Below are 288358 nucleotides of genomic sequence, written 5' to 3'. Positions count from 1 at the left end.
GCACCTCCCTGGAAAATCCTCGTAGTGTGAGGTAACAGAGGGAAAGAAACTGGTGCCCCAGTCGTGAATGAGTGAAATCACACGCCTATGCCTTCACCCGGGATTTGGGCTGGGAGAACCCGAGAGAACTTAATCAATCATTCCCCAAGGACGAGGAACGTGATGGGCCTCGAAAAAATGAACTCGCTTGAGCACCCGCCTCAATGAAACACCCGGCTTCGTACCCGTGAAAACTTTATCCAGTTAATCCGTCGGGAAAACACCAGGTCATATTAATATTTTTATATTTGTGATACAGGAAAGCATTGAAAATGGCCTATTATTTATGACCAACTTAAGGGAAGATGGCGGTATTTGGTGGAACTTTGTAACGTGAAACATAATCATAGATATACTAATATTGTATGTTCTACAAATTTTTATTAGTCTGATTCAGGTTTTGCCACTGTACGCTATGTCATTTTCAAAGATGAAGACGTTGAACCACCGAGTTGAACCTTTGAGAATGACATAGTGTACAGTGTCAAAACCTGGGTCAGACTAATAAAACAATTGTGGAACATAAAATATTAGTGTATCTGTGTTTACATTTCATATTCTATATGCACTGAATATTTCATGGTTATTATTTAAGCTTTAAACGATTAATATGGCACAATGAAGACATAATTCGACAAGTGGGAGTGATGCGTCCTGTAAATCCTTGATCACTAAACCTTCGTAATTTTTACGACGCGTCCAATTAAAATGCCTAAGTTTAGGAAAATGCATATTGCAATAAAAAATTGACTATTTTATTCTATTTCAAAGATATTGTTCCCTAGCACCTTACATCAAAACATTTGTTATAAGTCATGGTAAAAATAATTATTTAAAATATTTAAAATGAAATCTATATGATTTAAACTGAAAATATACTTTAACAATGATAAAAATTTAAGTTAATTGGCTAGAACACAAAAATAACCTCATTGGGAGGTTAAAAAATGTCGTCGTCAAAATGACAAAGGTTTAGCGACCTCGTGACTCTGAGCCAGGTTTATTAATTAAACTAGGGTTAACTCTGTTACGGCGTATCATCACCTCCGGATCAAATCACTTCATATTACGTCTGCCTCGTGTTCTATCGGTGCACGAATCTAGCTTCACGGACCCACCTGCTCTATAACAAAGGTCTCACGCGTATTGGAAGGTTCGCACAACATGCTCAGACTAGAAATAAGTTCTATTATCGATAGAAAATTTACCATCCGTTTGTGACGGAAGTGAGGAAGTGAGTCATTCTCAGTCAAAGACGTGCACGCAGAGAATAAATGAAGTGGAGGCGTGGATGGAATCAGAAAGAACAAGAGAGTGGGAATCGATAAGCGGTTGGAAGGACAGATCATTTAAACAACATTTTTATCCAGGTGCACACTTGATCTAAGCCCTCTCGCTAAAAGGACGAGTCTAGCTCGTCAAGAACTTTCCATTCCGAATTGCGCAATAATGAGTGTGGCTCTTGATCAGGTTTTCATAATTTTAGCGCTGTTTAGGTAACATATTGTAACGATACACGCCCACTTACCGTGCATCGTCGAACTGAGATTACGATCTAAGTTTTAAGTTTTCGTGGGTTCTGCGGCTCGCGGTCAAGATGGGAACTCAGAGCTTTGAATGCAATGGCGCAGCAAGGAGATGAATGACCTCGTACACAGCGTTTGAATATCATACACAATTTATTAAATGAAAAGAAAACGAACACTTTTATCCTTAAACACTAATGAGGGATGGGGGGTGATGCTGACTTAGACGAGACATAAATGACACAATGCAAAAAACGAAACGAACATGCCATAAACAAAAACAGAGAAATCTTACATCTAATAGATGAGGGATGAGATGACTACTGGGATAAATGCACAGAAATGGACAAAAATGACACTGAATATTTCAAGAATCGACATGACACGGGCACTCGTTATCTCGCTCAAGTTGCGACAAAAACCACTGCACTTCATTTAAGACAGTCATAGGTAATGTTCGTTGCTTTACTTTCAAATATTACAGGCTCCACGTTCTGTTTTATCAAAGTGAAGCTGACGTCTCTCCTAATGGAATGACGTGAACGGGAGAAAAGTGATACAATCGAGACGGTCTTTAGACCGGGAAAGAGTGACGTGAGTTTATCTATGAGACCACTGAGTTATTAGGATGACACACGTGCACATTGGGGACTTTCTTCGAGGGCGCATGGGCTGGCTGGAGCGGGGGAGTATCGGGATTATTTTCCCGTCCCGGGAGAGGGTTTAGAGTACTTAAATGTCAACCAGCGGGTCCGAATCCTGGTCGCCGAATCACGATCCGCCAACCGCGGGGAACCACATCCCGCGGATCCTCGAACGTTGTCGTGATGTCTTGACGAAGAAGAGGACACTTTTCTCGTTCCTCGACTGCACTCCACGCTCTCCTCTCCGGCACGCCTTCCTCTTTGTCGCGTTCTCCGACCTCCAAGACGCCGTAGCCCGTCTGTAGCGGCCTCGTTCTTACTGCCCCCCTCGGCACGGTCACCGCGTCTCCTCTGGTCTCCGTCCTGTTTAGCGGAATCAACCACCGCTTTCTCCAGAATCGACCCCAGTTCACACAATACCTGGCCTTATATACCCAATTGAACAACAAAAGACATACTAAAATGATAGCAGACGACAAAAAGAAAAAAGAAGGTCGCTCATCGCTTGCTACGGCCGCGCGCCAACATGAATAGGGAAAAGGGCAGGACGTGGACGCAGAATGAGCCGTGACGAGGCTTTTCGTCACATCGCCCCCCTGCATGGATGAATCTCTTTCCTAAGGGGTGAATGAAAAAAAATGTGTCCAAAAGAAAGAGATGAGTCCATGCATCTCGCGGAAGAAATAAGCCAAGTAAACGAGCAACAAACTAAAACTAAACTTGAGGTTCTAAATAGACCCGAGAGCAAATGAAAAAACTTATGAAATAACCCAAGCTGGGTATCAGACACCTTAGGTGTTCTTTGTTAAATCCCTGACATGAAAATTGGAATGGGTCTTGTTTTGACTACGCTTTCTTTTTAACCCAGCCTTTCTTAACTGGCGGGTCGCAAACAAAATTAAATTTTCCCTCCCGATTTTCGCATTTCCTTCCAACATCTGAAAAATCACCTTTGATTTCATCGTTTCCGGAACGGTAACCATCGAGAGACAATTTTCCACTTCCTTTAAAAACGCTATCGGGTGATCGTCGTCACGAGCGGAGAACACAGGCTTTGTCAATGACTCACCTGATAACGTCGCCGTTGCTACTGGCGTGCCTCTATCCTTCAATGCCTCAAATTCCGCTTCGAGCGATTTTACCCTGCGTTCGTCTATTTCGACGGCATTTTCCTCGTGCTTTTTAAGATTTACAATGTCATTAGAAGAGCGTTCTAGAGCGTCCGCGCGAACCTCAAGGTTTTCAACTTGTGAATCAACCACCCTTAGACATTCATCACGATCATTTTTCGCGATCTTATTCACTTTCTCTAGGCAATGAGTTTCACCATTGTTTAGTTTCTCTTTAATTAAGGACATTTCCTGCCGTAGAATATCAGTACGACTATTAATTTCCTGCCGTAGAATATCATTACAACTATTAATTTCCTGCCGTAGACTATCCTTACTACTACTAATTTCCTGCCGTAGACTATCATTAATACTGTTAATTTCCTGTCGCAATGCTTCATTACAACTACTCATCTCCGCACGCCAGCTTTGTATGCCTTCGTTAGTAGTGTAAAAATGAGCGCTCATTTTTTGTAACATCAATAAGATTGTTTTCTTAGACACATTATCATTATTATTAGAATCGTCACTAAATTCGGTTCGGCTAGCTTCGCCCCCCTTGTCACCTTCACGCTGTGTTTTATTTTGCCCACTCATGCCGGGACCCGGCGTATCTAACAGCATTCCCCGGAATGTGTCAGTTAAATCATCGGTTTCTGAATTCGCGCTCTTGTCATCAGAGTCGTCTACTTCGTTCGCGACCTCCCGATACACTGTAAAAGCGGGTGTCTTATCGTCGGACGTTTCCATAATTGGATCCCCTTAAACAACAGGAATAAAACAAAGGGACACCCCAACGACCCGTAGACCGCAATTCATTGGCTACAAACACCAGGAAAATAGAAAAAAACCGACAACGCAATAGCAAAAGAAAAACACACAATCGGATTCAAACTTGAGAATGGATTGCCAATGGCGTGACACTATAACTAACAAATGGTCGACTAACCTGAACCCTATTACATAGTAATCACGAGTTCGCTCGTGGTCACGCGCGTTCATGGGGGTGAAATGTACTGATAGCTGACTCGAGCGCCCAGTGATCAAAATGTGCCAATCTAGTGGCATCAAAAACGAACATTAAAATTAAATCGCGAGTTCTCTCGTGATCGGGCCGTGCGTTCTTGGGCGCCAAATGTAACGATAGCTGACGCGAGCGCTGAGTGATCAAAATGTGCCAACCTAGTGGCATCAAAAACGAACATTAAAATTAAATCGCGAGTTCTCTCGTGATCGGGCCGCGCGTTCTTGGGCGCCAAATGTAATGATGGCTGCCCATGAGCGCCGATTGATCAAAATGTGCCAATCTAGTGGCATCAAAAACGAACATTAAAATTCAATCGCGAGTTCTCTCGTGATCGGGCCGCGCGTTCTTGGGCGCCAAATGTAATGATGGCTGCCCATGAGCGCCGAGTGATCAAAATGTGCCAATCTAGTGGCATCAAAAACGAACATTAAAATTCAATCGCGAGTTCCCTCGTGATCGCGCCCCACGTTGGGCGCCAAATGTAACGATACACGTCCACTTACCGTGCATCGTCGAACTGAGATTACGATCTAAGTTTTAAGTTTTCGTGGGTTCTGCGGCTCGCGGTCAAGATGGGAACTCAGAGCTTTGAATGCAATGGCGCAGCAAGGAGATGAATGACCTCGCACACAGCGTTTGAATATCATACACAATTTATTAAATGAAAAGAAAACGAACACTTTTATCCTTAAACACTAATGAGGGATGGGGGGTGATGCTGACTTAGACGAGACATAAATGACACAATGCAAAAAACGAAACGAACATGCCAGAAACAAAAAGAGAGAAATCTTACATCTAATAGATGAGGGATGAGATGACTACTGGGATAAATGCACAGAAATGGGCAATAATGACACTGAATATTTCAAGAATCGACATGACACGGCTGACGTCTCTCCAAATGGAATTACGTGAACGGGAGAAACGTGATACAATCGAGACGGTATTTAGACCGGGAAAGAGTGACGTGAGTATATCTATGAGACCACTGGGTTATTAGGATGACACACGTTATTCTTTCCCGGTCTAAATACCGTCTCGATTGTATCACGTTTCTCCCGTTCACGTCATTCCATTTGGAGAGACGTCAGCCGTGTCATGTCTATTCTTGAAATATTCAGTGTCATTTTTGTCCATTTCTGTGCATTTATCCCAGTAGTCATCTCATCCCTCATCTATTAGATGTAAGATTTCTTGATACTTACTATACATGATACTTAGATGGAAATTTTGCGGGCAGTTGGCGTCATTATTGAATTTCTGATTTGTAACCGTATCTTTCCGTCAGTGGGCTTACTTCAATTGGCTAAAAAAATAAACAATTAAGTGGATTAAATTATTGCAAGCTTCAAGAACATACTTGTGACAATCAACAGCAAAAATGAGTGCGGGTTTCCTTCAAGAGATGCATATGCTCAGAGTCATAGGACGTAGCGATATGACTACGGTGGGTGGCTGATATTTTCCAAGAAATTGCACAATCGTTTGAGCGTCATTGTTTGAAATACACTTTCCTTCGCGTATGTTGATTGACGGCTTAACGTCCCTTCCGATGGACGGAGTGTCCTTGAAATGTCCTCCACACAACATTCAAGCAGGGATCGGGCAGTCTCTGAAAATTCTCAGCCACCACCGGGATTTGAACCTGAGCCCACGGGGTGGGAAGCTATAAGTCTAGCCACCAAACCAACTCGATTCTCTCCAAGTTTCGATCAAAACTCGACTTTTCAACTTCAATCTTAATCATTTTGTTTGATCTTAGCAGCGTCACTATTGACCTATAAAAACGTCATCCTCTCCTGTCATTTTTTACGTTTTATACTAGGTAGTACATCTAGGGGAGACCGGGGTACACTTAAGCATTTTTAGTTTATATCTTTCAATTTAAAACTGCAATGAAAGAGGCAATCATGTTATTTTGAAGGGCATTCGATTTCTCACCCTTTTTTTGCTTTATATTTGGAAAACTTAACTTACTTAAGAGTGTTATATCCATTTTATTAAACACTTACACTCCAAGGTATTGTTCCGAGTGCCGGGGCAATACCGTACACCTTCTGGGGCAAATCAAAGGTGGAAAATGTAATTTAAATTTATTCTATCATCGAAATAAATAAAACATGGCGTACTAGCTTATATTAAAATTAAAATAATACCAAATCCCCGATCTCAGTTGAAATAATAATCAGCTAACATAAAACAAAATTTAAAAAGATCCTCTTCTATTTACGATTAAATGTTTTACTGCAGCATCAAAATATAAAAATCCATAATTAGTACAGGCAAACTGACTTCACGACGGATGAATGGCGTTCGGATTATTGAGGTATTCCGTCTACCGTGTGTTCGGACTATCCAGGTTCGCCTGTACTTGGAAGGATTGGCAACTCATCCATTCAACGGTTCTTCATAATTCACATAAACAATCTGAAAATATCAAAAATTTCATTTGAAAGTTTCTCAGAAAAGTTACAATGTTATATGGGGCATTATCGTTAACACGGGGCAATACCTTGCACATTGCCCCATGCAAGGTGTACGGAACTGGCCCAAAACGACATGGCGCTGCATTATCAACCCTAACGCAAAATAAGAACAATAGAGGAATTGTGTTTGATATTAAAAATATCCCATGATATGGGCAATTTTAAACCGTTGATTCGAATATAGTCACTAAAAACATATTTCACTTGCCTCAGGTCGAGTTAGTCTTTAAAATTATAAGAAAAGTTGGCAAAACAGAAAAGCTTTCGTCACATACACGTTCGTAAAGTCAGAAGATCCCAGATCGTTTTTATCGGTTTTGCTTTCATTCCGCTACCCAGTAGCACTTCCCAATGCTTGCTACATACTCCAGCGGATCTAAAATCATATGCACGGTATTGCCCCGCCATGCGGTATTACCCCGGTATGGTATGGTATTTGTAGGAGGCGACCGACAGCTGAGATCATTTGTGCCATGAGGGAAGGGTAGGTGAGGAAGGGTGGAGAGAAACCCGGCGTCGGCATTAGCCTGCTCTTAACGAAAGGCACCAAGGGGACCACGGCTTAACGTCCCATCCGACGGACGGAGTGTTGCGCTTGAAATGTCCTCCACACAACATTCAAGCAGGGATCGGGCCGGCTCTGAAAATTCTCTGCCGCTGCCGGGATTTGAAACCGGGCCCACCGGGTAGGAAGCCAACACTCTAGCCACCACACCAACCCGATCCCCTATTACCCCGGTCTCCCCTATATAATCAAAGGCGGATTTAGGATTTTTTTCTGGGAGGGGGGGGGGGGGGGGGGGGAGAGGGTACAAGGGTCTGACAGACAAACGATCTTCTCATATTTGAGATTAAACATAACGTAAAACTACGAAATATTCTCTTTATTTTAATATTAAAATTATTAATATGATATTAAAAGCTCGAGCTCCAAAATACACAAAACAAAACGAATTTAATGATAACCGTATTAAAAATCTTGACTAATTTTTTAGCTCCTGGGGGGGGGAGGGCACGTGCCCCCGTGTGCCTACCCCCTTTATCCGTGACTATGTATGTTATAGAAGCGAGGTAATAATCCCCTGAGCAATATTTTTTTATGCTTTCTCTCAGAATTACATAGTGAGGAATCAATCCTGAATATTGTATTTTTTCAGTCATTATTTGCAAGAAAACTTGTACCTATCTGTTGAAGCGTGAATGAAAATATGTCTTGTCCACCGGGGCTCGAACCCACTCTCTAGTGATAGGAAGCCTACGTTTAATCCAATTCCTTGTTGTAAGTTGAATCACCGTTCCTTGTCAGTTTGAAGTGACTTATTCCGGTTCATGTAGGTTTTCCATGAGAAGCCACTGCAATTTTGGTTTAGTTTCCTTTTCATGACAATCACCCCGCCGACACTCGGGAGAAGGTCAGCGGCTTGTTGACAGACGTTCTTATCGTCTTATTGAGACGTGCACCTTGTCCTCTCCCTTTGAGAACGCGAAGCAATCATCTGAACCCTTTCCTGGCTCTTTTAAGGTAATGCTCTGTAGGGAGTAATCTTACCTTTCCTTGGGTATTATCCACTAAAAATTGAACGCTTACTGAAGGAATTATGTAGAATCGACCTGAGATGCTGGTGAAATCCTTCTTTTTCTCTGGGAAAAACTGATACCGAACCGTTCTATGAAAACTTAAATTGTCTGTACTTTGTAGAAGAAACCCTGACATAAATATTCTATTAGTTTCAAACCTTTCCCTAGAAACATAATTTTGAGACGGCGATCCCTAAATTTCTAAGAATCCTTGCTCCTGTACACCTCATCTGGTCTAGTCTCAAGTAGTTTTTACAGACACTATTCTCAGTATAAGAACCAGATGAGAGCAGGAAAGCAAACATGGAGGATGATCAAAGCAATGGTGTTCCAAGGCAAAGACAGAGCAGGATAACTTTACACTCCATTGCAAAAAAATTAATGAAGTTCTCTGGGGGATGATGCATAAAACCATCTAAAGATTGTAAAATGAAATCGGACAATGGAAAAGAAATGTTAGAGTTTATATTTCAAAACTTCAAACATTTAAATACCTTTATAAAATAAATTTCAATACCTTCATACATAAACTCCTTGGTATTCATGCATGTGTGAGGGACAAAGTTCATGTCAAACCCGTGAAAATGGTTAACTGTATATTCATTATGCTCTAACAGTTGCCGTTCAAAGATATATTCTTTCTATGCCATTTAATGCCTTGACATTGCATTTAAATATTTGATCATTTCTATTTTACCTTATGATAATGCGAGGCATGCGTGTTAAACGATATCCATGTCACGAAATAAGTCATTATACTACTTGCGCAAAGTGTTCCCTAACTTCAGGTGTCAGGGTTATCGCATGCGGAAGTTCTTTAAAACGCGAGACATTTAAGGCGGTACTTGCTCTTCGTGCCGAAGCTATGCGATCCGGATCAAGAAATTAAATACGCCTCTTCTTAAAAAAATTTAAAATAAAACTCCTTTCATATATGGAAGCCCTTCCATCTTAATATTTTAAATTTATACATGTGGAATGGAAATGCTTTTTTAACCTATATCGTTTCAAGCAGTTTCATGGGAGTTTGGACAAAATTAGGTTTCTTTCATTCATGCGATAGAGGATAACTTAAATTACAGAACAAATCTGCACTATAATCCATCATTCGGTTAGGCTAGGTGGCAAAATTTTCCCCCCCTGACACCAGTGTCTTGAGCCCATGAAATATTCATCACGAGAAAATATCACTGGTCGAGCTTAGTGATGGCACAATCAATTTCGATAAAAATCGGAAATCGAGTTTTAATGGAAAAGATCGAGGATATCAAGGTCATTCTTTGATCTTCGAGTTTAGATCAAAACTCGATTTTCCGACTGCAATCTTGACCATTTTGTTTGATCTCAGCATCGTCATTAGGTATCGACCTATGAAAACGACATTCGTCCCGAGGGAAAGACTTTATTCAAAAGCCGTTAAAATTGGAAATTACGCACTCTATCATCAAGAAAGCATCACAATCAGTATGTATTTCCAAAAATTTAAGAGAGACCGAATGGTACCAAGCCGGTATACGAAAAGTTAAATGTGCGTGCATTTGTAAATTTTTTCACCGAATAAGTCACTCATATATTTTAAGGAGATTAAAAAAAATATTTTTCAGCATCTCAAATGTGTATCTTTAGTGTTTTTCGAATGTGTAACTAAGATATTTTAAATTTCAATTTGAATTAATTTCTTATCGTGGGCCATTTGGCCCATGAGATAATTTACAAGTGCACTACAATTAAGTAAAAATCATTTGACAAAGGTTCAAAGAAAAAAAAACACTGCACCAAGACTCAGTAAATGCAAAAAATAGAGAAAAAACAAAAACAAAATATAAACCGGTCGTTCCAACTGTATTACATAACAGTCGATTTTTTCAATTAACTGATATTTCGGTTCAAATTTCAATTTTTGTTGAAAATTCAATTTCGATTGGTATTTTTCCACCACTAGTCGAGTGGAGTTGGAGCGTGCTTCTTAACTGTCTAGTCATTCGAGTGCATCTCATCTCAGAGCGCTGAGGAGCTCTTCCTAGTGTTCTCACTGAATATTAAAACACCTCCGCCATCACCATCTACTTTTTCAACCTGCCACTCGGATGGCATCAGAGCATGGGCAGCAGGATCGCAGGGCCCTTTCAAGGCCAGCGAGTTTCATCCTCGTGGTCATCCCGCAGCTTTGTGGATCTTCCATACAAGGAGGATTTTATCGCCGTCTTAATGGGTTGGCTACGGTGATTCATGATAGATTCAAAGATAAACTTTGTTACATTCCACACTGCATTTATTAAAAACTCTGCCGGTTTCGACCTTTTTAGTCCATGATCAGTAGTCAGCAGAATTTAAAACCAGGAAATGAGCACCGGCAAATCCGACAGAAAAACATTTCTTAAGCCGGGAAAGTCTTCGAATTCTATGATATTAATTAATCTGCTCTTGAATATTAAGCGCTATGAGAAATAATAATATAATCTGCTACTACTTGATAGTTAAAATTACCTCATTCTGACTACAGTGTTGCGTCACTGAAACATGATTCACAACAAATCAATCGTTCGCGAGTTCACTTCGTAGAATGGTGACATGCTAGATTTTAAAAATAAACTTTGTTAAATTCAATACAGCATTTGTTAAAAACTCTACCGCGTTCGAATTTTTAAAGACATTATCAATAGGTAATAGATAATTATTACCCATTACGCTAAATACTCCTTGATCTAATAATCCTCCTAATTGATCTACTCCTAATAAAATTATTTTTAGGAGTAGATCAATTAAAATCATGTACTTCGAATACTTTTCCAGTTACAGAAATATTTTTCTGTCGGATTGTCGTCGATTTCCTGGTTTTAAATTCTGCAATTTTTTTTCACGTGTAAACAACATATTTGATGGTCTTGCATACACCAACGTGAGGTATTGAAATAAAACTGATTGTTTCAGGCAAGGTGTGGTGGATGGAACCGTTGATTGAAAGACATTTCGCAGGTTCCTCTTAAAAAACTTTATTCGCCACACCACACGACGTGCAAAGCTTGAAATTGATGTGACAACGTTAAAAGGCGCTGGACGGTATAGTGAACAAAGTTTTTGAGTGGAACCTGCAAAGTCTCTTTCGATTGTATTAAAGTAACTTTCATAGATGTTTACAATTATGAGAGAACTTGGTGAGAAAGGGACAGAAGAAAAAAGTCACGCGTTTGGAGTAACCACGGATATTACAGTAGAGGAATCTCCAGGATGGCTTGAGATGCGTTGTCGCCCACCGCGCATTTAAATGGGTTTACTAAAGTCGCCACTCGCGTCGCTGCCGGGCGGAACTATCCGAATTTCACGGAGAAATAAGCTGTTACTAAGGCTGTCAATCGAGCTTTATATTCGTGATGATGTATTTTTATCAATCATATCTTTTGAATTCAATTATTTATAATTGCAAATGATATACCGCAGAGTATTGGGAAGAAGTGGATCGCTATGCACTCATTGCCACGCTGCGGACATTTTTGAAAACTAATTAAAAAGCTACCGAAGTGGTAGCAGGACTCAACCACCTTTGGGATGGGATCGTGCTTCCTCCACGGAGTCCCGTTGGGAGAAACTGTTATCGGGGTAATAGCATATCAGGCATGTATTTTAGGGTATCAAGTGATATTCTATTCCTTTCCCTCGGCCACCTGTGGGATATGACGAAGTCCATACAAGCATAAAACCTCATCGCGGCAATACCATGGCGGAGGCGTCCCAAGGCTCCATCTGGACTTTAACCAGAGACCCTTCCGCCGTAGCCAAACTACCAACACTTGTCGTCACAACGCTTCCCATTGAAGAAGGAAAACACATATAAATCAAAATAGCTAAGTAAAGGGTCTAGCAGGTTAAGATGATGAAAAGTGCCACCCGATGTTTTGAAAAATAAAAATATACACTTAAAGTGCATCCAAAATTATGTGTTTCCCCAAAGTTTCAGACCTTAACAATGGATAATACCCCAAAAAAATTGAAACACGATTTTTAGTTTTTTAACTATATCTCCAGTTTTTATTTTTATAAAATCGTTTTCTTGATTTTAAAATGTAAATACATTATGTTCCATGATTCTGATTTTTTTCCAAAATTTTTGACCGAAAACTAAACTTTTACATAAGTTTGAAATTTTCAAAATTAAATTTAAAAAACTTAGGAAACAATAGACACACCTAAAAAAAATATTTTGTTACGCCTGCTCTAAAGTATATTCCTAATTTTTTTCAGATTATTAAAATTGGTAGAACACGGTCAAAAAACTGATATATAAAAGTTAGTAATACATAAAGAAGCAAAAATATAAAAATAATAAAAGAATAAACTATGAATTAAATTTGTGTGATCAGGTAACTTACTATTGCTGTGAAGACAGTAATTTTTTCTGATGGATTTTTTGCGAGTATAAGTCTTACTTTGTGTACCAGTGTCATCTAAAACAGGGGATATTTGGTTTCATCAACAGGGCCTCTTCATTACGTTGGTCCTTCGCCTCCGTTGCGCTAGTCTTTGCTAAATCCTTTCGTAATGGTCTCGCACGCCAATTTTCTATTATTTTCGACCGCGATAGAGATGGAAAAAAAAACAGCATTTTAAGTTTATCGATGTTACGCCTACTTCTCTGGCCATTTGCCACAAAAAATCGACGCCGAGGGGATGCATCATGCGCATGTTCCTCGTGTTGCTCATTTTTATTTACTCTATTTCAAGCAATTCCAAACTGTTTTCAGTGAAGAGAGAGGGCTGGTATTCATTTTATCTGATAGATTAGTAAATGAAGTTTTTTATTCTTTCGAATTATTTTCCTTTACGCCTCGTACTTGCCTAAAAGTCATGTTTTTAGAAGACAAATCTTGAGTTTTTCTTGAAAATCAACAGCGCAATATCTCCTTGGCGACGTCGTCCATTCAACTTAGGAATTTTTTTTTCATTTTAACTTATGAGCGAATGGATCAGGTATTTTATTGATGAAAAAGGGAGATTTATTTTTTCGCAGAAACTTATCTTTTTCTTCCATCTGATGCATCCTTTTTCTGAATTTTGTATTCGGAACTGATTAAACGAGCCAATTGGTCCCTCCAGCCAGCCATATTCATTCTCTGGGTCCTCTTCCCTCAGAATCCGACGGTTAATACCTTCTTCAGTCAACTATCCTCACCCCTATGCCCCACCCACCTCATTCTTTTGCATTTATTCTCGCTTACGACATCGGGTTCTCTGGACCTCTAATTTCTGTGCAGTATTTTATCTTCAATTTTCCTCCATCATTCGTCTGACCATGTATTTTTCGTACTACCTTGCTGTCAACTACAATTTATCATGTCCAAAAAGGATTGGAAAAGATTTATTGGACAACTTCCGCGTTTAAGAACCCTAGAGAATTGAAGTAATTGATTTTAAACCGTCTAATTTTATATTTTCAGAAACTAGTTGGATTATATTCTACTTTAAACGTGTAAACACATGTGAGCGAGATGTAACTTGTTTTTTTCATCATTTGTCAGACCATTTATTTTTCGTACTGCTCTGATGCCTTAAAATACAAGATATCATACCAAAAATGATTATAAAACATGTATTGGACAACTTCCGCGTTTAAGAGCCCTAGATAGTTGAAGTTAGTGATTTTAAACAGCCCGAAGTTCTATTTTTAGGAACTAGGGGATGATATTCTGCTGTACTCATGAAAACATCTCTGGACGAGATTTAACTGGTATTGTATTTTATGCTTTTCCGCACTGCCATTCCTTAAAGCATTTTTCTTCAATTATTTTTATTGTTTCATTTTTCTAACTCAGTCCTTCTGTTCTGAAGACCTGTAGTATTATACTGTCGTCTTGGTAAATGCATTAGTTTTGGCTGTCATTTCATTTATCCTTAGTCCCCATGTTGGATATTCTTTTTCCTAATTTTTATTTGGTTTTCCTCACGTTTTTTCATTTTTCTGAATACTCACAAAACTCCTTGTATTAGCAAACGGGGGCTTTCTCGAACCTGCTTGAGGAAAAATAAATGGTATTTGACCCTTTTTATGGGTACATCTTTAGTCGACAATTGCATTGATGACTCACTAGTTGACTTCATTGGGTACTCTCATGAGCCCTCCTACGAACGTAAAACTCAGTGTGCACAAGATTTTCGATTGAAGGGATTACTGCACTGATAACGAATGGGATTGAAAGGTAAATTACCAGTAATCATGCTGAGGCAATCAAATATATAAGGACCTTGACCAGCGCCGGAACACCTTAGTTGGTTAGAAACAGAGACCTTGGACTGGGGCGAAATTCCAAGATCGGAGTTAATTTATTTTGCTCCGAAATTATAGTCATCTGTAAATTTCTGAGCCTTTATTCTGTTATCCTGATAGCTTGGGCGTGATTTACGGAACACTGGCTAAACTATGTAATTAAAGGAGGCGGATCCCGAGCTGTCTGTTTTCTGGAACGTGAATTTCACTTGTCTTGGGGGATATTTAATAAGAAGCATTCCTCACAATAACCTGGTATTAAATTAATTGGCTAAATAATTGGTGATATCAGGGAAAATAGAAGATTTAATAGGATATATAGGTACTAGTTCTTAGATCATCCATACTAACTCCAACGGGTATAAAAGCTGGTAAAGAGAGAACCAGTGTTAGAGATTCGCTTAATGAATAGAAAAACGAGCAAAATATCTTAATTCACGAGTTAATACCACAGGTACACTTCATATGTTTTTAACAAATAATTTTCATGTAGTTGACATAATTAAATTTTCATAAATTCAAAAATAACTATGTAAGTTCAGTGATCGTTGTAAATGGTGTTCTACTATTTCCTTGTATTAAAAATAACCGGGAATAATCATAAAATGAGAAAATGATATTAGAAATATTATAAGGCTTGCTTTGGAACGTCTTTAAACTTTTATAATTCAGTAAAATGTAAATGGTCGTATGAATTTGTTACAACTTAGAAAATCACGAATTTCCCATAAAAAAATATAATCCACGATTAGTACGTGCGGGTCACATATAGAATTAAGAACGGTAAGGAAAATTTCTATGAAATCAACGCGCTGTTCTCACACATATTACTACTGGCATTACTTTACTCATTGCATCTACATATGTCAATTCCGAATAGTTTGAAAAAGAGAAAAAATAAATATATAGTTCGAAAACTTTTATGGCTAAAAAAAAAGAGAATGCAAGGCGAGAGTCAACCCCAGCCATATATGAATACATTGTGCACGGAAATTTTGCTGTATTGGGACTATAAAATGGGGTTGATTCAGTGGTATTAAAGTTTAGCAAGGTAGTATGAGGATGAAGAACAGATTTAAATGACGCTTATATACTGTAGTGCGACAAATGTGGTCATCAGTTCTCAGCGTAGTTATGGCAAAATACCAAATACATGCATAAGGCATTAATATTCTCGTTTCTTTGCCAGGAAAGTTTAGGCTATCACTGGAGGGGGTCGCTAATTGATTTCAGAAACTTTGTACGTCATGTTGCTGGCAGGTTTATTTTTGGAGCCCATTTCTTCGATGGGTCAAATGATCGATTTTAAATTACTCTGCCCATTTCCGTGGTACACTGAGCCTTCGTGCCTCCAGCGTTTCCCTGCGTATATAATTAGTATCCATTCAGAGCCTCCTGATTCGATTTTTTTAGCATATCTTGGTGGAAAAGTAATTCATCTATACTAATGCTGTTTTATATGTAAAGGAAAAATTCTATGTTGCAGCCCGAAGTAATCACATCTAAAATGTATACTTGTGTACTCCAATAAATGGAGGGCTGAGAAACTTAATGGTGTAAGTCAGTTTTTGTTTATTTTGATACTTCCAAGGCAACCGACTTCGAAATAGTCTATCCACGTAAAAATACAATGATGCAAGTGGGACACTACACTTGGGACAGCCATGCAATAGCACATACTGGGGGCTTTCAACACAATTTCAACGTCTTTGCGAATTATTATTTAATTATCGAAAAACTTTGATTTTTGGCTTACACCAATATTTTTCTAAGCCCTCCAAATGTGTGCACCATTTATTAGACCTATAAACGGCATAATCCTGCTTCATACTCTATCCCACGTAGTGTTAGCTTCATTTTCAGCTTCATTTTTAATTATTGTGTCACTATTGGAACATCGGCTTTAAAGGAATGTATTACACTGCGTAAACTCGTTGATTTGTCGGTCGATTCCTTCCTTTTTCTCTTAGAATTTTCTTCCCAGAAATCTGTTTGATGATTCCGCACTCATCACGTGATGACCAAAGCGATGCGATGCGCGGTTCCTTTCATACACATCCATTATCGGAGCATCCAATCACCATTTGTTCGACGAGCATTCATCCATAGCTCCATTCGCTCTTGGCTATAAGTTGACTAGAGTATTTTTAATACACACTGCCGCGTATCATCTGTATCCAATGCATAATTATATATATTTTTAACACACACTCTAGTGCAACACCTGTATTCAATGGATAATTACTACGTTTATCCCTAGCGTATCGTAGTTTTGCTTACCTACGAGGGGGTTCGTAGGATTCAATATATATATGACGAGGCCTAACTTAAATGAATTTCGCGGTATTTGATTCATTGAGCATTGGTAAAGTGCTTTGTACAATCCCAAACATGACTATTATTCTGGCTATTGATTTCGAAATTTGTATCGTACTATTACCGGAAAGTAACTTTTCAGTGGGCCCAAAATTGTGGGATTACAATATTCTTAGGGGGATTTCTTTAATCTCAAAAAATTAAGTTAATTTTTCATTTCAATTAAAATTTTCAACGAGATGTACCTCAGATAAGACACTGAGTCCTGTTTTCCTTGGCGTATATCTTAGGAGCATGCTGGCGCCAACTCCATAGTCTTTACAAGTTCGAAGATTTTCGCGGCATTCATCACATTATCTTGTTATTTAGAAAGCAGGATCGCTAGCGATGGTAGAAGCAGAAAGTAAATTATCAGCAGAATAGCCCAGGCGAAGAGAGTATTCTAAAAGAAGAAGAACCTTCTTACAGCTGAGAATACAAGCATAGAAGAAGGGTAAAAATTCATCAGATACTGCGAAAGGAGCATGTATCTTGATGAAAGTGGGGATGGAAAATGACAGCCGCGGAGAAATCAAGTATAAAGGCCTTAGAAATGTGGTGCTACAAAAGAATAATAGGGATCATATGAATAGACCGAGTAAGTAACGAGGAAGTCCTAAGAAGAGTAGGCGAAAAAAGAGGCCTCATGAAAACCTTGACAAGAAGACGGAACAACCTTATTGGCAATATGTTGAGACATGATGGCCTGATGAAGACAATCGTCGAGGAACAAAAAGAGGGCACGAACGGAAAAGGAAGACCTCGAACAAAATATATGGAACAAGTGAAGAAGGATGTGAAAGAGAAGAAATACGTAGGTGTGAAAAGATAAGCTGACAGAAGAATTGAGTGTAGAGCTGCGATAAAGCAATCTTAAGACTGTTGACCAGTGATGATGATGATCAGATGTTCTGACAATTACTTGTTTTGGAAATGAGTTTTCGTCAGTGCAATGCAAAAATAATATGCGCAGTACAATAAAAAATATGATGAATTAAACAGAAGGATGGATGGAGGTTTTTTTCAATACAAATTAGATAGGTGATTATCTCTGCATTTTTTCAGGGTTTTCTTCCGCGTCAGCTTGTTTGTAGACAACAGAGATCACACCATCGCCGCGGAAACCTACGTTCTAACATAGATAGGTGATTTTGATGGAGTAGCTGTGCTACCTTAGACCTGGCATTCCATTTTTCCAGCTGCCCATTGATGATCATCCGAAGGAACCAATGTTATCGCTAAAGGCCAGTAGGTCACCGATGAGTACTTCTCGTACGTCGTTAGTCTCTATGAATGGAGAACCCAGGAGCCTTGCACGAATCCTCACAATTACGGGAAATTCGCGTAGCAGATGGGCTGCTGTTTCATCCCCATCTTCACACCAAGGTTCCAGATACCTTTGAGGTGCATATGTCTCATTACATGATGGTGGCAGGTGAATATGCAAACAACTATCGAGCTTGATTTCTTTTCGTAATGGAGTTTTATAGATTAGTAGTGATGGAATAGTGTCTGTAAAAATAGATTTTTCGAGTAATTGTTATTTAATCAAAATTCAAAGCTCCGCTTTTCAATAAAAATTGAAATTTGAGCCAAAATATGGATAAATAAAAAAGCAACGTTTATTTTTTTGAAAAATTAATACGATTTGTACAAAAACATGCTAATTTTACATTCGAAAAACACTAAAAATATACATTTCAATGGCGGAAAAAGTTTCTAAATCTGCTGAGAATATATGCGTATTATGTAATCATTAGGAGTAAAAATTTACAAATACAAGACATCAAACGAAATGATCATGATTCAAGTCGAAAAATCCCGTTTGGAACGAAAATCGAAAATCATGGCTCGATCTCGTTTTCCTCGATCTTTTACGATAAAAATTCGATTTTCGATTTCGAGTTGAGTGATCGAAAGACAGTGAACGATGGAGGAGAACTCCGTTAGGATAAATTTTTCTGTTGGTGCGATGAGTTTTCGTGGAAGGTAAATTGCGTTGTAAAGTTTTTGGGTTGCGATGAAACAGGGGACGTTGCGACACTGAGAGTCTGAATTTTGGATCGTCGAGAAGGACATTATTGCGTTGGGTACGAGGAGAACATGTGGAATGAAGAGAAGGGCAGTTTTTGAGGAGAAAACCACTCGAAATGTTTTGGACGAACGTCATGTCGCATGAAATATAACAGAGAGAGAGAGAGAGGGAAGCTTGGGAAAAAATGATGTATTTTTCTGAAGAGATTCCGAGTGAAGGGATCCGCTGGTTGGGAGTGGTGGGGAGGAAGCTTGACAAGTTGGTTGAGTATGTCGAACTGTGTGTGGTGCGGGCGTTTAATTTGATTGGAGTACAGCATTTCCTATCCTTTGCAAAAATCTGCCACCCAAGTTTGAAAAGTTATGTACAGGATGGAGAAAAATTGTCACGAAAATTTAACCCCGAATAGCTGATGCCAGTAGGAACCAAAATTACCAATGATGTTTAGGTCCATTACAGCCGTTTACGAATAAAAAGGAAATACTCGAACGAAATATCGCCTAGTATTTATTAAAGTCCTTCATTGGTCGGGGAAAAACGAATTCCCATACCTAGACGTTTGGCAAAATATCTCTTGTAATTTATGGTTTCTCTGAAACCTAGAAATAGTGGGTGGAAAAAAATTTATCACGATATTAAGTATTTATCAGTCCTTCATTGGTCGGGGAAAAACGAATTCCCATACCTAGACGTTTGGCAAAATATCTCTTGTAATTTATGGTTTCTCTAAAACCTGGAAATACTGGGTGGAGAAAAACTGTATTACAATATTTTAACCCTGGATAACTGATACTAATGTTTTGGTCGAAAAGTACAATTTTAAAGAACAGAAACTTTGAGCCAAGCGCTCTGATTTCCCACGAGTTTTCCCTTTTTTCGGATGCTCTGGAAAACTCATGCCTTCGGATGTTTTTCCTGCCAGAGATCGCGATGTATCCAAAGTACCTGGAACCAGGGAAAACTCGTGGCCAATTGGAGCGCTTGGCTCAAAGTTCCTGTAGTTTAAAGATGGTGCATTTTCGACGTCAAAATCATTAGTAATTTGTTTCCTACTGGTATCAGCTATCCAGGATTAAAATTTCGTGATACAGTTTTTCTTTGTATATCAATGACCGCTAATTTTGTTTTAAAATAAATCAAATAATTTATTCTGCGTTAACTAACGCTGTGCTAAAACTTTTTTACTCAGAGCTCCAAAACGAACGCGGAGTGAACGGACTCGTGCATACGGCTTTGTGGTAACAAAACATATTTAGAGAATTATTAAAATATTCTCTACATGTGGAGTTGCTAAGTACTTACGCTATTAAAATCTGAAGATCCGAGCGTGATGGCGTGGAATTTTTCAGTATTAAAATAAACTCTAGCAATTTTTCACGGTTATTAAATTTATTCCCGAGCTAGGTTTTCTTGTTACCACGTCAGAGTAATAAGGTACAATCTTCAAGGCACAATATCGTTCAAAATGTTGTGAATTACATTCAATTTATACAATATAAAACTGAAGTGGGGGAAGTAAGAGGAGAGAGGAGGGGAACAACCTGAAGGCCTGAAGAAGAAAGTGAATGGAATAGGGAGGTCTTCAGGTTATTCCATTTCCTCCCCCTCCTCAGTCGCCTTACTTTCCTCCACTTCACTTAAAAATTTTGCACTATTTTGTACCTTGAAGATGATGTAGTAACATCGAGAACTATGCCTGGAACAAATTTCATAATCGTGAAAAAAATGTTTATTTCAATATACTTACACAATAGACTTACGAAATATCATGTTTTTTAAAATCATCGGTGATTCAATTATCGATGGAGATTTTTAAAAATCCTTATTATCCGTTCCGCACATCCAACGAAAACGACGCTCTTCTTGCTGCCGAATACATCATTACGAATCCACTGGTTCCACATTTTTCCGGAAGCTTTTGAAGCATGTCGATAACTTTCAGCATTCATTTCGAGGTACAAGCTTGCCAACTGTGCAGGGAGCCAACCGAAAAGAGAATGGTGCACTGCCAGAGATTCGACCGAGACGCGTGCGAGGAACAATCCACAGCAATCATGTACCAGCGAGTGAAAACCTCATTCTATGATACCATGCAGAAGTAAATGATTTAAAAAATCAAATTTTAAAGAACAGGTTTAGCCAAATGGAGTTTATCGCCAGTTCTCACCATAACCACACGTAGTGGCTTGGAAAGCATTCACAGAGGTAATTTCGGAGAAATCACCCCACAATCAACAACTAAATATGGGCCTTATTAAAATTTGAAAGAAATTTGGCTATCCCCGAGAATCATTGAGTTTTAAGGATTACGAAGTACGATATTTAGATTATATATAGATCATTCATTCTAATCCAAGTATATCAATACATCCATTCTTCGTAGGTTTGTCACGCCCCCCTTCTTGAGTGGGCGTATTCCTGCAGTGGGGTTTTTGCAATAAGGTCGAAAGTCAATATCATTAGGTTTTGTTCCCATCTTTTTAGTCTTGGTGAGTGTAACTTGGTTCAATTATCTTATTTAAAGCATTCTTATACGTCTCTTTTGTTCTAATGTGACTTAATTCAATTTCAAGGGCAATTTGACAATGTATTTCTCTGAAAATAATTAAAGTATGACAAGAGATTAGTTGGAAGACTGAAATTTCTAGCCCCAATCTCGCCCAATAAATACAATCATTATTATTGATGAGCATAACGCTTAGTAGGACAATTAAAAAAAAGAATTAGCTTATAAACATGTATTTTTTTAACCGCGTTCTTTTAGAAACGTAATATTTTATGTGTTAGTGATTCTGTTCATGTGAATGCATGAACTTAAGGGTAGCTATATTTTATTTATCTATAAGTGTATTTATGTAAAGATGTAAGTTGATAAACTGAGAATGATTATCCTAGAACCTGTTGATGAAAATAATGCTTCGCAGGTCCATGCCGGAAAAAATAAGAGCGCTGCCGCGGCGGCGGGCACTACCCTTTCTACCGCGTTAATCCCTTATTAAGCCCGTAAACCCAACCTCCGTGTTGTAATTCTTATCTAGCGTTCAAGAACTCTGTAATCAATATATAGCTGTCCGTTTGTAGAAATGCCGCTTTTTGCTTTATTACCTGGGTCTATGATGGGGTTTTTGCACATTTGAGAATAGCTTCTCTTTGACATCCGCGCAAACGATTTCTGCGAAGCACGAGGTTTTCCACAAGTGCTTCTTTCCAATAGGATAGTTTCCTTCATCAAAGAAATCGAAAGGCATTGATTGCAATTCGTTACCCACGATTAGTGTATTCATAATATACAAATTATTTGGTTTTAGAAATACCGGTTAAGACGAATGGCAATGGTCAATTTTATCCTCATTTGAAAAAGGCCAGATTTGCGATGCCACTCCACGTGACGTCACAGGGACCTAGTTTTTATACGAGCAGATAGGAGTTTTACGTCGTCTGAGATTAACAACGCATGCGTGAGGCACAGACCTCAGGGAAACATCTCTTAATAATCACCTATTAAAACTGCCTAAGGTCGGAAAGTTTCCTTCGTTTGATAAGGTATTAATTATCCTTATTTAAGCCAAGCGCTACCAGCTAGCCGGGAACTCTGCTACCTGTCGTATCAGCGCTCAAAGCCTCGCCCTAAGGTCACCTCACTTGCGGCTGCGGGAACCAGAACAACGTCACACGGGATTTACCCAGCATTCATACTTAGCCGTCGCGTTTTTGCGCTTTTTTTCACTTTTCATTTAATCGCGAAAAATAGATATCGTTATTTAAAAATCTAAAAGCGTGAAATACATACTCCAGGAGTAAGAATCTTTCAATTTCGGCAATAAAAAAATAATAGGAAACCACCCTATTGGTTGAAAAATATTCCCTTTCAAGATTTAACCGAGAAAATGAGTCAGTTTATCTTCGTGAATGTGAAAGGATGCCAGTGCTTGTGCTATGGAAGCGAAGAACCAGGGTTAATTTTCCCTATGTCGTGAAATTTCAGTGTTGTAGCTGAACTATCACATGTGAAGGATATCTCGGAACGATAAAAAAGTACGTTTTCCAAGTAAAATATCTTTTTTACTTTGTGCGTATTATTCAGGGAATGCTATTTTAATTTCTATGTCCTTGTCCGGTGATTTAGACTGTTGATATTTCGGATGAGAAAAAAATGGAGCACACGATAGTAACCCGCAAAGAAATGCATGACGTTATTGTTAATGGAAGTGGAAATTCGTTGTCTTCGTAACGTAAATTGGCCCTTCAATATTTTCATCATACGTTAAACTTTGGTAAATACGTGAAGACAAAGGATATTTTGAAGAACGTCATGGACAAATACTTTATAATAGGTATTTTCATAAATTAGAAGAATGCAAGAAAACTTGCGACTGGTTTGAAAAAAAATTTCGATGTTGGTTGGAGAAGTGTGTGCCGTTCCCAGCAGACATGCGTAATAATCTTATTGAGGCTCCTTACTCATGTTGGTACTTGTATCGTTAAAGTATTTGTATTAACTTTCCCACACGAGAAAATTTGCGTACGTAGCCAAAATGGGAGATGTTTGCCGAAGGCTCCTCCTTTATTCGGATTCTCTTAAATCCAATAGATGCGTATGTGGAAATGTCAAAATAAAAGTTTCAAAGGATATTCGAAACTTCCTTTTACTGGAGGAGCCAACTTCTGATGAGGTCAGTAACTGCAGGGAATCCGATGAAAACTGGTAGTGGGCTGGTAAAATTAATCTTTATGCTTCCTTATGTTTTATATACTTATGTTTATTTGGTTTATACTTCTTTTGTGTGATATGTTTTCGATTTCATTATTTTCAAATATATATACTATGTGATTTCTTAAACACGTTCTCTAAGAAAAAACGTTGACGCAAAGTCAAACCGTTATTGACTGTATCATTAGTATTCTCTAAAAAAATAATTTTATGTATTTCATAAGAAATTTTTATTTTAATAATTAAATTTAATTTTAAACTACTTACTTTTCAATTGCTAACAATTTTTTCGATGGACAATTCCATCTCTATGGAAGCGGTCCGAATAGTCGATTTATGGATAATACTGGATTTCAATAGAGAGATAGAATTTTTCATCGAAAAAATAGTTACCAATAGAAAAGCAAGTAGTTTAACATTAAATTTAAGTATTAAAATAAGTATTTTCATACGAAATACGTAAAATTATTTTTTTAGACATTATTAATGATACTGTGCACAGTGGGCTGAAATCGAAAAAAGCTGGCCAAAAGTCATACCTTCCATATTTTTATGACTACCTTGATGAAACCTCTCCAGCTACTTTTATTTGGCCTATATAAGGCGCGCCGCGAGGTTCAGCACAATACAGGAAAATTTACAATTTTTTCTATAAAATAAACATTAAAAATTTCAACATGATAGCATTGACTTTACACGAGTCATCTTCGTCATCAAGGAACACTGAAATACATTGGGCCGAGAGGAACTCAATCCTCCTCTTAACATTGCTTTTCGTGTTAGCTGAAACCAAAATTGCTTCTCCATCCGGCGAACCGACCAGGCTAAAACCTGACGTTAACCATTGTAGTATTTTATAACCCGTCTTCGAGGTTGTTCCTGCAGCCTCTCATCGCAGGACGGAGTTATTGGAAGGCTTGGATTCCGCCCAGGACTAGTTCCCCATGAAATCCTCTCTGGGATCCGGCCTTGGGCTCGCTCGAAGGAGTGGTGGTTTTGGTTTGGTTGTTGACCAGTCATCCTCCTTTTGTGCTTCCCGTGCATGTGTGAAGAAATCATTGGCGACCGCCCACCCGCCTTCCTCCAGCGGCCCCACCCTGACGAGCGCCTTGAACTCCATTGCACTCAACCTCACCCTCCGCATCGCTCGCATCTTTGCCTTTACGCTCCTCAGCCTTTTAGATAATGATGGACAATCCAGCGCTCCAAGTGGTATGAGGGGCATTTTTTTAGGTGAGAGATGCGGTGCTCGCTAAGTCTCGGCAACGCACCTCATTCTTAAACGGTGAATGTAAGCCATTAATGCTGAATTGGGTTTTTCTACTCTGTTATTTAGCTAGTTTTTTTAATCTTTCTATCAGTTTCGCGGCCAAAATTTATTATCATTTTCCTATAAGACGCCATTGTGAATGGAGCAAAGGCAATGTACGAGGCGCGTTTTTTCAAAAGTAAGTACCGTTTTGAAAAATAAAAAAAACATTTGACTTCTTCTAACAATTTTAATTTAAATGAAATCCCATGCGTAGGAAGCAACCCGATACGAAAGAATTATTATGGAGGATCAAGTCCTGGAGCAAGTGTCGCACTTCCAGTACTTAGGATGTAATATAATATATGACGAGGACAAAGATATTATAAATAATGTTAATACTTTCAAGAGAATATGTGGCACAATTAGAAGAACTCTAAAAAACAAAACGAGAAAAGAAACACAAATAAAATTTTTATAAAGTGATGGCAGTCTCTACTGTACTCAACGGATCAGAATGTGGGGTACCAAAAAAGAATGAATTAAGGCAGATAGGAAATGAAATTTTTAATATCAGTGAAAGGCTGCACAATATTGGATAAATTAAGAAACACTCAAATTAGAGATGAACTGGGTGTCCAGGCAGTCACTGATAAACTACAAGACTACAAACACAGATGGAAGGAACATATACTTCTAATGCCAAATGAAAGAATTCCAAAACAAGCAATGGAATGTCAACCATTTGGCAAGAGAAGTATAGGAAGACCAAGAACAATGTGGTAATGTGGAGCCGGAACAGGCTTAGTAGCCTAATTCTGGAAGGAAAAAGAAGATCCCACGCGTTAAAATACTTGTCCACATAATTTCCGCAAATATTAAGGCACTTATAATATCGAGCAACAATCTTTAGTATACTGCCGTCATAGAAAATTGCCGCCTGAGTTGACAGCCGCTGCGAAACTGTTGTAGCCCCGTGTTTTGGGACAGAAAAGGGGTTGTGTTAGTCGATTTTTTTCCTCGTGGTCAAGGGCGTACTCAGAAACAAGACTGGTGGAAGCCATGGTTGTTCAAGTTGTTGGTAAGATTTAAGCATGGAAAAGGTGAATGAAATCAACATTTTAAGGAAACTGTAACAGCTCCTTATTAGTTTTTAAAATTATTTGCTTAAAAAATATTATTGTCCTGAAAGACATTTGCGATTTTTGCTTCTGGGGGGGGACAGCTGCCCCCTCCTGTCCCTCGATGGGTACGCCCATGCTCGTGGTGACACAATAAATGCTGTGAGATATGGTTGCGACTTAGCTAGTATTTGCTCTCTCGGTCATATTGTGCATTGACTGCGAGAAAGTGTTATTGAAGCCACTCAAAATTCCAAAATCGCCCCAAATGCGTCGACGTCAAAGTATTGACAGAAGCGTCTCAATTCTGGTAATGACGAGCTTATGACTCTTACAAAAACTTAGTAAAGGGATGTATTATTTGTGTACCATTTAGGCATTATTATGAGACTGGCATAATAACGTAAAATAACCAAAGAGTCTTGGTCGTACAGAGAAAAATCTTATATCTTGCCTATAATCTGAGAGAGTAAAGTACGAAATCTTCAGTCAGATCTTGGAAGAGAGAGTTGAAAGAAAGCGCCCAAGAGGGAAAAGTAATATATTGATTGACATCTATGTATTGTATCATATATAAATCTAATATTGGACAGAAATTAGAAATACTGAGGACCTATTTCAACGGGAAAGAGAGCGATGAGTGAGAGCCAACGCACTATGTAGTGTACGACATCAAACGGAAGAAGGCTGTAAAACCTCCTGAAAACGTAACAATTACACAGGCCAACAATGAAAAAACTTTTTACTGAAGATACCTTATTCTCATGTTTTTAAAGTTGCAAAATCCAAATATGATGGTTTTAAAGTTGTATCACCCACCATTTATTCACATTTTACAGTTAAATTTATGAAATCAAGCAATATTTTTAGAATTTAACAGCTTTTTTATAGTTATAATAATTTCGAAAAAGTAGGTCTAATGAACGAAGATAATGGGGATTACTGTTGGTACTTCACCGAGAAGTTCAGCAAGCGATTCATCGCAGAAAATCTGCACAAGAAGCTTCAAGGAAAAAAGGGAAAGAAAAAGTAGACCAATTCCAGTTCACAAGTGAACCGTGTATTATCACGCTGTAGTAAATACAAACAATTTTATCACGATGTAGTGAACAATAAATACTAACAATTTTATGATGTAACACAGTGTTTCACTGATTTCCCTGTACACCGTATAGGGGTATTACAGTAAATATTAAATACATATTGCTTGGAAACTATGGGTGATACAAAAAAACTAAGGCCAGGTTTGGATTTGGTGCATCAAAATCTATAAAGGTCAGCTATTACAATAAAAAAGTTTTCAAACAAAATTTTGTTGTTGGCCTGTGTTATTGTTGAAACTATTAAAATCTGTAGTAAAATCTGAGGGTAAAAGGTTGGTGAAGAAGAAAATGTGGACCCTGTCCATCCCTAGGGTCTGGGTTCGAATCACGACGGTGCTCAAGTGTTCCTGAGAAGTGCCCATCCCTACTTGATACTGAATGGAGGGCACTTCAGGCAAAGGCAAACTTCGTGGGTGGTAAAGGGTGGTAGTTGTCATGCGATAACATATCTTAGCCATCGGTTGCATCCTCTGAATTCAAACACAAATATTCTGAATATAATCAGTTAGAGTGCAAAAAATGTTCCCCACCCTAAAGTAGTTTTTGCAAACTCAATACATCGATTAGCCCATTTTTGAAACAGGATTATGCTTGAGATCTATCCTTAAATAATGGCCGCGCAGAATAAGAAAGCAAACTCGTGTCTAGTCCACACGTACGCAACGCATTTTTACTTTCTTTAGTACAGTAATTCCCAGCCTTTTGCTGTGTTGCACCTTCGGCTGGTCAACATAAATGAACTGTTTTTAGATTTAAAAATGGACTGTATTTAGTTGTTTAATTTCGTCGTTACAAAGTGTTTTTGAAACTTTCGTATGCTGTGGTACAAGCACCATCCACCGACCGTCGCTCTCTTGTGACTGACTGCGCACTGCGCAGTGCGCAGTCGTTCCTTTCATAACACCGTCTCCTCTCCCTTCCCCTTCGGAGGCACTCCTTACAATACAATCCCCTGCCCGGGCACCCCAAACGGGGTCCATCCCCTTCTGGGGCACCACTCAGTCACTCACGTCCATTTCCATCCATTTCATTGCCGTAACATACCCCCCACTGTAAACAAATGGTTTACCAAAAAATAATTGAACACATAGCACAATACTGAGATAACTGAGACAATTAACTGAGATAGCAGAATAAATTGAATGAAAAGTTAAAAATACAAAAAACAACAGTAACTTATTTGTCCATTGGCAAAACACACACTTTCGTTACTGGACGTTTAAAAACTCCTGAATTTGTTCGCACTGATACTACTCGCACAACACCATCAGTTCCTGGGCGTACCACGTCCACGAGTCCTATCTTCCACTGAAGAGGTGGAACGTTGCCTTCCTTCAGGAGTATCACTGCCCCGGGTTGTATGTTGCAGTGGCGGCGGCTCCATTTCCCACGCTGCTGTAATTGGTATAAATAGTCAGAAGACCATCGATGCCAAAAATGTTGGAGTTGCTGCTGCAAAAGATGCCATCTAGAAGTCAAGCTTACTTTCTTAAATGTTAAGTCTGGCTCAGTAATGGCTGTTAAAGGTTCTCCTATGAGGAAATGGCCTGGGGAGAGATAGGTTAAGTCAGAGGGATCATTTGAGAGGGAAAGGAGTGGTCTTGAGTTGAGGCACGCTTCTATATGTGTTAACAGAGTATACAGCTCTTCGAACGTAAGGCAAGAGTTTCCCATAATGCGGCGAAGGTGATACTTCATTGACTTCACTCCCGCTTCCCACAATCCTCCAAAATGCGGGGCACTTGGGGGTATAAAGTGCCATTTGATGCCTCTTTTGGATGTTTCGCTGCCGACCACTTCTTTGAATTGTTCGGACTTTATGAGATGTTTAATTTCGCGTGGAGCTCTAATAAAGTTTGTTCCGTTGTCTGACCAGATCTCAGAGCAAAGCCCTCTTCTGGCTATAAACCTTTTAAGTGAAGCTATGAATGCATCAGCCGTTAGATCACTCACTAATTCTAAATGAATGGCTTTAGTTGCCAAACAAATGAAAATACATATATATCCCTTCACCTTCGTTTTACTTCTTCTTGAGCCATGCTTTATGTAGATTGGTCCTGTATAATCTACTCCACTATTAAGAAGTGGGCGAGAAGGTTTGACTCTTGCTTGAGGTAGCTGTCCCATCAACTGATGCGTTGCTTCTGCCTTTACCTTATAGCAAGTAATGCAACGGTGAATTATTTTCCTTACTGCACTCTTGGCGTTGACTACCCAAAATTTTTCCCTAAGAGATGCAATAAGTAGCTGGCTATTGGCATGTAACAGTCTTTCATGCTCATTTTTTATTATTAGATGAGTTAAATGGTTCCCATTTGGTAGGATGATTGGATGACGTTTTTCAAATGACATGAGTGAATTCTGAAGTCTTCCTCCCACCCTGATTAACTTGTGACCACAGATGAATGGGCTGGGATTTTTTAATTTGCTTCCCTTCTTAACTTCTCCGGAGGTCTCTAATTGATGATACTCATCAGGATACTCTTTCTGCTGAATGATCCTTATTAAACAGTGAAGGGCATCCCTTCTCTCCATAGGTTAAAGTTCCTGTGTTACGTTTTGATTTGCAACATCTGGTACTGGATATGAAACGAAGGTAGAATGCAACTGTTCCTTGCAGGCGCGACAACGTGGAGTAGTTTTCGATCGTTACAAATGGGTTCATCTTTGTGGTGGTTAATGTGGTAATGTGATGAGTCAACCTTGATTTTCTTTCTTCAGGAATGTCCTTATTGCTGCAAACTTCAGGCAATAATGACGGCCACGAGGATGTTGGTTTTGATAGCCAAACTGGTCCATTCCACCACAAGTGAATGTCCTTCAGTTCATCTGCTCCACATCCCCTTGATATCAGATCTGCAGGATTATCTGAAGACCTTACATGTCTCCATTGATGCATACATGTAATGTCCTGAATTTCTGAAACGGGATTCGCAACAAATGTTTTCCATTTTGTCGGAGTACTACGTAGCCAATCCAATACAACTGTAGAATCACTCCACAGGTGTATGCTATCCACCTTCATATTAAGTGCCTCTAGAGTTTTTGTCAATTTGGCCAATAGTAGAGCACCACATAACTCTAGACGTGGTATAGAAATTTGTTTTAATGGTGCCACTTTAGATTTGGAACACAAAAGGTTAATGGTAATGGTTCCCCTTTCATTACAACATCTTAGGTAAAGACATGCCCCATATGCTGCCTCTGATGCATCACAGAATCCATGAAGTTGAACACTAGTGACGACTCCGTCGCAAATTGCTAGCCTCTTTATTTCTATCATGGAGATAAAATGGAAATTATTTTGCAATTTTGACCATTGCTGCAGGACATCCGTTGGTACAGTTTCATCCCACTCCAGCTTTAATAACCACAACCTCTGCATAAGTATCTTGTAACTTACAATGATGGGTCCAAGAAGACCTAGTGGATCAAATATTGTGGATATAACTGAGAGTATGCCACGTTTCGTCGATTGAGGAATCCTTTGACACTCCCGGATGGGAAACTTAAATACGTCCAATGATGGATCCCATGACAATCCCAGTGTTTTAATGAAGTTGTCGCTTTCAATTTGAAATGGAAGATGAGCTTCCCTGTCAGCTGGTGGCACGGACGTCAGCAATTCATGGTGATTAGAGCACCACTTCCTCAGGTGGAAGCCTCCACGTTGAAGCAGGTTGATCAGGTCCCTTTGAAGATTAAGAGCTTGGTTGACTGTTTGTGCTCCACTCATAAGGTCATCTACATAAAAATCTTGCATTAATATTTCGGCTGCAGCTGGATAGTTGTGTTTTTCATTTGCAGCAAGTTCCCTCAATATGCGAGTGGCAAGAAATGGAGCTGATGCCGTTCCATACGTTACTGCAGTTAACTGATAATGGTTAAGGGTTTCTTGTGGGTGTATTCTCCATAAAATTCGCTGCAGGTTTAAGTCATCTGGGTGGATTTTAATTTGTCTATACATCTGCTGGATGTCTGCTGTGAATGCAATACTATGGGTTCGAAACCTCATTACTATAGAATAAAGGTCTTGCTGCACATTTGAACCTACCATCAGAATGTCGTTTAGAGAGGCGTTATTTGAAGTTTTTGCAGAGGCATCGAAGACCACTCTAAGTTTAGTGGTACTTGATTCTTTGAACACAGGATGATGAGGTAAATAGTTACTTGGCTGGGGAGATGTGATTTCGTCTACCTTCAGTTTTTTCATATGACCCAAGGATTCATACTCGGACATGAAAGTATTGTATTGCTGTGGCAGATCAAATTGTTTTTCTAGTCGCCTTTCGAGTTGCAGAAAGCGATGAAGAGTGTTTTTATAGGACTCGCCTAGTTGCTGAGGATTGGTCCTTAAAGGAAGTTTCACCATATAATTTCCTGATGGATTTCTAATTGTATTCACTTGATAGTGCTCCTCGCATTAGTGTGGAAGGTAATTCCTCCAATTCCCAAAATCTTTTAAGTTGTTCCTCCAGACCTTCTTCCTTTCTCACCACAAATGTTTGCCGTGTTGTTTTGGTAGAGTCGACCACTGGAGTTGGTCCTGATAGAATCCAACCTAACGCCGTTTCCTGAAGAACGGGATAATTTCCTACTCTTGTTCTTTTTCCTGGTCGCATAAGATGGAAGAGAACTTCAGCACCTATTAATAAGTCTACTGGTCCTGGTGTGTGAAAATTGATGTCAGCGAGTTGAATATCCCAATCATAGTTCTTGATGTGTGCTGAAGGAATATTTCCAGTGATTCTTGGAAGAATTGACAAAGTTAGATCGAACTTGTGATCATTTGTACAAGACAAAACTTCTACATTGGTGGCATATTTAGTCTTTGAATTTAATGAACTAATTCCTTGAATTGATATGTGATTGCGAAACTTCTTTAATCCTAATCGCTGAACCAATGCTTCTGTCACAAGAACTTGATTGTGATCCTGAATCTAGCAATGCTCTGCATTTTTGATACCTTCCATATCTGTCACGTATCCTCACCATGGCAGTGGAAAGAAGGACTTGAGTATCTGGTTGAACCTTCAATGAGCTGTAGGTTTTGACGTTCTCTGATGACGAAGAATCTGATGATCTTTTGTAGCTAACCTCCTATGGTTGCATGCCAGACTGATTATCTAGAGTATTATTTGTACCTTCTTCTTCCTGATTCCTGATGAAAACTCGGTGAAGAAGCGTATGATGCCTCATATTGCATTTCTGGCAGTGTTTGGAAGTACACTGACTAAGATTGTGACCTGGACGTAAGCAGTTGAAGCACAACCTATTCTTTTTTACCATATCTGTTCTCCGTTGGACATTAAGGGTGCGAAACATGGAACATTGGTACAAAGAATGTTCATTACCGCATGCCACACATTTATTATTCGTAGCTATGTACGCCTGCTTATGAGACCAATGCTTTACTTGAATGGGGGATGATCTCGTTTGCCTTGTGTGAGTTGAATCCACAATTTCTAATTATTGCCACCTTTTTTCGATGAAAGAAATTAAGTCAGTTAATCTTGAGAATGTATGGGTGTCCGTTTGAGCCTCCCATGCGTTTCTCGAAGTGTAGTCCAACCTTTCCAACACTATTTGCGAAATTAGTATTTCATGAATAGGTGTCTCTAAATTCAGCGCTTCTATGGCGTACGTGTTGCTCACTAGTTGATTAAGAAGGTGTCTTAATTCACGTACAGATTCCTTCCCAATGTGAGGTAAGTTAAGCAATGACCTAACATGATTTATAGCAATTAGCCTAGGGTTATTGTACCTTTTGCAAATGAGCTCCCATGCTATGCTGAAGTTGTTACTTGACACGGGTAGATTTTCTATAAGCGCCTTTGCCTCAGCTGTAAGCGAACTTAGAAGATAGTGAAATCGTTGGATGTTGTCCAGGCATTCGTTTTTTATTATTAAACTTTGAAATGTGTCGTGGAAATGCATGAACTCAGTCACTAGACCCGAAAAGGTGGGGATTTTAATGGTTGGCAGCCGTGATAAGTTGGCAACTGCAGCAGACGTCGCTTCGCTTCTATCTGATGCAACGTTTAACGATGGTGGTGTCGGTGGATTTAAATTTTCAATTAATGACAAACACTTTGCTTGTATATCGTAGTAAGATTCCTCGACAGCTTCTCTATCACCACTGTGATCTTCGTCGTCGTTCAATTCCAATTTACGTTGAATCTCATCGTATTCTTCCCATATTTTAGGAAGACGTTCTAATCTTACACGCACTGAATTCAGATTGGATGACTGATCAAATGAATTGATGAATGTGCGAATTCTTGTTAAACTTGCCTTGACAATTCCTCTTTGTTTAATGAGGTTATTACGTTCAGAACAATCCGTTATTGAAGAAAGATGCGTGCAAAGGAATGGTTGAGGAAATGATTGTTCAAGAAAGGAATAAGGAATAAATGAGCCAGACTCACTCTACTGCCAAGTGATGTCCGTCGTCAGGCCGTCTCGCCGCTGCAGAAGGAAGCTGCCGAGATGATGCAATCCTTATCCCGGGTTGAGTCTGTACGGCGTCGTCGCAGCGCGCGTTGAAAAATGCGAACGAAAAACCTTCTAGTTGATCTCTATCCGGCCCGAAGGACCAATTTTATGTTGCACCTTCGGCTGGTCAACATAAATGAACTGTTTTTAGATTTAAAAATGGACTGTATTTAGTTGTTTAATTTCGTCGTAACAAAGTGTTTTTGAAACTTTCGTATGCTGTGGAACAAGCACCTTCCACCGACCGTCGCTCTCTTGTGACTGACTGCGCACTGCGCAGTGCGCAGTCGTTCCTTTCATAACACCGTCTCCTCTCCCTTCCCCTTCGGAGGCACTCCTTACAATACAATCCCCTGCCCGGGCACCCCAAACGGGGTCCATCCCCCTCTGGGACACCACTGAGTCACTCACGTCCATTTCCATCCATTTCATTGCCGTGACATGCTGTGTACTACTTTGTAAGATTATTATTATTAGTTTCAAGCAAAATAGGTAAGTCATGGCATATTAGTTAGGTGAATAAAGGGTAAGGTATATGGGGAGGGAGGTAGACGGTTATGGGGACTTATCGCTTAGATTTGACGGGGAGATGACGATCCCAGAGGTGTGAGAATAAATCGTTCTCAGTTTGGGCCAGCAATTTAGCAAAAGTATGAAGATAATTTTTCAAGATATGGAGCAGAGAAGAAATAATGTAAATTATAAAATTGAAGTTTGTAGATTTTTACAGCAATTAATTAGAAACCTATAGGACACCTAAGTTGGGGAATTTTGCCAAATTTGAGTGTATCTATAGATAAACTTCCATAAATTATTGTGTCTACCTAAAGGGACAATACACCAGCATAAACTCTAAAAATGTGAATAATTAGAGCTTCAAACTATTTGTATGAATTTTAAAAAGTTAATTCGCTTTAAAATTAGATCTCAAATATCTGAGAATGATTTTAAAAAACATACTATATTCCTCAAATATATTTTTATATCCTCTGAAATCATCAGATGGGCAAATCGGTTGCCGGCACGTTTACGCACGAGTGATAAAACACTGATAAAGCGGGGAGCGTAAGAAAACTGCAAGGGGTACTCGTAAGCCTTTATACGTTATCGTGACAGATATGATCATATCCCGTATTCATAGTGTACGTCTCACGACGGAATGGCGAGTAACACCTTGCGTATGTTTCTATGGCTAATAAACCAAGGTGCGCCGATTATCCAGCGAATTACAGAGTTTGGCTTCAGCATCGTGTGAAGGGCGCAGTGAAAGGTAGGCATTGAACTCTTCCCACCCCCTACTCCTCCGCCCTCCCCTCCACAGTGCATTCGCTTTCGTTCTCTCCTCCACCTCCTCCCCCACCCACTCACTTCCTTCCTACCCCTCCCCACCTTCCTTTCCTTGCCACAGCCTCTTCAGCCACCGCGGTCCAGGTCGTATCACCTCTGAATCCGGTATTTGCCGGATGAAAACAATCTCAGTTTCGTGTCCGCTCTTACCTGAGTGTGTGAAAACTTCTCCGGCAGGTATTCCATTAAGGTGAAGCGACATTTCGATGTTCGTATGGTATACTATGTGGACGAGTCGAACGACAGCTGAGCTGACGATTACATTCACCGTGTAGCGTATCACTTGCGAGCAAATACGTATATTGACATGTATCTTAGCAAATGGAGTGCCACAGTTTACAGCGACTGGCGGGAATCAATGGAATATTGAGAGTGGAGACTCGTGCTTATAATATTTATGGTCATTGTATTAATTTGTAGTGAGTGAAACAAAAACAAATTCAAAGCAGACCTTAGGGTAGATGCGACCTTAACTATGATATGCATTTTCTTTTCTTGTTCATATAGGTTATCCTAGAGAATTATAAACATTCATTCATTAATCTCCGTTTCTTTTTGGGTTTTGCATCGGTTGAATTTCCGCGCACAACGCAAATGGGTCTTCGGTTTACCATTGCAGTCCGCGGTTGTTTCCCATAGGTTCTTTTGTAAATTTCAATACCTATGCTGTTCTGATTTTGGCCATATCCTCGGAATTGTGACGCCATTTTGCTTTTTGCTGTTGTTGTGTTGTCTGGCTACATGCGGCTATGGGTCCATTCTGTATGAGCTCAATGCAGGAAAGTAACTTTTTCTAACCATCGCTATTTTTTTCATATTCTGTGAAATATTGACGTGTCCGCAAACCGGTTGCTCAATTTATGTGTTAATTCATTACCTCAATGCGGTGACTTACAGAGCAATTGTATTGAATTTCACAGATTGAGTAATATTTACTGTTGCCTTAGTAGTTGTCGCCTCTTCCCGAGGGTGAGCAATGTTTGGCAGCCTATCATGTACACAGTAGGCAGCAATAAAATGAGATTAACTGGTAAGAGCAGGAAGATTACGATACTCAGGTAGTCTTTGATAAGCTTCACCTACAACATACAGTAAGTATATGGGATCCGGCACAGAAAGACTTAATCTGTGAAGTTAATAAAATAAGCTCTTATAAAAATTTTTTTTTAAAAACCAGCCTTTATATTTAGATTACAGGGGATGAGCAACGTTTATATATGACACAATGGTGAGATTTTATGGGTATCAAAAGGTGCAAAATTTTATGACCAACAACTTTTGTATATAACACAAGGCAGAAAAAAGGAAAATTTGTAAGATTTGTGGTGAATATGTTGAGTTGTGGTGAATATGGTGAGATTTTATGGGTGTCAAAAGATGGGAAATTTTATGGTGGATAACTTTTACTGTGGTCGCAAAACACGAAAATCGACCATTTGGAACTTCTTAGATCAAAAACATGTTTTGGGGGGCTATAGGTTGACTGGGGGGTGGTTAAAGGGGAGTTGGAGAGAAAAAGTTATATTTTCATGTATTGTCATCGGAAATGAAGAAGTGTGCAAAATTTCAGCGTTTTTGCTTCACAGGAAGTGAGTCAAATTTGAGTAACAAGATTTGTACCAGACAAACAGACAAACAAACAGACAAACAGACAGGTTGGTGAGTTGATATAAAGGCTGGAATAAAAAGGGAAGCTGGGTCATCCGTCAAAAGTTGCTAAGGGTGTACAGAAAGCTTGGCACAAATGATAAACGAATTAGGCTGGGAACCGTTAGAGGCTCGGCGGCGGCTGGCTGGCGGCGCTAGGCTCAGAATGCTTGAACAATAGGGTAGTTTCCTTCATCAAAGAAAACGAAAGGCATTGATTGCGATTCGTTACCCACCATTAGTGTATTCATAATATACAAATTATTTGGTTTTAGAAATACCGGTTTAGGCGAATGGCAATGGTCAATTTTATCCTCATTTGAAAAAGGCCAGATTGGCGCCCATGCGATGCCACTCCGCGTAACGTCAAAGGGACCTAGTTTCTATGGAAGTAGATAGGAGTTTTACATCGTCTGACATTACCAATGCATGCATGAGTCACAGACCTCAGGGAAACATCTCTTAATAATCACCTATTAAAATTGCCTTTAGTCGGAAAGTTTCCTTCGTTTGATAAGGTAATAATAATCCTTTTTTAAGCCAAGTGCTACCAGCTAGCAGGGTACTCTGCTACCTATCAGCGCTCAAAGCCTCGCCCCAAGGTCACCTCACTTGTGGCAGCGAGAACCAGAACGACGTCACACGGAGTTTTCCCATCATTTATACTTATCCGTCGCGTTTTCGCGCGCTTGAAAATTTTCACTTTTCATTTAATCGCGAAAAATAGATATCGTCATTTAAAATTCTAAAAGCGTGAAATACGAACTCCAGGAGTAGTAATCTTTCGATTTAGGCAATAAAAAATTAATAGGAAACCACCCTAATGAGACAAGATATACTTCAGACTGCCACGGAGAATATCGTAGCAGAACCCTACTATTTTTCCAGATTCAATAGAAAAGTAAAACGAATAGAGTTATTTTCCCGAGCGGATAGGTGTAGGAATTTGTTTTTCCCTGTAATATGAAGGACTGTAATAAATACTAGCCGGAATATCTTATGTACATGTACTACATACTTCCTAACGGCTGGTGTCCTAATACTCTAACTACGCACCTATTGAGGCGACTTGCGGGGTAGTATGTAGATGTAGATGAAAGATAACTTTCAACGAAAAGAGAAATCTTCCTTTATAAGCCGTACTCTCATGAGTTTAAAATTTTAAAAAATCGCAAAAGTTGCCGCCCACTTTTCATGAGCTGGTGACGTAATTAGGGCTTTAGTTCACTTCCATGGTCAGGAGGAACCATTTACTATGTGAAATAATCTCATACGAGAGTATAAACGACGAAGAACTGCACGAGACCGAGGAGTACCAGAAACGCGATGACACGGTAGGCATGAATAGGGAATATTTCAGATATAATCAATAGCCCCAAAATTATATAAAAATATATGTTTGCATACCTCGGTGAAAGTTTTTTTATTATTTTATGACGTGGTTTGCGATATTTAATGCATCAAAGTTCACGAGAATTTTCAAATGCAAGTGAGAATCGAAAACGCCCGATGATTGGCTGTTAGAAAAGTGACGTCATAGTTCAGTACGAGGAGGCACGGCGGCACGGCCATAGTAGAGGTTGCATACTTGAATACAAGCGACGGCGTGGTTATGATTCATTTATTGAAGTGCAGACGCATCGGAGTTGTTCATTGTGACTTCAGGGCTATTGTTTGATCTATTTCTCATCCATTGAAAGCGATAGATTGCGTAAAGATGAAGGAATATGATTATTCCTTGGCTGATCCTAGCAAGCTTCCTGTTACTGATTCCATCATGATAACAGGGTATTTTAGTGAAACTGTAGACTTCGTCGGCGCCGAAAGTCGATGCCGAGAAATGGAAAGGTAGCTGATGTGCATCTGAAATGTTTTATAGTTCATAACAAAGTAAGACTTGCGTATAATATTGACGAAAGAGTATACTCATGTGAAATGTGTATTCTTTTGGCAGTCCGGTAGAGAGTCTTATGGTGAACTTATTTCCACCTCGAAGCTGTCGATGACACTTTCAACTTAAAAATACCTTGCCGGGAGGGCGACAGGAAGCTCTGAGGAAGCTCTGAGGAAGCCAGACTATCAATGTTTCAATTTAGTAGCGATAATGTAGACGAACTTCCAACACAATCTACCATCTTGTGACTCAAAAACCCTGAAGCCACTTCCTATTCTGCAGAAAGAATCGGTCAATCGCACTTCGATCAATATAATAAATACAACGTCTTCAGGTGTTAAGAAATTACTTTAGTAATGAAAGCCTTCCTAAAGTAGCATTAAAATGTGAATATTTTCCAAACAGAGTCTTTAATACATTTTGGGAGCTTTTCTCACGATATATCTGAAATCTACTCTAAAGGCGAGCTCATCGTCATTGCGATCGGTTGTCACTTAAAAGTTCCGTATCGGAAATCCTAGAGGGATGACCTTCGACGATGACCGTGATCCCCTACACTCTCACTATCACTGGAACCCGTGGTGAAAATATCATCCCAATCCAATTTCTATTTGGTTTTAACAGGGGAAAGAGCAACATAGAACTGCACATTCTTTGGGCAACTTTGGGTTTGACTTTCCCTCAAACACCCCATTTCCCCTGTGGTGCACATCAGTCCTATCTTTATACGATGGCCTGACAACCTTAAAATGGATCCTTGGTATATCCTGACAACCAACTAAATGGAAATTGCTGATCCACACGTCTTCCTCTATCTCCACAGTTTCCAAATCAAGGGCCGCGGAACATTCCTCTTGTGACTCAACTTTTTCTGAAAAGCAAGCAACGGCGTAGAATAAAATCAAAGAATGCTGCGATTCATTTTTTGTGACCACCTCTGGATTCCATTCTTTTTCCATCTACAACTTCCTTTATCTTTCGGGGTAAACTATGGGACAAGATAATGTTTAAATATTTTCATTAATTGATAACAAAATATAAGTTCTAAAAATACCCAAAAGGCATTTTATTAATCCGCACTGATGAGTGTAAATTAATGTGGAAGATGAATGCTGTAGACGTAATAGTTCTCCCTAGGTTGAGTTGCAAAGTTCATGAAGTTGACAAAACGGCTAAGTTTTCGGTGCGCGGAGTCATTTATTGCACTGGCCGTGTCTACATTTTTGAATTTTTTTGTAATTAAATAAATCAGAATTTAGGATAAAATTTCCTTTAAAATGACGTATAGTTCATTATTACAGCATGCAGTGAAGCCAGGATATAAATTTGCAAAGTACAGCGGCACATCATTTTGACGCCGACAATAGAAGAAAACGCTGTCTTCTTGGCTGGCACTCGAATGCATGAGGATCAACGTTGCTCTATATTTTCATATTTCCTCCCTTGATTTTAAACATCATGGAATTTTCTATGTCTTTCCGTAACTGAAATTGAACAAGTGCCATAAATAATTTGAGTCCATAGTAGCCATCGAGAAACACCTATCTCGATTTTTGTTGAGAAGTTGAGTTTTTATTCTACGGCGGCCGAATTATCGAAAAATCTCAGTTTCAAGTTATTCAGTCAATGAAATATGGAAATATTATTTATATTAAAGTTATCTTCGCTCACATAGCACACGGGTTTATCATTCCGTTTATTATACTCTTATTTTTCCGTAACGCTCATCCCGACAGACGGCATGCATCGAGGCTTTTCTTCTAATTTCCTCCGTGGGAATGCAGACGAAATTTTTTTCTGGGGTGTTATTGCACAAAGGAACAATGCACCACTTGTAATATTTCCTTATTTTAGCCATGTTCTCCTTTAAACGCAACGTGGCTCTTCCAAACCTGCAGTTACTGGGCTTGGATCTTGGACTCCTACTGAACTATGACGTCACGGCCTAATATTAGTGGGGGCGGTATTTTTTAGCCCGCAAAACTCGGGAGACTTTTGGGAGTCATTTTACTAGTGTATAAACTGAATTTTAAGAGGAAAAAAGTATATTTCGGTACTAAGTGTTTACTGTAGTATATCGGCATACTGTTTATAAAAAGTATGCAATTTCCCTATTCCTTACGTCTACAACTTATCTGCGACAGGGTTAAGGCCGTCATTTTGTCTCGGAGACTTGCTTAGAACAAGGTGTTGGTCCGAAAAAGGGAAAAACATATGTGCCTTTAAATATAATCTAAAAATGGTAATTTCCACACTTTCTATGAAACTCCACTACCGACCATGGTTTCGACATCTATGCAACTTTCAAGGTAGTTTATTATTTATATTAAGTTCTGGAAATTGCCATTTGCAGTTTATACCTTATCATGGATATATCGTATTTCCACCAAATCACGCCTAAAACGATTTCATATGTGCCTTAATTTTTCAAACTCTATGGCAACATCAACATGTATATCAACAAAATCAACATATACCAACAAAAAAAGAAAATTTATGAGCAAGCCTCTTACCATCTTTGGATAGCGTAGCGGCTCGCGCTGAAACCTGGAAAGCATAAGATCATCGGTTCGATTCCCAAACGGAGTGAATTTTTTACTTACAAACGAAGTTGCATGGGGGTTTGAATGTTTTCGCAATAAAGAAATTACTCTAAAACTGTCCAGGGTGAATTTCAACGGAGTGAACTTTCGTTCAGAGCATCGGCAGTGATAGTAGCTTGAGAATGACGTTAAAATGGGTGACCAGGGAGAAACAGAAGTTGTAGTCTCCGTGAAGTTTTTTGAGCGAATTGTCACTCCACCGTCTGCCAATCTGGCTATAATTTCCACGAATAAGAAAACATTTTGTGCTACGCTAAGATTTCTCGGCTTTTATTTGGTCTCAAGTTTCCAGCTGTTTTGGCTATCTACTGAGAGTTTCTTGGCTATTGGTAGTTTCAGTCGTTTAAAATTCTCGTTGTTATTATGGCATAGTTTCTACGGCTCACTTAAGTGGGGAAGGGAATATGGAAGGGGATAAGGGCAGTTTTGGTGACTTTGTGTTTTGCGTGTTCTGAAGGGGTATAATCCCAAAGGGTTTTCAAAATTTCGTTCTGCGTCGCTGCAAAAGATTTTTCAAACCGGGTAAGGTATGATTTTAGAATGGAGAGAAGAGGAGTTATCTTCAGATCTTTCCTGATATTCCTGTTTAAGACGAACCAAGGTGCCCCAACAATTCTCTTACGATGACGTGTTCGGCAGATTGAATTCGTTCAAGGTGCGTCGCTGCAGCGTGGAGGCAGGCTGGGGATGCATGAGACAGGAGAGGCTTGATGCAGATGTTGTATAGGAGCAGTTTGGTTTTGAGGCCCAGCAACATTTTGTGCTCTTTTATTATTTCCCTAAGTATATGTGAGCGGGCCTTCTCGCGGTACTCCCTGTCCTCCCAAACGAGGATATGGCAACCGAGCGAACCACGGAATAAGGAGTCTCCCCACTACCAAGTGCTAACGACTTATATTTGGGCGGATGAGCAGATTGTGGGACAAGGCATCCTACTGTACTTGAGATGGGAAACTGTCTCTATTTTCCCTAACTTAACAGTTTGAAATATAATTCAGTTCTTAAATTATATGAATTATGTGAGTGTTGGAAATTCTTCGCTATACCCTGTTCATTTTATCTGTGCGGGTGAGCTGGTGTGGCCAAAGCAAGTAAAGTTGAGGGGAGGGAAAGTTTCTCGACATGTGATTTTGCCTCTGCCAATCAGCAAACAGTAGGCGTGGCCTCAGTGAGTCGCTCTCAGACCTCCGCCGAGTGAACATCGTGAATCTGCTCGTGGAGCCGTGTTGCCAATCCTCACGCGTTCTCCTTGTATGTAACTAAGTATGCCTTCCACTAACGGTGCCTCATTCAGCGCGGCAGCTGACAATGTCATGGGCTTCTGTGAAAGAATTATCCCCAGTGCTTTCCAAATGAGTAGGTATATTGTCTCGGCGCCGGGGCCAAAATACCTGTGACTCACACGTTTTCAGTGACAAAGTAGGGCGGCTATGTACAATTGGCAACGTTATGTTCTCTACGCCTCTGTCTCGGTACTACCCCTCCCCTATCAGCGAAGCCATCCGAGAGTATCCGGGCTCTCACGAAAGCTCACCCGCAAACATAAAGTGAATAGACTGTAGTATGTGATGTTTGGCTGGGTTGGTGTTTAGTGTTGCCGCGAGACGAGAGGAGACGAGACTTTCGCCAGTCTCGTCTCAGTCTCGTTTCCTGACCTCTGGTATCGTCTCGAGTCTCGTCTCGTGAACCCCAGTCTCGTCTCGGTCTCGAGTCTCGGACGAGACTCTCGTCTCGTTTCCCCCATAATAAATTTAGCGTCGTTTCCATTGCGTGTATAATCGCTGAATCGAAGGTCTTAAAAATAGGAGAGCCATTAATAAATATTGCATACACCTATTTATCTGGACACCAATTGGATCAAACTGGTGCTAAAAGCATTGATTTTATTGATAATCAACGAATAAAATAGTACTAAACATAAAACGAAATATGTCTAAAAATGGAATGCAGACATAATCGTAATCGATCACCGAAAAAAAATCAAAAAATTATATTCTCTTTAACATTGTTTGAACTTGATTATTATTAATATGTACTTACAATTTTCAGCGCCGATTACTTTTGCCTGCTCCCTGTATGCCGTGTTTAGTAGTTGAAAAGTCTCTGGGGTTTCTCAAAACACAGGTTCCTGGGCAGTTTTACATCTGTATCTTGTCTCGTATCTCTTTATGTTTATCTCACTCACTACACACTCTCTTCTTTCAACCCTATGTTTCATTTTGTGGGTTTTGTTGAACAAAATATGCCGTCTGGTCGATCGAGCACATTCCGTATCGGTATCCGAGAGCCGTCCTTTGTGCTGTTCTAAATTCTGTCCTGCTATAATTTCGTTCACTAAGATTCAAATATTCACTAATGGGCGAAATGTTATAGAGGTGAGGATCTTTTTTTTTACAACTTCCTTCCTCTTTCTATCTACAAAACAGAGAAAGTTGGTGAGCAATGAAAACCTTTCCCATTACATTGAGAAAAAAATTGAGTGTCGACTACATGTTTTCCGATAAAATACATTCTGAAGCTTTGTTTCTTATTTATTCCCATCAATATGAGCAACCCTAGAAATAATTTTATTTCCACCAGAGTGGGAACCCACATTTGAAAGCGCTTTTTTTTGCTTTGGAATTTTCTTTGTCAATTTTAAAGAAACTATGCCACGTAGCGGTTTGTTTCAGTCACTATAATTGTAATTATTACATCATCGAAAAATAACTCCAATTCCAAGGATCCTTTTTACACGAATAGGCGATATTTCTTTTCAACTAAACCACACGCGAAAGTTAGAGGCGCGTCTTCACAGCCGATCTCTTCCCAATTATATTCTTGAAAATTCACAGAAAAATGAGATGTTATATATCTTCGAACCTGTAGTCAAGGGAGTATCCAACTGAAACTTACGAAGTCGTATCAGAACATTCTGAACTCTTTTATTCCACAAAGTCAAGCACACTCTGATCGGACCACTCACGAGAGCTAGAAGGCATGGTCAACTAAGAAGGGGTTCATATACGGAAGGGGCCCAAGGCCGAAAAAAATAAAACCACCAAAGCAAACGTAAGCGTGAAAAAAACTCCAACCCTCAGCTTCCAACGTCATAAATAAGATACCAGATGCTGGCAGGCCTTCGCGGTTCCAAGAACTATTGAGTGACAATGCCTGGACGGTCCAAGCCTTCACTATCATTGCCACGATGAAAGAGAAAGGAAAAGATGAGACAGAAGATGAGATGATAATGAACCACAGAGTAAGGCATTCAGCGTCCCCACATTGAACACACAATCGCTAAGAAAGCACATAAGTCGGAGCGTAAGTGGAAGACTATCTTCCATACGTGTCCACTAGACGCCGCTCCTAGAGGAAGCGTCCTGGCATCAGCTGGAAAAAATGTTCTAAAAAAATTCGAGCACACATACAGAAGCAATTAAGAGGCACAGAACAAATTCAGGCAGATATGTCTCACATATATACTCACTGAAAGTACATATATGGAAGATTAAGAGATAGGAATACCTAATGAAACTTTCAAACTCACACAGTGTGTCTTTCACGCTTGAGGCATGGCATTCAGAAGACGCAGACTTTGGTTCGCGCACACTGGGGGAACGACCACGGGCATTTAAATTCAAGCTTGAGGGGTTAAATAGCGATAATAGTACTCCCTCGTTTGCATACTGGTACTGGTACATTCGTAATTTATAAAATTTGTTAATAAGTTGAAAATAAACTTTCGTATTAATCTATTACAATTATCCGGTGTTTCCGAAAATTAGATTATTATACAGGACGATTACACTGAAAAAGTAATTCACAGGCATTTATACGAAAACCCAATGGAAAACTTCATCGGAGGCTCGATTATCTAATTGTGGAACGGTGATAGCGATGTAGTTGTACAAGGCAACGTTATACAAACGATTTTGGAGTACGCGTTTTAATTTTTGGTGTTTTCCTAGCGAATGATAAATTTGAAGTTCTCTCAGACAAGAGTAAGACTCTGTCAGCAGAACGTCTTCTTATTAAAACACCCGACGGTGGCAACCCGACACAAACTTTGGCTACTTATACAACAACCACTAACTTGGTGCCCGAGAAAGCTTTAGACATAGTAGGTTTTACATTTCTAGAATCGGAATTGGTTATGCCTAAAATACTGCGATCGAATAAAATTAGAAGTGTAGGTCACATTTCTGTTTAATTTAGAAAAATATATACAGTATACGGTTCAATAACATTGATTCTCTTGCCTTATGTGGCTAAAAAAAATCTTTTACGGCCATAGTGATAAACAGTCAAAACAGTCAAGCATGTAGCCATAGTCAAAACACGTAATAATTTTGAACTGGGTATTTGGCAGAAATTCTCGTAAAATTACTTTGCAAGTCATATTTGATTCGAATATTTTCATTTATAATTGATACTTTAAGCTCATTTAACATACACGCAGAAAAAATCTAAATCGTGTAATCAAATCTTCATGAATAGGTACTGTAAATTAGGCCGTCATTGGTAATAGCTATGTTCTTCAAGATTATTTTCGCTTGTAATATTATCAACGCTCAAATACCTTAGTAGTTACCTGATTGATAAAACATAAAATTGCAGCGCTGTCGAAGTACCTCCATGCAAGTACCGGTATTTCTAGTATCGATAAGGTGGTACCGCTTTTAAATACTGCCAAGTACTACCGGACTCTCGGTACTACCTATGGGTATTTTTTCCTCAACCTCTGAGAGAGACCCTTTTGTTTTTCCACCTTGCTGTCGAATGTGATTTGATTCTGGGAAAGTAGAAAATGGAACAGCCGAGTAGTTACGTGAAGTGGAGATATCGGAGAGTAACCGGCTAAAGAAAAGGAAATATAACTCTCGAAAACCATAGTAAATGTGATATATATTATTGCAAAGGGCCCAAAGAAGGAGAGGAAAACTTGATCCCTCATTTCATCAGTTGCGGCTTATGGGAGGATATCGCTTATGCTAACAGTCTCTTATCTAGTCAGTCCCCTATATTTTTATTATATATAATGTCACTAACAATCTTGCGGAGTTCTACAACTCTTACGTGGCAAAGTACATAAGAGGGAAGAGAGTAAATTTATGTCTAAGGGGTCCTACGAAACTAGGTGCGCCATTGCATCAGTAACTTCCAATATGAAAGGCAATGTGCATTTTTCACAAAGAACTAATGGGCAAGAGCCGAGGAGAATTTACAAAAAATTTGGTTCCTCAGAAAGAGATAAGGGATGTATGAAGAAAAGGTGTATGGACTTATCTGCAACATCCAAAAATAAACGTCATCGAATAGAGGGATCAGACAATCATTATGGACTCATTCGTGATTTCGTGATGTTCTAAGTGACGTAACATTGGCCAACCACAATTCAATGAGTGATTTCCTTTCATCGGTAAAAATGAAACAAAGGTGGCGTGAAAATTAAGAGAAGGAAACTAGAGATCAAATGCTCAATGTTACGTGGCAGTAAGAAAAGTGGAAGAGGTTCAAGTCTCTTCCTTTGGTCGTACGTGTAATCTTAGAAATCAAACATCAAAATTGGCTGACGATGTTTTGCTTCCTTCCTTCAGAGGAAACTAGGCAAACGATTGGGGAAATGCCAATGAAAAATCTGCCATCAGGGAATATGAGAGATCAAGCAAAAATAAAGTATTGCCTGGAGGTGTCTTTGTTGATTAAAATGTACTTTTTTTGGATACTAGTCCTGATGGGATAATATCTGATGGCGAGGTCTTGGTGGTACAAATATTACTAAAGAAGGAAACTATAATTAACTATAACTAACTATATTATTAAAGAAGGAAATTATAAGCTACGAAGAAGAAGCAGATATTTCTACCAAGTGTAGACAGCTAGAAATATCTAATAAAAATATTGTGATTTTATTTGGAGGTATCCTAATGGTATTTTAATTGAATACCAAGGGAAAATCATTTTTGGGCCAAAGAAATGATGGTCAAATTAAAGAAGTTTTACGTGAGCTTTATGATGCGCAAAATATTCCGGGAGGCATCAGGTTATAGTAAATAATTGTACCGAGCTGATGTTTTTTCATTTGAACCAACATTTTCCTCTTAGATATTTATCCTTGCCTTACGCCTTCCGGAGACAAAATATGGTGACATATGTATCCCTGTATATCGAGGTGCGGCCAACAGCAGCCTCCTGCCCCCGCCACAGGCTTTTCCCGGATTATCGCAAGTGTGGCATAACTGTGTAGGACATATTTTTTCACCACCAATTTTAAAAATTAATTACAATTGTAACATATTTAAGTACTACTTTCTCTCCATAAGTTCTTACAATATGCAATACATTGAAATAATTACTAGCTAACAGCCGCGCGAGCCACATTGTTTTGCAATTACATGCGGGTGAAATGTTTCCGGACATAGCCTTAGAGATGGGACTCCAATAGGGTAATGAGACCGCAATACACGAAGGTACTAATACCACCTTGAAATACCCTCTACCAATTATGAACCGATTCGAATTTTTTCATTCAGAAAAGTTAAAATGCTGAGGCACGAATTTCATTTTCTCCGAGTATCTTCAAATGAGTGAGATAAAAAATCGAGGATAGCATGACTCTTCAGCTTACTGAGATTTTAGTGCCGATGACAGCACCAAGACTTCATAGTTAAGAAAAAAATGAAGTTGGCAGGATCTCAGGGGAGTTCAGCTTGAATAACTATATAAGAATTTTAATGAATATAATTATAAACACGTTTATGTCTCTTATGAAATTCAATAATTGTAAAAATTTTAATATATTTTTCCTACTTAATGTATAACTTGGAGTTTGCACGGCGTGTGAAAACCTTTCACCATTTGAGTTGAAGCGATCGAAATAGAGGTATTTTAGGATTCATCTCAGCTGTAATAAAAATTATACTGTCGCTGCCATCTTAGGGAAAATTTAGAAATGAAGGGCGCAGTAAAATGTATTACTGAAGTAATATAAACGTGAATATTGTGATGGATTGCTACAAAAAACGGTAGAAAGAAAAAGGAAACTTCAATTTACGAAAGTCATACACGATTTCTGGCGTTCTCGTTACGATCTATTATGTTGTGCAGTATTGCTTACCAACGCGGAATAAGTCTCGTCATACGTCCTAATTTTATATTTGTATAATGCAGTCTTTTGTTTACGATACACCGATGCTTTCACAAATGCAGAATGAAGAAAGACCTTTGAACCCTGAAGAAATCAAGAGGAAATAATAGCAGAAAATACCCAAAGCAAAAGATACCGAGCGAGGGGCTGACCACCCAACGTAAAAAAATTTTGTAACACAAGGCTGTGGCTCTCGAAAGTTTAGCCAGAACTTTTTTACATTAAAATAAGGCTCCAATTTTCCAAGTTAATTATCCCGGGAAACAAGGAAAAGTAGTCAGCCATTAACACTCCCTTACTTGGCTCCATAAGTGTCGCTCATGCACTCAGAAATTGGTTTTTCAGCAAATATTCTAGTTTATAGTTAGATCAACTATCGAAAAGTTATTATTCATCTGTTTTTAAAATACAATGCTTAAGAAAAACGTAAAATGTATTTCGTCCTAACTGAAGGATATAGTTTTAGGCATAAACCTATAAACCTTTAGGCATAAACCTATATCAAATATCAGTTAAGGACGTGTATCTAAATTTCGAGACTTTCGAGAGTCTCGTGGAAGTGGTATCGTCTCGTCTCGTCAAAAGGTGGTCTCGTCTCGAGTCTCGTCTCGAATTCTACCCTACGGTCTCGTCTCGAGTCTCGTCTCGTTTTCGAGACGAGACTCGAGACGAGACGAGAAAGTCTCGAGTCTCGCGGCAACACTATTGGTGTTTAAGAGAGATATTTTTCCGAACGGATAGATAAGGGAATTCGTTTTTCCCCAGAATTATAAAGGACTTTAATAAATGCTAGTCTTAATTTTGTTTGATATTATTTGTCCTTTTTAGATTCAAACGGCTTGGTGTCCTAACACCCCCTCCCCTGTATTACGCCTATAAGGCGGCTTGCGGGGTAGTGCGTAGGTGCACTTGTATGCATAGCGAAGGGAGAAATCTCTCAAAGCAGAAAAATGAATGGAAAAGCGGTAATGTATGGGCCTTTAAATTCATGGAAGGAACTGCGGACAAGCCAGTGTCTGTCCTTTTCGCAGTACTCAAAAAGTGTGGAAATTCCACGGGGCGAAATTTTGCGAGACTTGCCGTTCGTTAAGGATATGAATACAAGAGGACCGTTGGGCCACAAATAAGGGAAAATTCCCGCGATCGGCTATATTGGTGGAATAGTGAAAAAGGTAGATATTATACCAGACTCGTCCGAGAATCAATTGAGATAACCCGGCCATACACTTTTGACTGAGATGATGGATACCACCTAGATCCTAATTGGAGGAGGCTACTCAGACGGACCAATGGGAGAGCAGAAACAAAAAATGGCGGGATTAATCCCGTACATACGTAGGTCCAAAAACGTCCACGTCCGGCTTCTTCGACTCGAAGACGCTAGCAGTAGTACCATCGAAATTCATAGCATAGCAACCGACATTGTAGTCACCGGAAGATGGGGTGATTGGAATCATTAAGAAGTCGGTTCCAATTTCTCCATCTTAAAAATCTCCGAACATTCTTTTTTAACAAATGTCCGTAGAATATGATTGTTCAAATGAATTTCGTATTTAAATGATCAAATTCTATAATTTGCGGATTGCTTCAGAAACGAATGGCCAAGTATATCTAGCTACCTAATTACTGCTTAACATGCATTCAGTGGAGCCACTCCAATGCCCATAAAATGCTAATGTATTTTTTTTTTATTTTAATACTAATGTGTTTTCTGTTTTAGAATTTCCAATGACGGGGTAAATTTTCATCAAGAAGGTTATACTGATGTTTTCATGTCAACTTAGGACATTACAGTTAGAAAGGAGTCTATATCTTTTCGAGATAGAAAATCATGCTCGGTGGTGAAAATTTTATTTTTTCGAAAATCCACCGTTTTCAATTTTTCTTCGCAAAATAATGTAACACCTTTGCGTTTTCAGTTTCCAAATAATTTAAGCTACTCATTTTGCTTAAATATTGAACTTTTCTTTTTCGTTGGCAGGCACTTCTTTGTGTTATTATATCATTCTGTATTCCGTATTTCTCTACAAAAATGGTTCAAACTAATTGAATTTATTTGTAGTTAATTACAATTAATTGCAAGTTGATTTTTTTCTCTTTTTTCCTTGTCATTGTTGACTTTTTTCCTCTGTTCGGAAAAGGAGTATAACTCAATAACGGAGCCATTCAAGTGTTGAGGAAGTCGTAATATTCCAGCTTCGCATTTGTGAAGAATCAGTAGAATTCGTCGCAAAAAAAATATCGGTGCGAGACTCGAGGCGAAGAAATTACTTCGAGGGATTTTTCTCGCTATTGTATCGTTCATGACATAATGAAATTGAGAGCCGTTCCAAGATCACCTCCGTTTTCCTGCGGGAAGTTTCTTTCGCAGATATAAAGGAACCATTTGATTTCCTCCGAAAGACACGATTTACCTTCTGGCTCTTGATCTGTAATTGACGTGTTTTTCTTATTTCCAGCCTGAAAGAGGTGTGGTGCATTACTAAATATGACCTAACGTCCAGCTATGATGGAGAAAGAAAATTAAAATTAAATTAAGCTTTACATTGTGATACCTCTACATTACGAAAATTAAAAATATAATGTTTTGTTATGTTGAAGGTATCACCTTAAGCTGTAACTGTTTTATGAAACCTGGGAAGTGATTATTAAAAATATAGTGCGCCTTATCTTTCCAAAATATATCCACGTAAGGGCCTGAATCTTTAAGTTGTAAATGGATTGCACAAATCATTAGCCTAACCATGGCAGATTAGTATCCCGTCAGACCTACCAAAAAACTATGAACAATCCTTCAGTCATGGTGTAAAAACTATGATTCAAGGAACATATTAACTATCCTTATTAGATTAAGGAGTATTTATTTTAAAAATGGTCCTTTGTATAGTAATTATTCACAGCCTTTTTAGTTAGTAATAAGCAGGCTACAAGTCACCCAGCGTCATTAGGGTATTAATGGCGCGTATTTATGCCTTACATACTATCTACAAAATTAGTATCATTAAACAAGGCTCTTCCTTGCTTAACGGAGTTACTAAATATGGCAATATCCGGTAGCAGATCCTTCGTAGGGGTGAAGTCAAGTATTTTACAGGCTTTCAAGGTAATCTGACCGAAAATGAACTCGCCATTTGTACGTAATTCATGCAAAAAGAATTTTTCTCTCGATTGAACGGTGAACGGTGTTTTTCATCTAGTGATGGAAAAACATTGGTCAAAATCGATTTTTTGATTTGTAATCAAAATGAAAATTTTGGCTTTTCAACAGTAATCATAATTTGAACCAAAGGATTGATTAATCGAATGATCTTTTTTGAAAAAAAACCGTTCGTGCAAACGCATGTTTATTATTCATTCGAAAAAAGCGAAATGATCATTTGAGTTGCAGAAAAAAATCCCAAAAAATCTACTCGGGATACACAATTGAATTGTAAAATGTAAAAATGCACGTGCAATTAAGTTTTGGGATCACCGCTTGGAACCATTAGACTACGCTCAAAATTTAAAAAAACATTGATTCTTGATGTTCAAGGGAGTGCATCTCCAATTTACCGGCCTTACAGGACATTCTTTTAGGACGGATAATGCCCTCATTGGCGGTTAATAACGCAGCTGAGATCAAACGAAATGGTTAAGATCGAATTTGAAAAATTTAGCTTGGATCGAAATTCAACGATCATGGCTCGACCTCGATTTCCTCGATCTTTGACAATTAAAACTTGATGATGACTGCTAATTTCCGGGTTCTCCAGCCGCGTCTGTCGTTTATGGTTGACTACAGTTTCGGAAGCCATCCTGCTTCCGTCTTCAGGTCGAAGGTGAGAAGTTTTCATTTTTTGCCGTCTTATATAGCACTGGCCGTTCAATTGCGTGACCAAGATACAAAACATTGTACCTGGACCAAAAGATCGTATCCCGCAGGCACTATGCGAAGGCGTGTACACAGTGCCATGCTCCTGCGGAAAATCATATGTTGGCGAAACATGCCGAGGAATGGCGACAAGGATGAAGGAGCATGTGAGAGCTACCAATAAAAAACAACTGCACTTGTCAGCCATTGCAGAGCATGTTTGGAGTGAGGCCGGCCATAACATTGAATTCGAAAAAGCGAAGATAGTGGCAAAAGAGAGTCGCTACTGCCCAAGGCAAATCAGGGAAGCAATTGAAATTCACAAAAGACAAAATATTAACAGGGACAACGGCTACCCAATCGGCAACGTTTGGAAGAGAGTTCTGACCAATCAGCGCACAGGAGGAGATCAGCCAGTGCTATATAAGACGGCAAAAAATGAAAACTTCTCACCTTCGACCTGAAGACGGAAGCAGGATGGCTTCCGAAACTGTAGTCAACCATAAACGACAGACGCGGCTGGAGAACCCGGAAATTAGCAGTCATCATGAACAACGCCGCGGAAACCTTCGCACGAATTAAAACTTGATTTTAGATTTTAATTGAAGTCGATTTTTGCATCACTAACTTCATCTTCACTCTGAAGTTGGAAATTTGCGAGTTGCTGTGCTTTAGAGGAGTGATTATAAGCCAGGAATAGCTCGCGACAGTGGTTACTGCAGAACTAATAGCTACCATAGCTCGGTGTCCTTAAAATTCAGTATGCCAGCAGATTAATTTGTAGTCCAGGTGATTAATTTGTATGAGTTTTCGATCACCAAGTCATCTTCACGCCACCGTTGTGCCCCGTGTTTGTTTTCTATGTATATTTTTAACGCATTTTTATTTTCGCTTGTTGCTATCTGTGTAAGTATTTGCAATAGCATTGCCAAAATGAATATGGTAAATTTTTTGCTTCTGATTGTATTTTGAGATTTCAAACAGTTTTTATATTAATATTAGATCTATTTAATTGCATGTTGAGATTTGTTGCGGATTCACGAGACACGATCGCACAAAATTTAGAACTATCCGAAAAAATATGAGAGAAAGTGTACTCATAATATTTTCTCCATCATACTCAGAAATATTCACATCTTTGATGGTTCCATTTTGTTTTCAAGTTGGTTTGCCATTTATTACTATGAAAAATTCAATTATTTCATGGCAAGCTATAATATTGTCGAGGACACAGGCTGATTTTGAATGTAATTTTTTACCGATCGTATTTTGCGTAGCTGCTCATGCTTTATAGTCTCTCCACCAAAAAACACTTCTCATTACGACATTTAAATTTTGGATCCTCTCTCTGAAGGCTTGCAATAGAAGAATCTCTACCCAGAGCATCGCAAAATGAATTTTACATGACTCTGCTCAACGCAGATCAAAATGAAAGTTACTCTGCTATATAAATATGACTATATATTACGAATGTTTTGAAATTTAAATTATTGCCCAGATACAGCTTTTCCAAAAATTTTTACTCAGTAACTTATTTGAAATCATCAATTAGGGAATTTCTTTCCTTAGTAAGCGGCGAAACACTAATCGTTGACCACTAAGTAGGTCGCCTATGTTGCCCGTTTAAAACGATACTTATGAATCCTGTCGCTTTTCGCGATTAAAATTTTATTATTCAAGTACTGAGGACGAATCTCTGCATGCAATAAGTAACTTTGTATGCAGTCACGCGTCTGGGTTTTGTACATCAAATGATAACATTTGCAAAGAAAAACTAATTGTCTTAGCTGAGATTTGAATCACTTGGTTATGTGATTGGATGTATATCTGACCTACAATCAGGAGGTGCGGGCTAGAATCCAGGTAAAGCCATTCTTTTATTTATTCCACTTTAACGTCAGGGTTTTCAAAAACATAATAATTTCATTTGCACGAACAATCACGCCCTGGGTAATGGTAATCTATTCAGGCGGGACTCGAACCCGCGACCTCTTGTTTTGTAGGCGATGGCTTACCCCCCGCCACGTATTCTTTTCACATTACAGTCACTCGCACCAAGTGGTGTAGAATTAACAACCAAGTGTATTACATCCATATGACGTCATCTGAGGGCTTTGACTTAGAGTAAGGGAATATAATGACATCTCCATAGCTCCATTTATATTTAGAATCAAACTGGTTTATAATCACTACTTTTTTAATGGTATTACCCCTTTTTCAATAATCTAAGATGATTTCTTATTTAAGATTCTGTGTATATTTGAGGATCCTTGAATCTAGGTGAAAAATGGGTAAAAGGTCTTGTTTATTCCCTGAATTCTCCACGGGATATGGAGCTGAAAGATAAAGGACATACATTCCGAAGTGACCTTTTGGCTAGAAGTTTGTTCAACGATAATTTTGCTAAGTACTTCGTAGTACTCGACGCTTAACTCATTTTAACCCATACTCTTCGTTGGTGATAATTTTATGTACCCAATTTTCTACATTTCAATAATTGAGTAATTAATTTATAGTAATTATCTATTTGATGCGAAGTTCATTGATTTTAACGATTTAAATCGGGTATAACGCAACGCAGTACACGTGCAATACGATTATTTCCCGCTTTGACTTTTACTATATTCGTCAAATCACGTACAATTTGCATTATTACCCATATGAAAAGGCTATAATTTACGTCTTAGCTGCCCTTGTTTATCTTCTGTTGAAAGTTGAAATGTTATGAAACTCCGTAATCTCATATAGAATCCGTCTCTCAGTAGCCTCACGTGGTGCTGCGCAGTGGTCTGTCTTCTTGAGCAAATGCATCACGGTGAAGTACGGAGTTAGTCGTTATTTAATTTTGACACAAATGGTCCAAGTGTTCGACGCCAATTGACCCATCCAAGTGATGATTACATTTTTAGTCATTGATGGTTTTAACTATTAGCGTTATAAGACGGGTTCATATTAAATACTTAGGATTTTATTTATTTTCTAAGTAACTTTTTTCTAAAAAAATAATATTTTACTTACTAATAATTTTGCGATAATTGCAAAAAATCTTAGCATGGGAAATTTTCAACTTATTTTTGGATCATTGTGAAATAAGCTACCGATATGTTTTGTAAAAAAAAGCCTTCATGAATCTCGTTTTTGCATTAATGCTTTGCTACAATCAATCGTTAAATTTATTAGCTTAATAATTGCAGTTACTACTTTCTTGGCCCCTTCAGAATCATGTGAACAACGAGAGTCGCTACAATTGACCAACGAGTCGACGTGTCCTTGGTAAGTGTAGGGTTAAGATTTGAAACTCAAACTTAATATTTTCCATCGTTTAAACAATAGATAATCACCTATTAAAACTGGCTAAGGTTGGAAAGTTTTCTTCGTTTGATAAGGTATTAATTATCCTTATTTAAGCCAAGCGCTACCAGCTTGCAGGGTACTCTGCTACCTATCAGTGCTCAAAGCCTCGCCCCAAGGTCACCTCACTTGCGGCAGCGAGAACCAGAACGACGTCACACGGAGTTTTCCCATCATTTATACTTAGCCGTCGCGTTTTCGCGCGCTTGAAATTTTTCACTTTTCATATAATCGCGAAAAATAGTTATCGTCATTTAAAAATCTAAAAGCGTGAAATACGTACTCCTGGAGTAATAATCTTTCGATTTCGGCAATAAAAAAATAATAAGAAACCATCCTATTGTAAGGTTAATAGCATAACCGGCCACCAGATTACTTTTTTGTACTTCACTTTGATTCACTCTCGTTTTGAAATGTTTACGCACAGTATGTTGGAGGTCACTTGACGGCGTAGATGGACAGCGATAACCTATGACCAATCGATCCAAACGCGAATTGAAGATGGTTAATAGGAATATTTATTGTACATAGGAATTTAGGTACGAAATATTTAGAGGCAAATATGTCCATGAATGTGAATTGCTTCTATAGAAATACGGAGAAAGACACATTATTTGGGATTTTGAATTATTTATGACCATTTCGTTTTTCTTCCGTGAAATCCGTGCAATTCCGTGAATAATTTTTATCGGTTAATTTTTATCTTCTTTTCAGTTCTATAGAAACCACTTCCTGATGAAGGAGAACTCACCAGAAGACGGACTTTTGGGTTTCCCCGCCAACCCGTGTAGGGTACTCATGAATGACGACATGCTTTGGGATCACCCCTATTTCCTTCCTCAGGTCAAACTGCGCCTCGCTCAACCTAACGTGTCGCGTGGCATGTTTCGGGGGATCATCAATGTGCACTAACAGTGAGTCACCATCTTTTTGCCCTTTCTTTATCTTGATATATGCCTCCCTTATACGCAAATTATATCTCATGGAAATCGCCATGTACCTTATATCTTGGGCAGGGGCGCAGCAAAGAATTAAGGCTAGGGGGGATTTTAGGCAACACTAATACTAACGGGTGTCGAGGTATTGCATAACCATCAGGGTACGCAGGAGTTGCAGGGGCCCTCCTCCAGAAAATTTTTAAGAATAATGGTTCAAAATGGCGAGTTTTACGGCTTTCTGAGGAATATTTTATTAATCCTAACACTATTCTATAAGTAATAATCATCCAAATAAGTAAAATAGATTAAAATTAAAAATTTCTCTGAGCTCTGGGGGGGGTTTTATCCCCCAAAACTCCCCCTTCGCTGCGCCACTGATCTTGGGGATCGGATTGGTGTGGTGGCTAGAGCGTTGACTTCCCACCCCATGGGCTTGGATTCAAATGCCGACGGAGGCAGATAATTTTTAGAGACATCCCGGTCCCTGTTTGAACGTTGTGTGGAGGACATTTCAAGCGCACCATTCTGTCCGTCGGATGGGACGTTAAACCGCGGTCCCTATGGTGCCTTTCGTTAAGAGCAGGCTTATGTCGACACCGGGTTTCTAACCACCATTCCCTCATGGCGTGAATGACTTGCTCTCGGTCGCCTTCTCAGAATACTATACCATGCCCAATCTATTGTTTAAATTTTCTTCTTTCAATGAGCTTTTCCCTCCAATGAATGGAAGGAGGTGAGTTTAGCGAAACATCCGCGGACTAGCGTGAAGTGAAGCTGTTACGAATATTTTCGCCTTATTAAAGAATACGTGAGGTCCTGCCAATGCATCGGCCATTTTTACGGTTTTCAGTACGGCTTTAGCAATTGGTGGTTTGGAATAGCGGTATGTAGTTTTATTTCCGTGCGGATTATGACATGATGATTTTAGCAGCAGTTGCTTCCTGTTATAATATATTTATCACGGCAAGGAATCAAAATTCACTCATTGAAATTACAAAAATCTTATTTGTTTTCGATCATTCACCATCTTTATATCAATCTCTGTTCTCGGTTGAAACTAGGTAAAGCTGCCATATTGCATAATCGTCGGATTTCGACTGTGTAGTAAAGGCTCTAAAGACCATTTTACACGGGGAACGTAATCAGTCAGGTTAGGTTTGCATTAATTTCTAACTATGGCACGAAAATTCACGAATGCACGAACAAAATTAGAACAGGGTCTATATAGACCGCTATACAGGAAGCAGTTTTGACTGCGCCCTCGTACACACGTCAGATTGTGCATTTGAGTACCCTGTGTAAAACGGCCTTAAGATTGGATCCATTTCGAATGCTTGGGAGCAATAAATATTCGGTTGGGAATTATCGCCCCCACACGACATCGAACTCCAGGCTTGGAATGAGGAAGCAAGTTACCGCTTCGCCAAAGAACTATCGAGTGTCTTATACGTGTGATAAGACGGATACGCGTTGGGTATTTGGTGAGAAAACAAACAGCTAAGGTCCCACGATTAGTTTGGAATGGGGTGGAAGTTGATAAGACAAGCATCATATGAGGGAGCTGGCTTGGGAATTCGACTATGCGAATCAAAGGGCACCAAAGAGGCCGTGGGTAAACCAAATATCTCCATATGAAGTCACCACTCTTGCCACTATATCTATCATCTTTTTCTATCTATATTATATCTATTATTGCATACACAAAAGAGAATGTTTGTTTGTCTGTCCATCATACATTTCTATACGGCTCCTCGGATTCCAACCAATGTATGTAGATGCATTTTGTGTTCCCGACGCCCGTACTTTTACTTGGAGTTATGTCCGATTCGTCCTTTGCGTCGTTTTACAATTATTGTTTGTTACGTCTCGTCATACAACTTCTGTGGTTGGACTTACAGCTGGGTGGGCACAAGCAAAGGGAAAACATAACTCGAAGCAAAGCATAACGCAAAGGGAAAACATAAATCGAAGGATTCTACACTAAACTATTACTCCTCTGGGTGCAAACCTGTTTGCTGGGGTACGCGTTCGCACGACGTTCTTAGTCGACGCACATAGAGACACAACTAACGATAAATGTTGAGGAGCGGGGTATAAGCTGATCCCGTGCGCGGTACACGGTAAATATTTTTTTACATTTTTTGTTGTTTTATTTGTGTACCATCATCATACCAGCTTTGTTTCTTTACCTAAAAATCCTGCCATGTGACCATGAATTCCAACTTCCTAATTTCCCACTTCTCTGGGTACTATTCTTCACGAGCAACGCCGGGTGGCCTGCTAGTTTCTAATATTCTTGGACAAATCGAGACGCAGACACAACTCGCTGTCATCTACGTGTTAAAAAAAGTTTAGTTTGATAACATAATCATGGTTACAGCTTTTGTAGTGTTGTCTTTCGTAAAAATTCCAAGGCATGCTAACGACGATTCAGGTAGCTGTTTTGACGTTCATCGTATAACACCTCTTCTTCATATTCAACGTTAGAAGTAGTAGTTTTTGCATGCTCTATTCTACACTTATAGGTAATTATATAATAAGTAGCGACTCATATTTTATATTTTTCGCTCATACAAGACGTAATTCCGAGAATTATACATCATCCGCTTAGAAGCAATTATCTCAATAAAAGGAATTGCCTCAGCATTGTGTTATTAAATTTTATTAAATATTAACATTAAATTTTGCCACGAACCTGTTGAATTCCATGGAAATGCGAATATTACTGCACTCATGGGTTCTTCTACACTCATTTTAATTTTTATGATGCATTGTGCACCAATTTTTTCTGTCAGAAATTCATTTATTACCTGGAAGGACCGATTTTATGCAATCAATCTAACCTACAAAGTCAATTTTTTGATGAAGGAATTGAAGACTCATGCAGTCATTGGTGTTAACCGGTATGTCATTAAGTCTTAATTTAACATTTTAATTATTGAAATGAAAACTACAAGTCTACGGACGCAAGGTTTTGCTTCGAGGCGACACGAAAGCATGGAAACGCATAGTGATAAAAAGTGTGGAGGGAAATGTTCTACGAAAATCGCATCTTCCGACTCTGTTCCTAAAATCAATTGAATTTATCATTGAGAATCATCATGTCGTCTATAAATTTAAATCCTCCGGACGCTGACGGAGCTGTCACCCTCGCATGCGTTACAAATCCAATCCAAACATATCGCCGCTCAGTATTGGGGTGACAACTTCCTCCAGTTCCGGAGTGTGAGCGGAGGTTGTGGGCGTGGTGTAAATGGGATCGTATAACTGTCACCCAGGGACCCATGTCGACAATTTCCCGGACTGTTCCGTGAGATATCTGTTGCGGGTCGGCGGGCTATGTAATTCACTCTCGTCCTCAGGTTAAGGACCCAATCTGCGGGCGCAGCATCCCAATGGCCCCTTACCCCCTTTTTTCCTCCCTCGGCAGACGCGGATGTCGAGGTGCACGCAACCAACTTCCCCGCCGTCCGCGGGGCGCACCGCTCAACTCAAGTTTCGAGCCGCTGGATGTATGCTCGCTCGCTGTCCCGGCTCAGAAACTCGCCAACATTGCCGTCACCCCCTTTCCCAACACCGCCCTACGCCTCCCCTCCGCCCCCCATCCCTCCGCCCCCGCCCCTTTCGCGCATCTCCACCCCTTCCCCCCCCTGACGCTCCTCTCCCGCGCGCGGGGGCCGTGTATCCCGCGTTACACATCGTCAGTCCGAGAGTAGTGCGGCAAGGCGACAGGAGAACTCTGGAGGAGAGCCGAGGTTAGCCCACGAGTCCGCACACACGTTCTCGCAGACGCACCGCGCGCGGGCGCTTTGACGTGGGCAACAAGACGTCCTGCGCCGCCTTTGCCCCCCACCTCCCGCCCCGTGTTTTGTGTCCGACACGCGCTTTTGTGGAAGGACCCCTTTCGACGACGTCCGAAGAGACGCTGTTGCTCTGCCCCTCCGTCCTCGGAGGAATTTGGCCGTTTGGAACAGCGACGGGGAGAGGCAAGGGAGATAGCGCCGGAGTCGGGCAGGTGAGTCTCCCGCCAAAACGCACACACCCACCCGGGCGCGCGAATTGTTCCCCGCGCGAGCACGTGGTCGGCGCTCCGGAGCGGAAAGTTTAAACGGGCGAGGCGGGCGTTCCGGCCGGACGAATGGTTGCTCTAGTGGTCCGGGTTTGCAGTGGCCGACTTTGCGACTGGTTAACGGTCCGCGATTGCCTATTCGAATGGGTGCAGCACGTTTAATGGTGCGGGAACGTGAATTTTTATTTGCGAGAACTGGGGTTTTTCCTCTGCCCCTTGAACAAGTGCCTTGGGACTTGATTTTTTCGTCATCGAGACTCAAGTGGCAGCCTTTAGACGGATTGTTTCGTTCGCCCAATTTTTCTTGGGGCGTGTAGCGGGGAACCGAGGTTTATACGGGTCCTTGGTGGTTCATCCCGCGTGTTCCCGCAGCTGTGTTTCAACTTGGGTGATGGGAACTCGTGTGTTTGGCGTTTCAAAAGCGTGCGTTTGGTACACCCAGACGAGAGCGCCGTTCTTGGCGGCCGATTGTGGAAACAGCATCCGCGCGTGCCGCAGGCGGTCCGTTCCCTTTGTGCCGTTGGCAGTTTTATGGCAAAATCGGATTTTTAATCTGTGCCGTGGCCCTAGCATGGGTTTGAATAAAGCATTAGATAGAAATGTGTGCTGGATTCTCGCTGTTAATTCAAACATTCCCCTCTACTTGAAAATGAGGCAAAAACCTAAATTTGACGCAGTATCATGACTTTGAGAATTTTTTATTCCACTCGGCTATGAGTTAATTATTCGGTAGAAGTAAACTTTGTTTTATTGCCATAACTTCATCTCATAATTATCTAATCATACGTAATGTAGGAAATGATATTATTTAAAATGCGTTATTTGTGGAATAATAAATAGTGCACTGTTAACCTGTAAGATAATTTTTTTACTCGTTTGATTGCGTTGTATCTCATTCTATGGAGAGGTAATATTATATGTGCAGGTACCCATAGGTACCCTGCGTCAAGCGCGCAACATGGTGATCTTCTTTAAGTGAAGTTTGTTTTTTACCTCGTATTACAAATTACTTGCCGTTATATTGATCTCGTTTGTATATGCCCGCAATTTCACCTCACCCTTGAAGTGAATGGGATCGAACATTCTTTTCCGTAATGTCCTTGCTGAAAGTAGCAGAAACGAGTTAGTGAGGCCACTTTCGCCATTTATTGTATTGTCAATGATCCTGGACTTAGATATTCGCTTCCATTCTTGCCTGAAATCCTGTTTTAGCTTACGACAAGCTACGGCACAATTTTACCATTAGTGCGTCAGAACAACTGATTTGAGAAAATTCTTTATGCATTTGTGAGCGCGATACGGTTTTCCAATGGAGCAAAGTAGTGGAAGTTTGAGAGTTTGAATAGCCGTTTTATGAGTCATACAATAGTATTTATTTGTAATTACCCGTGATCACCGAAAAAATGCCTAGAGTTATGTCAAAAATAACTTCGTTTTCTGCATTATCTATTTTTTTACTCCTCTCGCTTGGTTACATCATGGTGTTCACAGGTGGAGGTGAAGAATCCTAGTTCGACGTAATTTAATAGTTGAAAACAAAACCTGTGTGAAATACAATGTCACTTTCTTTTTACCTATGATTAGGTTTCACCACAACTGGTTGATCGATCTCTTAGAAAGGCTCTTCCTGCAGCAATAAGATATTTACGTACTCGAGGGTGGATTTTAGTGTTGATTTTTCTGTCATCTTTTTCGTCTGGAATAATGAAAACTATGCCATATACTTGAGAAAATGTTCTAAATGGAAGTGTCGAGGCGTGGATAACCAGGATTCAACTTCAGTAGTTTCTGCGTATTAACTATTTATCTTTATTTCTCATACTGGCAGCGGTATTGCATATTTATGTGAACCACGGACATTTTTGTAGCTTTTTCTTTTATCCTATTCCCATACTCAGTTTTTCGGTGGATTATGTGACTGTTGAAGCGAAACTGCGTAAGAGAAGAATGTAGATACATTCAGCTAAAATCTTTTGCCTCTGGTACCTGTGGATTCGCATTTCAAACTTTGGAATGAAACCTCAGTTAACTAAATACTCCACCAGTCACTGCTAAAAATAATTTACTGAGAAATCTCTCATAGAGAATTTTTAAGCTAAAAAAGAATATCGGAAAGAAAACATGTGAAGAATTACGTGTCCTTCTGGTGTCATTGGTGCTCAAGTTCCAATTTTTAATTCCAGGAACAGCAGAAAAAAGGCGAAATATTTCTAGATTTTATCTTTCCGCTGTAAAACACATTTCATTTTCTGAATTAGACATCAATGTTTAGTGGAATATTTTAAGCCATCTTGGCTGAAACATGCGACATTACGTGTGTTGGAAGTCTGGCCATCATACGCAATTTGCCTGTGATTTCAAATACGAATATTGACTAAATTTTATAACTTCTTTGTTGCTCCAGTCATGTTATCTTAGGGAGCATGAATAATAACCGCAAAGGCAGTGGAAATGTGATAATGAGTTCGGAAATGCGTTGTTATATTACTTTCATATGCATTGGTCCTGGAAAAATATTCCATCGCGTATTCAATTCCCACGTGTAGTCCATTTTCTTAGTTTCTTAAATAATGGAGAGATTCTGAATTTCATAATCTTCCAATTTTACTTTCATTCGTAACGACACGTGTATGTTGCCTGTATGCGAGCTGTATAATCTATAGTTAGTCGTAATCATTTATAAAAAATATCTCTTTTGTATCCTACCGATTTGTAAGAGCTATAGGCAAGATTTTGTCTGTTCACGCATTCTTGGAAGTACAAGGTAATATAAAGCATAAAAAGAATTGATTACTTCCTACGAAAATACGATGGAAACCGACCAAGGTTCTGCTATGCATACGGTCATTTTCATAAAATGTATGCAGAAAGTAATCTATTACTTTTAACTTTTTTGGATTAGAGCTTAGATTCTCTGGCATTACTATTCGCGTATAGTACCTATAAAATATTTTTGGGGTTCAGAGACTGGTCGAAAATTTCGGGGGTGATGAAGGAAAAATTCGATCGGCTTTTAACTTTGTAAAAGCTTATTATAATGCATAAGTCGTAGGCTATTGTGAACTAATCTTGGATTTATTGGAAGTCACTCTCTTCGTATGTATTAGGTCCGTATCCCATCCCCCACCAATCAGTCAAGTGATAAGAAAAATCATGGACATGAGTTATTAGCAAATATTTGTATCTGGTATTTGTAATTAAATTTTTAATGAGGAAATATTTCAACATTAAATTTAAAAAATTATTTTCTTCTATGCGTTAATGTGTCAAGAAGGATTCGATACTACTTACTTTTCATAGTCGATAGACCAAGTGGGTGATAATGTCTCCATAAGTCGAAGTTAACGTCACGCTACGGAATGTTTCTGTACTCGTAACAAATTTGTGAGTCATCCTATCGCCACGGATTGAGAGAATCGAGCCGCACTGCATAGGATTCCTGCTTTTCTTTCTTTCATTCACGGTACTAATGATTATTGTCGTAAGCTTTGTGAGGTTAGGGAAGCGTCGAGGAATTCAAAGGTGCCGTCCCGGTTGACTTTGGCGTGGGCCGCGAGTGAGAGAGGCTGGGAAGCTGAAGACGCTGCATAACGCCGCTCAGATATCATTATCCCCGGTACACCTAGAGCATAAGGTGCATGGCGAGCGAAGGCCGTGAGTGCGCTACCATTAGTGTTCCACTACATTCTCATCTCGAGGTCTAGGATGATAACCTCCATGTTTTCGGGGTGTTTTCAATGCATTTCGGTTTCATATACCGATATTTTTATTGATGTGTTTTTCCAACTATCCATATGAATAAATTTTTAATTTTTTAAATTTGTACTTCCAAATTGATTTTGTCTATACACTACTATTTCCTCGCCAATTCCAAATGGTACTAAAGGTAAATAATGGAAAACGTTGCAATATTGAGACAGGTAATAATAGAAAATAATAGAAATGAGTATAATTTTTTTCGGCGAATTTAATACAAATGATTTATCTTGGTGAATACACACTTTTATTAGTGTAAGGTCATTATTCGGTGAAAGTAAACTTCGTTTCATTGCACTCATTTCATCTCATGATGATGTCAATGTGCAGAAACTAGTATTTTTGAAAAGGAACAATAGACAGTTTATTGTTTTTCGGCAAGAATTTTTTTTTTACATCTTTGAATGTCTTAGAAAAAAGAAACAAGCAAGTGAATTATTTAATAAATGTAATTAGATATTATTTATTAAGTACTACAGATGATGTGTACGCAGAGGACCTGTGATAACCATGCATATTTCCAGAGGAAAATGGAAATAATCCAGTTCTATACATTTTAGATTGTGTTGTACTTCAAATGTTGTCGTTATCATTTTTGGCTTCATGATGGAAAAAAAGCACTAGGCTCATGATATTAAATTAAATGATAGGAAAGGAATTGAAATGACATTTGGTAGAGAGAAATGGAAGACGGATACAGAGCAGTCCTAAGGTTTTCACAGAAAGTACGTTCGTATTCAAACACAAGTATCAATGGTGTGGAAGTAGGATAAGATACACTGGCGCTATTAGAACTTCAGATCGGCGATTTTCCGTTGTATGGTAATCTGATACTGTAAAAATGTATATGCGGACTTACTATTTGTCTTTTTGGTAACATACACCGATGTTTTCATTGATGTGTTATTTCCAATTATCCTTATGAATTAAGTTGTAACTTTCCTAGTCTATGTTTCCAAATTGATTTTTGCATACATTACCACTTCCTCGCTATTTCTATAATACTGAGAGTAAATACTGCAAAGCGTTGAAATATTGAGTCAAGCAATTGTAGGAAATAATGGAAATTAGAATATACCTGATAATTTCCAACGGGAATCGACGTAATTCTATTTTTTTGTGGAAATATTTCAAGGAAAACATTTTGAAATCATTTTGCTTCATACGTCATGCCATTCACCTATCATTAGATTTGTGTAGTAAAAATGGTTCAAACCCTGAAAATAAGCATTCTATTTTCCAGACGACTAATGGATTTTAAATAATCACCCTCTTTATGAAATTTTTTGAAAACTAATGGTAAGGAGTCCCATAATTTCTCTTTCGAAAATATTTCGAATATGGGTGGTCAGGAGAAGTCAGAATTTATTATTCTCCTAGTATGTCTTTGAATAACGGCATGAATTGGTAAATGAATAATTCCGATTGTAAGGTTAGTTGAGTTTTGCCAGTGAGCTCTCCAAACTGGGGTGACTAGCGAAATGAATAGGTTATACCTACGCCATTGCCCTCCCAAATTTCTAGCGTGATATTTTTATGAAAAAATACTACTAATAGAGAAAATTGCTATTTCCTTCGCGTAAGTGCTCGTATTCAATAATATTGTGTGCCTAATGTTAGGTTTTATAGCTTTTGTAGCGTGAAGGACAGTACGGAAAAGGTGCCCAGGTTTGCTTTCATGTCTTCCTACGGATTTCTCCTGTGTCCTTCATATCCTTCTCCTTCAATTATTTGTCGGTTTAACTTCCGTCTTCCAATTTCATTTTTCTAATTGTTGATTTTATTATATAATCACAACGTACAGATGGCTCTGGACTTGTATTGAAGATCACGATTACGTTTAGGCCAACATCCGGCAAAAGCGTTGTAAAACTTTCACCTCTATTCTATTTGTTTTTGTGCGGTAATTCTGGTGGCAGGGTTACGAAAATTTGCTAATCATTAACAATATTTTCTTATTAATTACCCATGTATTAGAGAAATGAAAGATAGTTGCACTTCTCCACAATTATTTAATGCGTAGGACACGTTTCGGCTCACATCTGTGAAATCATCGTCTGGTAAAAGACCTGGCCTGGTCTTGTACCAGGTGATGAGTCTGTGAGTCTAAAAGCGTCGAACGCATGAAATAATTGTGGAAAAGAGCAACCACCTTTCATTTCAATGCATCAAACTTCCCCTACATCACGCCTGAATCGGTTGAACATATAATATGGCTCTCCTACATTCTTAGCGAAATGTTTGCTTAAAAGATACAGTTTCTCGAGTAATTCGGCGGAACTTTTTGATATTTTACATAGTTAAAAGTACTTGTATATACACATTTATTTATTGCTACCGACCAAGGTTTCGGCGCATAATGATGCCATTTATTTCTTGAAATGGGCAAAAATTGCCGAAATTTAGTTACTTGGAATAAATAAGTGTGGAAACTGGCAAGTACTTTTCATTATGTTGAAATGTTCGCTGCGTAGTGTGGATATTATAGAATTATAGAATAGATATGATAGAATATAGTGGATATTATAGAATTATTTCTCAAGTATTCGCCGGGAGAAGGGCTCCACATCTAGCAAAATTTCGATCACCGGCTCGGGGATCATAGTCTGTCTCGATGAAAATTTTAGAGCCAGTGGTCGAAATTTTGAGCCCTATTCCAGGCGGAAAAACTCGAGATAATTTCGGCATAAATTTCTCGTAGTTGCTATTCTTTTTCATTCTTCTTGCTTATCTTGCGTAACGGTTGAATTATTTTCATCTTTAGGAGTCCTATATAGTCATCTTTTGTGACATATTTGTTGTTTGTTTCTTTTAAAGCGTATTTATTAATCCCTCCTCCGGTTATTCTCATAAGTTTTCACGCACTAAATATCATACGATTTTAGATTTGTTTCAAAATTCTAGCGCATATAATGTCGATTAGTAGTGCTGTTGTTAAAATTTCTCTTATTTTTTCAATTCAATTTTTCTTTCGGAGTATTCTTCCTGTGAACATTTTCTTGTTTCCTTTGCTCGAGCCCGAATGTGTTGAGTTTTTTTTACTCTCCCGTAACTGCATATTCGCGTTCTCTGACTTTTTTTTTGAAATTTTACTATATCTATCGTCTGTTGCCATTGACAAATTTGTGACTTCTTCTTCCGTTACGTAGTTTTTGCTACTCTTGCGACATCTTTGTAGTTTGTTTCTTTTAAATTAAATTTATTAATCTCTCTTCCGGTTATCCTTATCAGTTTTCACACTCCGCACGTTCAACGTGATAGGGTTTTAGATTTTCTAAATAATCTAGTGACTCTAATGTCGTTAAATTGTGGCGTCGTTAAAATTTTACGATTATGCGATATCCGATACACTTAATTTCTTTTTACTAATATTTTCATCGGCGATAGAATCCCATAGGTTTTTACTTAGAATTCCGTCCTAGGTTGGTGTATATGTAGCAGAATATACTAGTTTTCTCATTATTCAAACTATAGTTCATTGGACAGTAAAGCCTTTGGTTCAAAAAACAACAATTTAAATCGACTTAGCAAAAGCATCGAATATTACTATGGAAAAGTAATAAGTCACTTTTATTTTATTCCTTTTTACTCATCGATGCTTTAGTCATATCGATTGTCTTTTTTTTTTAGTCAAACGCTTTACTGTCTGATGAAGCACTGTTTGGATAGCGATAAAACTCGAATATTCCACTATTTCATCTGTTGCTATACGCATTAGTGATGTTAATAAGACCAGTTTCTAAGGGGCTGGTCGTATTGTATGGGCATTTATCCTCACCTACTTCCCTTGGCGTTACGTAAATTCTTTTCCGTCGCACCTCTACATGCCACATCGTTCTTATATCACTAAAAAGAATTGAGTCACATTGATCATTCAGTAAATTCATCATTCATATTAGCTACGTATTATGTAAATATTTACAAAAGCAATTTTCATGAAAATACCCATGCAAATCTTAATTTTGCAAATGACAATTGGTGGAGGGGCGATAAAAAGGATACGGAATTAATCAGCCCTTATTATTTTTACGTATCATTATTACTATTATTTATATCATTGCAGCTTTCAATCAAATTCATGAAGGGTCCTATAAAAAGTGTGGGGTCAATTACTGGGATATTTTCGAAAAACTGTATGTTGTAGATGTGATACACAAATTAGACTCTTTTAATTTATTTATATTAGCTTTTCGTAAAGTGTGAGCCTTTTATCAAGAAACAAAATTGGTCTTCCCAACTAGGGGAGAAGAGTCAATATTGTAAAAAAAAGATTTTAGCGTACAGTAATATAAATTTTACTTTCATTTGCATATGATCTTGTGAATGACACTCATTTCCAAACAGCAAATTCTTGAAGAGGTTGGTTTTCCCTAGGAACGTTTTCATCCTCATCTCCAGGGACGGATTCAGCATCAGATTTGGGGACGGTCATAACAAGAGTCCGGGGTGAATGGAATACCCCCCGGGAGAGAGGGGCGTTTTTACATTAGGTAGTGCTATGCTCTACGATAAATAGAACTTGAACTTCTCTCGCGTTTGGGACTTATCATCCCCGGATAAAATCAAAGTACCCTTGACCATTCCTACAGTCTCACTCCTGCTTAAATGAATCCATGCCATGATGTCACCACACCTTTCACTAGCAAGAAACAAATTTTAAGTGATATTCTCAAAAGACAGCCGCAAAGCTGGGAACTCGTGTCCATAAAAATACAGTGATATTTTAGCGTAGTGTAGCGTCACGTTTGGGACTTGTGAAAATGCATTTGCATATAAACTCCCTTTACTCCTTTAAAAAGATACAAAACCATTAAACTAATAAAAATAAAACAAATTTTGAGGGGATTCATGATGTGCCCCCCCCAAATCCGCCCCTGCTCACCTCCACGCAAGGCCGTACCCAGAAAATATTATCGCCAGGGGTTTATGGAATAGTAGACAAACACAAAATTATTTTTCTAAGATAAATAAAATAGCATATACGGTTAAATAAACACATTTATTATAAACCCTTAAAGTAAAATATAAAAATATTATTATAAAATTGAATTTAGCCTTCTAGCTTTCTTTGCAGCGAACAAATGAATTAACTCCTCGGTGTCGATGCCAATTCTGCGGTCCCTCCGGAGGCTCACAAGTCACTCACCTCTCTACTAATTCACAGCGCTATTATTTCACGCACTGCACTACAACTACACACACCGCACCTACCAATTCGCTTAGATAATTATTGACTTAAGTCGCATTGGACTACTAGATGTCCCCGCGCCGCTATATAATATCGTCGTGTGAGCACCAAGCGAGCATTAAGTATCTATTTAATTTTTTCATTTCGGGGGGGGGGGACCAATCCCCCTTGATCCCCCCCTGGCTACGGCCTTACCTCCACGGGCCCACCTCCCCGATGCTCGCACATGGCAATCCTTGGATCTTTTTAAAGATCCCGCGTAGATATCTCCACCCCACCACCGTGCAATAGCGTGCAATCGGCCTTCCCCCTCTCCGACCCAAGGGGTATCAGGGTCCCTTCGCCCCCCCCCCCTCCGCTGCCTCTTCTCACATCCTTTCTCTCTCTTCTCCCCCTTCCCCCACCCGCTAATCGTCCCCACCCCCACATCCTGTAGCCCGCCCCCACCCACCTGCCACCCCCACCCCACCCCAGCCGACATCCTACTCGCCACCAGACGGCGAATACGTATCTCGAAGCCGCTTACTGTCACCAGGCCTTTTATGCCAGTCCTCTCAAGTGGTCCCATCCCGCGAGCCTCTCTCTCACCCTCCTCGGCAACTCCCAGCCCCTCCCCGCGACCCCCCGCGGCTCCCTCCCACCCCGTCCCCCTATGCGGTCTTCTTCTCCTTCTTCTTCTTCTTCATATCACCACTCCCTCTTCACCATCTTCCGTCTTCCCCATCTCATACGACATTCATGCGATTGTGATTTCATTTCAACAATCGACGGCTCGAATACTATATTTTCTCGGTTGCCACGCGCATCTTTCAAAACGTTGCGCACCGGAATATTTAAATGCAGAGGAACGACGAGTGTTGCGAAATAGACAAGAACGAACGGGGAGAGTTGTGTTTTTTGATTAGGTACAGTTATATTTTTAACATTAGTTTTTTAACCAAGTTTAAACGAAAGGTAGTTCCCCCAAATTGGCGCGTATTTTCTATCTCAATACCTCTACCGGGGTACTATCGTTTTCAATAATGCGTAGACATGCATTAGTCCAACTAAACCGATGTGGCCTTATAGGTGAAAACAAAATCAGTGTTAACTTTTTCTTGAGCCATGTTTGATGATGTTAAGAATGCCTCTTTTAAGAAATGAAAAAGTATGATTACTTGGGAACCCAAACAGAACTTCACTGCAACTACCGCGCACAGAACAGATCTATTCGGCTACGGAGCCACGTATCAGTGAAACATAAATGATGAGTAAGGATATGAATCTAAAGAGAGGAATAACCTCAAAAAAATCTTGCACGAGGGAAGAACAGGATGGATAGCGAAGGTTGGCATAAAATAGGTATCGAAATAGCAATCATATATTTCGTTGTTCAGTCATTCCTCAATTATAGGCACAACCGATGGTTGAGAAATAAATACTACCCTCATGTCAATGTTCATGTAGCGATTGATAAAAATAGACATGGGATAAAGGAGGGGGAGAGAAGGGTTATCTTACTCATAATATTAATCAAATATTTCCTTTACATGAATTGCTATGAGAAAAAAATCCTCTGGGCCAGGAATGGAACCACAGACCTCCGATCTGCTGCACAGACCACGATTTGTCCAGTTCCTTTAATTCATTGAAAACACTCTGGGAATTATGTAATCTGGATAGCATAGTAGCATACGCAGTGGCCCCCAAAGTCAAAGACATTTTGTCCAAGGGAATTTTTTTCTGATGGCAATTCATGTCAATTTCACCGCCATGCACGCGGTAGGCATGAAATATTACACAAATACGATATATCCTTGCTCACCCTCACCTCAATAGGGTAGTTTCGCCCATCAAAGAAAACGAAAGGCATTGATTGCGATTCGTTACCCACCATAAGTGTATTCATAATACACAAATTATTTGGTTTTAGATATCCCAGTTTATACGAATGGCAATGATCAATTTTAACTGCATTTGAAAAAGGCCACATTGGCGCCCATGAGATGCCACTCCACGTGACGTCACAGGGACCTAGTTTCTACACGAGTAGATAGGAGTTTTACATCTTCTGAGATTACCAATGCATGCATGAGGCAAAGACTTCAGGGGAACATCTCTTAATAATCACCTATTAAGACGGTCGTAAAGTTTCCTTCGTTTGATAGGGTATTAATAATACTTATTTAAGCCAAGCTCTACCTGCTAGCAGGGTACTCTGCTACCTGCTAGCATCCTGCATTGCCGCGGCGCACACATCCTTGCCCCAAGGTCACCTCGCACGGTGACAGCGGGATCCAGACTGACGGCACACGGGCTTTTCCCAGCATTCATACTTAGCCGACGCGTTTTCGCGCGCTTGAAAATTTTCACTTTTCATTTAATCGCGAAAAATAGATATCGTCATTTAAAAATCTGAAAGCGTGAAATGAGGACTCCAATCTTTCGATTTAGGCAATTAAAAAATAATAGGAAACCACCCTATTACGGTACATTCTTATGTGCCACGCCCTCCATGTAAGACGCACACCTCGATGATGCGCGAGTCTCCCTAGTCACTCTGATTGGTATTGATGGGAAAGGCACTTGACTGAGATGCAATCGGCATGCACCTGCCTGGTAATTACTTCGTGTCTTTGATCGTTCCCTGCCGGTAGCGACGCTGCAAGGTGGGCCCATCCGCTACAGTTGAAGTCATCGCCGTTTCTCTCGTGTACATGGTGCGTACGTAAGTTGCTTATCCGTCATTAAAATGGTGTTATCATAGCTAAATGCGAAATATGCACGTCATACTCGGAGCGGACGGCACTTAACATTTGTAATTGAGGTGAAGATGAACAAGGAAATATTTGATTATTATCAGGAGTAAGATAAAATACCCATACTTCCTTCTCAAATTATTTCTTTTATCCTCTCCGACATCCCTTTTTCTGTGTCTTTTTCCATCGAAAATAAATGAAAAGGGATATTTTTCTACGTTAATAATACCTATGTCATGAATATCTATTTTCTTTAAATAAAGATGTATTTTCCCATCGTTCGCTCCATGATTTACTTGACCATGATGGTAATAAGTATTTCTCAAACGTTGGTTGCGCCTATAATTGGGCGTGATTGAACAAGGAAATGCTTGATTGATATTGCGAGTCATACGTGATTCCCCCCTTCACTAGCTATCTTGTTCTTCTTTCATCACTCTATTTCTCTATGAGATGTCAATGCTGGGTTTATTGTTTTTGGCAATGAGTGGCGCATTTTTAATTTCCACAATGTTTAGCCGTCGTGATCTTTCCTTCTCTCCCAACCTCTCTGTGTGAATTATCCTTTCCATATTCCTCACCTTTGTTGGCATTGATGTGAGGGTATTTTTTTCCTAAATTAGTTAGCCCAAATAATGAATATGGGAGCAACATTTCCATGACTACAATCCCTACCGATATTTTTCTGGGGATCAGGTTATTGTTGTGGGCTGAGAGTTGGCTTTCCACCCTGTGGGCTCCGGTTCAAATATCAGCGGCGACAGAGAATTTCCGGAGACTGCCCGATACCTGCTGGAATGTTGTGTGAAGGATATCTAAAGCACAACACTCCTCCAGTCGAATGGGAAGTAAAGCCGTGGTCCCCTTGGCGCCTTTCGTTACGAAAAGGCTAATGGCGACGCCGGGTTTCTCTCCACCCTTCCTTACACGCCCTTCCCTCATTGCTCAAATGATCTCAGCTTGCCATCGCTTCCTCCAAATACAATACCATACCGATGTGTTTCTCTCGCTTCGTTCCTGTCTATTGATATTTTACTTATTCTTTTAATACTTTGACAGCGTTTGAAATGTCGGGAAATGTTGGGGGTTAATATGGAAAATATTTATTGTTTATTAATTGAGGGGGTTTTCCAAATTGAGCTTTGTTATCTGGGCACCGTGAAGGTATTGAAAAGATACGTAAGAGGTGCAATTATATTGTCCTCCCAGCCATGCCATTATCTCGCCCGCAGTATCGCACACTTGGGTGCGTAATATCAGGGCATTCTTCCGTATCATTGCGCTGAATATACCAATTACTGGTGTCATCGGAGGTAGGAATACGATACTCTCATATTGGTAACATGGAGGGGGTCTGTCAAGTTTTAGGGAAGGGGAATAATGGAGTGACGTGGGTGTGTATGGGAGGGTAAAGGTAGGAAAAGAATGAGCCAGAGATTTAATAATTCAAATGAATTGAATTGCAACCTTTATTCTTATGGAGTAAGTAACGTTCTTGACCTCTTAGTGTATATGTAAACCTGTTCTTAGAGCATAGGTATCTATTTTTTATTATTATAATTACATGTAAGGCTAGCGTTTCGGGAATGAATTTTTTTTCATTGTTAAGGCTTCCATGCAAAGAGTAACCACAGACAATGCAATTTCTGTGCACCATTATCAAGTTGAATGAAGTTCGTTTGAAATAACTTGGATTTGAACCTAGTAGTGCCATTTTAAGTCGTGAATGTGATGGATGTAATAAAGTGATGTTCCTTGAGAGAGTAACTTAGACATTTTTCGAACAACTTCCTAAAACGCTCACAATGTTTCGACTTTCTTTATCTGATGGAGCGTTGTTATTAAAAATGAACTCCGAAAAATATGACTGAGTGTAAGCTACTGAATATGGATGTGAATGCCTAGTTTATTTCCCTTTCGATATTTTCTCATCGTAACGTCTAAAAATGTTTTATATGCCCTCCTCCTTATACTTCTCCACGCTTTTCATGTTTATCTCCGGCAGCATTATCGTCCCGATCTCCTTGTGTGCTCCACGGCTCGGAAATACTTTCCTTGCGCACTTAGGGACTCGCATTTATTTGCTCCCGAGTCGGCCGTCTCCACGTGACTCACGGAGAGATTCACGCGTGCCAAGAGGAGGATGCGCCCGCCGCCACGATTGCCTCCTCCCACCCCCACCAGTTCGTCGATGTCTAATTACGCCGCGCCAAGGAATTTGACCCGTAAGCGTCGTTCTCGCCCCACTACTCCCGCTTTGTAGCCACTTGTTGAGTTTGCGCCGCCGTCCGCATGCGAGGTTTTCGTCGGACAGGTGAGCATCTACGGCCCGCCACGTGCTCTCTTTCCTGGCAATACTAATAAATTGGGGCGCTCGACTTCCATGCGTTTTTACCTCGGATCAAATATATTTAACGGCGCACCAAGTTGGCAGTGGCCATATGCTGAGGCCAAAATTGATATCCAAACTTGTGTACCGCTATTATCATAACTGGTCAACGACCTTAGGATTGCTTTGACGCAGCTCTCCTCTCAGTTCTCTTATCAGCTAATCTTTTCACACCTACGTACTACTTCTCTTTAACATCCTTCTTTACTTTTTCCATTTGTTTTGTTCGAGGTCTTCCTTCTCCGTTCTTGCCATCTTCTTGTCCCTCGACTATTGTCTTCATCAGACCATCATAACTCAAGGTTATTATAGTACGAGTATCACTCTGCGAAAGGGAAAATGCTAGCAAACCAAATGGGTATAATTGGATTTTATTAAAACCTTCATCATACCAATAAAATTGCGGTTAGGTTTGCAGCCAGGTCAGGGTCTTCATTGTAGCCGACGTTTCGATTGAACCATTGAGAGCTTGAGCCATTGATTGAACAGTTGAGAGTCTGACCCGGCTGCAAACCCGATAACAATTTATCAAATTCATAGGCTGGGAAACTTAGGATTTTTATTCATCGTAAAGCCTACTTCTCCTTGTTCTTGATCATTGAATGAGTTGGGAATAAAATTTCCAATCAAAATAATCATCACGAAAACAAAATGTATCGTCGTAGTCTATTTTTAATCCCTATTTTTGCACGTATTCGATGACTTTTTCCCTGTGTGTGTTGTAACGGTATTTGTTGTTCACGCCGCTCCATAGCTCCATCGGTCACCCGTATTTTGTAGGTTAGTATTCTACTGCAGAAAGTTACCCGCGTGAATAAATGTGCTTGAGCACTAGTACTTACCCTTTACGTTAGCGAACGGAGCACAACTTAGTAAAAATTGTGGAATTTGATTACATATCAGTATATCGTCCCCATCAATAGCAAAATAATGCTTATACTTTACGTTGGCATAAGGCTCTTGCTGATCAATCGATTGTTAATGATTTAGTTTGAATGGAGTGGGAGTTGATTGTGACTTACTTTACTAGTATTTCTGTCACTTCCTTGAATTCGAAGCATTTAGCATCTCTATTCCATCTATACATTTTCATTGCAAAAGGTTGTTATTATTGAGGCTGTCTTATTTTTGCCCTTTAATTTGAATGTAAAAATGAGGCGATAGCTAAAATAAGGTGGTGCGCAGTGTAATACTTCGCCGTCCTCTACTGACAATAATGCCTATTAGGGACATTTGACATGGTTTAACGTGGAAGACGCTTGTAAAATGAACTAAGTCAGAAGTAATTGCTCACATTAATCAAGAAATTTATCAGAGAATAAGCGGCACTCATCAATGTAAAGACTGATTTTGTATTGTTTAGGTTTTTTAGGTTTTAACGAGATGTTCATGAAAATATTGGTGTACAATAAAGGTCCTTGATATAGTTAAGCATCGAAAAGTGCTTTAGTCAACCAAAGTACTTTATTTGCGAGAGGGCTATGGTTTCTATAATGTTTTTCTGTAGGGTATAATGACCAAATGAAGACATATTCTTCTAATCTTAGGGTAACATTTCTGAAAAAACGTTTTTGATCTGACCACGGATTGATGTCGACCATCGAGATGTATGTGGTTTCAGCTTTGTTACTACATTGGTTAAATGATTTCTCCTGTGCACCTTCGGGAAAGAAATATATTTCGAATGTATCTTGTGTATCCTAATACTTAAAAGGCCGTTTTACATAGGACACGGAATTACGCAGGTTATTACTGCATTAATTTCTCATTTTGGCGTGTAATTGCGCGAATTCACGAGCGAATGTAGAACAGGGGTTATTTTGCCATCTCACGTCGACACATTCTCGCATGCGTTCTAGATATTCACCGCTTTAGACGACACAAATTTGACTGCGTCTTCGCACGCACGCAACGGTAATATTTTGATTTGCCAGCAATTATTCTATTTTGAATAATTTAATTAGCTAGCTTCTTCCGTTTTCCGAGACAATACTGAAATAGAAATTTCAGTGTTGCCCTTACTTTTTGACTAGTGCTGAGCCACTTTGAGCGCTTTTATTTATTTACTCCGATTGCGAGGTTAATGTACACCTGCTCAGGGGTGCCATCGCCCGCGAAGACGCATCGTCCAGGCGTGCCTTCCTCCCAGGGGTGCTGGGCGCGACATCGCGGATTGTGCTCCAGATCTGCCGGCGAACTTGTGCCCTTATCTGTCGCACGATGGAGTCACTTCCGTGTTTTTCATCATTCGTTTCTCATTTGGAGATGATGGAGGCATCTTGGCCGACCGACTGACGCATTTCCTCCCGAGAATGTCCCGGCGACCCATTGCGGGCGTTAAATCATGTCCGCGGCAAGTGTCACCGTCTTCACATCGGTTTTCCTCGAGGGGCCGTTCTTTTGACTCGACACATCCTTTGGTTGATTTCATTTGACTCTAACCCATGGGGGATATTCTTCTCGTTTTTTTCACTTTAATGTCCGCAAAATATTTTTTTAAGATTCCCTAACAGCGTTATTTCCGCTTCTTTGTCGACAGTTTTTTTTTATCGTTTAGCTTTCTGTGCTACGTTTCTCTTTCCAAAAGAATACATTTGTTTTTTTAGACTCGCAGGTCCATATGGAATTTATTTCAGTCTCAAGGTTAGTTATAACTGTGACCAAGATGTGAGAAGTTGCTTCACTTATCCAGTTAGTTTGATAAGTAAGTAGATGTTAAGGTTGAAGGGCATGCAGTAACGGGTGAGATGTTCTCTGAGCTATGTTATCGTGTAGTTTTATCTTCAGAATTTTTGTCTTCATAAAATTAATGGTAGTAATTAGTTTGTTAATCGCTATTATTTCGCGTGGAGTGGAAACAAGTACTTTTGTTACTTAATGCGATTAAAATGGAAAAAAATGACACTGCCATGTTCTTATATGCGGATAAATGTGCGCATGGATATGAATTTCTCATGAAAGCATCATTTGACACCTCGGGAACTCGAAGCCGGATCTTCAAACTGCTAGTAAGTTTCTGCATGGATTAAATTTGAACTATAGTTGTCTCAGGTACCAACTGTCCTGTTTTTTCGTCATTCTCACAACATTTGCTTGTTTTTTCTGAGATATCTAAATGTTTACCAGTTTTAATTGTGTGCGCGTTTTGACTGGTTTCTTCAACGCCATGATCTATTATTCCTCGTAATGTAACCCCGGTGTTTGAAATAGAAACTTAGGTTCGGTACTCGATATGTGTTGGCTGGTGATATTATTTATGTTTTTTTAAACCTTTTCGTTTGTTAATTTGAATTTCACCTTAGTCTTGTGTAAGATTGGCAGGACGGATATATGTTTCTGGCGCGGAGAATGAAGAAATGGATCTTTGAGCCGCTGCCGAGGATTAGTCGGATTAGTTAGCAATGTATGGGTACTTAGGAACTAGGAGTTAAGAACCATTATAATCCACTAATGATTTTCCTTTTAATCCTAGAAGATGAGCGTTTGAAGCGTGCCTTGCTGGCTGGATACTTAATCCTCAACGAGTTTTCAGCACATTCAATGGCACCCGTAATATTATCACAGATATTCCTCCTATGCCTGCGAGCGAATGCTTTATTCTTTCGTATGTAAGAGAATTTGGCGTTACTTTTAATTGCCTAATCTCCATATGATGGGACAGAAACATTGTTGTAAATTGATATGCCCCGTTGGTCAATATTAAAAGTGAGTAGAAATTAACTGCTGTGTTTCATTCTAATCCTATGGCCTTATTCTTTGCGTGCGGGTAAAAATGGGCCGGAGCGTCACGTTTAAAAGTGGAAACTTTATGCGTCCAATATAATTAGAATGGAATCTTAGTGGAAACAGCATTATTTCGGTTTTCCGCGATGCCCTTCTCAGGTTCATATCCTGGTAGTCTTATTTGGCGCAGCCTTCGTGGCCGTGTTGCTTCGTCTGGCCATGCGAATCGGATTAATGTCACCGTTGGGTCACGCATCATTCTCCTTCATTCCTGCTCTTGAATCCATGTGGATAAGATAAACCTGAAGACGTGAGTATTGGCTACCTATCCCGATTACCCGGATTCTGCGATTTTAAAACGTGGGGCGCCACGCACTCCTTCAAACACAATTTTAAGGATTTTTACGGGACAAGCATTTTTGATGCATGCCAATATTTTCATATTCCAGCGTATCTTAGGGCCGTTTTGCACGAGGTACGTTATTGAGCAGGTTATTTGTCATCCCAGGGCTATTAATGGCTATTTGTCATCTCATATCCATGCATTCTCGCATGCGTTCTAGCAATTCACCGCTTTACACGATGCAATTTTGACTGCGCCCTCGTGGACATGTCAGATTGTGCAATTACTTGCCCCGGGTAAAATGACCTTTAGGAATACGGGATGGAGCATTATTTCTCCCGGTCGAATTCATGCATTTTTGTCTTCATGGTCAAGATTTGTCATATCACTCCGTGAAATGTTTACTCAAGCTCCGTGAGCGCATCAGAATGTGAACTTGTCGCCTCGTGTAGAATGGATGTAGTGTTAATTATGTTCTAGTAAAATTTCTTGCACGAAGGCGTGTAGAATATTATTGTTCATTGCAAAGCTCTCAGTTTTACACTCAAATTTGGAGATTGTTGGAATGGGTCTTGCTTTTCGATCCAATTTATTCCGATGACTTAATCATTTCAAAGCAATTCATTTGTTTATATGAATTATTCCTCCACATGAATCATCCTTTAGCTACTTATTGTTAGATGAGCGCTCCCTCCAATGAAAGATGCGTGACAATTCGGACGTCTTGATGATTTTTTTTGTTAAATTGTGACGCCAAGTTAATCCATGGGCTCACTGTTGTCACTGCTCTGTAGGCCCTGAAGCGGTCGTGGGGGCTCCAGCAACTCACCCAACCAGGTAGTTCGCAGTTGTGTGCATAACAAGCTTAAATTTAATGCAGTGACATGATGTCCAACGTATTATTTTCGCAGGTGATTTCCAGGCAAAGATATTTTGTAAATAGCTTTAATTATTTTTATCTGTGCATGTTGTAAACATATTTGGTGGCAGTAATTTTGTTTTATCCTCAACAGGATGGTTTTCTCCCTTTTAATTGCAGTTATATATTCTTTAATGCTATTTTAGTCATGTTTTGTTTAGTTAAAAATATTATGTTTATACGGATGTGATATGGAGTGCAGTTAAATGCTCCGTCTACTCTGTAAAAATAGTTGATACGTTTTTTATCACTATTAGTACGAATTTAGTTTGAATAAACGGTATTTAAAATTGCTGTTCGTGAAAATTCGGTGCCTATATCAATCCTAGAATGAGAGGCTCGACCAGGAAGACTCACTTTTTTTAATGCTGTCTTCAGTCTTATCATTATGAGTTCCAATATAGTTTAAATAAACCGTATTTAATATTGCTATTTGCGCAAATGCGGCGATTTTCTAATCCTAGAATGAGATGCACGATGAGGAAGATAAACCTTTTTTACTGCTCTCCTCAGTCCTACCCGCTCACCGATCCGCAATGCCATGGTGCGACTCCGCACAACCTTGAATGCTTTTAGTGTGTGTGGTCAAGAGTGAAACCCGGCGCTTGTGAGTGGTTGTTTATCCATTCACTTATAGTCTCGGCTGGCATCAAGAGCAATTAGCGTAATTACCGCGCGCCGCTCTAAGGAGTTGATAATCGTTGAAGGGGGGCGTGGGATGCTTTTATTGTTTCGTTGGAGGGAGGCGACTTTGACTCGAAAGAGAGATATAGTAAGGCGGAGGAATGGAAAGGGACTTTCGGGGAGGGAGTAGGGGAGAGTCCTTTGTGAGGCCTTTGGCTGCCCGTAGTGTATTCACAGCTTGTTGTCATTCTGGGAGCGCGCGGCTTCAAAAATAGTTTCTGCTTTCCCGGGGACGACGTCCTCTCGCATCCGATTGGTCGGTCGCGACGAATGGCAGCGCCGCGCGGCGGGACGTGGGCATCGGGTGAACTATAGAGCGCCGCGACGCCCGCCTCGCGAGTGATGTCGCCTTTCTCTACTCCGTTGTTGTGCTGAGTGAACTGCTTACGATGGTGGATGATATAATATGGCATAAAAAGCGCTTTCGTTCCGTTGGACGTGTGCCACGGTCTGAATTGCTCTGCGAAACCTGCAAGGTGAAGTTGCGGAAGTATAAGTAACGAAAGAATCATTTTAGGACGTTGACTAAATTGCTCATTGTCCATTCGTTTAACTTTTTATGGAATATTAAAAATATCCGCGTGGCACATTTCCACATAATCTCACAAATATCAGGGTGCTGGTTGTTTTCCGTCTTGACTGCTATCATTAGGGAATTATGGTAAGAAATATTTATGTAATTATGAATTGAGGAAAATTCAGCCGCATGAAGGAAGCTATGCTTAATTTACCAGTGTAAACGACTTCCTTTGTACAGAAATATGAATTCATTCGAAGACAAAGGATATTTCTGTCAGGCCATGTATTATTTGTCTATAAAAAGAAGCGTCAATTGGCTTAACTGATATCCAACGCTAGCGGCCTTTTTGAAGCGTTGGGAATCATGGATACGGTAATTAGGTTGTCGCTGTTATTTTCGGCATGAAGGCTCCGCGTTTAGCATCGTTCAAAACTCCATTCGCATCTCTGCGTGCCGCTGTGCATTTTGGTTCTCGGCGTCACCTGAGCATCTATTTGACCGTGGTCGCCCCATCTCCGGCGGAAGTTGCCTTTTCATCCGCGGTGTGATTGACAGCAGGAATACGATCATCGGCTTCGCACGAAACGTCTCCCCTTCATGTCTCTGCGAGTTCACTTGATGCTTCTGACGGTTTCTGCGTGGTATTCGTTCATCGAGTCGATTCAACCCATATTAGCGCTGCGAGACCCTGGTTGTTTTGGTGCTCCCAGATTGTGTTTTATAAGTTTAATTTGGCTAAAGTAATTACCAAACCAAAAATAAAGGCCGAAGCTAATTGCAATTTTAACATTTAGTGAGTGGTCGAGTATTTTCTATTTTCATCGGATTTAAATAAGCGGCACTATTATCGTGGTTGAGAAAAGTTTTCTGTCGCGGTTAGGAAGCATAAAATAGTCCCTCAAAAATTGGTCGTGGGCCTTGGAAGCGTGTTTATATTAATGTAACGACGTCATATACTATCGTTTTATTGTGGCATCATATCCTCACTACCCTCTCGTGTAGCGAGGATTTCCGTATTTCTTGGCTACACGCGTGTTTGGCCAACTCAACCCACCCATCCTTGGGGACTTCGAAAACAATGCAGTTGCTCCGACGTCGCAAGTGTAGACGGAAGTCCTGAGAGAGAAGGGGACTAAAACAAACCCCCAGATCCCCCAGAGTAAACGAGACGCGCTTATATTTAAATACGCACACTCACTCTCCATTATAGTTTTGGCACATCAACTCCATGCGGGCCTCAGTGAATGGGTCTATATTTAACTGATTACTCACGAGAATGGCTTCGCCTTATAATCGTGCATGATCCTTGTGATGGGCCTTAATTATTATAAGAAATACAAGTTGGTTTGGATGACGGGAGCAGAAAATGAACTTGGTTGGAAAATTGCTCTCTGAATCCTTACCTTCTAGTTTTCCCCCCTTCACGCTAGAATAATTCAAGCTTCAACAAATGCTCGTCGCGGCGAGTTTTGTTCTCTGGCACCACGTTGTATTTTCCCAGGATATAATCCCATCCACTCTCCCGACAAAAAATAACTTCTCAACCCCCCTTTAAGGAAAGAATCTTTAAGATCGTTTTTTTTTCCTGAGGAGAGAGGGATGTGACACGTGTTGCATCTATCTGCGGGGCGAAGCGTTCTCATGGTGAGGTCGGGGACCCCCCCTCCCCCCCTCACTGTTGAATGGGCACGTGTGGGACATAGAAGCCTTTTCCGAAGATCTTCCTCCGCTCCTTCCGCAAAGATCAGCGAGCAGAGAAATTGTCGCAAGCGTCCCAGTGTCAAACATTTTCCAAATATGCAAATGTTTCAAGTCAAAGGAGAAAGGTTTTATGAAATGACGCTCAGGAATAAATTTCACGAAGGAGTGAAACGGGCAGTAGATGGACAATAAGAAGTCATAAAAGTACCATCATGTAATCATAATGTAATCATAGTCATTCATAGCCCTGAAGAAGGTTTAAAAATATACCGAAGCGTTGGCCAAAATTTTTTCATTTAGTTCTTGAAGACCTACTCTCCAAGATACTTTTCAACGCTAAAAATTGTCAATATATCAGTAAATAAGTCAAGAGAGTGAAAAAAACTCCATTCATAAAAGTATCGTGACAAATTGGTTTGCTTTCCTCCTTTATTTTTTGTGGACTGACACATTAGTCCTTTCATCTGTAAGTAGTCTAATTTTGTATATGAATCCTGGGATAATGTGCACAGATGCAGGTCTTGTTAGAGTTGGGCTGTGAGCAGAATGTAAAAAAAATCACTATATCCCCGTTGACACTCTAAAGAATGCTACGTCAGTCTATCTTTTCTTCTCCGAGAGGAAGCTAAACATTAGTGAAAATTCTTACAGAAATAAAAGGTAGCTTAGTAATTGTGTTGAAGCACCACTATTAGTTTGATTGGGCAGTGATTACTGTGGAAAAGACATTAACAAATACGATAAAACTCCTTGATTGCTGTCTTGAAAAAATCTGGTTGTCTATTCTATTGTAGTTCCTCACTCAAAAATGTTCCCAATTTATTTCGCGTGTCTTTCTTCCAGACACAATTTAACCGTGGAACACTTTCTTCTCCCCTGTCCTTCGCCAAAGATTTTTTCCCTTTCCCGCTTCCCTACATTGTCACCTGCGCCATTCAATCAATTCTACGCTCTATGGAATCCGTTTATTTCGAAAATAGAAGCGAAGCCTCGGTGAATGGGGTGGGGAGAAGGGTTGGGCGCTAACAGCCCCCTCCCACCCACCCCCGGGAGCGAGGCCTGGACCCCGAAAATCCTGCCTCCCGCAAAGAACCAGAGCAACCCATGCCAGTCGCCAAAAAGCGCCCAACCCGCGTCGCACCCACCCCACGCACTGACCTACGAGCCGTTGCCACCCCTTCCGCCGTCCCCGCTGACCCCCCGCGCTCCCCCAGCCCCTCCTCTCCCGTATCTCTGCACCCTTTCGCTTTCCCTGGAGAGCGGCGAGTGTGGGGGTTGGCGGTGACTATGGCACGCAGCCCGAAAAGTCGTTGCGTAGCAACTCGCCTCCCCCTCCGCCGCTCCCTCCCCTCCGTTCATCGATCGCATGGTGGTGGTGGTGGTAGTGGGGGTGGAGTGGTAGTGGTGGTGGCTAAGATGCGAATACCTTTGCGAAGGAGATGATTGGAGCACTCTGACTGGGCCATTTCCTGAGCTCCTCCTCATTTCCATCTACACCCATTCGCGCACAAACACAGCGTCCCAGGTTCCACTCGTCACGGCTAGGATCGCCTAGACCACGTGCTACCAAACCCCTCTATCCCTCTAGCGTCTATTCCTCTTGCGTTTCCCCTTCCACCACTGGTGGCGTTTTAGTCTTTCGGATCGTCGGGATTGAAGACCAATTTGCACGCGTGCCCTGGTTACACTCGTCACGGCTAGGTCCTCATAGACCACGTTCTCCCAAACCCCTCTGTGTATTCCGCTGGCACCGCCCCTTCCGCTACTGGTTACGTTTTAGTCTTTCTGGTCGTTGGGATTGAAGATCCATTCGCACACGCGCGCAACGTCCCTGGTTTTACTCATCACGGATGGACCGCCTAGACCACGTGCTCTCAAAACCCCTATATTCCTCTAGTACCGCCCCTTCCACAAGTGGTAGCGTTTTAGTTTTTCGGATTGTCGGTATTGAAGACTCATCCGCACAAACACACAGAGTCGCTGGTTCCACTAGTCACGACAAGGACCGCCTGGACCACGTGCTTCTAAAGCCCACTACAGTAAGTCCACGATGTAAGAACGAGAGGCGTTCCGAGACCTTGTTCGTAGGTGGTATTACTTCTCGAGCTCATTTGCATTAGCTCTCGTGTCCTTGCTCGTAAGATGTAAAACCTAAGCAAGGCATCTAAAAGTGTAGTAATCTTGTAGAATGCAACACTGCATTACATTTTTGCGTTTCTTCAATATGGTGACGAAGTGATGTAGCTGCGCTTCCGACGCGGTTGGAGCCAAAAAAATTCTACTACCTGCGAGAAGGAATTGTGAGCGACACGATGAACAGTTTCTGAGTTCGCAACGGCTATATTTATACTTCGTTTAGACTGTGCCCGAAGTACGAGTTCCTGTACTTGAAATTCGAAATTTCGTGTACGCATGACTTTTTTGAATGTTCGTAACTCTGGACGTTCTTAAGTAGAATATTCGTAAGTAGAGGAATTACTGTATTCCTCTAGTGTTCGTTCGTTCGTCTTTCGCGAAGCGCGCTGCCCCTTCCACCACTAGTAGCGTTTCAGTCTTTCGGATCGTCGGGATTTAAAACGCGGAAATTGATCGCCTTCTCAAAACGCACACCTTGGATGCGAGAACTGTCTTGAGAGCTCCTTGGACTCATTAGCGCTAGTATTTGCTCATTGCAGATTTGATTTTGCATTTTCAGATCATTGGGCGGAATGCTCGGATTCAGACGAGTGAAGGTTTGTTGCTCTTGAAGTTCACTTACCGCATTGGTTTTTGAAAGAGCTTCTGTGGTCAGAAATTTATTGGTAGATGTATATCGTGGATGAAACAAGCCTTTTAGTATTAATAGGTATGTTGTTTGCCATTTTTTATTTTCAGTATAAGGTATAATTGATTTATTTCAAAATCAAGTAGGTAATTGGGTTTGAAGCATTGTCCATTGACTCGACTGTGAATTATGTGATTGAACTGGGATTGGTTTAGGTTGCTCGTGAAGTAAGGAAAGCTTCGAGTTATAATGAACTTGTTGCTTACCATTTTTCATATATTAGACCTAGTCTATACTCGGTTCATAACAATTTCAATTAATTGAAGTTGAAGCACTCTAACTAGGCCACTTCCTGAACTCAACTTAATTGCCATGTACACTTACATATCGCGCCACAGTTTTCCTGCTTCCACCCGTCAAGTACGGAAAGCTTCGAGTTATAATGAATTTGTCGCCTGCCATTTTTCATATATTAGACCTAATCTATACTCGGTTCATTACAATTTCCATTAATTGAAGTTGAAGCACTCTAACTAGGCCATTTCCTGAACTTAACTTAATTGCCATGTACACTTACATATCGCGCCACGGTATTCCTGCTTCCACCCGTCATGACGCGTCACGGCCTGAGATATCTTGACCACGTGCTCTCGCACCCCTCTTAATTCTGAGTCCATTCGCAATCACCTCTCTGCTAATGCTAGCGCCTCGGGTCGTAAAGTCAATCAGGCCGTAAAGATTGAATATGAGTACTTAACGCGGAAATTGATCGCCTTCTGCATGTGACTCCCAAGGAATGGGCTATCTTGACGATTACGGATTTCATAAAGGATAGTATCGCAACAGATCAGCTTGCGGGATATTCTGATGACGGAGGAAGAGGATTCTCAGAGTTCAATTACATGAGTATTTATAGAGAGTTATCTGTTTTGCCGGAAAACACCGTTTAATTTTGGTGCGCCCTGAAGTAAAAAAGCTAGGATTAGAGTAGTATTTAGTTAGTTATGTGTCATATTTTAGACGAAAATCATCGTCTATTAATTTAAAAAAATTCCACTTGTTGAAGCCGTGGTTGTGAAAGTTCGTCTGTGTGTTATAGATGGAGGTTGCAGCAGTGGCTCAAATTGGGTTATTTGAGCATATGTGGTAAACTAATTATAAGTCTTCAGGTGAAAACGAAACATCATTGAAAAATTACAGCTGGACTTAGGTTAAGGAAATGTTTTCATATTTTGGATCCACATCGAGACTAACGACTGGTGCTCTTACACGCGTATGCAGTCGGCTGGCATGGTAGTATGTGGATTTTGATATCGTGTACCTCAACCGAATATCTACGGCGATATTTTGGTTTGGACTTTCGATCGTTTAACGTTTTTAACGAGAAGGCGTTTTCTTTATATTTTAGTAGTTTTGCCACGTCTAATCTAATGTAGATTGAGATAAAGTCGTGCGGAATGTGGAAATCACTGAGAAATCGTATTCCTGTCACGAAATTCCATGCTTTTATTCAGTTAATCTTCCAAATTTTCCACGTCATAAACTCGGGAAGCTAATTTGAAATGCATGTAATATTTTAGGTAAGATGCCCTGCGCAGTACGTCAAGACTTTGCTGAAAATGACGAGAGCAAAAAACGGAAAATCACATCCGTGCCATCCCCTGGGAATCAAATATTTTAGCTTGGCCGTTAAACATGTTCTGTTGCTCTTTTTGTACAATATATTTGATTTAAGAAACAATTAAATAACGTTAATGTAGGTTTTTAACGGTCAAATTAGTACGCCATTGGGGAGAGAGGGGCGTGATTTGCTCGGTATAATTTGTTTTCATCGTCAAACTTGCTCAGGAATGAATTTTTGGAGTCACTGGAAGGATTAGCTCAAACTCTGCCGGAAATTTAGTTTAATTAGATTTTCTGAAGTGATTAATGTGCAAATAAGAGATATTTACATATTTATCAGACGAGTGATTAAGCCCTTGCGTGGTGGTAATGAGCACGTTTTGGACATAACAAGGATAAAAATGAAAAGTGAAGCAGAACCTTGTCTATAAACATCATATAAGTAGGCAGTTTGAAATTCTTGCGTTGTACATGCATTAACTTGCGCCTCTTAAAATTTCCTTGAGACTGCTACGAAAATCACTGGACAATTATTCTTATGGTTTTGGGTTCAATTCTGGGTGAGGCCTATGAATAATAACCAATGAAAACATTCATGCTGAAATTATTCTAAACTGATCCTTCAACCTGATCGTTAAATTTAAATAATTAACATGAAAGTGTAGAATTCATTATTCGTCGGAAATTGAACCATTCAACACATACAGAGGAATCAGAGAGGCATGAAAATATGTGTACTTCCCCCTAAACAATGCTTTACCAAAAATATGCGCTCTGATGGAAAACGTTAATCCTATTTACTATAGCTATTACCTATTTTTGTACTTTCTTCCGTTTTCTAGTTTTTCGACAGGTAATTTATTTTATCTTATATAATGAGTAAACGTGTACTTTAAAATCAGTGGATAAAGGACATAACCTAATGGTGAATGTTTTAGTTAGGCAGCCCATATTTAAAAGGAAACCCAATATGCTTTGGTTTGGATTTCGCAATATCTTACAAAAAAAACAAGTGTACTCTATATCCACGGCTTTTGGTTCGTTCTTGCCAATATAGTGTCTTCCTGTCTGAGGAAAGACCTTCAACCTGAAGACGTAGATAAAATAAATGTTTTACCTCGGAGACCAAAAATGATGTTATCATCTGTGAGAAATTGCGAAAGTAAATGATGATATACCAATGATTACGGTGGAAATTGACTTTCAATATTATTTGGCATAAATTAAATATTCTAATTTCAGTCGAATATTTTTTGCTTCCAACGATTGTATCCACGAGATACATCAAAGTGATTAGCTCGTAGCGGAGACAGGAAGCCAATTCTAGTTGATTGGATGAAGTTTTCCCTAATCGATCAGTATTTGGTGTATTCAAACTCTCAATTTTATGTGTTCGTATCGAATCCCCAGCTTAATGTTTATCGGGTCCCTTCAGTTGAATCAAAACGCATGTTACAGGGTTAACTTCAATGATCGGAGGCCATATTATTGAAAGAGGACTGTATGCATAAAGTTAATTTTTGGTCTGCCATTTTTGTCCTTCATTTTTTACAGTTGGAAAGATTGCAAATGAAATTTATTTGGTGACATTAGACCTGATTCAATGAAAAACAAATAGGTCGTAATTTTCCTCAGATTTATTTAATAATTTACGACGTGCTTCAACTGTCATGTCATTCTCAAGTACAATGCGAAGTTATTGATATGAGGGGCTGTAATTGAGTTGATCAACAACTTAACATTGCCCTTGAAAATAATTAATAAAAAATTAATCGTGCATCATGAAATAAATTTGCGGAAAATTGCTATCCGTCATTTTCAATAAATCAGGATGTCTTTCCACTACATCTTGTCTGCCTCAAGTTACTGACGCTAGACCATCTTTATGACGTAGAGAGTTGTTATTATTCTTTCACGATCTTTATAACTTTGAACAGATTTTAATACATGCTCACACAGGTCCTTAGTATAGTTTGATTGACTCAGGAATATGTGAAGTAGATTCTGGCGGTTGGCATTCAAAGAGAGGTTGAAATGAGAACTGCGCGTGATAATTGAGGCCTTTCTCATCGTGAAAGTGCTGACAACAGGGCGGTGCTGACAGCCCATAAAGACTCGGGTTGCCAACAGAAAGCTTTGCTTGCCGTTGTTTGCGCAGTAGTGAGCGGCACGGCCGATGTAGTCGCTGCGGTCACCTTTTTGTATTTTCGAACCGCCTTCGCCGCAATGGTTGCGTGAGCGATGATATTCCGCGGTCTTGGTTCGTTGCAGGCCGTTTCTCTCTCATCGGTTCATTTAGGAGAAATGGTCTGGGGAAACGGGTGAAATTCTGCTGGTCATACGTACTTCCCCAGTGCAGCAAATCATCCACATGTTCGCTAGGTCACAGCGAATTGCACCGCTGCTGCCTGGTTTTCTGATAGGCTTCCCTGCAACTTAACCCTTTCTAGCCCATTCCGTCTTCTAAGGGAAATCAAATTTGAAGACTTGACTCTTAAAAATATGTGCATTATCTAAATACTATGGCAGGTGCATATTTCAACATTTAATTTGACAACTATTTAACTCTGACTTCAGTCCTATCTTTAATAGAGCTGATAAGGCACCCATTTTTTTACGACGGACCTTCAGATCTGATGTTGCTCAGAAGTAAAATAGGATTAGAACGGGTTAATGGGTCTCAGAAGAGCGTGTTCTTTAAAATTGTGGCCGAGAATTTTCTTCAATTGAGCATTCGACGTATTTTCTTACGTTCAAACCTGAAACATTTATTGAGTTCATGGAATTGACAAGTAATTTGTTTCCATGGATAAGTTGAGTTGCAGAATGCACTATGTATGGTAAATCGGCGTTTGAATTTAGTAAGTTATTCATCGTCGATAATACATTTTGGTTCATAATATTTCTAGAGCCCATTGTATTAATAATTTACAATATAATTTCTTTTGTGCATCTTCTTTTTTTAGTATCTGTGCGAAACCTATAGGAACCTTTTTGTCATCCCTGCAGTCATCTATAGCAGGGTAAGTATGACCGTGTTTTCTTTTTTGCTTTTACTTTAAAGATTTAGGACTTTTGCTAAATTCGGGAATCTCAAGAGTGTTAAATAAACTATACTGGTATGAAAAATTATTTAACCCACTTTTCTACGCGAATATTTTCATTTTAAAGCTAAATAAAATGGAAATAAATAGTGGAAATTTAATTTTTTAATTTTAATACCATGCATACTATATCGGTTTGTAAACGACAGTCTGCTAAAGATTGAAGTAGAATTCATTGTAAATTTTTGTCATAGTCGCCAACCTCAATTCCTTATAGTAGTGCACTTTTTTAGCACTGATAGTCCTTTTTTTTTACAAAAATTTACTTCAGACGCCAAGAATTCGAAATTCTGCTTAGGATAGAAGTAAAGTTCTTTGTCAACTTTCGTCATAGTAACTCCATCCCTTAATTCCTATATAGCACTGATCGTCCGTTTTTTTTATAAACATACTTCACTTGCCACGGCTATTATTTTAGTCGGATCAATTTTTAGTACTCCAACACTTTGGAAATACGAGCGATATTGAAAACATAGGCTAACCATTTGGGATCGGGAAAAGTTTCCGAGGAATTCCTTAATCGTGTCCTCATCCTACGTTTTACATTTCACTCGGAAGGGGGTTGCGACCATGGACGTGAGCGCAGACATCAGCGATTCGAAAAATCAATCTCTGGTTTTTGGATGTGAAGTGCTATCCAAATACAGGCCTCTGAAATCACTCCCTTCTCGCTTCATCTTACTCCTTACTCTGCCATGAGGTGAAAGGGGCGACAGGTGAGACCGCTTGCGAACCGTCCTCAATTGCGCTTCGATCCTCGGCCGAATATATTTTCGCTCCCCAGCTAGTGATGGGCTTAAGGAGTTCCCGTCGAGACGGTGAGATCCAAATCAAATACTCATTCCTTGAGTTTCGTGGAAATTATTTTATAAGATGCTGATGTTAGGTGCAATATTCTTCCGCCTTAAAAATCAAACGTTGGCTACAGAGCATGCAGATTATTTAGATAGTATACATATATCCATTGAAACTCTTTAAAGGATATACTTATTTCTTGAGTTTCGTGCACATTATTTTTTAAGATGCTACTGATAAATTCAGAAATATTCCGCCTTAAAAATCAATTTGAGGCTATATCGTATGCGGATTATTTAGATAGTTTGCGGGATGGAGAGAAATTGTTTCCCGAAATTTTAACCTTGGATAGCTGACGCCAATAGGAACCAATATTTCCAATGATGTATAGTTCGACAGCGCACCATTTGTAAACCATAAATACTTTGAGCCAAGCGATACGATTAGTCGCGAGATCGCCCTGTTGTCGGACACCTTGAATATTAATTCAAAAACGCTTCGCTCAAAGTTTCCGTAGTTTAAAAATGGCACGTTTTCAAACTAAACATCATTAGTAATTTTGGTTCATATTGGCATCAGCATCAGCATCCTAGGTTGAATTTTCGTGGCACAATTTTTCTCCATTCTTTATATCCATTGAAACTCTTTCGTAAAAAGTGGATACATATGTTTTAAATATTTCAAATGTATGCGACACCCTTCGTTGTAATGAATTAGGAATTGACTTACCGACATATATTACGAAATGAATATTTTTCCACATTTTCGCTGGCTATCTTGGCTCAGCATTAGATAAGGCATACCCTATCTAAATAAATATGACCATCGGGTTGAATGACGGAGTGAGTGACCTTTTATCATTCAGTTCAGTCAACTGTGGCATCAAAGTAAATATTAAAATGTATTCCGACGTTAGGTACCGGATTGGACGATATGTTGCTTTCGCGGTGGATTGATGAATTTATTATTCTCTGGTATTCAGCCAGATGAGTTGCTTCACGACTCCCGAAGATTCGTGGTCCATATCGTTTTCCATTTGCAGGGTGTAGGAAGACGGGGAAGAGAGTTATTACCCTGAAAAAAATGGAACAGTTCTTGCTATGAAAGGGGAACAGCGTTTGGAAGAACTCAATCGGTTAACAACTTGAGAGAAATTCATTATGTTACGGCATTAATTCGCTAAATTTGCGTTATCTGTCGCCTGCGTTTAGTTTTCATGAGGATTCATACCCTTTGATGCACCTTATATCAGATTTAAGTCCACGACGTATGTATGTAGTCGCTATATTTTTTACAAATAGATGATATTATGCTCAGGGAACAAATGCAAACCTCTAAACTAGTCAAAATTATGGTCGAATCAAGTGCTACAGTGGACTCAAGCTGCCTTAAAATGTTTAAATATATAAATCAAATAATCTTCGTCGGGATGAGGCCTAATTTTAAATCATTATATCGGATCATGTCCCATGTATCAGAATTAGTTTTACAATACTATGTACGCGGAGCTGGAACTATGAATTCTCTCTGACTTGCATGGAGTTCCTCTAGCATTTCGTTCATGTGATACCCAATGCAAGACCCATTTTATTTCTTTGTAGGTAGTTGCTTTTTTGTGGTCTGACATATGGTATTGACAATCAATATTGTCCAAAGAAAAAGGGCACGCAATGTATGAAATATACACCATGTTATTTAAATTAATGAGAGAAAAAATGAATAGGACCAATGTGCGCTATTGAAAATAATGTGTGTTCTTTAACGGAAATTTATGGTATATATCGATGTAGAGAGTGCTGTGTTGCAGTTAATCCAAAAATAAGGAAACCATGTTTGACGTAAGCTTAACTTCCAAGTTTAACTATCTATTTCAAAAATAAAGAGTTGTGGCCGAATTTTTCATATTTCCTTAGGTTCTAATTGGTTATTTCCTCAGTATGAATTTTGAGTCTATTTGCCCGTAAAATTGCGGTCCATCAAGTAGTTTCATATGAAAATCGCTGGTAATAAATAATGCTTAATTCTACCTTAATTTTGTAACCATTCGAGCAGATAGTATAATCCCATTAATAATGCTCTTTTGTTTGCCTTAAGAAATAAATCACATTCCCTCATGGGCAGCTAAACATAATGATTAATTGATTAACTAGGGTATATTTTAATCATATGAACGATATCTCAGTCTCATTCCCTATGGTTTGACGTGTCGTCATTAAAAAAATAGGTTGGGGGTGTTTTGATATGTTTAAGTTAAAGCTTTAAAGTAACCTTGGGTTCGAAAATGTAAACAGACATTGTGGCTTCACAATTTAAAGATGTATGTATTCTCTTTCCAAAAATAAAGGTGTGAAAGTTGTGGCTGTTTTACAAGTAGAATTATATTTGTTCATAATTTGTAGACACGCTCAAATGCTCCAAACTCGGTGTTATATAGTTCTGCTATTAAGTGAAGTTAAAAAAAGAATTTTAATTTCTCGTAAGGATCACTTTATAGGCTAAATTTGAAAGTAATTGGAGAAGATTGGGTTGAAAATGTTATTTTTTGTGTTGATTTGACGTGAAATAGCCCAGTAATTTTTAAACGTTAGTTTTAGAGCCTAAGTTATCCAGATACAGTGCCTAAATTACCACATCCGACTCATGATTGCTTTAATGGACTCGTCAGAAGGAGGACAAGTGTAACAGCAGGAATGTGAATGTAGGAACAATCCTAATGACTTTAAGTAAATGGATGCCGGTAGAATTTATATGGTAGCTTTAATTACGGTCATTTTTTTTCAAGCAGTGCGTGAAAATCTCCAGTTTTAGATATTTTTTCTACTTATATTTTGAAACTAATAGTCGTAATATATGCATAGTAAAAGGAGTAATGTGCCTCCACGTTGGTGGATGAACAAACTTTCCTCCTTTTTCTCTGAATGTACCGAGTCACAAAAAGGCTCTGTGCAAAAAAGGGAATGACTTGCCGAAACTTGAATCGGTTTTTATTAACTAAGTGTGAAGTATCATCATGAATGTATGTTCATGTATTTGCCCAAAGGTAGCCCAGAAATGAATACCTACTTGCTTCCTGCCTAGCTATGTCCAAAAAGTCTCCGGGATTGAACTGAAATTATCATAAATTTTCGTAACAAGCATTGATCGCTTTGAATGCAACAATGATTTTTCATTGTAAATAAAAATACGTCATCAAATAATCGATAGAACAGTAATAAATGAAATATATTGCAATATCAACTTAGGCTTTTAATTGAGTACAACGTTTTTCAACGCTAACTTAAGTCTGAATGAGGATTGCATAATGTTTTTCTATTAATTTTCGAAATACATCTTGTCTATTTAATAATAATCTGATTATCGTTGAATTATTAGAAAATTTGTGTGAAAATCAACTTGTGAACCTGTAGAGTCTCAAAGTATTGGAGATGCATAAAACTCTGGGAAAACGAGCAAATATGTTGTCGAATAAAAATGTAATTAGTAGTTATCTAGGGTAGTCGATTAGCATTTAATAAACGAATTCACAATGGCATACTCAAAATATTGACCATCTCGAATCCGTCGTCGCTATTTTTCAACCTGGTTTCGAAGCCGAGTCATCGGGAGGGAAGCAACTGCTCCAGTTACCACGTCAACCCGATCCTCGTTCTCCCTCGCATTTTCCGCACGCATTATTTACCCCGGGAAGTGAATCTGGCGTGGCGGAGAGGAAGGGGTGAAATCGAGTGCTCTTTGTGAGAGAACGTCCCCAAAAAATCTCGGAGCTCGGAGCGGAAAAAATGCATGAAAACACATCTCGCCCGAATCATTACCCCCGCGCGCCATATCCCTTTTCTCGGCATCCAGCAGTTCTCTCCCCCGTTAAAGGAGAAGCGGGGGTTGGGCGGAATTCTTGGGGAGGTTTTGTTTGGGGGGTTTTGAGTGCGCTGAAAAGATGGCCGAAGTAATGAGCGTGGCCCCGGTTTTTTCCCCTTATTTTTTCCTCCCGAGCGAAGAGAAATCGCGCAAAGGAGCGGGGGAGAGAGGTTGGTGGTGTGTAGGTTGAGGGCTCGATCCAACCGCGGGCGCACAATTAAAGAAATTGATTAAAGTCGGCGTCGCACGCGGAACGATTCTCACTTGCGTGCGACCCCCGTCGGATGCGTGGCGCCGAGCGTGGTCGCGTCTAGGTTTGCGAGAAGCTCTGGAGGATGCGAAGAATACGAAAGTCATTTCATCTACTAAGTTAAAAAAAACTGTGTATCCTAATATTTCAGGGGAGGTTAACCCTTTCTAACCCAGAGCTGTTTCTGGGAGAAATCAATTTTCCAGATTTTTCATTTTGAAAACGTAAAAATTTTACACTAAATGATAATTATCCTGGAAGCTGAATATTTCGTCATTAAAATTAACGCAACAAAATAATATTTAGTTTTAGATATCTCCTAAATAGAGCTGAAAGCTTAAACATTTTTGATGTTGCCTAGAAGTAACATTGGGTTATAAAGGGTTAATTCCTGGTAATACGCGATCTATTCGGCGTTAGTTTGACTTGGGCTACTTAGAGCTCCCCTCGGCTGCGGGGCGCCCAGCGTGGACGCGTCGAGGTTTTTAAGTGCTTTAAATGATGCGACGAATACGAAAGTCATTTCAAGAAAAAAACCGCGTCTCTTAATATTTCATTGGAAGTTAACTCCCAGTACTTTGTGAGCAATTGATATCTCGGTTTTCCAGGGCTATTTTCGGTCTCCCTATTGCTTTAACCGTCGGCCGCGTGGCACCCAGTGTGGTCGCGTCTAGGTACACAAGGTTCTCTAAATGATGCGAAGAGAATCTCTGAAATTCATTGACCCCCATAACAAAACGCCCATGCTCCTCCACCTCGGAATCATTCAAAGACAAATGTGTGCAAATATTTAAAACCGTAAACTGCTTTATTCATATTTAAGAATCTGTGTGTTGACTAATTTGATTTTTGTTTGATTCCTTGTATTCGTTTACTCTTGTTTTTATTATTATTATTTTTAAATAACTTTTTACAAGTCTACCATTAAGTCGGGTGGTAACATAAAGTTAGGAAGTACATAAAGACAAAATATAAAATGCGCAAAAATTAAAAAAAAAAACTCAAAATACCATTTTTTACACAATACATGTCCCCATGTACATAGCATCAAATCAGCAGAAAACAATACATGTCTACATTTACATTGTCCTCAAATCCATTTTTACACAATAATATACGAAGGCCAAAGTAAAAAAGACAAAAACACCAAATTAAAAAAATATACGTTCATAAAGCCCTCCAAATTCAATTTTATTTATCCTGTTGATAAATACAGTGGCGTGAGTCTGGAAGGACTCAAAAAAAATTTCCTCCGGTAAACCATTCCAATCCTTTATCCCCCGATGTAGGAAGGAAAATTTTAGTCTATTTGACAGCTGCCTTGGAGCCTTAATCTTATAATTATGATCCCTCCTCCCCAGATAACTTGGTCCTTTTAACCGCTTCGTTAGGTCCCTCCACGCAGGATCACCACTGTTAGTTTTAAATGTACACTTCAAGCGTGCTTTTATGTTATCCTTATTTCAATATTTTTTGTATTTTGAGCAGAATGTTATCCATACTTAGGATTTTGCTCTCATGGATTTCCCAGAGCATCGATAAACCATTCATACAAGAGTGCGAAGGTCATTTCGTCTTCTAAGTTGTAAAACACTGCGTCTACTAATATTCCATTGGAAGTTAACTCGCGGTAGTATGCGAGCTACTGATATCTCGACTTTCCAGGACTATTTTCGGTTTCTATATCGCTTTCCCCGTCGGGCGCGTGGTGCCCAGTGTGGTCGCGTCTAGGATCGCGAAGTGCTCTAAAATATGCGAAGAGTGCAAAAGACGTTTCGTCTACTAAGTTTACAAATTGTGTTTCCTAATATTTTATTTGAGGTTTCATCCCGTTAGTATGCGATCTATCGGGGCGTTAGTTATACTTGATTAAGTGGGCTAGCTATAGCCCCCGTCGGCCTCGGAGCGCCAGCCTAATCGCGTCTACTTATAATAATATAATAATAAAAATAAATAATTTTATTACTCCACACACAAATTCCATGACAATAGCAAAATTGAGTAATTTTAGGTAGCCGCGAAGGATAACCTGTTTGAGGCTACCATCCAAAATAATAATACTTTATGCTTTACATATAGTGTAGCTCATTTTGTGTTACCTTGATAATCTATACTAACAAAGCTTAAGTGCGTACATAAAAAAACAACTAAAGTAGTATTTATAATTCATTTACATCAATATTTTATAACAATATTTGTTCTACACTTTCTACACTTCGCTCGTGAAGTGCTCTAAATGATGCGGTGAATACGAAAATCATTTCGTGTTCTTAGGCAAGAAAAAATGCGTCTCCTAATATTTCATTGTAAGTTATGTCCCGCTTGTATGCGATCTATTTACACGTAAGTGAGACTCACAGACTTGGGCTAGTTAGAGGCTTAAATATAAATTCGCGATGTGATTTAAATAATCCCTGGACATATCTCGGCTTTCAAGGGATATTTTCGGTTTTTCTATCGCTTTCACCTTCGGTTACGTGGAGCCTAGCGTAGTTGCAGCGTGTTCTAAAAGATCGACGGATAAAAAAATTCGCATGGAGATTAAGAAATCTCCTTCTCCCTACCTGTTGGGAAACGCAATACCGCTATTGAACTGCCGATGATATACGATCAAAATAATCGTTACACAAGTAGAGCTGGATAGATGACAAACTCATAAATGAACTCTCTCGACGCTCCACTGAAAATTCACGAATTTCTCTTTTCTACTGGTTATATTGTGGTGATTTAAAATTATGGCACATTCTCTTGGGATACATTTTTTCTGCGTCAAAATTGACAAATAAGATAGTTCTTACTTCCAAGCATACAAAAGGCAACTAAAGTGCAGTATCGCCTTCAAGGCTAAGAGGAAACATACACAAGGCGGAACTATGACCACCAATGGAGGGTGTCCAGAATTTTTGTGTCTGAGAACTAATCAGCACAACATTGGTACACTTACGGTGTCCCATATATACCTCTTGATTAATTAAGCAGTAAACTAATTATTCACCAAATGATAGTGTTTTAACTTCTATATTTTTCACTGTGCTCGCTACTGTGAACTGATTAATGAAATTCTTTCCTTTGAATATCATGACTTCAATATTTTCAGTTAACATTAATTAAAAAGGACCCTTATGCTTGTCCTCTGAATTGCGGCCACCAACGCCGAACTTTCGTAAATCTAGGGGTAAGGAGACCGCATATTAGGTAGAGGAAAATAAAAGTTGAATATTAGAAAAGGGCGAAAAACAACCGATTCAAATGCACAAAATATTCCTTGAGAAGAATCTGATGAGGAATCGAGAAGCATTGTTTGAACTGTGGCGTTACAAGGAATGGTAAAAAAAAAACGATACGGCGATTAAATCGCCATTAGTTCTCCGCTGCAGACATAGTTCTTTTAGGCACCCATTTTTTGGTAAACATTTTAATTATGTGGTTTTTTAATTCTATCCTAAGAGCAAGAGTGAATTGCTTTTTATTAACTTCCATTCCATGCTATTCGATCATATTCCATGCATTAATCTCGCGTAGCCCATGGAACTGAATTTATTTTCGTTTGTTGAGATTTACATACTAAACACCGCATGTCTGTGATACTGCCTTTTTTTCTTGATTGTCCATGTAACTAGTACAAAGATGAGAATCTGATAAAAAGTTGTGGAAAATTATTTCATTATTTTTTTAATCGAGGAAAATTTTTGATGGGCAAAATTTTTATTTTATTTTAAACTCTTACTTAATCGAGGACCATCGGCGCGTAACTAAGCGCAGGGAATACAGGGAAGTTTAAGAATCTCGCCATACGTTCAATATTCCATGCAATCAGTGCTTCGCAAATTATTCCCACTTAGCATCACTTTGAAAACTCTCACATTCTCTTCAAATTACGTTACCAGAAAAAAACACCTTAATTAAAAAGATTTATTGAAAGTGAAGATAAGCAAAATTTTATCACCACAAGTAAATCGATTAATTTTACTTCGGTAGAACATGTCACCGCTGATGAATCTGCGAGTGTTTGGGTAAACTAAGAATATTTGAACCTATACATTCAAGCTGGACCATGCCATTTTCCTATGCCACTACTTCTCTTTACCTTAATATCCTGGATAGGTGTCTGCGTTCCACAGTTTACGACTGCAGCACTTTTGTGCCTTTTTAATTTCTACTTTATCGATTTACGATCGAAATACTCGTTACACTTGTAGAGTCGGACTCATGACAAACTTATAGATGAAATGTGACTTGATTTTAATAAAGTCCTCAGACTTACTTTTACTTACTATGACGACCTTACTTTCTATGACAATTTATTGGATTACCTATTATTATTCTTTTTATTTAGGTTATTCTGTTGTTACCATTAAATGGGTGTCCGGGTCAAAGCTATCACTCATGCGGAGATTTAAATATTCAAAAAATAAAAGGACGAGGGTATGTTAATTATTATCCTTAGTTATGAAATTATGAAATAGTTATTAAAACTAGAATACTGACTACATATTTTATATAAAATTCTTAGGCAGAACCGTGGCTATCATGCAGACGATTTGCCACTTCGTGAATAGTTAATCGTTTGTGTGAGGGAATCATTTCACGTGATCGCTAAATTTTATCTTTGTTTGTGGCGTTAAACGGTCGTCCGGCTCCTACATCGTGCGTCACACTTGTGCGACCATTTTTTAATTTTTCAATCCATTTGTTGACACTTCACATTGTGGCAAAACACAGTTCTCGTACTGCACCGAAAGTCCTCGATGAATTTCGGCCCCTGATACCCCTTCCGTTTACAAAAAACGGATAACTGAACGTTGCTCTTCTTGGTTACTAACAGAAAGCGGAGCAGCCATGATTAACAGCACGATAGCGATAACGTAACTAACCTAGCAGCTTGAGACTTGTAAAGACATAAAAAAACAAATAAACAAAGCATACGTCCACGACGTGAAGCGGCAGTACTACCAAAATTAACCAAAATATAACTAAACGAGCGTGCTGCGCCCGCTCCCAGCGGGCTTCCCCCACTATTTTCAATGCAGGTTCACAGAGGGATAGGCGCGCTTCTAATTTTAAAATGTAGAAAAAAAGGCAGGGTCTTATGTACAAATTTAATTGGAATGTTCATGTACAAATTGAGGTCAGAGGACCTCTTTAAACACAACATTGGAAGTAATTACACTATCCTCTATTAAACGCACATGATGACTCATACTTACGTATCAACAGGAGACTTGAATGTGGAATCAGCCGCATTTTGATAAAAGTTATTTAAAGAATGCGAGATATTGTTGCAAATGAACAAATGTATCAGTTTGTGCGCCGTTAACGTCAGGAATATTTACCGGTTTTTGTTTTTTTTGTTTTTTTTTAATTACATAAAAACCAATTTTAGGAAACAATAGCATTATTTAGGACGTAAGATATGCCGTCGCATGTTCTCTGATAAATTCTGTGCATTTTGGTACCTCATTTGTAGTTTGGTTGCGTATAAGTTGAGAAAAAGGTATCTATACAGTAGAAATAATATAGAAGATTGCGGGTGATAGTTGACTTACCATCGCATATTTCATTATACCATCGCAGTATTCAGACGATGTACTTGAGCTCGCAAACGCAATGTTAGGTTTCGCGGAGAAAGTCCCGTCCGATGGGGTCCTAAGGCGTGGGGTATCGCGTAAATCCACGCCTCGTGTCTTTGTGGCCGGGGGATGGGACGTGCGTTGTTTTGGCTTTCTGCGTCTCCTCACCATTTACGGATCCGTCGCTCAAAGTAATTGCAAACTCAGCCTCAGCATCCCTTTCCCTTGATATCCTCGAGAGGTGTATTTGTTCCACAGTTTTTTGACTGCAGAAGTTGCATAAACTCGTCGGATATGACTCTTGAAAGTATATTCGTATGCTTTTTTGAAAAAACGAGAGATTCGGAGGAGTGCTCGTCATAACTTCTTGCTTTCCAAAGTATGATGTACCTCTACGCTTTTCTCAAATCAGCTTATCGATTTCCCCTGGATAAAGCGAGAAAAATAAATCTTCTTGGCTATCTTATACCGTGTATTAATTTTTTAAAATTTCTCCATTAGCTATAGGTTATATCATTAGTTTAAAATTTTTTTCTCATGTTTGGTTTTGCTTGAGTGTATGGGTTCAGATGTTATTAGTTTACTCAATCGTTCGCATATTAATCAGCAATGATTTTTTTCTCGAAGCATAAGTAATTAGTTACTTTTAGTGATAATTTTTTGAAATTTTTATTTGTTATATATTTCTTTTAATTCAGGAGTTTTTGCTGGCATTTTAATTTGAAAAGAATTCGAGTGCGTTCACCGTGATGCTAAGTCGGAGTAATTTGCAAAATGCTGAATACATAGAATATTACACGTACGGGGAGGTTCTTAAACTTCCCCGTGTATCCTGCGCTGAGTAACGGTTCTGTCGCTCACCGAGGGGTGAGCCCTCGTCTAAGAAGGGAGCCGTTTCCGAGAGATTTTGAAACAGCTTATGTAGGGAGAAATAAGAATGAAGGGCCTCTAATTTCAGGGAAAATCCATCCCAATTTCAGCGTCGTAATATCATTCACTGAGTACTACAACCATGAGTATTACGAAAGAGGATCCTCGAGTCAGCCCCTAAATGTTTTGTGACCCGCCGCGCATTTAAATGGGTTTACAAAAGTCGCGTCGCTGACGGACAAAGTGATCTGAGTTTCACGGGGAAATAAGGTATAACTTTGGGGGTTGACCAAAATTTATGTACATAACGATGTAACCTATCGATTTCATAACTTTTCAATGCTATTCCTCACAATTACAATGATTTTACTGCAAACTATGGAATAGAATATATATTTACTCATGCTCTGGGTATACCCTTGGAGCAAAACACAATTTACAATAATTGGCTCATCAAAAGCACAAAGTTCATGAAAATATCAAGTAATAACAATAAAGTTGTTTAATACACAAATAATAAAGAAATGACACGTAAACAAGGATTGAAATCTGGCAACACACGGAATATGTTGGCTGCATTTTAGGTAGGAGTTTATTTTCGCTCTCCATTGAGTAAAGCCATGTATAATTTATATTAAATGCATGGTTGGAACCCTTCTGTTTTAGATCCTCAGGGAGAGAATTCCAAAATTTAGATGCCGTTACTAGAAATGATTTTTGGTACGTTATTTCCGGTAAACTATTGGAAAAATGCAATCATCACAGCGCCGCGGGCATTTTTGAAAACCAATTAAAATGGGATCGAAGTGACAACAGAAAGCAGCCTATAATGGGATAGAATTGGGCCTCCTCTATGCAGTCCTCTTGACTATTACCCCAAGACTGGTTGACATAAGTATAATAGTATTGGAACTCAAAACGAAACCAATGCTTTCTTACGAATTTTAAGGGCTCACGTCACCTCGTATTCTTTCGAGGTCGGAGACGCTCAGCGTCAACGCCTTCGCGGCGTCACATTCTCCGCTCGCTGCGAACCCGTCTGAAGTGTCGAGTAACCGCTCCTGCTGTCACTCGGCCCGCGTGTCTGTCTCGTCTTCCTTCCCCCCACTGTAAGGAGCACGGAAAGAAGGGTTGCGTAATGCCTCTTTTCCCCTCGTGGCCATCGGCAGTGGCCGGCACCCGTTGGGCCACTTCCCCGCTCGTTTCCCCCCCAACAAAAGTCGTTACGCAATGGTTCGTACATTGGCAGACCATGCGGCGACGCTCCTCGCCCGCGATAACCCGTAGTGACCAAGGCAGATGCGAGGGACGTGAACTTCGAATCGCTCCGATCGTAAAGAACGGAGGATGAAATTGGAACTCGGCTCCGGCGGGCGAAAACGTGGGAAGCAAGCAAGCTGCAGAAGAGCAAGAGTAGCCTCTCACAAATTTCTCGGCGTCTATTTAGATATTAAATTAACCTTCCTCTATCACTTAACACGCTCAATGCTGAAGAAAATTTACAACTCACCGCCAAGTGGAAGTAATTTTGTGTTATAATATCAATTGCAGTGTGAGGGGAGTATTCTGATATAACCTTCTCAGTCCCGGGACATATCTACCATTATTTTTCGTCTGAATTGAATGTTTCCTGGTAAATTTATTGCTTACAAACAACATTAGAGATTTCTGTGAATTATGCTTCTGTATTATTCTGTCATTTGCCAGGAAGTACTGAACTCGTTGCATTAACGACATAAGAACTCAAAGTTCTCTTTTCGATGTATTGCATGCAATACGCCAGGATTGAGAATAAGCAAACGACACGTTTCCGATCACTGCAAAATACACTGATAACTGATGACTGATACACTGAAATACGCTGGACACAATTTTAGGGCCTAACAGAAGACGCGGAGGCAGATAGTGGGCTAAAAACATACGGGGACCGATGCCTTGAGTTCAAGGAATCCGTATTGAGTGTGTTAAAATATTGTACCTCAAATGCATTAATGACAAGGCAAGCATTATATTCACTATGTTCCCTCACCTCTCCACTTCCAAACAGTTCTATAATTAAATAGTATTTCGACCTTTTCTCCTTTACGGCTGTAAAATCTTGCTCACCGCACGGTCATAGAAAATATTAAGCACATTAGCAAAATATATTTGCATATTCATGCAAGGGCAAAACTTGCCAACGGTTAGTAATTCGTATAGCACATCCATTAATATGGAAGATAAAAAACATCTAATGAGGCGTCCTAGCGAGTGACGTCATTAATTCTGTTAATCGAGACGCCATTGCTACCCTTAATGGTGCGAGGAAAGAATGGCATTTTGAAACTCTCTTTTTTGTAGTTAATTTCCTTTATTTTCTTCTCGTGGTCACATGTGTCATATTACGATGGTAAACGAGGGATATGATTCACGTCGTCTGAGAAAAACATCTCCGAATTTACCAAGTAAATATAGCCTCTACATCGATCTACGCTCTACTTTTAAGTTGACATACGGTGTCGAAAATGACACAGAGTGACGAAAATATGGTTCGTTGTGGAGTTATGTATTAAAGTTTAGAAAATACCATTTGTTGTTTTTATTTAATTACGGAATTACCAAAATGCCGCGGAAATCGTTTTATTTCACCGCGAAAATCACCCTTTAATCAATTAAATTGATGTGCGAATTAATGAATTAATACTAATGAAATCCGAGTTTTTGGTTTATCAATGTCTAATAAAATCTTGGAGTTTCAACATTCATTTAGCATTCGCTTTCTTGGCTCGGAAGGGGGAATTTTGCTGAATTGCTTGGATTATTTTCCCTATGATTTTAATCCATCTTGTTTTCTTCATCTGTTGCGTTCTTATTTTGTCCCTATTCGCTTCTTAAAATGAATGAAAAGAGTGGATGCCGGCCTGTTGGCCTATTTAGACTTTCAGACATGACAAACTTGTTAGCTAAATATGCCCATTTTTGTCTGAAATGAGGCAGATATGACTGTTACATATGAAAATGTGGCAGATATAATGTCTCAATAAGTATAAGGAGAAAGGGGGATAACTTTTAAGCGGATTTGAAGTCCACTTTTTTTTCAAAATTTTAATCATGGAGCAAAAATAATGTGTTGAAATGATAATTGCAATTTCCAAGATTATAAAGATTATTTCGACTTGTGTCAATTACGGTTTCAGTGTTACAACATAATATTCAAGATAGTGTTGAAGATGGGGTAGGTACATTAAGACCTTGAAGATGACATAGTAACATTGAGACCTAGGTCTTAATAAATTTTACAATCGTGGAAAATGACAAATTATTTCAGTACGGAAAAATTACACTCCATAACGCTTGAATCTTCGGATTTTATACAAAAATAAATTAGCCGCTTTGTCTGTTTAATAATGGGGTGGTTTCCTATTATTTTATTTAGTGCCTAAATCGAAAGATTATTACTCCTGGAGTATGCATTTCACGATTTTATATTTTTAAATGACGATATTATTTTTCGCGATTAAATGAAAAGTGAAAATTTCCAAGCGCGCGAAAACACGACGGCTAAGTATGATGCTGGAAAAAGCCCGTGTGATGTCATTCTGGTTCCGGCTGCCGCTGTGTGAGGCCATCATGGTGCGAGGCTGTCAGCGTCGCTACGATGCAGGTTGCTAGCAGGTAGCGCTTGGCTTAAATAAGGATTATTGAATCGCAAGTCATCTAAATCAGTTCTCAATTTCGTTTCGTTTATAAAAATGGAGGCTAGTCCTGGGAAATTCCGTGCCATAATGATTTCGAAGAACTGGTAATCCTGTCGTCAGGGACCAAGGGACCATAGATGCAACCCCTGTGTATTTGTTTCCAGGAGCAGGCGGAAGTTGTGCGGGGAAGTCGTTTTGTCAGGGGTAGGGTTGCATCTTGTGGCACCCCAAGAATACATGGTGGAGAACAATTGTGTCACGAAATTTTAATATTGAATAGCTGATGCCAACGGGAACTTAAATTACTATTGATGTTTAGGCCTAAAACGCACCATGATTTAACTAGAGAAACTTTGAGCCAAGCGCTGCGATTTTCCGCGATTTTGCCGTGTTGCCGGATGCTCTGGGCAAAGGCAATGACTAATGTAGGCAAAGCTACCACATGTAAAGAGAAAAATTTAATATCTATGCAAATGGGTTTTGTTACCTTAAAGCCATAAATACGAGTCCGTTTACTACGCGTCCGTGTCTAAGCTCAGAGTAAAATTTTGTCAGCATACCGTTAGTTAACGCAGAATAAAGTATTTGATTTATTTTAAAAGGGAATGTGCAGTCTTTGATACACATGTTGGAGTACTATTGTGTCACGAAATGTAATGCTGGATAGCTGATGCCAGTGTGAATCATAATTTCTATTGATGTTTAGGTCAAAAATGCAACTACAGAAAATTCGAGCCAAGTGCTATTTGCTAGGGAATGTGCAGTCTTTGATACACATGTTGGGGTACTATTGTGTCACCAAATTTAATGCTGGATAGCTGATGCCAGTGTGAGTCAGAATTTCTGTTGATGTTTAGGTCAAAAATGCAACTACAGAAAATTCGAGCCAAGCGCTATTTGCTAATTGGCTGCGAGTTTGCCCTGTTGTCGGATGCTCTGGACAGCTCATGACTTCGAATGCTTTGCCTAACTTTGCCTATGCCTTTGTGGAAGGAACGAGGATGTTGTTTTGTTGCCCTATGGCCAGTCGTCACCACTTTCCCCCCCTGAGTTAAGACATTAGACGTTAACCTCCCCATTATTTCAAGCTCGATGGTTTTAATCGGTATCGTTTTTTTGTTATCTTTCATCATACTTTTATTTAACTATGCTTCATGTGTTTTTCATCCAGTCTATGCACCGCATTTTCCTGGATCTAAGGCGGTGTTTATCTCCCCTTAGAGTCTGGAAAAAAGTGGTATCGTATTAAAATCAGAAGCGAAAAGTACGACGACAATTATTTCGCGCAATTTTAGAAATGAACTCGTTCACCGTTTCAAAAGATTTCTGATTCCGACGGAGCCGTATTTCGATCCCTTGCCCAATTATCAAACAATGTGCGGCAAAACTCGACAGTTTTAAAACTTTCGACGATAATTTGATAACCTCACGCACTCGTACCGAGTGCGATGTACCACAGGACGTTTTTAAATCCAGTCCTCTTGTTATCGAAAATTCATCCATGTGGAGATCAAATTTTATGTACTTATGTAATATTTATTCGTATGTTATCTTTGCTATGATAAAAACCCCTCAGTAGATCCTGAAAATATCACATTTGGCCGACTTGACATCTTTTACCAGGATTAAATAATTCATTGCGTCCTTTGGATGTCCAATGTTAATGTTGGAGTTCGAAGAAATGCAACATTAGGGTTTCTTCATTCCTACAGTTGAATAAAATATTTCATTTTCTATAAGAGCCATATAAAATAAAGGATACCAACCAAGGAGGTTAGAAGAAAAAGCGAGGTTTTTTTCTATTCTCCTTGATTATATCCGGTTAGGAGGATATTCTGAATTTGGTGAATGAACAAAATAGGTGTTATTATAACCTCTTTGATTGGAATAATCATGTCTCATATTATTCAAAACATTGACATTTTGAACAAGGGTTATCCAAATTGTCGGAGCCATTTGAAGGTGATTTTTACCATTGGTCCTCTTTAGTAACTCCTCTGGGTTTTCAGCATTTGCCTTGTGTTGAGTTCTGCTTTCCTGCCTCTCTCTTTGTTTATACAAAGGATTAAGGGGAGTGACCTCAATGCTATGATTAAGCGAGGACTGGGGTAGGGGTACAATTAAGGGTGTATATTTTAAGATCTTTGTCTCAAGAATGCGGTGATAATCTCGTGGTCCTTTGAAGAGGGAGAAGTGTATGTATAAATAAGCGCGGAGGCTCGTTTTGAGTGTTGATGTAAGCATTCAGAGGGTAGATCACGGAATATTTCAGCGGCCCTGGCCTTAGGCGGATCCAACAGAGCCCCATGAGCCGCAACACTGCTCTGAGCAGGGGCGATCTGGGGTGCTTGGAGGCCCTTGGCTGGGGCTAATGATGGGGCCCTTTGAAAGGGGCCCTTTGGGGAATGGAAAATTTTAAGAAATTGCTTTTCACGCCTTTCTGGCTGTTGAAAACTAGATAAAAGCTAATAAAAAAAGTAATTTTGTAATGATTAATATCGTGAAAAGGAAAAATTTCATAGCTAATAAATTGTAATAAATTATTATAATTGTATCATCTATTTAGTGAATTTTCTCCCTGAAACTCTAAAAAAACTCTAAAATAACCTTTTCAAGTAACACTTTCAAAAAATGATTAGATCACCATTATTTTCTGTCGACGTTATTTTGTTTAATCTTTTCACACTGGGTATGTTGTAAATAAAACAATCAATATAAAACATATGATTTTATTCTTGCAAAATACTTTTGTTCAAGTGAACTGACTCTTTTTTTACACATTTCATATGCGATTTTCGATGGACGCGATCGTTGTCGATTTGTCATCCATAGGACGCAATAAATCATTAAATCCTGGCAAAAGATGTCACGTTGGCCAAATGGGTATTTTCAAGATCTACTGAGGGGTTTTTAACATAACAAATATAATATACGACTAATCGACTAAGCTCAGGGCCCTCGTCGATTGGTGACCAGTTGACCTGGCCAGACCGCCCCTGGCTCTGAGTCCGCTATTTAATTCCATTTGCATAAAAAATTTAACCTTACCCTCTTATGGAGTCAATCTACAGTTCAGGAAATCAGGTGATTATCGGGAGTACTCCCGGAAAAATCATGGGAAAAGTATGGAGTAAGTTGACAACGAATCGGGGAAGGGTTAGAGATGATTGCTTTCGTATCACTGGAATACAACTTTGAGAGGCTGAGATAGCGTTACGATTAATATGTTTTCTATTCTTAATGACGTGGTGCGTAATAAAAGCTTTATTTGCATTTTTTTCTGTTTTTTAGGATACAACTGAATGAGTAACGTAAAAATTAACCCGTTTTTACATGTACCAATATCATTCCAGAACGTAGTCCACCTTAGAAATGAGATATGTTTATTTCTTTAGAATGGCGCGTCAACTATGTGTTAATCCCGTCCTATCCCGTGAATCTTCATGGTACTTAAAGAGTTTATATCTATATTTGTCAAAAAATATTCCAGTCCAGCGTTTACAGCCCGAATTGAGACAACGATTTTGCAGCGGTATGGTTAATTGAGGAAGTATCTGCCAGCGATCATGAATTCCGCAAAGGGCATAGCCGGATAAGAAGGTGAAAAGTCCCCCCTCCCGGATTTTTCCCGTACTTGGGGTATGCGACTTGGGATCAAATAGGACAAACCTCCCCATATTTCCAGCCCGCTATGTGCCCACCAGGGCCGGCTAGATCGAAAATACGATTTTCACTCTTTTTTAAATATCTCGGTCAAGAATGCATATTTTTTAATGTGGTTTGCCGCATTTGAAACCTTATTTGATGGCACATATTTTCAATTTTTTTCAAGAACTTCGGGTGGGGCAAGAAGATATGACGTCGATTTGAAAATTTCTAATGCAAGTTTTCATAAAATTTTCTTGAGAGGGCCAAAAAGAAAAAACGTTTTCTGAAAGTGTTTTTTAATACCTTTCGGCTGGCGTATTGGAAATATAACTTTTAGGTGGTGGAACATCGCGAAAAATGCGATTGAAAATATGGGATTTTGGCCATTTGGCTCTATGCTCTGGCCCTCCATAACACCCCTTTTTAGTTATTATAGTATTGTACCAATTAAAGTGCTCACCATAGGGACATAATTGTATTGATACTGGTGCCGAAAATGGCTTAAGGGCCTCCGAAAACTACCGCAATGTAAGAATTTAGATTAAGAAAATGAGCTCGATTTGAGTTTTCCCCGCGTTGTATCTACGCGCAAGTGTTTTTTAATTTGTGGATATACCGCTACAAATTACCTCCATCCTGTTCCCGCATAAGCTAGATTGAAGGGGGTGGAGGTTGATCATTTCTTTCAAAAATGTGGTCTGTAAAGGTTATCTACATTATAAGCGGTTTTTACCAATGAAATTCCCACTTTCCGTATCTACTGCATAAGTATTTCCTTACATGTTTCTAAAATTCGTCTATTTGTTGACAAAGTCGAATATTTATCTATCCGCAGTTTGACGGCGAAACTTAGTGACTTCCTTTTTCTAGAGAACTGATCGTCCGCGAACTTTTACTGGTTTGTCATGGGACCAAGTAACAGAGTTACTTAGTGTGTTAACGTCGGCGAGATATTCGAATATTAGGTCAGTCACTCAAGGGCTGATAGTTTTTCTTTTTAAGCTCCAAACCGGAAACATGAACAGTACTAGCTCCTCTTTGTAAACCATTCCCTATTTTTACCCTTGATGGGTTGTGATTGTTATGCCCGGACCAATTTTGGCCAATCAATATGATACCGATTCTCTAAAATCAATCTTACAATCGGCATATCCAGTAATAATTTCATGAAAAAAGGTGACATTTTGATTCTGGATATAGGATTTCGCTAAAATATAAGGAACTATAACTTTTATTTAGAATATAATTACAGCGAATGGCATTGTATGGGGCAGCATATTGAGATATTTCTGTGACTGTGGTAATGGAATAGAAGAATAGGGTGTTGCGCTCATATAGCAGCAACAATTTATCATTTATCCTACGGGCAGTACCAAGATAAAATCGCAAGACCTTGATTTTATTAAGTAATATTAAATAAGATTTTAACTAGCATTTGTTTTGAGGGACAACGTAGTAACATGCATCAATGAATATTCAGAGGATGACGAATCACCTCTCAAGAGCGATTTTCATTGATATCCTGGGGTCAATATAAAATTGTATGGTGAAAATTCATCTTTTCGGCTAGTTACTCTTCACCAGTTTTTTTTATTTGTATGCCAACTGTGAAAAAGTTGAAACCCATAATTCATTTCAGCAAACAGCTATCATAAAGTTACAATGATATCCACATAGCTTAGCATAGGTGAGGTAATTTCAATGAATTTATATCTGATAAGGGCATTGAGGAAGTTCAATAAATTCTCATTGAAAGGAATGACGGAGGGGGTTGGAAGCAGGGAAATTCTTTTTAGCTTACTCGGGCGTTTTCAAGGGCCCTGAAGGCATTTTTAGAACTAGTATCAATACAATTCTGTCCCTGTGGTGAGCACTTTAATTGGTACAATACTATAATAACTAAAAAGGGGTGTTATGGAGGGCCAGAGCATAGAGCCAAATGGCCAAAATCCCATATTTTCAATCGCATTTTTCGCGATGTTCCACCACCTAAAAGTTATATTTCCAATACGCCAGCCGAAAGGTATTAAAAAACACTTTCAGAAAACGTTTTTTCTTTTTGGCCCTCTCAAGAAAATTTTATGAAAACTTGCATCAGAAATTTTCAAATCGACGTCATATCTTCTTGCCCCGCCCGAAGTTCTTGAAAAAAATTGAAAATATGTGCCATCAAATAAGGTTTCAAATGCGGCAAACCGCATTAAAAAATATGCATTCTTGACCGAGATATTTAAAAAAGAGTGAAAATCGTATTTTCGATCTAGCCGGCCCTGGTGGGCACATAGCGGGCTGGAAATATGGGGAGGTTTGTCCTATTTGATCCCAAATCGCATACCCCAAGTACGGGAAAAATCCGGGAGGGGGGACTTTTCAACTTCTTATCCGGCTATGCCCTTTCCGTAAACGGCTGTTCACGCAATTCAAGGTATAATTATCACCCTATTTTGCCTTGATTTAGCAATTATTTGGGTTTTATTTATTTTATTTTGTTTCAGTACACCTTATTACTTAGGATTCAGCTAATACTGTGGAATATCTTTGAATTTATTTCATTCAATTCGATGGTGAAGTTTACGACGAATTCAAATGGGAATATAATGAGCGTTGTAGAAAATATTTTGATGCACTGAAAATATATGTTCTTATTTCTAGGATAAATCTGCAATGATTCAACATCTAGCAGTTACGAATATAGCACTGAAGTATCCTCAGCATAGTCATATGAGTGCTTACACAAACTGGCTTTGATGTGACGTGATATGTGTTCTAGTACAATAAAGGTTTTCTAATTTGCAGTGGCATACTGTTACAGGAATAATGGGTATGCAATAAATGATTCTCAAATACATCAAGGTGATCCTTACGAGATATCGCTGACCTGCCTAAATGTTTACCTCTACTTAAATTATTTACGTGTGCATTAATATTTGAGCGTAATTAGATCAAAGCATTACAAGAAGCAAGTGACTTACTACACGGTCACGCGCACGGGTGCAAATATGTTTACACCATGGATAAAGTTCGTCATAAAAAAATTGTCTTAGCTGGGATTCAAACCCAGATCTCCCAATCGCCGGTCCGACAGTGGCTTAACAAGCTCGTCGCATGTGCCATAGAGTGGGCTTGTGACGTCAACACGTTGTTCGGTAAAACCCATCCTGAAGTTCGTTCTGAGAAGATGGCTTGGTGGTGTAATTTTCTTGCACGCCTGACCGGCAATCGAGAGATCCGGATTCGTATCCCGGCTAAGCCAATATTTTTCATAGCGTACTTCCTCCTTGGTGTAGATAAATTTGCACCTTTACGCGTGTATATACATTTACATATGTTTAAAAAATTTAAGCCGTATTTATAACCCTATAACTGAATCTTCCAACAGTTAATGACGCCATTCCCTACATGGCGGGGTTATCGAGGAAATGATCCAAGGTTTCCATGCTCGTGTGGCGGGGGATTTATTTTTTCCGTCGTTCTTAATATAAGCATGCTCGTAGAAAAATCAGTAGGGGCGCACGTGTCTGTGTCTCCGATTAAATTAGCGACAAAAGCGACGGAATTATGAGTGAAGTCAATCGGAGAGGCGAACGATGGAGGAGAATAATTGGGCGCATTCGGCCGTATTGTCCAGTCAGTGGTCAAAGGAAGGAGGGAGTGGAGCGTGGGCGCCCTCGGACAACGCGATCCTACGGCCGAGGTGATCGTCGCCGCCGATGCTTGAATGTCTCGCTCCGTGACGTCTTTCCTTGATTCTCAATTGGGAGGAGCCCATTTACAATGGGAGAGACTGTGTAAGGTGTAATATGGCTCACGAGAATACATTGGTTCAGAAATTGAGCTATTACAAGGAGAGCTACTTTTTCGGTGAAAGTGATGATTTCGTTACAATTTCATCTAGTTAAATGACTATCTCAGCAATAACAGCGAAAAACTCTGTACATCCATTAAAAATACACATTAATGTTCTGAGTAGTCTATTGTTTTATAGCGATATTACCCTCTATGAAAAGTGGGATTATAAAACACAGCATACAGTCCACTTAATTTTCTTAAACCCACATTGTAAAAAGCCTTGGATAAAACTTTATTTTCTTTGCCTGTTACTTTCTCTGAACTCAACGCATTTAAATTAGAAATTTGAAATAACAACTTACATTAGCATTAAATCTATCACGTAGTTCTTGAAGCTACCTGGGATTTTATCAATGACCTTCACTTTCAGTATTCTTTGTATGTTTTACACTATTAGAGAGCTTTTCGAGAAATTTGGCAGTACATAACAAAAAAACAATACATAACTAAAATGGTAACCTTCCACACAATTTTATTTGCTGAAGTACCGACACAGTTTCGAAACGCAGTATCATTATCAAGGTACCATGATAATGACACTACGTGTCGAAATCGGGTCGGTACTTTAGTGAATAAAATTGTGTGGAAGGTTACCATTTTAGTTTATTCTCATGGATATAAAACATTTCCACCAGATATCGCCATACACTGTGAATTATGTTTGTAATATGGCTGTTATTTGCACACAGATTGGGTTCGGTTTTCACTCAACCGCAAAATTATGTTTATTCTCCTCTTCATGTATCGGTTTTATGGTCGCTCTCTAGTTTCAGACTGGTCCTCCATTCCAATGATTAGAGATGGTTCGAAGCAACAATTTTCACAAATCCGAATTCAAAATCGAATCTCTCAGGGATTTGAATCACAAAATTCTTACAATTTACTAGCAGCGTGTATGTAGCAAATACGTTCAATAAATAAATAAATACATTAGCACGCACACATACAAACATAATTACGGGTAGAAATTGAAACAGACACAGACATGACTGACAGATTAACACATGACGATGACACAGCGTGGTGTACAGATGGAATGAAGGCCGAAAACACATGGAAAAATTTCACCTCGACCGGAATAGAACCACAGACCTTCTACTTTCCGAGCAGATGCTCAGACCATCAATCTATCCAGGCTACTCTTACCTCCAGTGTTTTCGGAGGGGGGTAATTCATAAGGTAGGGAAGAAATCTGATTCCTGGCTTTTTTCATCTACCACAGCACCGTCGTCCACGTCCTTTTTCAACCATATGCTCCCATCCCTTTCTTTCCTACCCTATGAATTTATTAGCATGTTTCCGCTTCTGTCAGTCTGGAAAAATTCCGGTCAGGAAAATAGTGAGATCATCCTGGGAAAGGGTGGGGAATCGGGAAGTTTCGGCTTGAAAATTTGAGTGGTCACTGTGGCAGTCCAATTGAATTCATCATTTACATAAAATTGCTGAATGACTCTTTCTTTGGCAAAAGCTTTCAATCATGAAAAAAATGCTGAAGGCTATCTATTTTATATATTAGACTAGCTGAATGTCCTATTTTCAATGGCAGGAGTAAGAGAGGGAATTGATGTGGTATTTTATGTTTTGCAAAGGAGTCGGTTTGAGCGTAATTCTTGAAAACCAACCAAAATTTATATGCAACGTACGATTTGTACACTGTATATAAATTTGTTGTTTTCATTAAATTGTATGCATTATACAAATATCCACATGTAAAAACCGTAAGCCATAATAACGAATCAAATGTGCTAGTTTCGTGATTGAAGATGCATGTGTGATAATAGCCCTAATATCGCCAACATCCTAGGAAAGAAATAGTAGGCAAATCTTTAATGCTATAATTGGATGTGTTATGCTTTTGTCAATTTCACTGTGAAATAAGGGAAATTAAGTCGTCTAAAAGAATTTTCTGTACCTAAGCTTTTCTTGTAGCAATCATATATATTACTACAGAATGGTATTTTTCTGTCATTCCCTATATATACTGCATCTTAAGTGATAAATGAAGTATCATTTTAAACGTTTAGTCACCGGCTTCTGACGAATAATACTATTTCAATCTCAAATTTCACTATTTACCCATTAATTTGACTTCAAAGTTTCGATTTTCCGATTCCGTTTGCTTGAGCGAGGTAAATCGACTCCACTAATTTTTATTCTTAACTTCAAAAAAATAAAGGTTTAAAAACCCGTCCATTGTTACATCTAATATTGTCTTTAAAGAATGTTTGCACATTTCGTGCCATCGTTCGGTAATAGACGTCATGATTGTTATTAATGCTACCAAACTCTGTTCCCTGTATTGTATTCATATTTATTGAATATTTTTGCAAGAAAACAAGTATAAAGAAAGTACTTTATGATAGACCCTCTTCTCTATTTAAACTCAATCACATCGTTTCTTTAACATATTCATTCCTTGATTGCGTCAAAGTGCGAAATTTTCGCACGAGTTACCTAGTAAATATTATTGCCCTTTAGGCTCCAGGGCCTTGTTCACGAAATACCGGTGTGCAGGTGATGATTTTCATTGTTTAGAAATATTAGACTGCCAAATATGAGCCTAATCGTCTATAGCCTGTAGATATGTCGTATAGTCGTAAATATAGTTATTACGGAGGCTTCCGCGGTTAGTTATTTGGTGATGGTTTTCCGGGTTTACACCGCGTTGATACATGTTTTGCGGACGACAGTTTCGGGCGCGTTCCAGCTCCCGTCTTCGGGTCCAAAGAAAAATTTTCGTCTTTCTGCGGTTGCAGAGCATGCATGGTCGGAACCTGGGCACGTCATACTATTCAAGGAATCGAAAATCATCGCCAGGGAAAATAAATATTTCCCTAGGCTGATAAGGGAGGCGATTGAAATAGCGAGTCACCCTAAGAACTTCAATAGGGAAGACGGCTATCCTTTATCCTCATCTTTCAAACGGCTTTTCCAACAATGGAATTAAAAATCAACATCCGTCTGACTAGCTGTAAATAAATAAGGATCACAGATCTGCAAATCATTTGGACCCGAAGACGGGAGCTGGAACGCGCCCGAAACTGTCGTCCGCAAAACATGTATCAACGCGGTGTAAACCCGGAAAACCATCACCACGTAAATATAGTTGTTTTATGCTGTAAATTACCATGCTTAGGCTATCGTGAGAGCTGGCTCGGTTCTTGTGAGTGGGTTGTGCAGAATGGCCGTACAACAAGGATCTATCGCCTTTATGCTAGGCTCTCCTCTTGTTAGAGCCTTCCCATACTCCTTCCTTGATCGCCTATGAAACTATGCTAAGAAGGGTGTTCATATTTTCACTGAAATCGACAAGTATTCGTGTCTTCACTGAGGACATAATTCACCCTCAGATAATAACACTTAAGTAGTTTTGTGCACTTTTTAAATTCTTTAACAAATAATTCATTCTTATGTATTCCTCATTAGCATGGTATAACAGCTTTGTCAGTAAAGCAATTCATAAAAACACTGCAAGCGGGTAAATTTGACAATTTAAAAAAATCAGGGTGGTCGTTTGTCGCTAAATTTGTTAAAATGTGACCTATATATGACTTTATAGAGCGTAATATCTAGGGAAAGAATATGTCGGCAAAGTTATGCACAGTTTATTTGAGAATATTTATGCGAAGTTTCAACTTACTAGCTCAAAAAATCGTTTTTTTCAGATTTTGGCCACCTTTTTTTCGATTTCAGCCCACTGTGCGTCCGCAGAAAGGGAGTTTTTAACCCGATGAGAATCCCAAGGGAAGTGTACTCCTCGTAGTTTTCTATTTACGGTGTTTCCAAAGGAAATTTTTTTACTGTGGTAAGATCTGATTTCTCGAGCATTTTTTTGCCCGTAGGAAATTAGCTGACGCTGCGCTGTAGCACAGGTAGTGGAGGGACACTTGCTCCAACAAATGATCTCGCAAAATATCTGCGCGATGATGAATGCTTTTCGGTTATCGTGGGCTCAATTTAGCGCCCAGTTTAGGCCAACACCTCCTCGCATCATTTAGAGCGTTGACTGGCAGCAGTTTTTAGAGGAAATTTACGACCGTGTTTATGCGCTCCACACTCAATCAAGCCAATGGAGGTCGCGATATTGGCGAGAGACAAATGACAGGCGCGGACAGCCTCGTCACGGCGTTGAGGCTCTGGGAAAATTTTCGGTCCTGCCCCAAATGACTCTTTGACACCGATTTGTTGAGCTAGATGCATTTCTTTGGGCAATTTCCTCTTCAAGCCTGTGATTTTGAACCCATTCGCTTCAGCTTTGATTATTTTCTGTACGAATAATAATTTGGCCACCTTCAGTGCAGTTGAGTTGTCACGATATTGCTTTTTGTAGTATGCTTTATTTGATTTCGTTATTCACATTTCATTTAGTTATTTATTTGAATGCGCCTTCGTGGATGCCTCTCTCTCAGAGCCTTAAATTCAGAATCAAGTAGAAGGTAGTCTAGTGACATCTTTTACGTGAATAACAATGGATGGATGTGTTCTTAAGCCATAATAATGGGTAAATAATGGAGAAAAAAGAAGAAAATAAATGGAGGATGAAAAATAACCGTAGATCTTTCCATTCTCTAAAATTTGTGATTATTAGTGAATAATTTAATGTGCAGGTCCATTGTAAAGGCCGTTTTATACGGTACACGGAATTGCGCAATCTGACGTACGTGGGAAGGCGCAATCAAAATTGCATCGTATAAAGCGGTGAATTGCTAGAACACATGCGAGAATGCGTGGATGCGAGACGGCAAAATAGCCCCTGTTCTAATTTCGTTCATGCATTCGCGCAATTCCACGCCATTTTAGAAATTAATGCAGCTCTAACCTGCGCAATTCCATGCCCAGTGTAAAACGGCCTTAACATACACTCGTGAGTTTTTTAAATTATTTTTTTATGATTACTGTAGAGATTTTGATGTTGAAGTCAAAAGTATGTTTTGAGATAAAGAGAAAAGGGTAGCCATAACATTCACTTCTTGTGTAAAAATTCATATTTGGAGGTGCTTTGGTATCCCCTCTTAGACTTAGAACAAGCTGCCAAATTTCTCGAAAAGCTCTATTATAGTGTCTCATACAAAGAATACTGAAAGTGAAGGTCATTGATCAAATCCCGGGAAGCTTCAAGAACTACGTGATAGATTTAATGCTAATATAAGTTGTTATTTCAAATTTCTAATTTAAATGCGTTGAGTTCAGAGAAAGTAACTGACAAAGAAAACAAAACTTTATACCAAGGCTTTTTACAATGTGGATTTAAGAAAATTAAGTGGACTGTATGCTGTGTTTTATAATCCCACCTTTAATGGAGGGTAATATCGCTATACAACAATAGACTACTCAGAACATTAATGTGTATTTTTATTGGATGTACAGAGTTTGTCGTTGTTAATGCTGAGATAGTCATTTAACTAGATGAAATTGTAACGAAATTATCACTTTCTCCGAAAAAGTAGCTCTCCTTGTAATAGCTCAATTTCTGAACCAATGTATCCTTCCGAAAAGCTTAACCTGAATGACGATTTGATCAATGACATTCTATTTCTGTATTCTTTGTATGAAACACAATATAAGAGTTTTTCGAGAAATTTGGCCCCTGCCGGAATCTGAATTTCATGCATACCGCATCGACATCAATTCAGCTATGTCGCAGCTGTTTTGGTAGGTTTTGAACTCAAGCAAAATACGCATTTCAATTTAATATCTACGGTTTCAATTCCAATTTCCTTTGGTAAACCTGTACCTTTGGTATAACACATTCATTAATGTGTTAGATATGCGAATCAACTTCTTGCCTTATTACATTTTTGATCTTAGATATTTCACCAAATTCTGTTTAACTTAGTGAAATAATTCAGTCTATCAATTTTCAATGCATTGTAATTATAATTTTTGTGAAGTGAAATTCGAATTTTAGGAATTTTACATTATTGTGAGAAGGTTTATAAACTGAAGTAACATTTTAGTGAGATTTTTATATCAAATTAATAATTAAGATCCCTGTAGAGAAGGTATGTCTAGTGACTCACAGAGATCATAAGAAGTTATTGCATGAATTACTTACGAATATATTACTGTTTAGCTTGTCTCATAAAGGTAGAATTCCACAATTTTGATAAAATGTATTACTGAATGCTCAAAGTAAGTGTAATTTATTTGATGAAATTATTATATAGAAGCTACATGTATGCTACATATTTTCTCTTGATCATAAAATTTTCATTGGGTTAACCTGAAGATCTTTCTCATACATATCAAATTAAAGAACCCTTTTAAAATTATTGTCGCGAGCCTCAGGAAAAATGTAACTATTGCTCTGTTATGTTAAATTTAATACTTATCCGTTGTAGCTGAGAATGGAGAGCATTTTTATGCATACCTAATTTGTTATTATAATTTTTGCTCTATGGGCTCAGCTGATTTTCTCTTATGAATGAACCATGATAGGGTAAATACTTTTAACCATTGCATACTTTATGAGTGTTATCCTTGGTCTTAAACTAATTAACCTCATAGACATGTCTTCTATATTTTGTGACTTAGATAGTTTCTCAAATAGATGTTGCAATTTCAGTAATTCGTATGGTTTATTTTGTTTACCGCATGTTAAGCGGCCTTTTTTATTCAACTATCACTAATTGGGAATGAAAAATTCACGTTTTATTCAGAAATAACGATTATATATGTAGTTGATCATAATTCGAAATTATAAGTATTACTTTCCTCGTTACGTACGTTGTCTCCAGTTATAGGAGTTAACCTTATCAGCGTCGAGGTACATTTTAATATGGGATCCAGCATATGTTTCCTCCGTTACGGAATACTTCGGAAATTTCCGATGTGTTACGAGTGCATTGGCATTGAATTCAGAAATGTAAGAGGCGTATCGCGGATGAAACATTTCTGCTGCTCCATTTACATGAGAGTTCTGCTCGCAGAGCGTAAATGTCATTGGACAATTGTCCAGTTGTTTGAGGTCCTCCTCGAAATGTCTTCCTTGAATGGCTTGGATCTAGAACTCGCATTTGAAAGCGTTTCAGCGCCTGCCTCCACGCTGACCTTCGGTGGTGTGCTGGAAACGCAAGTGGTGTACGCAAGTGCTCGGTTTGATTATCGTGAACTCGGCGCGGTTGTTACGTTAGCCGGTTGTGCTTTAATTTCAGTCTAACCAACTGAAAGGCTTATAAAGAGGCCGAAGTGGATCGCTGGCTTTAATTTTATTTAGTCACTCTCACGGCCTCCTTCTGGGCTTACCAATAAGAAGTTGTGTGACCAGCAATCTTTTTTACATTTTCCATTGAAATTTTAATAGATAATTAATAATAATGCTCAATTAACCCTTAACCAGTGACGTGCAATTCTTGTTACACTACCAGTGACGTGCGGTCTGGGAGACCGCAATAATTCAAAAATTCATAAAATATTGCTACGCCAATTTCATTGTTTTGTTTAATTTTTTTTGAATGCTTAACTGTTTTAAAACTTATATTAAAATGTTTACACTCCCAATACGAACCAATTTGTCATAAAAAATTATGATTTGAAGCAGGATCAAAAAACTGATGCCAAGAACACTTGAGTTATAATTATTATATTTATGTATCAATATTTCGCCAGATTCAAAAAAAGGCCTTAAATGTTCAAGTTGGAAGGCTAAGTAGTAAGTAGCCATGAAATTTATCCCGCTTATTCCTTTTCTTGATGCATTCTTAGTAAGTGACGTGCGGTCTCACAGACCGTTAATCGAGTTCAATTGCAAATTTACAGAAATTAATAAAAGGAACGTTAAATTTTAAGAGTGGGATGTCCTTGTTATGCAAAAATATGAAGCTAACGAGAATTATAGATATTTTGAAATCTTAATTTTGAATATATTCATAATTTTAGAAACGCAGCGGTCTCTCAGACCGCACGTCACCGGTTAAGAGTTAAACCTTATTGGCAATTGACTATGTTGCCATTATTTGGGCGCATATTGATAGTATGATGGATATTAGTTTGAGATCTTGGCTATTAGAATATGTGTTTTTCGAGATTTATGTCTAGGCTTGAATTTCCAGCGAAGAGAAAATTTTAATTTATCTTTAATTTTTAGTTGAAATCAATGGTAAAACGAAACGCTTATTTTTAATTGCACAGGATGCGCAAGATGTAATAAAAGCTTTTGGAAAAACTATTCCCACGTCAAGCCCTTTGAAAGGTTTTGTTTATTTAACTTTTCTCGTAAATCTAATTGCAAATCCCTGAAAAATTTTGTGTGTTCAGTCGTCGAAAATTTGTGAGAGCAAAATGTGATTCAGAGTTGACTTTCCCTTTTTCCGTTTTTGCAGTTTAATTTTTAACTCATCAGATTCTGTAAAAAAATTAGTAATTTATATATAAATATTGTTTTAATTTTGATAATTCCTACTTCTCCCCAATTTTTGGAGTGAAATTGCTTATGTCGCGTTGAGCACTTTTTTAGATGGGTAAAAGACATTGGACTCGCGTCACCGTCACCGCTACTACATGTATGTTTAATTATGTATATTCTGTATATACAAAGTATACTCGCTATAAACACAGTTCTTGTGGAGGGGTACAAACAATTGGACTCGCACCACCGTCACCATCACCGCTACTAAATATATGTGTAATTGTATATTCTGTGTATACACTTTTGTGGATAGGTAAAAGTGAAAACTTCTTATGTAGCGTTGAGCACTTTTGTAGATGGGTGAAAGACATTGGACTCGCGTCACCGTAACCGTCACTGCTACTACATATATGCATAATTGTGTATATTCTGTATATACAAAGTATACTCGCTATATACACTGTACTTCATACTTTTTGTACTTTGTATGGGATACAAACCATTAGACTCGCATCGTCGTCATCGTCGCCGCTACTACTTATATGTATAATTGTGTATATTCTGCATATACACAGTATACTCGCATTTACACAGAACTTGTGGTGGGGTATAAACCATTAGACTCGCATCACCGTTACCAGTCCATACTCGTGCAGGAGAGTGTACTCGGTACAAGAATAGTGCAGGTTAGTACAATATTACTCAATTTATTTTATTACGTTTAATTTGAGAAGCTTATTCGAATGTTGTGCCATAAAATTAATTTATAAATGTGAAGTGTTTACAATTATGTATTGTAGAAATATAGAAAAGGAATCACGTGGAATTTTTTTTTATCGCTAGTGTATACGTATAGACAGCTGTGTTGTGAACTGTAAAGTAGCGTATGCGCGCCTTGTGTGCTTACAAATACAGAAACACAGAACAAATTATGAGCGGTAAATTCAAAATGTATGTTTTATTGGATTTTTTTTAAATTGTCAATTTCGTATTACGATATATGGAAAAAAATTATAAACATGTTTCTACTTTCTACTGATTAATAAAACAGTTCATTAGAAATTATTCCTTACATTCAAAAATGCTCACGTTATTTCAAGTTTTCACTTCTGCCGGCACACCCGCAGTTTAGCTTTTTTATAATTATTGTCCTCAAATATTTCCTGATCTTTAGTATCTACAAGGCGTTCAAATGCTTTCATACGACAGCCACGGAACTCTTTTCAATCGAATGATTTAGTTTCCTGTGGAGCAGTATCAGTTGCATCATCATCATTAGTCAACAATCCTAAGATTGGTTTGACGCAGCTCTCCATTTCTCTCTCCTATCCGCTAAACTCTTCATAGCTACATATTTATTCTCTTTTACATCCTTTATAACCTGTCCGATATAACTCATTCGGGGCCGTCCCTTGCCCTTTTTCCCTTCCACTTGTCCTTCAACGATTGTCTTCATCAGACCATCGTGCCTCAAAATGTGGCCAACTAAGTTGTCCCCTCAGAACTCAGTTGCGTGCTATTTTTAATAGTACCTAAAGCCGAATTTTCTTAGTTTAAGTAATAGTTTCGTGGTTGTTGTCATGTAGTTACAATTATGGGAAACCTTTTACCATACTTTGATTGAACTCTTGCAGTAGGTGAATATTATATTGAGAAACAGAGACATTTTCGAATATTTGGAGATCATCTGTTGTCGGCTTGGCTTATTTTAGAGACTGTGGAAGAATAGATTCAGGACTGTCACCGTAATATGCAGGAAAATCAGGGAAAGTAAGACTTTATTTTAGGGTTAAATTTGATTGTTAATCGGTTAATCAACTTAATCATACTAACTCCTTCATATTGAATATTTTTCCGACTATTTTCAGCAATTTACTTAATGGTTTTTCGCAGGAATAAAATGGATTTAAATAACTCCCGTTCCTTTTTGAGTCCTAATTAGTTTGAATTTATAATCAGTACCCCTGTATGTTTATGGTTAACATCCAAAAACTGTTATGGCTTGTTCTTATCATACAAAAAATCGTTTACCGAAGCTGTATAAGGCCGCGAGAAGAGCATATCATAATTTTTCCCTATTTTGGCGTTTTAGCCCTCGATCTTTCGCAATCAGCATTTTAATATTTGGAGAAATGTTGAAGGCACTTACTTATGCTTAAAGCCGCTGGTAAATCAGGGTCTGTCATTATGAAACCAACTTTGTCATACCTTTTCATGAAAAATTCAAATCTATAAAAAATAAACCCCCGAATTTTAGCAGGAATTCAAATACAACTGAAAATGTTTGTTCCCGATGGAATTGGACTTTAAAATGCTTCTACATAGCGCAGGGCTATGGCAGTGAAAACTTTAATTGCTGCTCTGGGAATTATTAAGCAGTGAAGGTAGATTATTTCGGAAGCTTCATCAAATGCATCATTGCTGCAAACGACGTGTGTAAATGAAGAAATGCTGTAAGTAATGAATAGGATATGGGTTATTTCTATCATATTTTTTGGAATTACAGATTCAAGCAATATTTTTTACAGAGCTTTACGATTCTTTGGTGAATCGAATCGAAGAATTTCTTGTTTGGGTCGATTCGATTCTCAAGAATTCGCACTGCTCCTAGTGAAGTACGGGGAATTCAGTTATCATTCATTCATTGGTATTTTATACAAAAGTAGTTATTAGCATTAATTATAGAGCGCAACTGTTAATTACCATAACTCGAGATCAAGGTCCTACAGAAAATAAAAAATGCAGGAAAATTATCTTTACGGTTGTAACAGCTGTATGAATCACGTCTGTGATTGATAAAATATGTCTATCGAATCTGCTACATTAGAAAGTCTGTTAGGATGTAAGCAAAAAAAGGAATCTAAATTGAACCTTTTAAGTACCAGCTCCGCTATGAAACGAATATCTTGGTTCTAAAACTTATTTTTAAGAAAAATGATGGCCTAGTAACCAGTAGTAAATTTCATACAGTCATTAGAAGGTAAAGAAGTATCGACCACATAGTTTTCTAAAACCATTGCTGCAAGAAACAATTAACCAATCCATTATTGTCATTATTATCAATATCATTGTAGCCATTTAAGAAATATTCAATGAGTATATACTGTTTTGAATTGAAAATGTGTGCGAGTCCTTAAGTCAATGATTTTTTTAGCAATGCTGTGGTAGATGTTTACCGAATCTCAAGAATTTCCTTAAAGGAATTACTCTTAAATTCTGTGGATACTCCTTTAAATGAAAAACGATAATATGATGGTATATATCACTCCCACTCTGCCAACTGGATCAAATGAACTGAAAATGTGCATCATAGTAAAGACACAGAGAAAGAATTATCATATTTGAGACGCAAGTAATTAATAAAAGGGATATTAGCAGCAAATGTTAGAGATAATAAACAAACTGCTAAGCCAGTAACGGGTCAGAAATTCATGAAAAAATACCACTGCTATTGTGATAATGGTGCGTCGTCTTGAGTCGAAATATAGCAAGCGATTTTCTGGGGATTATGAGCGCTTGTTAAACTGAGCTTCTTCTGTATATTTGCAAAAGAAGGCACAGGAACTGAGGCTGTGACTAAATGCAAATTTTAGAGATAATAAACAAACTACTAAGCCAGTAACGGGTCAGAAATTCATGAAAAAATACCACTGCAATTGTAATAATGATGCGTCGTCTTGAGTCGATGTCGCGGGTTTTTCAATTCTTCTGAAATTTCTTCATTAGAGATTTTTATAGCACGTATTCTCCTTAAAAATGTTGCATGGATCGCGGATTTACTTAATAATTTTCTTGAAATAATTTGTTTGCCAAAGAGTTATTTTGCCTTGCTAAAATTCGGCACAGAACAAAAATAATCCTTTAAAATGTGCTGAAAGGTTTTAAATACATTGAAATTTTCTGGAAATTTGCGAAGGAACTTCTAATTGGCTTTCGTCCCATAATGCTTCATTTTTAAATCATGGGTGTCTACTGCAGTTACCATGAATGCCCTCTCGATGCATTTTCTTATCGCACGGAACTCCTGCCTATATCACAGATGATCCATCCAGGGAAAATGATTCGTTCATCCTGAATTCTTGATATTTAAACGGCAATGACTTTGGGTTCTATTTAATATATGGGTTGTAGAATAGAACAAATTTCTATTACGGCTCCGCAAGACCTTGAAATAGGAAACAAACGTTAACTTATCACTAGAAAGCCTCTCCTTCGCAATTGGTATCGTGTTTTGTTCCGGATGCTACAGATGCTCTTAAAAAAGTATCAGTGCATAACTCCACGAAATATTAAAACTTTAGGGTATTCAAAAATGAATAAAATACCACACTCGTGCATTTTTAGGAAAATACAGTCAACGCGCTGAATTGGGTCAAGTGTCAAGTACCAATTTTCTACGGTTACCCTAGTCCTTGGAAGAGGAAACCAGTGTGTGAACTAGGCCATTCGAGGAGGAAATTTACAGGTGTAACGCATTTTCTTTCCCATAATTACCTTAAGGCAAGCCGTTAGAACTTAGTTCAAATTGTGATTCATTTGAAGGATTTAAGCCATATTCTGGTTCTGTCTTCGCGAATACTTAGATCTTCAGCATGCGAAAAGTAAGGAGAAAAATGTTTGTGAGAGGAGCAAGTGAAACTAACGAGGGGAAAAGTGATTCCATGGCATGCTGAATGACCAAAGTAGCTTCTTAATGGAGGAATGGAATTCACGGACTTATAGGACAAACGATCACCTCATCCCTCGGTGCATGCAGCCGGCCCTTAGGAAGAAGGTATAATGTCCCCTCCATAACCTGTGGCAACGAATGTATGGAGGTATTTGAATTCATGGTAAGAGAAAAACGAATTTCGATTTGGCAACGAAAATTGTTAATATTAGCCCATCCCTACTACCTTTCACATGCGGCAATCATTAAGAAAATAAGTTCTTCCAGTCTCTTGCTCGTTTTCTTAAGGACTGTAATTTAAAGAATTATATAAGAATTCCACATTTTTCTGTAAGATGTATGCAATATTTGTATATTTTATTATTTTAGGGCCATATTTGCAATTCCTAGTTAAGTACAAATGGAGTATGAATATCAGAACGTTTGAAATTGTTTAAGGTTTGAAGTGGTAGAAATGCGATATATCCATGATAAAACATAAACAGCGATGGAAATTACAGTTTTTTGTTTAAAAGTTCCTTAATGGAATTAAATGAGATCACAATTTGTCTCCTTTCATTTCTTCAACCATGCAGCGCCGTAAGCTTTTGCGGGGACAGTTATAAGAGAAATCCACGTGTTGAACAAACAAATTTGAATTTTCATATGAAAAATACATATAATATTTGGCAGCACTAAACTAGGACGTTTGACATTTCACTTATCTACCTCACTCCATACATTTTCTAATCAAATTCTGTACATTATCAAAGGCAAACAACCAATTTCTGATTCCTCTACAATGCATATATTCAACGGCTATTAATTTAGGCAACGGATAATATATTTTGGGTTCTACGAATTGAAAAATTTGATTAAAGATTTCTGTTCTAGGTATGGGTACATCTACAATGTTTTAGGTCATTCACTCTCGGTGAATTCTTATGCCTACTTTAGTAGTGCCTACTTGTAGTTATGGAGCATGGATATCAGAGTTAACTTCTTCATCCATTTTGCATCACTTATATGGATAACTAAACATTGTTCTGAATTACCTTTCTTATACTTCACTTTAACTTTCAGATGTTTCCAAGCTGAGGTTACGGCAGTATCGTATTCCGTTTAACGCATGTTAGAGATTAGAAAAACCGCCTTTTTATCACTCTTTAAGTGTGGTAAAAATTTTACTGTTCCTTAAATCGAATGAAATGAGTACACAATTGTCTCCTTTCATTCCTTCAACCCTGTGCAGCGCCATAAGCTTTTGCAGGTACTGTGTGAGCGCGGTTCGGGAGCGTGTGGCGTTGGCCGGGCGCAGGTCGGGGCAGCGCCCGGCGCGGGATGTTGAAACGGGTGCGGCGGCGCGTCGTGGAGAGCGCATATCAAGTGGGAGTCGGCCGTCACATCCTGTGTTGCGGCCCCCACTAGGACTTCCCGCGACGCCCCGCGCCGGGACCTAGGACGATCACGTGGGCCACGCGCCGGCCTCTCGCCAGGCCTAAACCGAATGTCTAGCCACCTCCCCGCGTTGCTACTGCTTTCTCGCAAATTTACCATATATTTTCCATGGGTTTCCATAGGATTACCGGCTGTATCATCTTCACCCTTTTACTGCCAGCCCATTTCAGGTGGGATGGACGAAGACTTCCAAGGCTATTTTCCGGAGTTAGCAACATTTCAGATTTAAAAAATTTTCAGCTACTTAATTTTATTTAATACGTCTAGATTTTTTTTCCAATTCTTAAGATATATTTACGACTTATAACCATAGATAGATTATGGGGGCTTACAGAAATTACAGCCATTGAAAAGGCCACAATTACAATAAATAATCGATAAATCGGCCCCTGGCAGTTTTCGCTTAACCAGCGAGGGCCGATGTATTGGCCCGGTGGCAATGAAAGGGTTAAAAGTTCTTTTCTATGTACGACAGGAAAGACTAAATGAGAAAGATTCATGGCCGAGCAAATCGATATCGGTATATGTTTTCTCCGGACAATAAAGGGCTTTAATAAATGCTTGGTTTATCTCTGTTGTTCCACAAACTTAGTATCTTCAAAGCGCACCTTAGTATAATTTTTTTGGTTGATATCCTCCCATCAATGCCACACACCTATTTAGGCGGAATGCAAGGTAGTGTGTTGATAAACATGTTATGGCAATTTGGAAATATTTTGAAGTTTCTGGAGCATACAGCACGCGTAGACGATCTTTCTGCAAGAGGGATTGCTTTTCTATACTCCTATCTATCTTAACTTGCTTTTCCTCCCGGTTATCCTCCCCATCGGTTGATAAAAAGGTGTATATTGATTGCACTTCCAAGAAAGCCATAGCATCTTGACTTGGCTTTGTTTTACTTCACCGCGGATTCATTTTATTGGCTTTAATACGATAGTTGAATGATGGATTCAAATCTGAATTGCTCTCTTTTGTAAGTAATATTTTGGTGATTTTACGTCTTTTAAGAGTTGCGGTGCAAAAAGCGGATTAGCTCCAATTTTAAATAGCAACTCTTTACCACCTGAAATATGCGTTTACATCTACACTACGTACATAAGGCCAAAACTAGCATGAGAAACACTGTATTGATTTGTGGATTGGATTCAATAATAAATCCAACCTGGAAAAAATAAATAACAAGGAGCGAAATTTATTGAGATCAATTTTAAAATTTTGGCTGTGGCATGACGACAATAATAACGAGGCCTTATATTAAATGGCTAGAGTCAAAAATAATATATATCAATTCCAAATTATGGTACATGAAATTATAACAGCTTGCTCAAGCATGAGTTTTTACAAGGTAGAATATAGGTGGTAAGAACCAGTGTTGGGGTTACCACCTCTTAAATTAACAAGCTGACAGCTGGCTGGTGCGGCCAAAACAAAAGAATACACCATAAGTAATGAGTCAAAGTACGCTTTTCTTTAACGTGTGTTCCTTTGAGAATATTATGAAAGATTGAAACATAAAAATAAATGAAAACAAATGCATTAATTACCATGATACATAGAAATATTCCATACACTGTACAGAAATCAGACTAATAACATACAATGTTAAAATAATGTGCAAAGATAATATTTACAAGTACTTTTCAATATTGTCTATGGAGAACAACCATATATAAAATGATCGTAGATATTAAACGGGGACTGTCCACTAAAAATATTTCGATTGCTTGGAAATAAATAACGAATTAATTATCAAAGACTATTCCGAAAACTAACAGTTGGGATGTATATAAAAATGCGGAGTGGTACTTTAAATCTAGGCGAGGGTAACCTATACGGGAAAAAAATAAGACAGCGAAAAATCAAAGATTACATGGGTAAGCGCAAATAAAAGCTACTTGCAGTACCATCACATATCAAGTATTGCGGTGGATAGTTGGGTAAGAGGGGTAATGTATACCAGCTAGTGGAAGTGAGGTTTGAGGTCGATGTATGGGTAGAATTTCTGTCAGTTTCAAACTTCCTCCAGGGTAAAATATTGAACTCCTCTCATTGCATTGTCCTCCTGAACCCCCACAGTTCTGGTAAATTTCGTGCGTCTAAGATCCACCTGCAGCAAGTGACTCTTCGAGAGAATATTCCTTACATTTTATCCCCTAAATCGAACGACCAATCGAAAATATTTTGATGTGAGTGCAATTGTTTTTAATGCTAATTGCACACGAATTTACCTCAATTTTTCAAATGCAACAGGTTTGTTAAAATGCATGTCACTCTTTGGTAGTCAAAGGTGAAGCTTTTATTTCGCTGGTATGCTAGTTTTTCAAAGCTTTCTTTAAAATCGGCAAACTTCAATTTTTTAGACGGATCTTGACGGAATCTTAAAGGTCTTAATAATATACGAAAACATTCACCTCCAAGTCGTATCTTGGATTTATTGCGGGAGTAATTGAAGCGGATGGTGCACTGACCTGTATCTCATAGCTTCGCACGGGAATTAGGTGCTCGGTTGGAATTTCTAAAAACTTCCTTTCCTAGGTGTGATACGGGGATCGGGTCGCTGTGATGGCTAGAGTGTTGGCTGCATACCCCGTGGGCTCGGGTTTAAATCCCGAAGGTGGCAGACAATGTTCAGTGACTACCCAATCCGTGCTTTTACCTTGTGTGGAGGACATTTCAAGCGCAACACTCCGTCCGTCGGATGGGACGTTAAGCCATGGTCCCCTTGGCGCCTTTCGTTAAGAGAAGGGTATGCTGACGCAGGGTTTTTCCCCGCCCTTCCTTCCATACCCTTCCCTAATGGAGCAAATTACATTAGCTGTCGGCCACTTCCTCCAAATACCATACCATGCTATACATGTGATAATTACCGGTGAATAAAATGATGGGTAGCTCTAAGCTCTTTTATCCTTTATATCGATAGCAATTTCTTGAGACTCGAATACATACTCGGCCATCGTCCTCATGTTATTTCGAAAAATCTGCAGCGGATGTTTCTTAATGTTATTATCTAAATACCCCGATATTCTAACCAGAATGTCCTTTTTATGAGTTCAATGAATAACCTTTATTTGATTTGACTTGAGAGTTGAATGAAAATCACATGGAAGTCTCAATGCTTTCAAAATTTGGCGTAAATTGTGTTTGGAAAAGTAATTGGGCTTTTGAAAAGGTTTTGTGAATTGTTTTTCCTTCGTAAAATTTTTCGTTTCACAATGGTTCGAATTCTGTGTTTGAGAGGACATAAATAAGGCTTCATGCTTTCCTTATCAGCATTTGACATTCCTTTGTTCAGGTTATGACTCGGTAGCAGTTTTTCATCGCATGTTATCTTTGTGATAATGATATAATATCCGTAATAAATTTTGTAAAGCAATTAGAAGCGCGCAGATATATTTTTTTCTAGAGCTTGAGGTGGCATTTGATCTTCTAAGAGCTATGTCTCCAACACACTGTGTAGTCTGTCTTTCTACCATAGCCCATTGACTACAACCTGGAATATAACACTCTTTTGGTTTTCATTTTCTGGTTTGGAAGACAAGTTTACGTTTGCTTTATATTCTCTCCTTTTTTCGATAGAGATTTAATTATTCAAAATAAAAGTGTGAACATTTTACGAAACACAATACTTATTTTATTGAAAGTTTCCTTAATATTTTTTCAATGTTTCATCGTGAAAGATGCCTTTTTGTTTGGAAGAAAGGAGCAAATATTTCATTGCTAATTGGGCTAACCCTCAGCCCCTACACGATGATATGCCCTTCTTTTTTTGCCCATGCGTCATACTTATCCTAATTTTGGATGGAATTTATAGCCAGCAATGCTCATTTATTGGTTGATTTTTCTCGCACGCATTTCCCTATCGTTAATCTCTCGAATGTGTCCCCTCGTTCAAAGCACTTTCACTTGTTGGTCACCCTCTTCGAAAATTTCTTCCTTGGCCTTTACAACTTGGCATTTCATCAAATAAAAATTTACCAAAAAAGTAGAAATACAATCAATGGCAAAGATATGCAACGAAGCCCAGATAAAGGATTCATAGAACACTAGTATTTGTGTTATTTTTGTGAACAAACACATTTAATTCCGGTAGTTAACTGTTAGTTTCTGAAAAAAACGTATTTCAAGTAAATTTTCATCACCTTATTCTGGAGAAAGTCACTAATAGGTGATTTAGATGTACTATTTATTTCCAAAATAAATGTTCTTCCCCGACGTAATGCATATATTTTAAAGCTTCATTTATAAAAAAAATAGAACAGGTGGCTTTTGTAGGCCTATTCATGGGTACGGAAAAATTGATTTTGTTCCAACTAGATAGGGTAAAAAAGCTTGTTTTGTTTTGTTTTTGCATATTTTACATGCATTACCTATAGAGCCACTCTTCTACGGAAATTGAAGTTAGATTGAATATTTGTAATTGTGTTTTGGATAAATTTGACTAGATAGATCTATAAGTGTCTGTGCAAGGCAACGCTGAGAACAGACGTTTAAGAATCATTAATGACTAGGCTTTAGAATTCAGGCTTTTATATTGAGTTTCTATAATTATAATTAAAATCATAATGGGGAAGCTTGGCAATGAACAGTTGATAGGTTGCTTCCGAGCTTTGTTCAATCAGGGTAGATCATGCAAATTTACCTTAGTCGGTCAAAATTTTAATATAATTCTGGAATCTCTGTACATATTACTTCTAATATATCGGTTGCAAGTGTGAGGTTATCCTTGATAGTTACATTACAAACTTGGTCGGTTGAATCTTTTTTAATATAGTATATTTTAATTTCATTATGAAGTAAGCACGACATTTCCACTTAGTAATGCCAGGTGAAATTTATGAAATTATCATCTTTGAGGATAATAGCCTATTATATGCTTATTATATAACTCGGATGTCGTAAAAGTTAAACGGTGGGAAGTTAAAGCTATACTCCCCACGAATTTCCTATTTAAATTACTAGCTTTAAAATCTGGAGGTAATGAAATGCCTTGATTTTTTATTGCTGTACTGTACGATTTAATATGTCAATGACTTCTGGTGACTATTACTATTTCGTGGTATTTTTTCCCATTCAAAGTTAGTGTTCTGTTGGAATTGATTTTCTTCTAATAATTCTCTGCAGGAAGCAGTTGATTTGCTTCTAGTGGAAAGGAGAAATCAGGCGTGCAGTGATTAATTTCATTTCTTATTATTCATCCATTATAACGCAATATAAATGGCAAAATTAGCCTCGGGAGTCTTAGCACGTATTCCTTGTCTTAAGAAGTGGACTTTAGTATACGGCTTGTTGGGGTACTGATGCATTAATTATGTCTGAAGCCCACAGAGACCCCGCTGTTTATTTCCATGCTGTAAGTTTATGCATAATGGTGTTGTCGCTCACAGGGGTAGAAATCTTCCTTGTTCGATCCCCCGTTTTTGTGACTATTGCTTACTTGAAATGTGCGTCTGCACTCAGTGAAGCCCCTGCGTGCATAATCGCTCAGAACAAACTCTAGATGTGCAATATACCCCTTGCTCCCGCTTTGCATATGCAAATAGAGGCTAAAATGACATCTCCCTTGGGATGAGTTGGCTAAAATATCAGAGCAGTCATTTCTATTTGTAGCGTATAACACGATCATGGCCAAATATGACTCAGAAGAAGACTGTATAAATGGCTGTATAATAGTAGGGCCTTCTTCGCTTCTATAGCGTTGAGGTGTTTTTCCCTCTCCCGTCCCTTCCGCACCTTTCTTTTCCCAGAGGTATCGACGGGCTCCTATCGCGGCGGCGCCTCTTTCCTTTTCCCTTCAACTCCTCCCCCTCCCCGGATGATCGGGCGTATAAGCCACTGGCTTAGTTCCCGGCCCCGGTGCGTTGTATCCTCGAAGGGCTCCCCTGAGCCCTCATACGTTGTTGTATAAATTTATGCAACAATCTTTATGCAACTTGGGGGCTGATATTCTTGTGTTTTTTCGAGTTTTGAAGTAAAGATATGGAACAAGGACAACCCTTTTGAAACCCCGTTTATAAACGTAATTTCAATAATATTTCATGATAGTGGTTAAAGAACAACCACTTAGGAATCTAGCATACCAAAATTCGTTCATGTATCAATGAAAACCTGAAAATAAGGAATGAAACTTTTGGCATCCATTATACTTTATAAATAAATTTATAGGGTATTATAGTCCAGGAGTAAGCTTCGATTGCATTGTTAACCCATCTTTCCTCTTTAATCTTGTTAGAAAAGTATAAGTAGTCTCATATTCGTCAAGAATTTTAATTCATCATAATCCTATTTTTAAATTAATCATTGAAAATGAAGGGATATCCTTTTAAATTATATTAAAGGAGCATGGTAGAGCTAGCTGTTTACCAGTTGAATTTTTACTTTGGTTTTTTGATAGAAATCAAACAATGGGTATGTTTTACTCGTCATGAAACAAACTGAAGTAATTATGACCGTGGCTATGGAAATTATTTACATCAGTGAATGACTGGAATAGATAGACTGGAAATTATGCAGAGAGGAAGATTTACCTTGTTGAATGATAGAAGGTTTCCCTGTCGCTCCCCAATCCTCGCCATTCCATTTCCCAAGCATCCGTCCTTGCAATAACTACTTCACCCCATCCTAATTACTCCTTCGCCCCCACATCCTCCTCTGAGTGGTACACAGGTTGGAGAAAAATTGTGTGACGAAATTTTCTAATAGCTGATGCCAGTGGGAACAAAAATTACTTATGAGACTTGGGTCGAAAACAATTTTTAAACTACAGAAACTATAATCCATACTCACCGCTTGTCCGTGAATTTGCCCTGTGGTCTATGTCTTGGATACATCGCAATCTCCAGGAGGCAAAGCATTCGAAGTCATGAGGTGTCCAGAGTATCCGGCAACAGGGAAAGCTCGCGGTTAATTGGAGCACTTGGCTCAAAGTTTCTATCGTGTAAAAATGGTGTGTTTTCTACTTAAATATCAGTGGTAATTTTGGTTTTTACTGCATCAGCTTTCCATGGTTGCAATTCCGCTGCACAGTATTTCTCCACCCTATACATACGGCTCTCAGACCTTTCATGGATGTGTGTATTTAATGATGACCTAGCTGTTCAAACGCGTAGTACCATACTTGTACTTGTGGAAAAAGTGCTATCTGGATTTCTTCGAGCATTGAATTTATCGGTTGTGGGCACCGCATTTGGGGTCTAAGCTACCCTCCCTTAATAAAGGCTTATTTTATTTTCAAGAGTCCTTAAATTTTCTAATTGGACACCTTCGGTATTGTATTTTGTGTTCCAAAAACAAAGCGAAGTCCAGTCCAAATTTCAAACTTATGATTAGCCATCTTCAATGGCGTCACGAGATAATTATTTCTAAGAACTAGTTTTTGCGCAAAACGGCGGACGCAGTTTCTTGATTATGGTGGAAGTTAGGTCATGAAACTTGCCGATGACTAAATACTGTCATGTATGACGCCTTGGTGAGCACAAGGAAAACTAACATCGAGGGCAATATAAGGCGTATTAACGGTGATTTATTATGGTGATAAGGAGTGACCTTCCACTTCGTGGAGCGCAGAATACGACCTAATCCAGAGGAAAACATTGATCAAAGGAGGCATCCTTGGAGCCACTTGGTGCGTTTAATGTCCTGGATATATTAGAAACAGAAGCGTTCCGTGGAATTCTATGGCTAAAGATGGTCTCTCCCAGGATTCCACTCGTCGCAAAAGCGTATATCAAGGGATTGCACAGTAGAGGCCTAATTCCATCCCATGGAAGGCTGATTTCTGCTGCCACTTCGGGAATATTTTAATCGGTTTTCAAATAGTCCGCGGCGCGGTAACGAGAGCAATGCGATACGCTTTTGTCCAATCTTTATCAGTATAATTCTTTTAATTGCGAGAAATAGCGCTGAAAAGTTAAGAATTTGATGCATCACATCATCATATATGTAATTTTTGGTTAAACCCCCTAATTATACCTTATTTCCCTGTGAACCTCGGATTACTTTGTGCGTCAGCGATGCGATTGGCGGCTTTTGCAAACCCATTTAAATGCGCGGTGGGTGAGGACACATTAAGAGGCCTACTTGAGGATCCTCGTTTTTATTATTCGTGTTGTATACACTCCATTGTAGGTTACAATCGTGGGGCACTGCTTGAGTTCCTAAACTTTCTATCATTGCCTTTCGGTCAACATTTTCGTACTGCGTAGCGTAGTTGCGCGAATCTAATTGTAAGATGTATTTTGCCTCATTGAATACCTAGAAATTGTGGGTTCATTTTATGATCGAAAGGAAAGACGTTGGAATACCCTAGTTACTTTTGTTAAGAAATGCTAGATACATATTTTTAAATGTTTTTATTTTCTTCTTATGCTGTTTTTCAGCAAATAAACACATTTTAATGGACGGTGGGCGTGTTTCAATACTTAAGATCACCATGAGTTATTTACGGGCATTTATCAGCCTTTTGTTGGTTCCCCAACTGCTTTGGAGATATTTTAAGCAGCGTAATTTCGGTGAAATTATGGGTGAAAGGTTGCTGTTCTCAGGGTCTCATGAAATTTCGTCAGCAATCGCGCGTGTTTACTCCATCGTCTCAAGAATATGAATAAAAAACGTAGTTTTTTCCGTATTGCACTACAAAATATTACTTTTCCTATCCTGGTCGTCCTGGGATCAGGTTCGTCTTACATGGACGTAAATTTGGAAAAAAAGGTGTGCCACTTGAAGCGAAGGGATCTGGAGGGCATGAAATATCTTGGACGGGGTCTAGGCTCAAGTGATTGTATCGGCTCCTTGGCATACCAGTCCGAGTGGGTAACCGAAATGATTCGCGCAAATATGCAGTTGTAAAATCGCGAAGTTAAAATCATTGTTTCGTATGAATGTATGTATTTGGATTGGATTATTGTATGCAACCCACATTTTATTTCAATGAACATTGAAGTAGTTATTTTTGTTTAAACAATAATGACCATGGATTTGGCATGTTTAAATGTATTTTGTAATCTGTATCTTCTTCTTGATAAAGCATGGGGCATGTCATAGGAATAAATAATGTAAATCAAGTGCGGTTCATTGGCAGAATTTTCTTAAAACAGATTTTTGCGGAAAGAAAATTTTAATTTTAAACTTAAAACAGAAAGAAAATTTGTTGTAATTTCCGAAGCTAGGTTTGTGGAATGAGTTAATAGAAGTGTTTGTGCTCTGGAAGTTAAATGGGATATCGGTATACCTTACTGTGTGTCCTAAAAATTCGAATATTATCGTTCTGACAGAGATCCTTATGGCTCTCTTAAATTCTTCTTTAGACTTCCTTTTCTCTTATCTTATCCTTTCATTTTTATCTCCGGCACACTCCTCCAGCTCCTGGTTTCATGCGCATAAAAAGAGATTTTTTTATTCTGGGCAAGGTTTTTGACCCTTCGAATTTAAGCACTCATCTGGAAGAAGAAAGCGATTTATTTAGTGACACTCTTTCGCGCTTCAGTGGACTTAGATAAAGATACTTTCTCGAAATAAAGTTGACTAGTGAGCTGCTATTTACTACAAAGTGACTGGAATTATGATCAAAAGAATAAAATACGATCGTGGGAAACTTTGTGGTATTCCATCACAAACTTTATTGGGTGAGGAAACTTTTGCTAAACCACATAAATAAAAACTAGAACACAACCCGGGTTACAACGTCTTAGCGTCATCATCAGGTGGTTCCCAATGCATATACCGGAACTCCTTAAATACCCAAATTAAAAGTAGGTAGGGGAGGTGGGAGACAAAGAGGTGGGGAGGGGGAACGGAGTAGGTGGAGGCGAAAGGAAGGGTGGGGTCAGTTAGGGATGGGGGAATCCTGATCTACCAATGCTGAAAGGGTAGGGGAATGGGAGGGCAACAAACATTCGTTTAGAAGGTTAACATCTGCGTCAAGGTTTTTGAATGCAGTCAAATAATTACTTGGCTGAATGAAATTTTCTCAAGTCTTCCACTTGATGATTTGCTCCATCAATACTATTGTTTTATTTTCTTTCGCCAGTGATTTTCTTCTTAAATACAATTGTTCTCGGGTTTTAAACTGGGTGAGTCGCTCCAATAATAAAATTACTCCCGGGTATTCCACTGGGTTGGGCAGGTTGATCCATTAATACAATTTATCTCGTGTCTTCCACCGGTTGAGTTGCTCCACTAATACAATTTCTCTCGCGTCTTCAACTGGGTGAGTCGCTCCATTAATAAAATTGCTCTCGGGTCTTTCACTGGGTTGGGCAAGTTGATCCATTAATACAATTTCTCTCTCTCGTGTCATCCAACGGGTGAGTTGCTCCACTAATACAATTGCTCTTGGGTCTTCAACTGGGTGAGTCGCTCCATTAATAAAATTGCTCTCGGGTCTAGGCTGGAATTGGGCAAGTTGATCCATTAATACAATTTCTCTTGTGTCTTCCACCGGGTGAGTTGCTCCACTAATACAATTTCTCTCGGGCCTTCCACCGGGTTACGTGAGTTGCTACATTGATGCAATGGAACTCACCCGGTAGATGACCCGAGCGCATTTCAATCAATCGAATCGCCTGGAAAGCACTTGATCATTCTTAAAAATCAGACAACCTTAAAAGCAAAAACGTCATAAGTTACGTGAAGTTCTCCAAAACTGGTGAGGATTTTCGATCTCATTCATCACATATTCTCGATTCATAATTACTTATTGGTATTGCGTCGTAATTTCTAAATAGTTATAATCTTAAACGAAATCTGTTCCAACTTCAGTGCAATTACATCAATGCGTCATTATCGAATATAAGGAAGTATGTTCTATAAAATTATATTCAAACAAAATTAAAAATGCGTGTTTACAGTAATAGGTCGCAATAAAATTTACCACCATGAAAATACTACCCTACCATAAGTTTTGAAAAGATGTATTCTTTCACGTGTTTACGTCTGGCTTTTATCACTCCCCGCTGAGATGGCGTAAGGGTCAGTGTGTAGATCGGTAGAGATGATCAACGCGATGTTGAGAGAGTGTAATGTGGTAGAAAAATATATGTAGGGAATCATTCTTCTTTAATTATGGCAATGACGGCCCGCCGATCACGAATCTCCACCACACTCCTGAGTGCTAATGAATCTCAGATTAAGATTGAATTTCCCCACGACCGGTTATTCGTAAAATGGCTTGGACGATGGCTTGTCAGAATCAGTCTGCAGTCTTTGATTAGTTCCGCACCTGGATGAAATCGATTTTTCCATCTGCAACGAATTATGATGACGCGTTTCCTTCTAAAGTTCTCAAAAAACGGGAAGTTGTTTACTCCGGGAGAACTGTGATCAATCAAGTTGCCTCTAGAATTTAGAAATCTTCTTGCTAAGAGTGCTTAATGGGATATTCGAATGTTTATGACGGTATTTTTCTTTGATTTTCTTGTCTTCCTCGTAAATATTGAGTAACAGGATTTCGAATTTGGGCCTCGAGAGAATTGCGCTTATTGCATGTGAGTGGTAGTGAGTATTCACGCCTAAATTTCGTGTACTAATCTTCCACCTGTTTGGAACATAGTGCAACGATTCAATTTTGTTGAACTTGGGTAAAATCGATTCTTTTTCTGGTAAACCTTGACTATGATAGGGCTCAGTGATGTTCCATATTCCATTTCTCGCACAAAAGTTGATGTTGTTGCCTGGGTATGGGAATATTTGAGGCATTTGAAGCGAGTCGAGCTGAAGATTCGCGGCTATGCCTGAGTTTCATTAACCCTTTCGCGTCGAATGCCGCTTATATGGGGCGAGGATTTTCTACGCAAACATAAAGTGACCGTCGCTCAGCTTAGAAAATCCGATGGCTCTTTCGAGAGTAGTTTGGACTGTGCGTTGATATGCGAGTGAATCAGCCATTCCGCCAAGATATGTGATATAAACTGGTGATATCCCACATGGTCTAATATTTCGTTAGTTTCTTTCGAGCGCCATTTCCTTACTCTTGTACCCGTTTTCCTCTAATGTGATGACCAATAATTTAACCACATCGAAACGCGTCGTTTCGTTGATAAAGCTTGAGAGGAACCTGCAATGCATCTTTCATTCATGGTAGATGGACCAAGTTAATGTCTCCGAATCAGGTTTATCGTATGTTACTTATATGTCTCTTCTTTTCCTTGCAGGTGCCATCTGTGTGAGAAGGATCGAAGGTGTCTGCATGAGATAGAGGCAGTGGTGGTACGACTCAGGATTCGGTGTGTGAGGTGTTAGTGGAGGAAGTAAGGCAAGGGAGGAACTTGTGTCCTCCTCGACGTAGACATTCCACAGTCCTGCTAGGACGGCTTCCCTCGAGCCCGTAAGCTCCGAACAGACAGCATCCAACATGGCTAGGCCCGGTAGGGAACGTGTGAAAAAATTCCTCAAGGAAAATGCGCTAACTTTTTGCACCATCCTGGGCGTATTCGCGGGTGTGGCCCTCGGTGTGGTGTTGCGGAAAGTGCGCCAGGGAGCATGGAAGCCACGCGAAGTGATGTATGTGCAGTATGTGGGAGAGCTGTTTCTGCGTATGCTCAAGTCGCTCATCTTGCCCCTGATCATGTCCTCATTGATATCCGCCATCGGCTCCCTGGACCTCAAACTGTCCGGAAAGATTGGTATCCGGGCGGTGACGTACTACTTAGTGACCACAGTGATGGCGATCATTCAAGGCATTATCCTGGTCATCTCCATCCATCCGGGCCGCGGTGACTCCAGCTCGATCGCAGCGCAAGGGACCAGCAGAAATGTCACCACCATGGACACGCTCATGGACTTAGTCAGGTAAGCCCTTTGAACGGGACCATGTGTGAAGAGAACTAGCCATAAACTAAGAACCGGACCATTGTGGAAAGAAATTTCTAATAATCTTTAATATTATTCCTACCGTATCGATACCCTTTTCTCAACTTATACGCAATCAAACTCTACAAATGAGGTACCAAAATGCAGAGAATTTATCAGAGAACATGCGACGGCATATCTTACTTCCTAAATATTGCTATTGTTCCCTAAAATTGGTTTTTAAGTAATTAAAAAAAACCCTGTAAATATTCCTGACGTTAACGGCGCACAAACTGATACATTTGTTCATTTGCAACAATATCTCGCATTCTTTAAATAACTTTTATCAAATTGCGGCTGATTCCACATTCAAGTCTCCTGTTGATGCGTAAGTATAGTCATCATGTGCGTTTAACAGAGAATAGTGTAATTACTTCCAATGTTATGTTTAAAGAGATCCTCTGACCTCAATTTGTACATGAACATTCCAATTAAATTTGTACATAAGACCCTGCCTTTTTTCTACATTTTAAAATTAGAAACGTACCCATCCCTCTGTGGACCTGCATTGAAAAGAGCGGGGGAAGCCCGCTGGGAGCGGGCGCATCACGCTCGTTTTCTCTATACTATAGCAGAGGTCGGCAACTTACGGCTCGCGAGCTGCACGTGGCTCTTTCGATATAAAATTTCGGCCTTCCAATTCCACGTGCAAAAAATAATCAAATTCATTGATTTCTTTTTTCATTTTATTGACCTCAATTTTGTTTACATAAATTAACGTCTCGGAGTATAGGTTTAAGAATAATATTCGAATGTTTCGATCTATTTTTTAGATCTTTTTCATGGCTATTATTGAATATGAATGCATCAAATCGATAAATGAAGACATGCAAGATTATATAATATTATTTTTTATATTATTTATTTATTATATTATACTTTTTTCAAGCCTCAAAACATTCAAAACTATTACAGGGCAAAGAGCATGAATGTAGGGAGGAGAGAGGAACAAGCATCACTATAATAAATACATTGCCGCTAGTCAAAAAGTACTGTAGAAATGTTGCTACGCAGCTGTTTGTGTAGCTTTTGGCTCTTTCGTCACAAAAGGTTGACAACTCTTCTTCCATAGCAAATGAATATTGAATGTTCATCGTGTATCTCAAACTGCCTATCTTTTTTTAGTCATTATAAATTGTTAAATATCCGCTCAAATTTAGCGTAATTGGAAAAAAAATGAAATTTGCGATTAAAAAGCTTAATTGCCATATTTTTTTACTGGGCCAAATTCAATCATAGACGTTTCCTAGGCATCTGTTTGAAATTCTTACGTCATTTTTTATATTTGACCGAATTTAGCACAGTTAAAATTAGAAGACTGAAATATGCAACGGCAAAGCTCAAATGTTATGTTTTTACTATCTCAGTCTTATGGGATAGTAAATTGTTTTACTAAGAACTTATTAGAGCCGATTGATCATTCACCGTATTCATTCCGAAGAAGACAATTAAATTTTATGACCAAGTGGACATATGCGCCGACCAAAAAATCCGTTAGATGTTGAGTAAGAAGGTAGTTTTTCTGGCTTTCCAGCGTCTACACTGGTAATCTCTGAAGCGGGAATCGTTCACTGAAAGCAAAAAAAATTGTGTTGTTCACGAAAGGAACAGGAAATAAAAAGGAATGAATACGAAAATATCTCTGCATTTTTCTCGCGATATATTCCGCGTAAAGGTCCTCTTCCACGGCCTAGCTTGTTGATCAGTACCTTTACCGTTCCTCACCTGAAGCCTAAAAAGAAACCTTCGTTCTAGCATTATATGAAAAATTAAGTAAGCACTGTGACACTAAGTAAGTTTTGGTGGACATACAATTTTGTTTTGAGCGGTTCCGGCATCGGCTCTGAATCGTAGATTAGACTTCGCTGTTGGCGGAGCACAGATCTGATACTAAGTCTAAATAAATTACCAATTTGTTTAAAACATGGACAATAGATCTTCGTCCTATTCGTGACATCATCAGTCTGATTCCGAATCTGTATTTTTTCTCAGGCACCGTATCGCAAATACCTCTTAGGGAGGAGTACTATGAAATGAATGCCAATTACGACGACTTTGTGAAGAAGAGATGACTCAAGGAAAGAGAATTACTGGAATTTTTCTACTATATTTTCCTATCCTTATTCTGCATCTGCACGTCTGCACATCAGCACGATGGTTTAAAAATAAAGGCAACAGATGAATTAATGTACCTGGGAGTTACGATAATCTCGAACGTCACGTGGGGAACACATATAAAGAATATTTGCGGCATAGCCCTGAAGAAATTAGGATTCGTCAAGAGTATTGTGGGAAGATTTTCGGATGAGAAAGTAAAAGAAAGGTGCTATTTCGCACTCGTCCGACCGCGCCTTGAATATGCAGCGAGCGCATGGGATCCGGTGCTGAAAGACTTAATCCGCGAACTGAATAAAATACAAAGGAAGGCTCCACGTTTCGTCAAAAACTGCTACCGGCGTATAGACAGCGTCACTCAGATGTTAAGCGAATTAGGCTGGGAGCCGCTGGAGATTCGGAGGCTGCGCGCTATGCTTAGATTGCTCGTACAATTGAGAATGGATATCTGTAAGAGCGACACAGAGAACATAATATTAGAGCCACACTATATTTCCAGGTCCGATGGAAGCGATAAATTTAGAGGGATGTTTTGCCGAACGGATAGATATGGGAATTCGTTTTTCCCTCGAACCATAAATCACTTTAATAAACGCTAGTCCCAACTTCGTTAGAGCCCTTCATTTTTTTTAGCTGTAAACGGCTGGTGTCCTAACACCCCCTGCCACACGCCTTTTAGGTGGCTTGCGGATTATTATGTAGATGTAGATCTGATGTGTGGCCTTCCTTTTCTAATTTTCTAATCACTACCTACCCCAGGGAGCATACCTCCTATTTCCGTAGAATCCGCTCATGTATTTATAATGGACTCTTTCGCCATTATTAGTTCTAAAGTTTTGCGAATCTCTAAGGCCGTTTTCCAATCCACGTAGTATGCACTCATTCACTTGTTCCCTTTCTCCCTTGCACCCTGTTCCCTTTCTAATGCTCTACTGGTGCCAAAAAGTGTGAACGGAAATAATGCGAACTATTGGCAGTAACGAAATGTGACGCACGGGGTAGTGTTAGGACAATTAGTGGTTGATTTGAGAATCAATTTCACCTTTATACTTATATTTTTGGGTGTGAAGAGCAAGAGATTTCACATGGGCCAAACGAATAAAATGCACTTAATTGCACTTTCTTTCATGCATTGTTAAAATATTCATCATCATCATGCGTCAACAATCGTAAGATTGGTTTGATGCAGCTCTCCATTCCACCCTCCTACATGCCAGCCTTTTCAGTGACGTTTTTCTTCTCTTTTACATCCTTCATAACCTGTCCTTAACTCATTAGAGGCCGTCCCTTGACCTTATCCCCGTTCACCCGTCCTTCGACGATTGCTTTCGTCAGGGCATCATGCCTAACGTTGTGGCCTGCTAAATTGTCCCGACTTCTCTTTGAGGTTTCTCGTCTCTCCCACTCTTCTAACCACTTCCTCATTGCTTACTCGGTTGCTACATTTTTTCTTCATCATTATTCGATAGCATCAGATTTCGAATGCTTCCACTCTTGACTTCTTTGTAGCTCTCATCGTCCAGGCCTCGTTCCTATAGAGAAACATGCTCCATAAGTAGCGTCTGATTAATTGTTTCCATACATCTATGCTTGTAATCTCACTTATAAGAAGATTCTACGCTTTGCAGAATTTTTCTCATCGCCCGTTGTACTCTAATGACAATTTTTTTATTGCTACGTCCATCGTTGGTTATTCGGCTTTCTCGGTAATGAGTCTCTTTCACCTCTTCACGCTTGTCGTTTTCCTAGTTTAATTGTTGTCATAGCCTCCTCTCTTTTGCTGCAAACCAAGACCTTAATCTTCTTATTGTTGATTTTCAGATGACATCATGCCACTGCCATTTCCAAATACATTAGTCTTCGTCTCTGTCTCCACTATTACAGTTAGGTCGTTGGAAAATCGCTGTATACTGACTCTTTCTTCGTGTGTATGGACACCTCTTCAATTTCATTGATTTCTTTCTCGATGCAAACATTAAAAATTATGAAGGACAGTACTCTCCCTTATCTTTTATCCTTTCCTTATTCTTGTTTCTTCACTATTGGATCGAGATTTCATTGTAGCTACCTGGTTTTTGTAAATATTGTGCACACTTGTTCGTTAAGAGTAGAATACTCAGATTTATTTCATAATTTTAAGCATTGAGTTCCATTTCACGTGGTTAAAGGGCTTTTCCAAGACGGAAAATGCTGTGAAAGTCGATTTGTTCTTCTCCATTCCCTTCTCCGTGAGCAGTGGAAGAGCAAAAATTGCTTTTCTTTTGCCCTTTCTTTCCCTAACTCCGAATTGGTCCTCATCTTGGGATTCTTCTGCTCTTCTTTCTATTCTCCTCTTGGTGATTCTTGTCAGTATCTTCAACGCATGTGTCGTCAGGCTAATGGTCCTAAAATCTTCGCACTCCTCTACTCTTTACTGGGTATAAGAATGATGATGTTCTTCTCGAAGTCACTCGATAAAACTCTCGTTGAGTACACTTCACAGATAGATTTGCACAGTTGAGTTAAAGACTTCTCCCCTGGATAGGCTCTGCTGGAATATCATTTGTTCCTGGGGCCCTATTATTTCGCAGGCCTCTTATTGCAAAATCGAATCCGATCTTCAGGTATTGGCTCCCATATCAACGTTTACCATTACCGAAACGTCATCAGTAATTTTGGTTCATACTGGAATCAGCTACTCAGGGTAAAATTTCGTGGCACAATTTTAATCCACCCTGTGTTCATGTGGCACATTCCTTGTGGCCTGAGGTCCCGATCGCCTCCCGAATCGGCAATGCTGAATGAGGTTTTATCCACGCGAAACACGCCCTTCTCCCGTCATCTGAAGCATCCCATCTCTTATTCCATGAGGCTGAAGGAGATGCGATATCGTCGGCGCGCTGTCACTGATTTCAATTCGCTCGAGTCACAGTGGTTCCCCTGTACGGCGGTTCACTCGTTGCGTCACATCGCGTGCTTGCAATTCACAGAGCAAGCCGCCTTATTTATTCGTCCCACTCCCCCGCGCTCGCTGCCCAAGGAAACCTCTCCGGGGTTGTCAAGGACGGGTGCGAAGCAACCGATGCGCTGCCATGCTATTGCGATTTAAAGGAAAGTGTGCGTCACGTCAAATCTTGATGTAACAAGTCTATGACTGCTTTTCGCTATTCTACCCAATCCTATTCTCCTGTAGAGATTCTACTCAGTATCTTCAGCACAGACTTATGGTGCTAAAATATTCGCTTTTCTCTGCTCTTTTTTGGGTATAGTAATGATAATGTTCTTCTCAAAGTCACTCGTTAAATATCCTTTTGAGTACATATCTCAGATATTTTTGCACAGTTATACCTACATCGCAATCGCTTGAGGAGATCCGATTCCATTCCACTGTAGGCTGCTTTCTATTGTCACTTCGGTAGATTTTTAATCGTTCTTTAAAAATGTCCGCGGTGAAAAAAAAAAATAATAGGTACAATGCGATCCTGTTTTTTCAATAGATGGCATATAATGATTTAGCATTGGAAAGTTATAAATTTGATAGATCACATCCTTATGTATATAAATTTCGGTAAGCGCCCCTCAAAATACCCTATTTACCCGTGAAACTCGGATCATTTTGTCCGTCAGCGACACGAGTGGCGACTTTTGTAAACACATTTAAATGCGCGGTGGATCACAACGAAAGAGGCTGACTTGAAGGTGAAGAAAACTGTGAAGTAAAATTAACTGTAAAGTTTCTGATCTTCTGGTGATTGAATTTTCTACTTTTTTAAATAATCAATTGAGACAGCCGCTTTCGATGCACTGTGTCATCCGGCTAAAAATGATAGTGTATTGAAGCTGGTTATCTCGTTAAAGTATAAAAAAGTGGAATTATTCATTTCATTTACCAGTACATCATGGTACAGTTCTACCACATCTAGGTCTCTGGGCCAAAGTTAATATAGTCGACTGTAGGTAATTAGAATAGCTCACCCCGTAGGCATAGTTCCTATGTCATATCGGCATTCCAGCCATAAATTATTGCTTCCTGAGCCCTTTCAGACACGAGTTCAATGGATTTGCCACCCGTGGGGTTAGCGATTTATTCTTCTCCAGTTTTCCACGGGATTCAAAACTCCTTGATGGACATCGGCGTTGTGTTGAAAGAATTTTCCGGCATCTTTAGGGCTGGCGACACCGATGCTTCCTCACACACCAGTAGCACAGTGGGCGAAGCTGGCCAAAACCTCAAAAACGATTTTTTTGAGCTAGGAAGTTGAAACTTCGCATACATATTCTCAAATAAATTGTGCATAACTTTGAGGATTGTTTATTTCCTGTGATTTCACGTTAGCAATATATGTGAGGCCAAAGTTGAAAAAATTCAGCGAAAAACGACCACCCTCGATTTTGTCTGACAATTGCCAAATTTATCCTCGTGCAGTGCTTTCATCAATAGTTTTATCGACAAAACTGTTGTACTATCTAAATAAGCAGTTTTTTCTTTCATTTTCAAAGTTTCAAAGATTTCTTTTTCAAATAATTTTCAAAGATTTTTTTATCAATAACCATAGACATATAACAAAATGCCGGAGCCTGTTTTCAGTCTTTTTTTACATAAACGTAGAGAAAAAGTAGATACTGCCGCCGACTTCCGCCAAGTGACCGGTACCACGTCATTCTATGAAGTTCCTTCATTTTGTATCTAGAGTAAAATCTTGCAGCAACTTCCAACCTCGAATTTTAAATCGTTTTTTCGACCGTGCGGTCCACTCCGGTTCTGGCCGGCAGCGGCGGCGAGTACGGCGACGCGGCAAGCGTGCGGATGCATTATGGTCATTCACTTTTATATCTGGATAATAGATATAATAGTGATAGAAAATAATCACCGCAAAGGCAAATTTATTTCCCTTGTTAGACCATTCTGATCCCACGCCTTTCCCTCTAGCCTTTCCGATCTGGGAGGTTTTTTTCTCTATTAAGGTTGTTTGCTCCCACTGTACCCATTCTAATAGCAAGGTCATTGGTCTTCTATTAAGTGGATAGTCTTAGGGTGTACTGTGTCTTATATTAATTATGTTTCCTTTATGAGCACTCATGGTGTGTCGTCTTCCTGAGAGTTCGCTTGAAGGAGTCCATGTTGGACGCAAAGTTAGTTGTTATATATGTATTTTATTTTTAAACGCTACTCGTCACCGTTTTTACTGTCATATTGTTTTTGCTTGGTTGGATTGGAATTCCAATGATGCTGTATTGTCCAAAAGCTTTCATTTGAATTTATCTTACGTAACGTGGTATATTTCTCAACGTATTCCGTTTCTAACCTTTGGTGCATTTTCAGAGTCTGCTTCCAGCATCCTATTATCGCCCATATATCTTTATGATTCAAAGGATATGCCTTGCATTTGGCTTTGTCTCATTCAATTGAAATGGTTATATAAGAAAAATATGGCGTAAATGGTGGCGGAATTGCTATGCGTATTTATGAGACAAGCTAGGGCAAGGTGCTTGGAGCAGCCGACTGGCAAAGACGTTGAAATGAAAAGTATAAATCATGGCAAATGCATGCGCTATTAGGATACAAAAAAGTTGAGGTACGCAATAGTTAGAATTTGGTTCAAGTAATTAAAAAATTCATAAATGCACTTCATGCTTGGAAATGAGAAAAATAATATTGGATGGGATGAATCGGATAAAAATCGTAAAATAAAAACTTAATTGTTATGTTTTAAATTTCAAAACATCAATTTTGTCTATAATTGTCGCTACGAGACATTGCGAAATGAGACATGATATATTTTGTTTGAAGAAGTACATATTTAGCTTTTTCGAGACGAATTTATGATTTCAATGTTTTTAATGTTTTTGGCTACGACATTCGTAAGTTAGAAGTTGAATTTGAATGGGCAACATTAATTGCAGCACCAACCTCGATGGTGATTGGGTTAAAATCTCGCATGCCTTGGAGGAGATCACGGATTCGAGACCTGCTCTTTAGAGATTTACGTAGAAAATGGAGTTGATTCCAATATTTTCTCATTTAATCAGAAATTGGCCCTTAGTGAGCCAAAAAGAAAAATAGGTTTTCCCCTTAAGTTTTCCTTTCGATTGACTCTCGATAGAAATACATAGCAGGGGTTTCTCTGAAAATGTTGTTGAAAATTAATTTCCTCATCATTTCATGTCATTTATTTTATATTTAATTATTTATTTTATACTAAAATAATATTGTAATAGAGTTTAGTGATATTCATAACAGAATTACTTATAAACTTATCAGAATGGTACGCACACAGCAAGACTGCTAATTTATGGTGCCTTATAGCCAATAAAATTTGAACAAATAAACTAACTATAATTTAAAATGAAACAGTAACAAAACAAATCGACAGACCGATTTCATTGGCCACAACCTCAGTATTTATCAAGTTATATAGACATTATGCGTTAAATTAGATGATTCCGAAGGAGTGAAATGTTTAATAGATTACGAAAATGCATTAATATTAGTCGGGAGAGAATTTATCAGGACCGAAAGTCAGTAGGATAAGGATCGCCTAGTTACCGATTGCATGGGTTTTGGAATATCAGGTCCAACGGTTACTGCGGAACGCTACTCTAATGTTGAATGAGGAAACAATATCAGGACTGTAAAGGCCGTTTTACACACTACACGGAATTGCGAAAGCTGACGTACGTGCGAAGGCGCAATAAAAATTGCGTCGTGTAAAGCGGTGAATTGCTAGAGCGCATGCGAGAATGCGTGGATGCGAGACGGCAAAATAGCCCCTGTTCTAATTTCGTTCATGCATTCTCGCAATACCACGCCATTTTAGAAATTAATGCAGTTCTAACCTGCGCAATCCGCGAGTAAAACCGCCTTCAAAGACTTCTATTATGAAGATCACAAAACTACCTCCCTCTTGCGATGCTTATGTGAATAGGGTAGTTTCCTTCATCAAAGAAAACGAAAGGCATTGATTGCGATTCGTTACCCACCATTAGTGTATTCATAATATACAAGTTATTTGGTTTTAGAAATACCGGTTTAGACGAATGGCAAGGGTCAGTTTTATCCTCATTTGAATAAAGGCCTGATTGGCGCCCATGCGATGCCATTCCACGTGACGTCACAGGGACCTAGTTTCTATACGAGTAGATAGGAGTTTTACATGGTTTGAGGTTAAAAATGCATGTATGAGGCACAGAGCTCAGGGAAACATGTCTTAATAATCACCTATTAAAACTGGCTAAGGTCGGAAAGTTTTCTTCGTTTGATAAGGTATTAATAATCCTTATTTAAGCCAAGCGCTACCAGCTAGCACGGTACTCTGCTACCTGCTAGCATCCTGCGTCATATCAGCGCTCAGAGCCTTACCCCAAGGTCACTTCACTTGCGGCAGCGGGAACTAAAACGACGTCACACGGAGTTTTCCCGGCATTCATACTTAGCCGTCGCGTTTTCGCGCGCTTGAAAATTTTCACTTTTCATTTAATCGCGAAAAATAGGTATCTTCATTTAAAAATCTAAAAGCGTGAGATACGTAGGTACTCCAGGAGTGATAACATTTCGATTTAGGCAATAAAAGAAATAATAGGAAACCACCCTATTCACCCAGCGGAATGGGAAGCCATTAATGGAGCTCGGTGGTCTGCCGTGAACGACAGAGTAGCCACTCACCTCTTCCGCATCGAATGCCACCTCAGAGTCACTTTCTCCCGCCAACCTACTATCCCGTTACTTGGCTCGTTTTACGCTCGGCAGAATCTCGGTAGGCGCGTTTTTTTGCCCGGGATTGAGGACAAATAGACTTCGTGCGATTGAGCAGGTACAATGTCCATACAAATATCGGAAGAATCTATTATTTCCTTATTTGTGCCTTCTAAGAGATTTTACCTAACGCATTCAAAGCTGGTGTCTTGAATTCAAGGCAACATTTAAGATGTTTATTGACAAACTATCTTGATATCAATTCAATACTAGTTCTGGTTATTTCTGTCAAAATATGTCTTCAGCTGGAAGAGTGTAAAGTTTTAATTTTCACGTGGAAAATTTTTAATTGAATATATTCTACCTTTTCTCCAATTTTTTACTGATCTCATCAAATTACTGACCAATCACGCCAAAAGGTTTACCTTGTTATTGTATTTGCTTTTATACGCGTTTTCATAATTTTGTTTCCTAAGAAAATTACTGCTGAAGGCCGCAGTATTTCAAGGAAGAGTTAACTGTTCAAATACTTTCTCCTTCATTTATTACATTAGATTTATTGAAAGAAATGGGAGCAGAGGCTGTATTGAATGTGCTCAGTTGCATCCGTATAAAATTATATTTAAAAATATCTATTTAAGAGGCTTTAATAATGATAGAAAAAAATTATTCCTACTAACGGTAATAATGATACCTTCCCGGGGTCGTTTTCGGACTACGCTTGTGGTTTCGCTATTTCGATTTTGGCATAATGTATACTATCATGAAGAATTTTGGTGCAGTTAACTGAGACGTCGATTGGTTAGTAAAAAGCAAAGATGAGCTGCAAGTTGTTTCTTTTTCTTCCTGAGAATGGTGACTGCTGTACTTTTGTACATATTGTTATGTTATCTTACGGCATTAATGAAAGGTGATCTTTAATAAGTTGATTGGTGATTTAAACTTTTGATGAGGATTTCTTTGAAAAAGTGTCGATATTCTGCGGTTTTCCCTAGCATCAGGAAGGAGTTAATCATGAAAACATGTAGTTTATATTTATAAATATCCCTATTTGTTCTGTTATCAAGTGAAGATTTGGTTAGATGATAGAATTTCTTAATCTCTGTGTTTTTATTCTGTGCAGTTTATGGTTCTCATTCAGTCTCTTAATGGCAATGAGCTCATAAATATCCGTGCCCAATGAAGCCTATCTGCCCAGCTTTTCCAAGCGCGTAACATTTCACTGCCTCAACTCCTGTTCCTTAAAAAATGCTCGACTTTATATTGTATTAAAACTCTGATAGTTCTTTGGTTATTAATCGGAATTATATGTATATGGGTTATAATTTGCATAAATTCCAACTATAAAAAGTAGATATTGCATTTTAATTTTGCATTGATATAAATGGTAGTGGAATACAAAGCTTTGCATGAATTGAGTCATTTATGTTAGATTATGGCCTAGATGAGCAAATTGAGTTATTATTAATTACATCTGAAGGATCTTTGTTATTTTGTTGAATATTATATTATTCTGAACTACCAGTATTCATTAGGATTGAGAGGACTGGAGAATTGGCAAAAATCCGTGTAGGGGCTAAAGCTTCTGTATCTACTTGTAAGATTAATGAAAGAGTTACTTAATGAGCGGTTCATACTTGTGACAAGTCAAATTGACTGCGAAATAAGACGATTTTATAAATTCGTCGGGTAATGGAACTGTTCGCTAACGAAAGATTCGAATTATTCATGTTTGCAGGATAGGTTTTACAGTTGCAATATTTCGCTTATATTACTTTAATATTTTAGCCGGAATTAATTTTGGTTACTAAAAAATTCCCATCCCTGACAACTTACTTGCTTAGCAATCATCAGTATTCTTTATTTTTCTAATTATCCATGGTTAGATTTAAAATTAAAATTTATGAATTCCGATGCGTTCCATGGATCATTTTTTTACTTCTCTTTAAAATATTCGTCGAGGAATCATGATTGATTAATCACGTTTCATTTCTCAAACTTTCTCTTTCTTGCGATGAAATTTCTCTTTATTGAGGCGAAAACTTTTTGAATATGCCATTGGGAAATACTTTCATGTATTACTGTGGAGTAACGAGGTATTCGCTTTGGAGGCCAAACCCCGGCCCTTTGAATTCCCCTCCCCTACCGTTAACCTTAGAACGTTGTTTTTTTCGGAATTGTTTGAAATGAATTTGTGTATGACTATTTATTCTCTGTCTTCGTTGCAAAATTACCAGATGATAAGGTTTTTAGGTTGGATAGCTGTAACTTTTACAACTTCTTTGTTTAAATATTAGAACGGAAATAGGTTACAATAATAACATAAGTAGATAATAATCAATAATATTATTATAGTGTGCGTATGATGATCAAAATTATTCATAGATACCAGGATCGTTTAATTTTAAAAAATGGTGATATATGTAATAGTTATCCAAACAATATACCTTAAAATGTAATACCGCACAATTAAAAATAAGTCAGTGAATGATGGCGTGCCATGTCGAAACCTAGATCGTAGATTATTAAATTTATGTGTAATTATGAATTTTTTTACATCTCATTACATACATCGATGATACCCCAAACCAGTCACCTTTGATGTATGGTGTATTGTGATTGAAAACTGTGCTTGACCCAGACCAAGGCTATATATCCGTCCATCATATCTTTCACTTTCCCCAGCCGACAATGGTGGGCCTTGAATATGCCAGGAGGACTTTGCAAGGTCATGTTATGCAACTAGGACCTGGTCATTGAGGTACGTCCTGTCGTGGGTCGGAAGTAGTGATACAAATGCTGATCAGACAGAAACTCTGCGCAATTAGCTGAAATCGAGAAAAGCTGGCCATCAATCACAAATAATTCGTTATTTTGAGCAGGGAATGGCATATCCGTGTCTGAGAAATCGTATTACATGAAAACTAATGGTATTTTTTCAAAACAATATAGTCACTCATTGCAGCCCGCCAAAAATCGTTTAAAAAATGAAATCAGGCGCGCGCAGTTTTTTACGAAATGTTTTAAAGTTTGTCCCATATGCGGAATAGAATCGCGTGCTATTACTGTCGCGTTTGTCAGTCCTTCAATTAGAATGTATTTTGGTAATTCAGTTGCTGACCTATGGTCGACCTATCGAGGGAGTTGCCCTGCAGCATGGTCAGTAGGGCGGATCGGAAAAATCGATTTTTTTCAAATCCATCTGGCCCAATGAAAAAAAGTTGTGGGACCGATCAAAAATAAGGCCTGAAAAATTTGAGACCTCTAGGTGAACCCCTGACCCTCGCTCAAATGCGATTTAGGGGGGGAGGGTCAAAATTCTAAATATTAAATATTTTATGGTCGTTCCCTATAGATTTTGCCGAGTTACTGCCCTTTTAGGACAAAACTTTCGTGCATTTTGACGTATCTGCCACCGTTTAGCCACAAAATGCCTAATTTGAGTCCGCGCCCGCGAAGAAAATATTCCAACGCCCACGCAGCGTCGCGGATACAAGAGCCGCAGGCCGATCCCTTCCCCTCCCTGCTCGATTCTTCCCCTTCCACGCCTCCAATACAGCAAAATTCGTCCCGCGTGTGCTGCTACGAGGTCGTTTATCTTTGATAATATAAATCGGAAGATGGTAGAAGGTAATGAAGGAAGCGTAGTGAGACGACTTGTCCCTTATAAGGCGCCTCGTTGGAGTTAAACAAATCGATGTTACCAACTTTTAGAGAAGTGATGAAATATTTTTAGATCCGAGAACGCAGGAAAGGAGCCTACGGCCTATGAAAAGTCCTCGTGAGTGGCTATAAAGGTGTGCGAACTATGGTTACGCTTCCCTTCAATTATGTGTGTGACTAAATGGATTTAGCGGTACCACAGGAAGTACTAAAACTTACGGAAAATGCGAACAGCCCAAAAGTAGGGTTTTATTGAAGTACAAAACTCACACACTTTTGAAGGAACATTTGAAATTATGCGATATATTTGTCTGTAGGTGCAAGGAACATAAGGTTCCCCCTAATGAAGGAGTATATTGAGAGACCAGCGGACGAAACTGAAGATGATGGCTGCTGGATTGAGTTCTAAAGAAACTCGACAACTGAGGGAAAAAAGGGAATCGTCGGATAGTGCTGAATCGACATCGTCAATTCTTGTATGGGAAAATAGTATCAACAATTTTCTTCATCAATGCAACCAAAGAAAATTAAACTGAAGAGATATCATCCGATTTTTATCTCTACGTTCCTCATACAATAAAAATTCAGGACTAAACACAAACTGGAACTTCTGCGGGGAAAATGCGTCCGTCAAATGTGATAGAGGTATATGCAAGAACCAAGAAATAGCAATGACCGTCCCCGCAACTTTAGCTGACGCAAAAATCATAACTTCTTAAGATACATCCAAGGCAGTGTACCAGAATTACTTACGTAGACAGAAAAAGATGCTAATTATTGTGAATAAGAAAAGAGAGGTATCGAAGGGCAACATTTTGATGGAATGAAAGACTATACTTTTGTCTGATGAAAAAAGGCAAGAGGACTTATCAATCCAAGTTTAGAGGGGAATGTGTGGTGTTAGTTGAAGAAACAGGGTCCCACTTTGGGGGTTTGCATCCCTCGTCAGATGATTAGCAAAAGTTATAAAATCTGCGATTCTCGATTCCTCTCCGAGTGAAAATTAGATACAAAAAATTAAAAAGAATTTGAATGCATTGGTACCAAGTGAATATCGCCCAAAAAGGAGGCATCATCCCTCTGCTACAAGCATAATTACAACATCCCTTGCTGTGTGAGTAAACTTTTCTCCGGATTCCCACCGGGTTATCGCAAACGTTTCAAGCTCCGACTAGGGCTTCATCATCAGGGATAAATTTTGTTGAATCCCGATAAGTGTTTACCCATATCATTCGCGGGGAAAGCATCAAATCATATTTCATCCATTACAGAGGTCTATTTGCTAATTGCACTAAGTTGACTTAGATTTGTGAAATAAACATTGGGAGGGCAATCTAAGGACCAAATTTGCGTTGTTGAAGGATGCGTTTGGCGGCCAATCCGAGATTTTTTAACTGCTGGATTTTAATATCGACTTTAAGGACTACCCGCTGATGACATATAGGAGAGAGACCACAGTACCTCCGGCTAAATCTGACTTTAGTGCTGTGGGTTTTCAAAAATCTATTGATGAACGTTCAAATTTGAAGTTTAATGTTTCTTTTTATCATACATACGGACGAGAGATTCGTGAAGAAATTCACCAAAACTTTGTTGACAACAGCAAAAGACGAGGAATGACACTGACATAAGAAATACAGATTGGAAAGCAGATAAATGAGTAATTCTTTCGTGATTGTTCCTCCACAGACGACACTGAAACATGAAATATTACTTAAGGTAACGAAGAAAGACGCACTTGGTGTGAATTTTGGTGCATTTGGGGGGTGGGAGAGGCGTGCAGTGAGGGGACGCGAGCGGCCTTCGCTCAAAATCCATTTAGTTAAATCTGTCGGACAATGCCGAAATTGAAGCGCATATTCAAAGTTCGCACGCCGTTATAGCCACTCACGAGGACTTTTCATAGGCCGTAGGCTCCTTTCCTGCGTTCTCGGATCTAAAAATATTTCATCACTTCTCTAAAAGTTGGTAACATCGATTTGTTTAACTCCAACGAGGCGCCTTATAAGGGACAAGTCGTCTCACTACGCTTCCTTCATTACCTTCTACCATTTTCCGATTTATATTATCAAAGATAAACGACCTCGTAGCAGCACACGCGGGACGAATTTTGCTGTATTGGAGGCGTGGAAGGGGAAGAATCGAGCAGGGAGGGGATGGGATCGGCCTGCGGCTCTTGTATCCGCGACGCTGCGTGGGCGTTGGAATATTTTCTTCGCGGGCGCGGACTCAAATTAGGCATTTTGTGGCTAAACGGTGGCAGATACGTCAAAATGCACGAAAGTTTTGTCCTAAAAGGGCAGTAACTCGGCAAAATCTATAGGGAACGACCATAAAATATTTAATATTTAGAATTTTGACCCTCCCCCCCTAAATCGCATTTGAGCGAGGGTCAGGGGTTCACCTAGAGGTCTCAAATTTTTCAGGCCTTATTTTTGATCGGTCCCACAACTTTTTTTCATTGGGCCAGATGGATTTGAAAAAAATCGATTTTTCCGATCCGCCCTAATGGTCAGTTAACGGCTGTTCATTGAAATGAAGGAGTAAGAAGTTGATCGTGGAATTAAAAGTTTTTCGTATCGACTAAACCTGTATTGCTGTCGAGTAGATAAAATTGTAGTTTAATTGTAGCTTTTATTGTAACAAAGTCATGCAGAAAACTCAAGTTCATCGTCCTCTTCCTTCGTCTGGGTATCTAAATGGGTAGATAATTAATGGTCTAGGGATAAATGGAATATCTAGCTAAGCTGCTGAGCATAACGCGAACATTTCTTCTGCCTCATTAACATAATAAGGTTTAAAATAGTAAATGATAGCTTGAGTAATCCTCGTGTTTTCTCTCTAAATTAATTATGTATGCAAAATTCCTTTTTCTCTGGGGAACTTAAAGATGGGGAAATACTAATTAAGTAGGCATACTCTATATATCACCTAACTGTCCGATGACAATAACGGAATGGCTTCTCGTCACATTGCCACAAGAGTAAAAATAAGGTTAATTGCAGGTGCTTATAAAACTATTGCGCTTTGTGTCGGTATAATAGGCTTCATGGACTGGCTAAACCGTTGCTATCGTTACTAACACGAACATTACAAAAGAGGATCCTCAAATCGGCATTAAGATATCACCCACCGTGTATTTGAAGGGGTTTACACAAGTCGCCACTTGCCGTGTCGCTGGCGGATAAATTGATCCGAGTTTCACGGGGAAATAAGGTATAATTATGGTTATCAGTGGCGTATCTATGGGCGGGCCTAAGGGGATATAGCCCCCCTTTAGCATCCAACTTACACTAGATAGAATTGTAATTTTGTTCGGACCCACTACTGCTGGTAGGTTGACTCCCACTTAGTCCCTATCCTGGATACCCGCCACTGAGGGGTATTGACCGAAATTTATACACATGACGTGATCTATCAAATTCATTACTTTTCAATGTCATTCCTCGCAATGACAGATATCATACTGAAAAATATTGAAAAAAAGAGGATAGCATTGCACTCATCACCGCGTCGCGGACATTTTTGAAAACCGATTAAAATGCGACCGAAGGGGCAGCAAAAATCAGTCTTCTGTGGGATGGGATTGGGTCCTCTCTAAGTAGTCCCCTTGGTTGCTAATTATACGTATTTGATTACCGATTGCACTCTTAATCTTACCCATCGCGTACCATACATGCGCTGATGCTCAGAGGAAGAAAAAGTTTCACGGTCTTGGTTAAACGAAGAGGATGACGTCAGATTCTGGGGAAGGCAAAAGGAAGCGTGATTATTCATTGAATACCGACCTTCAAGGACGTCCACATGTCGTTGCTCTCTTTTTCTTTGCTTTGAGTGAAGTGGTTTATACACCCCACGGCATATAAATATCCAGTACAGCTTATGAATGCGAAATGAGTTTCCGTCACCTCCCTCAGTTTTATCATACAAAGTTTTGTTCAAGGAGGTATGATATGAGGAGGAGACGACCGGTAGCTAAGGTTATTAACGCCCAGAGGAAATAATAATAATTTCGTTTTTGTTACAAGCGAATTTAGGAAAGTAGTTCATTCTTATAATTGTTGCTATTCTCATAATGCTATTTTTGTTCCTATTCTTATAATATTATTAAACATACATTCATGCCCTGGACGATGATGAATCCACCCAGGTGGGATTCGAACCCGTGACCTTTAGGTTGGCAGGCTGGGACGTTACCCCGGCGCCACCGAGGCCGGAAAAGGTTAGGGAGGGAAGGGTGCAGAGAAATTCGGCGTCGGCATTTGCCTACAAACAAAACAAATTTTAAAAAATAAATTATCGAAGTAAATTAAATTAATGAAGCCACCGAAGTTAATACACCTTCTTAACTCAGGTCAGTAACCTTTGAAGATGACAACACATAGGCAAAGAACTTAGGCGCGTCTAATAATTTGGCATTTACAACAGCGGGGAAGTGAGTTGAAGTAATAAAGTCTAATTGAGGATCACGTAGATGAAGAGAGTAAATAAAATCTTTTTCAGTACTTCGATATTTCAATAACCATCATTATCTAAAAATCCGAAGATTGGTTTGACGAAGACCTCTCCTAAATTCTCGTATCGGCAAATCTTCTACACTTAAGTATTTAGCTGCATCAACTGCTCGATATATCTTATCTTAGGTCTCCCTTTGTTAAATAGCTTAATTATAAATCTCGTACAGCGTTAATTTATAAATAGCTGAAAAAATGAAAAAATTCAGTTGAAGTCAGTGTGAAGATTCAAATTTAATATTAAATCCTTGTTTCGCGAGATTTAGAGTCATCAAGTGTCTCCGCGCAACCTGTTGATTTGTATGAGGTCACGTCTCGACTAAATATCACCTACGTTTTCGTGGGTAGAACTTATATTGACGTCCAGGGGTCAACTCCCAATGACTAGGTTTTTACCTAGCATTCAATGAGGAGTGATTCAAATAACTATTACCCGTATTATTCAAGGATATTTTCATTGGTGTGAAAACTCCATCCTTAAACGCGTAACAAGTGTAATTCGTGTTCTTTATCCCCGGAATGCTTTATTTATGAGGATTTTATGGCACAAAGTAGAGACAGTACTTTATGCAAAATTTGCAAAGCGTCTGATATTTTCGTCCAGATGATTCCGAGCCATAACAGAAATGGTTTACGTATCGTCTTACCCCGGAAGATACTTTCATTTCTAATGGCTTAACCCATTTCCAACCAGAGAACTTTCTGCTTTCAAATGTGATGATATTTAGGTACGTTGTTTATGCGGTTATCTTCAGTAATTCAGTGAAATATTCCGGTAATGCATCGTCTTCTTTCTTCAGAATGACCCGTAGCCATGCATCCACGCATGGTGATAACGTGGCCAGAATCTAAAGTTGTTCCAATTTTAAGGGTGACCTTGACAGAAATGGTAAATCTTCTGGGCACGATTATGTTTATGTGAAGGAAATTTTAAATACGCTACACAATGCCACTTCCTCTGTACTTTTATGATAATTTCATGTACTTTTCGCGATAACAGACGGTGGGCGGCAATACTTAATTTCCGTTTCGCACCCGTGTCTTTCTGTCAGTGGGCCTATATCGACCGGCTTCGAAAATAAACTAATTATTGGCTTAAGCTACTACATGGCTCGACAGCATAATTGTGACAGAGAGGAAAAGAAGTGCGGGTTTTCTTCAAGAGCTGCACATGCTCAGAATGGTAGTATGCAGCAATATGGCTAAGGTGAGTGGAAATGGGTTCATTAATTTCAGTTCTGAGAGTATCGAAACTGAAGTCGCGCATAAAATTTTACGGAGTGAACTTGGAAAAGTTTCTGATTTTTTCATCCAGATGAGTCCGAGCCATATCTGGAATGGTTTAAGTATCTTTTTACCCATGGGCGGCGTTTTTGGGGTGGCGGTGCAGGGGAGCCAGGCCCCCAACTTAAATGATAATTGGTTTAAAAAAGAACGAATCCTGCACATTCCAGTATAATGAAAACAAAATTATCAGAAATTTAAATAAATTTTAACCTTAAATGGTACTTAAATGCTTTTTTCAGAGGCATATTTAAATAAATTTTCTCGGGGACCCCCCTGTTTCACTGAGGGGTACCCGCGGGGTACATTCGTTTCCGATTGCTTGATGGTGAATTTTCTGATTGTCGAGAGAGTGAGCGAAAGCGCTGGCTGAGAGGCGTGAGTGAGTTTTCCCCGTCGCTCGACCCGTTTCTCTTGACGTCTTCTCATTGGCTGCCTCCAACATTTCCTACAACACGAGGAAAACACTTCAATCCACAGACTTAGGGGATTTTATTCCTTTCAAGACTCTCTTTCCTCAAAGCTTCGGATCTCTCGAGATGTTGTAGCGTATCTGCTTTTTATTGTGAAGATGGGATCCAAGAAATGTTGCTTTGTTCTGGTATTGTACGGTACTTGGAGGAGGCAATCAACAGCTGAAAAGGTCATTTATTTCTTGAGTTGATATAAACTTCATATATTTTCATTAGTATATAAACTGAATTACTTGGCGACAAATCCACAAAAAGGGATGTTTTTATGTGTAACGAAATCAAATAAGACAATCATACATGTCAGACATGCCATGGGGGATGGACAGTACTTGAGGTCGAACTGGTTTGTAAATTAATAGCCAAGGTATTTCGAGGAGGCGACCGACAGCTTTGGTGATTTGCGCCATGAGGGAATGGTATGGAAGGAAGGGTGGAGAGAAACCCGGCGTCGGAATTAAACTGATCTTAATGAAAGGTGCCAAGGGGATCACGGCTTAACGTTCGTACGCAAAGCTTTGCGACTGAAATATCTTCCACAAATCATTTAAGCAGGGGTCGGGCAGTCTCTGAAATTTCTCTACCGCCACCTGGATTTGAACCCGAGCCCACGAGGTTGGAAGACAACACACTCGGCACCACTCCAACCCGATAATCCCGATTATTCTGTATGAAGACGACACTCAAAGTCTGCAGGTGCGAGATAAGTAATTCAATAGATAATATTTATTCGAATTATAAAATTTTTTTTGCTCGCATCCAAGTTAACCTGGTAGAGACTAGGAAAAAGATCACTTTTAAGACGATTTAGAGCTGTAGAAGTTTGAATTATCCTAGTTCCGCTGCACTTGGAGTCCGAACTTACCGTTCATTATGTAACTAAATATTACGCTTTATCTGCAGCTTGAAATTTGCTAGTTTAATTTGCAGCAACTTTTGACCCTAAATATTTCGATCCCTTTTTCATTGTGTTGATGAGGAGTGATTACTTTCTCTGAGGGAATTTTGCTTTCCAGTTCAATGGAGTGACTTTGACCAGGCGCGAAGCTACGAAGTCAGCGATTTCGAAAGTTACCTTTTTATTACGTGTTAATAGATGTCATTGAATTTATTTTACGAGTTGCGTAGTAATATTTAAGTTAGGTAGGGTGTCCGCTTACCCGGAAAAAAACCTATAATACTCGGGGAATTGGGGTATGCGAGAAAAAGTTCTGGGAAATCGTTCAGTGGTCTGGAAAAATCGACTTTCTCGCAAGCAGCGTCCAGCGAAAACCAGCCCAATGCAGAATTCTGCGCATTCTGGGGCCACCAAATTTTGACCGGACTAAGTATATCCTTTTGCGTCATCTTTTGTGCAATAATATATGTGTTGCTTGGTGCATGTTCGTGGAAGGCTGATCTGTAGAAATCCTGGAAGTGTCTTGCTGTTTGTGATGAAGTTGTAGATTTTAGCTTTCGTATTGCTCGCATTAAATAAACTAGTAGTAAGTTCGATTAGAGATGCGCTTGAAAAAGATATGATGTTTAAAGGGACTCAATACCATGGGGAAGCTTATCACTGCCGGCCATAACTTTATCCATTTTTGTAGGTTTAAGTGCTTTCGCTTTTTTAATAGTCTACGGAATAGAGAAAGAGGTGATGACGTTTTTTTTCAAATTTCTCAAATCAATATGCTATTGTGCTATCGGTCCTTGGCAAGAATTCATCATTGCAGTTGCTGCAAATATGTTTCTTTATTAGAAAACTGCTGCATTAACGAATGTTAAGTTAGGGTATGGAATATACGAACACATGATTTGAAAATTTTCAAAAAATATTTCGCAGCGTTTAAGTATGCGTGTGCATATTCTATTCTTTGTATTTTTAAAACTAAGGTAGATGGAATCTTTTATCCTTAGCTGCCGTCACTTTTTTTTGAGCATCATACCTTCCAGAGAGGTCAGTGATTAATTTAAATGGAAGTGAACGAATAAAGACTTGAGTTTGAGACCCACCATCGTGGGAATATAAGCAGTGGGATTAAGATAGGAGAGTTAGTACCAACGTCTTCTAAGGCATTATGAAGGGTATTATGTCGTGGTGGTGACCGGCTATCCAACTCTTAATCCTAATGCCAATTCATATCTTGAAGCCCATTTCACTCAGGGCACGTAATTGCGCAGACCGATGCATGTACGACGTCATATTTCAAAATACGAAGTGTGCAGCCATGAATTGCATGAGAACTTGTGAGAATGTATGGGCGCAAGGTGGAAAAGCAGCCCCTCCTCTAATTTGAAAATGATTACTCGCGCGATTGAGAAAAAACACGCAGTTTGCCGATGTGCACTGTTGTGCTCATTTAAAACTAGCAACACCTGCCTTTCCGTTTTGAGGTTCTGGTTAGTCAGGAATAATCTATTTATTCATTACTTAAGGGGGTACTTAACACACAAGAGAGTCGTAAAATATTTCATCAGCTGAATGGTTTATCTGGAAACATCTTTGCATTTTGTTTCAATGTATAGTTGCTGCCGAGGCTTATTAATTCTGTATTAACTAAATTAATGAATAAATAATTCAGAAATAACTGAAGAGGGGAACACACCTACGTCAGTGTTATAGCATTAATCAGCGCTCAATCGATTGATATTTTTATAATTTCATTACATTCCATTTTGTTTGAATGCGAATTAATTTTAGTGCCGTCATTTTCTCAAAATTTCATTTATTGTCGTTGGACATTGCTGGTAAAATCTTGAGTGGGCGCACTAGGTGCCTCATTTACGAAATGACTTGCTTAATCATAGATTCAGTTAAATGGTTACCATTTATCCTATTTTATCTCAACCCTTCCTTCCTTTCGCCTACGCCTGTCGTAACTTCTGCTCGGTTTCCTCAACTCTGAAATATCACTTCATCGAGCTTGAGAAATGAGATTAATGAAGAAGTTTCACGAGCACTGACAAAGTGAGTCTTGGTGGTACAAACTAGGAGAATTGATGATGCGGCAACAAGTTTTGGTGAGTTAAGGAGGAAAATTGACGGAGAAGACTCTTCCTTGTTCGCTAAATTTCATTCCTAGGTTGAGTTTCCCTCCACCCTCATATTCCGATATCACCTTATAGCAGTCCTTAATTGTTACGGTAGTTATCACTCACATCCTTTTACCACTGAATTAACAGACGCTGGGAATTACGATCCGTCAATTCCAACTACCTATTCACTGCATCTTCAAGCAACTCTTCTGTAAGTCTTTCATATATCTTTTCTTTCTTCTTGTCTAAAACTTTTCAAGTGTTGATTCACTTAGTTTCTGGTTAGAATATACCAGCAATAAAAATATACAATTATGTATTAAAAACAAAAACATTAATGCATAAATTAAATTAAAATGTGAAAAGAAAAGACTAAAGAAATAAACAAAATGATGAAAAAATGCTACTTGCAACGGGAACAGTTATGAAATTATTTAAAATAGGAAAATAAGACGAATGGCTATGAAATTTGCAAAAACTAATTGTTCTCTAACCATTATGCAATCTCCTATATTCTCAATTCAGTACACAATTTTCTGCCATCATAAACAACATACTGCCCTTACAACACAAATAGATGCGCAAAAAAATTATTTTATTGTCAACTGTCAGGTGGTGGTGGACTTGGTTTACCGGTGCAGAGGAAACGCGCCTGCGAACCGGCTAATAATGTGAGCCTCTAAAACTTTCGTACACATAGGTATAATGTTGGTGATAGTTAAGTGCCTGCCACACGCGCTTTTGCTGCTGCCGAGGTTTTGGCATCAAGTCATCAAAGAAAAATATCTGACTGAAAGGGTTAATTAATTCAATGGAGTAATTTCATACGGTTACCCACGAATATTACACCAGAGGATTCTAAAGTCCGCCACTAGAATTGTTATCCCTCCGCGCAAATTAAAATCAGATTCCAAAATCGCTACTCGTGGCGCTGCCAGTCATCTTTTCCACTTCTTACCAGGAAATACACGGCAGTAATACGTAACTGAGCCAATAAAACATATAAACCACTCATTAAACGCAAGTGAGATGATTGTCTACGGTTAATAGCGAAAGTCACACTGAGCGGGATACATCTGCCTAGTGGCGCCGCCGAATAAATTGCTCGCGAAACGGCAATAGATATAACGCTTAACCACCATGTTCTTGGGCATCCTTTAATGCAGTTTCCAAGCGGTTACCCCTGAAATTAACTGTCTATAACAGGTATCTACCGATTTGATCGATAGATTTTTCTTCCTCATAGGAAAATCTACTAAAATTGGTAGCATATTAATTGCGTATTGCTTGGTTTCGCTGATGGTAGGACCTGCCCGCCTTTGTGACGGTGCAGGATTCCTCGTCCCCTCCCCTTCTTCCCCGTCCTACCCCTGGAGGCGTCGTCGGGCTCTCATCGCGGCGGCGCCTCCTTTCCTTGTTCCTTCCCGTCCTTCCCCTTCTGGTGGCAGAGGAGAAAAGCTGATCGCTTATAGTCCCTGCCCCAGGAGTGTATCCTGCGAACCCGACCCAAGGGTTTCGTTCCTATTGTCTATAACAGGTTATGCTTGGTCTCGCTAATAGTACGGCCCTCTTCGCTTCTATAGTGTTGGGGTGTTTTTCCCTCGTCCCATTCCTTCCGAACCTATCCCTTCCCAGAGGCGTCGACGGGCTCCTATCGCGGCGGCGCCTCTTTCCTTTTTCCGTCCTCTCCAGCCCCTCCCCGGGTGATCGGGCGTATAAGCCACGGGCTTGGTTCCCGGGCCCGGTGCGTTGTATCCATCGAAGGGTTCGCCCAGAACCCTCATACTCTCTGTCTATAACAGGTATCTAGCGATTTAATCGATGGATTTTTCTTCCTCATAGGAAAACCCACTAAAATCGCTGGCACATAAATTGCTTGGTTTCGCTAATAGTAGGACCCGCCCGCCTTTGTGACGGTGCGGGATTCCTCTTCCCTTCCCTTGCTTCCCTATCCCCTCCCAGGAGGCGTCGCGACGCCTCCTGGGAGGTAGCAAGGGCTCCTATCGCGGCGGCGCCTCCTTCCTTGTTCCTTCCCGTCCTTCCCCTTCTGGGTGCAGAGGAGAAAATCTAGCGCTTACAGTCCCTGCCCCAGGAGTGTAACCTTGCGAGCCCTCCCTGGAGTCTAGTTTCCACTGTCTATAACAGGTTTAACACTAATCGTTCCCGGGTTTCTCACCATGCTTACTTCACGGCGCAAAAGACTTCAGATATCGACCGCCTCCTCCAAATATCATACCATACGAATTGTTGTGGTATGCATTCCATCAAGTATGGTTACCTACTAGAAGCTCTATGCTATTATTTACTATGAATAATAACAATAATGATAAATCTAACAGTTCGTTGCTGCATAAGTCAATAGTATATACTGACAATAACTAATGACCCATTAAACTTAAAAAATGGCGCGTCCTAAAGAAATGCCGTTCATTTAAAGAACCAAACAAAACAAAAGAACCGTTCATTTAAATAGTACAAAATAACCGTTCATTTAAATAGAAAGGTAGAAATATGTGTGCCCAGAAAGGATGTAAGACCTCTCGATGACCTCCATCAACCATATGTTGATAAAATGTTGTCAAACAAATAGTTATCATTGAGGAAACTTAATACAATACCAGGTTATCCGCACTAAAATTATGCAATATTCATTATGAATGATAAAAGCACAACAGCTGATAAATGTAGAAGAAATCAGCAACATGTTCAACGCATCATTTCTGGTTTTAAGTTGTAAGCCAACATAACATATCTAAATTGACATAACTATTGATTATGGCTGGCCTGCCAGCACAAATCAGTAGATACTAAGACCCCATATTATGAATATAATCGCGAAAGTGTGCTTAAAAGCAAACCATATAAACTATACTACGATTTACCGATACAAACTGATAAAAACACTGCCTCCAATAGACCAGATATTATCCTGATTAGTGAGAAAAATATAACTTGTCATATAGTTGCTCTAGCATTACTACTCTCACATAACATCGAAAAGACAATAGCCGGAAATATATGCAAGCACCAAGAATTTGCAAAAGAAATAAAAATAAAATGGAATATGGAACTGGTTTTTATAGCGCCTATTGTCATCCCTGCCACCGGTATCATCCCAAATTAAATGCAGAATAGTTTCACAATACGCAACATTAATCGAAACACATAAATCGAACTGCGAAGGGCCATAATAATTTCAACTTAACACATCAGGAGAAAATTTCTCATTTCAACAGAACAGTAAAGAGCGACTTTGGTGAGAACCCGTGATGTTTACCTAAAAAATTCTATGACAACTGAAGAAACTTTAATGGAAAAGATAATGATATTAATAAGTAGTTAATAATTGACTGTGAACTTCAGAAGCGGTCTGGCCAGGCCGGTTGGTCGGCAATCGCCGAGGGCCCTGAGCTTAGGAGGTCCTCACAACATTCGCGTCCATCGTGAAGCATATATGAAAGTTGTAAGAAAAAAGGCTCAGATTACTTGAATCCAATTTGTTTTGCAGTTAGATAACAACACGTTTTTATTAGTTGCTTTGCACTGTACGCGTACGCATTGTCAGAGTAAAAATATCACGTAAACAATGAATAAAGTTGTAAGAAGATGAAAGAGAATCTGATGCTCTTTTGAAAGAGTAATTCGAAAACGTTATTTAGAGATATTTTTACATTTCAGCGCATTTTCAAGGAAAAATATGCTAAATAATTGGAAATAGAACCATTATGCATTATTAAATTCTTTAAGCTATGACATTCCCCCTTTCTATTGTGTTTTTTCATACGAAATTTTATTTTTTAAAGAACTTCTATCTGATTTTTAAGAGCCAGAATAGCGTAAAAATGCATTTCCGGGCATGCAATTTCCTAAAATTTTTTCGGGAGAGGACCCCCCGGTAAAAGAGGTTTCAAGAGTCCCAGCCAAGGGCCACCAATCCCTCCAGACCACTCGCGCCCCTGTTGAACTTAATAATAATCAACAGTTAATAATAGACGTGATAATGCGTTGAAAATGTATAAATTGCGGCGTCATTGGTTTGGGTTGATGTTGGTAATAACATCTTTTATCGAAAAGTGCGTAAATGGGTGTAACTGATTACGTTATTATCGAAAGTAATACCGAAAATCTCAAATGGAAAAAATCCAATCACCCCGCTCAATTGTATTTTAGGGTAGTAGGGTTATTGTAGGGTAGGGTTATATTGCATTGTAGGATTTTCTGTACCATTAGATTCCGCATTTGCTGTCTTCCAATGCACTGCGTGTACTTCCTGCCTTCCAATGTGGCGAGCGTCGTGTGACATCGCGTGATGAACGTTTCGCAGATATGGCGGTGGCATGAGTACTTCTCACGAGAATTTTATACCTCGGTTCTCTAGGAATATTTTTCCTTGCTTAACCACCGGAAGTCATGTAATCATCCTGTGGTTCGTTGGATGACCAGTGACACTACTAGGAAATTGACAGCTACCGACTGGAAGGATAAGGAGTCTAAGATTTATGACCTAAAGCAGGGGTCTTCAACCCACGGCCACCGGGCCGCATGCGGCCCGCCGGCTAATATCTTGCAGCTCCTAGATGCCAAGGAAAATATTTTATCGTGCCACGCAATATAAAATATGCATCGATACACTCGTTAAAAATAAGCAATATCGAGCATCGCATTGATTGATTGAACTTTTTTTACCAATATAGGGTATTGCACTTTGAATCGATTTTTGTTCCTTACATCAAAAAAGTTTGAACACCCCTGACCAAAATCAACGCCGTTGAAGGAACATAAATGAGGTGCAAGTATATATTTCCTGTTGATTATCTGCGAGAAGCTCTAAAAATTTTAGCATAGAATATTTTTTTCTCCTGCAGCAGCAACACTATGCGATTCATTGCTATGGAAACACAATTTCAAGCTCGTGAAAATTTTTTTAAATGGTATGGTAATTATGATGGAATGATGTGATGGCCTAGAAAGCATGCACCGCGCCGCACAACTCTTAGAACCGTAGGAATGGTGAAATCAAGCCTTCAACTGAACTTATAAAATGCTTGCAAAATGGTACATCTATGTTTCCCCGCGCTAGCGATCTTTAGTTGCTTTAAAGGAGGGAGATTTTGTAATCTTAAATATGCACCTCGCGACTTGCTATGATTCACATAAGCATTGACAAGTGGCCAGCATCGCCAAAGGGCTTTTGGAATGTTGTGGTTTTGTGACATTTTGTCGCTATTTCTATCAGTTTTCCTCGTCGTAAAATATAAATTATAGCGGAAATTGCGCCAGGGCTATTAAAATAGGTACTCTTTTCATTGCTAGTTTCCAGTGTGGGAAATTGTAGTTATTCATCGGTGAATCCGCCGCTTTTCATCGTTAGCCATCTTAAGTGCGTTCGTAGGAGATTGTGTAATCTTAAATATGCGCTTCGCGGCATGACATGATTCACCATGGCATTTACAAGTGGCCAGCATCACCAGAGAACTTTTCGAATCTTGTGGTTTTGTGTCATTTAGTTACTATTGCAATTTCAAGTAAAAAGCATAAAAAATCCATCACCGTGTTTATGTATTGTTTACAAAGCCTTCATTTGTGCCTGATAAAAATCAATGAATACCAACCGTTGAAGGTTATTTCCATGATAAATCTATGAAAATTGTTGATTTTGTGAGCATTTTCATATTTTTCCCAAGATTTTTACTCCATTAATTTTCCATAAAATGGGGTACAAATGGGGATGGGATTCTGAAGATATTGAAGATCGTATTTGATTATTTAAATTGGCCTTTTTAACCATAGTTCATTTTAGTATAGTTTAATTTAGTATTTTTTTGTCTATTAATCAGCGGTTATCTTCACGTGCTGGAGTATTCTTTTTAGGCTGGTTGTCATTTATTATTTTTTCGATTATGGCTACGGGAGACTAAGAAAAGGGCTTAATTTTGGAATTAATTGTGTATATTTATCGCTGAGCATCATTGCCTTGTCTAAGATGTAAGTGTTCCAAATAAAATAGATGAGCCCCGCCTAGACTGCTACCAAGGCACGTGCATAACTTATTGTTATCTATTGTCGGTCAGGAATCCGAAAATCCGTGAGGCTCGAGGCACGCAGTGAATGCAAGGAGGCTTTTTAAACCTCTGTTATGGTGAATTACACCATAATATGTACTTTTCTATTTTATATAACGTAAATCATGAATTTCTATGCTCATCTCTACAAAAATTATAGAATAATGCTATTGGAAAACGTGCAAACCCTGATTATGTAAAGCAACTACGAACCCAGTTTTGTTCATTATTTTATAAGTGTTTAAAAGTGGTCTATAAAAAAACCCTAATTGTTTTAGCTTAAGTAAAACAGTTACAGTTATAGACAGAAAGTTGGAGGGGAAGAAGGGCAAGAGGCGGCCCCGAATGAGTAAAGTAGGACAGGTTATAAAGGATGTAAAGTGAAGAAATACTTCGCTATTAAAAGATTAGCGGATAGGAGAGAGAAATGGAGAGCTGCGTCAAACCAATCTTAGGATTGATGATTTTGATTAATGATGAACATAATGATGAATAAACTTTGAGACTATCCTCTTCCGTAAGGCAGTAGATATCCGAAAACTTGAAAGCCATTTCAAAGTAGATCCAGAAATAATACCCTGAGATATCTGGAAACCTATAATAGGCACTATCCCATCCCTCATAGCTGTTCCTCCTATCCATTGTAAACAATATAAATTAGGTTATTCAATCTCTGACAAAGCCTTAAGAGACGAAAAGAAGCGTTTGTTTATAACCAAATAGGACGACAAATTTATTCAGAAGTGAAAGCAAGTCATCAAATTTATAGTACGATATATACTCAACGTCACTTTTTTATTTGTAATAATAATAATAATAAGAATAATGGTGCGATGAGAGTTCATTTAACCTGAATTGACCAATTAAAGGAGGCATTACTAGTTCTAATGGCTCACCTTAGAGCTGGCTTTCCACACATTCCACATGTAAGAATTATGACTCACCTTTGTTGAAGTTGAGCTACCCTATGACGAAAAAACCTTGACCCCTACCTGCAACCCACTTTTTTTTCTGTTATATGCCATCGACCTTCTTTGTTCAACCAAACTGCTTTCGTTTCATCATATTGAAAATTATATAGCGTGTCAAAATCATGTGGAGTTTTTAATTAAGGGTTGGATTACCATTTGCAGTTAATATTTTATCATAGTTACTGGTTTAATTGTAAATGCCGTCGCGCGCTTCTGATGTGCTTTGTGGTATGAGAGTAATGGGAAGAGATATTTCAGAATAATCTGAAGTGGGATTAATGGTGTAAGGAAGTCGATCAGGTTGCTTGACCCTGAAAAGGATCAAGGCAAGAATCAGTTTCAACCCAGCTCCATTATTTCCTGAAGGATGCGTTAAAAACCCGATCTAAATTCATGACATAACTACCCATGCCAATCCACCCTAACCCCTTAAAGAGATCGTTCGACCAACTTGGATGGGAATTGAAAGTGATATCAAATCAAGATAAATTTTTCCGTAGAAAAAGATTCTTTTTAAACACGTTTGAAGTGAGTGCTTTAGTACCTAAATATTATTACTTAGTATTCTACAGAATGAGTCTCGTGTCTTCATTGCCGAAAACAAACGAATAAGTAACATAAAATTTAGTGAAATTCGTGCGTAGGTTTCCGCGGCGTTGTCCACGATGACTGCTAATTTTCGGGTTCTCTAGCCGCGTCTGTCGTTTATGGTTGACAACAGTTTCGAAACACAAAATGTTAACAGGGACAACGGCTACCCAATCAGCAACGTGTGGAAGAGAGTGCTGACCAATCAGCGCACAGGGGAAGATCGGCCAGTGCTAAATAAGACGGAAAAAAATTAAAACTTCTCACCTTCGACCTGAAGACGACTGCAGGATGGCTTTCGAAACTGTTGTCAACCATAAACGACAGACGCGGCTGGAGAACCCGAAAATTACCAGTCATCATAAAATTTAGTGTGAAAAATCTTTGAATCGTTGTTATTCTAACATATTTTTACCTGAAGCGCATGATGATGTTTGCCTTAGGATCCCATTGAGCCGTAATGGTGAATAATATCCCATTTTCAAGGTCCCTCGCTACGCATTGGCGCTGTCCAAAAACTCTCCGCAGTGTCCCACAAACGTGCACGCTCAGCTTGGCCCAGCCCTGTCCCCGCTCGGATTGGACCGTGAAAGGCGCGCGGGAGAGAAAGCACGGAGAGTCCAGTGTTCTTGCCAACCGGTCTGAGGCGAGCCGCAGAATACAGAATCCCTTCCCCCGCCTTCCGTCCTCTTTGCATTCACTTTCATTCAGTGGACAGAAATAAAGGCGACCGTCCTCGGAGTGGGGCCAGGTGAAGGGGGAGTAAGGGGGGCTGCCCTCCAACGCGCCCATTGTTGGCGGAGGAGGCGTCGGGAGCCACCTATTGAGATGAGCAAAAAGACCAGCTCACTCGGCCCATGCCTTCATCATCTTCATCATCAGTATATTTCAAATCCATTCGGCGTGTTAAGAGGGGAAGATGAGGGACTGGCGAGCAAATACCATCTTAAGGAAGTTCCAAAGAAGCTAAACAGCGCGTAACAAATGCATTTCAGCGTAAATACTGCAACTTTGGGTTGGTTAGTTAAATTTTACTTATACCACCGCTTTTTTTTGCATAAAGCGACCCGGGTTTCAATGAATATCATCATCATCAGATGAAAATTACTATGCATTATCTCCTTATTGTAACCATATTACCAAACGGAGGAAGAGATGATTTTTGAAACGGATGCCAGAATATGGGAAAAGACGGGTAAAGATATTAGTTTATGAGAGTTTTGCACTAGTTTTCAATGATTTTTCAAATTTCTATTTCTCACTAGAATCTATTTTGCGGCGATCGGTGCATAATTTTAAAACATTCATTTTGAAATCTCTTCTATGGCAGTTACATATTAAGTATTTAGCAACATTACTTTTTTCATCTTAGTTATTTCTGTAAGCACTGAAATGTTCTGTCCTCCTGACATCGAAGCTTCTTCCTGTCTGCCCCACGGAGAATCAGTTGGCGAACTGTGTTAATGCAATTTGAATATACAATATATGCTGTGAATAAAATATCTTATGTCGTGGATGGCATCCTTCCACGTCAAAAAGGAACGAATAGTTAACATGTAATGTAGATGAGGCAATCAATATTGGTACTTTATAATAACATATGAAAATTTCTGAGCCGATAATAAATAATTTTTATCCAATCGACGCATTTGGATGCGAAACAAAGTATTGCATGGGAATAACTCGAAAATGTTTGAGTATCATACCATCATTACTATGCTTACATATAAGGCATGGCGCGACGCGAATCATGTCAGTGTCTCGTAGAATCGACTTGAGTAACTTATTATAATCTACATTTATTCAACGTATGGGAAGCACTCCCATTAGATCACATAGAAAACTTCCGATTTTTAAACACCTTATCCAAAATAGGCAGTGTGAAAATGACAATATTTTTATGAAAGTCGATAAAGTACTATATCGGATGCATGTTTTAACATTATTCTTACTGAAATTGCATCTACTTCGTTTAAACGCTGAACTTCGTCAGTAGAACACTTTAAGAAATGAGGGAAAAGATATTACCAGCCTTAGACTTCTTCTGAAAATGGTAAGAAAAAGTACGACCCGGTCTTGGGAAAGCATTCTCACTCTTACAAGTTTCATCGTATAGAGGCTTAGGTTATCGCAACGTAATGCATACAAAAGGTATACTTGAAGTCAGCGATTGTCATGTTACAAGCTGGTATGTCCTATTTCCATGCTTCCATGAGAAACCTATAACAACCCACCGCAGCCTGGACGGATACCTGCTTTGGCCATCACCATTGTTCGAGGTCGGAAAATTGCTTAGGTTCTATATCATTTTGATTGAAAAGGAAATAAATTCAAATTCATTCATTCAAATTATACTGGAACTTGTAAACTTGCCCTGACTTGCGGCTGGAGGTTGCAGATAATTATGCCTCTCATCACCCGGGGAAGAGAGGGCACCGGCTCTTCCCCATATGCGTGTACGTGGAGACAATCTGGGATCAGTAGAAGGATACACATTTTGCTACGGGTGTGGTAAAATTTACTTTAACGGCTGTAGTACTGCGATGTGGATCGCAGTCGGAAACCACCACATTATTATCCCGAGGAGTCGCAACTACAACTCCACTCATTTTTTATAACATGACATGATGGAATTCTCTCGAGTAAAATATTCCGGAAGTTAAATAGTCCCCCATTCAGATCTCCGGGCAGGGACTACTCGAGAGGGTAATTCGGTTCAGTGGAACAGGTAAAGAAGGATATGAAAGAAAAGAAATAGTAGGTGTGAAAAGATTGGCTTATTATAAAAATTATCTGATAGGAGAATTGAGTGGAAAGCTGTGTTAAACCAACCTTAGGATTACTGACCACTGATGGTGATGATAATGAGTATCTTTACCTAGGAAATTTCAGAAAGGGTAGCTGGAGAAATTAAAATATTTTTATTTTACGGTACCCAGAAGTTTAAGAGTGTCCTATAACCTTCTCAATCATGGATAGGGCAGGGTGGTGTACCTAGGGCATGGAATACCTAGGAACACTGGGAACTATCGGCGAGTGCTTTGACCTTGGGGCTTTAAAGTAAGTTATTACGTGAAAGATGCACTAGAGAGTAGCATAGATCAATTTGAATTCATTTGGGTTATATTTACAAAGAAGGCGCTATTTTGAAGTTTTTTACTATAAAAATTAAATATTTTTACTTACATATCGAAGTGATTTACCATAAATCTGTAACACCAGCGGTGGTTATCGTAGCATAGGTGAAATTGACATATAAAGATGATCAGTATTAGCTATTTATTTGGTATTTTAGATGTAATATTAACCTGAAAAATCAGCTGGAATTCAAAATGGGTACCTCTCGTACCAAGGGACACAAGCACATGATGTACCAAGGAACATGTTTTCGTAGGAGATATCTGTTAAATATGCATTCAAATACATTATCAGTGGGTTTAAGACTCCTGGAATTTTCCCTCTGGATCGTGGTGTATTCACAGGCGACGACTTCATGCCACCATATGTTAGTAATCGGCACCTTCACCGGAAGATATCTGTTATTTTTCTTGAAAGGAGTTATATTTTAAAATTGAATTTTAACCAACTACATTAATTTTCTTCATGTAACATTTTAATTTACTTTCAAATTTGTTAAGCATAATACAAATTGGTTTCATTTTTCACGATTTTCGTTGCTGTTCCCTCCAATCTAACTTGTGTGTTCCATGGTACAATAGGTAGATTTGCGAGGTACATGAGCATGATGTACCAAGGAACAATTGCAAACACTTTTAGAGGTTCTAATTAGATCCATTAATAGTAAAGGTTCAAGCATAAAACTGAAAACTTATGTGAAGTAATCCTGATGGGTTGAATTGCTTCTATTAGACTGAATCTTCAGTAAATATATTGTGATTTATATACTTAAGAAAAAGTTGAAAAAGTGTTACGCGATACAACACTCTCCCTTTACGACACAGAAATTACAAAGCTCGAAGCAAAGTAAATTTTTTAAATACCAAACAAGGCGAATTTCTATCTTCATTCAAGTTTATTTGCAGTAGGTGAGGAATCTTTACGTATCCCACCGAAAGAAATAAAATATATTGGAGTGAACGTGTTTCACTGCACTGTAAGATCATTAGTGAAACATTTATATCCCAATAAATTTTCTTTTGTACAATTTTATATGCAACGTTTTTACACATTTTGCTTCAATGGAGTTCCACAAAGTATCAGCCGCTACCATCACTTTTATAATTTAAATTTGTGTAGCATACCAGTTTTAATGTTAAAAAATGTATAATAAGCTCTATTAGTGTCTGAACGACTTCTTTTATGGAATGGAATCTAAAAAAAATCTTCTCTAGAGTCTGTACTGAATGTTAACTTCAATGGAGGTATGTTCCAATGTATTTGCAACATATTTCAATAAGACCCGCGTACAAAGAAAACTTTTCTGTGCATTACTATGCGGACCTTATCCTAAGTTGTTTTCTCTTGGAGAAAATCTTATGTAAACACCGGACATGGGCTCTTTGTAGCCCATACTACCGTTTGTTTTATAAGATTAATTATATATATTAGGTATATTGGGCGTCACAGTTGGCTAATAAATAAATTACTATGACTATTAGCAATAAAAGCATTTTATTAGCAAAAACACATTTTAACTTCCACACTGTATTTAAAATTTCTGATCGGTTTTGGCTGTTATACCATTATCACGTACATAAAATATCCTTGATAATGGTGTAACAGCCTAAACCGGTTGGAAATTATAAATACACTGTGGAGGTAACAAAGTGTCTTTTATTGCTAATATGCAGCCCTTCCAGCATGTAAAAGCTTCAAGTTTTGATTTAATTACTGTGGCTAATGAAAAATATGTTTTCATTTGTAATGGTTTTTAAATGACTGTTTGTCTTAATAATTTCACGTTAATTTATAAAGGTTAGATCGTTATGCATCTTTATATTTTCATATTATATATAAATTGGCTCATGATTAAAGTTTAAAGCTGCTAGGACCAAAGTAGTGAAGTGTCTTTTAGTGTGTAACTCATCATTACATCGCAGTTGACGTCGATATTTTGTCCGAATAGTCCTGAGAGGGTAAAAAATAACAGTTAAATTGTGATTATTTTGCTTGGTTATTTCACCAGTTATGTTCTTTGTCTTACAGGAATATGTTCCCTCCGAATCTGGTCCAGGCGGCAATATCCCAGGTGAGTAAAAAATTCAAAATGCTCACCATTCCTAACATTACATTTGTTGCTATTTCTGCTATGTTGTGTGGATATTGGGTTCAAAAGTGATAACTGGTAAAGATACGAAAGTTTTCCAGTGTCGGGATCTAGTGTCCTCAATATTTTTTGATCGATTCTTAAGGCTGTTATGCTCGCACAATCTGACGTTTGTACAAAGGGTCAGTCAGAATTGCGCCGTGTGAAGCGATGAATTGCCAGTACACATGCGAGAATGCATGCATGTAATGTATTACGAGTAAATTTTTTGAATGGAAGTGGATCTCGATGACTTCCTTGATTATGCGATCCCAGTAGCGTTGTGAGCGTCAAAGAATTTTACACCTCCCCATCTAATGGTATGATCTTCATTGATAATGTATTCCCGAGAGGAGTGCCTGATTATTATTCAATGGAAACAATCAAATTGTGTATGAAATACCTCTTGTTTGCACCAAGTAAACCGATGGTATAGTCGGCATTAGCCCATCAAAAATCATCCCAGATACGAAAGTTCGAGAAATGGTCAGGTGATCTTGGATTAATCAGTTTCGATCTCTGTCGTATGCGGAGAAGCTGAAAGAAATAATTTATGTGTTCCCTTAGACTCTGTAGCGATTACAACACCTTAAGAAGTTGTGGCGCATCATGCTTAAGGTTTATTTATGGCTCTATCGCCGAGTTTCGAGATTGAATGGTAAATATCTCGCGGGCACTTTATTAAATATCGATGATAAATGAGAGGGCTGCTGCTTTGGACGGGCGGTGTGGTCGGAGGAATTTAATTCTGGTATACTTTTATAGTTCCTTAACCCTCGAGCGGGCGCGCCTGATATTTTTACACGGCCAAGGGCGTTGCGTACTTAGTCCACGATAAATGCATTTATGTGATAACACTCGATGTTTGTTATAATGTATCTTAATTTGTAGAAATTAGTTCAAGATTGTACATTTATAGGTGATGCAGATATAAAGAAAGGTACTCAGGTAGTACAGGCAGTACACAGGAGGTACAAACGGTACACGGCCGGTAATTTATTCGCCACGGATGTCAGGTTCCTCTTGCCAATTCAAAAAAAGTTGCTACATTACTTTGTGATTCTTTCTTTGTGATTCTTACTCACGCTATAGGCAGTAAAAATGACATTGTAAGACTACACGAGGCCATTCAAGGAAAACAAAGCACGAGGTACAGGGTCGGTCGCGCGACGTCCTTTTTACGCCATTTTTTCCATGGATGTCGGTTCCTCTTGCCGATCTAAAAATAAATTAGCTTTAATACTTCGAGCTTTGAAAACCCGTACAGTAGAGAGTCAAAGTACATTGCAAGAATACACGAGGCCATTCTAGAACAGAATGTGCGTACAATGCTGAAATCCTTGGTTTTCGTAGATGGGCATATTTTATACGCCATCGCGCCCCTTCGAGAGTTAAATATTGAAAACATAATAGATACAAGAACAGGTTAGAGCTTTAGGTGACCTCAGAGGCTTTATTCTATTGGTGGGATCACCTTCAGAAAAAAATCGTAATACTCTGTGTACTTGAATAAAAAAGTCTTTTAGGCACACACATAAAACAATTGATGTATAAATAATGTAAAATAGTGTTATAGAAGCATTGATACGGTAAATAAAATATGGAAAATAAGGCCAATGGAATTGAAATTAAATTAAACAAATGAAAAAAGGAGCATGGTTTGTAAATACTTCCATTTAATATCCCCCTGAAGAGTTTTGTTCGTAAATACCCAAAGTTTCACATATTTTACGAACGTATATATTCAGTTATTCTATTTGATTTTATCAGGCAAATAGTTGTTAATTTTTGGTTACAAGTATAGAAAAAACTTCGTTTAAACAAATTAAAGTTTGCTTTTGATAATAAATATGGTGTATTTGTTCGTACATTCCCACGATTGATACCGGCAGGGGTCGCTACAGCTTAATTTCCCATGCGTCCGCTGCACTTGATCCCATTGTTCATTCGCCGTTTTAAGCGGACCGCGAATCACCCGTCCGGAGTTTACGATTTCATCCAGCTTTCTGCGTTACGCAAGCCGAAGAGAGATGCATATAGGGAGAGACGTAGGTATTCTATACCTTCATTACGAGTCCAAGCATTGCGAAATGGTGAACCACTCATTCCGCGATTATTCCATTTCCGCTCATTCCGAGTGCGCTTCCTATGTGTAACTGCGTTTCGCCATCCGATTTCCCCCTCGTATACCCCTATCCAGTGGCACGCAAGTTTAGTTGCCCTATTCTGGGCACAGAGTCTGTTCCGCATTTTGGATAAGAGATACAGTTCCCGGCGTAATTTGGTGGAAATATTTGATATTCAACATAATGAAAGTCCTTCTCTATTTCCACTTGAAGGTGTGTGTGACTGGTTACTTAGTAAGTGTGAAGCTTACAGTGGCGTTGACCCAATGGGGCCTGAGGGGGCCCGACCCCCCTCAAAAATTCGTTATGGGTGTGAAGAAAAAATGTGTCAGGCTTGTTAATTTTCCCCGGAGTGTCCAGATATCGAGATTCGAGTTATCAGGGTTCTAATGTTGATCACATACAACTTCTAAAATGCTTAAAAAACTTAAAACTCACTAAGTACTTATAAAATTTCCCGGGGCTAGATCCCCGGTTTCATCCCCCCCCCAATATTTTGTGTAAGTGGGCATCCCTGGAAGCTTATTTACCTACAAGCCCCTGGGCATCCTAATCAGGCCTTTCCCTGTGAAGATTCTTGGTTTTGTCGAACAAGAAGCCTTAGTTGAGGTCCCTACAGCCCTCACAAAGGATCTTGTTTTGAGTGTTTGCGTGAATTTTGCTATTCCGGTCGGGATGCTTGGGTTTGGTCCCTGGAGTGAAACTTTCCCCTTCCCGCACACCAGCGCAGTGAAAATTTTTCTTGCAAGGTGTACGAGCTTTGGGAGATTTTTATACGGACATTTGAGTTTTTCCCTTTGCCTCATCTTTGAGGCCGTAGAGTTCAATTTTGGATTTGTACACTGGCGCGGACTCCATGGGGCTTGAGGGGGCCTGAGCCCCCTCAAAAATTCGTTGTGGGTGTGAGGATAAAATGTGTCAAGCTAGTCTATTTTCACCGGAGTGTCCAGATATCAAGATTCGAGCTGTCAGGGTTCTAATTTTGATCATATGACTCTTATAACTATGACTAAATGACTAATGACTAAAATGCTTAAAAAAATTAAAACTCATTATTTATAAAATTTGGTTTGGGCCCCCCCAATATTTTTCGTAAGTCGGCATCCCTGGATTTGTATAGGGTTTTGCATTTGTATTTCCATTTGTTTGTTTCAACCAACCCAGGTTTCGGCACATAATGATATTTAAATACATAAATTGATTTTGGCGATCCAAGGTGAAACCTAGGGGAGGTCTGGGTAGAATGGGGCCCCTCGACTGGGGCTCATGATTGGGCCCTCCCCCGGAAAATATTTTTGGAAATTTACAGGTTCGGAAATGGATTTTGTCGCTATTCTGGCTCTTAAAAACCAGATGCAAGTTAATAAAAATAGCAATTTGGTCATAAGATAGAATGTAACAAGTGAATATTTCAAAGCTTATGCGGTTTAATAACACAAGTCCGAAAAATACTCTAAAATAAGCTTTTCTTATAATCAATTCAAACAGAATGACGGTCCCTTTATTCTTCTTACTCCTTTATTTATTATACTCCTTTATTATTATGAGGTGACCTTTCTACACTATGTTATAAATCAATCAAATTAATGAAACCTTAGAATTTTATTATTTCAAAAAACTTTGGTTCAAGTAATCTGATTCTATATGAATAGCCCCTTTCATATACGCTTCGCGATAGACACGAGCGTTGTGGGGGCCCCCTATTTACTGTGGAATTTTTCCATACTGAAATAAGCATTTGCAATTTTCCACGATTATAAGGTGGTGTCCATCAATTACGTGACGATATTTTGGCTATTTTTGATCCTCCCTCCCCCTTAGTGAGATATCATGAGATTGGGCTCGATCCCCTACCCCTCCCTATAATCTCACATGACATTGTTCAAAAATGTGTATTTTCAGGGTTAATACGTTAATCTATGCTCCAATGCGTTAGATTTATCAAAGAAACCTATTTTTAAAATTATTTTTATGTAAGATTAGTTCAGACTATTATTTAAGATTGCTAAGATCGTAGTCTAGAATCACATTTTACACATTCTTGCAGGAAAAAAATACGTGATACGTGGTAGGACCCCTCTCTCCCTTACATGACATTAGGTGAGAATCATCTTGAACCCATATATCCCCCGTAAATGCCTCATGTAATTAATGAATGCCTCATAGTAATGTAATTGCAATTCTCCACGAATACATTCGTGGAAAATTGCGAGTGTTTATTTCAATATGCTTTTTTACAACCTTAAAGGAGAGGTATTTACGTAGGGATTGGGTTGGTTTGGTAGCTATAGTGTTGGATTCCCATCCCGTCGGCTCGGGTTCAAATCCCGGCAGTGGCAGAGAATTTTCAGACTGCCCGATCCCTGCTTGAATGTTGTGTGGAGGATATTTCAAGCGCAACACTCCGTTCGTCAGATGGGACGTTAAGCCGCGGTCCCATTGGCGCCTTTTGTTAAGAGCAGGCTAATCCGACGCCGGGTTTCTCTCCGCCCTTCCTTACTTTCCCTTCCCTCATGGCGCAAATGCCTTAAGCTGTCGGTCGCCTCCCCCAAAATACCATACTACTACCACGTATTTACGTTTGTGTTCTTGCCAGCATGATTTTCAATTCTCTTTTAGTTGCACAAAACGTCATCGTGGCGCTCCCTTCGCATCCACGGCCTTGCATCGTAATTTTCGTCGAATGGCGCCGTGGCTCACTCGCACTCTTGGCTACCTCTTTCTCCCGCTCATCATGCCCTGGCCTTGAGGTGACAGGATGCGTCGGAACATGTGACACTGGATTAACGACTCACATTTTTTCAATCGGAAAGCTACCCAGCTGCTTTGCAGTGTAAACACTGCTGTGAGATGAATGGTGACTGTGAAGGTGTCGTCGCTTTGCGGAGGTATAAAGTAAAATCAATGGCTCGTGGAAGGACATGCTTTTGGCGGGAAAATGGAGGAATTAGGGATTTGTACCCATGTCAACGGGCAGGGAAGCCAAATTAGATATCAGATTAACTCGAACCCCACATCACCGGATTTCCGTTTTGTATTCCATTGTGAAGCTTGTGAATACGTGTACTGGGATTGTGTTATTAGCAGTGTGACAGAGCAATGAATGTTTATCTTTCTTTATGGTATTATTGCTCATCAGTAATGAAATTATGGTCATATGGTCATTTAGTGCATAAGACATACTTACTAATATTCATGATAAAATGGAGATGTCTGATCTTTTTGTTTCCCTATGAATGATGTCTTGTAATTGAAATCGGGCTGTCCACCGGGTGACGGCCTCCATTGATGCGGACGTTTCGAAAACCGAGTCGGTTTTCAAAACGTTGGCATTATTGGAGTCGGCGTCAGCATCAATGGAGACATTCTCTCGATGGACAGCCCAAGTTCAACTACATAAAATGGAGATTATAGTAAGCTTTAATTGTAGAGAAATATCAAATATTTTCTTCGGGATATGATCATGCCTAGTAATGTAATTTGGCCACCACGGAAGAACCTGAAACGTACCCCAAACGTACCTTGTATGCTGATAGTCTACATAAATTTATATTTAGCCGGATAAGGGTGACGTAACCTAAGAGAGATTATATAATTTATATACTTCCTTTGTTCCTTTGATTTGGCGGGGATCGACGGTCAGCCCCAGACTTGGCTTTCAACGGTGGCCCCTCAGTTGAACTTTTTCGCTGTAGTGGTTTAGGAATGATATAATGGTGTCCACCGGAATACCTCATTCCCAATTTTAAGCAGTTTTTAAATTGCCATTTAAACAAACCTATATCAACCGATGTGTATTACCACGTAGCTTTATTTATCCAAGCGCTTTCGGACGCTTAGGCGTCACAATAGGGCATCCTTGTAAATTTTGGAGTACTTGCGTGAGAATTACTTCATAGTGGAGATTTGGAAGATCTTGAATTGGTATTCTAGTCTTGACTTTTTTCTGTGGCATTAGTTCCTATTTAATAGCTATTATATTCATATAATTTTAAGAATAGTTGTTCTTATGAGGTAATTTTTAGAACGGATGCACAGGTATGAGTTGGGTGGTGGTTGAATATCCTCCCGAAGAATCGGCGAGAAAATCTCACAGATAATGCTTTAAAGTAGTTTTAGTCAGATCTTCTTTAAGGACGTTTGATGAACGGATCTTAAAGAAGTTTTCATCCGATACATCTTCTGTGTTACTGCCAATGAAAGAAAATAGTTTTTGAATGTTATAATAACTTCTCAACCCTATAATCTAATTGGCCCTCAACGATATTTCTTTCTATTTAATTTCTTTATATTAAATAATCTCTATTTATTTTCTATTTAATGCAATTTGAAGTTCTGCAATCGTCTCATGGAAGTGATTTGGGGTGTTTCAATCGTAAATTAGGATGCAAATTCAGTAGGGAATATAGAATTTATCTTTGTCTTTCACTTTCCTCTTTTTAGCCTACAAGAATCCTAATCCACAATCAAACCCATCCTTACAGAAGGTATGCGCGAAACATTGCTTTCCACCACTATGGATATCTTTATGGTGGGTATTTGGAGGTGGTGCCCGACAGCTGAGGTCGTTTGGGCCATGTGGGAGGAGTATGGAAGGGTGCGGAGAAACCCGGCGTCAGCATAACCCTGCTCTTAACGAAAGGCGTTGAGGGGACCACGGATTAACGCCCCATCCGATGGACGGAGTGTTGTACTTGAAATGTCCTCCATACAACATTCAAGCAGGTATCGGGAAGTCTCTGAAAATTCACTGTCACCGCCGCGATCTGAACCCTAACTCTAACCGCCACATCAACCTGATCCCCGGATATCTTCGTAAATTATTTTAAAAATTGTTATGAAAAGTAATTAGAGATCGTATTCCAACTCTGGAGTGTAGAGTGGGAGAAGATAATGGCGGGTTCTTTTTGCTGTACCTAATGCAAAGCCGTCAGAATGTTGACATTGAGGTCGTGAAGTGCTTAGGACGAGTTGTAATTTAGTGGCGAGAGCATATTGGCTGCTCGGTGGAGGTCCCCGGCCTCAAATCTGGGTGAAGGCTTCGGATATTCCCTCCATGATACTCATGTTGTAGTCTTTTTATCGATCACTTATTTCATGTGACACCACAGGTAGTCCAAGGATGGAAAGCGGCTAGGGATTCAATCAAATCAATGGTTCGCGAGTTCACTTCTTGGATTAGTAACATGATAGAATCAAAAATAAACTATGTTAGATTCAACATAGTAATTTTTTAATTGTATTTCTTTCGACCTTTTCATATCGTTATCAACAGATAACAACGCAATGATAATTTAGACAACGACCTGAAAAGATCGAAACCGGTAGTTTTTCAATGAATACTGCGTGGAATATAATAAAGTTTATTTTTGATTCTATTCTGTTGACATGTGATGATAATACGTCAGCTTCTTATTTTAGGGCAGGGGTCTCCAATTTACTAGGCCACGAAAGCCACATTCCAAGTTCTGAATCGCCCCGCAGGCCGGATAGAATATTTTCCAATGACTGAAGTATTCGATGCCAAGATACCAACGTCTACTGAAGAATCCGGTGGCGTATTTCTTATTTACGAACAGTTGAATGCGACTTGACGTGCAGTACAGCGCTGCAATGCTCCTAGCGGCGTCTCAAGAGCGAGAACCGCTCGCTACTTGAAACGAGTGCGCGGCGAGCCATATTTTGGAGACCCCTGCTAAAATGAGCGCTACTTCTGTTCTTTTTTATCGCACCAAATCTCGAGCTGAAACATCGAGCAAGTGGCTTTTAAGTATTGGAGAATTTCCTCCGTCAGATCTCGTTGATGCCTTCGTAAACCTTGAGCCTAAAACAACGATTTTGCTGTTTCTTTTTTATCAAATTCTATAAAAAGTCTTGGGTAGCCGTCGGAAAGAAATATACATGAACAGTATCCATACGCAGGTGGAGTTATTTGATTTTAAGGCCGTTTCACACAATTATATTATCGTTTCAGGCTTAATTTTGTGGAATAATGCTATATTCATGATTAAAGCACAAATGGTAATGTCCACACTATTTTATTTATCTCATAACCGACCGTGGTTTCGACACTTGGAGTCATTTTCAAGGTAAATTCACCTTGAAAATGACACCAAGTGTCGAAACCATGGTCGGTTAAGTGATAAATAAAACAGTATGGATATTAACATTTGTGCTTTAATCGTTTTACACAAGTCACGGGCTTGCACAATCTGACGTGTGTACGTAGGAACAGTGAAAATTGCGTCGTGTAAAGCGGTGAATTGCAAGAACACATGCGAGAATGCGTGGACGTGAGGCAGCAAAATAGCCCCTGTTCTATTCTAATTTTGTTCGTGCATTCGCGAAATTCCACGCCGTCAAAAGAAATTAATGCAGTTCTAACCTGCACAATTCCGTGCACCGTGTAAAACGGCCTTTAGATGTCTCGTCTATTATCTCCGCTGTGTTAACATAGTGAGTGATCTGCAATAAGTGAGCTTAATATATTTTACGTGCTTTTTTTGGAAAGAATATTTCCCGTTTTTACAATGCCGTCTGGTTACATTTTGTGACAGGCAAAGTTGAGGGCCTCGTAAAGTATGTCTTGGTATCTTCTTGAGATCGTATCTAGTTGTTTTTTGCGTGCATATGACGCCATACTTTTTGCCACAGCCGATCCCACCGTGCGTGAATACCTCCGGGTGGTACTTTGACATTCATTAAACGATGTCATGGCCACTCTCCCTCAGCATTAGAACCTCCGTATAGTCCATTGTGTTACAAGAAGGTGGCATGCGCTCGTGTCTGAAGGAAGTATTAAGGTTCTTGAGCGCAGTGATGAATTCATAATGCTTTGACCACTCCTGTGAAGGCATCGTAAGTCGAGGTAGGCAGTGCTTCTTCTGATCCCCCTTAAGAAAGGTAAATCATTGAAAAAGCCCTTGCTGTAGATATTGATAGTGGTCTTCAGTTAGTACTATAACCAACACTTAGCGGCTTCACTTCGTAATTGAAGAAACATTTTAGAATAAACTTTGTTGCCTTTTGTAGTATTTCCTTACGTACTCTTCCGACGTATTTACAAGTAAAGACTCTAAAAAGGAACGAAAAGATATTTTTTTTTCAAAAATGAGTCCAGTTACTAACTTAGAATACAATTGATGGTCGACGAATTCACGTGGTGGCATAAAACATACGAACTGAACAGGTTCAATTCCGCGATTGTTACGGATTTTGACGTGTAAGATCACTATCGTATGAATATATAGTGTGTGTGTGTGTGGTACATTGGAAAGTGTGTTAATCAAGAACGGGTGGAGCGATTGAATGCTAACTGAAGGGTGCCAGGTTTATCTATGGACGGAGGCTTTGTGATCTCCCACCAAAAACGCTCGTGGTGTAAGGTTGACTAGACAAAAGAGCTGAATCTGGTTTATTTTCTGAATGTGTGTTGTTTCCTCATCTGGTTTCCAAGGTCATTACACCAGATTTTAGCCACCGGCAGAGAAAAAAATGAATGCCACCAAAATAAATGCCGTAACTATTACATAAGTATTGTTATAATGAAAGAACATCAAAATAAATTTTCAATTTTTTCAATTTTTTATAATGAAAGAACATCAAAATAAATGTTCAATTATTAAATTTACTTTTAACAGATGCACTAGACATATTGCCTCATATGGTATAAAACAATTCTTAGACTTTAAATAAATGAAAATGCTTTAGTGATAGCAATTTGAGGGCCACGAACCATATAAATGAGTGTTCATAGGAATTTTTGGACGAAATTATGCTAATTTATTTTTTTAGAGTGTTAGTTTTGTTAGGGCAGGTCGAAAGAATGTCAATGCCAGCATTAGAACGAAAGGCTGTTGCAAAGGGCGGTGATGGAGGTGAATGATGGATAGACCAAGAAAGGCCAAGTTTAAGGTCTCTGCCCTATATTACCTGTAAGGATTTGCCGTTATAGCTCCACACTAATTAACTGTTAGTTTACTGTTACTAATACCACTGCTGGTTATTAAACTGTCACTTATACCAGAAGTGGCATAAGTAACACTAAACTAACGAAGAAACCTTATAATGGAATACCACACATTTAAGAATGCGTTAGTCAACCTTCCTCTACTGTTCACAAGCATTTTAAGAGTTCTGTTGACCAAACTAAGGATTGCCGACTGCGTAGCGACACGATCTTTTGCGAGAGCCATAACTCCACATTTCAAAATTTTCTACTCTGGACCTCACTGCTGCTGGATACGTCTAATACTCGCTCCTACGCTTCTATGAATGAAGCACGACTCTTTCTAATTTCTATGCTTGTATTTTCAGATACAATTAGATTCTTAGTTTTGCGGAATGCCCTCCATGTTCTAGTGACCATTTCTTTCTTGCTTCGTCCATCACAACTTAATCGGTTTTTTAGCTACCAAAACTCTTTCACATCTTCAAGTTTTTGTTTTCCTAAAACGATGTTTGTTCCAGTCTTCTCTTATTCGTTGCTAACTAATATCTTAGTTCTCTTTTTATTTTTAGTTGATGTCTGGCCCTTCTTTCCATAAACAGGGTGGACAAAATTGTGCCACGAAATTTTAACCCTGGATAGCTGATGCCAGTAGGCACCAAAATTACTTATGATATTTATGTCGAAAACGCGCTATTTTTGACTACCAAAACTTTTGGCCGAGCGCTCCGATTAGTTGCCAGTTGTTCCTTTCGCCGGATGCCCCGGACAACTCATGACAACTCAATGTTTTTCCTGTAATTATGTTGTTGGGAAAACAATAAAAACCAATAAATAAATGACTTCGAATGCTTTACCTGCAGGAGACCTCGCTTCCAGCAGTAGGGTAAACTTGCGCCCAATCAAATCACTTGGCTTAAGGTTTCTGCAGTTTAAAAAGGGTGCGTTTTTAATTATTAGCAATATTGTACCTGTCAATATCAGCTGTCCAGGGTTTAAGTTTCGCGGCAAATTTTTCTTTACCCTGTATATCAAAGCCATCTTCAAATCATCCCCTGAAGAAAGACAACATTGCTTGAGGATTTTCGAAAAAAGACGAGATAAATGCATCTTTTGCAATGAAGAATACAGAATTGTGACAGACGATCAAATTTTACAGCCAAATAGCATACCACCGAGTTCTTCATCGAAAACTTCGATCCTTGCAAGTAGAAAAGGTGTATCACACCTCCACCATCATATAATGAAGATGATGCATTGAACGAAGGATGTAGATACTTTTTTTATTTTGCGATATCACGTCCCGAGTATTTCAAAACGACCTATTCTTTCCTGTAACATTGATTACCTAATGACAGAGAGAATAAAAAAGCCGTAAACACGCCTGGCGTAAAAATGACTTTTGTATACACCACAATATTTTGAAAAATAAATAAAATATAATTTTGAACATGTAATGAGTACAGGAAGCTGTCTGAATTGAAATCAATATAAAATTTTAAGTGCCACCGAAGTCTTTTCTTTGTATTCAACACAGATCTTTAGTATAAGAGACCCATGCGCAAGAGAAATAGCGAGAGTTCCCTCTGTCAGATGGAAATACGTTTCAATGAACTAATGAGAGAGAAACACTCAGGATGGGATAAAGTTTAACATGCATACTGAAGTATTTATCGGAAAACAGTCATATGTAAATCAGCAATAACCTTTGCTTATGGAAAGAATAGTACTGCAACGCAAATAACAGATGAAACTGGTACCAAGAAAGTCTCGAATAAGGAAGAATGATTAAAATACTAAGATAATATTAAGTCTGGAAGCAACTTTTCGTGATTCCTTTCCCCATTACCGCCAAAACCTTGAATTGAAAGTGATGTCAAAGGGGATTCCGTCATGACTGGGCGATAAAAATACGCTTATGTACAACCATTCACAATTAGTGCCGGAAATACAAAATTAACATTCTTAAATACCAAAAATAAATACGAATTAGATTACAAATTTAAAATCGCATACCTTTTATAAAAATTATTGTCACTGAAGTCATTTATAAGTATTCAACTTTCACCTATAGTTTGAAATTTAAAACATTTTAAATCACTGATTTTTTTACGAGTACCTGATGATGACTGTAAGTCAGTTGAAACGCGTATAGTACAGTTTTTTAAACGAAAATTAATTACACAATAAGATATATTTTTATCATTTCATCACTTCCATGTGCTGTTGTCCGATATATCTCCGCAAAAAAATTACTTCTAACGAATATGTCTTTAATTAACGCCCATTCTAGCAGGTTGAGTTGATCGTAGTTCTATTTTCATTCTAATAGCTTACACAGATTTTAATTACAAAATTACTTATTAAATAACTCATAGAGTAGTATATTGGTGACTGCATAGTAAAGACAGCAGTGGTGAGGTGTCGTCATTTCATTCGCATCACAATTCGTATGTTATGATGCACCGGTGCAAAGAAGGCTGTGAAAATAAGCGCGGAGGGATTGGGCTATGACCAAAATATAGAATCGATACCTGAAATCCTACATGGAGTTCGTCCAAGCCCGGCGGCTACATATCCTCACTTTTGGTAAACACCCCCTCATCTTAAGTGCTCCAAAAATATTCCCAAGAGCCCAAGAACAGCTTATAAACGATCCAACCACTCACTTCGCCCAAGGGACTTAGTTACCACAGCAACTGAATTTGCAAACATTACCCACAGCTCGACCTCCAAGATGCGTAGAATTAGCTAGCTGAGGGCAAGGTTTGGATGGACACCAAAGAAGACATCGCTAAAAGTAGCTATTGCATTTCTAGCTTAAAGGTTACCTTTTAAACATTATTCACATTGTCGTTCGACTACGCTTGACAATTGCAAATTTTTATACTCACATAGTCAATTCAGTAAGAATTTTCGCGATATTTGCGCAACATCTCTTTCTCTCTCAACATCACCACCCCATGTTTCATAACCAGAAACTTCAAATGCCAGTCCACGGGCATCAACTATTTTCTTGCTATTATTCCTTACGCTTCGAGGAAATTAATTTAGCGATCTATATTCAACAGCACGATTCCTACTGACTCCTCTCACCCATTTTCCCTATTTCCACTCTAGTCACACCCCGTTAATTTCTCCACATTTTCCCCCATTGCCTTTTAAAAATAGCTGTTAACATGCATTCAGGCGTATTTTTTTCTTTTTTCCATCCTTTATAACCCGTTCTGTGTAACTCATTCGGGGCCGTCCCTTGCCCTACTTCCCTTCCACATGTCCTACGATTGTTTTCATCTGGCAATTATGTCTCATTATGTGCCCAAATAAGTTTTCTCACTTTCCCTTAATATTTTTAGAAGATATATCTTTTGTCCTACTCTTTTTAGAACTTCCTCAGTACTTAATCAATCGATCCATCTTATCTTCATCATTCTTCGGTAGCACCACATTTCGAATTCTTCCACTTTTGACTAATTCTTTGGCACTGAAAGCCAAGCCGCAGGGTGAAAATTTGGAGGATAATAATGATTTCTGTATCATTTTTAAAATTTAATATCCAGACATTCTTCTTGGACTCAAACTCAAACATAATATAATTTTTTTATAAATAACATTGCGTGGAATATCAACTTTCATGAAAGACTATTTTATTTTACTGAGTAGTGTTTGGCATAATTGAGCATCAGCTTTGGCAGTCGTTCTGAGAGGAAGCCAAGTATTTTAACTGCAAATTTTATTAATTGGGGTTTTATTTATTAATCGATTCGTAATTGTAAAGGCGTAGCATAAAATTATGCATGCTTGGAGAATATTTCTCGTTTTCGTCGTCTAGTTATTTCTTCATTATTTCCTATTGTTGTAATATGCTATTATATTGCCTATTGTGGTAACATGCTATTATATTGCCTATTGTTGTAATATGCTATTATATTGCCTATTGTTGTAATAAGCTATTATAGCTTTAATTTGAAAGAAATTTCGCGACGCTTATTATCACAAATCCTCGAATGCGTTATGTCTCCCCCTTTTTTATCATGAAATATGCGACAATTCGCATAGCTTCTCAGTCTAAAAGCCGCCAAGACCAATTATTAGATAATATTCAAAATAATTTTAGTTTTCTCCTGGTCACGTTTCAGAAGTTTTATAATCAGGCTCGTCTTAAATTGGCGCACCTGAAGTATTATGGAACACGATATAGTGTTTATATTAAATTGTTCCAATGAAGTATCCATTCCCTGGGGGCTTATTGCAGCAGTCAGTGAGTAAAAGTATTCCACAACAGGGTCTGCGACAGCCTGCTCTACCATCAGGAGGACGACTCGAGCTGGTGGAGAGGGCTCACATCGTCACAAGGAGCTGAAGATAGAGATTAACAAGATAAGCCCACCTAATGACTTCAGGCTATTGTATTATCTTTTTATCCTGACTGCTGAAATAAGCCCCCAGGGAATGGATTGCGATATTCTTCAATGTTCCCTGCCCTTGAAAGGATTGAATTGCGAGCATTGGGGATGAAAAGCCACTGCCTAAGCCGCCTCATCAATCCAAATCGCCAAGTGCTCTCATATCTCCATCTCGGTGCCTTAGTGCGAGAACTTCAAAGTGGCGCCATTATGTGGGCTTATCTTGTTAACCGCTATCTTCAGATCCTTGTGACGATGTGAGCCCCCTCAACCAACTCGAGTCATCCTCCTAATGGTAGATCAGGCTGTTGTGGTCGCTGTAGTTTGATCCTCATTTCACGTGGTTCCTCTACTTTCCGCAGTGAAGAGTTATGACGAGTAGAAAGATTTAGAAAGTATTATATTTTAAGGAGTTTAGAAAGTATTATATTTTATATAATTTAATTTTAATAATCTTTTGTCAGTTTTCATCATTTCATTCGCTTATTTTGGGTTTTATGAGCACACGGTGAGGATGAAACATTTAAATATTCAATAAAAATTCAAAAGTTAAATTTTCCAAAGTAATTCGGTGGAAATCTTTTATATCTAAAATAATGAAAGTGCTTGTCTATTTCCGCATTCATTTATTTCAACCGACCCAGGTTTCGGCACATAATGCCATTTTCAAAGTTGCAAATTTTATCTTTAGCCATTTTTAACTTTCAAAGTCTTCTCCGTATGGATTCTGGGAGACTTCTCTTATCGCCTACTCTTCTCAGCACTTCCTCATTACTTACTCAGGCCATCCATCCTATCTTCATCATTCTTCGGTATCACCACAGTTCGAAAGCTTCCTCTCTTGACATCTCTCCTGCTGTCAACGTCCCAGCCTCGCTTCAGTAGAGAAACATGGTCCATATCTAGCATCTGATGAATTGTTTCCTAACTTATTTAATACTTTCATGATGTTGGATAAAAAATCAATGCAATAATTCAATCAATTCAAGAAAAAATTCATTGCTTTCCCTTTTTCAAAATGAGGAAATCCAATGTCTTAAGAAATATGCTGTACAAATAATATGATTTAATTCAAGATATTTCCTTTGCCGCCCGGGAATAGCGATGCTCGATTGTTGGCGAAGAGCGTACAATATTTATGCTTATATGTGCAAAGAAATATTTTTTGTTAAAGTATCCTTTACCGAACCGTACATTCATAAATTACTTTCAAACTAATACTACGACTGAAGCCAAAATGCGTTACCTGAATGTAAATGGAGATTGAATTGACTCCAATGGAATTATAATTATTTATTGAAGAATGCGTATTGACTCAAGCGTATTGCCGTGTAGCAAAATCATGTTGCCTTACATAAAGCCACAGATGAAACCAACTCTGACCACTCGTACATTGAAATGTCTGCCGAGATGGAGTTGGAGAACCTGACCCGGTGGAAATTCCGAGTAACCTTCCACGTCACAGGTGAAACCGTTTTGAAAACAAGTATCTAGTTAGATGATTTCTCCATCTTTTGGGTTCTCGCCGCGTTGTTTGTCATCGGGTTAAAACAGTTTCACCGGGATTCCGCCAGGCGTCTTCCGGTCGAAGTGCCGATATCGGTATTTTTGCCGCGTTTCTGTAGCCCTCGTTCCTCGCGGCTGTGTTGTGATATGCCAGATCCTCTCGCTGCTCCGCTATGATCGGCCGGTTTCTGAAACACTCTCTACCAAGCATTTGTTAAAAAGTATCCGTTTTTTCTGTTAAAATAATTTGGCGTTTTCGTGATTTCTATTGACTCTAGTTGCTGTATCTAAGTATCTAGTTGGCGCGCGATTTTACCTCTCCAAGATGTCCACCATCGAGGAAACCCATGCATCCCACGGCAATTGGGTAGTTTCCTTCATCAAAGAAAACGAAAGGCATTGATTGCGATTCCTTGCCCACCATAAGTGTATACATAATATACAAATTATTTTGTTTACAAATCCCAGTTTAGACGAATGGCAATGGCCAATTTTAACCGCATTTGAAAAAGGCCAGATTGGCGCCCATGCGATGCCACTCCACGTGACATCACAGGGACCTAGTTTCTATACGAGTAGATGGGAGTTTACATCGTCTGAGATTACCAATGCATGCATGAGGCACAGAGCTCAGGGAAACATGTTTTAATAATCACCTATTAAAACTGGCCTTGTTCGGAAAGTTTGCTTAGTTTGATAAGGTATTAATAATCTATAATTAAGCCAAGCGCTACCTGCTAGCAGGGTACTCTGCTACCTGCTAGCAGCCTGCATCATCAGCCTGCGCCTAGAGGTGCACATGTCCTCGCCCCAAGGTCACCTCACTTTGCGGCAGCGGGAACCAGAATGATGTCACACGGGCTTTCCCCGGCATTCATACTTAGCCGTCTCGTTTTCGCGCGCTTGAAATTTTTCACTTTTCATTTGATCGCGAAAAATACATATCGTCATTTAAAAATCTAAAAGTGTGAAATGCTTACTCCAGGAATAATAATCTTTCAATTAAGGCAATAAAAAAATAAAAGGAAACCGCCCTATTAGGTGACACCATGCCCCACGATATCCTGGTGGGTCGCCCTTATAAAGCAGCGTGAGGCCTAGTCACTGACCTGAGCGACGGCATGCCTCCGAGAGCCCCTCCCGAAGATTGCTCAAACTGCTTAACTGCCCTCTGGCGTGAAGCCGCCCTACTTCGATCCCAGACCCAAGTACTGACAATTGAGGTCAATGTTTAAGCACTTCATGAATGTTTAATATCAAACTGGCTCGGTTCCCTCCGGAGAAACAAGTCCTGCTTGAAGGAAAGAGTAATCGTCAAGAAAATTTTTTATTTGCACCATCAATGAATCAAAACTATTCACCGTAAAACAACGCCGGTTTGAAAACAATAGTAACCTTTTATTGAAAATCAGCGAATAGTAAGATCTTTTCAGGTCTGGATACGTCCTGCCTCTGTTGAATCCGTTCAGGTAGAATCTTCTTACTGGAATAAATGCTTGCGAGTCTCCGCGGTAATAAAATTTATTGCAATCTCGGTTTCATTGTTACCACATCATCTGCAACAGATAAATGATGAAGAAGATGTAGTAACATTGAAACTTTGATTGTAATAAGTTTTATAATCGTTATAAACTGCAAGTATTTATTTCAATTTGGGAAAATTCCATTTCATCACACTAATCTACAGACTTCGTTCTTATCTTCTAATTCTTTTACTGTTTAAACGGTGCTAATGCCTGGAGAGATGGTCGAAGAGCATACCTCATCGTTATTCATTGAGAAAACCCGAGTGATTCCACAGAACTCTTAATCAATCAATAAACATCATAACACGCCATGAATGCATATTAATAGTATTATTAGGGTTAGAAACATTAATATTCGTTAAATTTTGCTGTAATTAGAAATATTACCCTCTTCCATGCTAATTACTCTATGCATTCAGAATAAGTGTAGGTACTCTAAAATAGGTCGCGTTTACGAGAGGCCCAAAATCGCATAATAGAGAATTTCCGAGGAAGTGAATTTTGAAATATTTAGAATTCCCATCTCTCCAAACAGTCGCATCTTCGAAAGCACAAGTTCAATGAGCGAGTAATAAATCCCGAGATGATTTCGCCTGGTAACCTGTCTGTAACGTCACATGCCAGCAAACGTACCAGGCCTTGAGCTGAATGAAGGATCGTGTGAAAGGGGCTATTAAACGAGAAGAACGTGGATGGCTGGGCAACCATCTCCCAGGGAAAGCAAAGGCTCTCACCTCCGTATCGGGGAGCCGCGCACATTATTCCAGGAAAGCGACGAGGTGACTCTAAAATTAGTTCGTTTTCAAAAAACCTCACCCACACTCACGCAGTCACGGATGCGACCGTCATTGCCTCCGTCCCCTCAGAAAGTCGGATTGAAACGTGAGCCCACAAATATATCGGCCGTGGAATGAAAACGGAAGAGACGGACTATGCGCGCGGTTCACGGGTGCGGGGAAGGCCAGCACGCATGGGTGTCGTTAAAAAAAGGTCCACAAAGTTTGGGACGTGGTGCGCACTCGGTTATAGGCACAGGTCTGCTTCTCCAGTCTGCCACATCCTCATGGTCACGAATCTATTACATTAGAGGATTCACAAGTCCGCCGTTAGAACTGTTGTCGCTCCGAGCGCATTAAAATCAGATTTCGATATCGCCACTCGCGGCGCTATCAGTCATATATTTATCCACTTTTCACGAGGAAACACACGGTATTAATGTGTAACTGAGCCAATAAATCATATAAACCACACCTTTAACGCATGTGAGAAGATTGTCATCTAAAAAAGACTACTTCCGCCACGGTTATTGGCGAAAGTCACACTGAGCGAGATACAGCTGCCTAGAGGCACCGACTACTAAAATGTACGCGAATCGGCAACTGATGTAACGCTTAACCGCCATGGTCTTAGGCCCCCTTTAATCGAGCCCCCTTGCTCATGGTTATGAAAGCCCAGTTGAAATAGGCTGGAGCAAAATATTTCGCGACGCTCAAAATATTCAGAATGCATTTTTGTCGGAATGGAAACGGAAGAGACGGACCTGGCACGCGGGGTCGTGGTGGTATATGCGGGAGAGAGCTATTAGGTGTCGTTAAAAAAAAAGGTCCTCCAAATATGGGACGCTGTTGGGTGGGTGGGAAGGGCCCGAGGGGGCGTAGGAAGCGGGGGAAAGGGGACCCCGCACGGGATGGAGTTGCCTCTCTCGCGACCGAGGTGCTGCTGTTGACTACAGAGGGAGAGAGAGAGAGGGGTCGGGGCCACCACTTGCCACTAATGGAGACCCCATGGCTAGAAAAATGGATCTTTTCCTGGCTCTCTCCCCCCACATCGCTAACCACTCCACCCACCCGCTCAACTACACCGCTGAGCCAAATTATTAGTCTTTCCTGCACATCTCGAGGAAGCGCCACAACTGTCTCTCTTGCACAATCCCCCCTTTCCCCTCTGCTCCTTTCCTCTTGAATTCCTCGTATCACACGCACAAAAAGCCTCTCCCCACTTCCGCCCTGGCTCGGCTACCCTGATTGTGGCACCCGAAATCTTTGTTGATCGACGCGTGTGGTGGACGCTTCCGGGGATAGGGGTCTCGCTGGCCAGCGGATCTATGCCCGCCAGGTGGTCGCCTTGATGGGGTTCGGGGTGGCTGCCGGCGATCGGCGCGTGTACGTCCACTCGAGTGGGGGGGACTTAAGGAAGAAACAGTTGACGTTAAATTCAAGGCGTGGAGTGATTGATGCTCAAAAGATATGCGGCACGCACAACAAGAGTTGCCCTGGGGTGACGACGCAAACTAACCAAGCTGGTCATCAATACATTAACCTACCTAAAACTCCTGGAATGCAGATGCGAACCTAAATTTTGATATTAATGCTATCGTTTCCTAATACAAGGTACAGATTAGGAGTTTATCCCTGTTTAATCAATATATTTGCTGAATAATTACTCATTAACAAATGTTTATAGATAAAAAGGCACTCAGGGGGATAAAAATGTTTTGCTACCTTTTGAAATCAATTTCACTTTTTACCACTAAGATGACCTTAAATTAATGAATTTACGGGATAAATGGCTGAAATGATAATTTGGATGGACGCGATAAGAATGGCGTACTCATTGAACATTGAAACATGAGTGCACAATGTGCTGTTTGGATACCAGTTTTTATGTTCATTCTTGATATGTATGATGATCTATCTGTATCTATGATGCTATCGCAATAAAATTACAGTTATGGGGTTCTCAAAAGAGATGAAATATCAGAAAAACGGGTATAAATAAAAATATGGAACTTCTTACGTGGATTTACACTCAAAGCAGGAGAAAGAAGTACTGATCAATTTTTATGTGGATGATTTAGATTTCCCTAATCGTTATCGAGTATTCTCATGCATTGACACTGACTCCTTATGGAGAAATGTTAGCCCTACTATTGATATATAAATTGATTATACTAATAATACCTGACACGTTTCTTCTAGGTACCTGTAGAATTGATATTCTGTTGCACAATTGAGACTCAATCAACTTCCACTTGGGCCGTTAGTTTCAAAACCATGCGTGATTTAAGTACTTTTCCACTACGCTTTCAATTTTAAAGGTTAATTAAATCGATTTTAAGTAGTTTTTAAGCAAAACCTGTTAAAGTACCGCAACGCCAGCATGGAAGAACAAAAATAAAAGGATTATCAATCAATCAAATTTGATCAATGGTTTTAATATGAAAAAGAGATGTTTGGGATAAAATTCAGGAAAAGAAAAATAGGACTGGAAGATTATTCATTGCATATTAACTGACGAACAGCTGAAAATATTTTTTTTATTTTACTGAATTAAATTTGGTGTTCTCGGTGGTATTATAGAGCATCTCAATCTTGAGGGATGAAAGCGTTACCTAACCAAGACAGTTTCACTTCAGAGGGGAAAGGCGAGATTAGTTACCATGTTCATTAAATTGCAAAAATGGTTTGCTGATAGTGAATACTGATATAATTTGCTTGTTTGAGTGCCTTTGCAACAATTATAAACTTATTTTAATGTAATTTAACCGTTAAATGTTACATAAAGTGCTTTTGTATTCACTCCTTCTGGCCATGAAAACTTTCGCTCGTGAACACGCAAAGTTATCAAAGGAAGCAAACTGAAATTTACCCGCGTCTTTCAACGTCTAGAGTGATTTTGCCCCCACTGATATTAATTAGTGCAAAATTTAGCCCGTGCCGATATTATATTAGTAACTTTCCATTGTAATAACATTATAATGGTTTCGTTTGAGTGAGCATTTGCGTACGCGACGTTTTGATTGCTCGGTAATAGTTTTAGACCTAAGCAGCAAGGTAGCAACGATATTTTTCTGCCACTTCTGCCGGTGATATGCCGCGTACAATGACTTTCATTTCTACATCTACATCTACATAATACTCCGCGAGCCACCTAAAAGGCGTGTGGCAGGGGGTGTTAGGTCACCAGCCGCTTACAACGCCGCAGCCTCCGAGTCTCCAACGGCTCCCAGCCTAATTCGTTTAACATCTGGGTAACACTGTCTGTACGCCCGTAGCAGTTTTTGACGAAACGCGCAGCCTTCCTTTGTATTTTATTCAGTTCGCGGATTAAGTCTTTCTGCACCGGATCCCATACGCTCGCTGCATATTCAAAGTGCGGTCGGACGAGAGTTAAATAGGACCTTTCTTTTACTTTCTCATCCGAAAATCTTCCCACAATACGCTTGACGAATCCTAATTTCTTCAGGGCTATGCCGCAAATATTCTTTATATGTGTTCCCCACGTGAGATTCGAGGTTATCGTAACTCCCAGGTACTTCACTTCGTCTGTTGTCTTTATGTCAATACCATCCACTGCATAAACATGGTTGGAGTTGGACAAATTCCGCAAGAAATGTACCGCCATGCATTTGCTCAGATTAACTTCGAGTCCCCACTCTTGGCTCCACAAATGAACGATAAATTTGATAGATAATGACGTGAGTCATTGACGCATTAAGGAATTGAGTACCGAAAATGTTTGTATTCCCAAGTCTTAAACGATGCGTATGGCGAGGGAAGCCACCGATGAGCAAATGGGGCCCCAGCTCATGGCCTCCCGCGACCCCATCCCACCCGGGGGGGACCTAAGGGGCGCAACTCACTGTTTGGCACGCATTGCGCATCGCTGGGAGAAGCGGAGGGCGTTGATGGGGCAAGCAATGGGCTCGGTGAGGAGGGGGTGGGTGAATTCGTCGCTCCCACCCCCACCAACCTAACGGGAGGCAATTGGCCCCCAAGCGGGACGGAAGACGCGGAGCAGGGCACGTTCCCAGCAGCCTCACTTGTTGCTTGAATCAGCTCAACGCGACACAATAGTAAATACAGAAATGCTAACGAGGTTTGTCTTTGTCTCAAATTTCTTGGAACCCAAAAATACGAATATTGGTCTTTTCGTCCGAGTTATAGTACCTCTAACTTGAGGGAATATAGCTTTTTACAGAAGCAAGATAGGATTCCAAACCATTGCGATAGGATGTAATAGGTTATTCTCATTTTGGAACTCCATGGTCGATGATACCTTTATAATTCACAGTATTATCAACCAACCTATATACTATCCATAATTACTTGATTTACATCATAACAACCTTTGAACATCATGAAATGATCGTATCCTAAAGTTGACTATTTTACCTCAGAGCCGGAATTTTTTTCAGTTGTAAAGTTTTTATATTCGAGATCAGCCAAGTTTTGACAAGAGTCTACTCTATGTTATCTTGAAATGTCGTCATGATAGCGCAAATTAAAAAAAGGAATACATCACGATAAAATACAAACTAGGAATGGTCGAGCAGCACAGCTGCGTGTTCTTAATCGTCGAAATCCTTTTGCATTTTTTTTAATAAATATAACCTTAAAAGCAGCCCTATTTGGCCTTTACATCGGGAGATTTATTAAAGAAGGCTCAGAAACATGGTGGTTAAGCGTTATATTTGTTGGTATTCCGCCCGCATTTTATTCGGCGGCGCCACTAGTCAGCTGTATCTCGTCCAGTGTGACTTTCGCTATTAACCCTCCGGAACTCGCGCTGAGCCTGACAGGCTCACATTGTTGATATTTTCTTAATAGTTCTTGACAAATTCTCAATAATGCGCTTAGATTTTCTCTACCTTTTCCTTACTCTTTTGGCTACGTTTTACATGCGCAGAATATCCCGATCAACCTATCATAAGGTTAGAATATGATACATTTGCTTCGTATGCACGCGATGTGAGCCCCTCAGGCTCAACGCGAGTGCTCGCGTTACATTTTTCATTCTCACCCTTAGCCTATTCTTTTTCTCTGATTGCCTGTATAGACACAATGTAGGCTGTTATGAATAACCACTAACACTATACTCCTAGTAAAGCTTCTTTTTCTGCCAAATCAGCTTGATATTTTGAAAGTCAAAACTATTTACATGGGAGTATGTCTGAGAAGCCACAGTTGCTCATTCTACTGTAAATACAAGCGCGCTATTGTTGACACAAAGTAAGCTTGTATTGATTTCACACAATTTTATAAGGTACGGCTCGTTATATTCAAACCTCTTTTCGAAAAGTGTATTCACTTCGCCACTCGGCGGCCATAAAATTCGGAGGTCACGGTCATTCTTACTAGAGAGTGCACAGATATTGGAGGTGCTCTTCTCGCTGAAGTTTCAACTGCGCCAGTTCCGCCACAAAACCGTGAGTATTCTGTTTCAGCATGCTGGCAGTGAATTTTTGTTTGCGAAAATTATAGAAAGTACAAATAATAACAGCAAAGAAGACAAAAAATGATAGGATACCTGTTTTCATGAGATATTAGAAAAATTTGACAATCGTAAAAGTTCTTACATTATTGGTGAATACACAACCATTCATGAGAAAATTTTGCTTTGCTTGGTAGTTGCTAGAATATTTTATACTTATAACTTAGAAGTGTATGCTGGTAAACCACCTGATGGATCGTTTTCGGTCAACAACAGCCCTTCTGATATCGTGAAAAGTTTATGGTCTCCATCAGCAGTACTGGTAGAAATATTTCGATTGACAATTTATTTGCCAGTTTTTTATAGTAAATGAACTCTTGAATTTCCAACTTGCCGTGATTGGAACGATTCGGAAAAATAAGCGGGAATTGCCTACTTTTTTTCGTTGAAACAAAAAAATAATAAACCCAGTTCATTTGATTTCTGCAAGAACTTTTTTTTGCGTCATACACTCCAAGAAAGAATAAATATGTGTTTATGATATCAACCATGAACTATAACAAAAAATGATGAATTTAGTGGAGATGAAAGAAAGCCAGAAATGATACCTTTTTATGACATGACAAAATCGGGAGTTGATACACTAGATCAGTTATGCATGGCATACTATGTATCAAGAAATCCACGGCGTTGTCCTTTGCCAAGTATTTACGTTATGCTAAATATTGCTGTGGTAAATTCCTGCATTTCTTTTACCTCGGAACAAAAACTTAGAAGTAAAATCTCGGTGAGCGTTATTTAGGCAATTGTCAGCTGGGCTTGTAGATGAACACGCGTAAAGAAGGGAAACCATAAAATCGCTCCCCAAATAGTTAGGGCTAATTATAAGACGAGCCTATCAAGACTAACATATTAACCAAAGGCAACTAAAAAAACAGAGAACCCAAAGTTCACTGAAATTTTGAAAAATGTGTGCAGACTGTGGATACACGAAAAATATATTTACCGGGTATGTCTGCGAAAATAGTGGAAATGTATTTGTCTCGAGCATACACATTTATTATATGGCGCATGCTTGCAGAATAATGATCATAGCTAAGTTTGCCTCATAATATTCGTTCTGTCCTAATATTAACACTGTGTAGTGGTTTTACGAGTCAATAAATCAGTAACTTGTAAAGGTAATATATTTTATATCACACTCGATATGAAGAAATAATTACATATTTTATCAGACGTAAATGGACTTGATTTTCAGGAAATGGACCATTTCAGCATTATTAGTTAGATTTAAACAAAAGAAGAGGAAAAATAATCGACTTTAATAGGTGAGGACTCGAAAAAGAAAATTGAGCCTGATAGGCTCAGCGCGAGCACTCGCGTTCCAAAAAGGGGCGCGAGTCCTGCAGGGTTAACCGTGGTGGAAGAGGCCTTTTTTATACAAAAATCGTCTTTCATGGGTTAAATGGGTATTTTAAATAATTTATTAGCTACATTACATTCTTCTACCATGTATTTCCTCTTGAAAAGTGGATATGGATGACTTATAGCGCCGCGAGTGGCGATGTCGAAATTTGATTTTATGCACGTGGTGCAACAGCAATTCCAGCGGCGGACTTGAGAATCCTCGAATATAATATTCTTGATCGGGGGGCTACAACTGTTAACAATGGACCGCCACAAACAATCAAGCCCTGGTTAGGGTTAACCCACCCAGACGGGACTCAAACCCGCGACCTTCAGTTTGGCAGGTGAAGACTGCGCCCTGCCGCCACATAGCCGGCTTTTGGTGCACATATTGGTTGGTTATACTGTGCTGCGTAATATTTTCATGCGTTCTTTTACCTTTTATGCGAGTACAGCCCTGTAGTGAGTCCTTTAAAAGATTTGATCCCTCGGGCGTTGGGGAAAAGGAAAGTGTTTGTTGATTCAGTGTTCTGGTTGCGGAGCTTTAACGACCATTTCCTCCTTCCCAAGGGTAAGAGGTGCTTTTATCCGATTGTCGCCCATCAGGCGCGAGAATTCGTCTGGCAAAGAATCTCCTTCTGAAGTGGCATACGAAAGGAGGATTCGCATGCCCACTACTCCATTGGCACGACATGATTTATTCCGCCCATCGGATCGGTAGTTCCAGCCAAGAATCTCTGGCCGCCTACTCATTGCCTAGTCTGGTGTGATGGCTGTGTATATGCAAAATGTCCACACCATTTATGACATCTTCTGTTGATATATGCTAAATATTAATAATATTGGCTCATAATTGCACGTTGGCTCTGCCTTGATTGCGTTTTATCAATTATTTGTCTATTTGTAACTCCGGTTTTATCACTTGAAGCGTACTTGGCACGTTATATTCTGTCCTTAAATTTATTGCACTAGCCATACATTAACATCATAAAGTATTTTTTAGACATGGGAACTCCTATCTTTGGGTGAAAACTAGCTTTTATCGCTGCACATAAGGAGCAGTTGAATAAATGAACTGGGTTGATATATCCGTGGTCTACGGCAGAAAGCATAGCGCTGCAGATTTTATTAAGTTAGTATTCCTAATAAATTACTTTTAGAATTCATATAACAATTATACGAATATTTGAATTTTGGGATCACTAGTCTCATCAATTGGCATCTTCAGTGTTTTGATTGCAGGCGTAGTAAAGATATTAAACAAGATACTGTTGACGTCAGTGAAATGGGCAATCTATGGCTGATTATTTGTTCTAGGCTAATTGAAATGCTGATTATTTGTATGGCTTCATGTAACTTCGACCGTTAGCAGGCGTTCTCTTATTTGACTAGAATTAATTAGGCACTTATTTGACCAGAATTGAGAAAGAATTAATGCCGAAGACTGAGTACTATGCCTCACAGGACGATAGTCTCCGTCTCGTGGAAACTTGTCTCGTTTTATTGAATCATATTTGATTACTGCCACCGTCGCTATCGAAAGGAAGCAACAAGCGTAAATTAACCGAATTTGTTTTATATTTATTATTGTTACTTTTTAATCACCCTCTAAAAATTTTTTAAATGTTTTTAGTGCCTATTTAATAGTATATTATTCATTAATTCTATCATTAAATCCCTCTTTAATAAATACTCCCTCGCTTGCGAATTCCCTTTTTGGGGAAATGTAGCCAAAAACCTTAGTACTCAGAGGTCATTTGTTGTAAGAATTCATTGCTTATACACTTATTTATGTCAGAGTAACTACTACAGAGTATAACTCGTTGGAGGTACATACATCATCAGATTAATATGAAGGAAACTATATAGCAAATTCCTGATTAGTAAACAAATATTTGATCTGATCAATACATGTTTTATAAATGTATGTGGCTTCCAGCATAATAACGCATGGTTCCCGTAAATTTGAATGGAAAGCTATATTATAACTCATGACATCCCTGGATCTGAAATAGGCTGTATATGGTTGAGCAGGTGTACTTCCGATATCCATCGGAAGTGAATATTTGCATGCTCATTATCCTTAGTGATATGTTTCTTTCAACTCTCGTGTGGAACACACGGTGGTAGGCTACACGGAGTCAATCAGGTTGAAATGTTTATTGCCCGATTGCCCCATCATGCAACCTTACATTACCGCGATTATCGCGACGTATGTACAACCGGATGTGTAAGGAAATCCCGAACAGTGCAAAGGTTTCGTAGTCATTTAAAAAAATAAATATATTTACTCGTAGGTGGATGAGCATGAAAGCGCATTGATAAAGAAAATGTGTTGAAATGTCTGCTTAGACTTTAAATGGAGTACAACGTGTTTCGACGCTACTGCGTCATCACTCAACTCAACTTATACTTAATGAGTAAAAAATCATGTTGATGATAACTGTTTGGAATATAACAAAGTTAGTTTTTAATCTATCACTCCGCAAAGTGAACACGCGAGCCATTGACTTGAGGTATAAGTGCTTAAGTTTTTTGCTCATTTCTTCCTGTGAAGTCATAAGAACTTTTATTTATTAATTTTTTATATGCATTCAATCCAAAAACTGTCTATAAAACCTTTCACATCGGATTTGTAAATAATGGGTTAGATACCAAAGTACCATAAGAAAGAGCAACTACGGCAAAAACATATTAAATGCACTCAGATATGACGTATTATTTATTTCACTTATATGACCGCCTCATCCGTTGTTTTTGTAATTTAGGGAAGGAAGAGAAAAGTAAGAGGGATATAAAGAGGAATTTTTCTGATGACGTTGGTAGATGATGAAATTGATTATGTTACATCAACAGACGGAGCTTTGATGGAATTGTAAACATACCGCTGAAGTCATCAGTTGCATAGAAATCATGACCTTACTCCCGCAAAACGTTTACGGAGAAACTCATCAGAGCCAGTACATCGTACTGAGACACTCTCTCGTTCTTACCGCAATGTTTATTCCGGGGTGCTACGGGACAGGTGAGGTTGGGCCGAAAACACGTCCGACCTTGCCCGGAGAAATACCTCTCGCTCGTGGAATGGGGAAGAGAGCCCTCTAAATGGCTTTCCGGGGTGGTGAGTGAGTTAAGTTTTCGCCTCGCAAGGCATCCTGCTCACATTATTCACTCTCGCACATCAAAGGGTCAAACGCTTTGTCAGCAGCGGGTGAGTCAGTTATTACGCTGGAAACTCGGGCGCATCCCCTGTCCCGTGGGAAATATTTGCGTCGGCGCCGCTAGGCCAAACCCTCGGCGCCCCCCCCCTTTACTCTTACCCCCCGTGAACCCACCCCCCGAGAGAGCTTTTTTGTGGGGAAAATGTTGTCAGGGTGCTCGACGACACAGCCTCCGGCTCTCTCTCTCTCTCTCCCTCTCTCTCTGCGTTTCTGTCCTCTCTTCGCCATCTTACATTGACTCCCGTCCTTCCATACACATCATACGTCTCATTTCAGTCTCGTCCCCTTTTCGTGCACTTATATCCTCCCTGCATTCCTCCCTCGCGCTCTTCATTACTCGCATCCCTGATGAGGCAAGGAAAAATAATTTTTCAAGATTTCATCCAGTATTATTACCAGTATTTAACACTAGAAGGACCGGACTGGTTATTTTGACTGGTTTTCTCGGCTTGCTTTTAATCATATTGAGTAAACTTTTTTTTCTGCCGACTTCATCTTTTCTGACTTTTATTTATTTTTTATGGTACGTATTATGTTAAAATGATATTTAATATTTTTCTCGTAGAAATGGAGTCATACAAACTGTCTACCTTAAAAGACCAACACCGGTAAAAGTGACGGGTTAAGCGTTTCTAATTAACGCGTGTTCTATGCAGGAAGTCAGTACGTTATATTACGTCCGTCTTAATGTTTTAGTTATCTCATTTATGCATTTAACAGTCCTTTTTGAAATTTTCAATGAAAATAAGCAATATATCTTCCATTTTGGGTGGCGTGTGGTAGGCGAGGCCAGGGGAAGCAGGAGTGACGTGACGGCTACTCACTTTAAATTTTATTTTGTAAAATGATTGGTAAAACATTATTCAGTTGCATTGATAAATATGGGAAAATTTTATATTTAAATGAAGTTATCAATCAATTTTGACAAAAACGAAGAAATATTTATTATAATTGGTACTCGTCAATATGACGGATAACGGTCGTTCGAGGTAGCCATACGACATCGGTCCTTTGAATGTGAACTTGCTTCCGAAGTCTTTCGAGGTTTTTCTTCCGTTCTTAACTTTCTTCCGAACTTATTATATCTCAAGATGTTGCCCGTAAGGTTTTAATTTCTTCTCAATAGGTTTTTCCACAAAATCAGCATGGATTATCGCAAAATTATAAACTTTTGGCCTCGGGTGTCAGTGGTTAATATTATCCGATTTCGAAATAATTTTGGGACTGAGACCCTGATACAATTTCGCAGCTCTCCTGCACAAGGCAGATTTGTTCTCGAATAAAAGTAATTTTTCGGCCCACCCTAGTAACCAGGCCTTTAGATAATCCTTAGCTTCTGGGTTTTGATAACAATGAATGCTGCGTATCTAAGTAGGTATTTTTTTAGTTTTACCAATCGCATTTTATTCGGCATTCATTGTTTGAATGCAAATGGTTTTCTCCTCAGCATGCCTATTCTGTGTGTTCTTTCAGCTCCGTTCTCGTATTCCACTCTCCTTTTGTTCTCGCTGCATCTTTCTCTCGTATCCTTTCCTCGTGCCCTTCATTAGTCGCTTTTCTGGTAGTGCAAAAAAAATAAAATTTTCAAGACGTTCTCTTAATTTTTTTTCATTAAAATTTATTTTAATTAATGTTCCTCCAAGGAACTTAGTGAATGCCATTTTTATACAATTTTCCAAATATGATCTTCCAGCGCTGCTATATCGACTTTTAAAAAATACACTCGATTCTTCGGGCTGTTTTTTTTTTGGGAATCGACATTTTGAAACGGGTAAATTTCCACACGGTGCCAGGCGACGCTTGTTTGTGCGTAGCAGGAGTTCTAATTACTGCCAGAATACAAATACTGGTTTATCTAGTATTAGTTGTGACGTATGGTAAGAACTTGGGATAAAAAAATAAAGTTGGCTATACGTAGAGGCATTAGCAAATTGTTGCTCTTATCATAGTTAATGTAATTTAGTTGAGTGAAAATATTGCTACCATCGAGTCTATCTGTTGAAAAATATTTTGTAAATGTGAAAATGTATTCATTGAACGGTTCTCATGCATGTATAGCCTCTCATTTTATCATTCAAGAGTTTGGAAGTGAGGGCAAGAAAAGGGAATTACATGATGCCATTCTTTTGGTGGAGAGTGGGGAAATTATGAGGAAATGGAAAAGTTTCAGAAGGAAGGAGAGGTAGGCGCGTTGTACGCCAAGGTTAAGTCTCTATCGGGCAGCATAAGAGGGCAGTCAATGTCAAAAATAAAGACTAGATATAGAAGGATACTTACAGAGCGAGAAGAGATTCAGAGTAGATGGGATGAATCCGTGTAGGTTCTGTATGACGGAAGGAACAGACCGGAGAGATTGAGTTTAGAGGAAGAGAGTGCAGTGAGGAGACCTGTAGGAGATTTGTAGGATGAGAGGAGATCAGCATATAAGATCTCAGCCGACAGTTAAGATAAGCGAATGGAAATAAGAATTTATTTTGGATGTTGTGAAGGACCCTTTTTATGCAAGTTGGTACGATTCCGAAATTGACACTCGGCTTTTAAAAACAAGTTACCGAGCTTCTTAGGGCAATGACTGGGAAAGTGGAAAAAAAGAACCATATTCGGTGTTTTATTTGAAAATAGTCTGGGGAAAGACATTCTGGAAAAGTTATTTAAGAATTTTCATTCAAAAAATAACCTAAGAAACTACCTAATGAATTTTGTATTTAAATTGTGTTTGGAGATATGAAGTTGATTGCCTTAGGGTGAATAATTTCATAAAGGTGTCGTGGTGGGTTTTGATATTTCATTTGAAATATAGAGCGATTTTAAAGTAGTACTTAAGACAGCGCTTATTGCATCCATCCCGTCTCTTGAACTGTTTGTTATCTCCTTATTCTTTAGCGTGTTCTGCTACTGTACATCCCTACCTGTGAGTTCGGGGAGTAATTAAAAAACCCGGGTTGTTATATAATTTTCATGCCATAAAGTGATTTAATTTTATGCCATGAAATACTACGAAATATCTCTTGATGATGTTTCAAATTCCACTCATTCGTTTTAAAAGTCACTTTTTCTAAAAAAAATCTCAAAAAGCTGTTGGTGCAGTGAAACTTTCTGCGGCACTGAAGAGGTTAATGCTTCCCCTGCTTTGTCTCCATCTCTCCGTATCTTTCATCCAAATCTTTAATCCAAATCCAATAATTTAAACCCAAATCCAAATCTTATCCATTTGTTCGACGTTTCTCTTTCACTGAGTTCTCCCAAAATCACCGTCAATTCCCTCTACATTCCACTCCATCTACTTCCAGCTTAGTGATGGAAAAATGTCAGTCAAAATAGATTTTTCGTGAAATCGATTTTTATTCGATATCAAAACATCGTATTTTTAACAAAAATCGAAATTTGAACTGAAAGATCGATTAATCGAAAAAATCCACGGTTCCTTTCTTTAAATACAGTTTGTACAAAAACACGTCTATTCATACATTCGAAAAGCACACAAAATACACCCTTGAGGTGTATAAAAAAATCTTTTTAGAATGCAAACTTGAATTAATAGCAGTTAAAAGTTGTAGTAGAAAATAAAAATGCACCCACATTAAAGTTTTGGTATCACCACTTAGAACCATTCGTCTTTTCTGAATATATTAGAATTGGCACTCACAATTAATCGTGCACTCATCCATATCTTCAGGAATACATTCGGGTGCCCGGATAGTTAAGATAAATAGTAATAACCTTTCGGCACATTTGGCTTGTCCAACAATGACGGACGTCAATTTCGTTTTATCTCAATGGGTCCGTCTTCAATATTCTCCTTATCGCTTCTCTCGTCTGTTTGTAAACATTCGAGCACTCATTTGTTCAATGGCGCTCACAATCAACCATTCGTGCACTCATCCGTAACTTCAGGAATTCATTCGGGTGCTCGGATAGTTAAGAATAAAGAATAAAGATATTTATTCCACTGCCCCAAAATATTACTACATGTACATACATAACCAGTGAAATAGACACCCCTTAAGACATGTCTTGAATAGGGGTTGCCATTACATAAAATATGGCAATGCTCGGCAGTACATTCTTGTAACCTTTAAACAAAACAAAAGAGGCTCTTCTATGAGTCTTTCATAGACACATTTGTCCATGTGTGCATAAACAATCTTTAAAGCATACAAAATACAATTAGAATAAAGTAATAAGAAAATTAACATGAAATAAATTTATAATAAATTTGGTAACAAAATAGGTTTAAGCAACTAAACGAACAGATTATTTAATTGTCTGAAATAAAAATTCAATATTTTTATTACTAAACAACCAGTCTCTCAGTTTTTTTACAAATTCATATTTGCTATTACAACCTTGTAATTTTTGCCAAAGATTCACATACAATTTTGGTGCTAAATAATTAAAGAAATTTTTATAAGTTTCAAGTTTTGGTGTAGGAATATAAGTAATTTCGTGGAATCTTAAAGTTTTTGTGCAGGGACAAGGTTTATTTTTATGTCCACCACGATTAAGAATAATAATAATCAGCTTTAGGAACATCTGGCTTGCCACGAAATGATGGAGGTCAAATGTAATGGAAAGGTGGACTTTTTTTTAAGTATGTATCATTGAATAGGAATTACTTACGCTTGGTTGCGGGCAAATATCCATGCAGTACGTCCGGCTGGTTATTTCAAACATTCGAGTAGACATTTTCGCTCACAATTATTCATTCGTGCACTCATCCATGTCTTCAGGAATTCATTCGGGTGCTCTGATAGCTGAGAATGGTAAGCGTATGGCCACGAATTTAGCATTACATTCTCAATTCATAGAGGATTCTCTAGTCCACCGCTAGAATTGTTGTCGCTGCGCGCGAATTATAAGCAGATTTCAAAATTTCCCCTCACGGCGCTACCAGTCATCTATATCCACTTTTCACGAAGAAATACACGGCATTAATATGTAACTGAGTATATAAATCACATAAACCACACATTTAACGCATGCGTGACGATTGGTATCTATAAACTACCACGTTCACTAATGTTAATGACGGATGTGATACTGAACGGGATACAGCTGCCTGGTGGCGCCGCCTAATAAAATGCGCGCGAAACGCAACAGATATAATGCTCAATCGCCATGTTCTTGGGCCTACTTTATTGGAATCCCGTTGCTCGTGGCACATCTGGCTTGTCCCACAGTCAGGGTCTTCTCTTCATATCGCTTTTCTCGTCTTCTTCCATCCGTCGCATCTCCAATTCTCTCCCTGCGATGCTGCTCTAATCTGCGACGGCCAAATACCCTGCGTCCTCTTTCACGCTCCCACGACTCCGTTTCGGCCAAATCCCTCTCTTCCCCGGACGAAGGATTCCAGAGAGGGACGACAAGTCGACGTCGATTCCGTTGGCTTGCCCGTTGGAGCGAGTTAAGATGCGAGGCTGCGTCCGATAACAATGGAGGCGATGGAGATTTGTCTCCCTTGTCGAGGCGTCGGAGGTATGACTGCGGTATACTTCTTTAGAGGTATTTTATGTACAGAACATGCATGATTGTGGAGCTATAAGTCACGTGTTTAAGGTGTAAGGAACAAAATTCACTAATTCTTGGTTAACCTTGTGGTATTCCATTATAAGTTTTTCCTGGATGTACACGATTACTTATACCACTTTGTTATATGTAAGTGCGCGACCCGGGTTTCAATGAATAATCATCATCATCTGGCGCTAATTAGCCTTTCGGCACATTTGGCTTGTCCCACAATGACGGACGTCAATGTCGTTCCATCTCAATGGGTCCCTGTCTTCAGCGCGCCTGATGATGATGATTATTCATTAAAACCCAGGTCATGCTCTTATGTATAAAAAAGTGGTATAAGTAATTATGTACATTCAGGAAAAACTTAAGGTGTAAAGATACATTCTCCCAAAGGGATCGGTAAAGACAGTGGCATAGCGAGGGGGGATTTTGGGGGACAAAACCCCCCCAGAGCTCAGAGAAATTTTAAAGTTAAATCTAGTTTACTTAATTGGATTAATATTGCTTAAGTAATAGTGTGAAGATAAACAAAATATCCCTCAGAAGGCCGTAAAACTCAACATTTCGAACCATTTTTCTTAATTTTTTTTCTGGCGGAGGGCCCCTGCCCTTAGCGCTTACCCCTGCAGGTATACCACCTCCAGGCACCCCAGTATTAGTTGCGCCTGAAACCCCCCCTAACCTTAATTCCTAGCTGCGCCCCTGGCTAAAGACTCCGTGACTACGCCCTGGGCTCATATTCTTAGGAATAATTGCAACGTCTCAGTTTTGTGATTCTTTTTGGAATCCCTTGTGGTTGCATTGCGATACTATAACGACGGACGACTAACATCGATCGTACTCGACTAGCTGCGAACTAAAACTAACCGCGACATGGAGAGAAATTCCAAAAACTGTCACCAGAAATGGCAGCGTGCGCATGCGCAACGACTGCGTCAGTCAAGACAATAGCTTTTATTCACATTCCAGCAAAATTGAGTGAAAAACTGATTGCAAGTGTCTTTTTTAGTGCCTCGTATATTGTAACCGCATTTAGTCATCAAGTCCGATAGGAATAATGAAATGCAATGCACATATTTACCAGAAGGAGAGGTGTAGGAGTTCGTTTTTTTTTCAATGGAATATAATGGGGCATAAGAAAAATTAGGTTGAAAATCAAAAGAATCCCAATGCACGCCTTATTTCTTAATAATTTGCAAAGTCGTTCATTTGATCGGTTGAAGTATTTAAATCCCCCTCTGTACCTCCATCGGGGGTTGTATAGAACAAATATCTCGTGGTCCACTGCGATAAATGTATCCCCTCCGTAAATCCCAGGTAAGTCTCACTTGCACTTGCTTTCGAAAGCGGCAACTTTTTCTTTCTGCGAGAGACTAAAATGAACCTTAACCGTTTCATCACTTTCGTTGATTGATTACTAATAGGCTCATTTCTTACCGCACCTATACGTCGCATTCTAAATTGTGTGTGCATGAAGTTTTAGTTGCTATCACCGATTTTCTCGTGTTTTCACGTGGTAACCCCCTCTCTAGCAACGAGCCGATCTCCTATTCGATGACCAAGTGAGTATTTCGTTTCATTTTATTCATGAGTTATTTCGTGAGACCGATTCTTACATTTCATGTCAACGGCCTCTCCTTTTTACCTCCCCACTTTAATATCCGGATCAGACAGTAATGGAAGATCAAGGATCGTCTAATGAAACTTTCATGAAATCTTACTTTCACTGGTAGATCAATTTATTTGGATATTTTTTAAATCTGGTTTCTGTACTAACACCTCAGGGTTCACACACACAAACACATCCGTCTTCTCACGGTTTCCAACCGTGTTCGTTGTTTGTAGTGACAACAGTTTCGCCCACGGTCTACCCAGCGTCTTGAGGTCGAAGTGATGATGCCCCTTTCGCCTTCCCGTTAAAAGCTCCACAGTGCATAGAAGAGGAATTTTTAAACCCTCCAGCCAATCTGAAGTACGGAAGAAATTTGGCGCCAAACGGGGCCAAGACGATGGAAAGACCACCCGGATTATCAACGCTTAGACCCGAAGATGCCCGCTGGAATGCAGGCGAAACTGTTGTCACCATAATTATCTAGCGATTTGATCGCTAGATTTTTCTTCCTCATAGGAGAATCCACTAAAATCGCTGGCACATTAATGGCTTTGCTTGGTTTCGCTGATGGTACGACCCGCCAGCCTTTGTGACGGTGCGGGATTCCTCGTCCCTTCCATTCCTTCCGCTTCGCGGCGGCGCCTCCTTCCTTTTTTCCTTCCAGTCCTCCCCCTTCTTAGGCGCAGAGGTGATAAGCTAACGCTTCCAGACCCTGCCCCTAGAAGTGTAACCTGCGAGCCCGCCCTAGGCTTTCTTATCCACTGTTGTCACCATGATGGACAGCGTTGGAAACCCTTGAAGTTACTGCCATTCTTTGCGCAACGCCGTGAAAGCATCAATCTCTCTTTTTGCAGCCTCTCATACATGGAGTCAGGCGACAGCGGAGGATCGAGGGCTGACTTGGGAAGCGACTCCGTTAATTTAGTTAAAAAGCACGAATTAAATTAGCTCACGTCCTCTTTGCCGGTCGTCTCATCCGAGGCTCCGGCAATTAAAGCCCTCGGACTGGAGCTCCTTTTTTTACTCTATATCCCTCACCAGCGCCCAATCTTCCCATCCCAGCTTCTCCTTAAGCGCTAAAGACTATGCGTCCAACTCAATTGGGAAGCAAGGGGTATTATTTTTTTCACTTCCCAGAGAATAAAGTCTTCAATTTTTTTCGCCTCCATTGTTTTGCGGTCGTCAGAGCGAGGTTTGCACGTATTGTGCGTCTCTTCCTTACGCTTGGGTCACTTCCAGGAGTGCGAATAAGCGAGGAATGACTTTCCCTCTTGAATTATGAGATCATGCCGTGGGGAGTGGTGCGTTTTGATTGTTACATTTGCAGGGAAATCTTCCTGGCGTTGCTGCTCGTCTTTCCTTAAGAATTTAAAAAGCATCTTTCAACTCTTAAGCGTCGTCCCTGAAATAATTAAGGAGGCTTCACTTCGCATGATTTTTATTGTCTGTCTCTATTGTCTTCTCCGTTTCAGACACGATGACTAGTCTTCCCTTTGAATTGAATTAATGGATGTAGGCTACGCTTTGAAATGTTGCGTACATTAAAAAAACGACGATCAGTGAAAATTATTGCACACTTCCTTTGCAACAGTTTGAAACTCGTTAAAAATTCTTCAAGTCACAATTATGAAACTGAACGATATTTTTACGAATGATTATCAGGATTTATTGTTGCTAGCGACAACCAATTGTCGCAACAAAAATAAATCATATTTTTAGATATGCGGTTTGAAGTCGGCCAACTCTGCAAATTGAAAAAATTGCGGGTCAAAATTTGCAAATCATCGCGGAGGTAGGGCTAGAAATGTCTATTTTTCAGTGTATTACGAGGCTAGACCTTGACTATCATTTTCAAGGTAGTGACAGTTTGAAGTAGAAAGGCTTTTACTCTTTGTTATGTTTAATTTTTGAACTGTTCAAACATCTGTATTAACACCACGTTTGTATTCACAGTAAATCTTTTCGAATTTTCTTCTACTATTTAAATGCATGAATTATCGACATGCTTCGAATGAGTAATAAACACGTTTCGAACGCACTTTTTTTCAAAAAGGAACCGTCGATACTTTCGATTGGTCGATCTTATGGATCTGATTTCTGTATTTATTGAAAAGTCTAGCTTTTCATTTCGATTAAAATTCGATTGCTCAAAAAATCGATTCTAATCGACACCACCACTGTTCGTTCGCAGCCCCTGCGACTCTCGCTGGCTCCTTGCCCGGCGGTAGTATTGCATCGACGGGAGATTCTGGTACGGACGTGCAAATGGCGATGGAGGCGAGAATGATTGCATCATAACAGCAACTGACGTACCCCCTAGTGGCTCGGCGGTACACTCGTTCGCACCACCTTTGACGCCTTTTTATACGCATCCATTCATTACATTTAACAAACACGGTCCCTCTAAACTTCTCAGAGAGTTCAACATGTATGCATACATTGCAGTAAATAACCGAGTTATATGTAGAAACACTTAATACATATTGTAGCACATGATATTATTACAAATAGCTAACATTTAACACAGCTTATACATCTTTTCCACATCTTTTATACATCATCTTCGCAGGCTTTCCACCTTTTGGTCGATAGAGACCCTTGTACCAAATATATTGACCTTAACCAGTTAATTTTTTTTTTAACGTCTTTGGTCTTTTGATATATTTGGACTCAGTGTTTTTTGCCTCGAGTATCATGTGGATGAAAACAGGTGGGAGGGTTGGTCAGGTGTAAATCCATTTGGAACTAAAAGAATACTATGGCAGAAAGCAATGCTCATTAAAATGTATTTTACGTAGTACATTTTCCTCATTTCATCCCTCTCTTTTAGCATAGCCTTTTCGTCTCATTTTGCTGATATTTCCATTGTTTGTTTGTCGTTTTGCGTTGCCTTTCTCGTTCCTGTTGATGCCGGAGGCGGCATTTCAGTCGCTCTTTGCGGCCGTGTGTTTTGAGAAGTTGAACTGGGGTGAAAGCTAGGAAAATTGGAAATGCTGAGGGATAAGAAAGTTGTAGGAAGCCTCAACGGTGGAGCCGTCGCGAAAAATGATCCAACGTATCATGAAACAAGCATTTTCAAGTAATCTGAAGAGATCGATTCAATCCATGCGATTTCTTTTCTGGATTCGAATCCGGACTGTCGATGTTTGTAATTTTTAAATTTAAAATTATTGACACCTAATAGGTTCTACATTTCACAGAAATCAACCATTACCAGTAAGTATATAAGTCGTGCAATGATAATGAAAGTATACCGGGACGATAAAAACTTTATGGAGTCACCCGCAATGCACAAATCTGCGAAAATTCCGCCGAGGTGTAGTCCACAAATTTATACTGAGGGGAATGACGTCACGGCAGCTTAACTGGCTGAAGCACCTGAATGGAAGTCGATTTTAGCAATCTGGGTTCGAATCCCGGTCACTGTGAATGATTTATTCCTTGGGGAATTTTCGCACAATTTTTGCAATGGTACGGTTTTAGCAACTCTTCGGACGGCCAGTCTTATAATGGTACGTCAAGGTGTTTCTGACGCGATGAATTAAAATAAATACAACTTTCGACAGATTTTAACTATATCATCAAGAAAATGGGATCTAGATTCTACGGAGGGAATGGGGAAAGGCTCATATTTATGACCAAAAAGCCATCTACGAAGTACCTTGTATGAGTATCAGGTGCCAATTCACCGGGAAAGTCGTGAAATCGCAATTGTGCCTTCATGTGGCAAGTTATAATGGAATCATTCATGGGAAAATCTCATACTTAGCACGTCCGTTTTCTGTTCATTGGTGAGGAAAAAATTTTTCGACGGTCAAAAATCTCAGTTTATGGAGCAGAAAGGGATTTGCGACACCCAAAAAGCTTATCAGGCTGAATGAGTTTTTTCTGTGGAAGAAGGTAGAGGAATAGAGAAGCTCTGGTGATTTTGATGTCATAAATTGTTGAAGCGCATAGCATATTGAAAATACAGGCATTAAGTATCTATTATGGCTCATAGCTCAAACTTAATGTTAACGCATGCGTTTGACAAATTAAATGTGAACGTACTTCAATGCCTTTTATTGATGTATTGTATTTCCAAGTGTCACTGCCTTGTGAAAGCTTGGTAAAAGTTGTAATATTTTTAACAATTATTTTGGCTATGTAGTTCTAAAGAACAAATTGTCTCATATTAAAACTGGAATGGGATTTTCATTCCATCTGCTCTTTTGACATTTAATGACTTTATTTAACCGTGAATAGGTGATCGAATCAGGACTCTCGACATCTTAAAAATTACTGAATGCCTCTGTGAAAGTTTTTCGTGTCTATTTTTTTGTACTTAAATGTTTCTCGTCTGTATTGTACCTTTCATATATATTTCATATTTGTCCCAAATGTGTTTTCTCATATATGTGAGCGAAATATGAAGTAGGGAATCACTTGTATTCTTTCGGGTTATATCATAAAAATTGATTAATGCTTATCTGAGGCTAGACTAAAAAGGAGTAGAGCTGGTACATTTTGTATTTTCAAACAAAATCAATCAATTAAGAAAGAACAAATCTATCAATGCCGCGAAAGACGGAGCGCGCATAACATTCTCTCTGTTGACATGATATTTCACGAGTAAGATAACTTCTTTACCAGCATTTTAGCATAGAAAGTGCTAAAGTAGCAGTTTCTTTTCCCTTCGGAAAGTCTTTTCCTTCCAGGGGCCGTATTCTGTATTTCGTCGGTACCGCACCGATCGGTCTCCCTTTCAAGCCCACCGACTGGACATCATTCTGTACCGACGATGGCACTCCTACGATTCTGTATGGTCGTCGGTTTCAAAACAGTCGGTACGGTTCGTGCTCCTTCCCAAACATGGAAAAACCGAATATATCCGAAGTTAGAAGTCATGTGACGAGTCAGCACCAATGAAAGAAGGGTAGAAACAAGTGAAGACTCATTGGTACGCAGTTTGTTTTCGTTGTTTTAAATCTTTTTATTTGTGGAAATTACGAATTATTGATAGATTAAGATACTCAATATTGAGTTACTTGTTAACAATACTTATAATGTGTTGTAGTAGTGCTCTACCTACAAAAGCGAAGGAAATAATATTAAAACATCGAAATATAGTTTGCCTGTGATGGAGATTGTTGTTCCTGGAATGAATTACAGAAATTATCCTTGAGATCGTATTTTCTTTTTTAAAATAATGGTACCGGATATTACTATTTATTCAAGATTTGGTAGTATAGTTTTCATTAAGTACGCTCCGTCTAAATGTTATGAAGGCTATGCCATTGGCACCGTTGCAGACGAAAATCACATACCATGGAATGTGAACGTAGGACTCAAATGTAAATGTTATATTAGGGAACAAGTAAGGTCATTGTTATAAAAATATGGAGCTTGGAGAAATTAAAAGAAGTGTAATGACGAGTAAAGAAATTGTGATTGGGTGAAATATATGTAAGTTGCGCACTCCAAGTGAGAGAAAATGATAATATTGTGGTAAACCTCATACTTATGAACAAATATCTTCCTTTATCGTCAAGGGAATCAATAGCTGAAGATAAAATTCAATATAGTTGCCTGTTAAAAATGAGAGAAAGAGATAACATTGCGGCAAACCTCATATTTAGTCGTTGATGAGGGAAAAACAAAATTAAACGTATTATGCGCACGGGGGGATTCATGAAACCCACTAGTCGGTGGCCGTTCCGACACCTCTTTGGTGTCGGTATGGCTACCGACGATCTCCCGTTTATTGTCGGTGCCGCACCGTTCGGGTTCGTACAGAATCGCACGACTGCTTGCCGGGAGTCGGTGTGAAGTCCCACCCGACGAATCGGTGCCGCACCGATCGGTTTGCAGATACAGAACACGGCCCCAGGTCCTGGAAATCCGAGTTAGGCGTTTTATCGATACAACAAAAATGAGGTACATGTATTCGCGACCCGAAAATTTCGATGCAAAAAATCTTGATGCAGAAATCTTGATGCAGAAATCCAATCAGAGGCTGATAGTACTTGCTTGCATTTTTTTAGTACCATGACGAGGCAGCGAAGGAAATGATAATTTAATAATGAAGCTCCCTTGAAGCATGTATTTTCGTGGTTATTTCGCCAGGAATCCTGGTTTTATTGTGTTAGGGAACAGTAATTGAAAAGCATTCAGGTAGAGCTGCTTCGGTGAAAAGAAGATGACGATCCGCATGAAGCACTGAGAGAGGAGGAGGTAGAATCGTTTTTATCTACGTACTATCTCCAAGTGCCTCAATCGGCTTGTGGCAGGGGGTATGATAAAAGAAAGTATGCGTGTTGGCTGTATTTGGCTGCTGTGTCCCACCTATAATTCATTTAAGTCCCATATTGTTCGGATGGAAACGAACTAATGTACCTATAAGTTCGGAAAAATATATTTATTTTTTTGTCGTTACTGTCGGATATGGTAACATATTAAGGTTCAAAGGTCATGTTCTCCGTGTGGTTCCAAAATACACGGTTATCATAAAATGGTGCGGTTTGAACATGGTTTAAGTGAAAATAGAATGAGTAACTGTTTAATTTTTTTATTTTTCGACTTTATTGTCTAAAACAGTTTTTTTTATATAATTAATAAATTTAAATATATTCGCCCCTAGTCAAGAGAAGAATCGGGCGTTATCGTACTGCTAACGAAAGGTGCCAAGGGAACAACGCCTGAACGTCCTATCCGACGGAAGGAGTGCTGCACTTAAAGTGCCCTCCTCATGTAGTGTTTATTGTAGCAGCACGAATAGGGATCGGGCAGCCTCTGAAAAATCTCCAACCCTATCCCTACTATCTTTCTATGAATTACTGAAACCGTACGATTCTTTTATGATAATCCTGTATATTTCTCCTTAACCCTTTTACTGCCAGCGCATTTCAGGTGAGATGTACCTACTAAGACAGCCAAGGCTATTTTCCGGAGTTAGCAACATTTCTGATTTTAAACTTTTTCAGCTACTTAATTTTATTTAATTCGTCTATATTTTATTCCCAATTCTTAATATATATTATCATCTTATAACCATAGATACATGATGGGGTTTTACATAAATTACAGCCGTTAAAAAGGCCACAAACACGAAATAAAAGTTAAATAATTTAGGCCGATAAATCGGCCCCTGGCAGTTTTCGCTCAACCAACGAGGGCCGATATATCGGCCCGGTGGCAGTACAAGGGTTAAGAGGCCGCATACCTTTCGCTCAATCTATATTTCTTGGTGACGGATTGCTCGCTGAAATAAATATGCTATCGCCGTAAACGACAAGATAATCTTTGTTATATTCCATCAATAGGGTAGTTTCCTTCATCAAAGAAAACGAAAGGCATTGATTGCGATTCGTTACCCACCAAAAGTGTATTCATAATATGCAAATTATTTGGTTTTAGAAATCCCAGTTCAGACTATTGGCATTGGTCAATTTTAACCGCACATTTTTTTTTACATCGTCTGACATTACCAATGCATTCATTAGGCACAGACATGAGGGAACCATGTATTAATAATCACCTATTAAAACTGCCCAAGGTCGGAAAGTTTCCTTCGTTCGATAGGGTATTATTAATCCTTATTCAAGCCAAGCGCTACCTGCTAGCAGCCTGCATCGTATCAGCGCTCAAAGCCTCGCCCCAAGGTCACCTCACACGGCGACAGCGGGAACCAGAATGACGTCACACGGGCTTTTCCCATCATTCATACTTAGCCGTTGCGTTTTCACGCGCTTGAAAATATTCACTTTTCATTTAATCGTGAAAAATAGATATCGTCATTAAAAAGTCTACAAGCGTGAAATACGTACCTACTCCAGGAGTAAGAATCTTTCTATTTAGGCAATAAAAAAACAATAGAAAACCACCCTATTTAATTTCAGTGACTACTATATTCGACGCAGCGACGTCATCTTATGGTGCAATGAATTAAATCAAATAAACTATCCTCGTACATGATCCAAGTTAGGGGGAGGAAGAAGGTATAGAATCCTCAAGGATGCAATAAGATGCACCTCATTTTGCATTCTAGAGGAGTCCACCCCCTTCCACCTAGCTTCTTCCTATTGGTATTATTTTCGACTTTTTGCACATTTTCAGCTGGTTTACACCAACTAGAAACATTCACCTATCCTAAAGGTGAATTTGGATTATGTTCGGATATTAAGGAAGATAATTAACCGTATTCTAACCGTGTCAAATCAAACCCGGCCCAGGAATCTCCTCACAATCAAACGAGTTAGTAGTGACATAGATTTTGGCTCAAGGTTAGTCAGGTGCTTTGTTTGGATTATGTATTTTTATTACTGTTATTATTTTAAGCAATGTGAATAATTATTCTTATCCAATATGACTGGCCATATAAGTAATGGTGATAAATACATATCATTCCTGTTAGTACCTAGTACAGTGTTCCTCTCTACTCAGAATAAATACTAGCTATTGAATAAAATAAAATAACTTTGCTTTATTCCGCACTTTATTTTAAATAGCACGACCCGGGTTTCAACATCTAGTGTTATCATCAGGTTAACATGGAAGGGGGTGATGATAACACTAGATGTTGAAACCCGGGTCGTGCTATTTAAAATAAAGTGTGGAATAAAACAGTTATTTTATTTTCTTCAATAATGAAGCGATTCCACAAAATAACGCCTGAGACCGTGTCTTATATAAATACTAGCTCTTGTGAGCAAATTTTTAAATCTCTTGGAAGTTGGAAAAAGATGAGCAGAATGAACCGAATTGTCAATTTGATGTGCCATGTCAACATTGTCCCCCCTTCTCCGAATCTCAAACGGTGGCCGGATGACCAGTGTCTGGTGGCCGTGTGGATTTCAAACATCCTTCCATCCCATCCCCGATTTTCATGAAGCCAACACATTCGAAAGAAAAGGAGATATTGCGCGATATCCTGTCGATTCATGCCGCCCAACCATCAATATTTTTAAGTGGAGGGCGCATTATTGCTAAGCCATGATTGGCGGGCGAGTCGAAACCCCGTTCCCCCGCGAACAGAGCGCTCTCTCCTTGAATAGTTTTGAGGGTGCACGATAGCGGAAAAGGATGACGCCAACTACCCCCTCCCATGATCCTCCTCCTCCTCCTCCCCCACTCCTTTGTTGTTTGACCCGGCGACGCAAATTTCAGCTCCCCCAAGGCTCCCACGCAGGTCGGGCCCTCATCAAGGTCTCTCGAATCGGCGGGCTCCGGGGACCTATTCTGTGTATCATCATCATCATCATTAGCCATTATCATCAGTCAATAGTGCAATGATTCTCCCACCTCAGTTATCAATTATTCATCTCACATCCTAAGTTTATCCTGTGACGCTTGTAAACTTGCCGGCCGGTAACATTCTCGCCTGCCAAACAAGAGGTCGCGGGCTCGAGTCTCGTCTAAATTGGTTTCCCCGGTCCAGGGCATGGTTGTTTGTGTACGTTTACTTGCTACATTTGTTGAATACCCCGGTGTAAAATGGCCAATTAGAGCTGTATCCGGTGGTTTGAGAATAAAATAAAAATAAAAAAATAAAATAAAAAACTTAATGAACAATTCTTATGCCTTAAAGCCGTCAACTATCCAGTTGGGGTACGTTTCATGTCCTGGTCCTCAATATTAACCTCAGTCTTTGAGTTCATCTGGTATAAAAATGATTACTTCCTAGATAATCATCATTTGCTGAATGAAATCTAATTTTGCTCTAGAAAACACGCCAAAAATCTTATCCATTATTTGCTTAAGATTCTTTCTATGACTTAATCATAGATAATATCACTAGTCAACAATCCTAAGATGGGTGTCGCGCAGCTCTTCATTCCTCTCTCAAGCCCACTACCATTTTCATAGCGAGGTATTTCTTCTTTTTTACATCCCTTATAACCTGTCCTATGTAACTCATTCTGGGCCGTCCCTTGCTAGGAAGAGTGGGATAAAAGAAAAGTCTTCTAAACACCTTCAGGAGAAGACGGGACATCTTAGTTGTATACATTATGAGGCATGATGGCCCGATGAAAACCATCGTAGAAGGTCAAGTGGAAAAAAGGAGCAGGAATATTGGTTCACTACTCTGAGAACCGTCGGTTTATATCCGGAGGGAACATTTATGAGATTAATTTTACCCTTTCCGAGTGCTCTAAATCTTAAACGGCCCTTTCTTTAGGGTGCATGCATGTAATTCATGGAGTTTTTTATGAACTAATGATACCATTTGCTCAAATTCTCAGAAGTTTTTTGTCTTTCCTCTCTCGGCATAGTATGCTCATAGCTGGGTCCGTGAGTATGTATTAAACAATTCAGGTTACTTGCAAAATATGCCCTAGAAACCTGGACTTGGGGTCTATGAAAGTTTTACGTATTCATCCTCATGCTAACCTAAACTCATTGACGTAAGTGTGTCGCCCGTCATGTCTTCAGGGACAGATCAAATAATGTTATTCCTGTGGTTCTTTAGAATCGAATTTACGCTGTCGAATTGATGAATATAGTGTCTGTATTCAACGTTAAATTAATATAATGCTGGTTTCTTCTATTTCTTGGCAGTGAAGGGAGAGGGAAGTATACATTTGGCCGCTGAAAGTGCTTCAATCGTTGAATCTCACTCGTTTTGAAACAAAAATATTTTTTCTAGGAAAAGTTCATTGTCTCGGAAGTGTATTGTTTACTCGGGATGCATAAAATTATAACTTCATATTTTTGGGTTTCCTTTTTTATTTTTCGGTGAAGCGACTAGCGACATAAGCCAGATAATACAGAAAACCTTTAGCCACCATAGTCTCCGTTTGTGGGTTTGATTTTGTCATTCTATTGAGTGTATTGACAGGTATCTGTTCCATAAATCTTGATGAGTTATGAAAATTGTTGCCCGCGTCTAGGCTTACTGTTTTGTTCCACGTAAACGGAATCTCCATTCTTTTGTTTCAATTGTGGCCGTCAATTCTATTACAGCATATGATTTTTACGTGATTTCTGAAAACATTGTGCCGCTTAATCATTTAAGTTTTTATTTATTTGAATTGGATGAAATAATGTTGCTTCTATCTCTACGATTGTGGTCAGCTTTTGTGAAAGTTGGAAATAAATAGTTGATTGGATGAAATCTTCTCGCGTTTGCAACCGGGTCAGGGTCTACATTGTGTAGGCCAACGTTTCATTGAGAGACATTCCCAACATCATCAGGGCTGATGATGCCGATGCCGCTGTGCTACGATATTTATGCCCTACTCCTTCACCTATTATTTGAATAGGATGGTTTCCTATTATATTTTTATTGCCTTAATCGAAAGATTATTACTCCTGGAGTACGCATTTAACGCTTTTAGATTTTTAAATAAAGATATATATTTTTCGCGATCAAATGAAAAGTAAAAAATTTCAAGCGCGCGAAAACGCGACGGCTAAGTATGAATGATAGGAAAAATCCCGTGTGACGTAATTCTGGTTCTCCTGCCGCCGAGTGAGATAACCTTGGGGCGAGAATATGTGAGCCACTGCGATGCAGGCTGCTAGCAGGTAGCAGAGTAACCTGCTAGAAGGTAGCGCTTGGCTTAAATAAGGATTATTAATACCTTATCAAACGCAGGAAACTTTCCGACCATAGGCAGTTTTAATAGGTGATTATTAAGGAATTTTTCCCTGAGCTCTGTGCCTCATGCATGTATTGGTAATCTCAGAAGATGTAAAACTCCTATCTACTGGTGTATAAACTAGGTCCCTGTGACGTCACGTGGAGTGGCATCGCATGGGCGCCAATCTGGCCTTTTTTCAAATGCGGTTAAAATTGACCAATGCCATTCGTCTGAACTGGGATTTCTATAACCAAATAATTTATATATTATGAATGCACTATTGGTGGGTAACGAATCGCAATCAATGTCTTTCGTTTTCTTTGGTGAAGGAAACTACCCTATTATGTGACACGTTATTCAAAACATCCGTGTGATTGTGCATGTTATCTTCAGCCCCCGCGCATGGAGTACTGTCAGCGCTGCATAAGCGCACTGCCTCGTTCGGCAACATTCTCATCACTACAGTATTTATCTCTGCTATATTTTGGTCAGTCCCGGATATCATGGCTCTGCTACAACATTGCTCCGTATTGAGCCGCACATCACGTGGGTACACGAAATCCATCAGCTCATCCATTGATGTGGCGTTTCAACTATTGCGTCTTAGCAACCACTCAGAAAAGGCGAATGAAATCTTATGTAAAATAATTTAAGAATTATTTCCAAATACTTTAGATTGAAAATAGATGTTGTTGTTATATGAATACAAAAAGGGGCCCAAGGCATTATGGACGATTGTTTATGAAATATTGACAGCATTATAGCTATCTGTTGATTTCGGCATTAAGTTCATAATGTTGTTGCTGTGGCAGTGATTCTTTATGCAAGCAAGCATGAAAATTAACTCATGGATGGAGTGAGAAGAAAAGTTTCTTCGGGTTATTCGCACAATGGCAGCCATCAGCGACACTTGAGTCGAGACAACGAATGAAATGGTGCGAAAGATCCGCAGAGAAAAAACCATCCGCCATTTTTTTCTCTGTGGATCTTTCGCACGATTGTGCATTGCGGGTGACTCCCGTAAAAGTTATCACCGCGTCTAGTCCCGGTATACTTTAGAGGAATGAAATGATGTCTTTTGACGGTCTTATGCTGCCCCCCAGCTAACGCTATAATTATACGGGATAATAATTTGTTCGGGATTTTTCCTCCTTTCTCGTCCTATTTATTGCCGGGTTCCACGCTGCTTAGTTGCAGTCCTCGATCTCTATTGATGCTATTTGGGTGAAGACGGATCTCTGCGGCTTCTGTAGTAATGCGGTCCCAATAACCTCTAGTCCTACCGAGATGGGTAGTTTCTTCCAATAGTTCATAAATTACTATGCATTGTGATATGTATCTATCTCTAATTATCTTACTCTTGCTATCTTTAATTTACGAAGTGATTTGGAAAGATATTCTAAATGATGGACGCGTTAACTCATTCCTTTCAGCAAAAATTAGATTTATCGAATCTTATAGTATTTTTCCGTTCTAACTTCAAAAAATTGAATATTTATTATTGGCTAGTGTAATGCATATATGTTGATAAAATAGAGCCGTGTGACTGCGGTTTCCACCATTTTTAATCAAGATAAGACTCTTACAGGACATATAGAAAAGGTAGAATGAAAATTTTCACAAAAATAAATTTCAGTGTGAACCAAGTGTCAATGCCACAATATCATCTTCCGATTGGGGCGAAGATGTTTCAATTGATCCAGAGTTTCAGAGGTGAGAATTTAAAACCGGGTTTGAATTCAAAATTCCTTCTGCTGCAAATTGCCCTTTATAATTTCAATGTGGACAAATTCCACTCCATCCCGCTAGAATCATCGGGTTTTATCTTGAAGGACTGTAGCAATGGGACTGCATAGAAGAGGCCCGATTCCATCCCATAGAAGGCTGATTTCTTTTGCCACTTCGGTCGCCTTTTAATCGGTTTTCAAAAATGCCCGCGGCGCTGTGATAAGTACTAAGCGACCCACTTCTTTCCAAATATTTTGCATTGTAATGTTTGTAATTGCGAGGGATAGCATTTAAAAGCAATGAATTTGATAGATCACAACGTCATATGTATAAGTATCGGTTAATGCCCCTAATTACCGTATTTCTCCGAATATAGTCCCCCTCTGAATATAGTCCAGCCCGTAATTTTGAGGCTTCAGTTTTGGGAAAAGTTGAATAAATGCGTTTGAATATTGTTCCCCCCTTTTCTTTTACCACAGGCATTTCTGGAAAAAAAAACGGGGGACTATATTCAGACATATACGGTATATCTAATTTTCCCATGAAATTCGGATTAATTTTCCCGTCAGCGACACGGCGAGTGGCGAATTTTGTAAACCCATTTAAATGCGCGGTGGGTGACTCCACATTTAGAGGCCGCCTTGAGTATCCCCATTTGTAATATACGTGGATTGCCGGTTGCTCGCAGCCGCTTACTTTCTGCGCCATCACGTCTTTTTAATGTCGAGCCGCTCGAAAGCCATTAAAGCTACCAAATCCAAGGGGATTGGTGGAAACCGAGGGGGTGACGTCACTTTGCATCTCTTCGTGGAATGACGAAGATTGCCGGAACCGGAGCTTTCTCATGAAATTTCGTAACCCCATTATCTGACAGTATTAACCCCCTTCCTCGGAGTGTCAAAGATTATTCAAACAACGCACATTTGCGGCGTCTGTATAGTCGTCATTCAGCGTCCCGGTCAATTGATACCAATCACAGTTTGAATGGGCAGTAGGTCAGCTGTTGGTCCGATGAGCCAGACTCATGATTTCATTGTTGCGCGGTGGCATAGTAGATTTTTCTGTTACTTTCTCATTCGGGAGAAATTTCATTTCAAATCTATCTAAAGAAGCTCGCTGTAAAAACTCTTATTTCCCTCTTGCGTTCGTAAAATGTAGTTTTTCTCTAAAGGGAAGTTTCTGAGGTTAAGTGAGTAGGGGATTGGATTAAAAATTAAAATGAAAAGGATATATTTAAAACTGTGTGTTGTTTGAGTGGAATAACGCAGGTAAACGGTGCATTTTGGAAGAAATACCACACTAAATTGAAACAGTTTGAGCGGGAATGCAAGACGCTCCCGATTCCTAAACGACCCAGATAGGAGTAGGGGGAATTTTGGGACGCTATGGTAGAAACAGTTTGAAATGATAATTAATTGCGATAAAAATTGATGAAATATTAAGGAAATAGTATAAATGTAATTTATTATTGATTGTTGAAAACCAGAATAAAAAAGCGCACAAAGGTATATTAAATTGTTCACTAGGTTGTTTCTGGTGTTATTAAGTAATACTTCATAGAATACAATTATAGACACTGGGTGTTTTACTTATAATGTAATTGACTGGGCCAGGCGTCGATTATATCGGCAGCATTTTCATTGCTAAAAAATGCCTATGCATTAGTTGAAAAATCTTAAAACCGTTAACTGTGCGTCCAATATATAGAGTATTTTTGTTTTATATTTTAACTGGTGTTGACATTTCTTAATATCAGTAATTGGGTAATATAAGGCATTCTTTCCATTGTAAGGCGACGTAAGAATGTTTCGTGCAAAGTTGGCTTTGAGTTTATTCTAACGTCTTCTGCATGAAAGAGTACATGCAAGATAAGATGCATAAATGCATTTTACTTACTCTGAGTCTGAGACAAGTAAAAAAATTAGCTTGGATGAATGTGTGGACAAAAGTACTATTACTTGGAAACGTATCATTAGGTTGGATGTTTGTAACAAATCGAGGAATTTTTTTCCAGACGTTAACATGAAGTGTAATATTCCTAAACCTGCCGCGTGAACGGCGGTGAAATATGCAAGAATTGCCATGAGAAAAAATTCCCCTGGACCGGGAATCGAACCACGGACCTTTGGCTTTCTGGGCCACTGCGCAGACCACTACGCTATCCAGGTTCCTTAATTCTCATGGCAATTATACCGAGCCTCATGGCGGAAAGCCAAAGGTCCGTGGTTCGATTCCCGGTCCAGGGGAATTTTTTCTCATGGCAATTCTTGTGTATGTTAACATGAAGGTTTACGTGACAATTAATTATTGAATAGGTTGAGAGGCAGCGTAAAATGACGCCTCGAATTTGAATCGATATTTTTATCCCGGTGAATGGAGGAAGCTTGCGTCCACAGAACTGGTGTGCATTATTTTTAGGAAATCGGATTGAAACCACGCAAGTGTAAGCGATTGGAGGAAACAGAATCAGAAGGGATTCTTAGTTCCAATGTAATTCAAAAAAAAACAAGAATCGGCGACCACTTGTGATTGCGATGACAATAATGTCGGCATTTCCGTTCCATGATTGTCGCAGAAGCAGCACATCAATGTGGCATATTAGGGATTGAAGAATGGATGACTCATATTTTGCGATAACCCAAGTGTTAGGGCACGGAGGGGAGCTAAGTGCGTAGCAGTGGATATACATTCCTTATCGATAGCTCGAGGAGATTTTAGCGTACATTTCTTCCACTGTGCCCTCCCTCCCCCTCCACTGCCATGTGTATGTGCCTTCATTGATGGACAGATATAAACTTCGGACTCCAATAGAAAATTTGGCGCGATATGTAAATAAATAAACAGTCATATGATTATAATTCTGCATGCATACAGAACCGGATAATGGTATAAATGTATACAAATTTGTTACATTATAATCCCTATATTTATACGGATTATTTAAATTATGAAATTTATTGGTCTCGGTGGCGGCGGGGTAAAATCCTGCCTGCTATACAAGATATTGCGGGTTTGAGACCCGCCTGCGTAGGTTTCCGCTATCCAGGGTATAGATAATCGTGTAAGTTAGATTGTTAAGTTAAAACCCCCTACGTAAAAGGCCAATGGTGCTGTTTTTGGGTGGTATAGGAATAAATAAATAAATGCTATTACAGGTATTACTGGTGTTGTCCATCAGCAATGGTATTTATTTTTCACTCATATATTTATTCAATACGTCTATCTACCCGTGAATGTATTTTCATTTCTCCTTGGGTTCACACCATGTTAACAGATTATTTTAAAATCATGTAAAAAAGTAACTTAGAAATCAGGGAAGAATTTTATCTCTGTTTTACTACCAGCCGCGTTTAGCATTAATGTTGGAGTTGCGTAATAAGTTACCTAGTTTTTTTATCTTATTCAATTCTGATGTGTCTAAAGAGACTCATATTTTCCGACGACTCATACTTCTAATCTCATAAAATACGTATAGAAACTGTCATGTAGTTGCAGGAACTTCGTTTATGAATATGGCAAATCAATCTCTTACTCATGTAAAGACCTGGACATTGTTTTTTATTGGTTTGAAGACAATATCTGTTATTTATTCAGAAAATAGTGCATTCATCATATTAACTCTATTTTATTACCTTCATTCTTTTTCTCAATTCCCACCATCTGAATTCACCGACTATGTTCTCACGTATCCATAAAATTTGACGATTTTTTTATATTTTTCGTTGTGATAAAGTTATAAAAATTAGGAGACTTATTTTAACGATTCTCCATCTGGCGACTACTTCTCGAGTTAAACGTGGCAAAAAAATCACCGGCCTTGACCCTTTCACATTTAAGTTGATGACGTCGAATGAGCTTTAGCAGAGGGATTCACCGCTTCTCAGCAACTCCTTGGTCTCGAGAATGGGCTTCACATGATCAAATGCTGCTAACATTCTTGTTAGAAATTTCTTCCCCCAGAAAAAAAGATCCTCTCTGAACGATGAAAGGAACCAGAACTCTAATGACGTAACCGACTCGGGAAAAGGGGATTCAGACTTTTCTTTTGTCATGCTTACTAGAGATGGCGGAATGGGGAAGATATTTTTCGTCGCTACTTACCTTATTTACTTACCTGGTGGAGGGGCTCCCATGATGCCTAAGGTGGTTCCTTAAGGACGAGGGTTGTCCATTGCACTCCGTGCTGGCTGACCCATGCGATTGCCCCAAATGTGGGTAACTCCGGTGCGTAATTTCTTGTAGTAGGGACTGCGTACGCGCTGTCCCTCTGTTAACTCTCCATTGATCTTAATTCATTAATTCTCCATTAGTCTTATTCCATTAAGATCACCGTCGCTAGAAACTGTATTTTATCAGCCTTTTAAAACTATAATTTTAATTGAAGTATTTTCTGGCGTGCAGGCTGATACAAAATGAAAGTTGCACCGGATAAAGTTGAGAATTTTTACTATAAATGCGCAATGCGCAATATATGAATGCAACGCAAGTAAATAACATTATATTCTGTTGTTTTTCAGCAATGCTGGGCTACACGAATTGCCTACTCATATTATTCTCTTTCATCCTATATTATTGTAATTCCTTGCAATTGTGTGGCGGAGTGATCGACTCCATCATTCAAATGATTTTTGCAAGCTCATGCTATGACCGCCCAAATCTTGGTCCTTGAATTTTCTCTTGGATTGCCATGCTGTGGTATATATGGGTCGTGGGAGTAAAATCGAGTCAGAAATGCCGCCTTCAGAATTGATAGCACTTTGAACTCGTCTCTTATGTGTTTAACGAGGGAGGCACGGGCCGTGCCACTACTTTGCCAGGCCATTTCGGTGGCTTCGTGGCACTCTGCGGTTACTGGCTCATAGCCACTTGGGCCTCTACCTAAAAACCGTAAAAACATCTGAGGGGACGGACGGGAGAATTTAAGACTTCGAATTTCTGAGGTCGGGCCGGGTGTACATAAATGGAGGCCGTGGAAGTCGCTCTTTGACGCGGCGCGCACGAAAGAGTCTACTACGGCGTGAAAGGATCAACCGCCCCAAGCAGTTTCCGGTGAAACTCAAGTTAGTCAAAACTCTAGTAGTGAATTAATTAACCTTGTGGTGGGATCTTTGTGTTCTGCTCGGTTCTGTTCCAAGGAAGCGGGGGAAAGCAGAGGGACATTTTTCCATCCGGGGGTCCGCCATTTTGTATCGTATTGGCCACAAATACTACAACTGAGTAGTGAAAGTTTACAAAAATTAACGATAATAAACCGCTTAACAATATTGTAAATTTTGGTTTCTATTGAATTATTACAGATGGTGTGGCATTAGTTTTAACATGGTGAATTTCGAAAAAAATTCAATGAGGGCAATTTTTGCGAAATTCGTTCAACTTTGAGGCTAAGTAATTTGTTTAAAAAATTTACCTATGAAAAACGGTTTAAGTCAAAATATGCACTAATGTATTGAAAATAACTGTGCAAAGTTTCAACTTCTGCACTCAAAAAAATCGATTTTGAGGTTGATGGCTCTTTACATTTTAGGTAGGGAGCTAATCACTCTTGGGCTAAGAGCAAATGTAATCGAGCGTCCAGTCCAGAGAAGATGACCTATGAATGCTCAGAATCCTTGCCTAGAATTTTGAATTCAGAACAGCCTTTTGAATTAGCCCCGATTTGGCCCTAACACTGACGGATTCTTTAACGCCATTTTTGGTGCGCAAAAGCCACAGTTCACGAAAAATAATTACGGTTTCTCTCTTTTAATAAGAACTAATTAGTCGTCAATCTTAATTTTAAACAATGCTGTTAAACTAAGTCCCATCGAAAAATTAAAAAAATATATGCATACATGCATATAATTATTTTAGTATGATTTGCATTTTCTGATTGCAGTCATTTTATATGCCTAATTGTGGCTACCAACGATTAACCTATGTTAAGTTTGGCTTATGTGTGAGTTTAATCAGTAAGTCAATACCTCAGCATGGTGGGTGACTATGAAAATATTTATATAACTTCCTTAAATACACCTTTTTCCAGATGTTTACTTTATTATGCCTATCTTCGCGTTGCGTAGAATATAATTATAAGTAACAACAACACTAACAACGTTAACACTTTTATAATCAATACTCAAGAAATTTACAATAGAAAGCGTAAAGTATGTGACACGAGTTCACAATCACAATACTCGCGATGATTCCTTCCGTGATATCCGCGTAATCTCGGTATTTTTTATCGAGATTTTTTTTTAATAGCCCAAAATATGATGAAAGCGTCCAAAAGGTTTTCTAATTGACTTATTACCCTTGTGGAAGTCGCGGACTTATAGCGAGCAATAAGTCAAACGATGTAAACAAGCCGTGTCTGAAGGTGCACTCCGAAATTTACATTGTTACAATACTATTGAAATAGTTTTGTCACTAGTAATCACAATTGTAAAATTATTATAGGCGTAGGTGAACGTGTAAGTAGCAGACAAAGTCCTCTTCAAGATAATTATTCTTGAAAATTACGATACATAATGCACCAAAAGTTCCCGATATTCTTCCATCAGCGATAGCTGAATCCTTGAATATACACGCTTATTTACACTAATTTCCTCCTTATTTTATTTTATGGATCGTTCTAAATGGAAATTTACTACGACACATCATGAAAACAGTAAATAAATCCACTGCTAAAATAATGCAAATCAGTTTTCTCCATCATCTATTATTATTTTCCAAATCGATCGCTGTGTTCTTTAGCAGCTTTTTGTTTAGTTATGGTGGCTATTTATTGTTTATTAGTGACCGTAGTTATGCGTTGCTTCTTGATTCTACCGCACGAAAAAATCTAGGCATTGTGATTGGTTGAAAAGTCTAGTCTCAATTGCAGGCGCCGACGGTGTATTTTTTGCTATCGACGAGCCGTGGTCTTCTTTTGCAATGACCAGCTGTTGTTTAGGTGACATACTGGAACTCATTTTCAATAAGAGGGTGTCGTTGCAAGGGAGGACTTTTGTTTACAACGCGCTAACAACGATTCGTTAACGAGTTAGAGAAAGCCCCTACTGGACCCTTTCACAGATAATTTGATGACGTCGAAAGAGATAACTAGCTTGCTGAGATCATATTAGGTAAATAAAACAAACCAGATCGACTAGGCATTTAGTGTTGCATTTGTTTTCCCCCCCGACGTCGGCTCAGAACATAGACTCACTCCTTCCCCTTGGCCACCAAGTTAATGTTTTTTCTTTTGTCAATTTCTCGTTTCTCTGTTTATAATTAAAATGACTTGCACCCCTTGCCTTCTCATCCCCTCATTTACTTCCTATTGTGAATCTCGTGACCGGTTATTTACCTTTTTGAGTTTCTTTTTCTCCCTTGGGATAGGGTTGGTGTGGTGGCTAGAGTGTTGTGTTGAAGTTTATAAATAAGCAAAGGGTTGTCAAGGGTAAAAATTTGTTGACAAGCTACCATTGCAGATGAATAAATAAAAAGCAACAAGGGAAAGTTTTGAAGTTAATAGTAACTGTTTTAACGAAATGTTAATTTAAATGCAAGTAAATAACTTCTTCTTCAGTTTTCGTTCAGCGATGCTGGACTGCACGAATTGCTTACTCATCTAAGACTACATTGGGGTCCATCGTGGGGTATGACCTCAATTGAAGTCTTACGGCATCTCTCTTCAACCTTTTTTTCGCATTTAACCAGAATACTTATCATCTCGATCCTAAATAGGTAAATTCTGGTTTATATGTCCCAGAGAATTTTATACAGGAAATTTTATCGAGCAATCCATTCCAATAAGCTGTCTTCCGATAAATCCGGTTCATCCAACAAGATCCTTTCTTACCAACTAGCATCCGACTTTTTATGAGGTAAGTACTGTCAAGCAGGTATAATTTCTCGAAATCCATATTTACTGATGAGGTTGTTTTTCAAACATAACGAAACTCACGTCTGTCTGTGATGAAACACGTTCACTGGAAGCGTAAGTTCGCTTGTAATGGACAATCCCTACGCTTGTAGCTGCCCATCTTGTTCCCGCTTCTTGCCTCCTGGGTACGCGTGAGCGCGAAGCCGCCAGTAAACGATTCCAGAATACGACCAGCCTTATATTCCGTAAATTATAAGATGATATCGTAAGTTTTTTTGTATTTCTTCGCCATACAAGGAAAAAGTGCAACCAGTCGAGGTAGAAGCTTATTTTTTTACTTTTGATCCCTTCACTTCTGGGAATGTCTTGCAGCGATCAAGTGAAAATCATAAAATCGACATTTCTGCATGCAAAAAGTCAGTGTTGGCGAGAAATCGAATAAAAGTAATCGGATTACTTGTTACGATTACTTTGGCAGTAATTTGTACTTGAAAGGACTACTTTTTACGAAATGTATTTTTTAGCTATAATTTACGTCTTACGACGAAAGAGGAATCATAACTTTCGTTGTAACCGTTACTTGTTCGTAATCGACGCTTACCTTACTGGTTGAAATGATTTACCTAGGCCTACAGGTAACTTCTTATCCCTGAGTACCATAATTTGCGTGTTTGGGTTCAGCCACTCTTATGTTGTGTCCTTCTTATGTTGGGTACAAAATATGACACCCTTTGAGTTGTTCCAGCAGTTATAACTGCATGCATCGCAAGTGAAATTGCAACTTAGGCAATTTATATCACTCAATAATTCCCCATTTTTACTGCAATATTCTTGCAGTAACCGGGTGGTCCATGGAGTGGACAATCTTACAAGAAGTAATTGTAACTGTATGTTTACTGAATACTTTTAAAATCTGTAATTTGTACTCGCGGTTGATTACTTTTTTAACGAAGCAACTGTAATTGATTCCAGATTTTTTCTCATGGCAGTACTTTTAGCAACTCCGATAAAAATACATTTTTATATTATCGCCATTGTAAAATTTTGTCTCGCCAAGTGATCACTCTGGCGTCGATGAGACCACGTGCTCAACCAGCCGTGTTTCGCCGCATCGCCAATAGAGCGGCAGTGCGGTCGCCTCCTGCCCACGTGTTTTCTCCTGTCACTGAAAATAGTCTCTATGAGTTCAGGATTCGGGAGGTAAATCAAAGGATACCCGCACCTGCATCCAATAACTGGATTGAGGGTCGGAGAAACCCTCAGTCATCACATCAATGAATAGCTAATGCAAAGCGTCCGTCTGGAGTATTTGAGATTCCGAGGATTCTGACCCTTTGCCAGCTTTTGAGTCCATTTATTTTTACGGGTTAATTTCCCGTGCGGTGAATTTTTGGTAGAGATAAATCATCTGAAATATAAGTCAACCGATTCAGGCGTGATCTAGTGTAGGTTCGACGCATTACAACGAAAGGTAGTTTCACTTTTCCATAATAATTGAATGCGTACGACGCGTTTTTGGCTTAAAGAGCCATCAACCAGTCTTGTATCAGATGATAGCCCTGTGAGCCTCAACGCGTCATAAGCATTTAATTATTGTGGAAAAGTGTATCTACCTTGCCTTTCAACATCTGAAATATACCCTATCGATGTGGTCGCTTTCTCGATTTCTTTTACTTCTCGTACATTCGTCAGTAACGTGAGGAATAAAATCATAAAATTGATGTGCAAGGATTGGGGTGTAGATTGAGAAGTATTTATTTCGAGGAGAATAAAAGATAGCGACAGCAAAACGTATTTTTCGTAAGAAGGATGGTTACGCGACATGAAGTTTAGCATGCGTGCCCTTATAGGCGGCGTGCCAGCGGCAGCCGCGAAAATACTCAGTGGCCTATATACCACAATTATGGGCTGTACACGCTTGGCAAACGTGCACTGAATTGGGCATGTACAAATATTACTCATTAAATGCTTAAGGCAGTGGGTCATAGATTGCTGTCTTGAGGAAAATTATCGGGTGAAATAAGCAATTAGTTTGAATTTCCTAAACGTGAATTCTTAATTTATTCATTTAACGGGACAAACCTTTTCCAAACTGTTTATAAGATAATAGCTTAAACATGCATTAAATTATTATCAAAATTGGTAAGAATTAATTTTAAGGAAAGCAAAAATAAATAATAATGCAAGTAGAAAGTATCCAATATGCGAATGTCTGTAAAAAGTAAATCTGTTGCAGATAAACTCAATAATTTTATTATTAATACAAAAACATGTAGTAAGTAGCATGTAAAACATAAAATAACACATCAAATGATAGATATAATCATTTAAGATAATATAATAATGCTGAAAATTAAATCAATGAGAAAAACATATTTCCGTCCGTCGGATGGGACGTTAAGCCGTGGTCCCCTTGGCGCCTTTCGTTAAGAGCAGGCTAATGCCGACGCCGGGTTTCTCTCCACCCTTCCTTACCTACCCTTCCCTCATGGCGCAAATGAACTCAGCTTTCGGTCGCCTCCTCCAAATACCATACCAGAAAAACATATTGTCAGCTAGTACAGTACACGCATGACACCAAATAGGGCAATAAATCTCTAATATTCGCCAGGAATTTTCCATAGCATTTATTTAAGGCAGGATTGTGAGGCAAGAAAAGAGGTTAATATGATACACATAATCGGCATCGTATGGTATCTCTCGCCATACGACTAAATTGACTAGTAAGCATGAAACCAGGACGATTTTTTATGATAATTGTGTCCAATATTCGGGCAATAATGGATATGAATTTATGAATGAAGCTCTAGTAATTCCGGGAAATATCATCGCGTAACTATGTCAGAAAGTTAGTAAATAGATTTTTTGGGTTTTTCACCGATTTTGACAGTGAAACTTTACGATATTTTGTTGAAGCAGACTGCCGTTTTTTCAGGCAGCGTTAGACTATTGTTCTGCATGATCTCCTCAGAAATTAGCCCTTAAGTCGATGGCAGATTGCATTGCAAAACATGGGTTTAGTTTCCCTGCATACAAGATGGGAAACCTGATAACTCATAAAAAACATTAAATTTTACATAAGGAAATATATGCGCGGAAGTATGAGAAAGGTGAGTATTCAGTGTGGAATCAGTTCTTGATTATCAGAACGGTAATGATGCGTATCCGTCACAGGATTAAAATCGACGTACTTGCCAAAGTTCCGCTGAATAAAGTATACTACTTTACTTTTTCTCACGCTTATATATCTGCAAAAATAATCCCGGTCTCATATCAAATTATTGTGCCTTGTTTCCCATAGCGTGCTTGCAACATAGGAGGCTTCGATAATGACTTAAAATAGATGAAGGTGTGTTTTGCTCAGCGAAAGCCGGATATGGGTAATGGTATGCTTAATACCTGTGAATTTTTGGATTGTTAAGGCTTGGTTGCCCGTAATATTAACCCATACGAATTTATGTCTAAATGTAAGAACGCGTGAATAAAAGCGATAATGCACCGTGTAACCACCCAACTTGTGCTAATACATGAACAGAAAATAGAACCTCTTCTCATTTGGTTCATTCATTCGTGCATTTTCCGTTTCGTTCCACATAAAACATTGATGCAAACAAACATTAACTTGTACATGCTAATATACCGTGTAACCAGGGCGATGATTATCGTTCTCCTTTCGCCCGGGTCTTCGCTTCGCCACGGCAACTCGGAGCGTAGCGAAAATTTTGTCCGAGATTATTCTCGTTATTTTCGCCCCGCCTATCGCTTCAGTTCGGGTAACTTTGTTCTCTTGGTGATGTACTGTGACGTAAGCAATGACGAAATACCCACAAGTCAATTGGCACATGACAATTTTAACCATCAACACACTTCCTCCGTAGTCTGAAACAATTGAAGAGCGCGAAGCACGTTGGTAAGTTCATATCATATTTATAATATATATTGTGCTATGTTTTGTTTATTGCGCGAGACTATCAAATTGTTACAATAAGCATTATTGTACAATATTGCTAGTTCATTAGTCGTTTTCCGTAGGTGAACATAAAACCGTTCTATTTGTTTTTCATCTTTTTCGTATATGTAAACGATGAGTCCAAAATTCAATCCGATGAAACTTATGGGTTATTATTTTCAATTTTAAATTAAGACACTAAATATGATAGTTACCTGTTTCTTATGTTTTTATTATGGAAGAAAATTATAAGCAGCTTATCGTACGCCAAAGGACTTATGTTAGGCAAGAATAAAAATTTAGGGAAGTATAGACAAGGAATGCAGTCAAATATTATCATATTAACATAATTCGCTGATGTTGGATGAACATCAAAGGCAGCATTACAGCGTAATACACATCTTATACTGCCTAGAGCTCTGCCGGATATAAATATGAAGACTAATAGCGAAATTCAGTGAGTCTTTTAAGAGCTGAACAACTGATAAGAGCTTTTTCTGTGCATAGAAAATACTTTGACAACTTAAAGTGACTTGCCTCTGAAGACGAAAAGCATAGTATACGAACGAAACTTCTCGTTTTGTCCTACTCTTTTCTGTACTTCTTCAATACTTACTCGATCGATCCGCTTCCATAGAGAAGCTGAAGTCCATATGACTGTAAATTATTTTTCCCTTTCACGGCTAGAATTAATAGCCAAGGTTAGTTACTTTCGCTTTTCCTTAGATTTTGTTACCAATCTAAAGAGTTTTGTTCAATTATGGGCTGTTTCCCTCATATTTTCGTTGGTACTTCTTTTCATGCAAACAATTCGGTTTACGAAACGTCGTCAGCCATGTTAACCTTAACATGGTTGGACACCCGAGTACCCCTCCAAACCGGGAAAATATCAGAGAATAATTCAGCGGTATATTCCCCATCTGAGAGTAATAAAGAAACGGGGCAATATTTATGTGATTTAAGTTGTTGATTGCTATGATTTCGACGGATAAAGGGTATTATCCTTCCAAAATTTTGCCCCAGCATTTGTTATATTATTATTTAATTTTATGATCGTAGAAAATTGCATGTAGTCATTTAAATGTATTAATATAGCATTTAATTTTATTCGCAAGTGTCACGCAAACCATTTCAAATAGAAACACCGTCACCATCGGAGGCATAAGTGATGATCACATAAACAAGAAAAAAGAACATTAAGATTTAGCTAGAGTGAATTCGGATGAGTGAAAAATGTAAAGGGTGGATATAAATCTGTCCAATACTGTTGGTGAAATACAGATGAATGAGATTCGTTCCCGTAAATACTCAGATGGCGAATGATGTCATTGTGGTATCTGAGAAAACGTGCTCTTGTTGGTGAATGATAATGGTATTTTATGTCCTGAGGGAGAGGAGTCTTACTTCCTGGAATTTTCATTCTATACCCCCCACGTATGAATGGATTCTATCTACCTTGTCGTTAATGCTGTCCACGTTTCGTGAAGCAATTCTTGTATCTCGTGTGACGTGTGATCCACAGGCATTAAATAGCATTCCATTGGTCACTCCGCGATTTCTGTGTCTTCTGGTTCAGCATTGATGAATTATTCATCTTCCGTGACAACCCTCATTGGTTGGTATGCATGTTCTTACGTACGGAAGACGTTATTCGATCCTATGATGGGATTTTGTGACCAAGAATGCATACCACATCAAGCCTTGCTTTGATGAAAGTCAATGCGTGGCAGTTTCATTGGCGATGCTGTTTTATGCGAGTAAGAAGCTGTTGGCTGCAATGCATGTATTTGCAAATTTTCGGAGTTTAGGATGTAGGCTATCCTTCAAGCTGAAAGCTCTTCTGTAAAAAAATGTTTACCTATCTGCTAGTCTATTTTACGTCTTGTTCTTCTTCTCCGGTGAAAGGTATTCATTTTATTTGCTGTTTATATTCTTGGCCTTGATAACTTCTTTTCTGAAGCGATGAAAGCTATGAGGACTAAGAGAGCAAGATCTTGAATCTTGATACTTCCTTATTCCTTCGCTTGTTGCAAATGTGTGTCATAATTATTACTTTTTATCGGTATTATCATTTTATTACATCACAAGTGCACAGCCACCATCCTACTTCATTTCCTCCTAGGATCAGTGTGCTTTTGTATTTATTTTGTATTTCTGTTACAATCTATCTTTAAATTTTCTTTTTTTGCTTGCTGTGATGTGATTCATAAAAGTGACATAGAAAGAGATTTTCAATTCGGAATATTGTGAAATCAGTTTAAATCCTTTAACTATATTGACACATATTCCTGAATTAATTTTCTTCTTTTTCATGCAACTTAATTTTAGAGAAGTATTGCTAAGGGTCATATTTTTATGCGTTTAAAAAGTTACATTTTATGATTAGAGACGAAGCTTAAAATATTATAAAATATGATCAACTAAAAAACCCTTGATTAGGTCGCGTATGATAAACAAAGAAGTCGGGTAGAGATAACATCTTCCTCACGAATAATAATTGGAACCACGGCGATCCTACTTTCTTCACCTGTGGAAAGGTCTGTTTGCGTAAATAAGATCTCATGAGGAAATAAAAATGAGTACAATTGTCCTAATTGGTATCAATGGTAATAATTATTATTAATATTTGCTCTTTTAAGTCACATTTATCATCGGAGGAGTTTTAAGTGAAAAAAGATGCACTAAAGAAATTTTAAAGGAAGAAGTTCTTGCTGTTTATTTTTTTAAGCTTTTTAACGACATTTTTTGCTTGCTTGGATGTGGGATGTGGGATTTAAAAAATTCTGAGCCTACAGGCGGTATCTTAGCTATTTATTTACTTTCCGTGGTATTTTACTCGTACCCTGTTCTTGATTTCTCTCTTTGATAACTAATATTCCATTTATAAGTGTGCGCCACGCTTTACCGTTGATAACCACCAAAGAACAAAAATAAACACATTATTCAAAGCTAAGCATGGAATATAATAATTGGCCAACCACGTATCTATTAGTTTTATTTATTTATTACAATTTATTATGGGATCCATTAAGTCTTAGCACTTGTCAATGACGTCAATTGACGGAATGGTGAGACAACTTAAAAACTGCTATTCACGTCAGTTGACATTATGTTCTTTTCAACAATATTTAAATGATTTTGTGCGAAAAATCCACAGAGGGAAAATCATTCGCCTTGACCGGGATTTTTATTTTGATTTGGCAAATGATTTTTCCTCTGTGGATTTTTCGCACAATGTGTCCATTGCGATTGACTCCGTAAAAGTTACGACCGTGGCTAGTCCCGGTATACTTCAATTTAAATGATTTATTCCGTCATTAGACGTAATCTATGTTTCTTTGTTCATTCCTCGATATAGTTAGTCCCATTCGAAGCGGATATATAGCATCAGCTTGCAGAAATATAATGTTTTCAATCATCATAAGTTCAGTGGTTATTTTGTTGTGGATATTTGAAAAGTAGCAAAAACGGCCATCGTACAGGGAATGACCAGCTGTTTCTTGCTTTCTTAGCCTGCATGCTAAGTGTTAACAGAGAGCTGATTCCTCAAGATACACTCGGGAATCACATCAAGAGTCTATTTTGTAGCTGAGCGCTATAGAGAAACTAATCACTAGGATTAATGGCGCTATCATTCTTTTCTGGGTTTGAACTAGCTTAGAGGGGAGGGTCCACTGAAGATATATTAAAATGCTGGAGAAGAATAGATGGTGGATTCTAACTGTGACCCACTTCAACGGCCGCCAAGAACCAAATCCTGAAAATCCCCGATTGCGTGGAGTTATTATTAAATCCCTTTGAGGATGCGGACGCAATGGCTGAGAGCGGGAGGTAGGTAACACGTCCTATATTGTAAGAGTTCCTTGTTTTTCTGCTCCACTCAAGCTGCATGCATCTCTGCGTCTATAAAAATCGGACGGATTCTGTGAGAGTGCCAACTTCCCTCACGGTTGCCACGGAAAAACTCTCACGGCTGAATACGAACCCACATGAAGGGACTGGGCATTAGCATAGCAAAGTTGAGTGCCCACGAAGGACAATGACCCTTCACAGTTCCTCTTACACTGCTCTCAAAAAAGTAAACTTCGCCATCAACCAATGAGTAAAATGCCATGAAAAGTAAAATATGTAGCTAAGATACCGCCCGCAGGCTTGTGGAAGAAGGCTAATTACCTTCAGATTATGAATGATGATGTTTATTCCAAAACGTGCCTCATCGTATCGCTACGACACCATTCACCACTCGGAAAATAAAGCATTGTTGCCGATTAGATTATAATATGCTTATTTTTTCACCACTTTAATATTTTTTTATTATTTAATTTAACACGCTCAGGACGACATGACCCACCGGTGGTCACGTTTCTCATGCGAATTAAAGGAGCTTCTGTTCAACGTAGAGGACGGACAGGTTACGTTCTTCATCGCCCATGTAGGTGTTTTTAGGAAACTTTTTACTGATGCCTAACCGAACTTTTTGCCTAGAGACAGGTAGCAAGTAAAATGACGGGCAATGATGTAAAGATTCAGTTTTTGATGTTGAATCTGCATTTTTGCATCTGCATTTTTGTGCGTTAAATGTTTTCAGTTTTAGTTGGGAACTAATGGGAAAAATATTCAAATGAACTTGATCACAGGTAAACAACTTCCGTAATTTTATGAAAGACGTAATTCGTGTATTGCGGATTGCCAATCCGATTATTACAGGGGGGGGTTCAAAAAATTCTAGTTGTATTGCGTATGTAGTATCCATTCCGCAGGCAGTCTTGTGAAGTTTATTCAGTAATAAAGGAAAGTAAAGAATGTGGCAGTTATATTGGAGGTAGACGAGAGCTGCATATAGTTAATTCGGTATTGAGCCATTATTTTTTATGATACGGCCATCTCTAGACGTAAATTTTATGTTTTGCATCGTCTATCAAAAGTATATCGAAATATAAATCAAGTTGGTTTGGCTTAGTTATATTTTACGACGAAGAAATGTGAACTAATATATTCCTACTATTTCCGAGGCATTACACATCGCTAAAAAGGTTTTTTTCGTTTTCAATAAGACTGTAAGATGGCCCTACAAGAAGGACGCTTACCCTCCTTAACTACACGTTGAAATACTACTACACTCACCATTGCAACTACATGGCTTTCACATATGGTAGATATTCCACTTCCTTAGATATTTAGAGGGAAGCACACACCGGAAAAATTATTTAGATCGAAAACAAAAATGAATAAAATATTTTCAAAACAAAAATAAGTGTCATTTTCAGTTTGGATATCCTAATTAGGTCAACGAAAACAACTTTCTAAATGGGGAACACAAATGAGCACGACGAAACCTTGCCGAATCTCAAAATAATTTCAAACTATTTTTAATGTATTCACTTATTTACATTATTTTCAATATATTCACTTATTTTCTACGTCAAAGTCAATGGTGGATTTTGTTGAAAAAATACAAGCACACTGTAGGGCGTCCATCACATTCCTCACAAAAGGTGATCACTTTTTTGGCCTTTTGTTTGCCTCTTTCGTTCCCTTTTCTTTACGTATTCTCTCGTAACAATTGAGGTATCTCATCCTACTTATCCTTGCAGTACCTTCATATTTATTTAGGTTATTTAAGGACTTCCTCTTCTTCAAATCTGGAACACTTCCCCCAGCCACATCGCTAAAGACATCTTTCAAAAGCCCATCAATAACTTTCTCTCGAAAATTCAGCGTTTCCATATCTTTACTTTGGCCATAATTATCGTATATAACCCATGAATTTACCATGCAAGTCCCAAGCAGCAGTTCAAATCCCATTTTCTTGTACCACTTGAGAGATCGTCTGGTGAAACTTTAATAAGCAGACATTTGGTCGGAGATGTCTATCCCTTTTTCGCGCTATTGTAAGCTATGATAGCTTTTGGTATCATTATCTCCCCTCGCTTATATTTGGACGTGGTTGGTAGCAAAATCTTACCAAGGTCGGGATTAGAGGATATCATCATAACTGGTCTTTTGTCCTACCATTTCACTATCGGACACCTTTTCGATTTTGCCTTGCAATAATTTCCTCCCTTTTCAACTTTTTTGGCGAACCCCTGGTGGATTACCTTTCCGATTCGCCCGCAGTGTGCCACAAACATAGGTCTCCCTACCCAAAAGGTCTTCAGCTAGGCCCACACTTGTATAAAAATTATTAATGTACAATGTCCGTCTCGCATCAAAAAGTCCCTCCATCAGTTGCGTTACAACTTTTTTCCATGTCCACCCTTCTCCCTCGCGTTTGGCACTTCACTTCTCTCAGAGTACACTTGCAGAATATGCGTGAATTAGTCAGGGCTACACAGTTTATAGCATTTTATCCCATATTTATGAGCCTTTCCTGGAAGGTACTGCCTAAAATGTAATCAACCTCTCCAAGGCACCATCGATTCATCGATTACAATGCTTTTCTCGGGAGTCAGCGTGAAACTGAATATCCCGCCAAGTAGGTCGAGAAGTGGCCTCACTTTTGCTAATCTATCAGTTTTGGCCGTCAAATCAGCATTGTTACTGACGTGAAAACATTTCAATACTAGATCGAATCTATCTCGACTCATGATATTCCTCATCAGGTTATTCCCGTACGATGGTTTGTGAGACCAATATAGCCGCATTTTGGGTAAATGGTTTATACCATTGCAATAAGGATGAATTTCCGAATTTCGCCCTTATCTGTGCCTTTCCACTTTCGCATTCTCGATTGAGCGCTAATCATTTCATAATCTATGAACTGACTCGCAAATCTATTAGTCTTTTCCACTATAAGTGTTTGAACTTCGTAGTTCAGGAAATTTTGGTAGATACTCACCGGATCTGGAAGGTCCAATTGCACGCCCAATGTGGTACCACTAGAAAAGTTGAATCTTCTCATAGTATTGGTGCAGTCTCTCCATTCATCGGAGCTTGATAACGTGACATTCTTCCTGTTCAGGTGAATCTTCTCCAGTTTCGTCCTCTAAATATGAAGATTCAGTGTCTTCTTCGAAATCGGATGGAATGTAAGAATCATCGGAGTCAGAACTAAATTCAGATGCATCTGAGTCAGCCATCTCTTCTCATTTTGCTCTGCCACTAATAACGCAAAAATCAATTCTCCACAAAAAAAACAAACTCGACTCGTATATCTAGTGTCACTCGTTTATTAGCCAAGACTGAGAGTTGTTCTCTCACTGCAAGGAAAATTTTGTCATCATTGTACAAGTAAGGCCCTCCGCTCGGCTCAACTCATTTGAAACTCGACGTGCGGATTACATTGTTGTGACAAGTCCACTGAGAAGCGATGTCGCACAAGATTAGTCAAAAACGAAACTGTTGGGGGATTAGCCTCCTAAGGGCTACTTGCAACACTCAATTCTGGGTAAGCGGCCTGCTTACGATAATAACTGCACCCACGAGTGTGTCTACCTGCAATAACACCGAAAGCAAAGCTTTACTTATGGCAATAATAATTCGGTTTATTACTCGCAGACTATGGAAATAATAGATTCAAAGCTTCTGCCCCAACCATCACCCCTCTCCTAGGAGGCGTGAGGGTGGGTGCGGAATTACCTCAGCCCTAGCCTTCGCTAAACGTCGGACAAGTGCGGTTAGGCCTGTCTTGAATTCTCTAGGAAATCCCATGGAACGTCCACCCCGAAAGACGAGAGAAGGGGAAAGCCATTGTTTCATATCGGTTACTACGGACGTAGCGGTCGGTCGCCAGTGTCACAAAGGTAGAGGTTTTCCCGGTACTTTCTGAAAGCATAGAACCTCTGACAATGGCAGTTAGAAGACAGTCCTTTCTTAAAACGAGATATATGTTTTCCTTCCGCTGCATTCTGTTCCCAATGCAATAAAATCGAAGCAAGGCATCACGGTGAAATAGAAAGAGTGTAATGAAGGCTCAGAAGATAAATTCGAAACTGTTGCAAAAAACTATGAAATGCCGACTTTTTTCCGATGCTTTTATTCATGAATGCTTTCATTCTGGGCTTATAAGGAGAGTAAATAAATTATTTCAACGTTTCCATGTCTAAAAGCACGACTCATTTTTACATTTTGTAGGTATCTTAGGTGACAGTAAATAAATATAGAAGAAAACACAACGTGCAATGCGTTGCATACGCAAAAGGGGATGAATTATTTAATAACGGTGCATAGGTATTCCAAAAAATTATTGCAATTCATCATTTTCAACTACACCAAGGAAGTGCGCATTAATTTAAAAATGATTGGATCGATTTCATTTTTATGAAAATTGATACCCATGGGGAAGTAACGGCAAATTTCACGATAGCCGCGAACGTGTTTGGTTTGGCAATAAACACCAATTAATTAAGTAATTAAACACTCGGGAAATAAAGCATGGGTGCTGATTTAGTTATAACATATTTAACTAATAACTTCAGGCTTTACTTTGTGAAACCCCTCCATATTGGAAGTAAGGAAATAAAACTTTGTAAGGTTCACTGTTATTTAATTATGGGCACGACCCGGGTTTCGTAACTTGGTTACATCGTCAGGTGACTGATCTTGCATGCATCATACATTTATACACAAAGTACACAAGTGACAGTGAGGACATGTCACTTGTGTACTTTGTGTATAAATTTATGATGCATGCAAGATCAGTCACCTGACGATGTAACCAAGTTACGAAACCCGGGTCGTGCCCATAATTAAATAACAGTGAACCTTACAAATTTTAATTTCCTTACTTCCAATTTAATATATTTAGTTTTGTTCTTTGATGGAGTATGTACGAAGTGGTTCATACAGATTTTGATTTTAATTTTGTTCTTTGAAATGAGAGAAATCAAGGGAAGGGTATGATTAAAATACCATGAGGAGTAAAAAATATACGCACGCAGGCTTGTGGGAGAAGGCTAATTTCCTTTAGGTTATGAATGACGATGGTTATTCCAAAACGTATCTTGTCATCGCATCGCTGCACATTTTAAGTTCCATTGTGTCATATGATTGTGCCATGGGCTCGACCACGAATATTACAAAAGAGGATCCTCAAGTCGGCCTCAAAAAGTGTTGTCGCCCACCGCGCATTTAAATGGGTTTACAAAAGTCGCCACTCGCGTCGCTGACGGACAAATTGATCCGAATTTCACGAGCAAATAAGGTATGATTAGGGATATTAACCGGAATTTATACATCTGATGATGTGATCTATCAAATTTTGTTACTTTTCAATAACATTCCTCGCAATTACAAACATTATAATGCAAAATGTTGGAAAAAAAGGATCGCATTGCACTCATCACCGCGCTGCGGACATTAGTGAAAGCCGATTAAAATGCGACCGAAGTGGCAACAGAAATCAGCCCTCAATGGGATAGAATTGGGCCTCCTCTATACAGTCCCCTTGCGCTCAACCATCACTTTTAAATGATTGTCGATTGTTTTGGAGTTTGAAAAATGAAGAGACCCTTATTTTTCCTGCATCTTGGACTATTTGCAGCAAAAAATCGGAGGCTTTCTCAAATTAGATGATGACTTCACTGACTCTCGTAGTAGCGCCTCTCCGCTTCCACTTGTATATTCAATAATCAATCCAATTCTGCAAGTTGGTTCTTATCCTTAAATATGTTTGAGTCAAAATCATAGTTTTTTAACGCCATTGTATATAGAAAACTCTAACCTCTATAGAAAACTATGTCGAATCCGTGTGGATCACCTGTGGATGAGTCATCGGAGATAGAAATAACCTCACAAGCAAAATTTCGAAGCAAAAAACTCTTTATCTACAGAAATCTAAATTTAGAGCCTCTTAGTTATATTCAACGCTGGCGAGTTTAATTTTAATCCGGGGATTAAATCAAGGATTTAAAGTTTTTCGAGTGGTGGGTGCTTATCCTCCCTTTGTATCAACAAAAGTTTTCGATCTCGGATCTTATTAATCGGCGATCGATTTCCATATCATGGAGTTGGCTCGTGAAGGAAAAGTCAAATCTTGGATATAGCTTGAAATTTACTATCCTTCATCGTGTTTATATAGGCCCTTTATAGGCTTAAAGGTGGCATATTACCATGGGAAAATACGAACACCTCAAATGGCAGGGCAAAGGTACTCGAAGGGCATGCGTACAAACATGCGCAGAAGGGCAAGGGAAACAAATGTATAAATAAGGGCATACGTATTTTTTAAAAACCGGCTACCAAAAACTTCTTTTGTCTCTATTTAATCTCCTTCCTCTTGAAGGTTAATTAATTTTGCGTGGGGTTTCTTCTCCTAGGATCCAGCATCCTCTAAGATCGTTATTGAAGGATTATTCCACTACATATACATCTACCTTAGATATCGATACTCGTGAGATTCTCCATAGAAAATGAAGAAACCAAAAAAAGGAACGTAGGAAATGAGAAAATCTGTTAAGTTATGGCTACGTCACTGCGGCAATGCAAGATTAATCCTATATTTACCTTCTCCGCTAGATTAGGTAAACCGTAAACTTTTTGGCGGACGTCCCCACCTCCCTTGATATTCTAGCATAGGTACCACCCAGGGGCACAGCTAGGCATAAAGGCTAGGGGGGGTTTTAGGCTTAAGTAATACTTAGGGGTGTCGGGGTATTGCATACCCGTCAGGGTAAGCAGGAGTTGCGGGGGCCCTCCTCCAGAAATTTTTTTAACAATAATGGTTCAAAATGGCGAATTTAACGGCTTTCTAAGGTTAAATTAAAAAGAAAAACTTTGTGCTTTTACATTAATATTTATTCACGACCATGGTTTCAACGTTAGACGTCATCATCAGGGCGTCTAAAGTTGAAACCATGGTCGTGAATAAATATTAATGTGAAAGCACAAAGTTCTTCTTTTTCATTTAATTATGAATCGCTTTCACTAATTTACGCCTCAAACAATCAAGGGATATTTCATTAATCCTAACTCTATGCCATAAGTAATACTGATCCAATTAAGTAAAATGGATTAACCTTAAAAATTTCTCTGAGCTCTGGGGGGGTTTTATCCCCCAAAACCCCACCTCGCTGCGCCACTGGTACCACCATCAGCTCCTATTCCCCTCAAGTAACGTAGTCTACGGGAAGTCTTCCTCGACTCGGCAATATACTGAGTGTATCCGGAAAATGAAAAAATATAATTTAAGGGGTTGATCAAGCATTGTAACAAACATACCAAGATTAACTTTATATAAACGTCACTTTCTCCACATGGTGCCAAAGATATTTAATCTACTGCCCGCTAAAATTAACCCAGATGGCACAGAATCCTCCGTATCTAATTCGTATGCAGATAGTATCCATTGACAAAAGCGATGGAGCCGTAGTCAATGGATACTATCTGTATACGAATTAGATACGGAGGATTCTGTGCCGTCTGGGAATAGCATAAACTCTATAATAAAATGTTAAAACTTGCCGAAGACTGGATTTTTATCAAGAAAAAAATTTAACATATTTTGATGTCATTTTATTGTAATAATACGTATTTAATTGTTACTGCTATTATTTTTGTGACGTGATTTTTTTTATTGCCGGTGGCTCAATTTTGGTCTTATGGCCTTGGAGACCACCTAAAGATATTCCTCTCCTTTGGTATTACCAGTTTTCACAATCAACATTTTGGGAGAGAATAAATTATTACTAATTCGCTGAAGATGCATGGTGCGCATTTTGCTAAATTACTCCCTTCGAGAAGAGAATGGCACGGATTTAGAAGTCTCGGATTTTGATTGGCGGATTGTTAAGGCGAGTGAACAGATGCCAAGCCTATTTTTTTTATTTTCTCAAATCTTACAGTTGTCAACCCCATCTTTTTTTAGCCACCTTGGGAGGCAGCCAATTGAGGGATACCTCGAAAATCAGTCGCTGGAAGGAAACCAAGTCCCTCTTTGTTTCTTTTCGAGAATCGATTTCACACACTTTTTTATGTTCTTTCGTGTTGCATTTCCGTGAAAGAGGTTACACGAGCTCGCATGACACCGTGCAAGCTTTCATTACATTGTGTAATTGCATTCTCTGCGCCATATATATTTTTCCTTCTCTATAAGTCCAATATTCTCTTGTATTTTTTCCGGGAACTCTCAGAATTTAATCATCGCGTTGTATCCAGAGACTGTTTATTTTAAGAAACTTGCTGGCCCATTAGCACCGTGAAATTTGAGGGATAGTCCGGCAAGGCCATATATTCTGGCAGCATTTTTAACTTTGCTGGATCTCAGTTCTATCTAGGTTTTCCCAGGGAGGTTCTCACCATAGTATTCTTATCTTTTTATAGACCCCCCGTGGAAATTATTTTGTAATCCCCTCTGTTTTTTTACCGTAGGAGGAGACACGGACACTATCGGGAATAGTTTCAGCTGCTATGCTTTTGAAATTATCAAGTCGAGTGAAAAGGCGTTTCTGTCAAGCTGTTTTTTTCTCACACTAAAAAATCTTGGCCCAAAACACCCGAGGTGATATTCTAGTAAAGTTCTTTTGGAACAGAATCAAAGCCTTACTATATGCTGAAAAAGTTGAGATTCTGCTTTTTAGTAGCCGAAGTGCTGATATTCAGCGAAAAATACTTTTTCCGTAGATTATACATGCATGTGTCGTTAAAAACATTACGAGTTGCCGCTATTCTAGTTTCTGCGGAATATTTATTTTTATTTCATTCTAAGAAATTTATTAAAACTAATTCAGGTAATACTAGAGAAATAGGTAATGTTAGTGAAACTGACATAGTGTTTAATCTGCAGACATCACCATACTTTTAAATGTGGGATATCAATCACTGAAATGCATTCCAGGACGCGTTACCAGCATTAAACTGGCTGATATTTCAATTGAGCAAGTACCCAAGCCAAGGTTAAAGGTGGTATTTTATTCTTTTTATTTGGGCAGAAAGGTTTTCCTAGTTCATCCAGTATTTTATCGTCCAAGATTTATATGATGAATGGAGTTAAGTAGTCAAATTTACTAAGACAACCTATGAAAATTTTTTCCAAGATGAATATTTTTGGCCACGTTTTTATATATCTCATAAACAAGTTTTTTTTCTTTTTCATAGGCTTCATTGGTCATGAAATGGAATCAGTTGAGCTTATTCTAACGTTTGACATCTTTTCAGTCTACTATCTTCCAGCTGGCACAGAAACTTCTTTTGTTAAAAAATTAAATTTTTGGTGATTCATGACGAAATACTACAAGATTGCAGTTTTTATTAAAATATGGTGCATGACACACTAGAGTGACGCATGTTATATAACTTTTGCCGAAATGACATTTATATTCTAGTTGTAATCTGAATTTTTACGCATATTTAGGGATCGCTCTAATAACCGGAAGACATTTGTAAATTTCCAAATGTAACCTCTGAAAGCATCAGGGTAAAGAGTCCAGCATTCTCAGGGCCTTTTTTGTGTTGGTCAATCGGTAAATATTCCGAAGTTTTCATGGAAAAGAATTTGTTGTGGCGTGAAAAACTTTAGTTTTGCGATGAAAAAATCGTAACATATGTCAAATATGTGACCTCATTTTTTATTGGCTTACTTAGGTTCCGTACTCTAAATGATAGTTTTTTTGCTAGTATTTTATTGGGTAAAATCAAAGTTTATTTGGCAAATGGAAAGTAAATGAACCGTTTTACCAATTTTAAAAAACCAGTATATGCTATGCTCTCCAAAAGTCAATTCAAAAGTTCAGTTTAAGATGCGTTAAAATATGGATCGTGGGCTGTGGGTGTGAGTGGTAAAAACTCATGATATCAAAACTAACCACGCTCGCAGCTTGCGACTAAGCTTTGACTTTGTCAGCGTTGTGACTTTCATCATACTCTCCAAGTATGTTTATTATTTTGGGATATTGAAAGCGCTTTTTAAATCTCAGGGCATTGACTGAAAAAATTTTCGTTAGCTTCACGAAGCTTTCCTGCTCCAGCCATTCAAAGGCTCGCATTTTCAGTGAAATGCTCCGGAAGTTAGGATCTCATTCAGCGGCTGAATCCGTCGCATTCATGGCCACGTTGGGAGACACGATGGAGGAGCCATTCGAATTTACGTCGAGTCTAAACGCCCCACTTGAGGTGCATCTTCGTCCGCGTAGTGAGGGGGATGCCGCCTGGCCCGCTACCTGGCGTCGTCCGCTCGAGTTGTATGAAAGACATGTGCCTGGCGGCGGGCGAGGACGCTAAATGCACGGGCATTTGGCAGCGACCCTTTTGTCATCGTCTTGCGTTGCTCATCAAGCCTTAGCCCCGCATCGGGTAAGCCACTTCTCCCGCGAGCGTCTCCCTTGCTTTCCCTCGCGAGCTTTACCCACCTCCATCGCACAAGTACCTTCCCCAATAGCACCAAAATGATTATATCTAGATTTAATACGTATCACAATATACACTGTATACATAATATATCTGTGTAAAATACATGCAAATGTCTTCTACCACGCAGATAATATCTAGATATTATACTTATTATATCTGCTGCCATAATATGGATTTTATGTAGATTAAATGCGTATAACTCGTCGTAAATCCGTATATTATACATATCTTATACATGCCTGATGATCCCTGGTTACGCCGTAAGGATATCCTTTGTATATTTTAAAGATTCTGGTATACATCAAGGACCATGGATCATCAGACATGTATAAAATATATATAATATACAGATTTGCAAATCTGTACACCGATGTATTTCGAAATCTTAAAGATATACAGATATAGTCCTTTTGGTGCTACTAGGGATTTTCAGCATGCATTTTTCCGCATAACCTCTTCAGCCCCAGAATGTTATCTGTCTATCTATCTTCTATCTATATAAATAAAAGAGAATGTATGTTTGTCTGCCCGCTATGCATTTCCACAAGGCTACACAGACTGAAACCAAAGTTAGTACGTAGGTGTATCTCATGCTCCCAAAGCCCGTAGTGATACCTCTGCTTGTGTCCGACACGTCCTTTCCGTCGTATTCTCATAACTGTTTGCCAAGTCACGTCATACAACATCTATGGGTGGACATGCTTGCGGGTAGGCACACCTCTTGACACGATAAATGGGGAAACGGAACTAAAATGTATTCCACACTTAACCCTCTTCGTGGAACCATTTTTGCTGGAGTATGCGTTCACACGAAGCTTTTGGTCTACGCAAATACAGGCACAAATAACGATAAATTCTTTGAAGCGGGGTATAAGCTGATCCCGTGCGCGGTACACGGTAATAATTTTTTCCATTTTTTGCTGTTTAATATGTGTACCATCATCATACCAGCTTTGTATCTTTACCTAAAATCCTGCCGTGTCACCATAAATTCCCAAGTTCCGAGAATTTCCAATTCTCTGTGTACTATCCTTCTCAAGCAACGTCGGATGGCCTGTTTGTGTATGATGCATCTGGTTTTTTTTTTATCATTTCCTGATCTAAGAGTGCCTACAAGTGAGCACCGCTTGTATCATATTGCATACATTTTGCAAGATTTAACATTTTTTTAAGCGGATTAATATTTTTCAGTTCTATTTGTGTAGGAAAATGGGTGAAACACAAATTTTCTGCGTAAATTACACTTTCAGGTCTAAAGAGGGTAAGCAAAAAAAAAAACAGAACAATTGAGTCACTTCTTGAATGGAGGTGACGTGAATTTCACGCCAGCTGATGATGAAAAGTGACACGGAGAAGTGAAGGATGTATAAAATTATTGCGGGTTGAAGCGTTAGTGTGTGAAACTGATCTGCATAAAAATGTTCTAAATGGGTCGAACAGAGATGTAGAAGGTCACCAAACAAGAAACTGTTCACGCAAATCCCCATCCTCAGCATGGTGTTGAAGGTTTTTTGAAGGAAATAATTTTAGGAATTTCGTCCGTATCATTCTCATTCAAGAAATGTGCATGTTTTCCATGAAGTAACAAGTCCGTTTTAGAGTAGACAAGAGTGTGCGAGTCGCAAGGTATTTAGGGCATGATTCGTGAAAGCATGGAGGAATCCGAAGTTCACCGGTTTGAAAATATTTGGAAAGGATAAGTTTGTCAAAGGAAATATTTGTCGACTCTTGGCTCAGCATGGTCTTAGAGATTATTTTTTTTACAAAATAAAACTGTGCTCGTAAAACAGTCAAAATAAATGGATGAAAGATATTCTCCTGTGGCCTATATGAAGATTTTGACCTTACAGTTTTCCTTTTTTTCAAACTCCTTCACCAAAACGCGTCTTTTTCATCGAATTCCTACAGCCATGCACCCTACTGGAAGATAATGAGAGGAGAGTGATTTTATGTTTTAATTTTTTCTTGATTTGCGCTTCTTGCTGGGTGCGGTTTTCTTGTTGTCTCTTATTGCTTAGTGCCTAATAGTATAATCATATTACAGGCTTTACACTTAGCTACTAATTACTTGCCACCTGGCCTTTGTCTATTAAATGTGTCATTAAATAAATAAATAAATAAAGAAGAGGGCGGGTTTTTGCGTATTAGGAGCTTGTTAGAGAACAATATTCTTTGTTTGTACTTATTACTTATTCATGATTATGAAGCTGTAACATGCGATTTGAAAATTTCGCCAAAAATATCAGAGCATGCTGGAGAATTTTCAATGAGGACGAATTAAAGCCAATTTTTACCAAAATATCAACTCATAACATCACCTATTAAGCAAAAGTTAGCATTATTTCTCTTTTTTTTTCAAAAAATGTTAAACTAACCAAGATGGAACGTAAAATTAACATACAACAAAATGAATGTATGGTATTTAAAAAAAACTACTATAGCAATATACGTGTAAATACGTGTACTTCTGATCATTGCTACCTACTTTGATATATACAGGGTGGAGAATAGTTGTGTCACCAAACTTTTACCCCGAACGAACTCCGGTAGACAAACCATTCGAAGTCATGATTGGTCCAGAGCATCCGGCAACAGAGCAAACTCGCGGCCAATCGGACCTCTTGGCTCAAAGTTTCTGTCGTTTAAAAACTGTGCGTTTTCGACCGAAACATAATTGGTAATTTTTGTTCCTACTGGCATTAATCTGGGATTAAAATTTCGTAGCACAGTTTCTCTCCGCCCTGTATAATTATAGAAAGACGTGGAAGTAAATTATAAACAGAATATTTCTAGTTGAATCCGATTTTTTCCAAGAACACAAAACAATTTAAATAAAAATAAATTAAGCATTAAGATAAAACAGGACATTGTTTCTTTTGAAAGTTCAGGAAAAAGCATAGCCAACTTTGTACTGTGTCGATAATACATGAAGAACCACCTCGCTCCAGTGATTTGTTTTGGATGTTTTTCTTTGAGCTTAATTAAACGAGAGCTCTGACCGAGCATTTACAATACGATCGCGCAATTTTACCCATTTTGGGATTGTTTCAGACGATCATTATCGCACATGTTCTTCCAACCATAATTATTGAATGCCCTTAAAAATCCAGACTATTACATAAATTGTTGTAAAAGTTGGGTACCCAAGAAAAGTTCGTTTTCACGGTAGCTGCAAAGTGTATCCAACAAAATGTGTACTTCACCATAGCTCACTAACCGAGAGGTCGCGACTCCAAGTTTATGGACCAAATATTCGTAAAAAATTGTCTCTCCTACCGCCTCCAGAAGTATCGCAGATTCCTCCTGAAACACCCTGTATATTAATGTTTATTAATGGTGATGTGAAAGGCGTATACGGACCGTTACGAGGCCACACGAACAGAACGAAATAGGCTCTGTATATTAGGTATGGCTGTGGTACTTGGAGGAGGCGACCGACAGCTGAGGTCATTCGGGCCATGAGGGAAGGGTATGGAAGGAAGTGTGGAGAGAAACCCGGCGTCGGCATTAGCCTGCTCTTAACGAAAGGCGCCAAGGGGACCACGGCTTAACATCCCATGCAACGGACGGAGTGTTGCACTTGAAATGTCCTCCACACAACACTCAAGCAGGGATCGGGGTGTATCTAGAAAATTCTCTGCCACTGCTGGGATTTGAACCCAAGCCCGCCGGGTGGTAAGCCAACACTCTAGCCACCTCACCAACCCGATCCCCCCTCTGTATATTAGGAGCGGCGTGGTAGCCTCCATAGATTTGTCTAACGTAATAAAGTGATCGAAATGAAGTCATATGTCTTGATGAATAGAGAGTCCAGGCTCTTTTTTTCCTCAATATTACAGTTCGGCATTGTTCGTTATGGCAGCATCCATTAGGAGCTGGCTGGAACTCGATCGGTTGCTAAAAGGATGAGATGATTGAGTGACAAGGAGTAGTGGTCTCACTTTGGTTCCTGACATGGGATGACGACGGAAACCTTATCGATTGTCCAGCCAATCTTGGTTCCACGTCATTTGTCAGCTCTCACCCCATTATCTCAGCGGCATCTTGCGCTCATGAACACATATCTGGTCCGCAAGTTTCCCGAAATTTTTATTCCAGTCCAACCAAAACTTAACGAAGTAAAAATCCATTTCTGATAATTCTGACGCAAGAAATTATAGTCTCGGACTACACTCCGCGGGATCAAATCATCTCTTTGTCGTTTGTAAAGCTGTAAATTATTTTCCCAAAAAATAAAGATGGTTCAAGTATCCAATTTTTTTAGAAGTGAATTTCTGTTGAGTGATGACTAAAATAATACTTACCAAATGTGAAAGTTCACGTTATTTAAAAGGTGATTTTAATTATTAACTTCACATAGGTTTAGCTTAACCTTCCAGAAGGACCTTGAAAATTTATTTAAGGAATAACTGCGATGAAATAGTAATTAATTTTCTCATTCTGGCCCCAAAATTACATAAATTTAATTCAATATCCATTTGGCGAAAATTTTAATCACCTTTTCCACGTCGTCAATTTCCATTTGCGGTGCGCCGCGGCGGTTCAACAAAATGGGTTTTCTTATTTATATTTATCGATTTTTCATATAAATATCATAAAAGGTCTTGGTTTACCATAAAATATATTTCCTTTGTTACTTGCGGCTGTATTGGATTCCAGAGTTATGAAACCTTTTTTTAACAAGGAGACCCCTTCACCATTGATATATCAAGCGTAAAAATAAAAATTAAAGAAACTTGAAAATATCTTCTTCAGTCTACTTACATAAATGTTTATTAAGAGTTTAAATGTTTCAAGCGAGCTATTATGTTGACACTTAACACATTTTGAGGGCATTGCAGCATTCTAGGTTGGATTTTTGGAAGCGATAGGAGATAAATGCAATGAATTAAGTCGTCGCACTCGTTTGAATAGATATTATGGAAACATTTTGTTATACGATTGGGCTTTGATATATTCTGTATTTGTTCACTTTATTTAAAAAGTATCAAATTCACAAGATTTTTGGTTTACATTCCAGCGATTACATAATCAAGGACCTTAAAATTTAGTAAATAGTTTTCTCATTCTGGTCACCACCCGACTGTATTTTCGTGTCGCTCAAAAAATCAAAGTAACCTTTTATCGTTTTCACTCTGAAGTTCCACTGCTTAGAATGCGGGGATTAATTTCCTATTATTCTATCTCCTTTTGCCCTTAATACATCTATTTAGAATCACTAGCTCTCGCCTATCGCGTTGTGTCATATTTGTCCCTGATTAATGCATTGCAGTAAATCCAATAATGTTTCAGATGTTGACGGAGAAGGTTTAAAAGTTGATCATCCAAGGTTATCATTTAACGCCTCAAATATTTTCATCATCCAGTCTCATGACCTGATTTCCTTTATTAAGGGATGGATGTAAATTGAGGTCAAACTCCCTCTATCGCTGATTATCTCGAATTTTCGTTTCTTCTCCGTCGTCCATTTGTTATCGCTGCAGCTCTGACTGACAACCTCAGTGCGAAGAAATGTGAAAGGTTATGTTTTCGTTACGCGTTTCCATGTGTGGTCTGTTTTGAAAAAAAGTCCATTTCCTTCGCAATATTATTTCCCATTTATTGTATCAAGCGAGTTCCGCCGTTAAAATTTCTGATCAATGTCATTTCAAGTTTTTTTTCTAAAATTACTAACCTCTCTTTCTGATGAATAAATAGTTTAATAATAGTTATTTTCTTTCCTACACTAACTATTTTATTACCAATTTTCTTTCATTTATTTTTTTGATGCATTAATATTATTTGTTTGTAATTTATTGCATGTCTGTGAAACCTCTCAGATGTGATTATTGATTGTTTTAGCTGACTCTGTCGTCATTTATATTACCGCAACCCTTACATAACAGTACGAGTAGCTAAGCCAAAAATGAGCATTGCTAAAATGTGGTACTCCTGTGGCTTCTAAATTGCTGCACTGGTTTTCATGTTGTGATAATTTTTTTACATTTGGAATCAATTTCATGGAAGACATATCTCTAGGGTCTTTTTGAACATTATTGCAATGAATATATATTTATTATCTCTAATTTTAAATTTTTATAATTTTTTATTTAATTTGTATGTGTTCTAAAATCTCTGCCTTTTATTTCAGTATCGAACAGTCCTGATCCCTCCGAAACCTGATGTAAATGGGACATGTAAGTTTGGATATTTATTGTAATAATTTTCAGCTTAGGATAAATGTAGCCAATCAAATTCATCACAGATTCAACAGTATTAACTGACGAACTATCAATTAAAATGTTTTTTTCTAAGATTTATTAGCTATGAAGGGAATTAGTTGAGTTACATATTGTTTAGGGAACAATTTTTATTTCAATTCTACAACTCCCTTGAACCTAATACGTCTAGCCATACTAGTGACTTTAATCGTAATTGTATCTTTTTTTACCAATTAGAATATAAGCTCCTTGCGTAATGGCAAGAATGCAAAATGGCATACTACTTTCCTGTTATAGATGTTGAAGCAAAGCTAATAATGGTAAAAAACGGGGACGAATATTTTTTCAAAATTATGTATTGTTGTAGAATTTTAGTTTTTCCCGGCGTATGCTCTGCAGGAATAGTTCTGGAGTTTCCAATCGGGTGTAGATTTGGGTCACAGGATCCAACGTTTCGATGACTAAGTTCGCCATCAACCCCTGAACCCCTGACCCCTGAACCCCTGAAGACGATGGCGGACTTAGTCATCGAGAAGTTGGGACCTGTGACCCAAATCCACACCCGGTTGGATACCCGAGAACTATTTCTGTTATGCATTGTTATTCACGGTATGATAAGTATGTGTTAGTATCATTAGCCAACTTTCTACCGACGTGGTTACTTTTTTCAAAAATGTTTTTAAGCTGAGAACATACAGATTTTTCTGCTACACTTCACGGTAAATGCATTCTATATTTATCCTTGTATGTACTTGTACTTCCGTTTTTGCCCTGAAGAAGTATGTAGTAAGCTATTTGAATTTCATTTGTATCCAATTTGTGTAATGTTGTTTGGTTTTGATATTAATATCATTTCAATTTACTTAATTTATAAATAATTTCAAGCCATTCAATATCACTTAGTGTATTTTTTGTCATCCTGGTAAAGAGTGTTTCAAGGATATGGCTTTTGCTTGTTACGAGGCTAATAAGTTGAAGCTGAACAAACTTGTGCAATTAATCTCTCTTTAATCAAATGTCAAGTAACTGTACTACAAATTTTATTGGGGAGAAAACGTGGAAGAAATGCCTGGTTATTTGTAATAAGTTTATAGACGTGACTCACGATATAGAATCGAGTTTTGTATTTAAGAATTCATTTTTTGGTGTTATTACTAAGAAGTTCCCGTATCAAATCTCAATTTGAATTCCGTGAGATTCTGTTTGGAAAGTACTAGAATAAATTTTCTTTCAAGGGAGAGAATTTTTTTATGAAAAATCATCTTTGGATAATTTCGGAATAGCACGATACTTTTGTTTCAGCCACATCCTTAAGCGTATGCCACCAGCTTCACGTATTATCCTTAATTCTATGCAACTTTTGCTGTCCTTTTTTCTGCGAGTCAATGATAAACACACGGAGCAAAGTAATCTTGTAAAACCTATTAAAGCGTAACCGCCCTCAATTACTTCGCAGAATTTCCGAGCGGGTAATACCCGCATGATATTTCACAGGAAAACCATGAACTGTTCAATCCTTGGGCATTTTCCACCCGTGAATAGTAAACACATTTTTCAATGTTTTATGATTATTATTTCTTTGTTCACTGTATCGATGCATCTTTCCTTCATAAGGTAGCCCATTACAAGATATCATGATTTTTCAACCAAGTGATTTCCGTCGTGTTATGGACATATATGCCTCTTTTCAAGCCATTAACGTGATTCCAGAGTTCTTTCGAGTCCATCACTGCAACGCATTCATGAATTATTTGTAATTGTTGTCATTGACGTTGTATACTGCCTTTAATTTGAAATTGTATTTTTCAATTATGAGGCTAGTTTTCTTTCATTATCATATTTATGTACTCCTTCGTTTCAATGAGATCGTTAAGCATTCATTAGCAATGAATCTTTGCTATCTTTTTGACGCACAAATATTCTAGGATAAACCTTTTGTCCTGACAACTAATCTCCAGTTATCGTGGAAATTTTCAAATCTTGTTTCAGTTATTTTATCATCTTCTTATGACTAGCAAATATTAGCTATCGTTAACCCTAAGGCATCAAAAAACCGGAGAAAACTCCCTGAATTCCAAGCATTGTCTCCAAGGTTTGTTTAATATGATTTAATTAGTTAAGTTACGGATACGCTATGATAGGCTTTGCAAAATTACTTCTCTCCGTGTTTTTATAATTGTGAGTGTTAGCATAGTATTCTGGTTATTTATCCATATTCAATGAAGAAGCCTCGTGGTAGCCTAGTGTATCTTTCTGAAACGATTTTCATGGCATTGCATTATAATTTACAGCTTCAGGGTTCATTTCTTAGGCGTTTTTATATTTATGGTGGAATAAGTAACATTCTATCTCGTTTGACCGATGTACCCTCTTGAGTAGTCCCCGCCCGGAGATCCGAATGGGGGACTAGTTTACCTCCGGAATATTTTACCCGAGAGAATTCCATCATGTCATTATATAAATTGAGTGGAGTAGCTGTGACTCCTCGGGATGATAATGTGGTGGTTTCCCCTTGCCTTCCACATCGCAGTACTACAGCCTTTAAAGTAAATGTTACCACGCCCGTAGTGGAATGTGTGTCGCTGTACCGACCAGTATGGTCTCCACCTTCGCACATGTGAGGAAGAGCTGTTGCCCTCTCCCCCGGGTGATGAGAGGCATAATTGTTGGCGGCCCCCAGTCGCCAAGTCACGGTATCTTCACAGGTTTTGGTATCTTTTAAATGGTCTGCCTTACCCAAGGGTAGCCCAATACCCCCTCAGAATACCGCCGCTTTTTGTCCACGACTGCTTATTCGACGAGAGAAAAAATATATGGAACAAGTAAAGAGAGATGTGAAAGAGAAGAAATACGCAGGTGTGAAAAGATTAGCCGATAGGAGAACTGAGTGGAGAGCTGCGTCAAACCAATCCTAGGATTGTTGACCAGTGATGATGATGGTGGAATAAGTATTTTATTTCTGTGCTAATCCGCCTCTATCAACTTACTTAAATGACTGAGTCAATGAAGTTAATACTGTTATGATGACTATAAGGTTGACAGCCTTTCCTACATGTGTGTTCATCATATAAAGTTTTCCATTATAAAGGTCACTAAGCCCAAATGGTTTGCTAGTTTTGATTAATCGCCTATCTGTAAGTAATTTATAAATATAGGCTATAATAAATTCATATAATTGACGTCTTAGATGATTTAGTTGGCAAGTGAGATTAAAAATTTCATATCGACGTAAAATGTGGAAATAACGTATTATTTTTTGTGCTTGGCATGAAAAGTTGATGCGCCAAGTGGCAAAAGAATTAAATTATTTTGTGTCTATTAAACTTTGCCATTAGCAGCAGAGGCATGTCATTTCCTTGACATGAATAGTGAGCACAATAATATTCACTTGTTTTGACAGAGCGACTAATATCTGAAAGAAATATTCCGAAAGGATAGTCCGAAATAAATTACCACGTTTTTTTTTCTCCCACGTTGTAGGAATTCAATTCCTCGAAACTATCATCATCATTAGTCAACAATCCTAAGATTGGTTTGACACAGCTCTCCATTTCTCTCTCCTATCCGCTAATCTCTTCATAGCTACATATTTATTCTCTTTTACATCCTTTATAACCTGTCCTATATAACTCATTCGGGGCCGTACCTTGCCCTTTTTCCCTTCCACTTGTCCTTCAACGATTGTCTTCATCAGACCATCGTGCCCCAAAATGTGGCCAACTAAGTTGTCCCTTCTTCTGCTTAATGTTTTTAGGAGGCTTCTCTTTTCTCCTACTCTCCTTAGCACTTCCTGGTTACTCACACGGTCAATCCATTTTATCTTCATCATTCGAAACTATATCGCATTCAAAAATATGGGAAGGCATATAAAAATATAAGTGGCATTTAAAAAAGTTTACGGTTTTTTTCCTCGGGTTTTAAATATTTTTATACGGAGTGGTAGGCGCTATCCTCTTTTGAAGATGTTGAAATATATATTTCTCTATTCCCGGTGCTCAAAAATTGTGGAATAATCAATTCGATGATAAATCTTTCCATCAAGGGCCTGGAAGTTTAAAATTGTTCCCCACAACAGACGTCCATCACTTTCTTTACTCACTGCTTGGAAGGTTTCGTATGGTTGAATTATTTATATTATTATTATCAAACTTAATTGAAAATTTGATAATTTTTAGTGCAATTTTAAAAAATAGCGTGTTAAATCCTTTATTTTCTGAACTGATGTCAATTGAGAACCGTTGCATTACGAAATATGTAAAAATATTAGATTTTCTGCATTGAATGGGAATGATATTGACTTCGTCTCTCCATAGTCTCTCCTCAGTCAAGGAGGAAGACGAGGAAAAGAGTGAAACATCCGATGTGGAATTTGACCAAAGACTTATCATCAAATTTGACCAATTTGATGATAAATCTATCCATCTAGTATCACGAAGTTATAAATTTTTCCCCACCGCAGACGTCCACCACTTCCTTTACTTAATGATGGAAAGGTTTTGTTTTCATGAGGCAGGTACCACAATAAAAATTATCTAATGATGGGAAAATACAATGTACTTCCATTTACTTGCGGAAGCGTTAGGCAGATACCAAGTGCAAAATTATCTAGTGATAGGAAAATTCTATGATTTCATAGGATAGTTTAGCGAGGTAAATCCATTTTTTGAACGGACGAATTTGAATTGAGAACCATTAGGTCACGAAAGATGTGAAAATATTTCATTTTTGTATTTCATGGGAAAGATATGTTGGCTTCGTTTCTCAATAGAGCCTCATCAGTGATAACGGGGACAAAACTGGACGCAGTGTTCTCTGTCTCAGTCAGTAGCCTTCGTTTGGAGGAAGACGAGGAAAAGAGTGAAACATCCGATCGGCAATCGATTGCCTTGTGTTGGAGGGCCCTGAGAATCCTTCCGATCCGCGACGCGCTCGCTTCTTACGCCCGCCCTCCTGATACTCCTCGATGGTATTTTTCGAAGGCTTACTCCGGAAGCCTTGAGAATGTGTACACTCTGCTGTGAATGTCAGTGGCGCTTCCACGGGTATGGCCTCGAAGATGCCGCGTCGTCTCAGGAGCACGTGTCATTGGGTTTTCATTTGTCTCTCCGGATGCCTTGCATATTTTCACGAAAATAATTCTGGAAAATCTTAAGCTCATCATAAAATCCGAAGATCCAAGCGTGATGGAGTGGAATTTTTCCATATTGAAATAATCATTTGCAATAGGGTAGTTTCCTTCATCAAAGAAAACGAAAGCTATTGATTGCGATTCGTTACCCACCATTAGTGTATTCATAATATACAAATTATTTGGTTTTAGAAATCCCGGTTTAAATGAATAGCAATGGTCAATTTTATCCTCATTTGAAAAAGGCCAGAATGGCGCCCATGCGATGCCACTCCATGTGACGTCACAGGGACCTAGTTTCTATACGAGTAGATAGGAGTTTTACATCGTCTGAGATTATTAATGCATGCATGAGGCACAGAGCTCAGGAAAACATGTCTTAATAATCACCTACTAAAACTGGCCAAGGTCGGAAAGTTTTCTTCGCTTTATAAGGTATAAATAATCCTTATTTAAGCCCAGAGTACCAGCTAGCAGGGTACTCTGCTACCTGCTAGCATCCTGCGTCGTATCAGCACTCAAAGCCTCGCCCCAAGGTCACCTCACTTGCGGCAGCGGGTACCAGAACGACGTCACATTCATCCCATTTCCCATCATTCATACTTAGCCGTCGCGTTTTCGCGCGCTTGAAATTTTTCACTTTTCGTTTAGTCACGAAAAATAGATATCGTCATTTAAAAATCTAAAAGTGTGAAATTCGTACTCTAGGAGTAATAATCTTTCGATTTAGGCAATAAAAAAAATAAAAGGAAACCACCCTATTGTCTACGATTATCCATAATCGTGGAAAATTGCAAGTGTTTATTTCAACATATAAAGCTCGTTCTGGAGTTAGTTATTTCATGTCGCATTTATCGTTTTGTTTTATTTTGTATAAATAACTCAAGAGCATTCCAGAGTAAGTAATAGTAGCGGGCGTTACTTGGTGGAAATCCTTTATCGTGGGAGTTGAAGGAATAAAAACTTTGCATTTTCCACATGGTGATTCATTTTGTACGACGATGGTTTCGTAATAGCGTAATATTTTCAAGCTCTGAATACCTTTAACCTACATGGTGCCACCCATGGTGTTCAACGATACCATGGTCGGATAAAATATATCGCCATGTGGACAAAAGCAATGTTTTTATTCCTCCACCTCCTGTAGCATCCTAGAGAATTTATAGAAATGAATATTTAAAGCGTAGTGACTAAATTGTAAATAAATTTGGGCGATATAGGACTCAAATGATCATGACTATTTTCTCTAGGAATTTACTTTTATTCCAAGTCCTGTCTCCAAATAAACGAGATAATTATCAAACTCCTTCCAAGATAAAATATTATTTTTAAATTTAGGTGCCATAACATTGACCTTTCATCGAGGAAATTATCAAATTACTTGCAAATAATAATTAAAATATTAATAATGTGACTGCTATAAAATTTAGGATGTTAATCTCATCCAAAAGTCTGACTTTTTGAACTTTTCATGCTATTGTAGGTATTAAGCTAATAGTACTCTTTTACACATTCCTGTCTCTCCTCGTTTCCTGGTTACCTTATTCCGAAGTGATTATTGTTTGAGAATGAAGTGATGCATGCAGTCAATTATAAAATAGTTACTTCAATTAAGTCCAATTTTATGCTTGAAGCAAACAGGTAGGTAACAGAGGTATAAGAGTTAAGGCTTTGTTTCGTGTATGCAATTGCTCCACTGCATGTATGTGGCGAGGAATGAAATGTGGCGCCGCGAGTGGTGATTAGTAGAACCTCCTCCAGCGCCTCCTCTTCCTCCGTCTTACTTCCTTCTCTTCACTCCAAGGATTCTAACTCCTGTTCATTCTCCTCCGCCATTCTCCTTGGGTGCCAGCTTCAATTATATCGTTCAATTTCCTTTTAAACTTATGTTCGTCTCCTAATCGTGAGGCAATATCCCAGATTAGCATCACTTAATTCTATATTCCACTGTTCTCGATCGATTTGCGAAGAAATGGCTGAATAAGCGTCACTGCGTGGCTTTACGCGGCCAGTAACAAGTGTAATAAGGGGAACATGCTTTAAGTAGGTGTCCGTTTTCAACCCTCTTATCCAACTTAACATCAATTCGCATTATTTGTTCCAACTGAGAAGTAGCCTAACGGGTTGGATCTGAGAATGTATAATATTAACACTGATCAGGTTCACTACAGTAATTGGCTGAGATTATGCATACAGCAGAAGGAGACATGAAAGTGCTACTGGATCCATAGGCGGATCCTGGGGGGGGGCACGGGGGCACGTGCCCCCCCCCCCAGACCCTAAAAAATATGTTAGATTGTAGTGTTGATGAGACGTAGTTAACTGAAATCAAACATTGCTAGTCAAATAAAAAAATTGTTTTCTTTTAGTTTGAAAGTTGAAATCTTCATTCAGAATTCTTCAAAGGTTCAGAATTCTCCATTGATATTTGCTGTAATATTGGTCACTGATTGTAATAGCGTTCATGCAGATTTTACACCCATGAAGTAACGTTTCGCTAGTTCTGCACAAACGTCACCATATCTCCTCTTGAACCCTCTCTTGTGGCATAGCGAGAAAAAAATGTTATGATACTGGAAAGCAACAATTTTTATTTGATAAATGTGAGTTTAAATGGGTTGATTCTTTTTATGTTCAGTCATTTTTCGGGATATGGGTTTAGAAAATCTGATTTCATCGGAAGTACTGAATACACATTTTCTCTTCTCTTTTTACTGCTGCGCTTTTTCTCGCCATGTTTTCTAGTTTTTATTTTGTTTGATGCCATTATTGTGCACTTCTGTGCGCGTTTTAGGTTTCCATAGAAGCGTATTTATTCACGAGTCGCATTTGCAAACGGTGCGATGCATGTCTGATTGGAAGTAACACCGGCCGTATGTATGTGCACCTCACATGAAATGTTTCCATTTTTATCGGGTGAACGCAAACTACACCCGTGGCAATTTGCATCATGGTGATTACACACACCCTTCCGAATAACCTTGAGTTTGGTTTCTGGGTATACCATGGCAGTTTGCAACGACACTTAATTTTTTCACCACTGAATTTTGCCAAGAGCATGTATGCCGTATGCTTCGACAAGCATTATATGCGATTCTGCAGTAGTTATCTTCAAATGACAGCATAAAACTATTCTGTCCGCAAATATTTGTTCGTAGGCACATAACTGTACATGTATGAGGTTATAAAATATATATCAGTGTATAAATCTAAGGTTATTTCGCGTTAAGAAACTCGTTCAGTTGCTAGGGAGAAGATGGCACTGCAGAAGCGGTCTGAAGGCCGTTTTACACGGGTCATGTCATTGCGCAGGTTAGTACTGAAAACATTTTTGAAATGACGGGAATGCGAGCTCGGAATTAGAGCAGGGGCTATTTTGCCATCTCGTATCCATGCATTCTCCTATGCTTTCTAGCAATTCATCGCTTTACATGACACGATTTTGTCCGCGCCTTCGTACATACATCACAGTGCGCAATAACGTGCCCCGTGTAAAACGGCATTTACGGTCTTAAACTGATGGCGAGCGCCATCTATATGGAAATTTCGGTTTCATATTTCTACAAATGGTAATGTTGGGTCCGAACTTTCATAATTTATTTTTTGACTGACTATCGTGTATGGACAGCCGGATATTGTTGGTGGAATCAAAGGAAATGCATTTATTGAATGTGGGATCATTTCACGGCGCCCAAATGGAGGATGGGAGTCCATAGCCACGTGGTCCAATTCACGCAGCCACTAAGCGTCTTACCTAGCGTTCACTCTCTTGGAAGCGCTCGAGCGGCTGTAGACTTAAAGGGAAGCTTGTGATTTTCCGATAGTTTCCGGGAAGACTGCCATCGTTTTTTCATGTTGATTGCTACGACGAGATTATCAGGCCTCAGGGCGTCGATGACGAGCAAAAAGGATTTCATGGAAGCTAAATAGGTTCCGACGTGGCCATGCTTTTAAGGAATGCTGTTATAGAATAGAATATGAAAATTATAAGCCCAGGAGAAGTGTTTCCTTTAGTAACCTACACGATTATGCATATCTTAAGGCCTGTTTACACGATAAATTAACACGTACGAGTTAATGTCTGTTTCCATGAATGATTTTTGTGGACCGGAACGGAACATGCCCGAATGCATGAACCGAATTAGAACAGGTGCTATTTTCTGTGCATGCATTCGCACAAGTTGGGTGGTTACACGGTGCATTTTGGCGTTTATTCTCGCGTTCATACATTTAGACATGAACCCGTGCTTGTTAATGTACCGTGCAAACAGGCCTTTAGTGTCAACAAGTAGTACATACTGTAGGAAGGTTTACATGATGCATCTTTATCACAGAATTCGACATAATATTTCACAAAATAATTGACAGAAAGGCAAATGCATGAATACTGATAAAAATACCTGGGTTCTTACAGTGTAGCACAATATTTAGTTTACTTGTAGAATCGGTACTGTAATGTTAATATCATGAATGATGTTGTTTTCACATGAGAATACCTGTCGTTAAAAGTATATTTTAGCAACAGATAATATAAAATATTGTAACAGTCAAATCCTAGGTTGGTTCTTTGTGTTTTTAGCTTATTTATTTTTTTCAGTGCAATTACTGATTAAATAGTTGATTATGTCTATTTATGCTTGGAAATATGGTCTTTAATTGATGGATTTACGATTTGCGCCATATGGGAATATTTTTAGGAGAATGCAATTTTTATAAACTAATGTAGTAGGTTGATCAAACGATGGTGAAAGATTTTGAGTTAAGGCCGTTTTACACGGGGCACGGAATTGCGCAGGTTAGAGCTGCATTAATTTCTTAAATGGCGTGGAATTGCGCGAATGCATGAACGAAATTAGAACGGGCTATTTTGCCGTCTCGCATCCACGCATATTCGCATGTGTTCTAGTAATTCATCGCTTTACACGACGCAATTTTGATTGCGCCTTTGCACGTACGTCAGATTGCGCAATTCCGTGTACCGTGTTAAACGGCCTTTAGAATAAAAATAGTTTCACTCACACAATGCTGAAATCCCAAATCATTACATCTCCATATTTGAAATTAAAATCATTTAGAGCTGGAAAGGATGGGGAATTTCACTCCAAATGCTTCAGTGTAAGAAGGTATACTGATGCACTCAAAGTCAGGCCGGCCCGGAACTAGGGCGAGGCAGCAGATTTCAGAGTGGCAGCAAAATTTGGAAAGTTTTTTTCAATTTATAAAAGAATCAAAGAGCTGTCTAATTTTTCAAAGTTAATTACTTAAAAATGATAGTAAATTGTAAATTTTAAACAATAATATTACTAAATCTTCTTTAAAGCAAACATATGGTGTATAATTTCAACTAATGAATCTCAAAAAATAGCTTACGGACGTATTATATTTTAGCGGTGAGGGGAGGGAGAGAGGGGAGGGGGTACGGCGAACTGATCTTTTCCCCCCTGAAAAAACTCCTAATTCCGGCTCAGTACTCGGGTATGCCTAACAGGTCACGAAATAAACGATTAACGCTTTGAACGTACTTATCGTATTGGTGAATTTTGTTAACAATTAAATGTTATTGAATGTTCTATATTTCATTATGAGATTTTTAAATTGCCTTCCAATACCTCACCGAAAGTTAGCTTTGGGTAATACGCCACCATTTAAACTCATGGCCATAGAAAAATTGTAACTAAATGTCGTGCATAAAAATTCGTGGAACTAGCCTAGCTTTCCTATTTGGTGAACTCCGTGCAATTTGCAACCATGCAATTCTCGTGTGAATTGAAAGCAGCATACCACTTAGGATAAAAAAAAATCTTTGGGCCGACTTTTTTTTGCAGTGAAATAGACATCAATGCCCCTTACGGTATGCGTTGGAAGTTCACATCAAATATCACATTATCAGAACACACGGCCACTAAGAGCTTATTCCACTCCCAAGTAGGGTAGTGCCCATTTTTTCCATATTGTAACCCCGTCTGAGGATCAAATATGTATGAGTTGCAAAATTTGTAGAAGCTAACAGTGCTAGGAGTAAAGTATCCTAGGGAAGATGACTACCGCTATTCAGCCGCGGCTCACAGTTCATTGCGAGAAACATTTTGAGAATTGTTGTTTTACACCCAGAGGATTCAAAAAAAGACCGAGGCATTACAGCGTGAGATTTATTTACCAGAAATTTTAAATGAGTAAGATCAGTGATATTAAGAAGCCAGCTACCGAATACTGCGTCACGAAATGGGCACACTACACCTTTAAGTATCAGAATACTTTATTCAGCCAAAAAGGTGAGTCATGAACAATGATAGCAGCGGAGTAATCGAGGGTAGAGCCCTTCAAAATGTGTTGCTAAAGAAGACTGATGAGGATCAAATAGATCGACCGAGTAAGTAATCAGGAAGTCCTGAGAAGAGTAGGAGAGAAGAGAAGCCTCATAAAAACCTTTAAATGAATATGGAACAACCTTATAGGCCATTTATTGAGGCATGATGGTCTGATGAGGACAGTTCGTAGAGGGACAGGTGTATGGCAAGAACGGAAAGGAAAACCTGTAGTAAAATATATGGAGTAGATGAAGAAGGATGTGTAAGAGAGGAAATACGTAGATGTGAAAAGATTAGCTGATAGGAGAATGGATAGGAGGGCTGCGTCAAACCTATCTTAGGATTGTTGACCTGTGACGATGATGGTATGGTATCAGAATACTTTTATGTAACCTAAAAATTGAATTGGTGAATCGAAATCGATGCTACTGTTGAAATTCTGAGGTGAAAAGACCATAATTATGGCTAGGTATTAAAAATTTTCTCTCCATTGTTATGTAGTCGTGTAAAAAGCATGGCAGTTATGTAAAAAACATAATATCCGTTTCTTCAAGTTTCTCTGCTGGTGTTCGAGTTCCTACTAGGATGTATATTTTTCTTTCCGGATCCTGAATTTATTCGTAATTTCCTGCATAAGTGGCCAACATGTCTCGATATTACATAAATAATTAACGTCCATATCGATTGCTATCTTCGGACAGAATCATTATAAATGTCGACTGAGAACACTTTTGTCATTATTTTTCCAGTAACAGTGGTGAATTGTTTTGGTGAAGAGGGAGGGAGGGAGTGAATGATAAAAAGTGGTGTATTCACCTCAAAATAACATTAAATCCCATCGTGTAACGATTAGAGACCGCCCACGGCAATGGAAATATTTGGTCATAATTGATATTTCGAGCAATCGATTTTTAATCGAAATTAAGAGCTCGACTTTTCAACAAAAGTCGAAATTTGTACCAAATGATCCATTTATCTAAAAAAAACTATGGTTCTCATAAAAATACATTTTTTACAAAAAATATGTTTATCATAAAATTCGAAAAACACTCGAAATGCGCATTAGAGATGCAGAAATATCCCAAAAAATCTACTCAGAATACATGCGTGAATTATTAGTAGTAAAAATCTACAAATGCGCGTAAATTAAAGTCCATTCCGGTGAACCATTCGGCTTTACTAAAATATTCAAGGAAGATCAACTGATTACGATACTTTCTTGATGACCGAGGACGTACTTTTCAACTTAACCGGTCATAGAGAAAAGTTTTTTTCACGTAGAACGGATGGATTTATCATAGGCCGGAGGTGACGCTGCTGAGATCAAACGAAATGGTCAAGATCCAAGTTGAAAAATAGAGTATAGATCGAAACTCGAAGATTAAGGCTCGATTGCGATTTCATCGATCTATGGAATTTAAAACTCGTTTTTCTTTTATAATCGAATTCGATTTTTCCGTTACTGCTACGTTGCCCATCGGAGTTATTTGTATGCGTTAGGCAACCCCTAACGCTTCCCTCCTTCACCCCACATTTCCGCGGCAATTGACTCGATAGCTATTTTTTCCAGTCGATAGCGAAGAGCAAATTCGAGATACTATAGGCATAAGTCACTAAGTTAAGGAAGATTTCCTGAGTATAATACGAACTGGTACACTGGTACGCCGAATATTACCGCTGTTTTATTCTTCCTAACATCTCACCGCCAGCCAGAACGTTTGTGCGCATGCAATCACCTAAAATTCACATTTAATAATAATAATTTATTTTGTCCAAGGATCTACAAGAAGATATAAGACACGTCAAAAAAAGGGAGAAGGAGATTCATACAATTTAGTAGATTAGAAACATACAGTAGAAACATATATTTGAAATGTTGTGTACAAGTATGTATTTTCACATATAATATATTTTCAAAACATGAAAATGAAGCACTAGATTGTGGAGTCCGTCAGGTATTCGGTAACAGAATAATAATTCTTTTTAAGTAGGAATGCCTTCAGCTTACTTTAAAAGATACCATAATCATCATTTTCATCTACTTCGGCAATTAAATGCCGTAACAACTGCAGCATCGACTGGAAAAAGTCCCTTCAACTGTTCATTCACTATAGGAATACGCATTGTAAATGTCTGACGCGTGTTTCAGGTTGCCTACGTTGTACAAATAAGACAGTTGGCACCGTCGAAGGCCGCATTGCATCGATCAAATGAGCCATATAAGCAGCAAATTGAGGTTCAGTGCCAATTTTATCGTAAATGATAGGTTTTTACGAAAAATATCGGTCACTCGATCGGAAAAATGACATTTGAAAAACTAGAAGAAAATTCTCACATTAGATATGAACCAATTTCAGCTAAAAAGCCTATCTGCAATATCGATTGGTGTTTGCAACATTTACAAAGCGAGTATTGCACTCCGTGGTACACACTGTAATTCGCGGAAAAAAGTGATGAAATAAGGTTTTTACTAAAGTGATATCTGTTAGCCAACCTCACCCAATTAACATTCACTGTGTTAATTGTTTCAGACTCTCAGAGCTTGTGATATTTCTCATTCAAATATATTAGGGCTAGCATAGAATAAGCTCTGTCCATGCTCATAAAACCAATCAAGTGGTTCTCATGCCATGTGAGAGATGCTTGCCTACGCAGCTATCAGAATAGAATTCCTAATGTCTTTAGGTCCCCAGGACATAAGTGTGTTAAAATTATTTGCAGACAAATTTTCAAACATAAAAACACCTATATTTGCCGCGAGCTTTCAAAATATTTAGGTATTTTGTGAACTGCTTGACCTCAAAGGAAGGCCCTAAACTCTTTTTTAAACCTCCCTATGTATAATGCTGCCGGTATTTCTTATATTATAAGAGGCAGGTTATTATAATTATAGCATATAAAAATTGAGAGCTAACTTTTGTGAGGCTGGAATAGGAGATTTTAAAGTGCATGCCATATTTATAACTTGTGGTATTTGAGTGGGAATACATGCGTATGTGATGAAATATTTTTAAATGATTTAAGTTACAAATTGTGAAAAAGTTAGTACTAGCACCTTTCATTCAGTATATGTCATAAAAAATTAAACATAAATGTATCTTCTTTCCTGCTTTTATAGATTAAGTATTAAATTTTGACTGTTAGTTTCTAATTGGTTTCTTTATTTTTGTGTCTGTACAGTGCCACCTCTCCCTGAATGGGCCCTCAGTGGTGAATATACTGACGGTACAAACATCATGGGCCTTGTCGTCTTTTCCATGGTGCTGGGCATTGCCTTGGGCAAAATGGGAAAGGTTGGAGCACCTCTCTTGGACTTCTGTAGCAGTCTTAGTCATTCGATGATGATCATCACTGGCTGGGTGATTTGGTAAGACCAATATCCTTGGACTTATTTTTTTTTTTATTTTTTATTTTAAAGAAATATAACCACATACAGCATATGCCATTTTATAGTGGCCAGAACTTAAGATGGAACCTGCAATTTAAAGTGTCTCTTCAAAAGATAAATAGAATTTGAATGAATTACCCATTTTATATAACTTATCCCTTATTTATTTAAATATAATATGCATTCATAACATCAGTAGGGTAAAATTTAATGCAAAAATGTGTTTGCGTAAAGCTCATGATGTTTATGCATTCATAATTTGAGTTCAGTTGCTTTCATGTTGCTTTCTGAGGGTGTATTGTTACACAGCAGGGACTAAACTACCTGTTAACCCGTAACCTGAGTTGGTTTTAGGTACCACTATAATGGTACATGTTAGTACATATGTAGCTGATGCTAAGTCTAACCAATCACGTTTTGCATCCAAATGAAAATTAAAATTTGTACTGTCTCCCATTATCTGCTACAGTTTCATCAGACTGATGTTCAAAATTATGAGTGGAGTAATGAGGGCGAACAGTTTCTCTGGCTGAGTATATTTTTGAAGATCTGTCATTAAAATAATTTTCTAATATTTTATTATGCCTATGAAAATGCATAAAAAGTAATTCAGCAGCTCTAATATTTTCTAAGCAATCAAGAAGATGCCTGCTGGTTCATTACTTGGAAGATAGCCAAAAGTGCCTTTTCAGCTTAATTCCTGGCATAAACAACTCAAAGAAAGAAATTTCTTGTGTCTCAGCGTAATTGAGCATGTTATACCAGAGGTAGTTCTATGGGGGGAACCAACGGGGCTATAGTTTATATATAGTCCCCCTCCATTGGATCGAAACATACACTAGATAAAATCAAAATTTTTGAAGGTTGCCTCTCTGTACAAATGTATTTAGTTATGTTTTCAGATATATTTACCTAATGTGGCTAATTGAAATACAAAGTAGCCTTAAACTTAGGGCCCATTTTAAACACTTTTTGTATGTTACAATCGAGTGACAGATCCAGAGAGGGGCTATGGGGGCTATAGCCCCCCTTGAGTATTCAATTTACACTAGATGGAATGGAAATTTTGTTCAGATCCCCACCACTGCTGGTAGGTTACCCTCCACTTATCCCCCTCCTTCTCCCCATCCAGGATCTGCCTCTGTGTTGTACCAACCTCACAGTAGTTATAATTGGACAAAATTTAAGATAAATCAGTTATATGAAGGAATGTCATCATTATGCCATAAGGAAAATGATGTTCAATATAAGAAAACATTATTTTCAAATCCATTTATCCACAATAATACTCATCGTAATCAAATGGTCAAAATATGTAAAAGTAATATTATATTACTAACTGGACTATTACTTTACTAGGAAAATCATCAGCTGCAACATTTGCTTGATAAAGCCTCTTCATGTTAGCTACTGCTTGTTTTTGGAAAAAAAAACAAGCTGCAAGGGGTCATATTTCTATTTTTTTTAGGGAAATTTATTTTATGCCTCTCTTAAACTAGGTTGTCTAGTGGCTGAATACTCAGCCTCTGATATGTGCCAATTGAACGTGTTCAGTAATCTGATAATGTTATTGGATTTAGAGAGAGACACTTAGAAAATAAAAAGTTGATAGTGGCAGCAGACTGATGGAGATTGCTCTTCAGAGAGATTTCAGAGTTTGGTTCCTCCTCAAGTCAATCTTTGCTAAGTTTCATCTTGCAAGATTTTGAGTAGTTACAATGATTGCCAAATCAGTTTTTTGTGCCAATGGTAGTATAATAATGGCAATATCTGCTTTCCACAAAATTGATTTCTCAGGGTTCTGACTCTTTGTATTTTTTTTAACAGGTTCTCACCCATTGGTGTGCTCTTCTTGATAACGGGGAAACTGTTGGAAATGGAGAGCTTTGAAGTGATCATTGGGCAGCTTGGCATGTACTTTCTCACTGTCCTCGTTGGACTATTCTGTCATGGCTTGATTGTTCTCCCTATTATCTACTTCCTATTCACTCGGAATCTACCATTCACCTACATCGGAAACATGGCACAGGCATTGGCCACTGCCTTTGGAACGTCATCAAGGTATGTATAGGAATATTTTAATTAGCAGAATTACTTGCTTTTAGTCAGAATACTGACCAATCACCATCTTGTTGTTGGACCATAAGTTCCTGAGTCAAAGACACTGCCATGGTGATGGTGAAACCACCTCATCAGCAGCAATAACATTGCTATTTTTTTAAGCATAGAATTCTTTGTATTATTCTTTATCTTTGCATTTTTTAAGATTGGTACTTTTGATTTTTGACACGTTGCGTACCGATGGCGAGAATTCTCATAATTATTTTCCCGAATGTTCCGGACAGATGACGAAGATTCCCGTCATTTAGGCGCGTCAACCTAAACAATTTTAAAGTATACAATACGTATTCGTTAGTACGTTTTCAGTTGTTGTCTGTTATTCATAATGAATTGATGCATCATAATGTTTGATTGGGTAAAGTTATATTCTAAACATTAGCTTTTTAACCATGTTTAAACGAAAGGCATTATGCCCTAATAGGCACATATTTCCAATCTCAACACCTCCACCCAGAATAGGCGTTCCTAGGAATTTAAACACGGTACGCAACGTGTTAAATCCCATATATTTTGGTTTATTATTATTATGTATTTATTTTTTGTCAATTATAGGTTAATTTTTTATAGTTTTTTTAATTTATGTTAGTTCAGTGACTGAATTTACTATTATTTTCCTCAATTTATGTCATTTGTCTCACTGATTCAATATCAGGCCTATACAATAAGCATCATAAATACATGCGCGAGTTAGGGCTCAATCATATCATTAATGTTTAGCATAAGGTAAACCTGCAAGTATCTTTTTTTCATGAGTTTTAAGTGTTCTAATGATTAAGAGAGCATTGCATATAGCATTTTCCAAATGACCCCAGTATGTTGCCCCTCCTGCTTCCCCATTTAGTTTATCGTAGGGTGTATGTGTATTCCATTTCATTCTATTCATAAACTGTATTCTCTTACACCTTCTTCCCAGCATACTTCTCATTATTACCTTTCTCACAGTTTTCAGCATCCTTTTCCATAGTAGTAGAGATGTGGAAGTAGTACTTTTGGATCTCGAGTCGAGTATCGAGTCAAGTTAAGTACTGTAATTTCTGGGCTAGACAATCAATATAACATTGCATGCACCAACATATTCTCATTTTTCCAATCCCTTCATGAATTTTCACTCCTGAACCCTTGTCCTGGTATAAAATGGAAAAATTGATGAGGAAGATTCATGGCAATTATATCAGAATTAGGAGATAAATGAACATTAATATGTCTTGAACAGTTCCGATGACAAAATTGAAATGAATTAGCCTCTTGTAATATAGTGACACTTAAATTCAAATATGCACTCAAGCAGCTAGGAAGATCCCTGAGTTATGGGATTTGCACAATAATAATAAAGATTATACATTGGTGCATTATCAAATGTTTTTATATTGGCCTCGGCAATTAAATGATGTATTGGCTTCACAAATGACATTCTAGCACAAGTTTGATGATAGTGCTTCCTCTCGGTAGATTTCTGGGCCAAATGGCCTCGACAGCTCTCTATGCGAAACTATGTATTCGTCTCAACTCAGAATTTATAATGGTACTCAATGCACTCAACTTGGGCACAAACTACTCGGCTCAACTAGAATGTTTCAGTACTCCCACATCCCTACATTTAAGTGCTTGTTTTATGCTAGCTCACTGCGTTCTCAAAATTTTCCTCAATCGTCTCTGTGACGCAGGCCAATATATTGGCTTTTGTTACTCAGCTGAAGAGTTGTATGAGCCAAAATATCAGCTTTGAGGTAGTTAATTGTTCAAATTTATAATTATGCAGCAACTAAACTTTTAAATAAAAAATCAGGATTATTAATGCATAAGAAGTGATCATGTTAATATACCAAAAAATGGCATAACAGAAATTACATAATGGATCTTTTGGCGCCATTGAAGAAGATATAATAAAGCTTTCATGAAAAAAATAATGATGGTGATACAAATATTAGTAAAAAGCGCAATGCCTCAGCAAGGACTGATTGCACAAAATTTCAGAATGCTCTTGGCATATATTTCTTACACATCGAGAACAGGTAGTTTGTGTCTTTCTGTCCTTTGTGTAATTACACATATGGCAACAACTTTTCTGGGCAATTGTGCAAAGGTTGTCAAGGAGTGTGTCACATTTTCTTTTTCTCGATATCAATTCTTCTCATTGTTGATTTTTCTCTTGGAGATTCTCAACCCCCTCAGGGCACCCAGCTAACTCTCTTCCAAGGTGGATAAGAAAATGTTGTCATTAATAAGCTTATCTGAAAACTTTTGACTGTTTATGTATGTAGCCTTGATCTTCCTCTTGGGACTTATTCTCATTGTTCCCAACCTTCATGTTTCCTGTATAATGTATGAATCTCATGGCATGACCTGTAAATGTTTAATGGGTTGAAAATATCAGCTGAGACATTACTGTGATGCCAAAGGCATCAGATATTTTTGACTATGCACTGGGATTGAATTTTAATGCCGTAGCATAAAATGGGAGAAATTTTCATGCACCTTTTGGATTTCTTTAATTATATTTTTATTTAATTTTCAGTTCTGCGACATTGCCGATAGCAATTGCTTGTTTGGAAGACAAAAACAAGGTGGATCCCCGAGTTACTCGTTTTGTGATGCCTATTGGAGCTACAATCAACATGGATGGAACAGCCCTCTATGAGGCTGTGGCGGCAATTTTTATTTCACAAGTTAGAAATATCAGCCTGTCAATCGGCCAAATTATTGCTATCAGGTAAGAAATGCCTATTGTTTACTATGTCAATATGTGTCATCTTAGTAGTTTTTGGATTCATGGGTGATGTTATGTACATTTAGCTTGTTCAACCTGGGGATGTGATCTAATATGAAACTTTACGTTTGCCCTGTGGCTGTATGCTCTGGGCAACTCATGGCTACAAATGTTTTGCCTGCCAGGGATCACTACGTATACAAGGCATCTGGCAACAGCAAACTCATGGTCAGTTGGCTCAAAGTCACTGTAGTTTAAAATGGTGTGTTTTTGACCTAAATATCATCGGTAATATATGTTCCCAGTGGCATCAGATATCCAGGGTTAAAATTTTGAGTGACAGTTTTTCTTTACCCTGTAGTCATATAGAATTTGTTAATGTGGTATCATCAGAAATCATTGGACTGCATACTATCTGAGCATTTTGTATACTATACCATATTCTATGCTTGATCACTATTATTTATTATGCTGAAGGTTTTGACATTCCAGTCTTAAGTAAGCAATGCTATGCCCTCTACCACTTGTCAGCTAAAGTAAGCAAACCTGTAAACCCCCACTGTAGGTGCTTATGCATAAGGTACTTGTGTGTCCCCTTAGAAATACGCAAAATGTACAGTTTGTGATGGTGTAATGCCATAGTAACAGCAGAGTGTTCACCCAAATCAAGAATAAATCCATCGATGCAGCCTGCTGTAATAAGTCGGAATTTGTTACGGTGGACAAGGGATGTTGAGCAAAACAAAAAAGCACTTTCAAGTTTAAAATCCATGTTTTGGGCCTCATTCATTTAGAGGTGTAAATCCGAATAGGTAGTAATCCAAAAATGTTATGGAATGGGAGGGCATGATAACATGTCCTATTTGAGAAGAGCTGTATGAAGAAACTACCCATTCACAAAGGTATGATAGTTTCGAACAATAAAGTGGGCATAGTTCTGGATCTTATGAAGCCCAGCTACAGATGTATGATGAGAGCGAGGGTGCAGTTTGGGGATATGGGCAGCAGCGGCTCTAACATGTGTCACATGGGTGAGCCAAATCATAAAATGGGTGGACCAAACTTTGAGTTAACGTGGATAAATGCGAAGGACAAAATAAAGTTTAAAACATTTATTTATTGACCTTATACTAATGGCACCTCTTTCCTGACATGCCACGCAATAAAAACAAATAATGACTCTGGCCTTAACCTATTTTCAAGAGTGCATTCATTTTATATTCACGTGAAAAATAGCAACACAGAAGAAATCCTACTCATGTCTTTTGGCCCTCAATCTGGAATACCACACTTTTTACGATAGTGCACCATTTCAGAGAGTACATACCACTTCAGTGAATCTTAACGATTTTTGTGTAATTTTTCTCATGAAATCTACATCTACATAATACCCCGCAAGCTGCCTAAAAGGCGTGTGGCAGGGGGTGTTAGGACACCAGCCATTTACAGAGTAAAAAAAAATGAAGCGCTCAAACGAAGTTCTTTATGGTTCTGGGGAAAAATAAATTCCCATATCTATCAGTTTTGCAAAAAATCTCTCTTGATTTATCGCTTCCATCGGACCTGGAAGTATAGTTCGGCTCTAATATTATGTTCTCTGTGTCGCTCTTACAGATATCCATTCTCAATTGTTCAAGCAATCTAAGCCTAGTGCACAGCCTCCGAGTCTCCAGCGGCTCCCAGCCTAATTCGCTTAACATCTGGGTAACACTGTCTGTACGCACGTAGTAGTTTTTGATGAAACGCGCAGCCTTCCTTTGTATTTTATTCAGTTCCCGAATTAAGTCCTTCTGCACTAGATCCCATACACTCGCTGCGTATTCAAGGTGCGGTCGGACAAGTGCGAAATAGCACCTTTCTTTTACTTTCTCATCCAAAAATCTTCCCACAATACACTTGACGAATCCTAATTTCTTCAGGGCTATGCCGCAAATATTCCTTATATGTGTTCTCCACCTGAGGTTCGAGGTTATTGTAACTCCCAGGTACTTCACTTCGTCTGTTGCCTTTATGTTAATACCATCCACTGCTTAACATGGTTACAATTGGACGAGTTCCACAAGAAATGTACCCTCATGCATTTGCTCGGATTATGTTCGAGTCCCCATTCTTGGCTACACAAATGAACGTTGTCTGAGTCCAATGATATAATTTCATAGTCAAGAGTGATCACTAATTTTGCGATAGATGACAGCATCGTCATCAAATAAATGTATTTTACTGCTAATGCGGGAGCAGAGATCATTAATGTCTATTTGTAATGAACAACAGAGGGCCGATTATGCTTCCTTGTAGAACACCTGATGTAACTTTTACATCATCAGAGCTAATTCCATCAAGAACTACTTTTTGTTTACGATCACTGAGAAAGTCACGTATCCAGTTTACGAGTGTTTAGTTTAATTCAAGATTGGTAAAAATGACTATAGGGTGTTATACAGAGAGCATTCAAATGTTTGGATGTTATTAAATGAGTGAAGCTTTTAATTAAAATGTAATTTAGTCTAATATGCCACGTATAAGTACGTAATATTTTCAAATAAAAATGGTGTTGTAAAGACTTGATAAAATCGATCTGAAGACAGGAAATCTAAATGTCTGTAAAAGTTGGAAGGAAAATATGTCCGAAACTAGTTTTTTGATTGTCTTAGGCAATCATCAACATGGAAGAGAACAGATGTCAACCTGCCTAGGCTTAGAGGAAGGGGTTTGATTCCCATCCTGCAGCAGTATTGTCATATTTCAGAGGGGTTGTGTTTGTTCAAAGGTTTGCATGTGCTAATGTCAGATGTTTGGCGGAGGAAAGTCCTCAAAGGTTTCCACTGACCTGCAAGTGGAAAAGTCACAGAATCTCTCAGAGAAGTTGCAGAAGAGGAGATTTGTGCCTACTGATGTGCCCTTTGATGCATTTCTCGTACGTGTGGAATAATTTGCTGGAATATTATTCAACATTTTCCTCCAATGTTATGGAATGGACCAGCTTTCGTAATCATCTAATTATTTTTTTCTGTTGGTTTCACAAAAGTGTGGTCATTGGCAGTGAATTGGTGGCTGGAATCAAATAGTATGTATTTCATGACCTCAGATCTGATCAGATAGAGGACTTTTGGGTTGGTAGCTTTGTGATGGAGAGTGGGAAAACTGGGAATGGTGGGAGATATGGTTGGTTTTAGGGAATCTCAGGGAAATTAGAGGTTGCCAGGGTAAGAATGTATTTATTCAACGTCTTCTTCATCACCTTGGAGCAGTGTGATTACACATCTGGCTGGAGTCCATGTCGTACCCTCCATTGGCGCAGCATGGGGGGGGGGGGGGTTTTGGGGGATAAAACCCCCAGAGCTCAGGGAAATTTTTAAGTTTAATCCATTTTACTTGATTGGATTGATATTACTAATAGAATAGTGTAAGGATTAATAAAATATTTCCCGCATAGCCGTAAAACTCACCATTTTGAACCATTTATCTTAAAATTCTGCAAGTTATTAATCTTGCACCTACCGCTTATCCTGGTTGGTATTCAATACCCCCACACACCCCGGTATTAGTTGCACCTTAACCCCCTCCAGCCTTAATTCCTAGCTGCACCCCTGGTACCCTCATCCAGAAGTTCTTGTCAATTGGCTGCCGGCCCAGTCCTATTCTCCAATTGTTCTTCAATGGGGGTTGTTGTGTATGTAGGCTTGGCTATGGTTGAAAAAATTTATGAAGAGCCTTGGATCCTCAGAAATTTGGTAGGTCACAAAGAAGATTTGAGGGTGGGAATAATCAGTGGGTCATTTTGTAGTGTTTGTGTCAGCAGAATAAAATTCAGGGCCAAAACTTTATTGATGTCCAACCTATAAGTAAGAAGGAGCTTGAATATGATATAGTGCACTTAATAATGCTGTGAGGAAAGGAAGCACACTGAGGAAAGTAAAAAATACCAGTTGAAGTTCTTTCAATCAGTGGCGCAGCGAGGGGGGGTTTTGAGGGGGTAAAACCCCCCCCCAGAGCTCAGAGAAGTTGTTAAGTTTAATCCATTTTACTTAATGGATTAATATTACTTATAGAATAGTGTTAGTATTAATCAAATATCTCTCATAAAGTGGTAATACTAGTCATTTTGAACCATTAATCTTAAAATTTTCTGGAGGAGGGCCCCCGAAACTCCCACCTACCCTGGTGAGTATGCAATGCCCCCACACTCCAAAGTATTAGTTGTGCCTATAACCCCCCCTTGCCTGAATTCTTAGCTGTGCCCCTGCTTTCAATACGTTATTTCAACAGCCTAATGTGTGTAAAGTTCCTGAATTTTATCGTGCGTGCTAGAAGATATGACTGTCCAATAAAAACTAAACATGTATTACATAAGTTACACTGCAGTGATTTTTGCTGTTATTTTGATTTTCATACACCACAAAAAATCAGTGTACCAGGTACCAGTGTATATTATGAAGTTATTTATTTTTAAACTGAATTTTTATCGGTCTTGCTCTGTATGTGGGGATATAGATCTTATATTCAGTAATCAAATGAAATCTTTTTTATCATCATTGAATTAACTGTAAATGCTAACCAGTTTTTGTTCCTCCCTGTGAAACTATTATACATACTTCCTTGGATGTAACATATTAATACATTTTGTGTGACCTTAGCTGTTATTAATTTTTCAGTATCACTGCCACTGCTGCTAGTATTGGTGCAGCCGGAATCCCCCAGGCTGGTCTAGTAACCATGGTAATGGTGCTGGACACTGTCGGACTGCCTGCAGAAGATGTAACCTTAATTATTGCTGTTGATTGGCTCCTGTAAGTAAAATAACAGGTTTTAACTTCTGAATTTCAGAAGCAGAAGGATGTTTAATATAGTAATTACTATGAAGATGGTTTAGATATAAAGTTATTTATAGGATAGAAAAAGAGGATATTAAGTCCAGTGGGATGGATATATGTATGCTCTTAAAAAATATGTGCAGATTTCCACGATATTAAATTTGTCCAAGTTTTGACAGGAATGACACCTGCGCAGTGGCGGATACAGAAAGAACTCAAGGGGGGGGCGCAACATATCTTGAGTTGTCTTTACTTTTATTGCAATAAAAGATGATCAAGTCACAGGCAAAGTAAATGAAAATTTTATTTAAAGTGATTATAAACAGGTAAAATACAATGCCATCTTATGATATAAAAAAGTTACAATTGTGGTTTTGCAATGTTCGGCAATACAGGCGGACCCGCAAGGGGGGGGCGCACGCCCCCTGCGCCCCCCATCTGTATCCGCCACTGCACCTGTGGTCATATTTGAAGGGAATCTAAAAAATAAGTAAGCATGAGGTACAAATGTGTACTTACTGTAGCCAGGTGTGATATTTTTTTATATGTATGATATCTGGTGAAATGACTTCTAGGTTGATGTTGAGATATTTGTATTAGCAGATCATCATTAATGCAACATCAGTTTTCCAATTAATTAAATGAATTACAATTAATGAAATTGGTTACAATTAACTAAACATCAGTTTTTATATTTGATCTGTTGAAATTATTGCAGGCACAAGCTCAAGCATCAGGCTTGGGGCATGGGATTTGCCATGTGTTATCCTTTTGCTAGCTCCTCCACCAATAAAAATCTATCGCTACATATATATGATGGAGCTATTTTACACAAATGCAATTTAATTGTCATAGAAATCTCTCTTTTGCTTTGTCCAAGCATCAGAGTTCTCTGCTTCCCAGAGCATATTTAATGCTCTTATAATATTGTTTTTCAAGGTTTCAGGCTTTAGAGATTTCTGTCTTGTGGGGGTCATGGCTCATCTGACTTCTCTTACTTTTTATTAACATTTAATTTTTGTATGAAAACAGTGTTTGTTTGCTCTTTCATCGAAATAATATCTCAATTAACTCTCATCAATCTCTTATTAATCTTATTAAACATCTTTCTCCTCCCTAATCATATTGGAGATTTTTCTAATCTCTGACAGGAAATAATTGTTGGAAGGCAAAACACCATTTGAGTATTCCTCCCCTTACCTCTTATTTGATAGATCAGGAATGCTTTTTTAACATTTGAATTGAAATTTGATTCCTTTCAGGAGCCATCATTATAACGTTTTGATGCCTTTGTTCTTTTATGTTGTTACTGTTGCTTCAAATAAAGGTCAAGCTCAATTTAATGCTTCCAATCTTAAATGGAAGTATGTTGATAACTTATGTAGGTAAATGATAAGCTGCGAGATAAGCGAGTTCTCTCGTCGAATAAGCAGTCGTAGACAAAAAGCGGCAGTAATCCGAGGTGGTATGGGTCTATCCCTGGGTGAGATAGGCCATATAAATGATACATTAAACCTGTGAAGATACCGTGACTTGGCAATGAGAGGCCGCCAACAATTATGCCTCTCATCACCCGAAGGAGAGGGCAGCAGCTCTTCTTCATATGAGTGAAGGTGGAGACCACGGTGGTCAGTACAGCAACACTCATTGCACTTCAGGCGTGGTAACATTTACTTTAACGGCTGTAGTACTGCGATGTGGAAGGCAAGGGGAAACCACCACATTATTATCCCGAGGAGTCACAGCTACTCCAACTTTAAACTATCTGACGGACAACTTAGTTGGACACATTTTGAGGCACGATGGTCTGATGAAGACAATCGTTGAAGGACTAGTGGAAGGGAAAAAGGGCAAGGGACGGCCCCGAATGAGTTACATAGGACAGGTTATAAAGGATGTAAAAGAGAAGAAATATGTAGCTATGAAAAGATTAGCGGATAGGAGAGAGAAATGGAGAGCTGCGTCAAACCAATCTTAGGATTGTTGACCAATGATGATGATGAGGTAAATGATTTTCCAGCACCAGATGAGAAGCAAATATGTTCTAGGCATCATTAAGGACCTTTCTTATCAGTCTTTGGACCCTCGATCAGCTTTTAGGCGGTAATATAATCTTGGCTCTTCTCTAGAGTACATTCTTCCTTCATTCTCAGTATCTGTAGTGGTAATTTGTTTGATTATTAAGAGAATTTTATTGAGTCATAAATTTGCATATATATATATATATATATTCAGAAACACATTCCTGTTTACCATTGATGTGTCAGTATGAATTTTAATGCAAGCTTTACCATTTTTATTAACAGATTGTGTATCTGTATGCAAAGATAATCAATATTATCACAAAAATTTGATTAAAAGGTATAAAGTATTGTTGAACTAAAGGGAATCAATTTTTCTGAGACCTTGCTCTCACAATGTTAACTCTTTTAAGACGGTGGAGTTCTATAGCCCCAAGAGATTCTTCCTTCCCCTCTCGGCTCCTACCTTTTTCGACCCCTCTCAGCAGGGACTCCCCATTATCTCCAGGGTAGTTGGGCTCCCTCCATTGTGGGTTAAAAATGCTCCAAGCGGTATTGGTTCATGGTCAGCTTATGATTTCTTTACATGTATTAGCTCCATGGATAATTGTTGCTCACTCTTAAATTGCAGACTTTTAATTAAATTCCTCATATTTCTCTTTGCATTGTCAAATTTTAAATGAAGATCTACCATCAATATTAACAGATTTAATGCATCAATAATTTTTACATTAATTTTTATATTGAAATCAAGATATCAGTTATTATTCATGGTTGAATATTTTTTACAAATTCCAAATGCTGCTTTAAGACAAAGAATTCAATTCTTAGTTAATACTTTTTCAGAAAGGAACAATTATATAGTTACATGCAGAATGCCTGGATATACTGTCATATGACTATGGTCCCTTACCTCAAAGAGGGGTAATTTAAGATGGGGGATCCAGGTACCTACCTGCTACTGTATTTCGAGGGTAGGCCCTGTTCTGCACTGCATTGGGCCCCGAAAATAAGACTTCGTATGCCCGTGACTGCCATAAAGGGGGAGAGCAAGGAGCTGGATATATATAGCATATGTTTGTTTGTGTAGGAAAATCTCCAAAGGATATTTCCGGCATTCGTCTCCCTGGTCAAGAAACCTACTGGTGCACTTTTCTGGTGTTAGTTGCAAAAGGGCTTACACCATAACCGTTGATGTGCGGTCTGAGAGACCTCTGCATTTTAAAAATTATGAATATTTTCAAAATGACAGTTTTTAAATATTTATGATTACCGTTAGCTTCTAATTTCTGTATAATAAGGATATATGTAGCACTTAAAATTAAACGTTTTTAATATTTAATTCTGTAAATTTGTAAATTAATTTGATTAGTGGTGTGAGGGACCTCACGCCATACCTGCTTCAAGAAAAGGAATAAACGAGATAAATGCAATTTTTTCTTATTCGTTAGCCATTTTATTTTAACATTTTGAAATCAGGTGAAAAATTGGCATTTTACCAAAAAATTGATTCGTATTGGTAGTGCATAAAATTAAATATAAGTTTTAGAATACTTAAGCAGATAATGAAGCAATGACCTAAGCAATGAAAATGGCATCGCAACATTTTGTGAATATTTGATTTATTGCGGTGTCCCAGACGCACGTCACCAGTTGCATAACATATATTTCACGTCACTGGTTAAGGGTTAAAGTAATGTTTTAGGAGATGTCATTGCGTTATCAAGTGAGTGTCTGAGAAGAGGCTGCAAACCCTTTTAAAGAGATAAGAAGATGCTCAGTGGCAGAGGAAAGGGTTGGATTGACTCGGATTCCAAATACGAGAGAGAATACTTAAATGAATGCTTACTTCAAGAGGGTTCCATGCAAAAGAAATTATTTTGGATCCAATGGGAAGGAAAGAGTATAATAGAGTTTTCCCAGAGTATAGCACCAGTGCAAAAGTTTTAAGGGGTTCATATGTTTGTATCTTTCAAGGGTACTACATCATTAAGCAATCTTTTATTTATCATTTATTTACAACAATAAAATGAGAGAAAAGTGAAATTATTTTGGTTATGCCTAATTGTTCTATACTTCTTCTTTCTTAGGGATCGCTTCAGGACGACCATCAATGTGCTTGGTGACTCCCTTGGTGCAGGAATCGTGAATCACTTGAGCAGAGCAGATCTGGAAAGAGCATAAACCAAAGCTGTTTGCTTGATGATATTTTGTCCTAAGTCTTGGTTTTACCCAAGCCTAACACTCCTATTTTTCTTAAATTTTTGATGTAAATTATTTTGGCTGAGTTCTATGTTGTTAATAATGTGTATTTGAAACTGGTCTATAATTTTTACCCTGTCGTAATTGTAACACTGAGTACTTATCAGTTTCTGTGCTAAGGATGTTAAGAGAAAAGAATTTATTGTTAGGCATCCTCTTCATCAAGAAACTGTAAAAGTCCCCTCATTTTTCAGAGTTTTATCAGAGTAATTGTTTATGGTTCTGAAACCAAGAATATATATCCTTTTTGGATGTAAAAATGTTATGCTCTTCTTAAATAATAGACGTTCTATAAATAATGGAATTTTCATTTATGAATGTCTTTAAACTGATAAGAAACAAGATAAGATAGCAATTGGCGGGTGTGAGACGTATAGTCTAATTTGTTTTTATATGTTTCGACTGTTACATTTCAAGTTGGAATGATATATCCTCATAACATCATTTTAAATTATTGGAATGGGAAATACAAAAAAAAGATGTGTAGATAAATGATATTTTGGACCAATAGATAAATTATTCAGTGGAGAGAGGGAAGCTTGTCCCTTTTAAAATGCAATTATGAAAAGAAATCATTGTCATGAATTACTGTGTATTGAAAATATTTGGTCTCTAGCATAGTGAATCCAGGAAAGAAATAAGCATAGGCTGCTGAATTGTGGTAGCTCGGCATCATTTAGAGTGATGTTACTTTGGAAGAGACAGTATTCATTAAAATGTTCACAATGTAACTATTACTCAATCTGGAATAAGGGATGAGCCTAAGCTTAATAAAAGCGTAAAGAACAAGTGAGCTCTGAAAGAGTCGCCAAGAAGTTAGCTATATGAGGACCATATAGCCAACCATTCTATGAAATGTTCATTCTGTAAAAATGTGTTTATATGCTATGCAATAAAGACATTTTAAACATCATAAAGTCATCTGTTTCTATTTTCCATATTATTTATATGTAATTAATTACTTTTATGTGCTGTTGTACTGGGAAGTAATGTAGCAATAAAATCATTTTTTGAATTTCATCACCTTCAAAGGTGACAGTTTCTCTTTCTGCCTTTCCATAACCCATATGCTTTGATCTCGTCTTGTGGATTAGAAGAATTAGCATTTAACCAAGTGGATTTTTTTGTTCATATTTGCGTGAAGCCTTACGGCACACTATTCATTAATCCCTGGCAATTTTTTTTCCTGTTTTTCAGACAAATTTTAAGTTGTGGCTACTCCAGGGAAATGACCTGATCGCACTAAATAATTTAATTGCATGAATATTATATGCCTGTGACGTAATGTAGAGTGAGTTCTACCACCTATGAAATCCAACCCATGGGTTGAAAAAATGGGTGAGTGTATACAAAGAAATATGCATAATTCAATAATGCAAACATTGATTTTAAGAGCTTATGTATTTTTTAGTGAATTTTCTCTTTTTTTCTTATTTTTACCCACAAGGGCCATGGTCAAAGTAATTGTGAGAAAATCTCTTTTATTGCCAGTGTTTCTGTTTGCAACTGTAAATGTAAGCGTGGACAGCATATGTATACTTTTTGCCAGATGCCCAAGCAGTGCTCAGACAAGCCAATCTCCTTGTGAACATGGAGCCTGTGTGCCGCATGTGCATTTAGTGGAGGGTTTCTGCAACCAATTATGTGTCCATTTTATATTGACCAGTTTGTTTTCTGGATGTATTTTATTTATTTGTGCTAATAGTGACTGTAGTTGTACTGCTATCATGCTTAAGATATCTCTTTTCGTGTGGAATCCATCAGATATACCCATGGCTTTAATCAAAACTATATTTAGAAAGCACTCTAAAACTGAAGGTATTTTGAACTTTTTACTCTATGGAGGGTACTCATCTATTTCCCTAATCTAATCTAATACCCAAAGGCACTTTGTTTCATGGAGGCAGAGGTTGTGCCTCATCGTCGAGTGTCTTTTGTCCTAAAATCTTGTCTTTAATTATCCTGTCATAAGTTGTTATCATATGATGTTTATATCTGTAGTGCCGTATGTCCCTTGCTTCCATACTTCGTGAATGTAGACCTTCTCTATCATTGCATATTTTTTTGTTGGAGTGGGAATTTAATTACGTGAGGAGATGCACTCCAAGAGTTTATATTGAGGGACACAGGCAAGACCATGTAATTCTTCTTTCTTGTGTATCTTTATCCAGATTGTTTGATCTGTTTGGTAATCATAAGACGCTAAACATTGCATTTTGTGGGATACAAGTATTACTACCATTCTCATCTACTGACCTATTACCATCCCAGCATATCACCTGTGTATCTCTTGTGTTGCCAGGAATGACATTATGGTTTAATATTTCAAAGTTTAATATTAATCTTTTATAACTGATAACTTCAGGATTTACTTAGTGAAACTTCTCCATATTGGAAAATAAGGAGTGGAAGCCATAGTGATTTCGGAAAGATACATAGTTTGTAAACCTCATTTGCTTGTGCATTCATGAACGACAATCATTACTCATTGTAATGTGTAGTGCTTTCATCATGAACAATATTGGATGAAGATGACTAAGGTTTTAGATCAGGCAAGATTATTCATTTTTCTATCAAAAGTTTTTATGAGCGTATCACCCCTCGTTTTCAGGGAACCAAGAATCCACCTCTTGTTGTTAATAGAAAACAGTATATCACTACAAATCAAAGATAACACCAACTATTATTAGTTATTGGACATTATGTGTTATAAATTCTTGATTGATCTTGAAGCTGATTGGTAAGTTACTTGTCTGAGCGATGGAAAGAGAAATGGAGAAATTACAGGAAACATATCATAAATGGACTAATTTATTGCTGTGGAAGACATTTATTGGAAAAAAGCACTAGGTAGTTACACATAGCACCATACAAAAGATGAAAAAGGAGTGTATTTACCACAAAACTTATCAAATGTAGAGCCCATTGGACTGCTTTACCCATGATGTAAAAAGGATACAATTCAATCATTTTATTAAATACTTTATTGATGGACTAATTTATTGCTAAGGAAGATATTAGGAGGAAGCAATAGGTAATGGCATGTAACGTCATCAACAGGATGAAAAAAGGATGTATTTACCACAAAACTTATCAAATGTAGAGCCCATTGG

The 288358-nt window shown here is 38.7% G+C and overlaps 1 protein-coding gene and 1 non-coding gene across 2 annotated transcripts; both read left to right on the top strand.

The window, feature by feature from the left end:
- The first annotated feature begins 60189 nt into the window (after positions 1-60189).
- On the top strand, positions 60190-286162 carry LOC124170680 (excitatory amino acid transporter 1). The gene is made up of 9 exons (XM_046549579.1): positions 60190-60514; positions 139134-139770; positions 175354-175396; positions 256430-256475; positions 271116-271302; positions 273151-273384; positions 275960-276154; positions 280804-280938; positions 285074-286162. Exons 2-9 carry the CDS (start codon positions 139334-139336, stop codon positions 285165-285167), a joined length of 1371 nt encoding a protein of 456 aa, XP_046405535.1. The 5' UTR covers positions 60190-60514; positions 139134-139333; the 3' UTR covers positions 285168-286162.
- Positions 228328-228489, top strand: LOC124171953. The gene has a single exon (XR_006868031.1). It is a non-coding gene; the product is annotated as a U1 spliceosomal RNA (small nuclear RNA).
- Positions 286163-288358: the final 2196 nt, after the last annotated feature.

Source organism: Ischnura elegans, chromosome X, assembly GCF_921293095.1.
Source record: "Ischnura elegans chromosome X, ioIscEleg1.1, whole genome shotgun sequence".
NCBI lineage: Eukaryota > Metazoa > Arthropoda > Insecta > Odonata > Coenagrionidae > Ischnura > Ischnura elegans.
The sequence above is the reverse complement of the archived record's forward strand: the minus strand, read 5'-3'. Positions and strand labels throughout refer to the sequence as shown.

Excerpts from the sequence above, each read along its gene's own strand:
- LOC124170680 (XM_046549579.1), top strand. The coding sequence starts at position 139,334 with ATGGCTAGGCCCGGTAGGGAACGTGTGAAAAAATTCCTCAAGGAAAAT. Across the intron at positions 256,476-271,115 it reads ACCTGATGTAAATGGGACAT|TGCCACCTCTCCCTGAATGG; the intron begins GTAAGTTTGGAT and ends GTGTCTGTACAG. Across the intron at positions 273,385-275,959 it reads GCCTTTGGAACGTCATCAAG|TTCTGCGACATTGCCGATAG; the intron begins GTATGTATAGGA and ends TTTAATTTTCAG.